The sequence below is a fragment of the Balaenoptera borealis genome (genome assembly GCF_965194805.1).
Source record: "Balaenoptera borealis genome assembly, chromosome: 18".
NCBI classification, from domain to species: Eukaryota; Metazoa; Chordata; class Mammalia; order Artiodactyla; family Balaenopteridae; genus Balaenoptera; species Balaenoptera borealis.
The window spans coordinates 46,941,929-47,230,286 of record NC_138877.1 but is presented as its reverse complement, the minus strand read 5'-3'; the positions used below and the strand labels follow the sequence as shown (position 1 = coordinate 47,230,286).

The 288,358-nt window shown below is 38.6% G+C and overlaps 3 long non-coding RNA genes across 3 annotated transcripts; 1 reads left to right on the top strand and 2 right to left on the bottom strand.

The window, feature by feature from the left end:
* Window positions 1-55,448: 55,448 nt before the first annotated feature.
* LOC309615950 lies at window positions 55,449-67,359 on the bottom strand. The gene is made up of 2 exons (XR_014237168.1): window positions 66,442-67,359; window positions 55,449-60,812 (listed from the first exon to the last, which is right to left on the bottom strand). It is a non-coding gene; the product is annotated as an uncharacterized lncRNA (long non-coding RNA).
* A 20,413-nt stretch (window positions 67,360-87,772) lies between these two features.
* Window positions 87,773-276,837, top strand: LOC309615937. Its single transcript, XR_014237154.1, has 2 exons — window positions 87,773-87,994; window positions 276,647-276,837. It is a non-coding gene; the product is annotated as an uncharacterized lncRNA (long non-coding RNA).
* LOC309615938 lies at window positions 163,864-169,769 on the bottom strand. Its single transcript, XR_014237155.1, has 2 exons — window positions 168,272-169,769; window positions 163,864-167,121 (listed from the first exon to the last, which is right to left on the bottom strand). It is a non-coding gene; the product is annotated as an uncharacterized lncRNA (long non-coding RNA).
* Window positions 276,838-288,358: the final 11,521 nt, after the last annotated feature.

Below are 288,358 nucleotides of genomic sequence, written 5' to 3'. Positions count from 1 at the left end.
TATACTTGGATAGGGATCTACATTTAATTGAATTAAAATCTACAAACTCGGACTATGCTGAAGGGTGCCAGAAGTACAAGACTCAGTTTGGAAATTGTCTCTGCTCTCAAGGAGCTTGAGTCAGTAACAAATTCTCAGGATCCAGGATCTCTGTCAAATCAGAGAACAGATAATCCATGAGATGGGAGATGTCCCACAATGATACTGAGCGTTGGTTTGTGAAGGAAAAATAATCTCATTCTTTCACGTGTAGATTTTAGATGTGATTTGAGGGTGTGTATATGTAGATGTTTAAAACATACCAAGAGAAATTCTCAAATTCCCTACAATCTGCCAACATTAAGAAATGAAGGTTAGCACAGGGAACTATACTTAATGTCTTGTAATCACCTATAATGGAAAAGAATCTGAAAAAGAATATATATATGTATATGCATACATATATATATCAATATATAACTGAATCACTTTGCTGTACACTTGAAACTAACACAGCATTGTAACTTAACTATACTTCAATTAAAAATAGAATAAAATGAAGAAATGAAGGTGAGCTAAATTTGTAATGTATATAAATGTCAAATCACTATGCTATACACCAGAGACTAATATAATATTGTACATCAACTATACACCAATAAAAAGGAAAAAGAAAAAGAATCTATGATGCTACTGAGAGGGAAAATAAATGAAGACAATCTAAAGAAACTGGGAATCAAAATCATCTCTTTTGAATTCTAGAAATATTGAGATGAGAGAAATTCTGTCACAGATGAAAATTACAGTGTGTGCTTTCTGATGCAATAGCAGCAGGTAGAACTTAGAAACTTAGAGAAAGAATTGACCTCAAAGTTTCCTATCTTTCAGTAGAAGTTTGAAAAATCTGAATTCCATCTGATTTTGTAAGATAATTACAGAGAATCATTTTCTCCTCAAAGTCAATAGGTTTGACTAATACATACTCTAAAGACTCTTCTAGGACTTTTGGAAAGTTCTCAGAAGACATTTGCAATTTTGGCGATGTGGAAATAAAGGCAGTGCCTATTTTAAAGTCATGGATATTTAAACGAATATGCTGAAACTAACACTAAATGCCAGGCTACTCATCATCATGCAGAAACACTGGTGGTATTTAATAATATTTTCTTCTTAGTATAATTTTGGTAGGATGATCATAGGCTTTTTGACAAGTTCCTTTCTGGACTCCAGTCAGGTAGCCTCCAATTCCAGTCTTAATCAGAGTTGGGATTTGTTGATCTCCAGAATATGAGAGCTACACAGCCAATTATAACTAAACAAACAAGCTAATTACATTAATAACTTGGAAAACCAATAATCTAGACCGTGGTTCCCAATCTCTGATCAGAAGACTCCTGGAGCTAGTGCAAACACATTTCAAATCCATGTGTTCCCCAAGCAATGTCTCTACATTATACACCTAATCTTATGCAAAAATTCATGCCATCTCTTAACAATATATTCCAATAGTATTATGTTTTAATAAACAGAAAGCATTTAAACGTTACTAAATTTACGACAGTCTTTTGTCATATGTTCTCAAGCAACGTATTCTAAAAGTACAACTATGAGATAACTTAAAATGTTTTTACCTTAAGAAAGAACCCTCAGTCTGCAGAACAGAAGGCCTTTTGAGTTTTCTCTGCAAGTGAGTTATTTTTCTGTCGTTCTAATTCACAGGCCACTCATAAGCATATTATATACAACATTGCAAATAAATAGTTGAAGGATATAATTAAGCCCAGCAGAAGTTTAGCTGGTCTGAGTAATGTGCCTATGTGCCGTCCTCCACCTACACAGAGTCCCACAGAAGTCTTAGGGCTGTTCAAAAAAGGAGAACATATTACTTTCTCTGCTAAGAAGTGCAAAACTCTATCTTAATCTCAATGGCAGCAACTTTCCTTAGTCTAATTTATCAGGTAATGTTATCACTTTTTCCACTGCATGATGCTTTCATGCTGTTTTTAAAGGTGGAATTATTCATGTGACTCATCGCAAGCTATCTCAAATCTTTTTGGAGGTAGGTGAGGCATGAATAATAACAAACTAACTTGTAACATTGTACTAGAAATAGATTTCATTATAAAGGCAGAGTTCTTAAAAGCTTCGTTTTTTTCGGAATAATGTGTCCCACTGGGATGCAATCTTTGTCAGAATGAGGAACTTTTCCATGCCAGGCAAATAAAGTTAGCTCAACAATTGTTGACCATTTCATATGTGCTGCTTGGTCCTAGGAAACGAAGACAAACTAGAATCACGTGTCATATTCTTACTCCATATTCACGCAGAACATTGTGGAGGTGGGCAGGAGGCGTCTTTGGTGGCTACGTCACAATCTGGCTTTTGTCTGAAGTGCTACAGAAGCAGAGAAAAGAGAGCAGTTCTTACGGCACTTGAGGAAGTAGAGAGTGAACCAAGAAAGTTTTGCTTCATCAGAGAGACATTTGAGATGTCTAGGAGGATGAGCTGAATTTTACCCCGCAGAGAAGAGTGGGACGTCACTCCAGGGAAAGGAATCAGGATGCACAAAGGCACACTCCCAGCTTTCCGTCTACCCCTCTCTCTGTTTTATTAGCTCTTCCTCCCTGACCCATTCCTAAATAACGGGGGTTACTCAGAACTCTAGCCTGGGCCACTTATCATCTCACACTACACACGAATCTTAAGCAATTTCATCCACGCCCAGGGATGGCTTGATTCCCATCTTTACGTTGATGACAACTAAATATGTATCTCCAGCCCAGATCTGTCTGCTTAACTCCAGACGAATATAAGCAAAGCCTTCGCAACATCTCTCCTTTGGCAGCTCACAGATCTCTCAAACTCAACACGTTCAGAACTGAATTCGTCTCCTCATACCCGTCCTGCTGCAATTTTCCCGTTTCAGTTACTGGCATTACGATCCCTCAGGCGCTCACACCAAAAACCTGGGTGCCATCCATGACTCCTCCCTTTTTCTCACCCACAGGCTCCATCCAATACGTTGCCAAGTTCCGTCAAGACAGTCTCTGAAGTAGTTCATGAATGTATCTCCTTGCTCTGTCCTTATTGCTTCTACCTTACTCTTATGTCCCGAATTATGTCCTTAATCTCTATGTCCTCCATTACTGAGTAGGAACTAGCCAGCAGAAGGGGAGGTGGAGGGGGTAGCATGCATTTGGGGTACAGTGGAAATGGTGCAGGCAGGAACAGAGGCTCATGGCTAAGGAATGGCACCAGGTTGGACTTGATGTTTTTTGTTGTCGGCAGTTACAGTGGGTCAAGCTCTCTGAAAACTCCCAAGTAAGAATACCACACGGTGCTCCTCTGCTGGGGGGTTTATCAGCAGTGCTCTTAGCAAGTTCATTTGTCTGAGGTTAAAATGATGCTCTCTTTGGTCACAAGACCAAGAATATTGCTGGAGGCTCCCAATGGGTAGGAGGTGAGGTCCTCTGCTCCTGGTTTTGAACTCCAGGAGGGGACCTTACGACAAATATGTGAGGCTCTTGTCTCAAGGACTCAACCAAAACTGTATTAAGTTAATGAATGAATGAACAAACCATATTTGCTCATTTGAGAACTGTTGGTTTATAGTTTGGGTCCATTTATCTTCGTGTTGAATGAACTTGTAAAAGTGTATCTTATAATAAAAAGGGTAACCCTATTTTTGTCACATTTGCTGCAAAAAAATTTTTCCTAGATTTGTGTATGTGTGTATTTGTGTCAGCAAACTTGTCTACACGTTCTTTTTCTTTCACTTCCAGACACAGGACTCCTTGCTGCTTTGGTATATGCCCTGAGTCCTTGGAAGTCCCTAAATGGACCAGGGCAAGAGAGATCCTGCCCAGAAGGGCACTCTGGATCAGAGGAAGACATGTTTCAAGACGAAATACTGTAATTTAGGCAGGGATTTTCACTTGAACGTGAAACAATTCCACATTTTAAAACATGTTTTTTCAAACACAACATGCACTCAGTTAACTGAATGTTTGGAATCAGTTTTTAGTATAACTCATTTCACTTGAGTATGTCTATTTTCAGAATGGCCATTGTGCCAAGGACAATTTGATCAAGTGACTTCCCCTAAGTGTTTTGGCAATCCACCCTGAGGACACACTGCCAGTTATCAAAAGCACAATCAAGTTCAGGAGAACTGAAGCTGAAGCACACGGGGCCGACGCCACTGGACTTTGAAAATGGACCCCAGTGTGCTAAACGAACCCTGTCTAATATCCGTCTGGATCCTCTCACTCACTTAAAATAGGTATTTTATTATTATTATTAATCACAGTAAAGAATTTAAACAGTACAGAAGGTGGAAAAGAAAACTAATTTCCTACTCTAGTTCCCCAACACTCCCCATTACAATCTACATATTGTTCTGCTCCTTGTTTTTTTACTTAATAATATATGTTTTATATATTGATGACATATAACAATAAGGTGTATATATAGCTAATTTTTATATCGTTAAATACTACAACATATTGGTAAGCCTCTAGCAAATATAAGAAGAGAGCACAAAAGCAAGGGAATGTATCAGCGAAGGAACTCTAAATAGAAAGAAAACATAAAGAATTTTAATTTTGTGGCACTCAGCTCCATAAAACTAGATCGAGTTGAAAGAGGAAATAAATGGATGATTTCCCAAGAAGCTTGTAGATAATTTGTAAGGCTGCCATGAGACCATGGACTCAGACATCATTTTAAGTACAGGGTGCACTAAGCCCAAGCAGGTCCAGCTGACCTACTTAACAGAGTCACCCACGCTTACCTAATGCGATATTACACCTCCAATAAACTCATTGTGCTGTGTCTAATAAGCGCCTAGCACTCAATATATTCTTGTAGAATGAAGGAATCCACTATGCAGAGTGAACCAGCAAGCAGCCTCAAGAGCTTCCTCCCTGAGACACTGTCCTCTTTGGGGACACCTCCCACACCTCCTGTTACAGCCACCGTCTGCAAGTGAGATGTTAAAACTTTAATTTAGCCCTCCTGTCATTAGGATTAGAGACAGGTTCTGATTTAGTAGGAGCTTAGTCAGGATTAAGCTAACTAAGGATTTAGCAGGATTTAGTTGACTATCCTTATGCTCTCCTGCCCAAATTGACTGCAGGTAATTAAATCTATCCTGGTTACATCAGAACTCCATGGGTTATAAATTTTCTCCTTGATAATTGATATTAACATCCCTTTGGAAGTGGGGGGGGCGTCGTATAAGGACAGTGAAGCCCTTTGACTTTGATTTGGGATCAGGTCATTAAATGGATCCCCTCCTCGTGCAGATATCTAAGTCAGAAATATTTATTTTTGCATTGAATTTTAGTTTTGATATAGTCCTTAAGGTAGCTCCTAATTTTTTTCACATGACAGAGTAAATATTGTTTCTATTGTCTTAAGATACTTAAGATGACGATTAACTCAGTGTGAGGCTTTTTTTGCTGGGAAGGAGAGGGGGGGCACATGGTACCTAGCAAAAGGACCCTCAGTTTATTGGGGGTGTGAATAAACAAGAATGAAGGTAGGAACTGGATTTCACTGGCTGAGAAAGAGTTTCATCAGATAAGGCAGGAAAAAAATGGGATCATTACTCTGGTCAGAGCTCCACATCAGTAAAAACAAAAGAGAAAAAACATGTTCATCTCACTATTTCAAGGAGAGAAGTAGCCCTCTCTAAGTTTTATTATGTGGTTTAATTGATAGAGAGAACTGGAAATCAAGACATCTTGGTTCTGTTCCCATAATTTGAATGCTTTCATGCTGCTCTTTCTGACTTGATCAAAATATCCTCCATGTGCAGGGGTTTAAGAGCACAGCCCTGTAACCACCATTAGAGAACAAGCAATTCAAGTAAGTCATTACACTTTAAGTACTTCTTAATTCAGAAATAAAGGAACTAAATGCGGGCAGGAGATTGAAAAGTCCATAATGATATCAGCTTAAATGTGGCTTCCGGAGTTATGTTGTAAAAAATCTGCAGTGTTCTCTTATTCAACAGCTACTTGGAAAATTGGGACCCACAGCACATAAGAAAATGCTGCTTATCATTGCCCAAGACCTGCTCCAGGGGCAGCTAATTTTACCCCATTTCCTTCTCTCTTGCCCTTGCCACCATGTCTGAAGTACCTGAGAAAGGGAGGGTTCTCCAGTATCAGATCATCAGACATCTCCAACTACAACCTTGACCTCTAATGTCTTCAGGTCACTTAGATCTGCAATAACTAGAGAAGTGGTCCTCAGCTCTGGCTATATATTAAGATCCCTTGAGGCAGTTAAAAAATTACTGTTGCTCAGATCCTAATCCAGACCTGTTAAATCAGAATCACTGGGATTAGAGGCTTGTTATTAGTCTTTTTTAAATTTCCGTATGGAATTCTAATGTGCAGCAGGAAGAGAGATTGGGTCCTGCCAAGAGACATCAAGAGACATCCCCAAGCTCTCGACCCCAAGCTTTGCTTCTGAGACAGCAAGTGTCCAGGAGTGTGGAACCAGCCCTGCAGGGATTTCTGGCTTCTTGGGGAAGCCTGGCTTGATGTTATGAATTTGAGGCCAGACTGAATGTAGAGACAAGTCCTACTTTATCTCTTCCCTTTTCCCAAGACTGGGATGGAAAGAAATAGTTACCTCCAGACTCCCCTACATCAAAAGTCAAAACCAAGTGGCAGGGTGGAGGCCTAAGAAATGTCTTAGAAAAACCACAGTTTAGCATCAACCATTTAATTTCAGACTAGTTCTTATAGATAGGATTCTCTGTGCTCGGCAACTTTCACATCTCATTTCACTGGGACATGAACCTCTTTGAGCTGGGGTTAGTAACCCATTTTACAGATGAGGAAACAGAGATCATTCAGAGCGCTTCAGTAATCAATATAAAATCACCCTTCTAGGAAGTGGCCAAATCAAGATTTAAGCTCCAGTCTTTCAGATTCTGAGGCCCATTTTTCCTACCAGCCTGCACAGTGGCCCTCACCATCCTGCCACGTTGCCGGTGAGCAGTCAGCAGCAGCTGTGAGAAGGAGGCCACCTGCTTTGTGACAGGTTGACACTATGACATTATGACCACTGTCTCCATTTTTGAGCACAGAGCTGGGCTTTCAGATACTCTGATGTTTTTAGCCCCAAAGTGAACCTCTCAAGACAATTTGAGAAGGCATAAAAGAAACACCTCTCACCCAACTCAGACTTAGGTTTTGCAAATTCAGCCCCCTGGGCCAATATATATGCTCTCAAACTGGTGACTCTTTTCTTCCTGAACCTGGGAAGAAAGGGAGGGATTCCAGGGAGAGAGGGGAGGGAAGCTCATGAGATTCTCTGGCACAGAAAAACTGCTTCCCTATACTCTACTCCCTGAAAAATGGAATAAATAAGGAAAGAGAGTCCCGGAGAGTTTGTGAGGAAATTAAGAATACCTACTGTTTCACTGTGGGTTCCAATAATTAAAGATTGATTTATGGTCACAAACTCTAAAACGGATGGAGTTAAACTTTATTCTCTTCTTAATCTGAGTTACTTTAATTATCGGAGAATGGAAGTTTTAACTGGGGCCAATAGAGGGATGATTTCGGAATGGTGGCGAGCCTGGGTAAGATGTGCAGGACAGCCAGGACATGAAGTAAGTGCAGGGAAAGATGAAAAATAATACATTTTTCTCTTTGATACATTTTTAAGACAAATAAGCATAATTGCAGATACGCAGCTGCCAGATTTGTGTTTCATACCTCAAATAGCTTTGATCATTACATGGGGGAATGTTTAAAAGTCCAGTGACCATGTCTGTTAGAATTTCATTCAATATTTATAGCACTGAATAAAATCGATTCAGTACTTATAGTACTATAATAGAATAGAACTGATCAAGATGGGAGAGAAAACAAATCTAGACTGCTCTGTAACATGCCTGGCCTGCTCAGTTAGGGTTTGGATTCCAACTGGTGTGCTGCAAAATTAGGAGGCTTAGCCCTTGGGCAGCCAGGTAAGGTCAGAGGTGGCCCAAGTCCTTGAGTAAGTCACTTGTAGCATAGAGGATCCTCAGCTATGTTTCAAATACTCTTAAGTTTGTGATACAAACATTCTTATTTTCTAGGAGTAACATCATGTGAAAAATATTTGGAAGCCCTCTAGACAGGAACCAAGAGCTAATGTAAAATTGAAGATTTCTACTGCACATGGCCCAACCCAGAGTTAAAGTATGTAGATTTGTGAGGGCAGCTTAGATCCCAGTTTCCCCAGCATTCAGTTTATGCTCCCAGCCCCAAAGTGAAGAAATCCTGCTGCTCTATTCAACCAGACATTCCCCAGGAGGAGAAATACGCATGTGTAAGTCCCAACCTTTCCCTAGTATTTCTACCGGCAGGCAAGAAAGGGCGGCCATACAAAATCCATGGAATTTCTACGTTCAACACCATACCCATGGAATATTCAATATTCATGAAGTCTCTATATTTAATAGGTGAATAACAAATGCTATTGTATCTTATTTTTAAGATTTGATCTGAAAGAAAACAGAGAAAATCTAAATACTTCTGAAAGCAGAGTACGTTCTAGGGGGGAAATATACATACATATATATATATATATATATATATATATAAACTCAAATATATATCATATATTTGGCAATAAATATATATATTTGCCAATTACATATATATACATTTGACAATTAAGATAAGTACAAATATTTGAGATTTTCAAATATTTGAAGAAATAAAATGCCTTTGAATGTTCACCCTATTACATACCCTGGCAAATAAACATAAAGGCAACTATTTAAGTATAAGCATCAGGGCCTATGGTGAGTAGAAAGCATGACATTCTAGGATTACAATGATAATTCTACTTTTACAAAATTGAACCATATGGCATTGTTAGCTCTAAGTGCCTTTCCTTTGGAGGTTATATAAAAGACTGACGGTATATTGAATGACCTTTAATTATTCAGTTTCCTTCTAAGGATACTGATCTGTATTCTAGCTCCAACTGTGGATCAGAGACGAAGTAAGAGAAACTCAAAGAGGAGAGTGGCGGAGGAACAAATAGTTGAAACACACAAGCACCTGATCTGTTTCCTTCGGACAATTCCTTGCAGTCTTTAAGGCATATATATATTCATCTTTCCTCCCATCCCTTTCGAAATTAGCAAGTCTAATAATAACACCAGATGTCAATGGCAAACTTGAATTTTAAATTTCGAAAGGCTCTGAATGCTGCCGCTAAGAAGCAGGTAGCAACTGGAGAGCAGAGTATCATTTTCCGAAAACATAACCCACCTCCTGCACACAAACTTTGGGCTTTGCAACAGGAGGTGAGCGACATGGCAGCCTGGGAGCTGCGTCTGCGACTGCTTTCTACGCAAGGTGGATGTGAGGGTAGGTCAGCGTTTCTGAAACCCAGCATCCTGGCACGGTGAGCGCTGCCCTGGGGCCTCACGTAAGTGTCAAGAAGGGTTCTCCGTTCTCTCCAGAAAGTATGAGCTATAGGCTCAACCAAGTACAAAGAACATCTTGATTTAACAAGGAGCTGCTAAGGCAGACTGTCATATTCAACATTGAGAACCACGGCCTGATCAGCCAGCACGAAACCCCCTGGTTCCACCAGAGGTCTGTTGTGAAGCTGGCCGAACCTCCTTGTTGCATAAGCCCAACTTCACACACTGGCATTTACACCAGGGGGGATTCTACCCCACCTTCCACAAAACAACAAAAAAAGCATTCTTAAATGTGGGAGGTACTGGCGGAGATGTTTCTAAGACCACGGACAGATGGTAAAGAAAGGCAAGTTTGGAATTTATGGAGTGGCTGCATTAGAACAATGTTTTCAAGTTCAACCTAAGGTCAGTAGAGTTTGCTAGATATGAGAAACATGGAAATAAATGTTCTTTCTCTTTTCCAAGTGATTTGAGGAAAATATTCACTCTGAGAAAGCACTTCCTTATGCTTCTCGAGATGAAAAGAAGGTTTCTATTTATGTAGTATCCAAATGTCCTGGTGAGAAGCAAAACTTATTTGTCAAAGACACTGAACTTACCCACCCAACTTGACTCATCCACAGTCTCAGATGTACTTACGCAGTCCAGAATCTTTAAAAAGGAAAATCACGTATTTTGTTGCTGTTTCTTCCCAGATAGTACTTATTCTGACTTTTTTTTCTCCTTCACTATGTTCCTTTTAAAAGCTTTTCGGTTTATTACTAACTTCCCCTTTTTCAGGCTCCGTTGTACAATATGGTGTGTGTGTTGGCTTGTAATTTTGGAGCTGAATTTATGGGCCTGCCATAGTTCAAAAGATATTCTATTTTTGTTTGTTTTATTTTTGCCTGGGCTTGATATGTTTTATGAGGTTCTGTCCTATAGTACAGGCATTCATAGCTGGCATAAGCAAAGTTCTATCTCTTATTTAATATTTCTTCAAAGTTTCAAACTGAAGTCTTTTCTTTTGTGTGATGCTGGAGCTTGCTGTGCTTTTTTTTTTTTTTTTTTTTAATATCTGGAAACATTTCCTTCCACATCAGAAACTTAAGTTTGCAAGAAATCCCTTTGGGAGTCTTTAAATGTGTATCTGGAGGGCAGAGAGGAGAGACAGCCAGCATTGGACCTTCTGTCCACTGAGCCCCAGAGTCTCTCTGTACAGCTGTAGGGGACAGGATGAGGTTGGCCTGGGGAGACAGAGGGTCTGGTTCTCTCCCTCTGCTGCACTTACCTGCCTGATTTCCTCTTTTTGCTCAAGTGAGGTGCTGCCTCATTGCTCCCATTAGTAAACAGACTGTTCTTTCTATGCTTCTCACTTTCACAGTAAAAAAGGAGCCAGGCTGCTCGTACTGGGATATCTTATACAGGCTGACTTGATCCGCCAAAGAAAATTTGAAAACAGGACAAAACTTTCAAGAGGTTTGGAGAAACACAGGACAGCTGAGAATGATGGGTGCCTGCATCGGCCCATGGAATAAATATCCTCACAAACCACTCCACCCAAAGGAAGCTATAAAAATCTTAATGGTTCCTCAGGAGACCTTAGATCTAGCCTGGCTCTGCTTCTAACTAGCTATACGACTCTGCACAAGTGGCTTCTCCAGGACTGGTTTTCAGATAAGCCAGAGACGAAAGGAACAAGGCATCTTCAAGCCCAACTTTTACTCTTTCTAGTGTGTAAAAGGGAGGTCGGAGTAGTCAAGTGACCTGCCAAGTTCATGGTTAGTCAGACACAGGTCTCCTGACTATCAATAAAAAAAATTTTATTTTCGTTGCATCATACAGGTCCTCTCACCTGTACAACTTGAGTGTGTGTTGGGTAGGGGGTGGGTGACAATTGCTAATGTTTCTGGAAGTTTTCATGCTCCACAAGTCCATGACTGCAGGAAGCTGGGTTCAGGGCATGTAGGAAACAGGTTCAGAGCAACGATTTCTCATTCCTCTGTCTTTTCTTCCTTTGTCTCCTCCTTCCCCCAACCTCATCTCTCCACACCACATCACTAATTTCTTTTCTCTCCCTATGTCCCTTCTGTTCAGGATTCTGAGTTTGGAATCAGGAGTTAGAGTGTATTTTGCATAGTTTTATTTCTTTTGGAGAAAAAGTACCAGAAATAACAAATTGGTAAATAAAAATTATGTCTCTTCAAAGAGAAAGTATTTCCAACAATGTTTTTAGAGAGATGGAATTGGAGGGAAAAAAAGATTTTGTTTTATATTTTGGGTTTCAGAGTCTTAACCATTTTTATAAAAGGGCACCAGAGAGAGAAGTTAGGATGCCAGCTTCTGGAAAAATGCAGCATTCTAATTCAAGTGTTGTCTGAGAAAAAGATAAAGCAGGGAGTACTCATTGTGCTAATGGGAAAAAGATGAATGACACCTAAATGGGTTTTCTTTGCATCACAGACCATGGTTAAGTGTTTTACATGCATTTGTCACTGCTATTAATGTAATCACATAAAACTTTCTCTTGTTCTCAAGTGCTTTTAAAGTGAGCTATTTGAGCTTTTGATTCTGCAAGGTTTTCCTTCTCTTTCAAAATTAGCAAAGGTAATACGTAAGCCCTGGAACTTTTTTTTTTTTTTTCCACGCAAGAGCAGAAGTAAAGAAAAGAGTATGGTAGTTCTTTGGGTAAATTGGGAAGTGAGGGCATTACCTTTCAAGGGCTGTTCCCCGTAATTTTAATAAAAATATCCTCAGAGGATCATAAAGGATATTGAGAGTATTTTCTGTATTACATAATATTAATGCTGGGTCATCTACACAGGCCTTCTGCGTAAATATTCTCTCCCTACTGCGTTTTCCTTCTGACTCAGGAGCTCGCAGCTTTCTTAAGGAGGCACCTCAAATCCCAGTGGCACCCCGCCCAGCAGGGGACCGTTGGGGTGGGGACAGGGTAGTCATAGGCCTTGCTGCGTTGCTGGTTTCTGAGGCCCATGAAGTTACAACTAGGGTGGGCTTTTTGCAGGATAGTGAAAAACTCTTCCCTGACCCTTCACTGCCTCCCTGTTCCAACACTCAGGAGTGGAAAGGGGACCTGCCTCCTTTTTTCCTTCAACCAGAAAGACCTGGATTTGCAATTTGTCTTTGTCATTTCCTGTCATGGTGGCCTTGAGCAAATTATTTACTCTCTGGAAGCCTCAAGGCCTCATATAACACCCACTTTACAGGGCTCCACGAGGTGACGCATGGAGAGCACCGAACACCTGAGATCACTCACTGATTCATGTTTGCTTTGTCCACCATTCTATCAAAGGGCCATGAAGTTACCAAAACTGCCATTGAAAGCCCTTCAGACTTTCTTACCCTGTCAGAGTCCAGAAGAAGCCAGCTCATTTTTGTTCTATTTTGTTTTAACTTAATAAATTTTTTTAAAATATAAATTAATTAATAGAATTTATTATTTTTTTAAAGCAGTTTTAGGCATACAGAAAAGCTGAGCAGAAAGTACAGAGAGATCTCATTTATTCTCCACTCCACCCACACTCCCCAAAGTTTCTCCTGCTATTAACAACTTGCATTACTCTGGTATATTTGTTGCAGTTAATGAGCCAATATTGATATATTATTCTTCACTAAATTGCATGGTTTACATTAGGGTTCATTCTTCTTTTTGTACCTTCTCTGGGTTGGGACAAATGTATGATGACATGTATTCACCATTGCAGGATAGATAGCAATAATTTCACTTTCCTAAAACTCCTCTGTGCTCTGTCTTTTCATTCCTCCTTCCCTTCCTCTGAATTCCTAGCAAACTTTTACTGTCTTATAGTCTTTTCCAGAATTTCATATAGTTGGAATCATACAGTATGTAGCCTTTTCAGATTGGCTTCTTACACTAAGTAATATGCATTTAAGGTTCCTCCATGTCTTTTCGTGGCTTGATAGCTCATTTCTTTTTATTGCTGAATAATTTTCCATGGTGTGGCGATACCACAGACTGTTTATAGAGTCCCCTACTGAAGGACATCTTAGTTGCTTCCAAATTTTGGCAGTTCAGTTCCAAATGAACTGACCGGCTATCAACATTTGTGTGTGGGTTTTTGTAGGGACATAAGGTTTCAATTCATTTGGGTAAATACCAAGGAGGACAGTTGCTAGATGGTATGATAAGAGTATGTTTAGTTTTGTAAGAAACCACCAAACTGTCTTCCAAAGTGGCTGTACCATTTTGCATTCTCACCAGCATTTTTTAAATGCCGAACAATTCTTTGGATGAAAGGGCACATTCCTATTACGAGTCACAAACGTTTTCAAGTCTCTGTATTTTGTTTGCATCCAAAAGTTGGGGCTATCTGAATTTCTAAAAGACTCAAACTTTCATTCCAAAGGCTCCCTACATCTGAAAGTTATTTCTTCCTATTACAAAGAGTGTAATGACCCACATGGGAAAAAATTTGTTACAGGCATGATAGCTCAAAACTTTATCAAAAGAGCAAATTAGATAATTTTGTTTTTTAAAAATCTGAAATCCAACATATACTAAAATATGGCAGATCTTTCAAAAAATATGGGAACGATAAAACCAATGAGGAAAAAAAATTCCACTGAAATGAGGCTGCAGTATGGGTCAACCTAACAAGATATCAAAGAAGAAAAAAGAAAAGAGATGTTGTTTATGGAGCCAAAGTTACATTTTACTTATTTGGATTATTTTAAGATCTGATATTTACATGTTCATTATTACAGCTTACTGTGACCCTAAGCCAAAAGTACACCACAAGAATTGTCTAAATTTTCATGACCTTTTCATGACATAGGTTAAGATAAGGAGAGTCAGAGAGGAAGGGAAAAGGGAATTGAATATTGAGTGTTTGGGGGCTTTATTCTTGAAAGGAGAGCAAATATCTTTGAGAGATTTTTCCAAATGTTGACTAACAGTTGCTAGACTGCAGTGGATTGGCTTTGCTTAAAAACTCCATGGCTCCTCATATGAAACCTTGCCTGGAGACATCTTAATTTATGGTTGGTCAAGTAAGACCCAGGCGAACCTTTTGGTGGATGTCCAGTTAGTGAATAGGTCTGTAATTTGGGAAGAGTAATGAATTGCTGTTGTAAAAAAATAGTCAAGTACCCTCTGAGTCAGACAGCGAGGGTGTCTACTTTGCTGATTGTGAAATCAAATGTATCGAGGTAAGACTAGAATAAGGAACAGTTGACACACCAGTGGGTACGGTGGCCATTGAGCAGACTCCATGAAAGAAGAGAGGCCTTGGAGGTCTCAGGGCAGCTGCAATAAAGGAGGAGGTGTGGTCACTACGCTGCCAGAGAAGAACCCAGTGCCAGCATGGCTTCTCCACTGATCTTCCATAGCCCTTCCTCAAGTGATACCCTTGCCTGCTCCCTACTGGCATTTCCTAACCAGACAAGTCTTCCAAAGGCCCTTTGACCTGAGAGAGGACAAGAGATGCCATCCAGTCAGGGCCACAGTTGGGGGAAAACTAGTGGACTGCAAGTTTAAACAGAAGCAGATTTGACAAAGCAACATATGTTGGGGCAAAGGCAAACATGGGATAAAAAGCCAAGAACTAGATCTGAGAAGGTGGAGATGGAGAAGTAGGATGAAAAAGCAAGAAGATCAGTTATATTTAATCTGTTCATACCTAACAGATGATTAAAACAGAGTAACTTGTCATTCTTAGTGTGTGTGCAGGCTCCAAAGTATCACAAATATTGATGGGTAGAAACGGAATTGTAAATTTTTAACACCTATCTACTTGAGATAATGTTTCTAGGTAGTTAGAGGAAGAGAATAAAAATCATGCTAGGCTGGGTCTGTTCCCAGCTTTGGAACTTGGCAGCTTTTTCTGAGTTTCACTCAAGTTCTCAGGTCAAAGGAATCAAGTAGAAGAGGTATTCATGTAAACACGCTGTGTTTTTCTGTGAGTAACAGACCTACTCCAGTTATTTATTTTAGATTTGCAAAAATGTTCTCATCCCAGTAGCTTCAGGGCACAGGACAATATAAAAATTGAGACTCAGAGAAAATTTCTGTATTTCAGCCTTAAATGATAGCTTCTTCCTGACCCTCTGAAAAGATTAAATATCCTGATAGAGAGTTTACATTATTCCCTAATTACTGATACATTTTTTAATGTCTTAGGACAAAAATTAAAGAATAGTCTCATCAGTAGGGGATGATATCTTTTTTAATGACCCACAGTAGATGATAATGTAGAATCTAAAAATTTTTACCCTATACTTTTTCTCAAACACTTTTACAGAGGTTGTGATGTCTCATCCATCATCTTCATAGTTTTGATGTGTGCTCATTCTACAGAGCTTTTCATTGACTGCATCTATTGATGAGTTAGGCATGGAAAAACGAATCCAATACACTAGACTCAGGAGAGCTGCACTTTGGTTTGTTTCATTTAGAAGGAGGGACCTCTGTGGTTAGTCATTCAAATATATTATGCATAGAAGAATTTGCATTAGAACTCTGCATTGCTTCTCTTTGAGAAATGGAAATCTATGAGTGAAGTAATGCATCACAGGTAAACTTTAGAAGGTTAACATTTTGGCCTTTCCAGATGTCATCACTGTCTTATTTTCTTTAAGTTAATAGTTTTCAAATATTTGCTTCTAGTATTGTAAAATTAAGATTTTGATGACTCATTTAGGATGTGCTAGAGACAATTCACATATCCTTAGGGGCACCTGTGGTATACAATTCACAGTACTGGAGTTATTTAAAGTTAAATAGTAAAATATGGAATAAAATATTTTATCTCTTTGGTCAAATAATTTATCACTTTGGAGAAAAAATATTAGCACAAAAAACAGCTTAAGAATAATTTTAAGGCAGTACTTAAACACATACAAAATAATATAGTGTGGTCTCCAGACTGTGGAGAGATGTTAGAAACAGAATTAAAAAGAAACCAGATCGATTGGGTTAAGTCATGATGACTTCCTGGAATACCTCAAGTTTGACCCAGATTTTAATGGTTAGGTAGAAAAGGGGAGGCATTACAAGCATAAGGAAGGGCATATTAAGGCAAGAAGGACTTAGCAAGTCTAGGACATGAAATTCCCAAGTTAATTAGACAAAGGGAATGTACATGACATGAATAGGAAAAATGGACATAGCTAATGAACTCTTTAAATGTATTTGAAATTTTGTTTTAGGATTAAATTTTCTCCTTGTATTAGTTAGGACTTTTAGGTTCAAATCATATAAATCAACTTGACATAGCTAAGTTTAAAAAGGGATTTATTATATGGATACTGGGGAAAAAGTATTATGGGCATTCACAGTATGCCAGAAAGGGGATAGTCATAAAGCCCTCAACTCCCTGCCAATGTTTTCTTACCATCTTTCTGCTTCTCTTTCTCTCGCTCTGTCTTTCCAAACTACTTTTTTGCTCCCTGATCTATGTGGCAGAAAACATGACCCAGTGTTTACATCTTCTTTCAGCAGCCTAGATTGAGGTAGGATTCTCTTGGACTCCATTCAAAATTGCAAAGAAAAGGAGTTTGATAGGCTCAGATGATTTCAGGTGCCAACACCTGGACCAGTAAAACTGAAGTCTGTAGGATATTTCATAATAGCTGTCAGAAGCCTGCTTCTCCTGTGACTGAGTGGATGAAGGTAAAGGATGAATCCCAGAGAAGGGAGGTCAGATAACACAATATGGGTCCACCATATTTATATATCTAACTTCCCCTTCTTAAGTCCACTGGATTCATACTTACGAAATACTTTATGAGTTAGGCTGCGCTAATGGAAGACATGCCATCCTGCAAATGCAGACTATATTTTCAGGCTTCCTGTGTCCCACTCATGCCAGTAAGACAGAATTGAGGTAGCTTGAGAGCTGAAATTGGAGAATAAGGGTTTGCGGGTTCTAAGAGCTTTCCATAATGAGGAATCCTCAGTCATCTCTACTGTCTTTACTGAACAACAAATTTACCATTTGATCAAGTCAGGTAGACTTAAATACAGTTGCATTTTTTTAGCTTTATTGAGATAGAATTGACATACAAAGAATTGCATGTATTTAATGTATATATCTTGATGAGTCTGGACATGTGTATACATCTGTGATACCATCACCACAACCTAGGTCCTGAGCATTCATCATCTCATCACAAAATTTCTTTGTGTTCTTTTGTGTTGTTATTGTTGTTGGGTTTTTTGTTTTGTTAAGAACACTTAACATGAGATCTCTTGTCTTAGTGTATTTTTAAGTGCACGAGGAGGGGTGGCCAAGATGGCGGAATAAGAAGACCCTGAACCCACCTCCTCCCATAGACACACTAATTACAACTATTTATGGAGCAACTATATGAGAACTACCTGAAGTCTAGCAGAAAAGATTTTTCCACAACTAAAGATGTAAAGAAGGAACCACAACACAGGTTCCTGTGGAGGTTCTAGGTGGAGCAGAGTAGGAGACCCCCAAATGGGAGGCTAATCACAATTACAGAACTTCTCTGCAAGGAACCCACATTGGGGTTCTTAGATCAGGGATCCTGCACTGGGAAGACGAGGTCTAGACATTTGCCTTTGAAGCCCACTGAGGCTTGCATGTGGGAGAGGCAGGGGGCTGTAGGAAACAGAGACTCCACTCTTAAAGGGTGCATGCAAATACTCACACACTCCTAGTACCAGTGCAGAGGCAGTAATTTGAAAGGACCCTGGATCAGACCCACTTGCTGATCTTGGAGAGCCTCCCAGAGAGGCCATGGGCAACTGGGACTCTGCCTGAAGATGGAGCTGCTGGCAGCAGCCGTTTTGAGGAGTTCATTCTGCCACAAGGACACTAACAAGGGCCATTTTGGAGTCCTCCCTCTAGCCAATTAGCACCAGGGATTTACCCACCCACCAGTAGGCCAGCACCAACCCCAGGCCCCCCACAGCCTCTATAACTGGCCACCCTGACCCAGCCCCACCTAACAGTAGGCCAAGACCAGCCCCAGGTTCCTGCCGGGCCTCACGGCCAGCCACCTTGGGACATGGCCCCAGCCACCGGTGGGCTAGCAGCCTCAAAAGAAGGAAGGGCCTGGAAGCCAACTGGCCCAGGGGCCAGCCCTGCCTACCAGGGTACCCAGAGTAGTCAGCCCTACCGTAACAGAAAGGCCAATGCAGCCCACATAGGAGGCACCCCTAGAGCATATAGCTCTGGTGACCAGAGTGCAGTATGCTGCTTGGCCCTATAAGATGTCTCTTACATAAGGCCACTTCTCCAAGACTGGGAAACATAACTGACCTACTTAATACATAGAAATAAACACAGAGAATTAGGGAAAATGAGGAGACAGAGGAATATGTTCCAAACAAAGGAACACTTAAAAACCCAGAAGAACTAAGTGAAATGGAGATAGGCAATCTACTTGATAAAAAGTTCAAGGTGGACTTCCCTGGTGGCTCAGTGGTTAAGAATCTGCCTGCCAATGCAGGGGACACGGGTTCGAGCCCTGCTCCGGGAAGATTCCACATGCCGCAGAGCAACTAACCGTGCGCCACAACTACAGAGCCTGCACGCTAGAGCCCATGAGCCACAACTACTGAGCCTGCGTGCCACAACTATTGAAGCCCACATGCCTAGAGCCCGTGCTCTGCAACAAGAGAAGCCACCGCAATGAGAAGCCCGCACACAACAACAAAGAGTAGCCCCTGCTCACCGCAACTAGAGAAAGCCCACACACAGTAATGAAGACCCAAAGCAGACATAAATAAATAATAAACAAACAAACAAATAAATAAATAAATTTATATTAAAAAAAAAAGAGTTCAAGGTAATGATTATAAAAATACTCAAAATACTCAATGAACTCAGAAAAAGAATGGATGAACACAATAAGTTTAACAAACAGTTAGAAAATACAAAGAAGAACTAAATAGAACTAAAGAATACAAAAATGAAATAAAAAATAGGCTAGAATGAATCAACAGTAAATTAGATGATACAGAAGAACAGATCAGTGAACTGCAAGACCAAGTGGTGGAATCCAAATTGGAAAGGAAAAATTAAAAATGTCACTATTTGCAGATGACATGATACTCTATACAGAAAATCCTAAAGACACCATCAAAAAAGCCATTAGAACTAATAAATGAATTCAGTAAAATTTCAGGATACAAAATTAATGTACAGAAATCTGTTAAGTTTCTCTAGCTTGTCAATGAACTATCAGAAAGAGAAGTTAATAAAACAATCCCATTTACAATTGCATCAAAAAGAATAAAATGCCTAGGAATAAATCTAACACAGGACATAAAAGACCTGTACTTGGAAAAGACACTGATGAAATAAAATGAAGGCTATAGAAGCAAAGGGAAAGATACACAAAACAAGTGGATTGGAAGAATTAATATTGTTTAAAAAGACTGTACTACCCAAGGCAATCTACAAATTCATTGCAATCCTTATCAAAATACTAATGGTGTTTTTCACAGAACTAGAATAAATAATTCTAAAATTTGTTTGGAAACACATAAACCCCTGAATAACCAAAGCAATCTTGAGAAAGAAGAGTGAAGCAGGAGGTATCATGCTCTCTGATTTTAAACTATACTATCAAATTATAGTAATCTAAGTAGTGTAGTATTGGCACAGTACTATATTTACATAGATTAATGGGACAGAATAAAGAGCCCAGAAATGAACCCATACTTACGTGGTCAATTAATCATTGACAAAGAAGACAAGAATATACAATGGGGAAAAGACAGTCTCTTCAATAAATGGTGTTGGAAAAACTAGGCAGATACATGCCAAGGAATCAAATTGGACTACTTTCTCACACCGTATACAAACAAAAACTCAAAATGGATTAAAGACTTAAATGTAAGACCTGAAACTATAAAACTCCTAGAAGAAAGCGTAGGCAGTAAGCTCTTTGACATCAGTCTAGCATTTTTTTCTTTTTGATATGTCTCCTCAGGTATGGGAAACAAAAGCAAAAATAAAGAAATAAGACTACATCAAACTAAAATGTTTTTGCACAGTGAAGGAAACTATTAAGAAAATGAAAAGGCAGCCTACTGAATTGGAGAAGATATTTGCAAGCAATGTATCTGCTAAGGGATTAATATCCAAAATATACAATGAACTCATACAACACAACATCAAACAAACAAACAACCTGCTTACAAAATAGACGAAGGGAACTGAATAGACATTTTTCCAAAGAAGACATACAGTTCACCAACAGGAACATGAAAAGATACTCAACATCACTAATCATCAGGAAAATGCAAATCAAAACCACAATGAGATGTCACCTCACGCCTGTCAGAATGGCTATTATAAAAAAGACAGCAAATAACAAGTATTGTCAACTATGGAAAAAAGGAAACCCTCACGCACTGTTTGTGCAATTATAACTTGGTGCAGCCACTATGGAAAACAGTACTGAGGTTCCTCAAAAATTTTAAAATAGAACTTCCATATGATCCAGCAATTTCTTTTCTGGGTATTTACCCAAAGAAAACAAAAATACTAATTTGAAAAGATATATGAACTCCAATGTTCATTGCAGCATTATTTACAGTAGACAAGATATGGAAGTAACCTAAGTGTCGAAAAACAGACAAATGGTTAAAGATGTGTTATATATATACAATGGAGTATTACTCAGCCATAAAAGAAAATGAACTCTTGCCATTTGTGATAACATGGGTGGATCTAGTGTGTATCACGCTAAGTGAAATAAGTCAGAGAAAGACAAATACCACATGCTCTCACTTGTGGAGTCTAAAAAACAAAACAAACAGAACAAAATGAAAACAGACTCATAGATACAGAAAACAAATGAGTAGTTGCCAGAAGGAAGGAGGTTAATGGTGGGGAAATAGGGAAAGGGAATTAAGAAGTACAGACCTCCAGTTATATAATAAATAAGTCACAGGGATGTAATATACAGCATAAGGAATAAGGACAATAATATTGTAAATACTTTGTATGCAGACAATGGTTACTAGACTAATTGTGGTGACCATTTCATAATGTATATAAATGTCAAATCATTATGTAGTACACCTGAAACTAACATAATATTGTACATCAACTATATTTCAATAAAAAATAAAGTACAGGGCTTCCCTGGTGGGGCAGTGGTTGAGAATCTGCCTGCCAATGCAGGGGACACGGGTTCGAGCCCTGGTCTGGGAAGATCCCACATGCCGCGGAGCAGCTAGGCCCGTGAGCCACAGCTACTGAGCCTGTGCGTCTGGAGCTTGTGCTCCGCAACAAGAGAGGCCGCGATAGTGAGACGCCCGTGCACCGTGATGAAGAGTGGCCCCCGCTTGCTGCAACTGGAGAAAGCCCTCGCACAGAAATGAAGACCCAACACAGCCAAAAATAAACAAATAAAAAAAATAAAAATTAAAAAAAAAAAATAAAGTACACAAAATCTTACTGTTAACTATACAGTTGAATGTTTTTATAGATCCTGGATATAAAGGGGAAAATAGGCCCACCATGAAAAACAAATTTAAAAGTTGTTGTATTAGCTAAGATTCAGAAGATGTTAAATGTTCCACTCAGATGTTTTACTCTGGAATGTGTTCTTGATTTATAGCAGAAACTATCCTTTTTTTAAAAATGAAAGTGAAATACAATTTGCCATTCTCATAAATATTTTTCTTGGCATGTCCATTATTACTTATTTTTATGAAACTTAAGAATTTCAACTAAATTAACCTAGTTACATGCAGGTTTTTTTTTTTTTAATTTATTTTTGGCTGTGTTGGATCTTCGTTGCTGCACACGGGCTTTCTCTAGTTGCAGTGAGCGGGGGCTACTCTTCTTTGCGGTACACAGGCTTCTTATTGCAGTGGCTTCTCTTGTTGCGGAGCATGGGCTCTAGGTGCATGGACTTCAGTAGTTGCAGCACGCAGGCTCATTAGTTGCGGTGCGTGGGCTCAAGGGCACACGGGCTTCAGTAGTTGCGGCACGTGGGCTCAGTAGTTGTGGCTCACGGGCTCTAGAGTGCAGGCTCAGTAGTTGTGGCACACGGGCTTAGTTGCTCCGCATCATGTGGGATCTTCCTGGACCAGGGCTCGAACCCTTGTCCCGTGCATTGGCAGGCAGATATTTAACCACTGCGCCACCTGGGAAGTTCCACATGCAGGTTTCTTTTTGCCATGAAAACTTCTTTGCCACTATCAATAGAAAATCCACTGAATGGGCTAAATATTATGTCCTGTCAATGAACACTATGTGAATTCATTTTCTCACTATGCCTGGAAGTCTACAGGCAAGGTACTGAAATGTTTGACATTGTGGATATCAGTACAGTCAGCCCAAGATAAAACTGATTTCTAAAAATCAAGCCAGCAAAGAATAGGTTCATAAGCCATAAGTCACCTGCTCTGCTTTCAGCACTGGACTCTACTGGCTCAGAGCTGCTCTTGAAATGTACGTGTAGGTCACTGATATACCAGAATACAAGAAGATCAAAGTGCAATGATACGTTCTATTGCTTTGGGATCTATCTTGAATTGGAGTTGTGCAGTATTATATTAAAAATTTCAGCCTCAAGAAATAATTTAATTCAGAGAACATTAGGATTCATTTTATCATTATCTGTTCCTCCTATGAAAGAGAAATAAAACAATAAAATTGCATGATGGCTCTCTGGTTGTTGCTTTATTTCAACAAAGGAGATAATATGGGCACTAAGTTAATGGGCTGAGGGAAAACTTTGTAGGACATTATGCTACATATGTCATAGAAAGTCTTTACTATGTCTTAAAATAGACTCTGTTAATCAACATCATCACTGGTTTGTTCAAAATAAAATAGGTTAATTTCCAGTGATTTTTCCCAACCCCTAGCAAGGTCTTGGGCTTGAGACCAACTTGGAACTGTTCTTCAGGAAGGCTAAGATGTAAAAGGAGTACCTCTGAGAGCCTAGGTCTTACTCTGGAAGTTCTCGAATATTATACAAAACTAAGAAAGAAAGACAAGAGGAAAGAAGACAGAGAAGCTGAGGTTTCAAATTGAAACAGGCTGGGTTGTGTATCAATCTGAAGGCACAAAAATGGGCAGCAAGCCTGTGGCCTCAGGGTGGCAGAGAGAGCAGAGTAAAGAGAAAGCCTTAGGACGTAGGCTCCGTGGAGGAAGAAACTCATCATGTGCTTTGCCCCGTGCCTAGAATAATGCCTGGATGTTATATTGAATAGATGCTCAATTCATATTGATTAAATAATAAATGGTTGGCTGAATAAAGGAATTCACAAAAGGTGAACCTGTACAATCCAGTACACAAAATAGATGTCCCTTTCACATCACCTTCACTGTGTGCTGCATAAAATGGCTTTTAAAAGTATCTGACTAAACCACAGTGGAAACATGTTCCTAAAAGGAGTAAATGCAAGAAGTTACGCTGTGCAAAAGGCCTTCCCCTTCGCATTTCATTGTAATCGTTCTCTCCATTATTATCATAGTAATTAAGCTCACATTAAGTATAGCATCTGTCTTTTTCCTCTGCTGCTTAAGCATACCATGTTTTTTCTTTTTTATTAAGAAAAACTCCAGAAATAATACCAAGTAAAATTGAATGTATAATATTAAGAATAATATTTTCCATCTACTATTTTCTAGACTTGGAAAATGTGCTATTGGCAAGATCAAACTCCTTCCCCTAATATTTGACATTCTCTACACTTACCTGACCCCACTTTATGAACTCAGTCTCCTGTCTTCCCATGTATCCATCACCCCAATTAAACTGACCTTCTCTCTTGTCTCATGCCATTTTGTTTCCCAGATTTTGGTTATGTTTATCCCCATATCGAGGTACTATCCCCCTTTCCTATGACTTCTCTTCTTGCTTTTCAAGTTCTAGTTCTCGTTCAAGTTGTAATGCTCCTTAAACTTTTATCTGCTTAGTTATTTTTCACAAAGTTTTGATTGCATTTATAATTTTTAGAACAAAGTCTGTGTTTTAGGTACTCTGCATAGGTTTTTCATGATAGGCATTTGATAAATATTGGTGATTTTTCTTTTTCTGGCTGTAGTTTTCCGAGTCAGTATTAATTTACATTTAAAGGCAACATTTAAAGGCAACCATAGCCTAAAACACTAGATAGAATGCCATGAGTAGGTGATATGCCACACTCTTTACATGAGCACAATTATGTGATACAATCTTCTCCAACCTTCTGAATTAGGAGCATATGAATATGATTTGCAGCCAATGAGTTTAGTTTTTTCCAATGTAGAATATCATTATTTCTTAATTTCATCAGTCTTGTATTTTTCTTTGATTTCTCTTTCTGCCCAATGATTAGTATATTAGTCACAACAGGTCAGAAATAAGTCTTTACTTGAGTTTATGAACTTTACAATGACTTTTTCAGAAGCAACATCTGGCTATAAGACGGACTTTACCGACAGCTGCAGTGGACGCTGGGCAAGTGACAGCAGGTTATCATGAGTTCAAGCTGCTGTAGGGCTCTGCTTGTACTGTGATATCCTCTTCTGTAGTTGTCTCCTGCTCTTCTTTGTCCTTCTGATAAACTCTAAGCCATTCCTCTAATGACGATGGCTTACAATTAGAAAACACTCTCTTTGGCCAGATGTTGTCCTATGCCCCCCAAATTTAACATTATGGCACCCATTGATAAAAGATGATTAATAGTTATAATTTATTAAGAATGTATGCTTCTGGCTTTTGGTAATAGCAGAGTAGCATATACCAAAACAGTCCTCCTGCCATTGGCAATTATAAACTCTGGACAAACTGTAAAACACAACAGCTTGAGGTACTAAGGAGCAACCCAAAGGAGGCAGACAATGGAGGCCATATGATCCTTGAAATAAGGGTAGCAAACTGGTTCAGATATATACTTGTCTGGCTTTTTTTAGGGCAATCCCCAGTCCATGTAGCATATGGGATCTAGAACTCAATCAGAGAGTAGAACTCCTTCTGTGATGAGAAGTCAAAAGTCAGAATTCAGGGCCGCCAGAGTAGCTGGGAATTGAAGGCAGAAATTCTGCAAATGAAGCAATCACCTCAAATCTGCACTCCAACTCTTAGCTAATGCCTGAACTGTACAAATGAGAAGCAAGAGTATAACGTTTCCAGTGGAAATCAAATGCAGGAAGGCTGAAAGAGCAGAACAGAGATTTCAACATCTGCCTAGTTCTGAGGGGACAGGACTTGACATTCAAGTCCTAGTAAATTAACGGGGATTGGCGAACAGCTTGAACTTTCTATTAAAACCCCAGAAGGGCTATACATTAGAGTAAGAATCACATCTCAGAACTAACTGAAATAGATCCATCCCAACAAAGCTCAGAATTAGAACCAAATATTGACACAATCACAGTGATCTACCAGTAATTTAACTGCCTGCTAAAAAAAGACCCTCAATACCCTTCAGAGGAAGCTGCAGAATACAGAATCTCTATAACGTATCATCATGCACAATGCCCAATATAAACTTTTAACTTATTTAACGTGCATAAAAACTAAATAATTATTAAAAATTATTAAACACAGGAAAATGTGACCCATAGTCAAGAAAGATGTCAATAGAAACAGACCTACAGATAGCTCTGATGCTGAAATTGGTAGTCAGAGCTTTAAAATAATGATGATAAATATATTAACGGATCTTCAGGAAAATGGATGAAGAGATAGATAATTTCAGGAGGGATGTGGAAACTCTGATAAAAAAACAAATGCTACACTTAGAATTTTAAAAAGATAATATCTGGAATTTTATAAGCATTGTTGGGATCAACAGCAGATTGAGGAATGCAGAATAAAGGATCAGAAAACTAGAAGAGAGATGAATAAAAATTCTTAAAACTGAAGCAAAGATTACTTGATCGGTAAGGGAAACAAATATCTTTAGCCCTAGGAAACAAACCCTAAATTAAAAGGAAGACAGTAATGTACATTACGTGATTATTTTCTATAATTCTAGGGATTAGTAATGTACTAACATGGGCCATTGAACTAATTAACAAGTGTTAAATAAGTTATTTGCAAAAAATTTTTTAAATAAACAAATAGGGCTTCCCTGGTGGCGCAGTGGTTGAGAATCTGCCTGGCAATGCAGGGGACACGGGTTCGTAGTCCTGGTCTGGGAAGATCCCACATGCCGCGGAGCGACTGGGCCCCTGAGCCACAACTACTGAGCCTGCGCGTCTGGAGCCTGTGCTCCGCAACAAGAGAGGCCGCGATAGTGAGAGGCCCGCGCACTGTGATGAAGAGTGGCCCCTGCTTGCCACAACTAGAGAAAGCCCTCGCACAGCAACGAAGACCCAACACAGCCATAAATAAATAAAAATAAATAAATTTAAATAAACAAACAAAACTGAAGCACAGAGAGCAAAAGATTGAAAAAATTGAGCAGAACTTTAATGTTATGTGACAGCATCAAGTGGTCAAAGACACATGTCCTTAGAGTCTTTGAAGGAAAGAAGAGGGAGATGAGGGAGAAAAAAATATCTGAAGGAATATAGGGCAAAAATTTTCCAAATTTGATGAAAAAAATTAACAAAGAGATTTTAAAAATTCACGAAAATCCCAAATAGAATAAATTGTACACCTAGGCATATTTGCTGAAAACCAAAGATATGGTCTTAAAAACAGCCAGAAAAACAGACAAATTACATACACAGAAACAACAAAAAGATACATTTGACTAGTTATTTGAAACAAAGGAAGCTGGAAATAATGGAATGACATCTTTAAAGTACTGAAAAAAAATTAAAAACCTGTAAATTTACAATTCTGTACTCTATAAAAGTATCCTTCAAAAATGGAGGCAAAATAAAGAAAATTTTATGAAATGAAAATCGGTGCAGCCGCTATGGAAAAGAGTATGGAGGTTTCTCAAAAATTAAAAATAGAACTACGATATAATCCAACAATCCCATATCTGGGTATATATCCAAAGGAAATGCAAACAGGATATCAAAGAGATGTCTGCACTCCCATGTTCACTGCAGCATTATTCACAATAGCCAAGATATGGAAACAACTTAAGTGTTCATCAACGGATGAATGGATAAAGAAGATGTGTGATAAACATATATAATGGAATATAATTCAGACATGTGAAAAAAGGAAATTGTGCCATGGATGGATCTTGAGGGTATTCTGCTAAGTGAAATAAGCCAGACAAAAGATAAATACTGCATGGTGTCAAATATATGTGGAATCTAAAAAATAGTCAAACTCTTAGAAACAGAGTAGAAAAGTATTTGCCAAGGCCTGGAGGGTAGAGGAAATAGAGAGAGGTTGGTAAAAGGATCCAAACATTCAGGACTTCCCTGGTGGTGCAGTGGTTAAGAATCTGCCTACTAATGCAGGGACACGGGTTCGAGCCCTGGTCTGGGAAGATCCCACATGCCGGGGAGCAACTATGCCCATGTGCCACAACTACCGAGCCTGCGCTCTACAGCTCACGGGCCACAACTACTGAGCCTGCGTGCCACATCTACTGAAGACCACGTGCCTAGATCCCGTGCTCCGCAAAAGAGAAGCCACTGCAATGAGAAACCCGTGCAACAAAGAGTAACCCACGCTCACCGCAACTAGAGAAAACTTGCACGCAGCAACAAAGACCCAATGCAGCCAAAAATTAATTAATTAATTAATTATTTTTAAAAAAGAGAGAGAGAGAGAAATATCAGACGGAGATTTAGAATTATAGGAAGGAATGAGAATACCAGAAATATAAATTTGTGGATCAATATAAGAGATTATTTTTGCTCCTTTTCTAATTGTCTAATAGACAATTGACTGTTAAAACCAAAAATACTAATTTCTAGGTTATAAATTTCTGAGAGCTTACTTAGTACGAAGCACCATCTTGAGTGTTATACACATGCTAATTTCTATAATCCACACAATAACCTAACAAGAGGAGAAAAGTGTAGGAACTTGACCAAGGTTACAGTTAGTAGGCATTTAACATTGTAATGGTTAAAATACGGGTTCTGGAATTAATAAACCTGGATTCAAATGCTGTCTTTCCATTTACCAGCTGAGTGTACCTGGAAACTTTACTTCATGCATATTTAAAACAAAATTAATTATGTTTATTTTTTTATACAGCAGGTTCTTATTAGTTATCTATTTTATACATATTAGTGTATATATGTCAATCCCAATCTCCCAATTCATTCCACCCCCCTGCCCCCCACCCCGCTTTCCCCCCTTGGTGTCCATACTTTTGTTCTCTACATCTGTGTCTCTATTTCTGCCTTGCAAACTGGTTCCTCTGTACCATTTTTCTAGATTCCACATATATGTGTTAATATATGATATTTGTTTTTCTCTTTCTGACTTACTTCACTCTGTATTACAGTCTCTAGGTCCATCCACATCTCTACAAATGACCCAATTTCAAACATTTTTATGGCTGACTAATATTCCATTATACATATATACCACACCTTCTTTATCCATTCTTCTGTCGATGGGCATTTAGGTTTCTTCCATGACCTGGCTATTATAAATAGTGCTTCAATGAACATTGGGGTGCATGTGTCTTTTTGAACTATGGTTTTCTCTGGGTATATGCCCAGTAGTGGGATCGCTGGGTCATATGGTAATTCTATTTTTAGTTTCTTAAGGAACCTCCATACTGTTCTCCATAGTGGCTGTATCAATTTACATTCCCACCAGCAGTGCAAGAGTGTTCCCTTTTCTCCACACCCTCTCCAGCACTTATTGTTTCTAGATTTTTTGTTGATGGCCATTCTGACTGGTGTGAGATGATATCTCATTGTAGTTTTGATTTGCATTTCTCTAATGATTAACGACGTTGAGCATTCTTTCATGTGTTTGCTGGCAATATGTATATCTTCTTTGGAGAAATGTCTATTTAGGTCTTCTGCCCATATTTGGATTGGGTTGTTTGTTTTTTTGTTATTGAGCTGCATGAGCTGCTTGTAAATTTTGGAGATTAATCCTTTGTCAGTTGCTTCATTTGCAAATATTTTCTCCCATTCTGAGGGTTGTCTTTTCGTCTTGTTTATGGTTTCCTTTGCTGTGCAAAAGCTTTTAAGTTTCATTAGGTCCCATTTGTTTATTTTTGTTTTTATTTCCATTTCTCAAGGAGCTGGGTCAAAAAGGATCTTGCTGTGATTTATGTCATAGAGTGTCCTGCCTATGTTTTCCTCTAACAGTTTGATAGTGTCTGGCCTTACATTTAGGTCTTTAATCCATTTTGAGTTTATTTTTGTGTACGGTGTTAGGGAGTGTTCTAATTTCATTCTTTTACATGTAGCTGTCCAGTTTTCCCAGCACCACTTATTGAAGAGGCTGTCTTTTCTCCACTGTATATGCTTGCCTCCTTTATCAAAGATAAGGTGACCATATGTGCATGGGTTTATCTCTGGGCTTTCTATCCTGTTCCATTGATCTATATTTCTGTTTTTGTGCCAGTACCATACTGTCTTGATTATTGTAGCTTTGTAGTATAGTCTGAAGTCAGGGAGACTGATTCCTCCAGCTCCATTTTTTGTTCTCAAGATTGCTTTGGCTATTAGGGGTCTTTTGTGTTTCTATACAAATTGTGAAATTTTTTATTCTAGTTCTGTGAAAAATGCCAGTGGTAGTTTGATAGGGATTGCATTGAAACTGTAGATTGCTTTGGGTAGTATAGTCATGCTCACAATGTTGATTCTTCCAATCTAAGAATGTGGTATATCTCTCCATCTATTTGTATCATCTTTAATTTCTTTCATCAGTGTCTTATAATTTTCTGCATACAGGTCTTTTGTCTCCTTAGGTAGGTTTATTCCTAGATATTGTATTCTTTTTGTTGCAATGGTAAATGGAAGTGTTTTTTTAATTTCACTTTCAGATTTTTCATCATTAGTGTATAGGAATGCAAGAGATTTCTGGGCATTAATTTTGAATCCTGCTACTTTACCAAATTCATTGATTAACTCTAGTAGTTTTCTGGTAGCATCTTTAGGATCTTCTATGTGTAGTATCATGTCATCTGCAAACAGTGACAGTTTTACTTCTTCTTTTCCAATTTGGATTCCTTTTATTTCTTTTTCTTCTCTGATTGCTGTGGCTAACACTTCCAAAACTATGTTGAATAATAGTGGTGAGAGTGGGCAACCTTGTCTTGTTCCTGATCTTAGTGGAAATGGTTTCAATTTTTCACCATTGAGGATGATGCTGGCTGTGGGTTTGTCATATATGGCCTTTATTATGTTGAGGAAAGTTCCCTCTATGCCTACTTTCTGCAGGGCTTTTATCATAAATGGATGTTGAATTTTGTCGAAAGCTTTCTCTGCATCTATTGAGATGATCATATGGTTTTTCTCCTTCAATTTGTTAATATGGTGTATCACGTTGATTGATTTGCGTATATTGAAGAATCCTTGCATTCCTGGAATAAACCGCACTTGATCATGGTGTATGATCCTTTTAATGTGCTGTTGGATTCTGTTTGCTAGTATTTTGTTAAGGATTTTTGCATCATGTTCATCAGTGATATTGGCCTGTAGTTTTCTTTCTTTGTGACATCTTTGTCTGGTTTTGGTATCAGGGTGATGCTGGCCTTGTAGAATGAGTTGGGGAGTGTTCCTCCCTCTGCAATATTTTGGAAGAGCTTGAGAAGGATGGGTGTTAGCTCTTCTCTAAATGTTTTATAGAATTCGCCTGTGAAGGCATCTGGTCCTGGGCTTTTGTTTGTTGGAAGATTTTTAATCACAGTTTCAATTTCAGTGCTTGTGATTGGTCTGTTCATATTTTCTATTTCTTCCTGGTTCAGTCTCAGAAGGTTGTGCATTTCTAAGATTTTGTCCATTTCTTCCAGGTTGTCCATTTTATTGGCATAGAGTTGCTTGTAGTAATCTCTCATGATCGTTTGTATTTCTGCAGTGTCAATTGTTACTTCTTTTTCATTTCTAATTCTATTGATTTGAGTCTTCTCCCTTTTTTTCTTGATGAGTCCGGCTAATGGTTTATCAATTTTGTTTATCTTCTCAGAGAACCAGCTTTTAGTTGTATTGATCTTTGCTATCATTTCCTTCATTTCTATTTCATTTATTTCTGATCTTATCTTTATGATTTCTTTCTTTCTGCTAACTTTGGGGGTTTTTTGTTCTTCTTTCTCTAATTGCTTTAGATGCAAGGTTAGGTTGTTTATTTGAGATGTTTCCTGTTTCTTAAGGTAGGATTGTATTGCTATAAACTTCCCTCTTAGAACTGCTTTTGCTGCATCCCATAGGTTTTGGGTCGTTGTGTCTCCATTGTCATTTGTTTCTAGGTATTTTTTGATTTCCCCTTTGATTTCTTCAGTGATCACTTCTTTATTAAGTAGTGTATTGTTTAGCCTCCATGTGTTTGTATTTCCTACAGATCTTTTCCTGTAATTGATATCTAGTCTCATAGCGTTGTGGTTGGAAAAGGTACTTGATACGATTTCAATTTTCTTAAATTTACCAAGGCTTGATTTGTGACCCAAGATATGATCTATCCTGGAGAATGTTCCATGAGCACTTGAGAAAAATGTGTATTCTGTTGTTTTTGGGTGGAATGTCCTATAAATATCAATTAAGTCCATCCTGCTTAATGCATCATTTAAAGCTTGTGTTTCCATATTTATTTTCATTTTGGATTATCTGTCCATTGGTGAAACTGGGGTGTTAAAGTCCCCTACTATGATTGTGTTACTGTCGATTTCCCCTTTTATGGCTGTTAGTATTTGCCTTATGTATTAAGGTGCTCCTATGTTGGGTGCATAAATATTTACAATTGTTATATCTTCTTCTTGGATTGATCCCTTGACCATTATGTAGTGTTCTTCTTTGTCTCTTGTAATAGTCTTTGTTTTAAAGTCTATTTTGTCTGATAAGAGAATTGCTACTCCAGCTTTCTTTTCATTTCCATTTGCATGGAATATCTTTTTCCATCCCCTCACTTTCAGTCTGTATGTGTCCCTAGGTTTGAAGTGGGTCTCTTGTAGACAGCATATGTACGGGTCTTGTTTTTGTATCCATTCAGCCAGTCTGTGTCTTTTGGTGGGAGCATTTAATCCATTCACATTTAAGGTAATTATCGATGTGTATGTTCCTATTCCCATTTTCTTAATTGTTTTGGGTTTTTTATTGTAGGTATTTTCCTTCTCTTGTGTTTCCTGCCTAGAAAAGTTCCTTTAGCATTTGTTGTAAAGCTGGTTTGGTGGTGCTGAACTCTCTCAGCTTTTGCTTGTCTGTAAAGGTTTTAATTTGTCCATCAAATCTGAATGAGATCCTTGCTGGGTAGAGTAATCTTGGTTGTAGGTTTTTCTCCTTCATCACTTTAAATATGTCCTGCCGCTCCCTTCTGGCTTGCAGAGTTTCTGCTGAAAGTTCAGCTGTTAACCTTATGGGGATTCCCTTGTGTGTTATTTGTTGTTTTTCCCTTGCTGCTTTTAATATGTTTTCTTTATAATTAATTTTTGATAGTTTGATTAATATGTGTCTTGGCGTGTTTCTCCTTGGATTTATCCTGTATGGGACTCTCTGTGCTTCCAGGACTTGATTAACTATTTCCTTTCCCATATTAGGGAAGTTTTCAACTATAATCTCTTCAAATATCTTCTCAGTCCCTTTCTTTTTCTCTTCTTCTTCTGAAACCCCTATAATTCGAATGTTGGTGCATTTAATGTTGTCCCAGAGGTCTCTGAGACTGTCCTCAGTTCTTTTCATTCTTTTTTCTTTATTCTGCTCTGCAGTAGTTATTTCCACTATTTTATCTTCCAGGTCACTTCTCCATTCTTCTGCCTCCGTTATTCTGCTATTGATCCCTTCTAGAGTATTTTTAATTTCATTTATTATGTTGTTCATCTTTGCTTGGTTCCTCTTTAGTTCTTCTATGTCCTTGTTAAATGTTTCTTGCATTTTGTCTATTCTATTTCCAAGATTTTGGATCATCTTTACTGTCATTATCCTGAATTCTTTTTCAGGTAGACTGCCTATTTCCTCTTCATTTGTTAGGTCTGGTGTGTTTTTACCTTGCTCCTTCATCTGCCGTGTGTTTTTCTGTCTTCTCATTTTGCTTATCTTACTGTGTTTGGGGTCTCCTTTTTGCAGGCTGCAGGTTCGTAGTTCCTGTTGTTTTTGGTATCTGTCCCCAGTGGCTAAGGTTGGTTCAGTGGGTTGTGTAGGCTTCCTGGTGGAGGGGACTAGTGCCTGTGTTCTGGTGGATGAGGCTGGACCTTGTCTTTCTGGTGGGCAGGTCCACGTGTTGTGGTGTGTTTGGAGGTGTCTGTGGCCTTATTATGATTTTAGGCAGCCTCTCTGCTAATGGATGGGGCTGTGTTCCTGTCTTGCTAGTTGTTTGGCATAGGGTGTCCAGCACTGTAGCTTGCTGGTCATTGAGTGAAGCTGGGTCTTGGTGTTGAGATGGAGATCTCTGGGAGATTTTTGCCATTTGGTATTATGTGGAGCTGGGAGGTCTCTTGTGGACCAGTGTCCTGAAGTTGGCTCTCCCACCTCAGAGGCACAGCCCTGATGCCTGGCTGGAGCACCAAGAGCCTGTCATCCACACGGCTCAGAATAAAAGGGAGGAAAAATAGAAAGAAAGAAAGAAAGAAAGAAAGAAAGAAAGAAAGAAAGAAAGAGGATAAAATAAAATAAAATAAAAAGTAAGATAAAATAAAATAAAGTTATTAAAATAAAAAATAAAAAATAATTATTATGGAAAAAAAATTTTTTTAAGTAAAAAAAAAAACACACAAAAAATGGACGGACAGAACCCTAGGACAAATGGTGAAAGCAAAGCTATACAGACAAAATCTCACACAGAAGCATACACATACACACTCACAAAAAGAGGGAAAGGGGAAAAAATAATATATCCTGCTCCCAAAGTCCACCTCCTCATTTTGGGATGATTCGTTGTCGATTCAGGTATTCCACAGATGCAGGTACATCAAGTTGATTGTGGAGATTTAATCCGCTGCTTCTGAGGCTGCTGGGACAGATTTCCCTTTCTCTTCTCTGTTCGCACAGCTCCTGGGGATCAGCTTTGGATTTGGCCCTGCCTCTGTGTGTAGGTCACCTGAGGGCATCTGTTCCCCGCCCAGACAGGACGGGGTTAAAGGAGCAGCTGCTTCGGGGGCTGTGGCTCACCCAGGCCTCGGGGAGGGAGGGGTACAGAGGAGGCGGGGCGAGCCTGAGGCGTCAGAGGCCGGCGTGACGTAGCACCAGCCTGAGGCGTGCCGTGCGTTCTCCCGGGGAAGTTGTCCCCGGATCACGGGAGCCTGGCAGTGGCGGGCTGCACAGGCTCCCGGGAGGGGCGGCGTGGAGAGTGACCTGCGCTCGCACACAGGCTTTTTGGTGGCGGCAGCAGCAGCCTTAGCGTCTCATGCCCGTCTCTGGAGTCCGCGCTGATAACCGCGGCTCGCGCCCGTCTCTGGAGCTCGTTTAGGCGGCGCTCTGAATCCCCTCTCCTTGCACACTGCAAAACAAAGAGGCAAGGAAAAGTCTCTTGCCTCTTCGGCAGCTCCAGACCTTTTCCCGGACTCCCTCCCGGCTAGCTGTGGCGCACTAACCCCTTCAGGCTGTGTTCACGCCGCCAGCCCCAGTCCTCTCCCTGCGATCCGACCGAAGCCCGAGCCTCAGCTCCCAGCCCTGCCCGCCCCGGCGGCTGAGCAGACAAGCCTCTCGGGCTGGTGAGTGCTGCTCAGCGCCGAGCCTCCGTGCGGGAGTCTCTCCGCTTTGCCCTCCGCACCCCTGTGGCTGCGCTCTCCTCTGCAGCTCCGAAGCTTCCCCCCTACGCCACCTGCAGTCTCCGCCCGCGAAGGGACTTCCTAGTGTGAGGAAACCTTTCCTCCTTCACGGCTCCCTCCCGCTGGTGCAGGTCCTGTCCCTATTCTTTTGTCTCTGTTATTTCTTTTTTCTTTTGCCCTACCCAGGTACGTGGGGAGTTTCTTGTCTTTTGGGAGGTCTGACGTCTTCTGCCAGCGTTCAGTGGGTGTTCTGTAGGAACAGTTCCACGTGTAGATGTGTTTCTGATGTATCTGTGGGAAGGAAGGTGATCTCCGCGTCTTACTCTTCCGCCATCTTCTCCTCTCTCCTGGAGTGTACTTTTAAAGGAAGAATGAGAAAGAAAGAAAGAGAAAGCAACATTTTGGTAGGAAAATCTTTCTGTCCCTTCCAGTGTGGATAGAAAGCACTGATATTGCTGCAAGTGTGAGTCTGAATGTTCTACTTAGTTCATCTTGCTGTGAACAGAACTAGAAAACTCAAGACAGTGTCATAAACTCTGGCTTATCCACTGTAGAGTGGGCTTCAGGGTGAAACCTAAAAATGAATGAATCTTCCTTGCTTTTTTTTTTAAAGTAATAAAGAAAAATCAAGCAACATCCTAGGATGAGAGTTAAATGATATGCAACATTTTAACAGAGATTTGAAGACCTGGAAGATGGACAATGGCAAGTTCAGCCTGCTAATGGCTCACACCTGTGGCTGAGGACAATACGTGCTCCTTGCTTGATTCTCAGTGTGAGAGGAGCTTGATTGGAAATCCTGATGACTTGAAAGATCACCTTCCTCCCTGGGCATGTTTCTCACCTGTTATGATTCACCCTGAACTGGACTCTCTAGACCCCAGGACAGGGACCCCCTTGCAACCTCGTCCCCTTCCTGTGCCTCCCAGCCCACACCCGGATCTGAGGAACTGCAGGAAGAGAGCTCTGTCTTGAAAAATCCTCACTTTTGGTAAGGCCTGATGACCTTCGAAGTCTGTCCAGTTAGTTGTCTCATTGGCTATCAAGCTTTAATCTCTCTTTGGTTGGATTTTGACTAAAGCTGAGATCTTTAAAAATATATGTTCAAGTGGTTAGGAGTGTGCTAAGTATTTGGGTACATTCTTACAAATATAATGGGTAATGACAATAATGATTAATCTGCTAAGGAAAATGTGGAATAATTTTTATTTGCTCTCAGTATAACTGTCTGATGTTAGGATTTGGCATTTCCTTGTGGGACCCCAATTACGGTGATGTGCTGCCAAGATAAAGGAAGCAGGAAATAAGTACCACACCCCAGTAAGACTATATGGAGGCTTTAAAAAACATTTTAAAAAATAGCTTGTCTGCTGACAGGATCAATTGAACTTAAGGAATATTTCCTAACCCTACTGCCATGAGGTGTTAGTTTCCAAATTTCTGTGACTATTATTCTGATAGTAGTGCCATTTCTCTCTTTTGGGATTTCCTGAATCCTGTTCCTGGCTCTGCTGTGGGAGGGGAGATAGTTTCAATGAGTCCCACCAAGCTGGTTTGAATCAGGGTCACAACTGTGTAAAGAGCTCCAGTCCTTGCCTTTCTGCACACTTCCCTAGAAAAGCCTCTCTTATTTGGTACTTGTGATTTTCTTTCAGTACTCTCTTAGCACTACGACAAGAAGGGATTTTCTCTTTTTGCCAAAACATCACTTATAATTTTGAGGTGATGTCCCTGTTAAAGTCACAATTACTAGTCTCTAAACTGGTAGAGAAATGATATCCTGAATCTCAACGGATAGTAACCCATCCTCTAACATATGCAAATCACAGATATAGGTCAAGGGGAAAAATTATTTCTGAACTTCCCATTACCAGTGGGAATGGGAATATATCCCATTCCCTTGAGAGAGAGAGAGAGAGAGAGAGAGAGAGATATAATACATATATACACATATATATGTATATATATATCATATATACATATATATACGTATATATGTATATATGATATCTATCTATCTATATATATATATATATATATACCAAAATTATATTCTAAAATTCTGGAAGGTCTCCAAGGATTGCTTTCGAGCTTCCTATTCTCAGGTGTACACCTTTGTAACTGTAACAGATCTAAAAGTACTAGGTAATTTGAATGCTGGTTACCCAAGGAAGGCACATATCTTTTTTTGATCAAAACTTGTTATAATTTTGTGAATAGAGTGAGAAAAGATGTCACAGAATTCTGATAAAATGGGAGAAGGAAGTGGAACAAAGGGGTTAAATATAATTCTCTTATATAAATATAAATGAAGGTCTATCTTTTCTATTGGGCCTTGATAGTAAGTCAGTATCATGCAGGGTCCTGTTTTGCTAAACTGGACAAAACATCTAGGTCAGCATAGAGCCTCTCCTGTGGATGCTCCGTGAATGTATTCACTCACTAGATACTTTGAACACACATTATATGTGAAGGTGTAGGGAATACAGAGATAAAAGTGATAGGGTCTTTGTCCCCAATAAAAACTTAAAAATCTATCAAAGTTGTAGGGTAAATAACGATAATAAGGTTGTTTTTTGTTTTTAATAAATTTATTTATTTATTTATTTTTGGCTGCGTTGGGTCTTGCTGCGCGCGGGCTCTCTCTAGTTGCAGCGAGCAGGGGTTACTCTTCCTAGAGGTGCGCAGGCTTCTCACTGTGGTGGCTTCTCGTGTTGTGGAGCACAGGCTCTAGGTGCACAGGCTTCAGTAGTTGTGGCATGCAGGCTCAGTAGTTGTGACTCGCGGGCTCTAGAGCGCAGGCTCAGTAGTTGTGGCGCACGGGCTTAGTAGCTCCACGGCATGTGGGACCTTCCCAGACCAGGGCTTGAACCCATGTCCCCTGTATTGGCAGGCAGATTCTTAACCACTGCACCACCAGGGAAGTCCCGACAGTAAGGTTTTGATTACAACACAGTACCAAGTCTGAGCCCTGCCTCAACTTTCATAAGCTAGTCCTTCATAGAAATGCATTAATCAGGCAATATTGTTTGGAGGTAGAATTTTCAGGGCCAATGTTCCTAGACCTCAGCTCCCACAGGAGGCTTTGGTTTGGGCTTCTTTCTGGTTACAAACACACCGAGGCAGGTCTCCTTAGTGAGGATATCAACGTTACGTATAATCAGTGCCACTATGGTTATGCTCAGCAGTGTGTCATTAGCACTCATCAGACTGTGTTCCTATGAACAGTTTCATAGTAATCAGGGTTCTGTTACTACTCGTCATCTCAATGGGGCTCTGAGAGGCAAGACTGCTGTGACAGTGGGGTACAAGAGACATAGCTACATAAGAAGTGGCTTAAACTGGCTACCACAGCAGATGGCTATTTGGGGAGATGAAACAAGCAGGGCTGTAATCTGTTTTAGGAAAAGATTATTATTTTTTAGTCCATTATAACCTGCAAAACTACTGTGGCTGAGTAAATATCACACAACCATCAATTCTGGAAGGCTGTTGTAATTCTGTTTGGTTAAATGTGTTGGCAAAGCAGATGTAACAGGTAGCCAAGGAGACCCACTCCATAGACAGAATAAATAACATTTATTTTTGCTGGAAAAGATACATAATATTATATTGTAATTATAGGTCTTTAATCACCCCAGAAAAAATTTTAGATGCTGTTGGAGAGAAGACAAGGGCAATCTTCAGGTTCTTTTAAAGAGCAAGACAGCATGTAGCCTGAAGATCATGGGGTTTGGATTCAGAAAGTGGTTCTGTTTCATCCCAACATTGTGACCTTAAGCAAGCTACTAAACCTCATTTTATTCATCTGTAAAATGGAGCTAATGGTATCTTACAGGTTTTTTATAAGGGTTAAAGATAATATATGTAGAATGACTAACTACAGTTATTATCTGCTTACTCACACCCAGGTATACTAGCTAGTATTCATTAGCTATTACTGTTTTTTATATTAACTGTATACGAACTACATTCTAATCCAGTCAGTTCCTATCCCAAGGCTTACAAACATACATAATCATCAAAAACAAGAAAAGACACTAAAAAAAAAAACAAAAACAAAACCCATAAACACTGGCTTTAAGCATCTTTTCAGGTGAAGGTATCTTCCTATAAACCTTCCATGTTTATTCTTTTTTTAGGCTGCCATTCCTCAACCTCAAGAGAGAATGGAAGGAAGGAAGAAAGGAGGGAAGGAAGGAGGGAGGAAGGGAGAAAGGAAGGGAGAAAGAAAGAAAGAAAGAAAGGAAGGAAGGAAGGAAGGAAGGAAAGAAAGAAGGGGGAGGAAGGAAGGAAGAAGGAAGGAAGAAAGAGAGAAAGAAAGAAAGAAAGAAAGAAAGAAAGAAAGAAAGAAAGAAAGAAAGAAAGAAAGAGGAAGGAAAGAAACTCTATCTTTTTGGGAGTGAAGACTAAGAAGCCTTAAATTCAATGAGAGATAGTCAGATTAAAGAGTTTGTTATGGAATATATCTCTTCCTTTTTTAAGATATCAGAGTATTTAGAGATCTATCTAAATAAGCAATCTCAAGAAGAGTTTATATTCAATTATGACAATATTCTCATGTGATATTTTATAATATTTCTCTAAATGGGGTAGTCTTTGCCCTGGTTTGCCTGGGACACTTCTAGTCTATTCTTGTTATTCTGGCTTAATCATTAACAGTCTCAACCAGCCTTTCACTCTTAAAGGTATCCTAGTTTGGACAATAAGTACAGTCATCTTATGCAAAGCATTTTATACTTGAATTTTCCCGGGAACTCAGGTTAGATGACATACAATAGAAGGTATTGAATATTTTACCTACAACCTGTGTAAATTATACAAATTGGTACCTAGACTGCGAAATGTTTTCACAGGAAATTTTCAAGGTAAAATTTTATTATTGAGTCATAATATAGCAAAAGAGATGAAGCAAAAAAGAAAGATTTATAGGATTGAGAGGACCAAAGCAAATTGAAATCTATACCAGGTCACTAGTGACCAGGGCAATAGGGAGAACTTGGACATAAAGTGTGTTTTTGCCATGCCCTGGACGTTTTGAAAGCTCCTTCCAAAAGTGATAAGAAAGATGAGAGGTATTTATTTGAATTGACTACAAAGTGATTTTTAAAAATCTAAATACTATGAAATTTTTTTTAAAATTTAGTTCATTTTTTGAGCATTTTGAATCCCAAAATCTTATACTTTGGAGATGAATTCATTGCACAGAATTAAAGAATAATGTGACATGTAAAATATCCAGTGTCTAGACTGCTCTTCCTTTTCCCTCCCATCATGTCTCTTTACAGTGTATCTACAAAATTTATAATATTTCCAAGAAGGAGAGGAAAACTGGGATTATGCTTTGCCTGATAAAAACTGAGATTTCTGGATTAATTCTAGAAAAAATTTTTTGAGAAAACTCAAATCTATTATTTTTTATAACTTAAATAAGCTATGGAAATAGTAACTAAGTTAATTTAAACATTAGTTTATGAAGTGTGAATATACTAATTTTTGTTAGATGTCAGTGTATCACCTTAGATTTTAAATACTGTGCTTTTCAATATTATTTATTTACCCAGGCTTACCACTACTGAACTTATTACTCAACAAGAAAAACAAAATGGATATCTTGGCATGGAACAAAGACAGATGGAAAGAACAGATAGTTCTCAATGTCAAATACCAGATATAGGTTACTTTAAGTCTAACGAGTTCTAGGAAATTATAATCACAAAGTAATTGTGAAATACAGATTTTTTGGTCTTTCATCAACTTGCCATAAGTAAATCCCCATAAGAAAAAATTTCTGTAAAGTCTGTGCTTAAAAGATATTCAACCTGAATCTGCTAATAACCCAGAGACCTTTCTGTCATTAATCTATTAATATTTTCTATTGCTGTGTATAAAGAGGTTAGTGCATATTTCTTTTTTTTTTTAATTTTTATTTATTTATTTATTTATTTTATTTTTAGCTGTGTTGGGTCTTCGTTTCTGTGCGAGGGCTTTCTCTTGTTGCAGCGAGCGGAGGCCACTCTTCCTCGCACTGCGCGGGCCTCTCACTATCGCGGCCTCTCTTGTTGCAGAGCACAGGCTCCAGATGCGCAGGCTCAGTAATTGTGGCTCACGGGCCTAGTTGCTCCGCGGCATGTGGGATCTTCCCAGACCAGTGCTCGAACCCGTGTCCCCTGCATTGGCAGGCAGATTCTCAACCACTGCGCCACCAGGGAAGCCCTTCTTTTTTTTTAATTGAACTATATTTGATTTACAATATTGTGTTAGTTTCAGGTATGCAGCTTCAGATTCTTTTCCATTATAGGTTATTGCAAGATATTGAATATAGTTCCCTGTGCTATGCAGTAAATCCTTGTTGTTTATCTATTTCATTTATAGCAGTGTATATCTGTTAATCCCATATTCCTAATTTATTCCTGCCCCCTCCCTTTCCCTTTTGGCAACCATAAGTTTGTTTTCTATGTCTGTTAGAAGGCCTTTGTGAAAATGACACCTAAAGGCAGAAATCATTACGAAAAAGATTTCTAGATTTGACTACATAAGAATGAAATTTTCTACAGAACAAAACCCATCATAAACAAAATCTAGTGACAGAATATGTAAAATATGTGGTGGACAGAAATTTTCTTCTGTTTTCTCGCAAATCAACAAAATTGTCTCCCACAGAAAAATGGGCAAAGATTTGAAAAGAGAATTTACATCATAAGACATACAAAAAACAAATAAAAAAAGATATTCAAACATTTTTTTTCAATATAACAATTTATTTACAAAGACCTTGCTTTGATTGTGAACAAATGTGTGCAAATAGTTGGATGTAATTTTGTTAACTATTTAGTATCGGGAAGCAATGCACTCCATCAAGGCAGTGGAGTTGTTCCCTTTAGGAACAACTTCTACTTGAATTTACAATTAAGTAATGGGAACTAGGAACGAAATTATTTCTTTAAATCAAAGGTCACTTCTGTCATTCTTCTGTAACAGTTACAGTGAGCCCATAGTCTATCCGAATTAAGGCTCCCTGAACCCGGGAAAAGTCTGGATTCCAGGCAGTGGCTGGGATGAAGTTCCCAGAGCTGGAGTTCCTGTGGGGTATTGTCTATCCTATGTCAGGGCAGGACTGGGTGATCAACCTCAACAGCTCTCATTTTCTACTCCCTCTGCTGTAAAAGGCTGGCTAATGTGTAGAGTCATTGGGCATCCATAAGGGGACATTGGGTTGACAGCAGATACAAAGGTTGCCTCTTCCAGCGTCCATTCCGATCACCTCTAGCTTACTCCTGTGCTATTCATAGTCTGGAAAGCTAAATTACGTTTCTTGGTGTCCTTTGCAGCTAGGGTGCTAGAATGTAATGCGGTTCTGGTTCGAGCTAGAGGATCACTTACGGGAGTCCCTGAGTTGGAAGTGAGCAATGTGAGGCAGCAGCTATGTGCAGGGGGATGAGATCTTCTGGCAGATGCATCTGGTTCTTCTGGGGCTGCTGTGGCAGTTTCAGGCATCCAGTTCCTAATTTCACAAGTGCCAAAGAATAGGAAGCAGCAGCCATGGTGCTTCTGTTAGAAGCATACTAAGCCAGTGGTTTCACTGATTAAGTAACAATGAAAGAAAGAAAAGAAAATCAAATTAAGTAACAATGCGATAGAATGCTTTCACCTAGAAGACTGAGAAAGGATGTTTAGAGTGAGAATGTCTCTAACTGATGAGGATCAAGGAAACAAGTCACTTTTATACATTGTTGGGGAACATGTACGTCAGTAAAACTTTGCTAGAGAGAATATGACAACATGTATTAAAGGCCTTAGTGATGTACAAGTCATTTCACATAGAGATTACCCTTCTAAGGATTATTCCTTAGGAATTGTTTGGAGAAAAGCACAGGGTATTATATATAAAGATACCTGTCACAGGGATTCACACATCGGCAGAAAACAGAAAAAGTCAACGGTCTATCAATACTGAATTAGTTAAATAAATAGGATATATTATAGATGGGACAATATTCATTCATTTAGGATGTAAATTTATATTTATTGATATAGAAAAGGCCGATACACATTTTTATTTCATTCTCTATTTCACTACTAAAGTCTTTTAATTATTTGTCATTTCTTTTTTTATTGAAGTATAGTTACTTTACAATTTTGTGTTAGTTTCAAGTGTACAGCAAAGTGATTCAGTTATACACATATATATATTATTTTTCAGATTCTTTTCCATTGTAGGTTATTACAAGATATTGAGTATAGTTCCCTGTGCTATAAGTAGGTCCTTAATTGTTTACCTATTTTTTATATAGTAGTGTGTGTATGTTAATCCCAAACTCCTAATTTATCTCCCACTATATACCCTTTGGTAACTATAAGTTTGTTTTCTATGTCTGTGAGTCTACTTCTGTTCTGTAAATAAGTTCATTTGTATCATTTTTTCAGATTCCATGTATAAGTGATATCGTATGGTATTTATCTTTCTCTATCTGACTTACTTTCACTTAATATGATAATCTCTAGGTCCATCCATGTTGCTGCAGGTGGCATTATTTCATTCTTTTTTATGGCTAAGTAATGTATATTGTGTATACATACCACATTTTCTTTGTCCATTCATCTGTCAATGGACATTTATGTTGCTTCCATGTCTTGGCTATTGTAAATAATGTTGCTATGAATATTGGGGTGCATGTACCTTTTCGAATTAGTTTTCTCCAGATATATGCCCAGGAGTGGGACTGCAGGATCATATGGTAACTCTATTTTTAGTTTTTTAAGGAACTTCCATACTGTTCTCCGCAATGGCTGTACCAATTTACATTCCCACCAACAGTGTAAGAAGGTTCCTTACAAAAAGGCAAATATACATTTAACTCTAAAAAGTTAGTTACAAAAAGAATGCTTACAGTAGGATCCCATTTTTTTTTCACACACACACACACTGTATTTTATTTTTACAAGAGATAAATAGACTGACACCAAGCATTGTACATGGATGACCACAACAAAAGCAACAATGATTGCAATTACCAAACATGAAACACACTCATACTATGTCATAATATTGACATTCAGTCCAGTAATCCTCCACTGTAACAGCTCCTTTACTTTGCAGTGAAAATTGATTTGTATATTCTTTGCCTCTGAGTCCTTGTGGGATTTTTTTTTTTTTTTTAAATTCAGACAGAAAGTCACAAAAATTATACTCATCCTCATCAGTTCACTCAGTCCCATGTAATTAATTTTTTTTTCATCTTGATCTTTTGTTAGCACTTTTATGAGTTCATCAGTTTTTCATTAGAGTTCTGAAAATGCTTATTCATTCAGTTCAGCAGTACAGTCAGTTACCAGAAACCTGTACTTGTCAGAGTCTTTTCCATGAATTTCTTGAAGATGAAACCCTTTTATAGGAACATATTTGCAAAATCATCAGAGTACACCCAGAACTGTCTGTAAATGACAAAAGACTTAAAAATGACCATGGTTAAAGATTTGATGAAAGTTCATAATAATGCAGTTGACAAGAAAATTAGTTATTTCTGAGATATACATTTTAAAGTAATAACTAGGATTATTATTTATAACATTATACCAGAACATATAAGATTTTTAGAGATTTCATGTAATGTCTGAAACATTTATATTAACATATTTCCATACAAATAACCCAATGAAAGTTTAGTATTAGTTGTTTTGTTTGTTTGTTTGTTTGTTTATACTGCAGGTTCTTATTAGTCATCAATTTTATACACATCAGTGTATACATGTCAATCCCAATCGCCCAATTCAGCACACCACCATCCCCACCCCACCGCAGTTTTCCCCCCTTGGTGTCCATATGTCCGTTCTCTACATCTGTGTCTCAACTTCTGCCCTGCAAACTGGCTCATCTGTACCATTTTTCTAGGTTCTACATACATGTGTTAATATACAATATTTGTTTTTCTCTTTCTGACTTACTTCACTCTGTATGACAGTCTCTAGATCCATCCATGTCTCAACAAATGACTCAATTTCGTTCCTTTTTATGGCTGAGTAATATTCCATTGTATATATGTACCACAACTTCTTTATCCATTCGTCTGTCAATGAGCATTTAGGTTGCTTCCATGACCTGGCTATTGTAAACAGTGCTGCAATGAACATTGGGGTGCATATGTCTTTTTGAATTACGGTTTTTTCTGGGTATATGCAGGTTCCTTACAAAAAGGCAAATATACATTTAATTCTAAAAAGTTAGTTACAAAAAGAATGTTTACAGTAGGATTCCATTTTAAAAAATTAATATACATCAAAATTGTATCAGCAGTCATCTTTCAGTGATAGGATTATGTAGAATTTTATTTTCTCCTTTATATGGGATTGTATTTCCTAAATTATTTACGTTCATCATAAAAACAATAAAGGAATATTTCCCCCCACTTCCTTATTATGAAGGGGGAAATGTCATGGTAAGTAATTTCTGACCATTTTTCTATTAGGTGGGTGTGAAATTGAATTCTCTGTCCAGAAAACAGTCATATTTATATGACTATTGAAAATCTAAATGGAAAATGAGCTTCATACGTGAAACATTCAATGATAATGGAAATTTCTACAGATGGAGGTTGTGACCTTTGCAAAAAGAAAGGTCACATGAAATGAAAAGTTACATGTGTTATGGTGAAAACGGCTCTGTGAGCAGGGCACTCCATTTGGAAGGGAGATTTCTTAATACCGCATAGTTGTGATTCTGAAGGTTGGCATCTCTTGATTTTACTCTCTGCCCCATTTCTTCTTACTCACCAGCACAAAGTGAGCCAGATCTTGGGAACCAAGAGAAAGGGTAATTGGAGGGAATTGGGAGAGAAGGAAATGGTGACAACAATGAGAAAACCTTCCTGGCAACAGCTCAGAGAACAATGGTATCAGGCTTATAAATATGGTGCTAATTTTATCTATAGATATCACAAAAATGAGCCCAAATCCCTCCTCTCCTGCTTCATGCACAAATTTCAAGTCAAAATTTAGCCCAGAGGGGAAAAACTGAACCAAATTAATACATGTACCTAGCTAAATCCCTCACAAAGGGGTCTTCAGTGTTTCTACTCAGCATAAGAACATAACTCCTGGCTCTTCTACTGAAATGATTCATGAAAAAAAAGCTAAATATATTTTCATAAGAAGCAAGTCAATGTGTCAGAAAAATATGATTGTCCTCATCCAGTTTAACTTTTAACCTCAATAAATAAGCAAGAGAAGTTTGCAACCTGAACCTTTCTTAGCAGTGAATGTTTCTCTTCCTTCTTACTCCTGAAGAGTTTTTCTTTTTTATCCTGGGGATAAAAAGATATTATAATTCATCAAAATTTCATCCCTACAGGAATCTGGACACCCCCAAAAAATAAGCTAGTGAAAGAAATTATGAAACTTTCTTTCACAAATATTTTTTTTAAAAAAAGAGGCAGACACCCATTTGGATACAACCTGGGGTAAGAGCAAAGAATTAATGCAAGGTCCTGTGGAAGGCTTTCTCTACTATGAAGGGGAGCAATGGGCTGGGGGTCAAGACACAGCACTGGTCCTGAGCAAGTCCTTTTACTGCCCCAGACCCTATAAGAAATGAAGAACACTTTGCTGGTTGCCAGAGGTAGGGACGGGTGAAATGGGGGAAGGTGGTCAAAAGGTACAAACTTCCAGTTCCAAGATAAATACATCCTGGGGATGTAATTTACAGCAGCGTGACTATAGCTAACACTGCTGTATGGTATATTTGAAAGCTGTTAAGAGAGTAGATCTTAAAAGTTCTAATCACAAGAAAAAAGAAAATTTGCAATTATGTGTAGTGACAGGTGTGAACTAGAATTACTGTGGTGATCATTTTGCAATATCTACATATCATGCTTACACCTGAAACCAAGATACTATGTCAATTATATCTCAATTTTTAAAAATGACATTGACATAAAAAATGGGTAGACTAAACAGTTTTATTTGTGCCTTGTAGTTCTAAAATCTGATTACTTGTAATAGACTACTGGGAGGGAAAATGTACAAACCAACATGTACAATATGATCCCATTTTTGTAAGATAAAGCAGAAACACAGTAATAACACAAAAACTTAAGGCAAAGGCTGGAGTGAACTTTAACCCAAATAATACAAATTGTAGCCTTTTATAACTCTTCATCCAAGTCAGTACTATAATATTCCAAGTAGTGACTTCTCCCAACCTGAGGTTCGATTTTTTACTCTTCTAATGATGTCATTTGATGAACAGCTTTTAATTTTAATGCAGACTCATTTATTGTTTTTCCCCTTTAGCACTTGCTCTGTACTGCTTAAGAAATCTTTGCCTACACCAAGACATGACGCGACCAGTGGCTTACTTTTACCTTTATCTTTTTGTCTCAAGTCATTCCACCAGTGGACCAAGGGAAGTGCTATACCCCAGGGAAAGTTTCATAAAGGGGGCATGCCTTGCTGTAAAATGGAACTTCCATGGAGGAAGTCAAGGAGAAAGCTTAACAATCTGTGTTTCACTTGGTCCCTGTAAGTCCCCTGGGAAGTTGATTCTCTCTGTCTTTCTGGTAGGCCCTAAATCTCATGATGCGTCATTGGCAAATTCCCTTGTTTTGACAACCATTTCTCTAAGCTCTCGACCCTTCAACTAACTGAAACTATCTGTTGTCCCATTCATCCTTCCAGGCAAGAGTGAATCGAGATTTTTTTGAGTCCTGAAATGTATACAGTTTGTGGAGCCCTTTTAAAGAAAAGAAAATAAAGTCACAAAATCCTGGGGCAATACATGTAAAAATAACAAATAGAAAATGCCTACAGCTGCCCTAGGAGGGGCCAGTACAAGCGAGGGGTTGTGTCCACAGGTCACAACTCCCTCCATAGCCTTCTCAGGATGAGGCAGTTCTGTCTCATACATCTATATCCACAAGATCCTGGCGTTGGGGTACAGTGCTAGTTTTAAGTCATTTCTTTTCCTTCTGTTATCAAAAGCCCCCACTCCTTTGACATTTATGCCTTCAGACCACTCACCTACTTTTTCTCCCTGTTTTTATTACTAACCTCCCTTTGGTCACTTACCTTCTATTACTGAGGGTTTTAGCTCACTTAAGACTGTTCTTCACCTCCTCTGTCACTTAACATCCACGAAGATGATCTGTCCAACGCCATAGTCCCCCATCTTTTAAAGCTGCTGCTCTGATCCCATGTCTCCCTCTGGCCATCACTACGCCTTCTGGTCTCCTTCCCAGTAAATCACGCACGAGAGCTTTCTGTAGTTACTGCCCTCACTTCCTCACCCCCAGTTCTATCCTCAGCCCTCTTCAAACAGAAGAAAGTGATCTTCTCAAATCAATGATGAATCTCATGTTTCCAAAAAGCAGTAATAATCCTTCTTTCTCCTCATCTTACTTGTCATCTGAGCAGTTGTCCACTCCCTCCTAAAAAAACAAAAGCATTGGGCTTCCCTGGTGGCACGGTGGTTGAGAATCTGCCTTCCAATGCAGGGGACACGGGTTCGAGCCCTGGTCTGGGAAGATCCCACATGCCGTGGAGCAACTAAGCCCGTGAGCCACAACTACTGAGCCTGCGCGTCTGGAGCCTGTGCTCCGCAACAAGAGAGGCCGCGATAGTGAGAGGCCCACACACCGCGATGAAGAGTGGCCCCCGCTCGCCGCAACTAGAGAAATCCCTCGCACAGAAACGAAGACCCACCACAGCTAAAAATTAAATAAATAAATAAATAAATAAATAAAAATTTAAAAAAAAAGCATTATTTATTTTTTCACTTTTCATAACACCACACTTTCCTTGTTTTCTCCTACCTCCTGGGCCACTTAGTCTCACATTCTCCTTTGGAGACTCCTCCCCCTCTGATTAATCTCTAAATATGGGAGAACTCCAGTCTCAATACTGATTACTGAACGTTATCCTCTTCTCCATCTGCATTCACTACTGAAGTGATTTCCTCCAATTACATGGCTCTAAATGCCACTTACAAGCACGTGATTCCAAAATGTGTATCTCCACCATTTCCTCTTCTTAAATCTCCGGATGTGTATCTATCTGTATTCGTTTCTTAGGTCTGCTGTAACAAGGTACTACAAATTGGGTAGCTTAAACAACAGAAATTTATTATCTCATGGTTCTGGAGGCTAGAAGTCCAAAATCAAGATGCCAGCAGGGTTGGTTCCTTCTGAGGGTTGTGAGGAATAATCTGTTCCGTTTCTCTCTCGTATCTTCTGGTAACTTCAGACATTCTTTGGCATGTATATGGAATTCTTCCTGTGTCTTCACATTGTCTTCCCTCTATGTGTGTCTCTCTCTGTGTCCAAATTCCCCCTTTTTATAAGGCCTCATTCATACTGAATTAAGACCCACACTAATAACCTCATCTTATCTTGATCATCTACAAAGACCCTATTTCCAAATAAGGTCACATTTGTAAGTACTGGGGGTTATGACTTCATTGTACTTTAGGGGGACCCAATTCAACCCAGAACACCATCTAACTTCTTCCCTGACACTCCTCTTGGATGGGAATGTCAAACCTAACATGCACAAAACAGAAATCTTGATTGATGCTTTCACCAACTGAGTTTTTCTTTAGGCTTATTTACTTTAACAAGTGGTACCACCATGTACCATCTAAGGTGTCATCCTTGATGATTCTCTTTTCCTCATGCCCCACAGTCAATACCTCAGTAAATTAAGTCAGTTTCATTGTATTACATACTGAATCTCTTCGCTTCTTTCTCCACCACTACCACTGTGATCCAAGCCACTATAATTTCTCACCTGGACCAGGGAAATAGCCATCTCTTTCCATTCTTGCCTCACTACAATGTAGTCTCCACTCTGCCACAAGAAACTTTTGCCTTAAGTTTTGTTTATTTTTGGTCACAGTAATATATACACAGAGTTGAAAAATATATGATAATATTTTAAAACTTCAGTGAAAATCAGCAGTTCCTTAGCTCATCCCTTCTTACCTTATATTTCCTTGTTTCTTCTGGTGTTTGGTTCCACATTTCTAAGTAATATGATTGCTGTTTCGTGACTTGTGTATTTAGATATTATCTATCAGCTTCCTTTTATGTTTGATGAACACTTAGCTTTCCTATACCACCATTCCCCACTTCTCATTCTCCATTTCCCATAGTAATACTATTATTAGTATTTTTATTTACAATTTTCTTATTAGACAACTTATCAGAGTTTTCATTATTTTGTTTGTTTAAATATATATTAATTCTAAAGCTAGGTAGTTTCCTTTTTAGACACATTTTGTGTTTTGCTTGTAGAGATAATTTTGTTGAGACTTTGCATGACTTACATATCTGAAAAAAATTTTATTTTATCCTCAAACTTGATGATAATTTGGCCTGGGAGAAAATTTTAAGTTGAAAATAACTTTCTTTGGTACTTTGTAAGCATTCCTCCATTGCCTTTTGTCAGTAGCATTGTTACTACTGAAAAGTTGAATGGTGTGTTTAATGTTGTTCTTTTGTAACCTGTTTATTTTCTCTCTAGAAGCTTCTAGAAGCCTCTCTACCATGATGCTCTTATATGTCATGATGGTCCGCCTTGAAATAGGTCTTTTTTATTTATTCTTCTCGGAATTTTGTAAACCTTTCAATCTAAAGATTCATGTCCTCAAATTGGAGGAAATGATCTTGTGTTATTTCTTTCATTATATCTTCTTCTGTCTTTTCTTAGTCTCTGAAACACCCTGAGTTAAATGTTAGACACCCTGATCCCCCAAGTCTTGTCTTTCTTTTTTTCCCATCATTTTGTTTCTAGTTCCACTTTTTTGAAGATTTTCTTCAACTTTATTTTCCAACTATTTTCTTGTATTTTTCATTTCATCTAAACTTTTTTTCTTTATTGGTTCTTTTTTTTAGTTTCCTAATCCCGGGTTAGATATGCAATATCTTATCTTCCTAATGATATTAAAGACAGAAATAATTATGCTACTCTTTGATTTACCTCTGTTTCCTCCAGGATTTTCTTTTCTATTTGTTTTTATCTCTTTTTTATTGGAGAGATAAATTGGGGGTTTTTCTCAAATGTCTTATTTTATTATCTCCTAGTTAATATTTAATAGTGCTTGGAAAATATATCTAGCCCATGATCAGGACTGATCAAGTGGTGGGCTTCAATGTGAGTTTAATAGTCAGGGAATTGTGTGAAAGTGTGTTCTTTAGGACTTTTCAGTATCTTCTGAGAAAAATTTCCTTGAGTTTCTTGCCTGTGGAGTATAGAAGAACATTCATGCAACAGGCAAATAAAAGGGGATGAGAACTACCCTAATCAGTTTTCAGACTTTAGATTAATCTTCTGTTTTTATCCCCAAGCTGCACATATGTGTCCTTCACTCTGCCATGTTCCACTCAAGTTCAAATTCTCCATAGAATATATGCTCCTTTTCTTGCCATAGAGGACATCACCTTAATGCAGGGCTCAACATGGGCATCTGGAGATTAACAGCTTCATGTGTAAACTTTCATCCAATCCATCTATTTCCAGACCTTTGCTTCACACTGCTCTCCATAGGACCGCATGACCTCAAGTCCTGGGCAATAAGAATTGACTCACCCCTCTTTGGTATTCTCTGCACATACTTTAGGTTATAATTACCTACCTCTATCTGAGTCAGTTACCATTCCTCTGTCCATCTGCTTCCATTTTCCAAAATATGTGGTAATACTTTAGCTCCTGGTGTCTCTTCTCCTTTTATCATTGTTCTTAAAGTATTATGCCTTTTTTCTTCCTTTACTATTATTTCAGCAAAGTCTTTGGAATAAAAAGAGAAAACTGCTTGTGGCCAGCCATTAGTCCTTAACATCATTAACCAAAATAATGATTTGCTGTTTAAAATTCCCCAATGGATTTTTATGACATTAAGAATAAAATTCAAATATATCATCATGACCTTCAAGGCCCCATGTGATCTGGTCCTGTATGTCTTTCTACCCTATCACTACCTTTCTCCCTTCACTTACTACACTCCAGCCACTTTGACCTCCTTCCGGTTGTTTAAAGGATTTGTCCTCAAATCCTCACAGGGCTTGTTTCTTTCTTATTCAGATCTCATCTCCATATCACCTCTTCTGAGAAACCTTCCTGACTTTCCAAAGTACTGCCCCCTCAGGATACTTTACTATATAAATTTCTTTATTTTTTTAGAGTATTTTTCACTGGCTGTAATTATCTCATACATTTATGTGTTAACCAGTTTATTGCTTGTATCCTCCCCACCAGAATGTCAGCTTCATAAGTGCAAAGGCTTTATCAAGCTTGCTCACTGCAGTGTCTCTAGTGCATGACATCCCATAGATAATAAATATTTACTGAATTATAAATACTAGAATGTTTCTGTCTTCATATACCAAGCTGGGCAAAATATACTTATTTCTTCTAGTACAAGAAAGGAATTTTGGAGAACCTTAGAAGAATTTATTCTAGAAGATTTCCTCTAAACTACAAGGAGAAAACCAGAGATGCAGGTCAGGGGTCCAGTATTTGGAAAAAGAACCAGGTTAGTGTGTGTCATGTAAACCAAGGGAGAAGTGAGTAGACAGAACTACGAAACACTGCTAATGTGTCAAGGATATAATTCTGAGAACAGATCTACAGATTCAGTGATTTTAAGAAAATAATTTCAATGGTGAGGTGAAGGTAGGAGACATAATTTGGAGAGTTAAGGTGAAGGTTGGGGTGAGCCTGGGGGTACAGGGGACTCAGATATAATACGCTATTAGTCATTCAAAATCATTAGCAGGGAAGGGAAGGAAAGAGGGTAAGTCAGGGTGAGAGAATTGTGATCATAAATTTAGAGTGATGTCAGTCTGCTCTGTTCTGTAATTCTCTCTAGCCCCACTCACCTGTCCTGGCTAGATATTTTCTGGTGGGAAGAAAATTTTCCTTTCTCATTGCAGCCTCCTTTAATGCTTATTGCTTCTCTCTGTGTATCTTTATCCATCCTTTCCTATCTCCTTCTCCCTGTCTCCTCTCTCTCCACCCCTCCTTTTTCCCATTGCTGGTTTCTTTGTGCTTCCTGTCTTCAGCTCTATGTCTGCAGATGCTTCTATAAGTCAGTGGTTCTCCAAGGGTGGGCCCCAGACAAGCAGCATTAGCATCACCTGAGAACCTCTTAGAAAGGCAGGCAGTGGGTCTCACCCCAAACCTGCTGCATAAGAAACTCTGAGAGTGGAACCCAGCTATGTATTAAAAAGCCCTAAGCTGATTTTGATGCATGTTAAAATTTGATAACCACTGCCATAAGCTACATCTTAATTTCTGAGCCTTCTTTGAAGTTCAAGGTCTGACTACATCTTAATTTCTGAGCCTTCTTCGAAGTTCAAGGTCTGGCAGTGTCTGTGAGCCAAACATGGCTCCCTGGGCATGAGTTCCTGCTACTATCCCAGACTCCCAACTCTTCTTTTCCCAGCAGATTCACTGCTTGTCATTCCTCATTTGAAATTGTTTCAAATACCTTCACCATTCTAATTGGACTTTTTAGCATATTGAGTTTTTCTAAATCCTTTTTATAATAAAATTAGTTTAAATAAATAATTTTAACATTGTGTATTTGGCCTGGCCAGTACAAATTTATTCACTATTATTTGCATCTTCTCTTGTGCAAATCAACTTTGCCAATTAAGCTATTTAGATCTTTGTGTTTTTATAAATATTAAAGCTCTTTATACATTGGAGGTATGAATTCTATTAATCTGTTAATATTTTATCACAAATATTTTCTTGTTCCACTGGTTTCTAAAGTTTTATGTTTTTAATTATAATGAAGCTTAAAAGTCAATACTATAATATGCAATAAATTATAGACAAATGTGTGACTTTGCCTCTGTAATATTTTACATTGTTCAATAATTAGAAAATTGTCATTGCCACAGAGTCAAAATAAATTTTATCTTGTGGATTCTAGTGTTTTTCCATGGCTTAAGAAAACATGTAGCACTTTCCTCAGTTCATTTTGACTTACGGTATAAAATACCATAAAGCTAATTATACCCAAAATACTTATAAGTTAATGATTACTTTCCCAACTGCTTTATTAAACTTCATTTTTCAGAGGCAGTAGAGTGTAAAGGTTAAGATATGGCTCTGGAGCCCAGTGGCCTGGATTTAATATTAGCTGCAGCTCTAGCTGATCTTGAGAAACTTACTTTAACTTTCAGCTCCTTCATCCCTAATGAGGTCATCAGTTCACTGAGACAATGAAATCAGTAAGTTCAGCATCCAGCACATAGTAAGTGATCAGTAAATGTTAGCTATGTGACATTTCAAAATTCATTAGATTCCCTTTCGGCCTCTTTTACTGTGCCATTAACATATATGCCTATTTTTGTACCATTATATTATTTTAATTATTGTGATTTCCAGATATAGGCTGTTTTAGAGTGGTCTTGCTTATTAACTCCCTTTTTCAGAAAATCATATATAAAATATACATGTTATACCTGACTGGCTTGACCAAGAGGCAAAGGAGCTTTGTAGGCAGAACACAAGGTGACTTGAAAGAGGAAATAAAGAAGAGTTTGAAAGATGCCCGTCCAGTCATGTGGGCCTGGGCAGGTGGGCAAAATGAATGTGATGCTTTGATAGAGGAAACAGCCTTGGGACAGAGTAGGGTTTTAGACGGGAGAAGAGGAGGAAGAAAGGTTAGTGTAGGAGGTGTTACAGGAGAGAATCTGTGTGAGAAGAAAACAAAGAGGCAAGAAAAGCAAAGAAGAGGGGAACAGTTAAGTCATGTGAGAGGGCACTGCACTGCCCAATCTACACTGCCCAAACTGCTCCAGTTATCTCTGTGCCTGGAAATAGAGTCAACTACATCCCTCAGCACTCAGTAAGTAGGCTTTGCTCACACACAGCCAAAGACATGAGAGCAAGACAGTGAAATGTGAATCTCCACATTTAGTGCTAAGCTATCATCTATTTTACTTAAGTGTTTGAATGCAGAGTTACTGATTTTTTTTTATTGGCTGGATATTCTAGATATTACTTTCTGCTCTAAAACTTTGGAACCACTATTTATTGGTGCCTCCAAATATTTCTCAGTGTATATTTACATGAATTTTTAAAATCATTTATATCCTCTCCAACTTCTCTAAATCCTCTTGACCATTATTTCAGCAGGCTCAATCATTTTGGCCTTATTCCACATTTGAAATTATGGTTTGTGTTTCCTGATAGATTTCTCTCCAATTGCATTTTGACTCCTAACTTTTGCTTTACATTACCTAAGAGCACACGGTGTTACCTTCAGAGAGGGTAGATGCATATTTCATTGGAAAGCTATGCTGGGTCTGGTCCCGTGAGTTTGCCTTAAAGCCCATCTCTGCCACTTAAAGTAATCCAGTATGCACCTTGGTAATTGAAATCCTTCCGTTACCGTCACTCCAGCCCATTTAAATACTTCTCTTTCAGACAGAGTTCCATCAGGAGTTGAGCCAAATGATTTGGGAAAGATGTAGGCATTTCCAACAAGAAAGTTTTTGGCTGCCCACCAAAAAGCTGGTCGGTGCGCATAACTCCAAGTCAACTCTCTTCTCTGCAAAGTTTCCATTTATATAGAGCACTGTCAATCCTGCTCTTCATTCTTGCGGAACACTTGGGACTTGGGTTGAACGATGCTCATGGTGGCAACCACCGAGAGAAGGTTACCTTAGGTTTCTTCATTGTTTGATGTTTTGCTACAAAAAAAAAAAAAACCCCAATTGCTTCTTGTCCTCAGTTGTAAATCAAAGCTTTTCACATCATGTGAAGATCATGTCTTTTTAAATATCTTGAACCTCATAGACACAATTTTCACTTGAGTGCAATCTCACCCCATATTACAAGTTTGAAAAGAAAAGGTTTTGGGTATTAACAAAACCAGCAAATTTCCAGGCTAAAGCATCAATAATGCCTTTTTAATGTGCTTAAACAGATGTATATTCTGTACTTATGTACGAATGCAGCTGAACCACAGCAGGCGAACTAAATAATTCAATGGAATGCATAGAGAAAACTAACAATTCCATATTCTAATAACTGTTCTATGAAAAGCTTTTCATTTAGCTCTCAAAACTGCCTCATAAATCGACACTTGGATAATGCAATGAAGTTATATTTAACTCTAGAATTCTCACATGCCAGCTTTCAAATATGCTTCTTAGTAAATGTCCTTTTGGGGGCTCATTATGACTATTCCTGTCTTCCCTCAAAACAAACCTCTTATGCATGTTCATTTCCCTTCTTTCCTTGACTTCTGGCTGTCAGATTTACACCTCTTCCAATCCATGTTATCTTGGCCTGGAGTAGCAATATCACACCCAAGGACAGGGAGCCCGAGCTCGACAGATGTTTCCAGAGAGTACCTAGCAAATGTTTTCATACAAGATCAATCCACTCAAGCAACGGCCCACAGTAGTACTTCAGAGGTGGTTTATAATGAGCTACTGGAAGAATTCTTAATAAATCACTGATCGAAATCCAACTTCGCTGAAATACAGAGAAGGTACATACAGCCAAGTCACACAGACAGGTATCCCCCAGTGCCAGCCCAGGGATTTGGGATGAGAGGCATGAGGCTGTATTGCTCCTTGGCAAAGGGTAAAAGTTATGCAACAAATAGGCTTGCCGTACGTGAAGATACAGTTGTAGCAGTCATCACAGCTTCTGTGCCCAGTGAGGATCTAGTTCAAAATCCTTCTGAAAATGCATTCATTTCTGAGTCCAGATCCTGCCCCCCCAAACATACACCTTTATTGAAACACACACACAAAAAACCAAAACAGAGGGTACCAAAATGCCTCAAGTGCTCTTGATTTTACCAGAAAGATATGTGGCAGTAGATGCATATTCTGTACATAAATTGAAGAAATGGGACATGTTACCTATTTTTCTGATGCCTTGCATGAGCATTAACATCTATATTAAAATAACCCTTTAGTCTTTAGAAAAATAGAGGTTTAAATGCTAAAACTATGAGTTTCATGTTCCTGAAGGCTCTAACATTTAAAAAGTTAGCATTTTTAGTTCAGCTCATGATAGGTAACAAAATATGTTCTTATTGTATATAATATAACGTAGAGGTGTGTGTGCACATGTGTGTGGAGAGAGAGAGAAATGGGTCTGAGCTTATACACAACATTAATGGTCACAGAAAAGTCCAACATTCTCAGGTGTAACACTAACAAAGATTCATTTCGTGGCTTTGACAAGTTATTTAATTTTTTGTTGCTCTGTCACAAGTTGGAAACCCTAATACTAACTAATATCTTTCCGAGTGCATGTTCTCTAATTTAGTTTTAAACATTTCTGAAAATATGATTCCAACAAATTTCTTCACATCTCAACAGGACAATGGTAGGCAAAGCATGAGACAAAATGCAAAAAGCAAGCAGTAGGATCAAGCACTTGGGTCCAAGAGAATAATTTTGTCAGTGTAGTCCATGAACAGAATCCCTTTCAATGTTAAAATCTTTATGAACTTGTGGTATTTATGGGCCCAGAGCCCAAATAAATGGAATACATCAAAGTGGAAAATTGTATCCAGTGAAACCAGATCCTTATAAAAGGAGGCCAGTGTCCTGGGGCTTAGTCCCTTGGGCTTTTTCCACCACAAGACCCAAGCAGCAACCATCTTCACAGAGCCCTTGGGGCAGCTCCACATCAAGGATTTGGTGCTTGGGAAGCAGATGAGTAGGCTCAACTCTGCTAAGAGTTCCAGAATAATCTGCCACTCCTGTGAATTCAGGTTTCTTAGAACCCAGTGTGAAAGATTAGCTATTAATCTCTTTTACTTTAGATTTTGCTAATCAAACTTAGTTTTTTGGCATTATTTAGAGAAATCATGTCTTTCCAAGGAAGTTCATTCCAAAAGTGATTAAAACACATTCTTAAGACTTAAAAAAGAAATTCCTAATTTTAGAAGGAAACTTGTTCTATGACCTATGGAAATACTTAAATCTCAATTCCCAGAGGATGAACTGCCTTCTTCTTCTTTTTGGCAGTTTTATGTAGAGAATGAAATACTGTGTTTGATCATTACACATGAGCATTATTCATGAAGGAAAAAACCTCACATTATTTTTTTCCTTTATTCTGTCTTTTTATTCCAGGGTTGAACCCTAACACTGAGATGGGAGTTTTGCAATCTCCCTCAACAAAAATTACTTCAGGGAAAATTTGGAAAGATCATTACAAAAATTGACCCTTTCTCAGAAAACTGAAATAAAATGAAAATAGAAAGCAAAACTATTCAGGTCAGGGCAGGAAACACTTGGGAATACTTTTCAAAGGATAATTCTGATTTGGGTATGAGGAATTGGCACCAACATGGATCAAGTGTAGAAGTGGCACCAAAATCAAGACTCCATCAGTCAGGTGCACTGAATAGTCAGGGGCAGAACAATAGCCTTCTCTCCAGTGCTTCATCTGGTCCACAACACCATCCTACAGGAGAGAGGAATGCATTGTAAATATCCTTCCCCATTCATTCACTTACTCATTTATTTTTTATTCATTTTCCACATAGAGATTAATTTAACAAGGGCTAAGCCAGGCCCTTCATTGTGTGGTTCAGATACAGAGATGAATACAACGAGATAGTCTTCATCTTTAATGCGTGCACAACCTAGATTAGGAGGCATATAAGTCATCACAGTACGGGTGAGTACAATAAGAAAGGCACAGAGTTATAAAACAGGTGAAAAGAGGGTCGCTGGATTCAAAGGGAAAAAATGGAGGCATTTGAACCAAGTCCTGAAGATTGAATTGGGGTGAACGGACAGACTGAGTTGGGTAGGATGAGATTCTAAATAGTGGAAACACATGGGCATGAAACTGTGATATGTGACGTGAATGATCGTAGCATTCAATGTGGCCGGAGAATGGGCTTTTATTAGGGTGTGGAAGAGATGCAGCTGTGGAAGTGGACAAAGTCCATATTCTAAAGGGATTTCTATGCCATTCTAAATGGTTTTCACTTGTTACTGAAGGTAATAGTGGGCCCAAGAACAATATGAAGCAAAGAAATGGCATGATCAAACATAATTTTTTTAGCTTTTCATTCTTTAATTTTTTCACTTTTATTTATTATGTATTTTAACATGTAACAATTACCTAATAATGCATAATATAGTTTTAAATATATTTTAAATTTTTGATTAATTTTTGAATTTGAATTTTTAAATTTAGTACATTCACATTTTTAAAAATCAAAACAATCAACAAGGTATACAATGCATTATCTCATATCCATCCCGTTTGGAAACATTCATCCCAAATGCCTTTATCAAACAGATAGCCACTTTTATTAGTTGCTTGCAAACACAAATAAATATAAATATATATTCTTATTTTCCTCCTTTCTTACATTAAACTTAACATCTATGCTCAGATCTGCACCTAACTTCTTTTTTTTTTTTTTTTTTTAAAGTGAAAGCAGGTTTATTTAGAGAGGTAACACACTTCACAGAGTTTGGGCCATCTCAGAAGGTGAGAGCGGCCTCAAGGTGTATGGATGATTAGTTTTTATGGACTGGGTAATTTCACAGGTTAACAAGTGGCAGGAATATTCTAACTATCTTGGAGAAGGAGTGGGGATTTCCAGGAATTGGGGCACCACCCACTTTTTGGCCTTTTATGGTCGGCCTCAGAACTGTCATGGCACCTGTGGGTGTGTCCTTTAGCGTATGCTAATATATTACAATGAGTGTATAATGAGGCTCAAGGTCTATTGGCAGTCAAATCTTCTGCCATCTTGGGCCTAGTAGGTTCTAACCGGTTTTCGTGGTATCCTGTTTTGTTTTGTTTTTTTTAACATCTTTATTGGAGTATAATTGCTTTACAATGATGTGTTAGTTTCTGCTTTATAACAAAGTGAATCAGTTATACATATACATATGTTCCCATATCTCTTCCCTCTTGCATCTCCCTCCCTCCCACCCTCCCTATCCCACCCCTCTAGGCGGTCACAAAGCACCGAGCTGATCTCCCTGTGCTATGCGGCTGCTTCCCACTAGGTATCTGTTTTACATTTGGTAGTGTATATATGTCCATGCCACTCTCTCACCCTGTCACATCTTACCCCCCCCCATATCCTCCTTCTTTTTAACTTAATAATATAGCTCGGAGATTTTTCCATATCAATACATAAAAAGCTTCCTCGGTCTTTTTTAACTGCCTAGCATTTAAAAAGGAGTACTCTCATTGCAATGTAAAAGAAAATAGAAGGAAATGGAAAACTGCAGAAATCTAAGCAAGAAATGATAAGATCCTTGAAAATTGATATATCTAGAAACTGGAGAAATACCAAGAAGACAGAATCAACAAATTAGGAAGATAAGTTGGGGAGGGGGTAAGATCAAGATAAGAATTAGGATGTGAGGGCGATCTGGCTGCGACATCTGTCACCCCATTGATCGCCAGGGTTGATTCGGCTGATCTGGCTGGCTAGGCGGGTGTCCCCTTCCTCCCTCACCGCTCCATGTGCGTCCCTCCCGAAGCTGCGCGCTCGGTCGAAGAGGACGACCTTCCCCGATAGAGGAGGACCGTTCTTCGGTCAAGGGTATACGAGTAGCTGTGCTCCCCTGCTAGAACCTCCAAACAAGCTCTCAAGGTCCATTTGTAGGAGAACGTAGGGTAGTCAAGCTTCCAAGACTCCAGACACATCCAAACGAGGCGCTGCACGTGGCAGTCTGCCTTTAGAAAAAAAAAAAAAAAAAGATAAGAATTAGACATACTCTAGGATTCTGACAAATGGTGAAGCCATGTCAGATGATGAAACACTTACAGAGAGAAGGAAGTCACTAGAGGAGCAGGTTGGGGTAGGCAGGACTGCAGAGAGGATGAGTTGAGTTTTTGCCATGTAGAATTCATGTATCCCCTTGGAGATGTTAGGTAGTAAGTATGGAGCTCAGGAGAGAGGTGAGAGATGGAGAGTTTGGAATCACTGGAATATAGTAAATAATTAAAACCCTGGATATGGATAAAATCATCTAGCAAGAATATGGAACAAGAAAATAAAAGCAGGTGAAGATAGTATCCCCTACATTTAAGAGGTAGTTGGAGGATGAGAAATAACTACTACCTGACATTAGAGATTAGAATAGCTTTTGCCAAACCCTGTCCTGTGGAGGTGGTACACACACACACACACACACACACACACACACACACACACACAGCGTGCCCTGGTCAGAAATCTTGGAGATTCATAGTATGCATTACCATATTAAAGGCTCGTAACATCCTTAGAGCTCATTTTTGGAAAATACAGTATCCAAGTATTTAGATAAGAACTGGAAAATTCTGCCTTTAGCACTAGAGAAGATGACCTCAGCCCTGGGCTCTGTGCTTTTGAGGACCCTGCCTTGGCTCTTGCCTAACTGTTTCCTTTCCCATAGAATGAAAAGTCTATGGAACTAGGAGTATATTTCCACCAGGAGGCTGTCCAACCCCTACCCCTACATGTAGACCATGCTCTAGGTATCTGGAATCCCAGAATTTGCTGCCCTCATGGCCCTAAATCTGCAACCAGGGCTGTGTCGCCCTTTACCTGGTCTTGCCTCCTGAGGACAGTGTATCCACCCCCTGGTGTACATGTCAGTAGGCTCAACTTGTGGTCAAGAAGTGACTGGGGAGTGTGGAAAAGCTTGGAGGGGTGAGCTGATGTAGCCACACAAACATGAATAAGAATCCTCATGATGTGGGTGGAGCTGGGGGTCGGAGGAGGAAGCTGACAGACCAAGGGCCAAAGGCTGGGGCCGGCTTTCCTCACCCCACCTCATGACCCAAAGGGTCTGAGAATTCCAAAGTCAAACTAGCCTTCCAGAGCATTGTGAATGTAGATGTATCAAGTTGGAAGATGGCATATGTTTAATTTAGCAATGTGTTAGCTTGATTTACAGCTTGCAAATATTTAGACATATGGCATATGGGCCTCTATTTGTATTCTTGAGCTGGTTCCACATAGTTTATGGGCTGGTCTGGGAAGGAATAACAAGAGGACAGGACAATTGACAGCCAGTGAGGAAAGGTGGAGTAACCCTTATAGGAAATAAACATTTTTAAACAAGTTTGAGGAAAAGTTGGTTATTCAGTCAACAGCACATGTTCTCATTCCTAGGGCCATGGGTCCTGCCTTAGCTTCTTTAATCTTTATAACCTTTGAGTTTACAAATGAGCGAATTGAGATGCTGAGTGATCAGTCATGTGCCCAAGTTCACACAGTTTGTAATTGCTGGAGATTATTACTCGGGACTCCCAACTCCCAAACCAGCGTCATCTCCACCATATTCTGCTGCTTCAAAACTGGAGAATGCCAATATCTTTTTCTTTTACAAAATAAAAAGAAACATCCCACTGAGACAAATGTATGGTCTTCAACCCATAGTACATTTGAAATTCATGATGCAGTCTTGGAAAGTAATCTGTTGTGTTGTCTTTAGGCATCGTCTACTAAAGTATGTCCAGTTTAGAAATAAGCAACCATGCTCTGTCACTTCTTAGATACAATTCTCTCACCAAAAAACATACCCATTAGTGTATCATGAAAATCACTGTTTAACATTGACGTTATGGATTAGCATTTGATAACTTATTACTACAATCATTCAGCTTAGTACATATTTAGAAAAAAGAAAAACATATATATTATATATGTCTATATTACCTAGACTAAATATATTACATACATCTATATGGCATTAATACATAGACCCAAGAAAACCTAAAAATATACAACATAAAACTTAGTATTATGTATTTATACCAGAAAAGGGTTATTTTGGTGCCATCTCGAGTTAGAAATGTTAATGACAAATTTTTAAATACCTTGTATAAATAAGAAACAATCCACTAAAAATAGGTTTATAGTTTTTTAAGAGTTTATAGATCATATTTCAGAAAACAAAGTGCCTGCACTCAAGTTGATTCCTAAGTAAATCCTTGATTTGGCTGGATTAGAGAATGAGACCCCTATCTACTTGGTTGCTCCTGGGATGATTCTTTTTTGAAAAAGTCTGAAAATGGAAGAAGTTACTTAATAAAAAATTAAGGAAAAATTATGTAATACAAATTACAGGGGAATTAGCTGATAGAAAAAAAGGAGTTTCCAGAATTTAAACATTTAATGCAGATAGTCACTCATCCTCCTCCAGTTCACTCCTTTCACTGCCTCTGCAGAATTAGAAAAATAGACATAATCTATCCTAGATATCCCTGTGTGCGCTAGGAGACAAGCCTCATAACTGTCACAGATTATTTAGGACCACAGAAGCAGAAGCCCAATGTATCTTGGACTTGCCTGGGGACCAAGATCCCCTGGGAAAGATCTTGAAACTCTGACCATACTTGGGTTCAGGGTTAGACTGATGTATGTGAAACTGCCTCTTACCCTCCAGGGAGGAAAAAATCTGACCTTGGATGTAAACAGAACGTTATTGACTCCCATACCTGATGCCAGAGAGTCTAGGATGGTGTGTGGTCACCACTAACCCAGCGCCCCTCATCCCTGGAGCTCCTGAGTGATGTAGATGAAAGGATTGTGTCACTGGGACCCAAGCCACTCTGCTGTGGGAGCCTGCCATGAAAGACCTGGTCATACACAGTGTGAGAGTCATTAGTCCAGAGGAGAGAGGCAGCAATGGCACAATGTCCAAAAGCAGCAAAGTGACCATGAGAGGATGTGGAATAACAGCCATAGCCTCCAGCATTGGAGGGTCCCATGTTCGTCTCCCTCATGGGACTTCGAGGGCAAAAGACTTGTCTAACGCCAACAAGGTGGTGCAGGGGACACGTGACTTACATACGGCACTCCTAAAACTTCTGAGAGATAGTTAGAGAAGGGAACCTGTGGAAAAGTCAGGCTCTGTCTAGTATCAGTAGGTGAGAACAGAGCATCAAGATGTGGGCATTTACTGCAAATAGGATCATATATGCACCAACTGGAGAAGCCGGGAACACACATAAAACTACATAATAGGCAATATATGTATTACACAATATACATACAGGCATATTACATAATATACATACTATTACAGTGCATCTTTGGCATTTGACCTCATTATTCAAATGGAAATTATAATTTCTCTTGAAATGTGTCTTTTATTTAATTTCAATGCCACTTGAAGGTAGATACATGCTACGTGTTCCCATAAGATATTCATCAACATATTAATAAGTGATTGCCACATGTCAGGCACTATACATAGGACTGGTTGAGCAGGTCAGATATGATCTTTACTCTCACGCACCTTATAATCAAGAGCCACTCCAAATGCAATTATCACTCGGAATGTTTCATTAAAATCCCAAGTTTTAAGCATATTCATTTCTGCCTGTTTATTTCTTACAAGTAAGAGGAAATACTTCTTCAACCTAAGTGTCCATCAACAGATGAATGGATAAAGAAGATGTGGTATACACACACACACACACACACACACACACACACACACACAATGGAATACTACTCAGTCATAAAAACAAAGAATGATGAAATTCTGCCATTTGCAGCAATGTGGATGGACTTGGAGGGCATTGTGCTAAGTGAAATAAGTCAGACAAAAAGAGACAAATACTGTATGATGTCACTTATATGTGGAATCAAAAAAAAATACAACCAAAAAGCAAATAAAACAAAAAAGAAGCAGACTCACAGATATAGAGAAGAAACTAGTGGTTACCAGTGGGGAGATGGAAGTGGGGAAGGGACAATAGAGAAGTAGGGGGAAAAAAGGAGTTATTATGGGATTATATGAAATCATGTACATAAAACTTTTGAGAATTGTAAAGTACTATAGAATTTAAAGAATCATTCAATAAAAAAAAGTTTTTTAAAGAGGAAATACTTCCCGATTTCATTGTAGCAAAACACACCACATCAAGTGGTAAGAACAGGGTTGGCTTTGTGGGCGTGTGATCTGTGCCCAGGATCCACACTTAGAAGGGCCCTGTGATTGATTTAAAAGTTCTGCTCTCACCATCTTAAAATGTGTAATAATTTTTGAGCAAGGAGACTCCACATTTTCATGTTGCACCAGGCCCTTCAAATTAGGTAGCCAGTTTGGGGTGAGCAAAGTTTTCCTGCTCTGTGCGTAGATAGTGTGCTGCTCCATGGGTAAAGGGTTCATGGGTAGGGTTGCCAGGTTTAACAAATAAACATAGAGACACCCGGTTTTAGTGTAAGCCCCCAATATTTCATGGAATCCATCCAGTATTGCAGAGAATATACTTATACTAAAAAATTATCCATGGTCTACATAAAATTCAAATTTATATAACTAAAAACAGTTGTCTAGGCTCAAAAAGATAACTGACAGATAGCCTTGAGCAGAAGATTTTCGTCATCCGTGATTAGAAAGTAATCAGTCATTTTAGCACATTATTTACTTTTGGAAAGACAAAGCGAACTTTCTTGTGCAGGAATCACCATTTTCCAGCATATTTAGTAGATAAATTGCCCATTCATCCTCTGGTTACAGAATATTTGTGTTCAATTTTGTGCTTTTTTTAAAAAACATATATTCAATCTTTTGCATAAATGCAGGGAATCCACAGGCTCTGTCTCGGACTTTTTGTCTGTTTGTTTTCTTTTTTCCTGCTCACCCTTTGCAATTTCCTCCCTTCTCATAGATTCAACTAACACTTAGACACTAGTGTGTTGGAGCCAACTTGTGCCAGCTCAGACCTGACTGTTAGCATCACTTCCCAATTCCACATGCAATGGCCTCATGTAGGGATGGAAAATCAGCAAACACTACAAATCCAGTAACCCCCTGTCCCCATCCCATATCTGGTTATTCAACACTTAACAGGATGTCACTGCCTATACCCAGTATTCAAGGCCTTTTTCAACCTGGTTCCAACCTATCCTGCTGCTTAATCTTCCAACTACTCCTTTGTATCTGTCTTCAACTCTAATCAAATGAGACAACACTGTGTTCTCCCAATGGCCATAAACCATCCTACCACTCTGCCTTTGTTCATGCTGCACTCTTCACCTCCTCCATGATGCCTTCAATACTTCCCCAACCTTGCGTTCTAAACTTCTGTCCCAGGGCCTTTTGTTTGACATTTTTCACATTCTAACTTGCATCACAGTTATTTATACACTTGTCTTTTCTTCTTTACAAAGTCAAAAGTATATGTCAAAACATGAGCCAGGAGGACGTTCAAGGCGGCGGAGGAGTAAGGCGTGGAGATCACCTTCCTCCCCACAAATACATCAAAAATACATCTACATGTGGAACAACACCTACAGTACACCTCCTGTAGGTGTCAGAAGACCTCAGACTTCCCAAAAGGCAAGAAACTCTCCACGTACCTGGCTCTGTGGCAGACAGGGTCTTGGTGCTTCAGCTGGGTGTCAGGCCTGAGCCTCTGAGGTGGGAGAGCTGAGTTCAGGACATTGGACCACCAGAGACCTCCAGGTCCCAAGTAATATCAATTGGCAAGAGCTCTCCAGAGATCTCCGTCTCAACGCTAAGAACCAGCTCCACTCAACAACGCAAGCTCCAGTGCTGGACACCCCATGCCAAACAACTAGCAAGACAGGAACACAACCCCACCCCTTAACAGAGAGGCTGCCTAAAATCATAATAAGTTCACAGACACCCCAAAACACATCACCAGACACAGTCCTGCCCACCAGAAAGACAAGATCCAGCCTCATCCACCAGAACACAGGCACAAGTCCCCTCCACCAGGAAACCTACACAACCCACTGAACCAACCTTACCCACTGGGGGCAGACAATAAAAACAACAGGAACTACAAACATTCAGCCTGCAAAAAGGAGACTTCAAACACAGTAAGTTAAGCAAAATGAGAGGACAGAAAAATACACAGCAGATGAAGGAGCAAGGTAAAAACCTATCAGACCAAATAAATGAAGAGGAAATAGGCAGTCTACCTGAAAAAGAATTCAGAATAATGATAGTAAAGATGATCCAAAATCATGGAAATAGGATGGAGAAAATACAAGAAACGTTTAACAAGGACCTAAAAGAACTAAAGAGCAAACAAACAATGATGAACAACACAATAAATGAAATTAAAAATTCTCTAGAAGGAATCAATAGCAGAATAACTGAGGCAGAAGAACGGATAAGTGACCTGGAAGATAAAATAGTGGAAATAACCACCACACAGCCGAATAAAGATAAAAGAATGAACAGAATTGAGGACAGTCTCAGAGACCTCTGGGACAACATTAAACATACCAATATTCGAATTGTAGGAGTCCCAGAAGAAGAAGAGAATAAGAAAGGGACTGAAAAGTATTTGAAGATATTATAGTTGAAAAATTCCCTAATATGGGAAAGGAAATAGTCAATCAAGTCCAGGAAGAGCAGAGAGTCCCATACAAGATAAATCCAAGGAGAAACACGCCAAGACACATATTAATCAAGCTATCAAAAATTAAATACAAAGAAAAAATATTAAAAGCAGCAAGGGAACAACAACAAATAACATACAAGGGAATTCCCATAAGGTTAACAGCTGATCTTTCAGCAGAAACTCTGCAAGCCAGAAGGGAGCGGCAGGACATATTTAAAGTGATGAAGGGGAAAAACCTACAACCAAGATTACTTTACCCAGCAAGGATCTCATTCAGATTCGATGGAGTAATTAAAACCTTTACAGACAAGCAAAAGCTAAGAGAATTCAGCACCACCAAACCAGCTTTACAACAAAGGCTAAAGGAATTTCTCTAGGCAGGAAACACAAGAGAAGGAAAACACCTACAATAACAAACCCAAAACAATTAAGAAAATGGTAATAGGAACATACATATCAATAATTACCTTAAATATGAACGGATTAAATGCTCCACCCAAAAGACATAGACTGGCTGAATGGATACAAAAACAAGACCCGTATATATGCTGTCTACAAGAGACCCACTTCAGACATAGGGACACATACAGACTGAAAGTGAGGGGATGGAAAAATTTATTCCATGCAAATGGAAATCAAAAGAAAGCTGGACAGGAAATTCTCATATCTATTTATGCACCCAATATAGGAACACCTCAATATGTAAGGAAAATGCTAACAGCCATAAAAGGGGAAATTGATAATAACACAATAAAATAGAGGACTTTGACACCCCACTTTCACCAATGGACAGATCAACCAAAATGAAAATAAATAAGGAAACACAAGCTTTAAATGATACATTAAAAAAGATGGACTTAACTGATATTTACAGGACATTCCACCCAAAAACAACAGAAAACACTTTCTTCTCAAGTGCTCATGGAACATTCTCCAGGATATGTCATATCTTGGGTCAAAAATCAAGCCTTGGTAAATTTAAGAAAATTGAAATCATATCAAGTATGTTTTCCAACCACAACGCGATGAGACTAGATATCAATTACAGGAAAAAAAACTGTAAAAAATACAAACACATGGAGACTAAACAATATTCTACTAAATAACCAAAAGATCACTGAAGAAATCAAAGAGGAAATAAAAAAATACCGAGAAACAAATGACAATGAAAACACAACGGCCCAGAACCTATGGGCTGCAGCAAAAGCAGTTCTAAGAGGAAAGTTTATAGCAATACAATCCTACCTTAAGAAACAAGAAAAATCTCAAATAAACAACCTAACTTTACACCTAAAGCAACTAGAGAAAGAAGAACAAAGAAACCTCAAAGTTAGCAGAAGGAAAGAAATCATAAAGATCAGATCAGAAATAAATGGAAAAGAAATGAAGGAAACGATAACAAAGCTCAATAAAATTAAAAGCTGGTTCTTTGAGAAGATAAACAAAACTGATAAACCATTAGCCAGACTCTTCAAGAAAAAAAGGGAGAAGACTCAAATCAATAGAATTAGAAATGAAAAAGGAGAAGTAACAACTGACACTGCAGAGATACAAAAGATCATGAGAGATTACTACAACTAACTATATGCCAATAAAATGGACAACCTAGAAGAAATGGATAATTTCTTAGAAAAGCACAACCTTCCAAGACTGAACCAGGAAGAAATAGAAAATATGAACAGACCAATCACAAGCACTGAAATTGAAATTGTGATTAAAAATCTTCCAACAAAGAAAAGCACAGGACCAGATGCCTTCACAGGTGAATTCTATCAAACATTTAGAGAAGAGCTAACACCTATCCTTCTCAAACTCTTCCAAAATATAGCAGAGGGAGGAACACTCCCAAACTCATTCTACGAGGCCACCATCACCCTGATACCAAAACCAGACAGAGATGTCACGAAAAAAGAGAAAACTACAGGCCAATATCCCTAATGAACATAGATGCAAAAATCCTCAACAAAATACTAGCAAACAGAATCCAACCACACATTAAAAGGATCATACACTATGATTAAGTGGGGTTTATCCCAGAAATGCAAGGATTCTTCATTATATGCAAATCAATCAATGTGATACACCATATTAACAAACTGAAGCATAAAAACCATATGATAATCTCAACAGATGCAGAAAAACTTTCGACAAAATTCAACACCCATTTATGAAAAAACCTCTCCAGAAAGTAGGCATAGAGGGAATCTAACTCAACATAATAAAGGTCATATATGACAAACTCACACCCAAAATGATTCTCAATGGTGAAAAACTGAAACCATTTCCACTAAGATCAGGAACAAGACAAGGTTGCCCACTCTCACCACTAATTTTCAACATAGTTTTGGAAGTTTTAGCCACAGCAATCAGAGAAGAAAAAGGAATAAATGGAATCCAAATTGGAAAAGAAGAAGTAAAACTGTCTCTGTTTGCAGTGACATGATACTATACATAGAGAGTCCTAAAAATGCTACCAGAAAACTTCTAGAGCTAATCAATGAATTTGGTAAAGTAGCAGGATGCAAAATTAATGCACAGAAATCTCTTGCATTCCTATACACTAATGATGAAAAATCTGAAAAAGAAATTAAGGAAACACTCCCATTTACCATTGCAACAAAAAGAATAAAACCTAGGAATAAACCTACCTAAGGATGTAAAAGACCTGTATGCAGAAAACTATAAGACACTGATGAAAGAAATTAAAGATGATACAAACAGATGGAGAGATATACCATGTTCTTTGATTGGAAGAATCAACCTTGTGAAAATGACTATTCTACCCAAAGCAATCTACAGATTCAGTGCAATCCCTATCAAACTACCAATGGCATTTTTCACAGAACTAGAACAAAAAATTTCACAATTTGTATGGAAACACAAAAGACCCCGAATAGCCAAAGCAATCTTGAGAAAGAAAAACAGAGCTGAAGGAATCAGACTCCCGGACTTCAGGCTATACTACAAAGCTACAGTAATGAAGAGAGTATGGTACTGGCACAAAAACAGAAATCTAGTTCAATGGAACAGGATAGAAAGCCCAGAGGTAAACGCACGCACATATGGTCACCTTATCTTTGATAAAGGAGGTAAGAATATACAATGGAGAAAAGACAGCCTCTTCAATAAGTGGTGCTGGGAAAACTGGACAGCTACATATAAAAGAATGAAATTAGAACACTCCCTAACACCATACACAAAAATAAACTCAATATTGATTAAAGACCTAAATGCAAGGCCAAACACTTTAAAACTCTTGGAGGAAAACATAGGCAGAACACTCTATGACATAAATCACAGCAAGATCCTTTTTGACCCAGCTCCTAGAGAAATGGAAATAAAAACACAAATAAACAAATGGGACCTAATGAAACTTAACAGCTTTTGCACAGCAAAGGAAAACATAAACAAGACAAAAAGACAACCCTCAGAATGGGAGAAAATATTTGCAAATGAAGCAACTGACAAAGGATTGATTCCAAAATTTACAAGCAGCTCATGCAGCTCAATATCAAAAAAACAAACAACCCAATCCAAAAATGAGCAGAAGACCTAAATAGACATTTCTCCAAAGAAGATATACAGGTTGCCAACAAACACATGAATGAATGCTCAACCTCATTAGTCATTAGAGAAATGCAAATCAAAACTACAATGCGATATCATCTCACCCCTGTCAGAATGGCCATCATTAAAAAATCTACAAACAATAAATGCTGGAGAGGGTGTGGGGAAAAGGGAACCCTCTTGCACTGTTGGTGGGAATGTAAATTGATACAGCCACTATGGAGAACAGTATGGAAGTTCCTTAAAAAACTAAAAATAGAACTACCCTACGACCCAGCAATCCCACTACTGGGCATATACCCTGAGAAAACTATAATTCAAAGAGAGTCATGTACCACAGTGTTCATTGCAGCTCTATTTACAATAGCCAGGACGTGGAAGCAACCTAAGTGTCTATCGACAGATGAATGGATAAAGAAGATGTGGCATATCTATACAATGGAATATTACTCAGCCGTAAAAGAAACGAAATTGAGTTATTTGTAGTGAGGTAGATGAAACTAGAGCCTGTCATACAGAGTGAAGTAAGTCAGAAAGAGAAAAACAAATACCCTATGGTAACACATATATATGGAATCTTAAAAAAAAAAAGAAAATTGTTCTGAAGAACCTAGGGGCAGGACAGGGATAAAGACGCAGACCTAGAGAATGGACTTGAGGACACGGGGAGGGGGAAGGGTAAGCTGGGACGAAGTGAGAGAGTGGCATGGACATATATACACTACCAAATATAAAATAGGCAGCTAGTGGGAAACAGCTGCATAGCACAGGGAGATCAGCTCAGTGCTTTGTGTCCACCTAGAGGCGTGGGATAGGGAGGGTGGGAGGGAGATGAAAGAGGGAGGGGATATGGGGATATATGTATACGTATAGCTGATTCACTTTGTTATACAGCAGCAGCAAATACAACAATGTAAAGTAATTATACTCCAATAAAGATGTTTAAAAAATAAATAGAATAAAATGCTAAAAAAAAAAGAAAGCCACCCCTATAAATTTAAACCAGTAAAATTACCAAGGAATCTAGCAGTTCCCCTTATCTTTAAAGGCGTGACTTCAGAAATAAACTCCTAAGAAATAAAAACCAAAAACAGAAACAAACCATGAGCCAAGTCTGGTTTGTTTTTGGTCTATTTGTTTTTTAAAGATAATCCTGCTCTAGCCCACTAACTTAAATAATCCAGGCATCTAATACAGGTTCTTCGATCACTGGATTTATTCAAACAGAAAAGAATTCAGACCTTATAGAGTGTCTTTATAGCGTTAGAAAATAATTTGTCTCAGAACAATTGATTTTGAATCATTTTGACTGCATAAGTCTTTGAGAGAGAGGCCAGCATATTCTAATAAAGCTATGCCTTGGTTTTACTGAGAACCAAGCATTTTGTTTTTTAATGGCAATGGCAATAGAAGAATCCTTTTAAGCTGGAAATAAAGTTGTTACCTATTCTTGGTAGATCATAGCTAACACATCACATTGAAATTGCTTCAACAAATATTGAGTCCCTCCTTTATGGAAGATGCAATATTATGTGCTACACCTCATAAAATACTTTGAATTGCCAGAAAATGGAAACCCTTCCTCAATTTTTGTGTGCTAATGGCGTTGAAAACAAAGAGGGTGATTCATGTAGAGCAATCCATATTAAAATTTAAAATGCATTAAAATTAAATAAAGGGCATACTTCAAGAGCACATATAATTTACATTTGGGTAATAAGAGAATAGATACTTCCTTTTCAGAATTTTCCCTTGGTATTCCATGAGCAATGTCAACTATTGATGTCTTCAGCTTATAAATGTAGTGCAGTCATAGAAACAGAATTTTAAAATCCATTTGCCTGGCCTCATTCACTCCAAAAAAAAAAAAAAAGTCTCTATTGTATGCTTCTTTATCTACTTCCTGATAGTTTCTCTCATTTAATTTTACTGGTACCAATCGTGGTTGGGGTGTGTGTGTGTGTGTGTGTGTGTGTGTGTGTGTGTGAGCTAGGAAATGCAGAGCAGAGCAATGTAGTAATTCGTGATCTGTTACACTCTCATATTACACGCACACAAGAGGATTGCATTAAGATATGGAACATTCCACAAAGTCAATGAGATTCAATGAAATTTCATGGAAGTTGTGTGTGTGATAACATTGGAAACCTAGAATTTCTTCCAAGCTGATACGTTCACACCATGTTGAGAGCAGTTCTCAGGCTGGGCTCTATATTTTTGCAGTCCTATTGGACCAGTCTTTTAAGCTACAACCCTGATTCAGGTGGAAGGATGCAGGAGACATGGCCTTCAGGGGAAATTTACTCTGCAATTTCTCAGCAAGGCTGGACTCTGTTCAGTAATTATCCTTGCTCCGGGGAGATCTTTGTTCTTGACAATTCTCCAGGGAAGGGATGTGGGTGGAGCAACCCCCCTCTTCAACCCCTAGGTTTGCCTAGTGACTTGGAGTCACTGGAGTGTGCCCAGCTTGCTTGGGGAAAGAATATCAACCCTGGCATGAGTCCCCCGGAATAGCAGTAGGACAGCCCTTTTCAAATCCTATCCCTGTCGGCCTGCCTCATTTTCCATTGGCCTGAGAGAACTTTCAAATATCTGCCTTGGGAAGATAGGTGTACTGATAATGCCAGAGCCACCCCATACAGCACCTTTGTGCAGATATGAAAAAGGCACCCTTCTGGGCAGATGTAACCTCACCTCAGGGTGCAGGACCCAGTGAGCAGAGTGCAATGGATTCCCTGCGCCCCCCCTTACAATTACCTTCCCCACTGGCTGCCCTTATGCAGGGCACAGCTTACGTACACGATAGCTATGACTTTCACTCTTCACTCGCTGTTGTCACTTCAAATATTATGAACAAAACAGCAACCATCAGGATTTTCAAGCTTAAAATTTACCATTTTCAGCAGCACCTTGATGACATGCCATTAAGTGAGACTCGCTGATAATAAACGCCCTGATTACAGCCCTGGCTTTCCACTTTACCATATCCTGTCTGATTCAGACACAACATTACCGAGGTTATAAGCAGACGTATCAAAGATAAAGCCTTACTTTAAGATGAGTCTTGCAGTGGTTTATCTGTGAGACGTCATAAAATTTCTCTATATTGTCAGATTATTTTAAATCTGTCTTAGGTGACTTCATATTACAACCTCTATCTGTTCTAATCATCAGGTCATTAAATAACCTTGCAAAAGAATTGTTAATGTATTCTAACATAATTCTAGAGAATTTCCCTTCAGGTCCATGGCGGTTATAAGAAGGAAAAAAAAGAGTTAACTTAGCAGCATGCTAGGAATATATTCCTTTTCAGCTACGCCAGCAACATAAGCCACTCCCTTTTCAAAAAAAAATTTTATTTTATATTGTAGTATAGTTGATTAACAATATTTGTTAGTTTCAGGTGTACAGCAAAGTGATTCAGTTACACATATACAAGTGTCTATTCTTTTTCAAATTTTTTTCCCATTTAGGTTATTACAGAATATTAAGCAGAGTTCCCTGTGCTCTACAGTAGGTCCTTGTTGGTTATCTATTTTAAATATAGTAGCTTGTACACTCCCTTTTATCTGTGGGAGAAGAGTCCTTTGCAGGGGCTACCCTGAAGGCACAAGGCCCAGAGAAACTCATCTCCTTGGAGGCAGGGGACTCTCTCACACAAAAGGGAAAAAAAAAGAACACAAATATCTTGCTGCTGACCAGAGAGGGTTCAATAAGCAGCAGAGAAGTGAAAATAGATAAGATCCCTGCCATCTCTGGGCTGACCCTCAGCACTGTACCTGGAATAGCATAGGCCCTCAATGAATACTTGCTGAATACTTGAACTGGGGGTCTACTGCACAGTGACCTTGTGACATATGTCACCATCCAAGGACTCAGTTCCTTCAGATGTGGAAAGTCACTCCAGAGTTTTAGCTCAGGTTCAATACACGCCGTGAGATTCCCAGATGCCTGGTGCTATTTTAAAAATTCCCAAATGAGTTCTATTTTTTCTATATATTTGACACAAGGGAAATGCCTGTGATCGCATTGCCTCACTGCATAAGCATATCCTGACAGGTTTTAAAAAAAATTAATAGCTATTTAATTTACCAAGAATGTTGCTGTGATTAAGGACATGTTGGTTCCAATGGATTAAGGGAGCTCATCACATTTTATAAACTGCCAACATGTAGTGACACTTTCCTCTTGAGGATGAGTTTCATCAAATTGAAATGCTGGTTTCTGGTTTATAATTCAATCCATTTCACTGACTCACAGAGGGTGGAGTAAAATGACAAAGTTCTTTGGTCCTTCACTCAGAGTTTTTCATATTACCGGGTGATTATGCATTTACCTTTTTACCACATGAGGCGCTAGGTAGAACCACGGTCAATACTTACCACCCTGCAGCTGACTTTTATGTATTGTAGAACTGCCCTCAGATAAACATGTCGGATCAGAGGAAACAAATAAAGCATAAGACTGTCATTAAACCGAGGAGTGTTGGAAGGACAAGGAGGGAGAAAATACCATGGCCATGCCAGCTAGAACGCTGTCCAAAAGGAGGCGCCAGCAACTCTTCACCCCCAGGTACACGACATACTAGCTACCGTTACTGCCTTCGTAAAGGGATGCAAAACACTGGCCAGACACAGCATAACAAAGTGCATATTGTACGTATAAGGACGTAGGAATATAAATACAGAAAACCAAGTGCTTTCGCTGTTGAAAGAAGAAATTAACTCATTTGTGCAGACAAGTTTCTGAACTGGTTAATTAGATTCAGACTTTAGCCTTCCCCCCCCTCTCCTACACCCCTACTTTGTTTGGAATCAGTGATTTCTTATACTCTAGACCAAGAGGGCTCATACAGCTGTGGAAGTGTGTTCAGGAAAGGATTCAGAGAACACAGGGATTGTGTGACAGGTGGGAATTCTATAAAGACGTACAAGGACTTAACTAAATTATAAACTCTCTGTAGTACTTTTGTGATTGTTAATTGTTTTGGTTTCTTTTTGTTTGTTTTTTCTTCTCATTTAATTGAGATATAATTGACACACAGCACTGTATAAGTTTGAGGTGTAGCATAATGATTTGACTTATTTATATCACGAAGTGATGATCACAAGAAGTTTAGTGAATATCCATCCTCTCGTACAGATGCAAAATTAAAGAAACAGAAAAAAATTTTTTTTCCTTGTAGTGAGAATTCTTAAGATTTACTCTTAACAACGTTCATATATAACGTACAGCAGTGTTAATTGTATTTATCCTGTTGTACATTACATCCCTAGTACTTACTTATAACTGGCAGTTTGTACCTTTTGACTACCTCCATCCAATTCCCACTCCCCCAACTCCCATCTGTAGTGTCTTTTGTATTTAATATACGTTCTTTTCTAGTTAAGCCCATTCAAAATAGAAAGAGTTTGATTTTGAATAGATTGCTGATTTAATGTGTGGACATATTTACAAACCAAGTATAGCCGGTTGTGGAGCGTCTGTGTCAATAGAAGAGAATGGTAGTGTAATGACAGAAGATGAAGGCCTTAAAAGGATCCTGTGTATTTCTCCTTGAAAAGTGTTTCTGGGTTTACGTTTAATTAGATATGTCTGAATTCTGGGCATTTGAAATACTTCAAACAAAATAATGAAGCTCCAGTTCTGACAAAGGGGACGGACCAGCCATCTTCCTCATTCCACTGACTGCACACCTCCTCCCAGCCCCTCAAACTATACAGGAAGCTGCCTGTAGGTGCATCATGTGCATTAGCCTGAGAAAAAGCAAACGAGAAAGTGGCCATGGACAACTGACCTGCAGATAATTACAACTTGATTGTCTCCTTCGATGCATATAAAAAAGAATTACACACACACCACAACAAGAGCATTCTCTTCTTCAGAGGCAAAGTCCTCCTCCGACCTTGTCTTTTGCACCCTGGGAGTGGAAGATCAAGACAAATGTAACCTCTACTATGACTTTCTCCTACCTTAGTTATTCTAACTTAAGCTCTCTTGCCGACATTCACCTGAAGAGCAACAGAATATTAAAGTGACAGGTCTGCGATATTTATGCTTCATTTTGATTTTCCTTAATCCTAAAGGAGGCTACTACAGAATTTTAGAACCCAATAGCTCTGTGAAGATATTGAGTACAAATCTAGTCACTGTGTCCATTATTGCAAAGCAGCGTTTCTCAAGCCCTTTCATGCAGAATACTGGTTCTAAGAGATGTTAACAGATCTACCATGAAGTCAAGTATTTCTAACCAAGTAAGTTTGGAAGCTTTGCCTTCTGGATGACCTTCTTGAAATTTCTCGATGAACTCATAACAAAGGCTCATGAAAATACTATTATAAAGAAAATTCTTCTTTGTTGAACCAATGGTTTTCCAAACTTCTTTGACAATAAAAGTTTTGAGAAACACCTACAAGCATCTTGTAGAATGAAAGTCAACAAAGCATATGTTTGGAAAATACTATTGTTTAAAGAACAACAGGAGTGGAGCAACTATTAGGTGTATGTAAAGGAACAAAACCCATACAAAAAACAGAATGTTTTAATAATATGTTAGCATTTTGTGGTGAAAAAAACTTCTTACAAGTCACTAGAAGAGTGCACCTATGAGCAAGTCATATTATGGTTATAGTTTTAGATGAAAATGGAATATACAAATGTATCTTCATATACTTTATTGGTTGCCCATTTACTCTTTTCTTAGAATGATAATATGATAACAATAGTTTTCCTTTTTAAAATATTATTTGGATTTACCATATTGAGTATAAACTGCACTTTAAAAATTCAGAAATTACAATGCTGAGTTTCATTTGTGAAGCTGTGAATTTCATACCAGGCCAAGTTTTTTTCTTCATTTATTTTCATTCTGTGACCTATTAAAATAGTTGAGATTGCAAAAAAAAGCACTTTTCTTCCAGATTCTCATGATTGAAATATAGGTGTTTCATGAGCATATTTTCCTAAAATCTTTTGGAGTTTGAAATTTTCACAGGCTTTCCACCACAGAATCATGCTTACTTCATTTAGCATACACATGCTGAAGTATCAGTAGGTCATTTGCAGCTCTTATCAAGAGGAACTAAGGGGCTACACACTTGAAACACAATGCCCTGGTTACCACGACAAAATGTTGGATCTGTGCTTACCTTTATCCTGAGCATGGAAACTTTCCTCTCCAGGATGAGCCCTTCTCACCTGCCTCATTCCTGGTTTATTACACACGTGGGGAGAGAACTCTGCTTCCCTTTCCTCTGCTGTGTATTCCTGGTCCCTAGTCCTGGCCTGGGCTCCTCTGATCCTGTTTATCCTTCAGAGACCCATCCCTGGGCTCCAGCATTCACTGTCAGCACTTCTCATACGAGTCCTCTTACAGATGGCCCTAGTCAGCTCATTCATCTCCAGCCAGAGCTTCCTTCTCACGCTTCTTGCAACTACAGTGTCTAGAATCACAAGTCCAGCAATAAACTAATAATATTATCAGGGGTCAATTTCAAAGAAGCATTGACTTTGAAAAGGTGATGGATAAACTAAACGACGGGGGCTAGAGCCTAAGGCGGGGGTAGGATACCTAGTCTTATCTGTCAACTCCTCTAACCTTTCTGAGAATCACTGATGCATCATCGATGTATATATATATATTTTTTTTAATTTTTTTATTTTATTTTATTTATTTTTTTTTTATGGCTGTGTTGGGTCTTCGTTTTTGTGAGAGGGCTTTCTCTAGTTGTGGCAAGCGGGGGCCACTCTTCATCGCGGTGCGCAGGCCTCTCACTATCGCGGCCTCTCTTGTTGCGGAGCACAGGCTCCAGACGCGCAGGCTCAGTAGTTGTGGCACACGGGCCTAGTTGCTCCGTGGCATGTGGGATCTTCCCAGACCAGGGCTTGAACCCGTGTTCCCTGCATTGGCAGGCAGATTCTCGACCACTGCACCACCAGGGAAGCCCCATCGATGTATATTTTAATTTGTCTTTCCTTAGCAACCATCTCTTATTTGGCATCTGCCCACCATGACACATTTTACCTGGAGATTTTGGTAAAAATACCCGACAGAAGAGGACTCAACTCAATTTCCCCTTTCTCATTTCTCCTTCTTACTACTTCTATCAGGGCTTCTTCCTGACCATGGGGTTCAAATGCTTTGCTTAGTCTAGTGGCATTCAAAGTTGGTCTGGGAAACCCTGGGACGGGGGAACCAAGACTCTTTCAGGGAGTCCATGAGGTCAAAACTATTTTCATCATATTAAGATGATAGTTATTAGCTGACTTTTCTCTCACATGCTTTTATGAGTGCACACATTTCTATCAATAGAAATCTCTGATAGTAAGAAGCAGTTGTCCGGGTTCAATTAATGGAAGTTGCCAGACAATGTGCTACATGATTTCATATATACAAGTATTTAATTGTTACTGCAACACTAGGAGACAGATACTATGTCAGCTCTGCCAATAAGTACACTGAGATTCAGAGAAGTGAATTTATACATCTGTGGCCTGCACAGCCCTATACTCCCCATAGCCAGAATTTGAACCTAGATTTTTCTCCGGTGGTTTGACCTCTACAACTCTACGGTAACATTTGCCTGAATAATTCCATTATTTCCCTTTTAAGAAAGGGCTAGCACCTATACAAACAACTTTCTCTTTAGATTGTGTGATAATGAGGTTTGAGTCTTTCCAGGTAGGGAATTGAATGTGATGCTCTATTTGACTGTCTGTAGATGCAATAATTTTCTACTAATTTGTATGTGAGCCATCAATTAGAATACTATCTTCTTTTGAGCAGAAAGATTTTGTTTTTCAGAAAGTCAGAATCTCCAAGACTGACTGCCCTCAAAAATATGAGTTCTACGCTGTGATGCTGGTTATCTGACGTGATATGCACAAGTGCAGGATGTCTCTGGATGAGCTTTGTTTTACGTGGTCTTTGACATTTTAAGAAAGATTGGCAGGACTGTCATTTCCTATTACACTTGTAAATGCAACCAGAGGACACTGAACAATGAGCCACCCAAAAAATAAATAAAATTTCAAAAGTGCTGTCTGAGCATCTCAGTAAGATCAAAGAGGCCAGTGGTATTTTTGCTGGGCTTGTGTTTTATGATATCAGAGTATTTCTGACTTATTGATCATTCTCTGGACCTGCCAATCAGCCAATATGGGTCAGATGTTGCTAAGACCAAAAAAAATAAAAAATAAAAAGTAGTTACTGATTACATGGCACCAACCAATTGATAAAATCCGTTTCATCTGCTCAGTTGCCAGGCTGCCATTGACTTTACAGTTGTGTGTATTAGCTTGTTCATTAGCCCTTTAATTAGTTTTTTTCTGCCTGTGTAATTAGTCTTTTATTATGGTCGTGATGAGAGCAAATGTTCTTTGCCCCTTGCTTCTGCTGACAGTAAAATCTGCTGTATAGATGTTTTTAGTCAGGCATTATACCTGTCTCCCATGACATGGTTCCCTTTAACAAGAAACATGTAGAAAAGGCTTTCGACCATATAAAAATGGCTAACTTGAAAATCTCTTTTCTAAAAATGTGAAAACTGACTCTGACTCCATTTGAATAACTCACTGTATGGCCTTCATAAGAAAGTTCACTGGGGCCCATTGTTTGGGATATTATTGACTTAACATTCATTAAAAGACTCATAAAAACGTACTTCCTGCATGTTCAGGGCATAATGTTTAAGCTGTAAATATGGCAATATGGGTGTAAATATTGGCTTAAAACTCTTCTTTGAGTCATTTATTTCCTTTATCTTATTGTCTCAAAATCGGCATTCTCTTCTGTTTAGCCTGGCCCTTTCCCAGTCTCCAAATGTGCTTTCTGAATTCCCAGTGGCAGTTTTGTTGGGATTCTTCCCGAAAGAGTCAGGGGGCACTGAACTAGGATAATTTTTGTTCTCACTCTGTTCCAGACACTCCGTAGCGGCTGAACATGAAGACGGCACTCCACTGGGATGACCTTTGATTCTTGGCAGAGGACAGAGATTTCACTGAGGGAATTCACTCTGCTTGAGGAGTCTCGAGTGTTTGTTGAGATCTCTGTGGAAACAAACACTCAGAGGGGCTTTGTGGAACAGTCCAGAAATAATTGAGGAGGCCAGGAGACTCCTACCCCCTCCACAAAAAATGTCAGGTTACACTTTCTTTTCAGGACTCCCTAATTGATGCCCTTGTATAAATAACTGCTATTTCCCAGCACTTTCTCTTTTCCCTTTTACTGAGAAAGATACAAAAGTCAACCGAATCAAGACATAAATTCATTTTTACAGCTGAATAAGCTTTGTCCTTGGTTGTTTTAAAATTGAAATAAATGGGAAAATATTTGTTAGAGAATAATAAACACACCCAGGTATTTGCTGCTCTTCTCGGGCTGGGCTGAGATTGAAGAGGCTCGGTGAGACCACCTGTGTTTCTTGGTGCAAGCCCAGCAGAGCTTCAGAATTTGTATAGTTGGATTCAATCCAGCGACCTGGCTACACTCTTGGATCTCTTACTCAACATGAGGCATCAAGATCACTGGAAACTTTAACAAAAACATCAACAACTAGAAGAGCCAGTTAGCCTATGGTTTGACCCCCAGCCTGCACACCCTCCCATCAATCTATCTCTAATCTTCTGGGAAATTAGTTCAACCTTCAAGGCAGGAGAAGGAGCAACCTGAGGGTACAGCTGCTCCATCTCCCATAGGAGATGAAGAATCTACAATCACCCCAAAGCACACATCTAGATGGTTGCTTTTCCATCTGCTTTCCACTTGGCTGAATGGATGCCTCCATAATAACTCTGAAAGCATCAAAGGAAAAGCAGCACACTCTGTGGCATTCCATGATGGAATCCAATAAAAGAAACATAACTCAAAATCGTTTCAGAAGCAATGAATAAATTGCTACTTAGAAGCAGCTCCTCAAGGAAGCTTGCTCTTCTGCCCAATAATGTAAAACCATCCTGAGAACAGTAGCTGGGGAGAAAGGAAAAAGATAATAAATTTTATTTTCCACTTGTCCTTCTGGTATATTTCAAAATAATTTGGATACTTTCTGAAGTAGCTGTTTTGGATGTTTTTGTTCATGTTCCCAAAGGTCTACTTAGTTTAACTACCTTTATCTAAAAAAGATGGTAAAATGGCCGTATTAACTTTAATAGTAGGAAGAGTGGGCTATGGATAGAGTTAGGATCACTGCTGAGTCAGCCAGCCTCGGTCTCAGGACCTAGTCTTCCAGTACCTACTGGTGTGACCTTGGACAGGTAAGTTAACCCCTTTCAGCCTCGAAGTTCTCACAAAGTTTCTCACACAAAATGAAAAGATAGGGGGCTTCCCTGGTGGCGCAGTGGTTGAGAATCCGCCTGCCAATGTAGGGGACACGGGTTCGAGCCCTGGTCTGGGAAGATCCCACATGCCGCGGAGCAACTAGGCCCGTGAGCCACAGCTACTGAGCCTGCGCGTCTGGAGCCTGTGCTCTGCAACAAGAGAGGCCGCGACAGTGAGAGGCCCGCGCGCCGCGATGAAGAGTGGCCCCCGCTTGCTGCAACTAGAGAAAGCCCTCGCACAGAAACGAAGACCCAACACAGCCATAAATAAATAAATAAACAAACAAACAAACCCCCCCCAAAAATGAAAAGATAGGATAAAGATTCTAGTTTCCCACAGTGTGTTTCATGAACACACTGAGTTAGTAGGTATTATGTGAAGAAAGATTTTTACTTTTATTTATGTTTTAGAAATGCTGTATTAAACAAAGTTAAATGGAGTTTTGTGACGGGATGGGCCACATCTTTTAATATACTAATTACTGTCATAAATCGGAGGGTGGGACTTCCCTGGTGGCGCAGTGGTTAAGAATCTGCCTGCCAATTCAGGGGGCACGGGTTCGAGCCCTGGTCTGGGAAGATCACACATGCCATGGAGCAACTAAGCCTGTGCGCCACAACTACTGAGCCTGCGTGCCACAACTACTGAGCCTGCGTGCCACAGCTACTGAAGCCTGTGCACCTAGAGTCCGTGCTCCGCAACAAGAGAAGCCACCAAATTGAGAAGCCTGTACGCCGTAGCGAAGAGTAGCCCCCGCTTGCCACAACTAGAGAAAGTCTGCGTGCAGCAACGAAGACCCAACTCAGCCAAAAAATAAATAAATAAATAAATGTTCCTTTAAATAAATAAATAAATAAATAAATAAATAAATAAATTGGAGGGAAGATTATGATATGTAGCAATATCTAAACTTATTTGACTACGGGGCTCTTATTCATAAAACATTATTAGAATAGTATAATCTAAGGTGGTCTCCAACTCTAAAGTTCCATTTTTCAATCTGAAGTAGCTAATTGCAAATTGGCATGTATACAAAGGTCATCATCACAACCAAGATTACTCATCATTGAATGATGTACTTCACAGGTGGACGTGTGGGAACACGGAACAGAGCAGGCAAATATAAAGTCCTACCTCAGTGGGAGGGTTTTCCTATTCTCCACCTCATCTCCTCACTCTTGTGGGGCTGATCTCTCTGCACACATGGCCTTGGTCAGGGAGATAAACCTCCAGACTTATCATAATGTAAACTGGTATTACTCATGGCACCCTATTATTCTCCTTACTTTCTCTACAGGGCAAGCAGTTGACAAGGTCTATTTCTCTACTCAACATTATACCCACCACACATATGTCATTTCTCTTCCAGAAAACAAAATAAATTTTATCTGCAAATATTTTAAAGCAATAACCTCAATTACAGTCTTATACTTTAACTAGAATGGTTTCCTCAATCGAATATTCACGTATGACTGACCCATGCTCATGAATTTTATTAGTTTCTTTCTCTTTATTGTGATTATAACTTAGCATCACAGGTTAGGAAAGCAAAAATGATAATAAATGTGAGTAATTAAATTGCCTTTCTAGTGACAATTCTGTTAGTGTGTTTTCGTATCTCCGTTGTCTTCTTTTCCCAGATTGTAAAAAGTATAAAAGCGATCAGTGATTATTTTATGTGTATGATAAAGAATATTAGGTTAATTAAAATTTTAACTAGATTAATATTTTAATTATAAATTTAAACATAAAGTTATAAAAATAAATGATAAGCATGTTTCCCTGTCAACAATTATTCCTCTACTTCACTTTAATGATTAAATCCATGTTTGGTTATGCTAAAACTTATTTAACGCATGGTGGCCATGAAAATGCTCCCCTCAAATCTCCTGTTGCATGGAGTGTAATTGACTGATGGCTTCAGCTGCTGTTCTCTGAATCTACCAATAAATCTGAACAAATGTCACATTTCCCATGAGCATTCCTGAGAGACACAGTACTTCTTTGATAGGCAACTTTGGCTAGAGGACTCTCTATCAAGCTTGCCAAAACTGTTCAACTGAGCTACTAAAACCCACCCAGACTTCCTTCCTTCCCTCTCTCTTTCACAGGGGTGAGTCCTGCATTGTGGCCTGATGGCTCTTCCTCCTCATTTTCCCTCACTGGCATTTACCCTATTAAATCTCTTGTATCACTAATTTTACCTTGGCTTCTGGCTTTTAGAAGATCAGAGCTAACATGAACCAATTCCCTATTTTTGGACATTGAGTTTATTTCAAGGTTTTTGAATCCGTTTTTAATAAATAGCATTGCAATGAAATTTCTTGTAAGATCTGGCCATTATTAATTAATTCTGTAGGATATAATCTTAGAGGTGTAATTGTGGGTGGCACAGAAAGTAAAATTTTAGGACTTTTGAAAATATACTTGAAAAATTGCCCTCCAGAAGTTATTCCAATTTACATAACCAAAGCCAATTACTTTTTTCCTTTGGGTTGTTTATACTTTTTCTTGGTGACCTGTAAGTGAGTTTTGCATATTAAAGGCAATAAACTTAGTGAAATAAATTTAAATGTTAACAGTTATTGACATAAATAGTTCCAAGTTAAATAACCACATTAAGTGAATTCCACCTACTGTAATAAAACTTAAACCTCACCCCACATTCATGGGTACACACACAAATTCACAATATCTGGAAAATATTGTACATGGCATTATTAAATTGAGCAAAGCAAAGATTTGTCTTCCGGAAGAATTTCTATGGAGCCAATAATATTAAGAATTGCTGGTAAATCATCTTGGTGAGCAGCTAACAGAATCTGGCAGAGATAGCAGAGGAATTTTGTGTGGGCATGTGCATTAGTTTACTTTCCAAAATAATCCCATCTGGATGCATGAGAAATGTTCTATCTGTTTCAGCTCATTAGGAGACAAGGTTCAAGCAAACACGCTCATTGATTTAACATGCTGGATCCCCGAGAAATGAGTCACTCCTTGCAATTTTCTTCACCAAGTTTGGGATGGAAGATGACCCACATGCATTTTCTGAGTGGCCCATCAGTTTATAGCTTAGAAAACCATATTTTATTGGCTGTCTCTAAATTGGGCACCCAAAGCAATTTGACACTTGCGGAGTGGGAGAGAATGAATGGTCTCAAGCTTAACTCTTATTTTAATTGATTCTTTAACCATTGGGGTCAAAGAGACATTACTAATTTTAAGTAAAATAGTCCTGTACAAAGACATCTCATAGACCCCTTAGTTTATTATACTGAATCTCAACATAAAAATAGGCTTTAAAAATGTAGTTTAAGTATGTAGTTTAGAAGCTGTACCATTTTTCCCATGTAAACAATGTTTATTTCCTGTTCATTTCTATAGACCACTACTGACCAAGTCTTGGATTCCCAAGTGAATAATAAAAATCTTACTAAGCCTTTAACGGACTGTACAGGAGCTGTGAGGAGTTACAAAAAAGACACGATTCCCCACCCTTAGGGTTTCCCTGGCTAGTAAAAACAGAAATGAAAATGCCTGAAAACCATTTAGGTCCATTTAAAAGCTCCAAAGTATCAACTTACTTTTAAGGGGCAGTAATAGAGAAAGGGAGCTTAACATTTGCATTACTGACTTGAGCAGAACAAAAGAAATGAAACCGTGGGCTTATTAGAAGGACCAGTGAAAGATGTGGCCCTTCAGAATATTACATCTTCATTTTCTTGAAAAATGCTTGCTATTTTAATTTTTCAGCATATCTCTTGAAACAATAATCTATGATGATTAGTGTGTTAGTATTTTTAAAACAGGTCACTCCATTTGACTCTGACTTCTATACCTTAACAGTAAATAAGAAGGTATGTGGTTGTGCGTGTGTGTGTGTGTGTGTGTGTGTGTGTGATCATTTTAATTCTGTGGTGTATACTGTAGTTAGACTTCTTTTCAGCACTGGGATAATGACACTAATGGCTTTATTTGATTTTTTTTAATTTATTTATTTTTAAATTATTTATTTATTTTTGGCTGCGTTGGGTCTTCATCGCTGCACACGGACTTTCTCCAGTCGTGCCGAGCGGGGGCTCCTCTTCGTTGCGGTGTGTGGGCTTCTTTCTCAGTGCGGTGGCTTCTCCTGTTGCGGAGCATGGGCTCTAGGTGTGCAGGCTTCAGGAGCTGCAGCACGGGGGCTCAGTAGTTGTGGCACACGGACTTAGTTGCTCCGCAGCATGTGGGATCTTCCCGGACCAGGGATCAAACCCATGTCCCCTGCACTGGCAGGCGGATTCTTAACCACTGCGCCACCAGGGAACGTCCCTTAGCAACTTTTAAATCAATTGTATGAAATAAATCCGTAAGCAAAACCACCCGAAATAGCGTGAATAATGTAAAAGTTTATATTTTTATATAATCAACAAAACCACTTATACTGAGATTTTTTTTGGGACCAAGTGATTTAAAATAATGTTTTCTCTATTTAAATTACAATGACAGAAATGCATCTGTTTTTATCAAAGCCAAAGAAGTTGACTAACTGAGGACACATGCAGGGGGGCCCCAGCTGCCTGTTTGACAATTTTAATTGTCCCTCAAATTTGGATTGAATGAATTACTGTTCTCTTTCTGTCCTAAACTGTTAAATTGTTATTTTCAGCATGCAAAGTTAAAGACTGTCATATGTGTTCCAAAAATTAGTACATCTCAGAAGAAGGAAGAGTTCCTGCGTGTTATGGCTGAGTACTGGCCACCCAAAGATGCCCATGTCCTAATCCCCAGAGCTATGACTGTGTTATATGACATGTCAAAGGGGAATGAAACTTGCAGATGAAGTTAAAGCTGCTAATCTGTTGACCTTAAAATAATGAAACCATCCTGGATTGTCTGGGTGGGTCCAATGTAATCACAAGGGTCCTTAAATGGGGAAAAGGGAAGCGAAAGAGTCAGATCCAAAGAGAGGTCATCCTGAGAAAGACTCGATTGGCCATTGTTGGCTTTGATGATCGAAGGGGCCCATGAGCCAAAGAATGTGATTAGCTGAGAAAGGCAAAAAAATCGATCCTCCTCTAGGACTTCACGAAAAGAAAGCAGCCAAGCCCACACTTTGATTTCAGTCCAGTGAAAGCCCTATCAAACATCTGATCTCCGGAACCGTGAGATAATAAATTTGTATTGTTTTAAGCCACTAAATTTGAAGTCATTTGTTACAGGAAGATAATATACTATGTGGTCAGTCAGTCAGTCATTTTGGATTTTCAAAGGTCAAGGTGTGTGTATGTCTATGTGTGTATTATATGCATATATATGTATAATATATATACACATGCACATGCATTAGATTTTGTGTGTTATTAAATCTGAGTTTTTATTTATTTATTTATTTATTTTTGTTCCTAAACATACTTTTATTTTTTTTTTTTTTATCTTACGTTGGTTGATTTTATTTTATTTTATTTTATTTTTTTTTTCACACACACACACTGTATTTTATTTTTACAAGAGATAAATCGACTGACACCAAGCATTGTACATGGATGACCACAACAAAAGCAACAATGATTGCAATTACCAAACATGAAACACACTCATACTATGTCATAGTATTGACATTCAGTCCAGTAATCCTCCACTGTAACAGCTCCTTTACTTTGCAGTGAAAATTGTAAATCTGAGTTTTTAAACATGATGATAGGCTAAACTCTCTAAATTCAGATAAAGTTCTCATAGATGGTTCTATTTAGGGGAATATAACTCAGTAGTGATACAAAAGTACTTGGAAAATCCTAAATCTTAAAAAGTAACTCACTTCTATAAACTTTGCCGAGAGCTATATAACTAGAGACTCATCTCTGGGGAAAATAAAGTCTGATTCCTCCAGACTGAGGGTTCTAGGAAGGAAGCTACCAGAGGATATCCTCCATGAAAGGAACAAAGAAGACCTAGTATCCAGGAAGGAAAGGATGAAACACAAGAGGGACAGAAGGAAATCCTCAGGATTATAGTGAAGAGAGGTTCCTAGGCTGACAGGGGAGCACCAGAAGTGGGGAGGCTGGTCCATACTAGAGAGGTCAATCATCTCCAGGGGAGACGTCTTCCAAAAGTGAAACTCATAAAATAACAGACGCACTAAAGTCACACATTTGGGCTTGAATGAATAACAATGATTCATTCCATAGGAAACCAAACAGTAGTGCAGAAAAGGAACAGCAATTACATTATACTATAGAATTCAGCTGCCAATGTTTTCACAGTCTCAATAATGCAACCCTGAAGAATGAACTAACCAATGTTACAATATAACTATAGTAGGAGAATGGGGGACAGGAGATGGTTTGTGTGTTGGTTGATGTGGTGTGAAAGAGACCTAAGTCCTTATTTTCCAAAGTGTGAAGTCAAGAAGTAAAGCCTAAGTACATAAGTAATGTCTCTAACTTCAAAATGAAGAAGTAGTGAGATAAGTATGTTCTTTAGCCGTTTGGAGGTAAATACCAAAATAACCAGTTATGTGAGTTGAAAAGTGGTTTCCACTGAGGAAATGGAATAGAGCAGAGGGGCACTGAGCTGCTGTGCATCTCAACAAGCCTCATACAACTACACCATACTTTAAACTATGTGCATGTTTACCTTGTATTCAACATATAGCCGAAAACAAGATCAGTGAACAGTATGTTTTAATAGGAACCTACACCTCCCACCTCTGCTGAGCCCAAATCCTGGGTTGATGTTTTTATTGATACAAATTAGCCCTCAGGCCTAGTTATCCCAGTGAATTCACCATGGGATAAAGAGGTCTGAAGGTGAACATTTTGTAAAGAAAATCATTAAACACATCCCATCCACTTCCTCCCTCTGAGACTGACACCCATTGGAACATACACTCAAAAGTCAGATGGGAATCCACATAGCTTGTATGTTAAGTTGTAAGCCTGGACTGGAAAATAAGATTTGCCTTTTTTTTTAGAGAAGAGGCTTCTTTCAAATTTCCCAGAAATCTAGACTTAGAATCCCCTGTGGGGACAACCGTGAAGCAGCACATCCAAGTCTGCAGATGGGGTGCTCCCATCAGGTCCCAAAGCTCAGGTGGGCCGCCAACCTGCCCTTACGTAGTGGGCACTGGGCCCTGAGCCACGTGTGTCTTTCATGAGAGGGACGGGAGTAGTACAGTATGTGCCCACCTCCAGGGAGACTAGAAGTTCTTGCCTTAAGAGGTTATAATAAAGGGAACAGGAGAAAGGGGTCTTTCTAATTTAGAGAACTAGAGAGGGCCAGTAACTGCTATCAATCAGTCAACAGATAGTTATGGAGTTAATGCCCTACACCAGACATTGGATGCCAAGCTCACTACAGTTCTCGTGCTTTGCAAACTCTGACTTAGCAAAACTCACTGATTCCTAGCCCCCTACCAACTTACATCTTTTTCCATTCTCCGTCTCCCTGTTTCTTATCTTTGCTTTTGGGATGTTTCTCTCCTTTTCTTCCATTTTCAAATCAGGGTGCAATATCTATTTGATACATTTCTAAAAGCAACACAAAATTAAAATAACAGCCAAACATTGAAAATATAAGCTAGCAGCAAGAAAGCAAACAGGTGCATTTTATATTATGTTACAGCTTCATGGTATTGCACTATTTTGCAGCCAGCAACAAAGCAAACAGATAAAAATTTTCTCTGCTGGTCCTAAAATATCTTTTATGCCTTTTAGAATCTTTAAAATAGAAGAAAGATCCTTCTTAAGAAATCATTTCCTTCCCATAAATCAGAGACAAAATTATTTCATAAAATAAATCTTCTGCTTCCCTATCATTATGATATATTATATAAATCTGGAAGAAAAGAAAATGAAATGTTGCCTGCATCAAGGTGAGCTGCCTGAGGAAGCAGGAATAGCCCTCCATGTATCCTCCTTGGCTGATGCACATACACCACACTCTGGAAAATAGGCAGGTGCACTGGGAGAAACTGAAGGGGGCCAGAGTCTAGTTAGGCAAGAAATGAGATTCCAGAAGTAAAATATATAGAAAGCAAGAATAAGCAGCAAAAGTGAAAAGAACTCAAACACACTTCACTTTGAATTCTCCCCTAGGACACAGTAGTGCAGAGCTAAAGTAACCCAGTGCATTTGAAGCAGATTAAGGAAAACAGATTAAGGAAAGTGGCTACCACTTCTTGAGTGCCCACCATATACCAGATCCTATGAGATGTTGTCTTGAACCCTTAAGAGAACCTTGCTAGGCAGGCATTTCTATCCCCTTTCGCCAATGAAGACTGAGGCTCGAGCTGGTTAAACAACTTGTCCAAGGTCACCTTACTGTTACCTACCATAGCTGGGGTCCAAACCTTGACCCATCAGATAGATAGATCCAAAGCCATCCCTCTCTCCACCATTCCAAACTGCCTGTCAGTGTGTTAAATGGACATTCCAAAAATGTTTGTCAAACTAATGAATAAATGCAAGAAGTGGGTTCAGGAAAAAAGGACTCCAAAATATGAGATTACAAGCATTAGAAAGAGGATGTAAATATGCATGACTTGAGTAAGACGTTTGAGTTTTTTGAAGAATGTACATCTGGAAGTGAGATTTAGTTGATGGATAGAAAAAGAAAGAGGAGGTCTATGAGTAAAGAAAAGTTGTTGGAGAGAAACAACTATTTATTTTAAAGAATAAGGACCCTGGGGCAGTAATGGAAGCCATCATAGGAATGTTGAAGGCCAACAGAAAATAATATTAATAGGAATTTTGAAAGAAAAAACAATAACAATCATGGCAGCAAAAACATAGATTAATTGTTATGTCAATTCTACTTCTTATTTCAATGATGTTATGCTAGAGAATAAATGTGGCTACTAATTAACCCAAAACTATATAAGATTCTCATATTCATTGAACTTCATAAGAGCAAGCAATAGAATACATATTTCAGCGTCTTAAGTGAATTTAACAAATGATAGTGATACTTCTCTCTGGGGATATTAGGTACTAATAACATTGCTTATTCATGTAAGTGCCAAATGCTTTTTAAGTCTTAAGTTCTACTTAAATTAAGACTACCCATAAATTCTATGCTATGACACTAAGTTCTACAGGTTAATCATATATCTTAGGTTGTTTCCTTGTTACCAGTTGTACTTGTCTCTAGTTGGGTCTTTTTTTGCTTAAAAAAGGCCTGATCACTCTTACTAGATTCATTGCCTTCTTTAATTAACTGACTGTTAAATCTACTGCATTATCAATTCTACCATCTCCCCTGTGCCCAAAACCATCTTTGGCACTGCATTCCTTAAATAGAATAAGGGATTATTCACCAAAAATATGGTGTAGGAAAAATATGGGATTTCCATTCCCTTTCCAATAATTTGCCTTTTCTACTGAGTATCCTCTTCCTCTTCTATCACCCCTAACACCAGACCACCACAGTCATTATCACCTCAGTCATCATCACAGCCAAGTCCTCCACAAGTATATTCTTTGGCAATACTCATGACTGTGAGGCTTTAACATCACTCCAAGTATATACTGAGCCCTCAATAAAGCAGTCTGTCAAACATGGTCCCTGTCTTCCAGAAGGAGTTTAACTCTCTCCAGCCTTATTCTCCACTTCTTTTCTTCAAATTTCTTCCATTCAAACTGGCCTACTTGTCGTTCCCCTTCTGTAACTTGGCCCCATCTCCTTATATTTGTGTGGACTCTTCTACTGAAGGGGCTGTCCCTTCCCAAGTCATCAGGGTCAGTGCAAATGCCACAGCCTCCAAGAAACCTCTGTTCTCCTCTCTGTAATTTCTATCTCTTCTAAACCTCCTTACTGTACATCCTTACGGTTATTTATCAATCTATTATTCTAATATCTTGTCTTTCATACAGTAGAACTTGTTTGTTGATGGGATGGATGAATGAATGAATTTATAGTGTTGGTCTCAGTTTAGCTTGCAAGAGTTACACGTCTTTCTTCTCCACTGGGATGGGAACAGAGGTCTTGGTATGCATGTTTATGTCCTCCTGGCACCTTTTAGAGTAAATCCCACAAAATAGACACTCACTGCATATCTACTAATTCAAAATAAAGATAATATTCTGACAGAGACTAAGTGAGTGACTGCTGTGGAAAAGATAAAGTATGAGAGTATTGTTATAGCAGCAGCAGTGTTAAAGAATATGGAAATGCCTTTTAAGATCTAACTGACCAATTGCCCTGACCTTCCCACTTAACATGGTGTTCTAAACTCAACTAAGAAAAAGTAAAGCGTTCCCATAGTTATGGAGGGGAGATTAATGCATCTTGGTTCTGGGATGAGGAAGAGGTTATATCCCTTCACTCCTCATTTAGTGATGCTCTAAACTGGTCTGAGAGATGTGGCATAAGAACAGCTGTCTACAGAATTTGAGTGTTTTCCTTCAAAAAAAAAAAAAAAACTCTGATGAAAAAAATGCCAGTGTAGTAGGCAGATTGTTGAGAAAAGCTTGGTATAGGAATCTAGAAACGTGGCTTCTATTTCAGGCTCTGCCACAGACAGGATATGCCAGAAGTATGTAGTGAAACTTGTGAAGCAGTGTCCTTAAAGAGATATAGCATGCTACTCTCCTCTCCTTTTTTCATACTTGCTAGCAGGAATGCTTTTATGATGGCTGGAGCTAGAGCAGCCATCTTGGATCTTTCGGTGATCTTGGAAATGAAACATAAGAGCAAAACAGACAGAGCATAGATCCTACCTTGACTTTGATGTGAGAGAGAAGTAAATTTGACAGACAAATAAATTTCTATCTTGTTTGAACAAAAAAAAGAAAAAGAAAAGAAAGAAAAAGAAAAAGAACAGCTACCTAGATCCTTGTTCTCTCCTGTTCTCTGTGCCTTCCTGGGATCAATAGGCCGGCAAGGAGTAATGGAGAAGCAGTTGTCTGCCCTGGTAGGCACAAAGTGGTCAGTGCCTAATGGTCCCAGTGTCTTTAAATGGCCTTAACGTCTATGGAGTGGGAAGAAGTACATAGTGCCATGGAAAGAAATTGATCTGAAGAATCAGACCAATCTCAATTTGAATCCTGGATCCAATCCTTTCTAAAAGTCACTCCACTTCTTGGAATCTCAGCTTTCTCTTCTCAAAAAGAGAGGGGGAGAACATCTTCTACCTCATGAGACCATTAGAAGGATTTGAGGATAGACGGATAGAAAGACAGACGTTCCCTAGTATGGCACCTAGCATTTCAGAAAAAAAAGGCATAGTGCTTTCAACTTTGTTGGGAAACTTCATTGGAATGGATCCCGTATTTACCGAATTTAGAACCTAAAGTAATTTGAGATCTTAAACAAATACTGAGACGGGTGTAGATACATCAGAGGTCTGAGACTACCCAGGCAATTGTGTTAACATTAGGTAAATCAGAGATCAGGGCAGTAAATATTTATAGCAAATACAAGCAATGGAAAGCTCTACTGTGTCTTAGAGGTGAAGAGTGACTCATGTGTTGCTGCATGTTCAGGCAAATTGGAGTTGAGGAAGAAATCGCTTTTTTGTCTAGTTACTCAGCAAGGCTTTGGGAAAGAGGTGAGAATAGGGGAAGAAAGGGGCCTAGGTTAGCTAAGACTAGGTGGCATTTCCAGGAATAAGGATTAAAAGGGAATGAGGAGTTGATTATTAACTCATCTAAAAAGACAACTCGCAGGGACTATAAAGTCGAAAGAAAATAAGAAACACCTGAGTTTCTTTTCCTGCTGTGTGCTTGCACAATCTCATTCTATCATTTTCTCATTCATTCATTCATCTATTTGATGAGTTAACAGGTATTTAGTAGGGACTATGTGCTAGGAGATGAGTGCTGAGAATGAAATAGAGAGCGCTGTGGACCTCACAGTGCAGTGGGGTAAACAATCTCTTGAGTGTATAATTGTAAAAACATAGATATATGCTATAAGAAAACCCTCAGTTCAAGCCTGCGTATAATAAGGGATTTGGCTAGGTAATTATGTGTCTCTTCCATCTCCAAATCTATGTTTGTGAGTGATAAAACTCACTATGCCAATTTGCACTTTGCAATTTGGCAAAGGTCATCAAACACAGAACATTGCCCGTTTCCAACGTTCAGCACATCTGATGTCCCTGAAGGGCTGGCTATTATCTGTGCAGGCACTTGTATGTATACTTGCCTCCGCAGGCCTGCAGACCTAATCACACGCACACATGCCTGGGAGTGGCACAAAGCACTCAGGGAAAAGTGGACATTAGAAAATTATCTTGGGAAATTATCATGGGATTAAGGTCATGCATTAAGGTCAAAATGCAAATAACTGCATCGAGTATTTGCCTGTTTTTATAACAATACTAAGATTGTATAAAATGTAGTCCTTTAGGGACTACATTTTTAATCTTTTTCTGTCCAGTGGTTTTCCTTTAACTCTATGAAATAGATTTTCATATGTTTTAAACGTAAAAACCATGAGTTCCTGTGATTTTTTTTAAAAAATCTCAAGTAACTCAAAGCTGTTTAAATGCTAAAACTACAAGTGTCTCTCCCTTCTTGGTTTTGAGTCACTCATCTCAGATGTATTAGTCACATTCCTTAAGGCTGAACCTCATTTTATTAATTTCTAAAAACTTCTCTTTATGTAAGGGTGTTTGGAATTCTACAAGAGCCTTAGAACAAGATCAGTCTATTCTTAACGTAACAAATTATACGGTTTCTATGTGAACATTACCCTTCTTCATTCAGAGTCAGAGAGCATGAGAGTTGAGATGACTCATGGTTTCCCGACACTGGTGGAACTAGTTTACTTCTACAGACCCTTAAATACTGTCAGAGATGAACTCAATTCTTCCCAAGTGCAAGCAACTTTTGGAAGATCACATTCTAGATAAGCAATATATCATTAATATTATACAACCTCAGTAGAAGTTTAGCAATAGAATTATATCAGTCAAAATCAGAAAAGGAGCTGAGAAAGCCATTTTGCTAACCCCCAGTGTTGTCCTCAGACAAGTCAATATTTAAATTTCTTACATGGACGTTTATACATCAAAGCAGCTTGGTGATGTTCATTTTGGTGAGATATATCAACACCTTGATGTTACAAGCGAACATGTAGAGACATATTTCAAATCACAAAGGAAGTCACAGATAGATGCACCAAAAGCATGCCAATACTCAGACCTCCTGTAAAGCTCAGGAAGCCAGGCTGCATTTCTCTACTTTACTGAATCATTGTCACTTTTCTCAGCACTTTCAAATTCTAAACTATCCTCTGTGTTCTTCTATTTTTAAAAGACCCTAGGTGTCAGAACCATGATCCAACATATCTCAATATTTGCATATGTAAAAGTAGAATGAGTACATAGGGTGATAGGAAGAAAATATAGTTTATAGGCCAATAAAACTGTGTTAGGACTGCGCTATGTCTATTTCTTAACTTTCCTCCACCCAAATTTCTTCATCTGTTTTTAAAAAAGATAATGAGGTCTATATCACAGGGATTTAAGAAGATTAAAAAGATAATACATTTAACGTGTTACTCCACAGATGTTAGTTACCATCCTCTTCCCTTCTTAAAAACTTAATGGTGTTTTTCTCCACAAAGAAGATTGAATAAGAATATACTTAACATTTTTGCCAGAAATTAGGATGAACATATACACACTACTATATATAAAATAGATAACCAACAAGGACCTACCATATAGCACAGGGAACTATGCTCAATATTTTGTAATAACCTTTATGGGAAAAGAATCTGAAAAAGAATATCACTTTGCTGTACACCTGAAGCTAACACAACATTGGAAATCAACTATACTTCAATTTTTTTTAAAATTAGAAAAAAAACCATTTTTTCCTAGAAAATCAAAAGAAAAGATAATTTTCCAAAGAAAATAATCACCAAATTACTAATGAAGTGTCTAGATCAAAGACCACCTGTTAGTATGGAGGTTACCATACCAAATTCATCAAACTAAACTTGGAATTCACCCTATAGCAAATACCCCCAACACTGCCCCTGGTGGAGACAATCCAGATTCTGTTGCAAGTTCATGGCTTCTGGCCATTGAAGCTAAGAGGACAGGTCATGGTGACAGGATGAGCTTTCTCCCACAGTCACCTCTAGCTCGCGGCATCCTCCCCAACCTCCTAGGCTTAGGCAGGATGGAGGCAAAGTCCAGGACTTAGTAACAGTGACAGTGGTGTCATCTTCTTCAAATCCTTTCTGAAAGGAGGGAGTGTGTAAACGTAGAAATAAACAAATTGAAGAACTGGGAGGCAACCATAGAGTATTAGGAAAAGTGGAAAGAGTGTGGGTTTTAGAGTCAGATATGCTCTCTGCCACTTCTTAGCTCTGTGCTCTCCAGTGAGATTTTGAGCTTCCAGATCCTCAGTTTCCTCATTGTCATATGGAGCAATAATATCTGCTAAAGATGGTTATTCTTTAGCAGGATGAAAAAATATAGTGTATATAAAAATGACTTGGCCAGGTTTCCAGAACCTGGGCTACTCTATAGAAATCAGTGTTCTTCCAATGTGCAGAGATACACCAACCTCAAAAGAGGATTTGCTCAGACAAGTAAGTCAGAAAGAGAAAGAAAAATATCATAGGTTATCGCTTATATGTAGAATCTTAAAAAATGATACAAATGAACTTATTTACAAAACAGAAATAGACTCACAGACATAAAAAACAAACTTATGGTTACCAAAGGGGGAAGGGAGGTGGGGACTTTGGGACTGACAGATACACACTACTATAAATAAACTAGATAAACAACAAGGTCCTAATGTATAGCACAGGGAACTATATTCAATATGTTATAATAACCTATAATAGGAAAGAATCTGAAAAGAAGATATAGATATATATAGATATGTATATTTCTCTATATGTATATCTGAATCACTTGCTGTACACCTGAAACTAACACAACATTGTAAATCAACTATACTTCAATTAAAAATAAAAAAGATTTGCTGTATTTGAAAAAGTACAAGGGGAAGATAGAAATTTAAAGGTTTCATACAACAAAATTATTAAAGAACCAGTAGTAGTAGTAATAAGTTGAAAAAATGGTCAAGGAGTTAACTCACCAGCCTAAGACTGATTCAGATTTAGAAAGTGCAGGAAATATGATATTTTCAATAATGCCATGAAGAAAGAGGATATGAGACTTAAGGAAAGGTAAAGAACTTCATCCTTTAATAAACTGATTTAGATTTCACAGTAAGCAATCCAAGACAAAGTACAGAAAATTGGAAGATTCATGTATTCAGTTAGCCCTTTAATACCAGCAATTACCTAGTTAAAATTCTTTAAAATAACATTTATAGTGTTTTTTTTCTGATAATAAGTAGGAAAAAACCTCACTTTTGAAAATTTATGTAAAGAAGAGTATAAACAAGAAAATGAAAAACATCAAATGCATCTAGAGATATATGATTCATTGGTCCACTTGTTTATTTACTCAACAAATAAGCCAGACACCAGTCTAAGTAATGGAGATCCAATAGTGAGCAAAAAAAAGTCACCATGTCTCAGAGGGCTTCCATTCTACTCGGGAGAAAGAGGGTGAACAAGGAAAGTATAAATAAAGCATTCGGTGGTAAGTGATATTCTAAAAGATTGTCTAAGGAGGTAGGGGCGAGGAAATATTAAGGCTGGGGTGTCTTTTAACATGAGTGATCACATGGGGAGATGACATGTAGGCAAAGCCCTAAGGAAGTGATGGCATCAGCCACGTAGAGCATTCCAGGTGGGGTCAGAGGAGGTGGAAAGGCCCAGAGGAAAGGGAGGGTGTTTGGTGGGTATTAAGAACACAAGGAGCTAGTGTGGCTGAAACCATAAGTTTGAGAAAAGTGGTAGAGAATGAATTCAGAGAGAGAGCAGAAATGCCCATCAGGAAGGCCTTTACAGGTCAATACATAGACCTGGCTTTTATTCTGAAGTCTTTGGGCAGAGGAGTGACAAGATCGGACATATTTTAAAGGCTCACTCTGGCTGTTATATGGAGAAAAGAGAATGGAGGTCAGAAGGGCTGGTACAAGGACCTCAGTGAAGAGACCTCTGCAGTGATCCAGCCAGGGGGCCTGAGCCAGAGAAGAAGCTGGTGATGGTGCAAAGTGATCAGATTCCAGATAGCCTGAAAGGACAGGTGAATGGATTTCCTGTTGGATTGGTTGTGGGTATAAGAGAAAAAGAGAAAGAAGTTGAGGAAAGATCCCAGATATTTGACCTGAATAATTGGAGGATGGAATTTCCCTTTACTGAGATGAGGAAGACTAGAAGAGGAGCAGATTCAGGGATTCATGTCCTGAGAATAAAAACATTTGGTTATAGACAGGTCAAGTTTCAGATACCTATTGAGCACTCATGTGGAGATGTCTGAAAGATATCACTGATAACGTATAATGATATATACGTTAATGAGGTGAGATCATATACCCTATTCAGTTCTGTAATATCGTAGGAGTACTTTTCCTAACTTTCAGTGTTCTTTGAGAATATTATTTTTAAACTTCATTGGTAGAGTGGAATATTCATTCATCTATTTTCACACATTCATTTCACATTTATTATTATTATATGTAATGCTTTGATAAAAATCCTTGTCAACCTCACTATTTCCATAGCAGACTCTTTGACTCTTATAGAGTCAGAGAGTGTGAAAACTTTTAAAACTCTTGACACATATTAAGTTACATTCCCAAAAGTTTATGCCAATTTACACTCTCACTCTTAGGTCTAAACCTGCTTATTTGACTGTACTTTTGACCAAATAGGAGATTATCATTTCCAAGTTTTTCTAATTCTATAGTAAAAATTATCTATCAGCGTTTAACTTACATTTATCTGATGTTTAGTGAATATGAACATTTCTTCATAAGTTTATATACCTTTTGAATTTTTCTTTTGTAAATTATACATTCATATCCTTTGAATTGATCACTCTTGAAGTTAACAGTTAACACTGAAATAATGATGACTAATAATAGTAGTAGCTAACACAAATTGTATGTGCCAAAACGTGCGCTAAACAACTGATGTGTATTAATCTTCATGACCGTATTATTAATACTATGTTTACAGATGAGAACATTTAGAATTTAAGTTTAGGATTTAAGCCTTGAGTTCCAGAGCTAGTCAGTGCTTGAGCTGAAATTTCAACTCCCACCCCTGCCGACTCCAGAACCCACCAAAAGTAATCATATTTAGTAATTTGAGAAGAGAACAAGCTCAGAGCCCATAGAAAAATGTGAAAGGTAAGATCTGGATTTACTCTGGTAAGAATTTACCAGGACAGATAAATGCAGTGCAGAAATGTTATTTTAGCAATTCAACTACTCTACTTAATTGAGTATCTGTTAGGGGCAAAGGTTCACAAAAGATGCTGGGGAAATGCAAAGGAGTGCTTGACAAGCTCATTTCTAGAATGGTAACACTAAGCCTGTCATCCCAAATAGGGCTGACCTATTTTCAGATGGAAAGTTCTCCTGGTTTTGAATTTACCTGAATTATATATAATCTTTAATTTCTACATTTTAAAAAGAAATGTTAGAAGGGAAATATCGGGTGCTTAAAAAGATGCTTTGAGGGGATAATTTATTTTCCTTATAGTAGATGTCCTCAAGAAAGGAAAAAAATTACTTAGAACTAGACTTAATTTTTTTCCTAATGTCATAAAATATTTTTAGAGGACAGTGAGGTCCCTTCCCTCCTTTCACAACCAGCCTCTGACTTCCTTGTTTGTAACTTCATAGGCAGATTTTTATTCCCCCCAAATGCATAGTGAACCATGATCCCGCCCAGGACAGCTTCAGCTTCATTAGGATGAATTCCTAATGCAACTCTTGCATTTCAGGATCAAAGTTTCACTCTAAGTAAGTAGGTGGTTGTGCCTGTGGCAGTGAATCAGGGACAACTTCTCAATAAGGAAGAATAGACTGAGGGATTAGGAAAGATCCCTGAAGGTTGTACAAGGTCTTTGCCAAAACCCTGGGAAGACTCCATTGTCTCCAGGCCATGAGCAACGAGGTAGAGCCAAGACAAGTAGCTCTCAGAGTGAAAACAAACCAGAAAACTACAACCCTGAAAACGTACATGGCTTATAAAATTAACTAATATAATGTTAACATATTCCTGTACTGATCATCAAAACCTTTAGGAGACATGGATATAGTCCTTGAAAAGTTAAAAGTGATAAGGACAAAGGCAGGCCTGAAGTAAAGCAGAAACTTGGTTACAGCCCTGAAGGCACGTCAGGAGTGTCCTTGAGAGATCCCACTTTGTGCTTGGGAAGAAAATGGACATGAATGGTGTCATATGCTTTAAGGCCTGCTGGGCTCATGCCTCCTCCAATTTTCAAAAGAATATGTGTTTTTAAGAGACAAGTGGATCTCAATAAAGCTGTTAAGGAAAAAAAAAGCCTTCTGAGAACTCTTCTATTCAACTATAAATTTATGGAAGTTAAATAATAATCATTATTATAAAAATAGTTACCATTTGATAAACCTTACTATGTACCAGGCATCATGCTAAACATTTCACGTGGGTTATCTTCTTTAATATTCATTCATAACACTTTGAGGTAAAAACTATTCTTATCTCCATTTCACAGGATAGACATCAAGTAATGTGCTCCAAATGACAGAGCTAGTAAATGGTAGAGTTGAGATGCAAACCCAGATCTGCCTCCTAGCAAAGAGCAAGTGCTCAATCATTATGCTGACTTTCTCCTCTGAATGAGGGAAGAATAGTTTTGCTATAATTATATTTTATAGTAAACTATAGTATGTGCTATAGATATTTTAATATATACCTGTTTCCTCACTCCTGTCCTGCCTCATTTTATTAGTCATATTTTCTCCTGGCCTCAGTTTTCTTATTTATTAATCTATTTGCTTCTATTTAATAGTTCTTTTAAATCCTAAAGAGAGAGCATAGACAAATAAATGAAATAAACAATATACACATATGTAAACATATACATACTGTGCTTTAAAGTTGAAAGATTTAACAAACTCAAAAAAAAAAAAAGACCAAATACATTCATTGCCAAGTGCAAAACTAGCTGTGAAGCAAAATGCCTTGAGTACTTAATAACGTATTCTAAATTTCGATATTGAGCAAAGATAGGTAGTAAAGCATATAGCATACCTAAAATTGTATTACCAGTAACTTTTATTACCACAGTAGAATCGATTCCTCCATTTTGAAATTCTGAAGGCATTAACTAGGGCAACCTCTGTGAAAGCTCTTCAGTCAGGAAAAATGATTAAGACCTTTACTATACATCTATTCACATGCACCCCTGAGAGCAGAGTGCCCACTCACCATGATTAGTTAGTGGGTCAGCCTGAATCATCAGAAAGAATGCACCTGACTGAATCACCAATTTTATTTCCTGTAGCACCTGGTTTTCCTTGGACCACTGCCATTCACAAACCTCCCCAGCCAAGGTCTGTTTAGCTTATGAACCCTGATAAGGACACGACCAGAAGTAGTGTGGTAGTGCGATTCACTAGAGTACTGGTCCAAGAGTCAGGAAATCCATTGCTATCTGAAACCAACACATGAATGTCTATACAGTTTTATGATGTATGGCGACAGACGTTCCCAGTCATCTAGACAAGGTCATTCTATTGAATCACTGGAAAGCACGCAGGGAAACTGCTAATACATGTCCAAGTAAATACTGGGGCTGTTATATTTCAAAATGACTGAGGGACAAAGTGTCTGATAGATGTGCCCCCTGAACTTGTGAGTCATCCATCATACCAGCGTTCTGGCAAGAGAAGGCTCCTATACTTGCTGGACAGCCCAAGAGCCTCTCAGAGCCTCCTTTTCCCAAGTCTTGACCCAGTCTCCTCACTTCCACCCTCTAGGACTAGTGAGGGAGCTCTCATCTGTAAAAGCCTAAGAAGAATAGTCACTTGAATGAAATTTTTTTATGGTATCTATTCTTTTTCAGATTCTTTTCCATTATAGGTTATTAAAAGATATTGAATATAGTTCCCTGTGCTATACAGTAGGAACTTGTTGTTTATCTATTTTATATATAGTGGTGTGTATCTGTTAATCCCAAATTCCTAATTTGTCTCTCCCCTCCTGTCCCCTTTGGTAGCCGTAAGTTTGTTTTCTATGTCTGTGAGTCTATTTCTGTTTTGTAAACAAGTTCATTTGTATCACTTTTTTAAGATTCCACATATAAGTAATATGATATGATACTTGTCTTTCTGTGTCTGACTTACATGAATGAAAATATTTTTCAATCGTATTTTTGTTTCAGCTTGAGGAAGGCAAGTAATGAGAGAGAGAGAGAGAGAAATTGCTAAAACCACTACCTGTTTGCATTTACCTTAGTGAATACACCATGAGACCTATAGATTCAGATCACTAATATCAGCATGCCAACAGGCCAGCCATTTCTCTTGAGTAGATTTACATTAATTCAGTTCTTACAGACTGTTCCATAAATCATTTACAATGAAAAATTTAACTGTTGTGAAAATCGGACATTGAGCTGGCAGATCAATACGCTTTCTCCAGTAGTCAAGCCATGTGCGAAGCCGAATCCTCTGAAGGGTGCTACTGGGCTTGCATGGAATCAGACCACGAGGACTGAGAGAATCTTAAGTTGCAGGAAACAGCCAAGAGAGCAGAGTCTTGCCAAGTCTCCCTTGATCATTTGGCTTCTGTGACTTGGCCATTTCTAAACTTCTATGAGCCTTGTTCTCTTCACAGAGCTTTCCTCCAAGACAGGAAAGAAAGCAAATGTTTCATGTTTCCACGTTCTGAGTTATAAAGTTACAATCACACTCTAGTTCTCCTTTCTGATATTTCTTAGTTTGCCTTGATCAAAGCGTCAGTGGTTCCCAAACTCTCCGTTCACCTTGTATAGGTGGCTAATCACATCTACTGGGTAAGAATTTTCCAATTTTAAAGTTAAGAAAAGTTAACAAATAAAATAAATTTTATTTCTAAAGTTTCGAGAAACCTCTCACCATCACCCCAGATATTAATATCAGTTTTTAATTTCAATCTAAAACCTACCATCAGAAAACTGCCCCAAAATAACTGACTAAATTGTCCACCTCAGACAAATTTATCTAAAATATTGTATTTATTATAAAATGAATTATTTTTTACACACATACACACACGTCACAAATTTCCACACAAATGGAAAGGGATGATTATGTCTTTTGCTACTCAAATTGACTGATCGGTAAGGCTAAAAAACAAAAATGAGTGTCTGACCAGGATCTTCCAAGCTGTTCACAAGGGTTTGGCTATGACATTGTAACTCTGCTTCAAAAGAGATTTCCAGAATCTTTGCTCAGGAATAGCAACTGCAGTGCTAAAATGGGCCATGCCTGATTGTTCTGTCTGCTTCTCTTCCTGCTTTGTGGATGAATCTTATTTATGCAATCATGGCATTTAAGTACTTGATGAGACCTAAAGAAATTCCAGTTAAGCCTCTGCTTCAACCCAACACCACATCAGATTACCCAGGGCTTACCTCTTCAATTCTTAAAGATTTTCTGAAGCAAAGACCCACAATTTCCCTCCCTGTAAGTTCGAGAGTTTAATCAAGAAGTTCTTTCTTATGTGTAAACATAAGCTTTCTTGTGGCAGCTTAAGCCCATTTCTATTTCTGATCTCTATTGAAATAGAGAACAAATACTTTGTTCTTTAATAAATAACATTCCGTAGATTTGAAAACACTTAAGTTATCCCTAATTGCTTTTCCCCCTAGATTAAATTCCCCACAGTCCTTTAATTTTTCTTCATCTCTTCAATTTCCCAAGATTTTAACTACATTTGTTTTTCCCTGAGTGCTTAACAAATTTTGTAAATCCCATGTAAAGTATAGAGATCCTACCATACTTAAATGTTGTAATAAATCTCCAGTAACTTCCCCAAATAAATATTTTATCCCATATCACATATCATTAAATTGTGGCCATACCTTCTAATACGTTGATTTAGGGAGAAAAAGAAAGTGTATGCTCCTGCCCTTCCTATGGCTCTGTCTCTTGTTCATCTTCGTTTTGGGGGTTATTGATGCTCAGAGCTTTTCTCTAATAGTTCCCCCTACCTTTAGCCTATTTACCTTTCTCAGTTAGGAATCATCAGTCAACTCAAAGCGCTATGTCCCACCCTTCAACCTAAATTCCAAATTCTTCCAATGAGTCTGAAGTTATTGCCTCAACAGTTGCTACTAATTCAATTCTATAATAAACCCCAAATCTTTTCTTTATTATCTCTGTGAACATTCCCATGAGCAGCTTCAACATAGTGAACAGATTATTATTACTACTGTAGGCCTCATATCAGGAGTTGAATAGTGATTTTAACAGTCAGGTTTACCTCCTATACTGTTGGTGGGCATGTAAATTGGTGCAGCTACTATATAATAGTATAGCGGTTCCTAAAAAAAACTAAAAATAGACTTACCATATGATCCAGCAATCCCACTCCTGGGCATACATCCAGAAAAGATGAAAACTCTAATTTGAAAAGATACATGCACCACAATGTTCATTGCAGCACTATTTATAATAGCCAAGACATCGAAGCAACCTAAATGTCCATCGACAGATGAATGGATAAAGAAGATGTGGTATAAAATGAACAAGTGAGCATAGAGATTGTAAATTGGAAGAAACAGAACATGATGAATTTTCTGGTGAAGCTACTTTAGTGGAAATTTTTTGACTGCAGAGAGATTTGAGAGCTGCTCAGATCAATTTTGAAGAAACAAAGACGCAGGCAGTATTGCAAGTTCTGGAATTTATTGTAAAATGAGATTTTTGTAACTATCTGCAAAACTTATCTTTATGTTTAGGGTTTTTCCTATATGTATATCTGTGGCTTTATTCAAAAAATATTTTTGAAATTAATATGAAGAGTTTTTGGTCAGCTATGAACAAGTGTAGCAACAAGGCTGCACTGTCTATGAATGTGAATATGGGAAAAAAAACAGTTTTGAAGATGTCATTTTCTAATTTGTAGAAGTTAAGACCTGTTACTGTTTTTATTCCTTACTGTAACAGACCAATATGTAGATTTATGTTTCATTTCCATTTACAATATTACTCCATTATTAATTTTCCTTTTTGGTATGATAATACTTATTTGTTTTTAATTAATACATTTATTTTTATGGGAACAATTATGACAAAGTTAATAAAAAGGAATTTTCAATGTAAAAAAAAAGATGTGGTATATATATATGCAATGGCATATTACTCAGCCATAAAAAGAATGAAATATTGCCATTTGCAGCCACACAAATGGACCTAGAGATTATCATATTAAATGAGGTCAGACACAGAAAGATAGATATCATATGATATTGCTTATATGTGGAATCTAAAAAAGTGATACAAATGAACTTATTTACAAAACAGAAATAGACTCACAGACATAGAAAACAAACTTACGGTTACCAAAGGGGAAGGGGGTGGATAAATTAGGAGCTTGGGATTAACAGATACACACTACTATATATAAAATAGATAAACAACAAGGTCCTACTGCATAGCACAGGGAACTGCATTCAATATCTTGTACTAATGTACAATGGAAAAGAACCTGGAAAAGAATATATATACATATACACTAAAAAATGTCAAGGACCTGCAAGAGACCCTCAATATTCTGAGAGTGAAGCTGATGAAATGAGAATTCAAAAGGATCAGGAGCTGGAAGAGTACAAAAGAAACTCTTCTAAGTCTTGGAAGCAAATTGGGCTTGATTATTGAACCTAATTCAACTATAGTGTATTTATTTCTTCTTTTCCCAATACAAGTAAGATTATTTTATTAATTATTATAGTAACAAGCGAGGAAAGTTTAGATGTGTAATTTGTTAAAGGAAAAGTGGAATTTCTTGTATTAGTGCAACTCCCTGGATACTTTTAAGTCTCTTAAAAGGGAAAAAATTGTGTAATTACATGTAATATTTTTGAAAACATAAAAAGAATCTTGCAGGGAAAAAAAATATATGTACATAACTGAATCACTTTGCTGTACACCTGAAATTAACACAACATTGTAAATCAACTGTACTTCAATAAAAATAAATAAATTTTAAAAAGAAAAAGAAAAAAAATCAGGTTCTTATAGAACCTTGAAATGAGAAATTTGTAAGCAACAGCAAGGAGATGCTTAGAAATGACAAAATTACAAGGAAAAGAATAAGAGAAGTGCTCCATGATCATCATCATCTGAGAGAATTATTGTTACTTTTCATGAAAATTCTTATGGCAAAAACTGGACAAGGCTAAGGAATTGGGGAATGATTACGAATGCAAAATAAGAATGAAAAAGATATGAGGGAAAAGGCTAAATTCGATTTAATTCAAACAGCAAATCATCATCAGTAAAGAAGAACCCAAACACATGTCCTTACTTCTTGAGGATGCCTTTCCAGCCTGCAGTCACATATTGAGAAGCTATACAGCTTAGTGCATCAGAGCTTGGGTATCGGGGGTCAGTCAGTCTGTGTTCAACACCTGACTCTGCCTCTTGAAGAAGTCTGAGACAAATGTGTGTAAACTTCAGCTTCCTCATCCATTCTTTTCCTTTCTAAAATCTATCTCACAGATACTTACTAAACCCCAAGCATTTCTGTAAGTTCTTTACAAACATTGATTTGTTTAATCCCCCTAACAACCCAGTGAGGTAGAAGCTATTCCAAACCCTGTTTTACACATGAGGAAATGGAGACCCAGGGAGATTAAGTTGCCCAAAGTCACACACCCAGAAAATGGCAGATTCAGCCTCTGAGCCCGAGTGGCCTGGATTCAGGTCTGCGGTTAACTACTACTGCTAGTGTTGTCAACAGAATTACTAAAAATGACTTTCAGTTGCCGGGCAAATAATAAATACCTAACAAATGATAAGGTTTGTATGTTTGGGTGTGTGCACAGTGGTGGAAGTGGTAATTGAGTCCTTAATGTTGTGTATTAGCTTGACTTCCAAGGGTGTGGTAGGAAGTGGCATCTCTGATCAGTAGGTGGCGCTCTTTCCTCTGATTATATTTTTACCCCCATAACCCCAACCACCTCCCCTACCATCATGTTGTGAGGTCCTTGAGTAAAGCCAGATGTGTCAAATATTAAACTGAGACTTCATCCATGCTCCTTTTATCAAAAATCTATGATAATATTAAACACGTCTGTATTTTATCAAACTGCATTTGTAAAGAATCTATAGATAGTCTAATAATGCTCATTTTGGTGCCTCTATTCAGGTAAATAAAGTTAATTATATTTGTTAAATGAAGAAGATTTTTTGAGAATAACAGATAAAATGTATGTGCCATGAATATGAGCTATCAAAATATTCAGCTTACATAGTCTTAATACTCTATATTTCATTCAGTCCAAATTGTGTTCATATAGATTTACAACAACTCTGAGTAAGGCAGTTTTAGAATAATTATACCCATTTAGCAGATTAGAATAGTGAGTCCAGAGACATCAGATGAAGTTATATGAAACGGGAAAGATTATTATTGGGACATAGGATTTGGGGATCTTTTTCTAGTGCTTTCTCCACTATAACGTGTTGACTATCACTGACGTTTTGCTAGAAACCATCGTTTCCTTTCCTTCTTTCCTCCTGTGCTATATTGAAACCCTGTGTAGCTATGACAAGAGGCAGTATCACTCAGTGATAAAGAACACTAGATTTGAATTCTGTTTCTACCACTTATCGGCTATGTGAGCTTACCCTCTCTGTGTTTTGGTTTTGTTAAATTCAGATACTGATTTGATCCACCTCATTGAATTGTTGAGGGCGGTAAACAACATGATCCAGGAAAAGCATTTAGAGCAGCTCCTGGCCCTTTGAGAGCGCGCAACAATCGTTAAACATCCCTATAAGCTGTTTTCTTCCCTTCCTCTTTTTCTTGCTCTCTTCGCCCACCAAACATTTATGGAGTACCTGCGTGGAACCAGGTATCTACTGAGGGAGACACCAGAAATATGAGACCCCAAATTGTAAGCGAGGCTTTCAGTTCCCAGCTATGCTGCTATCCATAGAAGAGACCCAGCACAGCCATCAGGGAACTCAGTGAGCAGAGATCTACTGTCACTGATGTGTTTGTGTTTTATCTTCCCCATTCATTCATTCAACCAATGTTTATTGTGCATACACTCTGTTCAGTGCACAGTGCTAAGTGCTGAGGAGATTAAAAATAAAGGCGAAACAGAGGTGGATTTTACCCCCAAACAATAAAACTTAATTCAGAAAACAGGAAAACAAATAAATGATGGAGGGTGGAGAATACATGCCACGATGGCCAAAATTCTTCTGTGCAGCAGTTCATTCATGCAGTTACTACAACAATCCTTCAGTATTTATTGAACACAGAGCACTTAGTGTGATACAATCTCATTTTTAAAACTTTATATGAGCGTAAAAGATTATCTAGAAAGAGAAACTGGGTGAGAGGGATGAAATTTTTTCCCCTTCTTTTCTTTGTAATGATATTATAATACAATATTTTAATTAGAGAAAGTTTCACTGAGAGAAAATTATCAAGTGCCTTCCAACTTTTAGCTAGGAAGCTCAAATTGTCCTTCAGGAAGGGAAGTTTAGTGGAAAGAAAATGAACGGGGCAGTCAGGAGACTTTCCTTGACCTGAACAATTCACTTAACCTCTTAACAACTGCAGTTTGTTGTCTATTAAATGGGCATGGTAATAACTGCATTACTTCAATCACAAGGACGCTAAGGAGATACAGCAAAAATAGTCCATGGAAAAGTTCTATAGATTCTACTGAAAGCGGGAGTCTATATAAACCAAAGCTATTGATTGGATAATGCAGAAAAATGATGTAAGACTTTCGTTATTGGTAAAACAGAGGTCATGACTCTATGGGAGCACTTGTTTCAATGGTAGCACCAAGTGGTGAACACTACTCAGAGTAAACCCCTTGGATTCTTATTTCCGTATCTTCTCAGCACCTGGAACCATGCTTTGCACACGATAAAGATTCAGTTATGATCATTGATAGAATGGCTCTTAGAAATTATTGTAATTTTCAGGAGCTTTGGCAAATACACTTTAAAATTTCTATTTTATATATAGAAGTATATTTGAATTTTATTTCAGTTTGAAATAACTTAGTTATCAGTTATTCACTCCATTCCCATATCTGAGTATTTATTGGGCATCACATTGCTCTCTATACTTTTTTTTCCTTCTACAGAGCACAGTATATTGGACAGTATATAATTCTAAACAGTCACAATTTTAAAAGTCAAAATCGGTGGCCTGAAAACTAACCTTGATTTACCACTGATTCTCTTTTCCCAACTATACTACAAGTTTTAAAGCTTAGTTCAGGGAACATAACTGAGAACGCCTTACTGGTTTGTTAAACTGACCTGAACTCAAATTCTTAGAGCAAGAACTTGAAGTTATACTTTTAGTAACCGGTTAGGCTACCAGTGTTTTGGGGCTCAGGTAATGCACAATAATAATATCCATATTTCTTTCTCTAACAAATGAAGCTAATAATTCAAATCATCTATTTAATTTGAAAAGATGTTAGGATTCCATTTCAACTGCTGTTAAACACTTTGGTATTATCAGATAGTGGAAGACTTAAGAGCACAAAGTATGATGACCACTGATTAAAACTTTGCCTCTGGGTTTACTTATCAATCAGCTCTAGGGAAGAATTAAGGAAAATTTTCACAGTCTCAACTTTCCTGTCTCAATGTTCTCTTTCTAATCCCCATTTACATACAAACATAGAATATTTTTTGATAGATCCCTCACCCATTTTACATTGAAGAGCAAGGAAAAGGAAGGTTAAGAGCCTGCCAGAGGAAAAATCTATAGAAATAAGCATTTGGACTTAGACAATACAGGAATAAAATAGAATACTGATGTATTTCTTTAAGGAGTTTGAAATGCTTTGTTTCTTGTGCTAAATATCATTGCTAACTCTACTATATAGTCTGCCTTCTGTATCTGCGGATGCAGAACCGGTGGATACGAATGGTTGACTGTACTAGGCCATTTTATATAAGGGACTTGAGCATCCGTGGATCTGGGTATCCCTGGGGCCCTGGAACCCATCTCTCAGATGCCTGGGGCGGGGGGGGGGCTTCCCTGGTGGCGCAGTGGTTGAGAATCTGCCTGCTTATGCAGGGGACACGGGTTCGAGCCCTGGTCTGGGAAGATCCCACATGCCGCGGAGCAACTGGGCCTGTGAGCCACAACTACTGAGCCTGCGCGTCTGGAGCCTGTGCCCCCCAAAGGGAGGGGCCGCGATAGTGAAAGGCCCGCGCACCGCGATGAAGAGTGGCCCCCACTTGCCGCAACTAGAGAAAGCCCTCACACGAAAACTAAGAGACCCAACACAGCCATAAATAAATAAATAAAGTATTTAAAAAAAAAAAAAAAAACCTAATCTTTAGATGCCTAGGGGGGACTGTACTTCAAAAAGAAGAGCAGCATGTTAAAATTTCAGAATTCTCCTAATAGAACAAAACATTTAACTAAAGTGGGGGACACTGATTTTACTTGGAAAATCTAAACTGTCTTGAAGTGATCTCTTTAAGTGGTTATGAGGTATTAATGGGGAACTGGGGGTAGAGGTGGGACATATAAGCCTACGCACTTGAGCTGATGTTCCAGCTCACAGGGCCAGCTTGGGGCTGTAAAGGAAAGAAGAAACTTGTTTCTTCTCCTTATCTTGTTAATATTCAACTCACAGTACAAACTCCACTTACAACCTTTCAAAGACCCTAGGACCACAGAGATAAACAGAGTAATGGAGAGCTCTGTGGTTAATTTCCTATACAAATAATAGCAGGGAATCATTTTCATACAGTCAGCTTATGTGAGTCAAGGAATATCAGTAACAGCAAGTAAATCTAGAAGTGAGTATTTTCAGAATCAGAATCAAAGCCCAATAGAACCTCCGTAGGTCTGCAATGCCTACCATTAAAGTTGAGGACACAGCAGGAGCACTCGATTACTGTAAGACTCAAGGGAAGTCTTTAATCGCTCCCCTTACCACTCCGTCCCCACCCCCCAGTCCTCACCTTTTCCATCTCAATAATAGGAGCCATATTTCACCAGCTCACAGTGATCTCGGAATTGCCCACGTTCATTACCAGCTTTCCATGTGTAGGGTTAAAAACACCATACAAATGGGAAGTGTTATTACATTGCAAGATTGATTTGACATGGATGCTTTCATTTTGGACTTTTTTCTTTTTAAAAAATGGTAGACCAGACGATCCAGAGTGTATATTTGTGTGCCAACTTCTACAGAAAGGAAGGCTTTGTAAAATAAGAGGGAAAAACAAAAAACAAAAATATCCTCCAAACTCACTCGAGCATTCTTGTTTTATTTGGTGATCCTTGTTTAATTAAAGAATGTGGTTGTGGAAGGGGGTGTTATGAACTTAAAACTCATGGAAATGCTAGAAACTCTTAGTTATCAGTGATGGTTAAGAATCAATGTGTTCTTTTGGTTAGATGTTCTTGTTCACTGAGGGTTACCAGACATTTTACCTGTGGTTACCAATTTTTATCATAAATAAAAATACACAATGGTGAAACCTTGATGGAGATGGTTCAATTTCTGAAAACTCAGCACTTTGGGATCGTCAGTACCTCAGAGTCCTTATGATTTAATAATAGTCATAATTGTCTGGATTCACATAGCCATTTCCATTTTCTAGATTTGCTATATCATGATGATGATTAAATAGCTCTTTAGAAGATATCAAATGAATGGGTGTAATATTTTATTTTATATTATTTTTTTGAAAGAAACATAAGTGTGCATATTGAGTGGGTGGTATCTTAATTACTACTGACCTAATGATGTTCCCTGGACATTTTTTAATTTTAATTTTAAAATCCTTACTATTTGCTTGTGATTTCAGAAGAATCAACACAAAATTATATTGGTGTTTTTGGTTACTGGGATCCTGATTAATAGATTAAAATTCCAGATTCTGAAACAGTGAAAGGAGAGGCAATGGGGATTCTAGGCCTCTGTCTGCCAGTAAACTAGTCATGGGACCTTGAATGATTCCCTTAAACTCCCTGAAATATCAGATTCCTTACAAATCAAAATAGGAAGATCAACTAAAGTGCCCTCCTTAGAACTTTCACAGCCTATGATTTTATGATAGTTAGGGTATGAAAAAACACCTGTGAAAGTTTTTAAAAATAGAATTCAGTGAGAAGATGGATCGATTAAGTTCAGGAGCCTGGATTGTAGTTAGTGGTGCCACTAACCAGCTGAGGGACTGAGCCAAATTAAACCATTTCTGAAACAAGAGGAAATATAAAGAAATTAAAGTAAGGTTCTAAAAGCTGAGTGATTTATGCAAGCCACTTATTAACCTTTCTGGATCTCAATTTTCTCATGTGAAATGTGAAAGTGGCTGACAAAATAATCTCTGGAATCTTCTGGCTCTAAACTTCAATGTTTCTGTATCATGTTACAAAAATGTTTGGCCATTTCCCTTTTCTAGATTTGCTATATCATTATGATGGTTCAATAGCTATTTTCTACACTAATCATTAAGAAGATTGATTAATTAGCAGTAGATAATTTTTGATCTATTCATCTGCAATTCATCAAAATAATTAATACTGTCCAGGTGTTCATTGCCAGGATAACCAAAGCTTGTTGATGAGCCATTTTGTTAATTTTTATTCATTGAGTTTCACTCAATAAATATTCATGGAGTTTCTCTGCCTTCATAAATGATGACTAAATCTCTTGACTAAAACATATTCCACTTTAAAAAACAAAACATTTACCTTTTCTGTGCTTTTTTAACTGTAAAATTGTGGCCATAGATACTTACCTCCATTATAGAAAGGCTTTGATGACTCATGACATTTGTAAGGTGCATCAAGGTCCTTGATGGAAGGTACTCCATCTGTTGCAGAGTGTAATTAACATTATGAGTTTACTAAAGAAACATAAGAGCCATTGTTAAAGAGCATCATGGGGCCGTCTCATTCTTTAGTCATAAGACACCTCTGATGTGGAGGAAGGTAATAATTTATAATGGTTACTAAAGGTAACTTGGACATGAAAAGAGTTTGTTGTTTTTAAACTCAACATAGTCTTTTCATTAATTAGAGGAGCAGCCATGGCAATGTATTCAACATGTTTTATTTTTGAACTAATAAGAAAACCAATTAAAGACCATGCTGTAGAGGATATGTTGGATTCTGTGAATGCTAAAGAAGGTAATATTCATATGAACTAAGCAAGCTATTCTTTAGGGAGTTCAGGTGCTACAAAGCTGGGAAATTCCTGTTCCTTTGGTCAAGAATGGAGAGATGCAGCTTCTACAGTCTTTTATATGTGCTTTAATTCTACAGCACACTCCAGCAATGTCAGGAGAAAAAGTATCCATTCCAGTGATCTAAGTCTAATTGCTTGGTAATGCCAAGAGAAAGGTTTCCCTTATCCCATCACCCTCTCTGGGAGGCAAGGAAAGCTTTGGGAAAGTCTCAGGGATCCAGAGAATGACTGTCAAATAGTTCCTTCTGATAGGTCAAGCCTAACAGCATCATGTAGGTGCTTGGTAAAAATTCTTGATGATGTTTTGGTGATTCTGAAGATGGTGTTACTGATGGGGGTATGCGATTATTTTGGCAACTTGGGGATGAGATGTAATTGTACTCAGAAATGAACCATAGTTGACAATTTAGTGCCTCTCACCTTCAGTGAAAGAGGGAGGGAAGGAAGAACATTTCTATTCTTATTTCAGACATTTTCCTTTTTCGGTGGGGGAGCAACTTTGGGGGGGGGTGGTGTGTGCAACATTAGAGACAAAAATAGATGAAAAGAATTAATTGATGAGGTTTTTGAGAAATTCATTAAATTCATACTTGTTATGGTTTAAATTCAATGCATTGTTCAAAAGCAGAGCTTTAGAGTAATAAGAAGATGAGAAGAATAATACTAGAACAAGAACAAAATATTATACATGTCCATTTAGTTTTTGTCATGTTCCTGGCATTATTCTATGCTGCTATTAGAAGAATATGACTCTACTTTTCATAAAATTACATCATTGAGGTGTTTAAAAGAAGGAAGGAGGGGTGAATAGGTAGATCACAAGAGTTTTTAGGGTAGTAAAACTGTTCACTTTGTTACTGTAATGGTTGGATACATGACATTATGCATTTGTCAAAATCCATAGAACAGCGTAACACAGAAAGTGAAACCTAATGTAAACTACGGGCTTTAGTTAATAATTATATACCAATATTGGTTCATGAATTGTAAAATTGTGTCACACTAATGCAAGATGTTCATAATAGGGGGAAACTAAGGGGGTGGAAGAGAGAGGAAGTAATGGAAACTCTCTGTAATTTTTGCTCAATTTTTCTGGAAACTTAAAACTGCTTTTAAAACTAAAATCTATTCATTATTTTTTAACATCTTTATTGGAGTATAACTGCTTTACAATGGTGTGTTAGTTTCTGCTGTATAACAAAGTGAATCAGCTATACATATACATATATCCCCATATCTCCTCCCTCTTGCGCCTCCCTCCCACCCTCCCTATCCCACCCCTCTAGGTGGTCACAAAGCGCCGAGCTGATCTCCCTGTGCTCTGCAGCTGTTTCCCACTAGCTATCTATTCATTTTTTAAAAATTTAAATCATTGTCTATTCCAGAAAAGAAGGGAAAGCTTTCATGTTGCTATATACAAATTCAATTTCAACAAAAGGAGGCCAAGGAGTTTGTATTTTTGAAAAAATTAATGGTGTGCCCTTATTAGAGAAACAGTACATCAAAATCAAACTTGATTATAACTACTACTTTAGCCTGTAAGTACACATGATATGTTCAAAAGAAGCAATATTAACGTGGCATTCTTAGTTTGTTCGGAACCAGAAAATGAATTGAAGTATCAGTTTTCAAAGTAAAGATCAGTGACGATCACCATGAAATCTACCTCTATTCCTCAACCCAGAACCAAAGATAAAATATTTTACATCATATAAGACTTCAATATTTTTGAACAATATAAATATAAGGTAAATAGAGGGGTAGATAAATCACAGAGACAATTGAATTCTATGTTCTTCTGGATTTTTCTGTACTTCCTATTCTGGGAAACTCATAAACCAAGATTTAAATATCATGGGAAAGTGGACGTGAATACACTGTTCTTTAAGGTAAGACAACTGGAATCAAATGGTTATGGTATAGTAATAATATTTCATATTTATGCAATACCTTTTTGTCCTGAGTCATCTTGTGAATGGGTGGTTCAATTAAGTCATAAAAGACAATGCCAGTCACAACGAAGCATTGTGTATAAATTTTGAGGATTACCGAGGCCCAAAACTTACAAACCCCATAATGACTAAATCTATATTTAATGAGACAATTTCTTGGTCCTCCTGAAGATATCACTGTCTTTTGAGGTTGTGGGGTGACATTGCAGTAACCACTCGGAGCCACCCAACCGTGTTCAACACAAGAAGAATTAAGAAATAGGTCAAATTTGACTTTGGAATACCTCCAGGGAGAATTAATTTCCTTTATTCTCAGAAACAGGTTCTCCATATCCCCACTACCCAGGAATTTTCCCCTCCTGCCCCTAAAACCTTTGCTGCTTCTTGCCCCACTTCAAGTTGATTGATCAAAGGACAGAGCCCCACCCATAGCGGCCTATATGGGCCTACCCTTCTCATTAGTATTCCTGTTGCTCCACCAACACCATCCACCGATTCACTCGTCCTTCATTCCCTCTTTTTTTATTCTTACACTCATTCACTCACTCATTCAGTCAATCACTTACACGTTCAACAAGTATGAGGTGAGTGCCTACTGTAAACTACACACCAGGCTAGGGCTCTAGGATTTTGCAAACAATAAGAGAGATGTGGTTCCTGTACTCATGGAGTCTACAGTCTATCTAGAAAGGCAAACATTGAACACATATTACTTAAATAAGTATTTAATTAAAATATTGATATGTGCTACAAAGGAAAATGCAGAGTTCTGAGAATGTGTAAAATAGAGGGACCTAACCTGAAGATGTCTGAGTAAGAGTTGGCTAAGAGAATTTTAAGGCTGTGATGGTTTTTATTTGGTCTAGACTATCAGCAACATGTTGAAACATGCCAGTCTAGCATCTCACCCCTTTAGGACAAAGCTCCCTAGTCCTTTTAAAATGCAATTAGCTAATGTGATTCATCATAGTATTGGTCATAGTATTGATATGCTCTGGAAATCTCCAGAATAACATCTTCTCTGATTAGCCCTATATGTTCATTCCAAAGGAGATATCAATCCCCTTAGGTGTCCATAGACCAGTATCTCTAACTGGGAGAATGTGAGGCCAATTATGATGGGAGATCTGATGGATGAGCTAATTTGGACAGAGTGATTCATGTTGCCTTCTTTATCTTTCCCTGGGGTTGGACCTGACAGTGAGCCTCAGGTAGACGGCTCACTGGTCAGAGATGGATATCACTGGTGCTCCCCAGGCCTCACAACCTGCTCATATCAGAAGAAAGTTCCTGAGAGAAATCCCAGTGATCTACCTCAATGGTGATGACCCTTTAGGTCACCTTTTATAGATCTTCACAGAAGGCCCTCACAGTTATCTCTTGGCTTTGGGCTACCTAATGAGATAGTCTTTACTGGAGCCATAAAAGCCTAGATGGATCCAGCATGATATTAATGAGCCAGCAAGCAGGACCTATCCAGGCACAATTGTGAGATAGTTTATCTCTAAAGTGCCCCCCTCTACAATGTTCTATGTCTCTTCATTCTAAACAACCTATGTCACAGGCAACTAGCCACTCGGTGTTACTTGTTTGATGCTCAAAAGTCTACATTGTTATGTCCCACTTGTCAAAACACTATCCATACCTCCTAATCAAAATTAATCTATCCTCTGTTCCATTCTCTCAAAAACCTACTATCTCTGCAGTACAATTAGTTGTCACATCAACTAAGAAGTCAGCCAGTATAAGTCTATTGAATGATTGGATTAGTTGTATCCCAATATCCTTGTACAAAATGCCCTCTCTTTTCTTTACGCTTTAATTTTCCTGGACCTCATTTTTCTGTGACTAAAATGAAAGAGTTGGACTTGATGGTCTTTGAGTTCCTTTTCAGCTCCTATAATCTATTCCTATAAATGGACTGTAAAGGTTTAATCAAACATTGTTATTCTCACTGATATAGTTTTCCTTTCAGGAATTCCAATGCTCATAGACCCACAGCTCTTCCCAACTCTGGGTCAGCTAGCGAAGTATTTCATGATCTTTCTCCCACCACCTCCTTCACTAGAATCTTCCCCATCATTAGAACCCTTCACTTCTCTGCTATAAGTTCCTCAAACGCATCCTGTTTTTCCAGGCCTCAAAAACGTGCATGTTCTGTCACTTCTGCCTGAAAGAAGGTTCTAACATAACTTGCTGATATTTTTTTTCTTTAATTGGGAAATATTTTGAGCATGCACAAACAATACAGAGAATAATATAACAGGCATCCATTTACCCACAACTCCGAATCAACACATATTAATTTTGCTGTATTTTCCACACATCGTTTTCAAGAAGTAAAGAGTTGCAGACCCAGTTGAATACCCTTAGCCTGTTTTCTTCCCTAGAAGAAAACACTATTCTGCATTATGTCTCTTGCTTTTACTTTATACGTATATGCTTGTAAATATTCTTTAGAATTGTTTCGTGGGATGGTTACAGTTGCATTTATGGAGTACCGTGTGTATTGGTTTGTCATCTGTTTTTTCCGGTCAACATATTTTCTGGCGTCATCTATGTTGATAACATGGAGAGCCATTTCATCCACTGAAGCTTCTATTTCCATTATGTGAATATACCCTCATTTGATGATTCACTCTCTTACTGAATGTATATTTGTTATTTCCAATTTTGTGCCTTTACAAATAGCACCACAAAAACAATCCTCTGGAATGTTTACTTGGCCCTGTGTGTGAGAGTTTCTTTCAAGGGTATATGCTTAAGCATAGGATTACTGGGTCACAGATTATATGTATTTTTGATTTTACTAGATATTTGCAAATTGTATAAATGACTAAGAATTAGTATGCAGAATATGTAAAGAATTCCTAAAAATGTGCAAGAAGAAAACGACCCAATAAAAAATGAAGAAAGGGTATAAATAGGCAACTGAATAAGGAGAAACCCCAATTGGCCGATAAATATTAGACATATGTTCAACTCAGTATTAGGTAGGGACATGCGCATTAAAACAAACAAACAAAAAGCCAAAATGTGGGTTACTATTACATACATATCAAAGTAGCAAAGATTAAAAAGCCTGAGAAAAGAGGATGCTGGGGCAGGAGTTAAGGAGTCATCCTATGGGATGATAATGAAGTAACCTACTTTCTCTGGGTCTTTGTTATTTCATCTATAAAAGAAAGATTATCTTTAAGAATCTTGCAAGTCCTAACATTTCCTTAACCTCCTCTCCCTGTTCAATTAAATATGATTCTATCAGCACTGACTTCAGGAATGAAGGAGACATACTATTTGTCTCACCCAGTAGGACAGGCTTTGCTAGTATTGTGGGCCCTGTTTTGATGCATTCATTTGTTCTTTTTCTTCCCCAAAATATTTATTAATTACCTACTACATATTGGACGTTTGACAAGTCACTGCCCTCACAGTGGATGGAGAGTGAAAAATAGAAACTCCTAAAGAGACAAACCTACCTGTACACAGGGATTGTTATGATGTGCAGGTGTGTAGGGCCGCAACAGAAGGTGCTATAAGCCAGAGCTGAAACACTAGGGAAGGACTCCTAAACACAGCCATGTCTAAACAAGACCTGAAGGTTGAGGGCATCAGACACATATAAGGAGGAGCAAACATAACCAGGCAAAAGGCAACAAACAGCACAAGGGAAGACCAAGAAGTAAAAGAAAATATCTGAAGGGTCCCATTTAAGAGGTAAAGTGTAAAGAGATAAGGACATAAAAGTATACAGAGTCCAAAAATATACACTTAGGAAGCTATGTTAAAAGGTTTAGCTTTGAGGGAGTCATTGATGGCTTTAAGGCAGGAGCATGGCAGGTCTGAGATATAGTTTAAAAAGGTCAGTCTCCAAGGGACTTCCCTGACGGTCCAGTGGTTAAGAATCTGCCTTCCAATGCAGCAGGCGCAGGTTCTATCCCTAGTCGTGGAACTAAGATCCCACATGCCGCAGGGCAACTAAACCCACACACCACAACTACTGAGCCCACGCGCTGTTGAGCCCGTGCGCCACAACTAGAGAGAAGCCCGCACGCCATAATGAAGATTCTGTGTGCTGCAACTAAGCCCCGATGCAGCCAAATAAATAAATAAATAAATCGAAAGGTCAGTCTCCAAGGCTGAGGGCAAGAAGCCCAGCCAATAATCCAGGCAGGAGATGGTGCCGAGTGTGTGCTGTAAGTGCCCCCAAAGATGGAGTGAGATGGGTAGATCAAGAGATTTGGGGAAGGTGGAATCAATGGGACCTGGTTCGATTAGATGGGTGAAGTAAGGAAAGGGGAGGAATCAGGACTCTCAGGTTTATGGCTTGAACAAATATGGTTAAAGATGATGCTATTTACTGAGATACAAAAGTCACAGGGTGAAAGGGGGTGTGTATCTGATGACAGTTTGGGACAGGTTGTGCTTGAGGTATATGGGGGACATCCAAAAGCAGCTGTCTAGTAATTAGTTGGATACGTGACTCTGAAACCCTAATGAGTAGTGTTGTCCTGAGATTTAGATTTGAGAATCCTCACTATATAGTAGGCAATTGAAACTTCACTACTAGATAACATTATCTAGCTAGTACATCTAGAATGAGGAAAAAGAAAAAGCAAAGGAGACTGAGAACAAGTTGTCAGAGGGGTAGGAGGAAAAAAAAAAAACAGGAAAATGCAGTTTTACACACACATGAAAGATAGAGTAAGCAGCAAGTGTCAACAGCTGCTGAGATCCACAAGAATTTTCTCTCTCTAAATATAGTTATCTATTCTTCTTAAAGGTTGGTCTTAGCAAGAATAACTTTTCAGGGAAGTCCCATGATGCTTTGCAGACTTGCCCTATCCCAGAGCTGGCTTGAAGAAATCAAACTATGGCTACACTGTGGCATTTCTGCCACCACCTAGGAGCACCTGCCCTGGAAGAAAGTGCCATTTCTGGCTTCACCATACTTGTCCCAGTATGAGAGGCAACCCTCAATGAACTTGCTCTGCAGTGCCAAACAAGAGTTAACAGACAGCTGGCCGATGATGCTGCAGAGAAAGGTAAGGAAAGCGTCCTGAGACACAGAATGTGATGGATGGCACATTTAGGAATTTAGCCAAAATGATAGGGGTATCTCTCCAATTTTGGAAGAAAAAATAGTCAACCGAGAATTGTTCAAGGACCTAGTTCAGTATGTACTAAGAACTGTTGCCTCTAAAAGGGAACTTTCCCTAAGGACTGTGCCAACATTTCTAGCTATGAATTCCTCCAAAGAAAAGTGGGGCCTGAGAAAGTGTTTCCCTGCTTCTTTAACCCCTTCCAGGCCACCATATGTTCTCAAATGTGTACCATTTATACTTCACTAGTCCAGCCGGCTATTCACTGAGCACGCTTACACGTCACTCTTTACATAAAGACCTGACATCACTGCTTCAGTAGTTAAAACACAAATTAAAAAAAAAAAAAAACAAAGAAAACTCTGGGGCTTCCCTGGTGGCGCAGTGGTTAAGAATCTGCTTGCCAATGCAGGAGACATGGGTTCGAGCCCTGCTCTGGGAAGATCCCACGTGCCGCGGAGCAACTAAGCCCGTGAGCCACAACTACTGAGCCTGCGCGTCTGGAGCCTGTGCTCCGCAACGTGAGAGGCCCGCGCACCGCGATGAAGAGTGGCCCCCGCTCACCGCAACTAGAGAAAGCCCTCGCACAGAAACGAAGACCCAACACAGCCAAAAATAAATAAATAAATATATTTAAAAAAAAATTTTTTTTGCTTGTTGCCTCCCTACTACAAATTGCACAAATTTCAAAGGCAGACACGTATGGCAATTTCAAATAATTCTGCCAAAGTGAAATAAATAGAACAGTGGCATCGACAAAGCAAGAAATGGTTGATGGGGTGATTGACCCTGAACTTCTAGGGGACGGGAAGTAGAGACCTTGATCTCCTACAAATATTTCCAAAGTCATAAAAGAGAGGGAGAGAAAATACACAATGACCATGTATGTCAAAACATTGTCACTCGAAGTGTATGTTTTAAAAGGTTAAGAGGAAGCAGAGAGCAGGCGCCGCATATATTGAAATTTTCAGTCTTGTTTTCAAATCACTCATGGGATGGAGGTGCTGAAAGGCCTGTAGAAAGGGGATTTATGCATAATCAGATCATTCAAAAACATGTAAATGGCTGCCAGAGCAAAGTACAATGTTCACTTTTGAAATCACAAAAAAAGCTTTGTTTCAAGTAGGCTGAATCGACTAAAGTTGAGTTTCAGTGCAGCATGTTTTTGCTTTGGGTGTCATTATTTAGTTTGGCATCCTTGCCAAGGAAACCTTTTTCTTACTTCAACTGTTGTTTTTCTTCTGCTGCTACAACGGTGAATGTTGAGGCAAGATCTCGATGCTACTTATTTAAATGAGAACTGCCTCCCTGTTTACCTTTGATTCTGATGAAGGGAGTGGGGCAGCATGGGGTCCTGATGGCCTGCCAGGACTCGTAAAGCTGAGAGATGTGTGCCTTGTCTCTCGAATCATCTGGAAAATCAAGTTTAGCTGGTTTGATCAAAGGGTTTGCAAGTCAGTCGAGAACACTCGCATGCAATAACTATAGATACTGTATACATTGACCAGCCAAAGGCCAAAAAGCTAATAGCTTTGCCAGAGATAAAGTATTATGTATGTTACGCTTGTGAATACCAAAGGGAGGAATTCTTCATTTGGAAATTGACGGCTAAGGTTTGTACTGGTTAGACATTCAGACCAACAAAATACTCTAAATCTTAGGGACTTAAGTCAGGATGAAACACTTTTAAAATCCTACCGCTCTCTGACCATTTAAATCCAGTGTGGAGTGAGGGAATAAACTACACACTCCTTACTGACAGTTCCTCAGGAGAGGGGGGAGTAGTTTTAAATAGTTATGAGTTGAGGTTGCCTCATTTTTTTTGGAGTCCTTTCTCATTCCAAGCTTCGAGCTACAGCACCTGTAGGGACAAGACTCTGATGGAGATTGACGTGGAAAGGACCTGACATGAATTCTTTTTTTGGACAGCCTCCTTTTGGGCAAGTTGGTCACGTGGGAAAAACTTGATTTCTCGGCCAAGAAATGATTCCCTGGATCACAAAAATGTATAGCATGATGGGAGAAATTAGAAAAATTGAAACCAAAAAAGATCTGTCAGATCATCCGCATGTGATCTTTCCTGTGAATGAAACATCTGACTGGGTCTCATATGTTTATTTCAAGTACCGTGTTTTTATTTTGATTTAACTCACTTAAAAGACGGCACTTCTCTTGGCAAAATTATGAACAATGAATTAATTACAACTTCAGCCAATATTTCCCATTTTTTAACATAGTATTAAATCATTCCCTAAAAAGCCAGCCATTCAATGCCCTAGTGTAAGTGAAGAATATTATAACTACCTGCAAGGGACAGTCACTATATTTCCAAATGTAGACACTGTTTAGTTACTACTGTGAAGCCCCATGAAACAACTGTTGGGGAAAGCTTTAAAAACACAGACACACACACTTGGCACACTGACCTGGCATTAAGCTAAATTACAGGTACGGTGGTGACATACGTAAACAAATCTGCCAGTACAAGTTACCGAATGTTATGTGCCGTGCAAGATAATAGACGATGCATTATTCAAGTTTAGTACTAATTAAAGAACTACTTTGTTGCTAAGAATCAGTGTATTAAAAACATAAGTTCTTATTAACTGCGTTCCCAAGAGTTAGAAAGATGAGAGGCTGATCTTGGGTTTCAGGGACCTATTATTAGGTTCTCAAAGCATTTTCTTAATCGCGTGCATTTTTTAAGAGAAAGCTCTGAGTCCATATCACATAAACAAGGTCTGATTGTGGAGTTTTAAATGGCTATCTTGGGGTTTTCTTCCTTCCACGTTGTTTTTCCTTCTCACGCCACCAAATTTCACTTCTCGGAATCAGGACCTGAACCAAAGTTAAACATCATAAAGAAATTTGCCCAGTGAAACAGGATTTTTATTGACTGAAAAGCATTTTTACAGTGTAATCTGCATTTTTGTAAGTCCTTGTGGAAAATCCCCTAGGACTGAGTGGTACCTAAAGATTGAAAAATACACGTTGCCCGGGAAGATTTCATAAATGGAAGAAAGGAGACAGAGAGGAAAAGAACTGATATATCTGACCCACCAGCCTGTTACCACCTAAAGGACGAAAAGACTGCTTTTATAAAGGACCGCCCTGCAACTTGGCCTCATCACTCAGCCTGGACCCTAGATCTTGGGGCGACGCCTGTTCTCTGCCCAACAATGAAACCCTGACAAGACCAGGACAGCCGTCCCATCTCTGCTCTGAGGACCCCTTCCCAGATCCTTTGTCTGCCATCATTTGCATTCATATCCTTTCCTTCTTCTCTGTCCTCCCCAGTTTTCGCCCTTCACCCAAAGTTTTCCTTTTTAACAAATGTTTTCTTCTCAAGACTCATTTATTCAAACAACTTCATCAGTTCATCAGAGGTTCTCATGAGCCAGAGGTCCAGAGGGCCCTTCCCTTTCTTTTAATGTGAAATAACTAAGACACAAAAGCCCCCTGTCCATTTCTCTGGTAACACATTAACCCCTTAATCCATAGCTCTGGACCCTCCCTTTCTCTTGTTTTCTGGCTTACACATGTGAGTGATTTGTATAAATGGGAGGGGATTCAATTGTCACTCTTTCACCTTTGCACCTTGATAGGCTTTCTTGAGTGGATGAGAATTAGGTGAAATTACAGTAAATTTGCCAGAAATTATATACTCCCATGAGAGCGTGGAACACACGAACATTCTCAATCGTGTGTACACAGTGGAAAATTTTTGAGAGCCACTGCTGAGGCATGCTATGCTGGTCTATTTTTACTAAATTTGTTCTATATTTTAAATTCTGTGCTCTTATTTAAAGTACTTTTTCTGGTCTTCTGTTTTGAGGCTCTTTTTGGTTCCTCTGAGGTTGTCTGGTGGCCTTCAGTCAAATGGTCTCTGGTCTCCTCCATGCTAAAACAAAAGAGAACGGAACACATCCACCTGTCAACCATCACACCATCACTCTGTTTCGGATCAATCCCTTTCTTCTCTTGATCATGCCAATTCCTTCCTTTCCTTTAAAATCCCCAATCGTCTTCCTATTCTATCATTTTTGAAACTATGTAGAGATCTCTTTTTTTTTGGCCGTCTTCATCATCATCCCAAAAGATGAATGCATTCCACGCATATGGATCGGCACTAAGTAATGTCTACGTTCGATGTTGTTGCCCGCTTTCTCCCTAACATCAACTTGTGGTCAGCTTTCCTTCCTAATAGCCTTCTGCCTCTATGTTCATCCCTTTACAACCTTCCTTCCTGCGTGCCCCCCTCCCTCTCTGCCTGATCTTATTCCCACATTCTTGAACTTTGTCATTTGTCAAGAAGTTTTCATTCCCAAGTCACTTTTTTCATGCTCTCTCATCCTCCTTTCCTCACTTGTAGGATCTGCTTTGTGTAGCCCTTTACCCCCCAGATTTTCCTCCTCTCCTCTTATGTAGAATCCGACATGGAAAAAGACATCCTAACTCCAAACCTATCAACACTTGGAATAGAAAATGACAAAGCAAAGACATAACTTCTTTTCTTCCTTTAGAGAAAGTCTACAGTTTCCCCAATATAGTTGGCAGCAAAATAAATTCTATATTTTTTCTTGAAATTGTAACTTTAAGTAAGTTCTGAAGCTTCACATTTTTTCCCCATAAACTCACCAGTTATGTCTTCCAGAGCATCATGTTACAGATCTACCTACACTTTTGCTGAGCTGATTGAGTGATTTGGCATTGGGTGAAGGAACCATGACTACTTTTAAAACACACATGAGTTTATTCTTGAAACAGGATTTATTCAGTCATGAATTGACTTACATTTGAAAGCTTATTATTGATTTTCACATGGGCAGCATTCTTCTGCTAATAATTGTAACCTATAGTTAAGTAGTATATGCCCCAATTAGGCATTCAATTGTCTTATTAAAATACTTATACCTAGAATTTTTTAGAAAAAGTTTTCTTTATTTTATATTAATAATACTTCCTACTATCAGGTTTAAAATTTCCCCAAGAAAAACCTTGAGGTTACAACGAAATGACATACTTTATTTTGGGTCATACATATCTAGATTGTAAGTTTATAAAAGATGTAAGTCTAGTTTCTGCTTTATAACAAAGTGAATCAGTTATACATATACATGTTCCCATATCTCTTCCCTCTTGCATCTCCCTCCCTCCCACCCTCCCAGAAACTAACATACCATTGTAAAGCAATTATACTCCAATAAAGATGTTAAAAAAATAAAAATAAAAATAAAAGAATAAATCTAGAAAAAAAAAAGATGCAAGTCTACAGCTAGAACAGAACTTAAAAAAATAAACTATGAATATGTTATAGACTTCTGAAACTCAACATGTACCAAACCGAGTCATTAATTTTTTCCCTAAATTTCATCTAATTCTATGGCCATTTCTATACAAATTCCTACCAAATCTTTACCTTAAACTCTATGTTCAGACTTCCCTGGTGGCACAGTGGTTAAGAATCCGCCTGCCAATGCAGGGGACACAGGTTCGAGCTCTGGTCTGGGAAGATCCCACATGTCACGGAGCAACTAAGCCCATGCACCACAACTACTGAGCGTGCGCTCTAGAGCCCGTGAGCCACAACTACTGAGCCCACATGACACAACTACTGAGCCTGCGTGCCACAACTACTGAAGCCCGTGTGCCTAGAGCCCATGTTCCGCAAAAAGAGGAGCCACCGCAATGAGAAGCCCGTGCACCTCAACGAAGAGTAGCCCCCGCTCGCCACAACTAGAGAAAGCCAGCGAGCAGCAACAAAGACCCAATGCAGCCAAAAACTTAAAAAACAAAACAAACAAACAAAAAACCCTAGGTTCTTCCTAAGGCACAGATTCCAGCTGCCTGCTGCCCACCTCCACCCATGACTACCCTTGCAAACAAGGATCCCAAATAAAGTCTTCCTCCCAACCTGCTGCTCATATGGACACAGCCTATAAGAACTCCAACCACGGTTTGATTCAAATGCTACAGAGGCACCAAGGATGGAGACACATATGCGATCTGAGATGGTAGAGGAAGGCTTTACCTGGACATGTTTATTGGAGATGATTTTTGAAGGATGAGCAGAAACTCCCCAGGAGGACATTTCAGGCACACAAACAGAGAACACGATCAAGGCAGAACCACAAGTCCCAATGTCAATGCTCTTGTTCCAGCCTCCATCAAGTCTTCTCTGGCCTTCAGACTAGTCTCCTCAGCTCTGCTATCTGCTGAATCCAACCCATCCCCACATGGATTCATCTCTAACCATTCTCTATCAAGACTGTATCTTCCAGCCAAATCTAAATCCTCTCCATCATGTTATTCCTCCACTCAGAAAGCCCTTTATCTTCTCTCTGCTTATAGAAGTTCTACTCACCATTCACCTCTGTGATGCCTTCCTGAACCCTCCTGGCAAATTTTTTTTTTTTTTTGGCCACATGGCTTACGGGATATTACTTCCCTGACCAGGGATTGAACCTGGGCCCTCAGCAATGAAAGAGCAAAGTCCTAACCACTGGACTGCCAGGGAATTCCCAAGGTAAAATTAATAGCACTTTCTTTCAACCTACTGCTTCAAATAGCACTTGTCACAGCCAGACCTATATTAGACTTAATTGTGTACCCTCCTGTCTCCCCCACCAGACTGTAAACTCCTTGAGAACAGGGACCGTATCTTAACGTATCTGTGCCTCTGCGTATCTCTGCCTAACACGGTGCTTTGTATGTGACAGGTTATCCATTGTTATCTACTGAATTGAATTGAATAAATGGTTACTGAATGAAAAATATACACATAATTTTATCTACATAATTATAGCTAAGCTGATACAGGTGCGTACTATGCAATTCTTTTTGTTTCCAAGCCCCAACTTGCTGTTGAATCATTTGTAGACTTCCTGACAGATTATTTTTTTTATATTGCTAGGATTTAGTGGTATAAAAATATGATCTAACAATTTGACTTACTGCAAAAGTAGTTCCTTAGTTTTATAATCTGTGTATAGTAAGGGTGGTGACTGCATTATCCTTCCATCTTAAGTAAGGCAGTTTCAGTTGTAGGGTGAGGTTTTGCCTTTTGCCTTTTGATGTCAGGCCTTGAAACTCAAACGGAACAATTTTATTCCTACAGAAGCTGATAAAAATTACACTACAGATGAATCTTGTGCTGCACATAGTTTATGGCCCATACTAAAATAAATTTTCAATAGTCTCTGCATATAAATTGAATGATTTGGTATAGATGGTCATACCCTGTACTAAATCTTCAACAACTCAAACTTTTCTGCAATGAATAAAGTCATTATAATAATATCATTTCCAGGTGGCAGCAGCTGATTGGAAATAAATAAAATATTAGGGAAGTTTCATTTATCTTGGCCCATTTCTGTGGTGGAGATGGTAGCGACCCAAACTACTCAGCTCTCCTTTTTGAGGGTATCTTGGTGGCTTGGGGCCACTTGAGCCATTGGAACATTTTCAGTCGCTGACTCTCTGCCTTCAGCCTTACAGGTCAATCCTATTTTGTTCTGGAGCCACTTGGACCACAATTTCACTAATATCAGCCCCATGCCTATGTGACGACCTGAAATTGATATTTATCTTTACATTTTATTTTATAATAAATGCTTTTCACATTTCAAAACAAATCATAAGCAATTAATTCAAAACTGAAATCTAAAAAGTTAACTGTAAGTTGATTAAAATACAGTCTTTAATTTGAAACTCCTTTCTCTGTTCCAAAGATTTAAAAGAGTTATTTTGCTCATTGAATTATGCCCAAAACTAATGATCAAATGTCTGGCAAATTAACCTGAAAACTTAATAGATTCAAGTGAAGAACTCTATTACAGGCTTTTAAAATACAATTCATATGTTTCAATCACAAATCTTATTGATTTTAATCAAATATATCAGTCTCTAGTAGTCCAGTCCTACATATCTGACATAATTTTTAGTCCATTCTGCTTGATATATTGAATTTTTTCATTTATGAATAAAAGTTTGTCATTAAAAACAAGTCTCAGACTTCTCTGGTGGCACAGTGGTTAAGAATCCGCCTGCCAATGCAGGGGACATGGGTTCAAGCCCAGGGCTGGGAAGATCCCACATGCCGCGGAGTAACTAAGCTCGTGTTCCACAAGTACTGAGCCTGCGCTCTAGAGCCCGCGAGCCACAACTACTGAAGCCTGCGTGCCTAGAGCCTGTGCTCCACAACAAGAGAAGCCACCACAATGAGAAGCCTGCGCGCCACAATGAAGAGTAGCCCCTGCTCGCAGCAACTAGAGAAAGCCCGTGCACACCCAAAAATAAAAATAAATAAAATAAATAAATTTTAAAAACAAAAAAAGCAAGTCTCATCCATTGTAGTTAGAAGGCAAGTTTGTAGTTTCACAAACGAATGTATCAAATTTTAAAAGCCCATTTTTTCGGTAAAAGTAAACGTTCCCAATGTGTTATAGAGCATTGCTTTTAACACATACAATGTCCTCCAGTGATTCCAGACCTACTTTCACTAGAAATTCTGAAATATTGTCCACTGTGATTGTTTCATTGGCCCTTGTCAGAATTCATAAGGGAGAAATTCTATAGCTCCAAATGAAAACAACTTTTGGCCTTTGAAACACATTACTTCATTTATCCAAGGCGTATGTTATTCCCTGCTCTGTTCATAGTAAGATTAATCCGAAGTAGGAGACAAAGCCCTTGGCCTCGAACAAGTCATTATAATCTCATAACACAAAGGGCACAGACAACAAAAACTGTAGGAATTCCAGATGAGAAGAAAGAGAGAAGCTGAGAGCAGGAAGAAAGTTATTTGACCTTCTTGGTGGGTGTTGAGGAGACCCAACACGAGAAATGCTTGGGGTTAACCCTGAGGTGTTCAAGTATCAGAGGAATTCTGTTGAGGGGCAGTAGAGATGGGGACAGATTCAAGTGTGAGGAGTGTGGACAAGGAGTGAGAATGGTAGGAAAACATCCCTGGTTTTGCAGATGGTAGAACTGAGTTTGGGTTCATAGTCTGCACCGAGCTGAGTGCCTGGGTCTGTGCTAAGACCTTCAGCAAAGGATTTGAACTCCGTGAGCCTTCACTGATGAGATTCAGCACTTGTAAACCATAAAGCACATTAAAAAAAGACAAGATGATTTTAAAAAATTGATATTAACATGTTATTAATGATCATATTAAAACATTCTCTGTTTAAACCCCTCTAGGGACTTCCCTTGGCACTTACCATCAAATCTCAACTTGTTGTGATCTACGGACGCTGACCGCATCTGGGACCTACCTACTCTTCAGCTTTGGTTTATTCTGTTGCTCACTTTTCTTCCGACGTACTGTCCTCCCTTCTTACACCCCCAAAACTTCCAAGCTGAACTATGTCATCTGAACTTCCTATTTTCTCTGCTCATCGCTCCCTCCTCCGCACGCCACCCCCACTGAAAAAATCCATATCTCAACTCAAACATTTCAGAAAGACCTTCTTTAGCCACTTTAAAGTAAGATCCCAATGTTTCTCTGGATCCCTGTCCTATGTGGTTTCTTCATGGCATTTACTGTCATCTGAAATTACGTTGTTTTGCTGTTTCTATGTTGATCGTTGGCTCCTGCATCATCAGTTGTTTCTGCTCTACTGCATTATTCTCATCCCCATTGAGCAACAAAACAAAACGTCTTGAGTCTACATCTCTCTTCAGTTGTTGCTTCCCTTTACTGCCTGCAAAACTCATTGAAAAGAGTTCTGAACATGCTAGCTCTATTTTCTGCTCTCCCCTCAGTCTCGAACTTATTCTAGTCAGGCCCTCTTCCACCCCACCCCATGCCCCACTCCCTGAAACTGCTCTTACTAACATCACTAATGGCCTCACACTGCCAAATCCAGTGGCCAATTCTCAACCGCCATCTTCCTTTGATCAATAGCGTTCGACAACATTGATCATTGCTTCCTCCTTAACATGTTTTCTTTCCTTGGCCTCCAGGACTCCATTTTCTCTTGGTTCTTCTACAACCTCATAGACTGCTCTCAGTCTCCTTTATTAGGTCCTCACCATCTTGGAGGTCAAGAAGTCGGGCTCATCTTCGGGCTTCCCCTCTGTCTACTCTCCCTCCCTAGCTTGCCTTATTCAGTACTATGACTTTAATGTCATCTCTGTGTTGGGCTTCGGATCATCCCTCCATAAGAAGTCTTTATTTTACAGAAGGACTCTGTCACCCACCACATAGTTGTTTCTGCACCTAATGTTATTTGCTAAAACCAACCTGATTTTTTAGCCAGTCAATAATGTGGTACCCCACGCTTGTAGAAACATAGATTTTTTTCTTGTTCATTGCTTTATTAGATACGAAAAATAACCCTAATTGTTTTAACAGATAAACCTCCCAATCTCAGTGACTTAGCACAAAATCTGTATCTCATTCATATCACAGTCCAACATGGGCCAAGGATTCAAGGACTCAAGTCTTCATCTGTAACTGCCTCTTCCTCTGGGTCCCTGAAGGGCTTCTAATTTATCTGTCTCGTTGTGGTTCCTTCTTTGTGTCTTTAGTTGTAGAAGATCTTTTCTGGTAGGTTCTGGTCTTTTTCATAGATTGTTGGTCTACAAACAGTTGTGATTTTGGTGTGCTCATGAGAGGAGGTGAACTCAGGGTGTTTCTACTCTGCCATCTTCCTGCTCACATCAATGAAACATAGATTTTTTAAAACATAATAAAGACCTTAGTGGGCACTTAGCCTTTCTTTGTCATTTTACATAAGGAATTTGATAACAGAGAAATCAAATGACTTGTCATAAGTCACATAGAGCCGAGGCTACAATCCAAGTTTTCTGATTCTAAAGATTCCTAAAGCAAAGTTCTTTCTGATAGCCAACACTGCCTGAATTCTTGCATGAAAATATGTGCCTAAACATCAAGTATCACAGAACTAAAAACTAACTGTGCCCTTCATCATCATCATTTCAGCTCTATCCCTTTGTAATGGGATGTGTCTCCACTGCCATTTAAAGCAGAGGAAATATATGCTACAACCAGTTACAGATTTGGACCTTCAGGCACAGAGGCCCATGAGATGACAGGTTTCTTGAAATGCAGTCCATGCTCTTAAACTTTTATTAATCTAAATTCTGCTTCTCTTTTTTTTTGTCTTTCTTCATCATCCTGGAGTATTTCCCTCTTCTCATTCATTATTAGTAGGGTTATTTCATCTGCTATTCTTTTGAAACCTTGCCATTCTGAAATGTCACATGGAAAAGTATTTATTTTGGCTTGAGAGCAGTTTCCCCTTCACAATGGCCTGTCCCACTCTATAACATTCTGTTCAGCTGGTCGGGTTGTCAACATAGGATGTTTGGTGATAAAATGCTGACATATTGCCTGTTTATATGCTGTCATGTCACTTTCTAATTGAGTGGCTTGAAAATAGAAGTTTATTATTCTCTGGATCCCTTCCACTGTTTGTTTCAATGTTCTTTCTTGGCAATCTCACTGGTTGTTGACTGACGTCAAAGCATTCTAAGCTGTTGTATCCTACTGAGGTTTGTTTCTTCTTTTTTTTTTTTAAGATTTTTTGTTTGTTTGTTTCTGTTTTATGTTTTGGTTTTTTGGCCACGAGGCATGTGGCATCTTAGCTCCCCAACCAGGGATCGAACCCACACCCCCTGCATTGGAAGGCGAAGTCTTAACCACTGGACTGCCAGGGAATTTCTTATAGTTCTACCCGATCAGGCAATGCCAGTTTCCTGCCTTCACAGTGTAGGACAGTCCGTCACTGAAAGCAAGCTTTTTCCCTAGTGCCACCTTACCTTGAATTCACCATTCCCTCGTTAATTTACTTATAAATTCTAGGACGAAGTGCCATTGTCTTCATGAATTACGACGTGTTTAGTCTTCAATTGGCCAGACTTTGCTCACCGCACAATATTGGATGTGACACTTATCATTCATTTACTATCCTAAAGATGGGGGAAATACCACGATTTTTTTCCCAGAAGAACTTTCCTCATTTTCATCTTATTGGTTCCTTCTTAATTTGGAGACAATGTCAAATTTCATTTTCAAACTTCATTTTTCCAAGGCCAGTGCAAGTCCCTGCTCAAAATACCTGCTTTTATAGCTATCATTTTTTCCCTTCCTTCTTATCTAATAAGCAGAGATATCCCAGTTCCTTGCCTTCTTGCCATTCTATGATCTTCCTGCTCTAGGAACTTACTTCTTCTGTTAATCCCTGCCCCTCCAGCAGGTTCTATGTCCGCATGGAATTGTTCTGTCTCTTCTGCCTTGCAAAAGGTGTCTTGAAAACCACCTTCCTGCTGCCTACACTTCATTTCTTTTGGTTGTCAAACTTCTCACCTGCTGCCTTCTACCCCTCCTGCCGCCATCTCTTTTCACTCTGGTCTCTCTCCAAACCATCATAATTCCGAAAGCCTGTTCTAAGGTTAACAATGACCTCCTTATCGATAAATTCAGTGCCCTTGGCACATTCCTTAGGGGCCTTTGTAGTGTCTATCTACAGATTAGACCCTGCACTCCAGGCTGGAAGCCCCCCTCTCTGTAATCTATTTTTACTTCAACCTTTGGTTTCTCCTTCACCCACGGCCAGTTCTTTACCTGCCTTCTTAGTAACCTCTTCAATGCTTTCCCACTCCTCTAAGTATAAGGCTCTCCTAGGTATAGCCTCTGCCCTCTGCGCCTCTCTATACCTCAGCAATTTCATTTCCCATCTTAATTGGAAAACAGTATATCTTCAACTAAATTCACCCTACCCCTCTGAAAACTGGCTGCCCCTTCACACTTCTCTTTTAATAGGATCACCATTTCCTAAGTCAGAGGATCTCAAATTTTCAGAATTGCCTGTATCAATTTTCTCTTATCTGTACTTCCTTACTCATGTTCAATCAGTCATGAAGTCTTATTTTTCTTCTGCACAAAATCTCTTAAATCTAACCCCCTGTTATTGTTTTTATCCGTATTATCACCATTATAATTTGGGCATTTAATTATTCATGCTAGATTTAATGCAATAGTTTTTAAAGCACTGTCCTGGGCTGTAACTCCGTCCCTCCCCCCAGTCCATTTTTTACATTATTATCCTATCATATGGCAGTTTTTCATTATGTCACTGTCCACATCAAAAACCATCCCTGGTTAACTACCGACACACATAATTCACATTCCTTAATTTGCCATTTGCTAAACAGCATCGCACTAAGCACTTTATTTATGCATTATGTCAATTCATACACACACACACACATACACACACACACACCTACCTCTAAGGAATAATTATGATTAGCCATATTTTATAGATGAAGAAATGGAGGATTAGAAAGATGCTTTCTTGCCCCCCCAAAATAGTGAGTAAGTAACTTCTGGAATTCAAACCCAAGACTCAAAAGCAGCTCTTAATACCTAAGATATATTGTTTTTACCCTTGGACACCAACCTACTTCTCAGACTGCAATTCTCCATTTTTCCCTTTCCACAAAAGCATAACTGGCATGTGCCTATCTCTGTACTCTCTTCTTCGTCTCCATCTACACATATTCTACTGGGACCCATCCTAGACCATTAAGCCCACATAACTCTCTTTCCCTCTTGGACATTTACTATCACCACCATTCATTTGGTTCTCAACTGTATGTTGCTTGTTGGTGTGTCTTGTAATGTTGTCTGGTATTGCTATTTCATCCCAGTCAACACTAATGCACATCGATGTATATTGTCTGTTCAAATACATTGTAAGGCAAACAACTTTTCTTATATGTTTTTGGACCCACCTCTCAACTTCTATCTACCACACTAACTCAATAATTTCCTCATAGCCCATGCTTATTGCATAGGTGATAATATGATTTTATTTGATGCCTACTGTATATATAGCAATATATGTTCTTTTTTTTCCTTCAGAATGTATTGTTATTTTTGTGGTTTATTTACAGGGATTATTCATCTCAACAAGCATTTATTTTAAGTAGTCTAGCTTTTGATAATGTTTGTATTTTTAAATTTTTTCCAGCTTTATTGAGGTATATTAGATAAATAAAAATTATATATATTTAAGGTGTACAATATGATGCTTTGATGTATGTGAATCATGAAATGATACCACAATCAAGCTAATTAACATATCCATCACCTCACATGGTTACTTTTTCTATGTGTGTGGTGAGAACACTTATGATCAACTCTCTTGGCAAATTTTGATTGTACAATACAGCATTATAACCTGTAGCCACCATGCTACACATTAGATCTCCAGAACTTATTCATCCCACACAACTGAACCTTTGTACCCTTTGACCAACATCTCCCCATTTCCCCCAGCACTCTGTCTTCTTCATAGATGACATGGCTCCTGCATTTGTGATCTAGTGGCTCCAGAAGATGTAAGTTTGGAATGGTAAGTATGTCCTAAAAATGATGCAAGTTTGAAAACATCCAAATAATATGTAATTCCACACCAAGCATACCAGATCTGTTTTAATATCCTATACATTTTATCATTTTAAAAATGTACTACTGCTAATGTACCTTTCAATTAAAATCTCCTCCTTTATTTCCCAATGAGATGAGCTCTATTACAAACATTAAAAACTTACAAAGGGCTAAAAGAAATCACAGTAGATATTCAGCCTAGAATCAAACAGCCAAAATAAAATAAATATACAATATTTTATCTCTCTTAATTTTCCTTTGGTTGGTTTTAACAAAATTTGGTATTTTTAAGAGATTTATATAAATCTCTTAAAAAGCAATTCTGAATGATGATAAAGCAGTGTTTTGAAGGTGAATGGAACAGCATCTCTGTCCAGGACCTACAGATTCTCCACAACCAAACTGAAAGCCCCCGATAAATATTACATGAAAATATTTTGTTTCTTTCCAGCTTTATTGGTTTTTATTGTATTTATTTAAAGTATACAACATAGTGATTTGACATACACATACATTGTGAGATGATTATCACAATCAAGTTAATTAACACATCCATCACCTCACATAGTTACCTTTTATTGAGTGGTAAGAATGCTGAAGATCTCCTTTCTCAGCATATTTCAAATGTACAGTACAATATTATTAACTCTAGTCTCCATGCTGTAATTAGACCTCAGAAGTTATTCATCTGATAACTGAAAGACTGTACCCTTTACCAACGTCCCCCCATTTCCCTGACTCTTCAGCCATTTGCAATCACCATTCTAATTTATGTTACTGACGTTGACTTTTTTTTCTTTTTTGATTCCATATATAAGTGATTCCATGCAGTATTTGTCTTTCTATGTCTGGTTTATTTTATTCAGCATAATGCCTTCCAGGTTCACCTATGATATACTGAATTTCCAAATTGCAGGATTTCCTTTTTTATGGCTAAAAAATATTCCATTGTACACACTTTCTTTATCCATTCCTCCATCAATGGAAACTTACGTTGTTTCCATGTCTTGGCTATTGTAAATAATGCTGCAATGAACATGGGGGTACAAAAAACTCTTAAAGATAGTGATTTTATTTCCTTTAGATATATATCCATATGCTATGTCATATGAGAGTACTATTTTTAATTTGTTAAGGAAACTTCAAACTGTTTTCCATAGTAGCTACACCAATTTACATTCCCACCAACAGTGCACAAGGGTTCCCTTTTCTCCTTATCCTCACCCACATTTATCTCTTGTATTTCTGATAATAGCCATTCTAACAGGTTTGTGGTGATATCTCACTGTGGTTTTGATTTGCATTTACAAGATGATTATTGATGTTGACCATATTTTCATGTACCTGTTGGCCATTTTTTTTTAACATCTTTATTGGAGTATAATTGCTTTACAATGGTGTGTTAGTTTCTGCTTTATAAAAAAGTGAATCAGCTATACATATACATATATCCCCATATCCCCTCCCTCTTTCAACTCCCTCCCACACTCCCTATCCCACACCTCTAGGTGGTCACAAAGCACTGAACTGATCTCCCTGTGTTATGCGGCTGCTTCCCACTAGCTATCTATTTTACATTTGCTAGTGTATATATGTCCATGCCACTCTCTCACTTCATCCCAGCTTACCCTTCCCACTCCCCGTGTCCTCAAGCACATTCTCTACATCTGCGTCTTTATTCCTGTCCTGCCCCTAGGTTCTTCAGAACCATTTTTTTTTTTTTGATTCCATATATATGTGTTAGCATATGGTATTTGTTTTTCTCTTTCTGACTTACTTCACTCTGTATTACAAACTCTAGTTTCATCCACCTCACTACAAATAACTCAATTTCGTTTCTTTTATGGCTGAGTAATATTCCATTGTATAGATGTGCCACATCTTCTTTATCCATTCATCTGTCGATGGACACTTAGGTTGCTTCCATGTCCTGGCTATTATAAATAGAGTTGCAATGAAAACTGTGGTACATGACTCTCTTTGAATTATACTTTTCTCAGGGTATATGCCCAGTAGTGGGATTGCTGGGTCATATGGTAGTTCTATTTTTAGTTTTTTAAGGAACCTCCATACTGTTCTCCATAGTGGCTGTATCAATTTACATTCCCACCAACAGTGCAAGAGGGTTCCCTTTTCCCCACACCCTCTCCAACATTTATTGTTTATAAATTTTTTGATGATGGCCATTCTGACTGTGTGAGGTGATACCTCATTGTACTTTTGATTTGCATTTCTCTAATGATTAGTGATGTTGAGCATCCTTTCATGTGTTTCTTGGCTATCTGTATATCTTCTTTGGGGAAATGTCTATTTAGGTCTTCTTCCCATTTTTGGATTGGGTTATTTGTTTTTTTGACATTGAGCTGCATGAGCCGCTTGTATATTTTGGAGATTAATCCTTTGTCAGTTGCTTCATTTGCAAATATTTTCTCCCATTCTGAGGGTTGTCTTTTTGTCTTCTTTATGTTTTCCTTTGATGTGCAAAAACTTTTAAGTTTCATTAGGTCCCATTTGTTTATTCTTGCTTTTATTTCCATTTCTGTAGGAGGTGGGTCAAAAAGGATCTTGCTGTGATTTATGTCATAGAGTGTTCTGCCTTTGTTTTCCTCTAAGATTTTGATAGTGTCTGGGCTTACATTTAGGTCTTTAATCCATTTTGAGTTTATTCTTGTGTATGGTGTTAGGGAGTGTTCTAATTTCATTCTTTAACATGTAACTGTCCAGTTTTCCCAGCACCACTTATTGAAGAGATTGTCTTTTCTCCGTTATATATTCTGGCCTCCTTTATCAAAAATAAGGTGACCATATGTGCATGGGTTTATCTCTGGGCTTCCTATCCTGTTCCATTGATCTATATTTCTGGTTTTGTGCCAGTACTATACTGTCTTGATTACTGTAGCTTTATAGTATAGTCTGAAATCCAGGAGCCTGATTCCTCCAGGTCCATTTGTCTTTCTCAAGATTGCTTTGGTTATTCGGGGTCTTTTGTGTTTTCATGAAAATTGTGAAATTATTTGTTCTTGTTCTGTGAAAAATACCATTGGTAGTTTGATAGGGATTGCATTGAATCTGTAGATTGCTTTGGGTAGTATAGTCATTTTCACAATGTTGATTCTTCCAATCCAAGAACATGGTATACCTCTCCATCTGTTGTAACATCTTTAATTTCTTTCATCAGTGTCTTATAGTTTTCTGCATACAGGTCTCCTTAGGTAGGTTTATTCCTAGGTATTTTATTCTTTTTGTTGCAGTGGTATATGGGAGTGTTTCCTTAATTTCTCTCTCAGACTTTTCATCATTAGTGTATAGGAATGCAAGAGATTTCTGTGCATTAATTTTTTATCCTGCTACTTTACCAAATTCACTGATTAGCTCTAGTAGTTTTCTGGTAGCATCTTTATGATTCTTTAAGTATAGTATCTTGTCATCTGCAAACAGTGACAGTTTACTTCTTCTTTTCCAATTTGGATTCATTTTATTTCTTTCTCTTCTCTAATTGCTGTGGCTAAAACTTCCAAAACTATGGTGAATAATAGTGGTGAGAGTGGACAACCTTGTCTTGTTCCTAATCTTAGAGGAAATGGTTTTGGTTTTTCACCATTGAGAATGATGTTGGCTGTGGGTTTGTCATATATGGCCTTTATTATGTGGAGGTAAGTTCCCTCTATGCCTACTTTCTGGAGAGTTTTTATCATAAATGGGTGTTGAATTTTGTCAAAAGCTTTTCTGCATCTATTGAGATTATCATAGGGATTTATCATTCAATTTATTCATATGGTTTATCACATTGATTGATTTGTGTATATTGAAGAATCATTGCATTCCTAGGATAAACCCCACTTGATCATGGTGTATGATCCTTTTAATGTGCTGTTGGATTCTGTTTGCTAGTATTTTGTTGAGGATTTTTGCAACTATGTTCATCAGTGATATTGGCCTATAGTTTTCTTTTTTTGGTAACATCTTTGTCTGGTCGTGGTATCAGGGTGATGGTGGTCTCGTAGAATGAGTTTGGGAGTGTTCCTCCCTCTGCTATATTTTGGAAGAGTTTGAGAAGGATAGGTGTTAGCTCTTGTCTAAATGTTTGATAGAATTCGCCTATGAAGGCATCTGGTCCTGGGTTTTTGTTTGTTGGAAGATTTTTAATCACAGTCTCAATTTCAGTGCTTGTGATTGGTCTGTTCATATTTTCTATTTCTTCCTGGTTCAGTCTTGGAAGGTTGTGCTTTTCTAAGAAATTGTCCATTTCTTCCAGGTTGTCCATTTTATTGGCATATAGTTGCTTGTAGTAATCTCTCATGATCCTTTGTATCTCTGCAGTGTCAGTTGTTACTTCTCCTTTTTCATTTCTAATTCTATTGATTTGAGTCTTCTCCTTTTTTTTCTTGATGAGTCTGGCTAATGGTTTATCAATTTTGTTTATCTTCTCAAAGAACCAGCTTCTAGTTTTATTGACCTTTGCTATTGTTTCTTTCATTTCTTCTTCATTTATTTCTGATCTGATCTTTATGATTTCTTTCCATCTGCTAACTTTGGGGTTTTTTTGTTCTTCTTTCTCTAATTGTTTTAGGTGTAAGGTTAAGTTGTTTATTTGAGGTGTTTCTTGTTTCTTGAGGTAGGATTGTATTGCTGTAAACTTCCCTCTTAGAGCAGCTTTTTCTGCTTCCCATAGGTTTTAGGTCATCATGTTTTCATTGTCATTTGTTTCTAGGTATTTTTTTATTTCCTCTTTGATTTCTTCAGTGATCTCTTGGTTATTTAGTAATGTATTGTTTAGTCTCCATCTGTTTGTATTTTTTACAGATTTTTTCCTGTAATTGATATCTACTCTCATAGCATTGTGCTTGGTAGGATATTTTATACAATTTCAATTTTCTTAAGTTTACCAAGGCTTCATTTGTGACCCAAGATATGATCTATCCTGGAGAATGTCCCATTAACACTTGAGAAGAAAGTGTTTTCTGTTGTTTTTGGATGGAATGTCCTATAAATATCAATTAAGTCTACCTTGTTTAATGTATCATTTAAAGCTTGTGTTTCCTTATTTATTTTCATTTTGGATGATCTGTACATTGGTGAAACTGGGGTGTTAAAGTCCCCTACTATGATTGTGTTACTGTCGATATCCCCTTTTATGGCTGTTGGCATTTGCCTTATGTATTAAGGTGCCCGCAAATTGGGCGCATAAATATTTAAAATTGTTATATATTCTTCTTGGATTGATGCCTTGATCATTATGTAGTGTCCTTCTTTGCCTCTTGTAATAGTCTTTGTTTTAAAGTCTATTTTGTCTGATAAGAGAATTACTACTCCAGTTTTTTTTGATTTCCATTTGCATGGAATATCGTTTTCCATCCCCTCACTTTCAGTCAGTATGTGTCCCTAGGTGTGAAGTGGGTCTCTTGTAGACAGCATATATATGGGTCTTGTTTTTGTATCCATTCAGTCAGTCTATGTCTTTTGGTTGGAGCATTTAATACATTTACATTTAAGGTAATTATTGATATGTATGTTCCTATTACCATTTTCTTAATTGTTTTGGGTTTGTTATTGTAGGTCTTTTCCTTCTCTTGTGTTTCCTGCCTAGAGGAGTTCCTTTAGCATTTGTTGTAAAGCTGGTTTGGTTGTGCTGAATTCCCTTAGCTTTTGCTTCTCTGTAAAGCTTTTAATTTCTCTGTCAAATCTGAATGAGATCCTTGCTGGATAGAGTAATCTTGGTTGTAAGTTTTTCCCTTTCATCACTTTAAATATGTCCTGCCACTCCCATCTGGCTTTCAGAGTTTCTGCTGAAAGATCAGCTGTTAACCTTATGGGGATTCCCTTGTATGTTAGTTGTCATTTTTCCCTTGCTGCTTTTAATATTTTTTCTTTGTATTTAATTTTTGATAGTTTGATTAATATGTGTCTTGGCATGTTTCTCCTTGGATTTATCCTGTATGGAACTGTCTGTGCTTCCTGGACTTGATTGACTATTTCCTTTCCCATATTAGGGAAGTTTTCAACTATAATCTCTTCAAATATTTTCTCAGTCTCTTTCTTTTTCTCTTCTTCTTCTGGGACCCCTATAATTTGAATGTTGCTGAGTTTAATATTGTCCCAGAGGTCTCTGAGGCTGTCCTCAATTTTTTTTCATCTTTTTTCTTTATTCTGCTCTGCAATAGTTATTTCCACTATTTTATCTTCCAGGTCACTTATCCGTTCTTCTGCCTCCATTATTCTGCTATTGATTCCTTCTAGAGAATTTTTAATTTCATTTATTGTGTTGTTCATCACTGTTTGCTCTTTAGTTCTTCTAGGTCCTTGTTAAAAGTTTCTTGTACTTTCCCCATTCTATTTCCAAGATTTTGGATCATCTTTAATATCATTATTCTGATTCATTTTCAGGTAGACTGCCTATTCCCTCTTAATTTGTTCAGTCTGGTAGGTTTTTACCTTGCTCCTTAATCTGCTGTGTGTTTCTCTGTCTTCTCATGTTGCTTAAATTACTGTGTTCGGGGTCTCCTTTTCGCAGGCTGCAGGTTCATAGTTCCTGTTGTTTTTGTTGTCTGCCCCCAGTGGCTAAGGTTTGTTCAGTGGGTTGTGTAGGCTTCCTGGTGAAGGGGACTAGTGCCTGTGTTCTGGTGGAGGATGGGTCTTGTCTTTCTGGTGGGCAGGTCCAGGTCTGGTGGTGTTTTGGGGTGTCTGTGACCTTATTATGATTTTAGGCAGCCTCTCTGCTAATGGGTGGGGTTGTGTTCCTGTCTTGCTAGTTGTTTGGCATAGGGCGTCCAGCACTGTAAATTGCTGGTCATTGAGTGGAGCTGGGTCTTGGCATTGAGGTGGAGATCTCTGGGATATTTTCTCCGTTTGATATTACGTGGAGCTGGGAAGCCTCTGGTGGACCAGTGTCCTGAACTTGGCTCTCCCACCTCAGAGGCACAGCCCTGACGCCTGGCTGGAGCACCAAGAGCCTGTCATCCACATGGCTCAGAATAAAAGGGAGAAAAGAAGAAAGAAAGAAAGAAAAAGATTTTTTAAAAAGTTATTAAAATAAAAAACAAAAAATAATTATTAAAAAATAATTTTAAGTAATTAAAAAAAGGAAAGAAAGAAAGAACAACCAAACCAAAACACAGATCCACCAATGATAACAAGCACTGAAAACTATACTAAAAAAAACCAAAAAAAAGAAAAAAAGAAAAAAAACGGACAGACAGAACCCTAGGACAAATGGTAAAAGCAAAGCTATACAGACAAAATCACACACAGGAGCATACGCATACACATTCACAAAAAGAGAAAAAGGGAAAAAATATATATATATTGTTGCTCCGAAAATCCACCTCCTCAATTTGGGATGATTCGTTGTCTATTCAGGTATTCCACAGATGCAGGTACATCAAGTTGATGGTGGAGATTTAATCCGCTGCTCCTGAGGCTGCTGGGAGAGATTTCCCTTTCTCTTCTTTGTTCGCACAGCTCCTGGGGTTCAGCTTTGGATTTGGACCCGCCTCTGTGTGTAGGTCGCCTGAGGGCGTCTGTTCTTCGCTCAGACAGGACAGGGATAAAGGAGCAGCTGATTCTGGGGCTCTGGCTCACTCAGGCCACGGGGAGGGAAGGATATGGATGTGGGGCGAGCCTGCAGCGGCAGAGGCCAGCATGACGTTGCACCAGCCTGAGGTGTGCCGTGTGTTCTCCTGGGGAAGTTGTCCCTGGATCACTGGACCCTGGCAGTGGCGGGCTGCACAGACTCCCGGGAGGGGAGATGTGGAGAGTGACCTGTGCTCGCACACAGGCTTCTTGGTGGCGGCAGCAGCAGCCTTAGTGTCTCATGCCTGTCTCTGGGGTCCGTGCTGATAGCCGCGGCTCACGTCTGTCTCTGGAGCTCCTTTAAGCAGTGCTCTTAATCCCCTCTCCTCACGCATCAGGAAACAAAGAGGGAAGAAAAAGTCTCTTGTCTCTTCGGCAGCTCCAGACTTTTTCCAGGACTCCCTCCCAGCTAGCTGTGGTGCACTAGCCCCCTTCAGGCTGTGTTCACACCGCCAACCCCAGTCCTCTCCCTGGGATCCGACCTCTGAAGCCCGAGCCTCAGCTCCGAACCCTGCCCGCCCCGGTGGGTGAGCAGACAAGCCTCTCGGGCTGGTGAGTACTGGTCGACACTGATCCTCTGTGCGGGAATCTCTCCACTTTGCCCTCCGCACCCCTGTGGCTGTGCTCTCCTCTGTGGCTCCGAAGCTCCCCCCCTCCACCCCCCTCAGTCTCCACCCACAGAGGGGCTTCCTAGTGTGTGGAAACCTTTCCTCCTTCACAGCTCCCTCCCACTGGTGCAGGTCCTGTCCCTATTCTTTGTCTCTGTTTTTTCTTTTTTCTTTTGCCCTACCCAGGTACAAGAGGAGTTTCTTGCCTTTTGGGAGGTCTGAGGTGTTCTGCCAGCGTTCACTAGGTGTTCTGTAGGAGTTGTTACACATGTAGATGTATTTCTGACGTATTTGTGGGGAGGAAGGTAATCTCCACATCTTACTCTTCCACCATCTTGAAGCTCCTCCAGGTCTTGTTTTTGTATCCATTCAGCCAGTCTATGTCTTTTGGTTGGAGCATTTAGTCCATTTACATTTAAGGTAATTATTGATATGTATGTTCCTATTACCATTTTCTTAATTGTTTTGGGTTTGTTATTGTAGGTCTTTTCCTTCTCTTGTGTTTCCTGCCTAAAGGAGTTCCTTTAGCATTTGTTGTAAAGCTGGTTTGGTTGTGCTGAATTCCCTTAGCTTTTGCGTCTCTGTAAAGTTTTTAATCTCTCTGTCAAATCTAAATGAGATCCTTGCTGGATAGAGTAATCTTGGTTGTAGGTTTTTCCCTTTCATCACTTTAAATATGTCCTGCCACTCCCTTCTGGCTTGCAGAGATTCTGCTGAAAGATCAGCTGTTAACCTTATGGGGATTCCCTTGTGTAATATTTGTTGTTTTTCCCTTGCTGCTTTTAATATTTTTTCTTTGTATTTAATTTTTGATTGTTTGATTAATATGTGTCTTGATGTGTTTCTCTTTGGATTTATCCTGTATGGGACTCTGCGCTTCCTGGACTTGACTGACTATTTCCTTTCCCATATTAGGGAAGTTTTCAACTATAATCTCTTCAAATACTTTCTCAGTCCCTTTCTTTTTCTCTTCTTCTTCTGGGACCCCTATAATTCAAATCTTGGTTCATTTAATGTTGTCTCAGAGGTCTCTGAGACTGTCCTCAATTCTTTTCATTCTTTTTTCTTTGTCCTGCTCTGCCACAGTTATTTCCACTATTTTATCTTCCAGGTCCTTTATCTGCTCTTCTGCCTCAGTTATTTTGCTACTGATTCCTTCCAGAGAATTTTTAATTTCATCTATTTTGTTGTTCATCACTGTTTGTTTACTCTTTAGTTCTTCTAGGTCCTTGTTAAACGTTTCTTGTATTTTCTCCATCCTATTTCCAAGATTTTGGATCATCTTACTATCATTACTCTGAATTCTTTTTCAGGTAGACTGCCTATTTCATCTTCATTTGTTCAGTCTGATGGGTTTTTACCTTGCTCCTTCATCTGGTGTGTGTTTCTCTGTCTTCACATGTTGCTTAACTTACTGTGTTTGGGGTCTCCTTTTTGCAGGCTGCAGGTTTGCAGTTACCATTGTTTTTGGTGTCTGCCCCCTGTGGGTAAGTCTGGTTCACTGTGTTGTGTAGGCTTCCTGGAGGAGGGGACTGGTGCCTGTGTTCTGGTGGATGAGGCTGGGTCTTGTCTTTCTGGTGGGCAGGACCACGTCCAGTGGTGTGTGCTGGGGTGCCTGTGACCTTATTATGATTTTAGGCAGCCTCTCTGCTAATGGGTGGGGTTGTGCTCCTGTCTTGCTAGATGTTTGGCATAGGGTGTCCAACACTGTAGCTTGCTGGTCATTGAGTGGAGCTGGGTCTTAGTGTTGACATGGAGATCTCTGGGAGAAGCTTCAATGTTTGATATTACGTGGAGCCAGGAGGTCTCTGGTGGACCCATGTCCTGAACTCAGCTCTCCCACCTCAGAGGCACAGGCCTGACACCCGGCTGGAGCACCAAGACCTGTCAGCCACAAGGCTCAAAAGAAAAGGGAGAAAAAAAGAAATAAATAAATAAAATAAAATAAAGTTATTAAAATAAAAAAATTTAAAAATTATTAAAAATAAAAAAAAGTTTACGTTATTAAAAAAAAAAAGGACAGACAGAACCATAGTACAAATGGTAAAAGCAAAGCAATACAGACAAAATCACACAAAGAAGCATACACATACCCACTCACAAAAAGAGAATAAGGAAAATATATATATAATCTATATATATTAAAAGAAAAGGAAGAGAGCAAACAAATCAATAAACAAATCTACAAATGATAATAAACTCTAAATACTAAACTAAGATAAACATAAAACCAGAAACAAATTAGTTGCAGAAAGCAAACCCCAAGTCTACAGTTGCTCCCAAAGTCCACTGCCTCAATTTTAGGGTGATATGTTGTCTATTCAGGTATTCCACAAATGCAGGTATATCAAGTTGATTGTGGAGATTTAATCTGCTGCTCCTGAGGCTGCTGGGAGAGATTTACCTTTCTCTTCTTTGTTTGCACAGCTCCTGGGGTTCAGCTTTGGACTGGCCCCGCCTCTGCGTGTAGGTCGCCTGAGGGCATCTGTTCTTTGCTCAGACAGGACGGTGTTAAAGGAGCAGCTGATTCTGGGGCTCTGGCTCACTTAGGCCGGGGGGAGGGAGGGGTACGGAATGCGGGGCGAGCCTGTGGCGGCAGAGGCCAGCGTGACGTTGCACCAGCCTGAGGTGCACCATGTGTTCTCCCAGGGAAGTTGTCCCTGGATCACGGGACCCTGGCAGTGGCGGGCTGCACAGGCTCCCGGGAGGGGAGGTGTGGAGAGTGACCTGCGCTTGCACACAGGATTCTTGGTGGCAGCGGCAGCAGAGTTAGAGTTTCATGCCCGTCTCTGGTGTCTGAGCTGTGAGCTGTGGCTTGCGCCCGTCTCTGGAGCTCATTTAAGCAGTCATCTGGCTTCTTTGGGCAGACGGGGAAGAAATCCTCTCTCCTCTCACACCCCAAAATAATGGTCTCTTGCCTCTTAGGCAGGTCCAGACTTTTTCCCAGACTCCCTCCTGGCTAGCTGTGGCACACTAGCCCCCTTCAGGCTGTAATCATGCCGCCAAACCCCAGTCCTCTCCCTGCGATCCAACCTCCGAAGCCAGAGCCTCAGCTCCCAGCCCCCGTCTGCTGCGGCGGTTGAGCAGACAAGCTTCTTGGGCTGGTGAGTGCTGGTCGGCACTGATCCTCTGTGCGGAAATCTCTCCGCTTTGCCCTCCGCATCCCTGTTGCTGCGCTCTCCTCCATGGCTCCGAAGCTTCCCCCCTCTGCCACCCACAGTCTCCACCCGCGAAGGGCCTTCCTAGTGTGTGGAAACCTTTCCTCCTTCACAGCTCCCTCCCACTGGTGCAGATCCCATTGCTATTCTTTTGTCTCTGTTTCTTCTTTTTTCTTTTGCCCTACCCAGGTACGTGGGGAGTTTCTTGTCTTTTGGGAAGTCTGAGGTCTTCAGCCAGCGTTCAGTAGGTGTTCTGTAGGAGTTGTTCCACATGTAGATGTATTTCTGATGTATCTGTGGGGAGGAAGGTGATCTCCACGTCTTACTTCTCCACCATCTTGGAGGTCTCCTCTGTTGGCCATTTTGTATGTCTTCTTTGGAAAAGTATCTATTCAGGTCTTCTGTGAATTTTTAAAATCAGATTGTTTTTTTGCTATTGGTTCCAGGCTTCACCCTTGAAATCAAACCTCCACAGAGCCCCAAGAGAGACCTTTCTAAAATATACATCTGAAAATCTCATTTCCTGGCTTACAAGCATCCCATGGTTTCCCCTTATCTTCCTGAAGTTTCCTGAGAATAAAGTGTAAACCCTAGAGGTTAGCACACAATACACTTTGCCATCTGACTCTTGCTTTTTCTCTCTAGCCTCATCTCTCCACACTTAAATTCTTCCTCCTCATGCTTTGGCTTTTAATGTTTAGGAGGTCTTTTTATGCCATTGCCCTTTATGATACTACTAGTTGGACTAGAAATACAATACTAGATGCAAATTGTAAAGCTCAAGCAAAGGTTAGAGCATGTGAGAGTTTTCACGTGTTGGTGAATGAACCTCCAAGATGTGGTGTTGCTTGCTAGAGCTGCAGTTATCTGAGTCTGATGTTTCCCATGAACCTTACTTCCCTCTATACATCTTTTCCTTAGAAAAGAAAGGCGCTTTGCCCCCAGCAAAGTGGTTAGCAAGAAATCAACAAGCTCTTTAGGGATTTGCCCATCTCTACAGGACAGAGAACAAATTCCTACTGTTTGTCAGGTTTCTATGAATTTACAAAAACAAGTTTCCCAGACAAGAAGGTACAAAATTCAGATGTAGTGGCAGAAAAACATCATAGTACAAAAAGTCATTCAATTCTCTTGGAAACATTGTGCTTATTAAAGGCATAAACACTAGGTACAGAAAGTTCAGTAATCCTTTTCCTAAGGGAAATAATAGTTTTTACATTACAAAATCAAATGGTTGCTCCTTATTTGAAGGATGAAAATAAAGTGCCATTTTGGAGAGGAAATAAAGTGTAACCAAGTCAAATACTTACATCTGAATGGAGGGTCAGTCATTTTCCATCCTCAATAGCTTTCATCCAAGTGTATTTATAACATAGTCAGGTTTTATTTTTACTTCTCCCAGGTTGTATATCTTTACCATTGGTTGAGATTCTGGCATAATCACAGAAACCCTTCAGCTCGCTTAATTCTTGGCCCCTTGGGCTCTCCCTGCACGTCCTACAGGGAAGCCAGGACATGGGAGGCAGGCAATTCAACACCATGGGGAGCCTTTATCACAGAGCTACTGCCTCTCTCTGTTCTCACAACAATTGCAATATTGATAAGCAATAAAATTATACCTGACAACTACTTCCTTAGGAAAGAAAACGAATAGGAAGTAAAGAGACCATGCTTTGAGTTACTTTGTAGAAGTGATCTCCCATATAAAGAAGACTCGAAAGTAGTTATTTTTGAAAGCGATGGATTCCTGCCACCACACTGCAGCTCGGCACACCAAGCCCAGAAGTGAAGTGTTTTGCCCAAGATCTTGCAGTTAGTAAGTGGCAGAACCAGGATATAAACTGATATTCAAAGGACATGTTCTTTCCCCTCCATGCCAGCTGCTTCCCAGAAAAGAAGCATAGCCCTATTGTGATGCAGTTACTTTCTAGCAAACCAGAAATCTAAATCTGGAAATTGATTCTCAGCAATTCCTATGGCTTCCTTGTATCTTGAATAATGAGCGGGATCATGCAGAAAATAGGTTCCACATCTCATGGTTTCCATTTTCGTTCTGTTGTAATGAACATTATTACAATGATACTGACTCTCTAAATTCTGGGTTTTGATTTCATTAAAAGGCGTTTATAACTCAACAAATATCTCCAGAACAAGTGGAGGCAATGATAAAAGATATCAAGACACAGAAAAGGGATTACTACGTTAAACGTAAAACCACCTCTGCTTCCCCAGTGCACACCTTTAACCGCAAATGAAATCCTCTCTTTGAGTGTTGCATTGTGATGAACAATGAAGTGCAAAGGAATTACCCTTGTGTTACCTCCGTGGATATTACAAGTTTGGACTACAATCCATAATAGCATCCTTCATGAACTCAACCACTGCTAGTAAATTTAAAAATCAATCTTTCATGGCACCAAAGGTCAATGTATCACTGACCTTATGTTGTTGCTTAGATATCTCACCCTAAATAGTCCTCTCCAAACATTCATTCACTCAGCAAAGTGTCTCTTGTGTATGTCACATTATGCTAGGAAATATAAAAGACAGGCCCAATGGGCTATAGCTCCAAAGCCAGACATGTCTTTTTTATATATATATATAAATTTATTTATTTTTATTTATTTATTTTTGGCTCCGTTGGGTCTTTGCTGCTGCGTGCAGGCCTTCTCTAGTTGCGGTGAGCAGGGGCTACTCTTCGTTGCAGTGCATGGGCTTCTCATTGCGGTGGCTTCTCTTGTTGCGGAGCACAGGCTCTAGGCACGCAGGCTTCAGTAGTTGTGGTTCGTGGGCTCAGTAGTTGTGTCTCGTGGGCTCTAGAGCACAGGCTCAGTAGTTGTGGCACACGGGCTTAGTTGCTCCATGGCATGTGGGCCTTCCTAGACCAGGGCTCGAACCCGTGTCCCCTGCATTGGCACGCGGATTCTTAACCGCTGTGCCACCAGGGAAGTCCCAAAACCAGACACTTCTTACATCTCTACTACTCTCCTCATAATATAAACAAACATCATCTCCCACCTAGAACATGGCAGCGGCCTTCTAACTGGTCTCTGAAGTCTTTTGAAAACCAAAATCTAACTACAACACACGCCTATTAAATTCTTCCAATGACTGCTTATTGCAATTACAACAAAAATCGAGGGCTTTACCTTGACCTACAAAACCTGCACGATGTGACCCCCGCTATGCTCTGGCCACACTGGAACTTTATGTTACATATTCCCTTTACCTGGAGTGATTTTGCCCCAAATCTTCACACATCTGGGATTCTCCCCCATCATTCAGGTTCACCTGAAACGTTACCTTCTCAGAGAGACCCCTCCTGAAGATTCCATCTTCAATAAAAATAAACTCTCTACAACATTTTCCTCTGTAAATATTCTTTGGAGCATGTATTACTATATGAAATAATTTTAAAACTGTTTAATATCTATTGTTATCACTAGAATGTCAATCCCTTGAGGACGGGAAATTTAGTGATTTTATTTACCACTGATTCCAGGGCCTAAGCAGAACCTGGTTCACCCAGGAGCTCAAGAAAGTCACATATTTAAAGTATACAATTCGGGTTTCCCTGGTGGCTCAGCAGTTAAGAATCCGCCTACCAATACAGGGGACACGGTTTCGAGCCCTGGTGCAGGAACATCCCACATGCCACGGAGCAACTAAGCCCATGCGCCACAACTACTGAGCCCACGTGCCACAACTACTGAAGCCCACGTGCCTAGAGCCTGTGCTCCGCAACAAGAGAAGCCACCGCAATAAGAAACCCGCGCACCACAAGGAACAGTAGCCCCTGCTTGCCACAACTAGAGAAAGCCCATGCAGCAAAGACCCAACACAGCCAAAAATAAGTAAATAAATTAGTTAAAAAATAAATAAAGTATACAATTCATTCATTTTTTTGTGTATTCAGTCATGTAGGCATCACTCTAATCAATCTTAGAACATTTAGATTGCTGCAAAAAGAAGTCCCATACTCATTAACTGTCACTCCCCATTCTTCTTCCATCCCCAAACACAAACTTTTAAAAACAGAAACAGTGGTATGTAGAAACTAAGAAAAGTAATGTGGAGGATCAAAAGAAACTAAAGGAAGAAACAGCAACTGCCAGGGAGGTGTAGGAAAAAATGAGCAAAGCCGTACGTGGATGGAGATAAATAAATGATCATGTTGTTCACTCCAAATCCACATTTCAGCAAGCACCCTAGTGATGCTAGCACCAAAATGGGCTCATTCCTTAACCAATAGTCCTCCTCTTGTCAGAAGGGGAAACACGTATAGTAGTTAAAGATACCTCATCAGGATCTGTTTAAACACAACTTGCCAGAATATAATAAAAATGAAACTAAATAACCAGACTCTCGACCAAAATTCTGTTACAATGAAAGCCATAGAATATTTCATAACTTAAGAAGTTACTGAGATGGCAAAACTTACAAGTTGATCATTTTTTCTACAGCCCAAAAGGAGTCTCCATTCCTGACACTCTGCGATATTATAATGAATTATAAAACATTTTCCATCATATTGGCAGGAATAATGTCTTGGACCATTCAAACATCTGAGAAGACTTCTTATTTTTACACCATCTTCTCCCACATCTGATTCAATTATGTAATAGAAGGTCATTCTTGGACAAAGGGTCACAGAATACCGTTCTGGCATCTTGACCTTCCACGCTCACATGTTCAGGAAACACGTGGAAGTTCATGTTAGCCCGCCCAAGTTGAAGCTATGACTCAAATTTTGCCAGCTGCAATCTCACTCTCCTTCATCTAAACTTTTGCTTCTCTCAAGACCACAGAAGTCTAACTCAGTGAACAGACAAGGAAAAACCATCTAGAAGTAAATTTTCCAGGAGCCTGACTTTCTTAAATTTTGAGGTAATTGCCATAGGTTCAAAAAGAAGAGGAGTTTACATGTAGCTGGAAAAATCTACACAATACTGGAGACATGCATGTAGGATACCAGTTGTTAAGAAGGGCTCCCTTAAAGTCTGTGTTGCTAGGTGGTTGATAAATAAAAACAAACAAGGTTATCTACAGAGGTACTGAGTCTGAACATGACTTCTTGGACAGAGAAATCAATAAAATGCCACTTCATGAGGTAAGAAGAATGAGATCAAACATGCAAAGTCTACTTGTATTTTTTTCTTTCTTTTTTTTTTAATAAATTTATTTATTTATTTATTTATTTTTGGCTGCGTTGGGTCTTCGTTGCTGCACGTGAGCTTTCTCTAGTTGCGACGAGCGGGGCCTACTCTTCGCTGTGGTGTGCGGGCTTCTCATTGTGGTGGTTTCTCTGGTTGCGGAGCACGGGCTCTAGGCGCATGGGCTTCAGTAGTTGTGGCATGAGGGCTCAGTAGTTGTGGCTCACGGACTTAGTTGCCCCGCGACATGTGGGATCTTCCCGAACCAGGGCTCAAACCCATGTCCCCTGCATTGGCCGGCGGACTCTTAACCACTGCACCACCAGGGAAGTCCCACATTTTTTTCAAGAAGTAATTACTCAAAGACAGGTGCAGGACTTCCCTGATGGTGCAGTGGTTAAGAATCCACCTGCCAATGCAGGGGACACGGGTTCAAGCCTGCGTCTGGGAAGATCCCACATGCTGGGGAGCAACTAAGGCCGTGCGCCACAATTACTGAGCCTGAGTTCTAGAGCCTGCGAGGCACAACTACTGAGCCCATGAGCCACAACTACTGAAGCCTGTGCACCTAGAGCCCATGCTCCACAACAAGAGAAGCCACTGCAATGAGAAGCCCGTGCACTGCAACAAAGAGTAGCCCCCGCTCACCACAACTAGAGAAAGCCCACACACAACAATGAAGACCCAACGCAGCCAAAAATAAAAAATATAAATAAATAAATAAATTTATATATATATATATATATATATATATATATATATATATATATATATAAAGACAGGTGCAGTGAGAAATCACTGATGTGGAAAATGGGAAACTGATGAGATGAAGTTTGTTTTAATGGTAGGGTTAAAAGGAAAGGGTTGAGCCAGTGACACAACCATCCCCGTGTTTCTTCCTCTGCAGTTTGTTCTGTGGAATGGCCTTAGGCCCTAGGTACACAAACCAACTATTTGTTGAAAAACTGTACTTTGGAGACCGAACCAGATGTCTCACAGCTTCCTACAAGGTGTCAGGACAACAGATCTGTGAACAAACAAAAGGTTGCTTGGGCTACTACGTACAAACTGGAAGATTCACAGCAGTATGCAATGATGCTTCCTTAGAAAGCTTCCCATTGGTTGCCAGGGAGAAACCAATTCCCAAGGCCATCTGGTAGTCAAGACTTTTCCCAATCACAGCCCAACCACTTTCCCAAAGGTAACTGCTCCTGCTCCCTGACACAAGCAAATTGCTTCCTCTGTCCAGACTACTGGACACCTATCACCTCCCCCAATCTCAAGACACACATTGCCCTTGCCCATCCAGAATGCCTTCCTTGTACCTCTCCATCTTTCCAAATCTGATCTCAAGAAATCTCTCAAGTCTCACCTCCTTCACGACACTTTCTAGCTCACTACAGCCTAAAAAAATCTCTCTTTCCTCCCATAACCTCTACTGTATATAGTCTGTGGTCTGAGTGATGACATACCTGTACAGGCAATTTTATTATTATGTGTTTTATCTGTTCAGTTGGACTGTAAATGCCTTAAAGACAAAGACTAAGAATCATTCATTCTTGTTTTCACACCCTCAAAGAGTGAGGGTCTAACACATAGTCAGTGTTCAATAAATGTTGATAACTTTATGTAGACGGAAAAGGGAAAGACCCTGTATTAGGGAACTAAAAGCTACTATAAAAAGTGCAATGCGGTGGTTGAAACTGTGCAGTTTTAGCAGGAGGCTTGCCTTTACACAGGTGTTCAGGGCGCCAGGCTGATGCAGCTCCGTCATCTTCAACAAATGGCTTCCATCATCAGTTTCATGGCTTCCATCCCCCACCCCAACCCCCAGTAGAAAGAAAGGGAAAAGTAGAGATCCAGTGCCAGACTTTCCCTCTCGAAATGAGTGAGACGTTGCACACATCAATTTTGAGCACGTTTCTTTGCCTCAATCCCGGCTGCAGAGGGAGCTGGGCACTGCAGTTCTGAGGCAGGCAGCCACTCCCAGCTGCAGCTCTGCCATCAGGAAAGAAGGGTAGAAGAAGTTTCTGTGGGCAAGTAGCACCCTCAACACAGACACTCCGGGCACCTTTCCCGTCTGCAGAGCTGGTGAATATTTTTATCTAACGACATAGTGTCCTTCTTGATGCTGGAATCAGGCTTTCTATGAAATGTCAACCTCTTGTAATCCAGGGATGAATCTCATCTCTCTCTGCTCAAATCTCACCACGGAGTGGCCAAGAACCACATTTTGGGATAGTGTGCCAAGCAGAAGTAGCTCTCTCTCTTCACTGTCTTAGTAGAGGAGGAAACCCCTGTCCCCTTAACGTCTCCATGGTGAGTCCAAGTGAAAGATGCCTCCTGCCCACCAGCTCACCTCCCATCTGCTGTCTCACTGAGGGGCTGGGATCAGTGAGGACTTCCCCTGCTGCTGACTGTCAAAGAGACTGGAGTGTCCTATGCCTTTCAATTTACTGTACTCTCATGTCCCCAGAGCCACACTTACCTCCTAAGTTTTGTAATAAATATGCCCAGACCAGCGGCCCCAGCCCACTTACAGATATTGAGAGACTATCCACATAATACCTAATTTTAATTCAATTCTAAAACATTTATCGATCATATATTATGAGCAAAGCACTATGTAGATACTGAAATTTTTAAAATTCCTGCCCTGAAGTTGTTTGGAATCCCCTGCAGGGGATAGAGATCAGCAACTCACTTTATTATAAAACACAATTGGGCAAGTCTAACTAGAGATAACAAACAAAGTGCTATGAGACTGTGACCAAAAGAGCAATCAATTCTGAGTAGATGGCCAGAGAAGGCTTCAAAACATATTTAGATAAAAATGTTGCCCAGAGGAGGTGACACTTGACCGGGGCCTTGAGGGATGAGTAGAATTTTAACAAGTGGCAGAGAAAGAAAGTGACATTCTAGGCGGTGCGTGAGCAAAGGGGCCGAGGAGCCAGAGTGATCCAGATCCAGGAGATGCCAGATGCCAGCGGGGCTGGGACGAAGGAGCCGCAGGCCTGAAGTAGGGATGGCAGGGATGGCTTTGAGTACCAGCAATGACCTGTGACTCCTGAGGAGGGCAGCAACTTGATCAGTTCCGGGTAGAAGGAAGACAACTTTTCTGATCATGGGAAGGTGAGGTTTTTTGGCTACGCTGCGTGGCTTGCAGGATCTTAGTTCCCCGACCAGGGATTGAACCCAGGCCACAGGCAGTGAAAGCACCGAGTCCTGACCACTGGACCACCAGGGAACTCCCCATAATCATTCTTACTAAGCCCTAACTATCCAAGCACCATGCTAAGTATTTTATTTGCCTGCTCCCATTTAAGAGGGAAGTCCCATTATTATTCCCGTATTACAGCTGGGTAATGACAGAAGTCATCCTCTACATGCAAAGGCAGGACTTGACCCAGGGCTTTGCCTGGGTAACCATTACACTATAGTCCTGTCGACGTGACAGCTATCCAGCCTGGGGACATGAAGGGGCTGCATGAGAGCAAGTGCCATGGAGAGAGGGCACTGAACAGATGTGCCAGAGTGGGATCAAAAGGAGACTCGGGACGGTGCCTTGAAGGAGAATGAGCCTGGAAGCGGGCAAAGATAGACCCACGGAGTTCTGAGGGCTAGAAAGGAAAAATGCTGGGACTGCAAACCATCCCCGAGATCTGGGGTCTGGGGATTAAGGCGAAATAGGCACAGAGTGGCAAGTTACAGCACTCACAGTTGTTGATACTGTGCTCAAGTAAATCAAGCAGCATGTGAACAAACAAGGCAAAAGGCAAGTGGCTGCCTGGGTGAGTTCTAATGAGCTGATTTGGAAGAAAAATTCAACTTGATTGACTAGCCTGCATTATACTGATAGCAGTAAATCCCTTTGGCCAAACAGAACTTGGTTCAACCTTAAAGGTATGCTATGCATTATCGCTCTGCATACCAAAATATTCATCCATCTTGGGAAAGTCTAAAAAAATTATGTTTTTCCTTTCAAAGAGTGGAATGTAAAATACCCACCAAATCCACCTGGATGGCGCCTGGGTGAATGTATTCCTTGTTATTTCATTTAAGCTGCTAAATATCTATCAGAGTAAAATTATGGGCTCTTTGCATGTGGAGTTTCCACTTGCAGCTTCCTGAGCATGGCAGCAATAAGTGTGATTCGGAGCCCTGCATTTTGTAAGGCAGATCTGCTTCACGCCTGTGATTGCCTAGCAAGTGGGCAATGGTTCCTACAAGAAACTGTTTGCTCTATGATCTAAACCAGACGGTTGCGTAGACTCAGAAAGGTAGCCCAGATCCTGGATGGACATAACGACCAGGCAAAGGCATCTGCTGATGTTAGACTTTCAGGGGAAAACCTCAAGACACTGACAATTAAAATTATCTAAGCATGTCACTCTGTGACCTTCACTCTGACAAAGAGACTGCTCTTTCCAGAAATGACCAAACTACTTTGCAAAGTCAGGATGACTCTTTTCTCTGTAAGCTCTTTCTACTCAACCTACAGTGTGTATTTCAGGTTTTTCAGGTGAGACACCTGTGTCCTTCACTAAGCCATGAATGGAAGGGGAAGGTGGAGGTATAACTTAAGTGCTTATAAAAACACACACAAGCCTTCCCTTTATTCAGCTGTACTAACTTTCTCAGCACATAGACTGAACAAATACAAGTAAGACGTTAAGATCAGCAGCTGTATCAAAGCACAGAGCTGTCAAGTTCTGGGGGAGGCTATTTGCCAGATCAGGAACACATAAACTTTTCAGCTAGAAACTAGAATATGAATTAAGCTCATATCACTCAAAAAAGAGCTGAATGCATCTGAAACCAAAGTATACTGTCAGCCTCCCCCACTTGCTCCGGGCGCTGATGCTTCGATTAGCTATGCAAGAAGCTACCTGCTATTTTAGAATTATATGAAGTCACCTCAGGGTATCTACAAGCTTCTCACGCACAAGATACTGACTTTTTTTTTTTCCTCCTTGTTCTTGGCTTAGAGCACCGTTGTTGTTCCATCCCGGTAAGTACTATATCACGGATTGTTATTGCATAAGCTGTCATTAAGGCAACTTGGCTTCTCACAGAAGAATCAGCCTGCAAACAATAATGGTTTGTTACTAAACGCCCCCCCCAAGACTAAAAGACACCTAGCATATTTTTTCGAGTAGTAAGTATTCCCCTAAAAGATTAGGGAGCTGAAAGCTTAATTTCTAAAGAGGATTTTTTTTTTTTAAATAATAGAGAACATTCCCTCCACCCCATTTTTTAAAAATATTTGTCTCTTGAAATAGTAACTCAGTTTATAGGAACAAAAGAATAGCTCACGTGATAGGTAGCTAAGCCACGAAGCTGCCAGTGTACATAGGATTACAGGTCCCATGCAGTTTAACATGTTTCTACCTGAGGTACATAGATTCTGTTTTTTATACTGGACGGCTTCAAAACATTTTTAGATGAAAATGTGATCATGAAAGTGAGGGCCTGACAACTCAGTCTTCCAAAGCCAAGGTTAATAAAGGGCTTTTGTAGAGTTTCCCAAATAAATACATTAACACAGTTAACCTTTGACCTACAGTGCCCTTAATCTTTCAGCCCCAAGCTTCTCTCCTGGGAAGGGTGTAACGATGTTGCCAGAATGAGCTTTGCCAAAAAGAGTGCTGAGCACTCACTCTGGTTTAGACCGAAACCACCTTCATCACTCACCTTTCATCTTGCCAGATTTCCAGAGTCTAACTCTTCCAACTGCGCTTAGATTTCTCAGGTTTAATCTGCCCTACAAAACTTGAGTATTTCCAGTGAAAAAGAAAAGCACTGGATTTCTGCTCCTGCTCACTTAGCTCTGACGCATTTCCCAGCTCTAACTCATGATACCACCCTAAAAAGTATTGCTCTGAATCTGAGCGCCCACCTGCTCCAAACTCAGATTGGAATCCCTATCCGCTAGCCCCTGTGCTAGTTTTTCACTTGTGTAACCATAGGTGACCTATAAGTACACTCTTCCCTGAGGCCTTAATAAAACTTCCTTTATCACACATTCAATTACTAAGCATGCAATTTATATTTCCAGGTGCAAAAATGTCTCATGCAAATCTCTTTGACCTGAAGTAAATGCAGGCACCTTCGAAACAGGAGTCTACGAGTCTACTTCTTACTCAACAGATCCACAGCAAATGCCACTGACCTCATCTTGCTCTGCCCTACTCCAAATCGCCAGGGCTTAATTAGACATATCTGAAACCAAGCCTGACTTCTCCAAACCCATCATGGATGAACTGGATGAACTGAGCTGCAGCTATGCAACGGCTTTTGTCTCTGTGGTTTATACAAGTAAAGAAGGTGACTAAAATCCAAGAGTTCTACTCTTGTGACGTGAAGACTATGGCTGCTACGTGGTTCTGACCTAGGCTGTTTTGACCACATAAACTGTAAGAAAAAAAAAAAGAATATGAAATAGTTACTGCTACCAGTATTTCAAAACAAAACCAAATGCTCTAAAGCATCACTCTGAAATCAAATTTCCAGTTGATTAAGTGGAAGTTTGGAAGAGGGAGAGGCTCTTGCATTGGGAAGCTGTCGAGTAAGTAATCTCTAGGCATGGCCCGTGGCCCATGGAGCAGCACACAAGTTGAGTGTTCCAGAAAGATTACATGAGTTACAACCCTTGACCTTTTATTCCCAGCTAGACAAGGATTAGTTCTTCTTAGCATGCAGGAAAATGTGAATGCATTTTTCTAGGGCTAGTGCTAAGGCAGAGAAGCCACCAGTGGTAGGACCATGAGTACTTACTGTATTAATATTATCTCAACTCCTGGGAACAATAGCCAAATGCACTTGAAAAGCTACCCTTGTCCCTGGAATCAAGGAGAGCACTTTGCCAATGGCTAATTACTTATTTATTCATTCAACAAATATTTATTCATAGTATACTTAAGTTCTTGCATGCACGCATCATTACACTGGAAACACACTATAGCAGGAAACCCTAGCTAAATAAATGCTAGTTTCTTTCTTTCTTCTCTCTGGGTAAATGTGTTCTGATCAAATACAATGAACTGACAAGCAATCTTTGAGGACTGCCTTTAACTAAATTCAAGGTATAACAGGAAGGGTTATGGGAGGCTCCAAACTGCTCATTCCTTTTTCAAATTACTTCATTTCCAAGTGGATACTGCTAACCAGAGTTAAGGTAGGCCAGCCTTCCACATGTCAGAAGTAAAGCGCATTGTGCTATCTGAAGTTTCCTTACCATATTTCTTGACTCAAAGTACAATATCATTAGATTTAAAAACAAATTAAAACAGATATTTATTCTCTTCAGTCTTCAGGTGTAATTTGGCACATGTAAATTGTTTTTTCTTGATAATTTAAAGAGTAACATGATAGATTTGATCAGTAGCATTTTATTACAAAATCAACAGGCTATCATTACCTGGGTGACTGATGATGGGGTGTAGAGCTGTTCTTAGCCCATCTAAAAAGGAAGAAAAGTTCATTAAAGTTCAGGTGTTGAGAACACAAATTTGAAAGCCTAGGTTTTTGAAAATTGCCACATTTCATGAAGCATAGACTCCCTTAAAATCTGACTCTCACCCAGGCTTTGTGAATACACGACTTCAGTGACTTAAATTAGTCATGTGAAGGGGAACTGGCTAGTTACAAGATGGGAATCATGCCATTCTCCTCTGTTTACCACAGACTAACAGGGGTTGAGTTACAAGTGTTTATTATTTCTGAAGCTGTACTATCACATAAACACCAATGTGAAATTCTCAAAGTGGACACTGCCTAGGAACAAGGACTCACAGGGGTGACAGAGGAGTAAGCCTACGCCAGTCTCCATGGAGTCTCCTCTTTCCCCAAGGCAGCCTGTGACGTGAGATGTCACTTGCCCAGCTCAAACGAAGGGAGGATCTACAGGCCGATAGGGGAAGAAAGGGTCATTAGGTAAACATATGCAAGCAGAAGTCCTTTCTGAAATGGATCGAGTGTCTTTAATCCTGTATTCTGGCCTCCAGTTGATTTATGGCTCTTATTTTCTTTTCTCTCTTTCCTTGTAAAGCTTGCCAAAGTAGACTTTCCCTCTGCCTTGAAGCGTGCAAGCACAGAGTTCTATCTTTCTTGATGAATCGGATTCTTGCCAAGTGAAAGCTTTAATGACAAAATTATGCTCTGAAGAAAGGACAAGGTGATAGCCTGAGAGACTTGAGAGAAACACCACAGAGTGTTCCTTGGGCTGTTAAAGTTTAGGAGATTAAGAACTAGGTCGTGACCCTCCCTCCACACCCCATTAGTGTCCCCATACCCTGCCCCAACTGCAGCTCAGTGATAATAGAAAAATTGCACATATGTTAAGTCTGATTTGCTTCATTTTGGGTAAGGCATTAGGGGTTCTGCCCCATCACCCTTTGGTTCTGCTTTACCTTAAATGACAAGGAACTGCTATGTGCATTCTCTAATCCTTCCCCTCCCTCAACCTTTGTCCTTATGCCAAATTGTGAAGTAGGAAAAGTGTGTCTCAGACACCCAGTCACGTTCATTTGTGATCTTCTCCATCCCCACCCACCCCAGCTTCCAGAGCTCCACATCACTCAGACTTCCTCCTGTGAGGACGTGGTCATTATAAACAAAGATATTCAAAACTGCAAGACACCTTCCTTTTCTCGTTCTTTTCAAGCCTACCATTACAGGAGAAGACTTCCAAATTTCTCTCTCCACCCCAGATCTCTACCCTGAGTTGCAGAGCTACACATTAAACAATTTGTTGGACATGTGCACAGGAATAGTCAACCGATATCTTCCATTGTCAATCTGTCTTTCTGTATTGACTAGTGGAGCAGTCTTCCTTCCCATAACCCAGATCAATAGCCATAGAATTGCGATACACCCTATCCTTTCCTTTACCATCAAAGCAATGTTCAATTCTTGTCTATTCTACCTCTATTCAGTTTATCAACAAGTATCTATGGAATGTCTATTCCGTGCCAGGAATGTTTCTAGGTTCTTGGGATATATCAGCAAGCAAAATGGGAAAAGAGCCCCGCCCTCCTAGAGTTTACATTCCAGTTTTGACAGACCAGACCATTCCTAATAATGGTGATAATGATGATAATGATAACAATGACAATGATGATGATAAATAAGTAACTTAAACAGTCTCTTAGAGAATGAGAAGTGCAATGGGAAAAACATTTTAAGTAGAATTAAGAGGATTGGGAGTGACAGATGAGTGGGCAGTCAGGGTTGAAACTTTTAACAAAGAGGGCAGGTAGGCCTCACTGAGACATGCTATTCAAGCACGGGGGCATAGCCATGATGGTACCTGGAGGAAGAGTGTCCCCCGGCAGAGGGAAGAGCCAGTGCACACGTTGTCCAATGGAAACGTTCCTGGTCTGTTCACAGAACAGCAAAGTGGTCAGTATGGCTGAAGCAAGTGAAAGGGTGGGAGAGTGGTACCAGAGGAGACCAGAGGGGCAACTGAGGGCCAGAGGGTATGGGGTCTTGTGCTTCCATGTAAGAACTTTGACTTTTACCAAAGTCCAATGGGGAAAAATTGTAGGATTTCATGTTTTTACTTAGAAGAGAATTATTCCGGCTACTGCACTGGAAACTGAGGAAGCAAGAACAGAAACAAAAAGACCAATTAGAAGGTTATTACAATAATCCAAGTGAGAGATAATGATATCTTGAATCAAAGTGGTTTCAACAGAGGTTATAAGAAGTGACCAGATTCTACATAAATTCCGAAGGAAGGTCCAACAAGATTTCTTTTTCTTTTTAGTCTTGGTCTTCTTTTTCCTTTCATTTTGAAATAATTTTAGACTTACAGAAATGTTGCAAAAAAAAAGAGAGAGTTCCCATATACCCATCACTCAGCTTCCCCAAATATTTACAACTTACTTAACTGCAGTTGTTATTATTTAAAACCAGGAAATTAACAATGATACAATACCATTAACTAAATTACAAACTTTATTCAACTTTCTCCGGTTTCTCCCAATGTCGTTTCTCTGTGCTAGGATCCCACACTGCGTTTAGTACTTGTGTCTCCATAATTTCCCCCAATCTGTGACACACAGTTCCTCAGTATTTCCTTGTGTTTCATGACCTTGGCATTCTCGATGAGTAATGGTCAGTTATTTTGTAGAATGTCCCACAATATAGGTTTGCCTGATATTTTCTCATAATTGGATTGCATTTTTGGCAAAAAAAAAAAAAAAATATGACAGACAAGATGTATTTCTTTCTCTATGCATCATATCAGAATATACACGGTGACAATGTGTCTTATTAACTGGTGGTGTTACTCTTCAATGAGATTTCTCGACAGATTGAAATATGGGGAATAAGGACAAGAAGAGTCAAGAATGACTCCATGAATTTTGTCCTGAACAACTAGAAGGATAGAGTTATCAACTGGGGTAGATGGAGCAGGTCTAGGGGAAGCTGAGTTCAGCTTTGAACATATTAAGTTTGAGGTATCTACTAGTTATCTAAGTAAGCGTAGGTTTCATGCAGGCAGTTGCATATATAAGTTTGGAGTATGAGAAAGAGGTTGGGCTAGAGAAATTAATTTTGGAATCGTCAGCATATGGATGGTTTTTACAGTTATAGGATTAAATTAAGTTCACCAAGCGAGAACATAAGAATAGACAAGTAAAAAATAAGGAGTGAGCCCTGGGACATTCCAACATCAGAAAGTTGGTGAGAAGAGGAGAAACTTGCAAATGATATTAGAAACAGCAACCAGTAAGGGATTAGGAAACAGTCTTGGTTGATTCTTTATCCTTTCCTCTCCATCTTTATTCCCGTGGCCTTAACCTAGGCCAGTTTCCTCAAAATATTGTCTACCCTTTCAGGATTCCATTTTCCTCTGGAAAATGGGGTTTTAAATAGCTTTTAATTCTTAGGTCTGATATGAGAGTTAGGAGAGAAAATAGTTATACATTATTTTGCAGTGTCTGGCACGTGGAAAATGTTAGCTACTTTTGTCATTATTATTCTTCTCTGTCTCCTTCATTAGACTGTGAACATCTTAATAGCTGACCCAGTTTTATTTTCTTTTGTTCCATTCCGTAATACTGCATTAGTACATTATTAACGCCCAATAAACAATTCTTGAATGAATAGAAAAAAGAAGAAAAAAGTTAAGGGCCCTGCTTAACCCAAAAGATGGAATTCTTATGAAATTCCAAACAATGGCACTTAGGATACATTTTGCCAGAGGGTCTTCCTTGACACCTCTCAGAGCATATTCCCTGGGTGACCACCTTGGTGTCAATTTTCCCGTTCTGTGTCTTGAGTGGAGAAAAGCTACAACTGAGCTCAGGCTGGCCCTTGTCCGAAACTTCCCTTCATTGCATTTAGCTTCTCAGGATTTATGAGCCAAATCAATCTCTCCCAATGACAACCTTCTCAAGAATGGCACTGAACTCCTGACAATCTAGAATAGAAAGATATGCTTGACCTTGGACAAGTTAATTAATTCTTTTTTATGTCTTGGTTGTATTTGTTAAGTGGTTGTATCTGTAAAACTGGAAATGATGCTTCTTCCAGTAGAACACAATGGCTGAACAAGACCATCTCTTGAGGTGGTCTTTCTTTTCTTTTTTTTTTTTTTGAGGTTCTTATTCTTAATAGACAACAACGTGATGAGAAATAGAAACCAGTATTATATTTATTGTTCTATATTAGATGGTTAAGTGGGCTGGTAGAGGGACCACATACCTACTGAGACTCCATGTATGGGATTATCTAATGTTATAGTATTAAATCTCACTGCAGTTTTATGGAATAAATATTAATATTAACAAATATTTAAGAATTTGTAGAGAGAGACAGGGACTCGAGTCCTTCTGATCCAAATGAGTGCTTTTTCCACTGCACCAGGCTGGAAAATAAGATAGAGAATCTATCTGAGTAGAAGAAAGTTCTCAGCTGAACTCTGGATGGAAAAAACCCCAAAGCTCTGTGCTTCTGCCCTCTGCAGGGACTCCTAGACTGTTCTAGTATACTATTCTGAGTTTCCATTTTGGCACTCTAATTTAAAGGAAAACTTCACCTGTGTAATTAAAACTAGGCATTTATGCTACAGAGACCTGTGATTTTTTTCCCCTTACATCAATGTTACAGACTTGCTTGCTTTCAAGATTTTCTCCTTAACCAACATTGCACTTTTAACTGTCTTGGGTGAGGGGGTAAGAAGCAAGACAGAAAAAATCAATGGCACCAATGTTCAGAGTTCCCTGTATAGGAAGTAGTAAAACTGGAACTCAACTATTAAGAACCTTTCAGCAATTAGTCTTGTTTTGGTTTGGTTTTTCTTCCTATGTCCCACTTTATTAAAAAAAAAAAAAAAAAAAAAAAAAAGGAGGTCACTAGAAAACAAGTATATAGATATAGCAGAGATTTAACCCTGGCATCAAAAAAGCAATTTCTAGAGTAAATCCCAGTCCTCATACACACACAATTAGCTAAACCTTCAGTATCTACATTTGCTTGGCTGCAAAATGAGAATTCTTATCTTTAATCATGACCTAGGGGCACTGCAAGATAATCATTAAATATATTCACTAAACTGTACTTACAAGGGCAGAAAATTGGAATAACACATCAGAAAGAGTTTTTAAACAAAGATTGAAATTTAGAACTGGTTTTCTAGTTAATTTTCTGTTAATTTAAAAAATTTTACTCTATCCCACCACAGCAGTTTCTGATGGAAGATAACATAAAATGAAAATCATTTGTCTCCATATGATTCATTTTAGCAAACGTTAATTCAGTGCCAGGTATTTTGTTCATTGCCAGCAGTGTATGAAAATAAATATAAAATAGACTTACCATTTAGAACAGGGTTAACAAACTGCGGCCCACGGGTCAAGCTTATTTTCGTATGGTCCATGAGCTAAGGAGAGTTTTCACATTTTTTTAAGGTTGGGGAAAAAAATCAGAAGAAAAAAAAAATTTTGTGACATGTGAAAATTATATGAAATTCAAATTTCTGTCCATAAGTAAAGTCTTAGAGGAACACAGCCACACTCATTTTTTAGATATTTATCTAGGGATGCTTTCACACTAAGTTGGCTTAATTTAGTAGTTGACACTGGTACGATTGGCTTGCAAAGCCCTCTCCAGAAAAAATTTGCCAACCCCTACTTGAGAAGCTTACAATCTATGGTGGGAGAGAGGTACACATATGCACTTAGTTTTCCTAACATGATTAGTGCTGTAACAGTGGAAAAGTTATTCCTTCTGTCTGTAGAAGTCTGAATTTAATGAGCATATTTAAGGAGAATGAAGGCAATGAGGTAATGAAAGAAGTTCTAAGCAAAGACATGGAGAATGAGAGCAGAATATAGGGACAGAGAATAATGAGTCCATATTGTATCTGAGAGAAGTTCTGGGAGGAGTATAGAAAGAAGTGGGAGATGAGATTAAGAAAGTACATGAAATCTGTGCAAATGTAAATTGGTGCAGCCACTGTGGAAAACAGTATGGAGGTTCCTCAAAAAATTAAAAATAGAACTACCATACAATCCAGCAATTCCACTCCTGGGGATATATACAAAGAAAATGAAGACATTAATTTGAAAAAATATGCATACCTTATGTCCATTGCAGCACTATTTATAATAGCCAGGATGTGGAAGCAACCTAAATGCTCATGAATAGATGAATGGATAAGGAAGATGTGATACACACACGCACACACACACACACACACACACACACACACTGGAATATTAGTCATAAAAAAGAATGAAATCTTGCCATTTGTGACAACATAGATGGACCTAGAAGATATTATGCTAAGTGAAATAAGTCAGACAAAGAAAGGTAAATACAGTGTAATTTCACTTATATGTGGAATCTAAAAACAGATGAACAAACATAAGTAAAGAGAAACAGAGTCATAGATACAGAGAACAAACAGGTGGTTGCCAGCAGCAAGGCAGGTAGGGGGAAGAGAGAAATAGGTGAGGGAGACTAAGAAGTACAAACTCTCAGTTACAAATGTCATGGGTATGAAATGTATAGTGTGGGAATATAGTCAATAATTATGTACTATCTTTGCATGGCGACAGAGGGAAACTAGACTTATCCTAATGATCATCTTGAAATGTACAGAAATATTGAATCACTATGTTGTGTACCAGGAAATAACATAGTGTTGTAGATCAATCATACTTCAAAAACAAACAAACTCATAGAAAAAGAGATCAGATTTATGGTTACCAGAGGTGGTGGTGTGGGGAGGAAGAATTGGATGAAGATGGTCAAACACACAAATTTCCAGCTATAAGATAAATAAGTACTAGGAATGTAATGTACAACATAACTGATATAATTAACACATATATATTATATATATAAAACTGTATATTATATACAAATATATATATAATATACAAAACTGTTAAGAAAGTATATATTATATATAAATTGTTAAGAAAGTAAATCCTGGGCTTCCCTGGTGGCACAGCGGTTGAGAATCTGCCTGCCAATGCAGGGGACACGGGTTCGAGCCCTGGTCTGGGAAGATCCCACATGCCGCGGAGCAACTAGGCCCGTGAGCCACAACTACTGAGCCTGCGCGTCTGGAGCCTGTGCTCCGCAACAAGAGAGGCCGCGATAGTGAGAGGCCCGCGCACCGCGATGAAGAGTGGCCCCCACTTGCCGCAACTACAGAAAGCCCTCGTACTGAAACGAAGACCCAACACAGCCATAAATAAATAAATAAATAAATAAATAATTTAAAAAAAAAAAAAAAAGAAAGAAAGTAAGTCCTAAAAATTCTCATCACAAGGAAAAGGAGATGGTAACTATTGTGGTAACTATTTCATGATGTATGTAAGTCAAATCATTATGCTGTACATCTTAAATTTATGTAGTGCTGTATGTCAATTGTATCTTGATAAAAAAAAATGGGAGATGAGATTAAGAAAGTACATGAAATCAGATTAGGATTTCTAACCTATTCAAAGATTAGGTGTCTCCTATAGCCGGTCATTAAAGATTTTAAAGCAGAAGTGCTTGATCAGATCTCTGAGAAAGATAACTCCAGCAGAAATGTGGAGGAGTATTCCGGTTAATTTTACTTTAAAATACCATACCTGGATGCCTATTCCCTTGTTAAACTATAAAATAATCCTGTTTAATTGAATAGGCACTGCAGATCTCCACAGCCTGGCTTCATTGTCCCATTGGAAAGGTTTGGCAACCACCTGCTGCTATAACATTTTCTTTTTTTTTTTAAATAAATTTATTATTTATTTATTTATTATTTTTGGCTGTGTTGGGTCTTCGTTGCTGTGCACGGGCCTCTCATTGTCGTGGCTTCTCTTGTTGCGGAGCACGGGCTCTAGGTGCATGGGCTTCAGTAGTTGTGGTTCGTGGGCTCAGTAGTTGTGGCTTGCCAGCTCTAGAGCGCAGGCTCAGCAGTTGTGGCGCATGGGCTTAGTTGCTCCGCGGCATGTGAGATCTTCCCAGGCCAGGGCTCAAACCCATGTCCCTTGCATTGGCAGGCAGATTCTTAACCACTGCGCCACCAGGGAAGCCCTGCTATAACATTTTCAATGCCATAAATATATTAGGTAAGAAGGAAAGAAAAAAGAATATCAACTATATTCAAAAACATCTTTAAATGGTTTGGTGTATTCTGCTGTAATACTGCAATAAAGCAAAATCAGAGTTATCTTTGTATTCAAACAGTAACACCAACATTAAATTTTAAACTGAGTTTAGAAAATAAAATGAGTATATATGTCAGGCATGGAACCCAGAATTTGCCTTAAATATGATGTTAAGCATTTGGCAAACAGAAACAAACAAAAATACTTGATTGTATTGCAACTCTAGGCATAAAGACTTGTGCATTCTTCTGTTATTGGAAAGTGAACTCCAATTGCCAGAGGCAAGTTGGTTGGGTGGGGGTCATCCACAAGGTGAAACCTCAAGGGAGAAAACTGGTAGGATTGTGTTTCCTTCTCCCATTGTAGGACACTTGCGGGTGTTTGGGAAACACAGCATTATGAAAAGTGAAACATATTTTGATACGGCTGGACTTCCTGGTCTTTAAACCGATTGTGTATCTCATACATCTTCAAGAGTAGGGTACTATGTGATACGTTTTCTAAACTTATTTGACCACAAAGCAATTTTATTCAGAGTATCTAATAGAACTAGTCTATCATGGAACCCACTTTGGGAAAACAAATATATTAATTATCCTCAAAAGCTACACACCTCTTTGCAGGCAATTTTATCCACTGCTATCTTTCAGTAACCATATATTTGCTGATGATGAGCAAATTTATATCTCCATTCAAGTATTTTCTCTCTTGAGCTCCAGACATGTGTCTTGCAGACAACATCATCTGAATGTCCTGCAAGCACCCAAAAAACCTATATGTCAAAAATTGTCAACATTTCCATCTCTGCTTCTCCCCACCACACACACACACACACACACACACACACACACACACACATTCATTTTCAGCCTTCTGAGTACTCACAATCTCAGGAAATAGTACTACCGTATGGCCAGTTGCTTCAATAAGAAATCTTGGAGATATCTTTGAGTTCTTTTTCTTCCTTACCACTGATACTCATTCACCTCCTTGATGTAATTACCTCTGAAATATCTCTTAATTCAAGTCTTTTTTCATAAGCCCTACCACCCTGATTCAAGCAATGGTCTTTAACATACCTCCGGTCTTGCTTCTTTCCAGTCCATTCTTTGTGACATAGACAAATGTTACATGGGTTTATACAGTTGTCAAAACTCACTGCAACACCCAAGATGTGTGCATTCTATTTTATGTAAATTATATCTCAATAAATATAAATGTTGCAGCGCCTTGATACCAAGTAATTCAGGTGCCTTTAAATAAGAAAAGGTAAGTTAGTTACTGGTTCTCTAATGTAATTATTGCTGAACTAATCATTTTGATTAATGAATTGAATGAATCATCTAAAATTCTGCTGTCATGAGTCAGTGATCTTCTCATGGTTATAAGCGCCAATAAAACTCAAACTAGTCAGATTGGTACATGTCTAATAAAAAGTAAACACACAGGCAAACCTCAACACTGTAAGGTAAGATTACTCAGAACAAATATTTCAACTCCCAGGCAGAGCCAGTGTTGGCTCAAAGACTACAACATGGTGCTTCTGTAGCTACCTTTTCACCAATTTAAGAAAGAAAGAACTGGGAATTACAGACAGAATTCTGTCTCTACATCACATTCTATTTTATATTTGACAAAATACCATTATAAACTGTCTTAAAAGTCATTAAGAAAATGCAGGTCTTTTTTCCCACAAATCTCTTTTTTTATCCACATCCTCATACTGTCACGCAATAGGGAAAAAAATCTACAACCTTTCCAAAAGAATTTAACATTTTTTTCTTCACTCTGAATTCCTTTAAACAAAGCCCATATATTCAAGAACCAAAAGGGAAAAACATAATTGTGATATTACTTGAAAGGCGGAAACAGAAAATAAAATAAGAATGGCTTTAAAGAGCTATAAGTTTATGTAAATCAACTATACGTCAATAAAATAAAATTTTTTTTAAAGCTATAAGTTTAGTTTCCTCATGTAATAGTCCTCATGGAAGCTTTCAGGGCTGTCATGGCCGCTGCAGGGTACTGAGAATCCAGGATTTTTCATCTACTCGGTATGCCAACTTCAGCTGGCAGCTTCCATCTCTCGGTCCGATGGCAACTTAAACTCTTACCATCTGTGATGGTTAATTTTTAAATGTCAACCTGACTGGGCCACAGGGGGCCCAGATATTTGATCAAACGTTCTTCTGGGTATGTTGTGGGGTGTGTTTGGATGAGATGAACATTTGAATCAGGAGACTGAGTAAAGTAGATTGCTCTCCTGAATGTGGGTGGGGCCTCAACCAATCAGTTGAAGGCCGAATAGAACAAAAAGACCGAACGTCTTGTAAATAAGAAAGAATTCTTCTCTACCTGACAGTTTTCAAATGTGACCTCAGTCTTCTCCTGCTTTTGGACTCAGGCTCAGACTGGAACTCACATCCTTGGTGGCCTTGGTTCTCGTACCTTCAGATTCAGACTGGAACTATACCACTGGCTCACCTGGGTCTCTAGCCTGCCAATTTCAGACCTTAAGGCATCTCAGCCTCCATAACTACTTGAGCCAAAAATTTATAATCAATCTCTCTCTTTCTCTCTCTCCACACACACACACATACACACATCCTTTTGGTTCTATATCTCTGGAGAACCCAGAATAATATATATTTTGGTACCAAGAGCAGTTCTAGAGGAACAGAAATTTAAGGATGAGTTTTCCAAATTGTTTCAGGAGTTTCTGGTATTGACTCTCTAATCTGATTAGATTTAAAAATGATAATTACTCTATTCCTAGTGGTAAAGAAAGAACTGATAGTCCGTGGACTGATCTGGCAATAGAGATATGCAAAATACCTCCACTGGATACTCCTAATCAACCACTCCTAGGAAGCAAGGAGGTGGGTGACTGTGTATATGATACTTTCAAACAATTTGGGAAAACTAACAAATAGAATGAGATTGCCCGGTTGCTCCTAATGTCACTGGACAAAGTGGTGAAAGTAAAGGATGAGCTCAGGGATTTGAATTCCCAGCTCAAGTACTGCTTCAAAGACTTGAAAGTGTCTACTAGTGCCCTAAAGAGAGCTTTATCTCCTGTAGCCACGGGGCGAGGATTGCTGAAAATCAAACACAGAATCTTATCTTGTGACTGGTTGAATTACCAGTTGCACTCCCATCCTCACAGGGTGTCTACTGTGAAAGTAAGGATATAGATTGGGAAAGAATGGGATGCTGTAAGTTGGTATGGGAAGACCCAGATGAAACGAGGGACAATGAACCCCTAAATTCTGATGAGTCTTCTCTGCTAGTGGAAACAGCCTCCCCACCCCCAGTGGTAGAGGCTTTCCCATCGCCAATGGTAGGTGACAGCCTCTTCACCCCTGTCTAAGGGGATTAACCCTGCATTGCCTGGAGAAACTGTAATCAACTCCCCTGAGGCAGTTGCCGTAAAAGACCATCCTGATTCTCCTCAGAACCCCCCCACCACTCCTCTTTGCTTCTAGACCTATAACTAGATTCACACCACAGTGGGCCCCTAAAGGTGAGGTACAAAGTGTGACCCATGAGAAGGTATGCTGCATTCCAGAAGAACTGCATGGGTTTTCTAATTTAGACGGAAATCTGAGGGATGTGTGTGGGAAGGGACACTGAGGGTGTGGATAACGGTGGGAGGAACATAAAGTGGGATCAGGCCAAACGTATTGATATGAGCTCATGAGCTTAGATTCTGCTGCATTCAGTGTTGCAGCCCAGGGCGTTAGGAAGGGTTCTAACTGTGTGTTTGGTTGGCCAAAACATGGACCAAAATGTGGTCCACAGTGAGCCATTGAGAAATGTTACCTCTGCCTTACTTTAATGTAGAGGAAGGGATTCAAAGGTTTGGAAAGGCTGGAATGTTAGAGTGGATTAGAGGCTTATTCTCACACGATGGGAGGGTCTAGCAAACAAACCTACTCTCCACAAATGTGAGAAAGAAATTTGTGAGGGGAGCCTCGGTATCCTTGAAGAGCTCCATGATCACTCTTGTTTGCAGGCCAGACCTTAGCAGACACTGAAGTCACTGAATCGGGAAACCTAACTACAATGGGAATAATTAGATCCCAGCATGGCAGGGGCCAACTGGCAGCATTCAACCTCCAGAGGCATGGTGGATGTGTTATCATAACGGACAGTAGAGTTAAAGCAGCAATCAAGAAAGTCTACATTGTATATATCCATGGCATTTGGCTAATGGATCATGGTGCTTCTAGAAGTGAAATAGATAGGAAGCCTACTAAGTGCTTCCTCGATCTATATACACAGAAAATTTCCAGATCAGATGAACAAAAGTCTCATGGGAATCATAAAAACAAAGTCATGGTTTCTCAGTTATTTCCCAGACATAAGCCAGTTTACAGACCCAGATTCCTAGAAGAAAGGCCCTGGTACACTACCAAAAATTTATACTGTTCATTTTTCTTCCAGCCTTCCCCAAAGGGACCTACAGCCTTTTACCAGGGTAACTGTGCCTTTCTGGAGTTCTGGACACTGGCTCTGGACTGACACTAATTCCAAGAGATCCAAAACGTCACTGTGGCCCACCGTCAAAGAAGGGGCCTGGGCTTCCCTGGTGGCGCAGTGGTTAGGAAGCCGCCTGCCAATGAAGGGGACGTGGGTTTGAGCCCTGGTCCAGGAAGATCCCACATGCCACGGAGCAACTAAGCCCATGCACCACAACTACTGAGCCTGTGCTGTAGAGCCCGCAAGCCACAACTACTGAGCCCACGTGCCACAACTACTGAAGCCCATGCGCCTAGAGCCCGTGCTCTGCAACCGCAATGAGAAGCCCGTACACCACAGTGAAGAGTAGCCCCCGCTCGCCACAACAAGAGAAAAGCCCACGTGCAGCAACGAAGACCCAATGCAGCCAAAAATAAATAAAATACAATTAATTAATTTTTAAAAAAGCAAACTCAACCTTTCCCCAGCATATCAAGGTCATAACTGCCAAAAAGAAAACCAAAGGAAAACATGCCCTTCTCTTGAGAGTTATCAGACTGATGACACTGCAACATTAGAATGACAGCCATTATTTCACTTATAGACATACAGATAGAGATGGAGTTGAAGATAAGAGATAACAAGTGAGATTTATTTTTGTTCTTTCTGCCAATTTTTTTCCTGTTCTTTTTTTGCTTATTCATTTTTTTCTGGGTTGACAACTATACTCAACCTAAAATGAATTTATAATTAATATGATTCTGTTCTAATGGAAATAGCTAAAATTCGAGCTTAGTTTACATCTACTCTTTGCTAGTCGCTGTTTAAACTGTATTTCTTTCCAAAGTTTTGTGAAGTTGCTTGGTGCACTTTTCATTAGGTTAAAAACACATCATTTGTTTGGAAAAATACATGATTTTTTATAAAAGCTCTAATAAATTCTAATAATTTTTTTTTTAATATATATGCTAGGTTTTTTTTTTTTTAATTTTATTTATTTATAGCTGTGTTGGGTCTTCGTTTCTGTGCGAGGGCTCTCTCTAGTTGCAGCAAGCGGGGGCCACTCCTCATCGCGGTGCGCGGGCCTCTCACCATTGCGGCCTCTCTTGTTGCGGAGCACAGGCTCCAGACGCGCAGGCTCAGTAATTGTGGCTCACGGGCCTGTTTGCTCCGCGGCATGTGGGATCCTCCCAGACCAGGGCTCGAACCCGTGTCCCCGGCATTGGCAGGCAGACTCTCAACCACTGCACCACCAGGGAAGCCCGCTAATAAATCTTAAATGTTGAAAATTGAAGGAAAAAGACAAAGAGTTTACACAGAGACTTTCATTTAATAAACTTATAAGTTTATACACATTCATCTTAGCAAACATTTAATCTTTGTAAAAAATTAATAAAACGGAAACCTCAATTAAAATAGAATCAGGTGACCAGAAAGGGAGCATGCCCTGCTAGAGATCAGAGCCCAACAGAAACAAGAAAGATTTCCTCCTCTTTCTTGCCAAGAGCTCAGCCAATGAGAGACTGTCAGGACTCAGCCAATGAAAAGCCACTATACTTTTAACACTCAATTCCTCCAATGGATTCTTTGTTTACTACAGCCCTCCCAACTTCCTTTCCCCTTCTTTAAAACAGTTCTCCTCTCCCTGCTGGGACTTGGTCGAGGCTCGCCATGATTGGAGACCCATAATTGCAATTCTTTGTTGATCCGAATTAATCCATTTGTGCTGGAGAAATAACTGCCAGTCTATTTGTTTTAGGTCAGCACCTTCTTCTTTTCAGATGAAAGTTTGCTTCTTGCAGCCATGGGGACTTCATGGGCAGGCGAGTTTCCAGGATGTCTGATATAAACAAGATGGGATTTGGTTCAGTTACAGATTTAAGTGAACACAGCATGGAGGCGGGTAGAATAAAGTGGAATAGAGGCCATAGCATAGGTTCATCTTGGGACACGGTGTCATATAAGGACATACTCTAGAATCAGGGTTCAATGCCCAGCTCTGCTTCTTACTAGATGCCTGATCATGGGTAAGCTCCCTAATCTTACTATGCATCAGTTCCCCCTTCTGCAAAATGAGGTTAATAATAGTACTTACTGCATAAAGTATTGGAAGGACCAAATGACACAGACATGTAAATCTTTTAGCATAGTGTATAATATGGTGAATATTTTAATAAATAATTGCCATTATTATTATTATCATCAGAAATATCTTGTAAAGCTGTCTGGACCTAGCAGATGTAGTCACATGGTGAGGACTACAGAGTGGGTCATACCTGAGTAGCTGTGTCTCTCATATTTTAGATGAAATATTCCTAGTATCATTGACCATATTTGATTACAATGTCCACATAGATACACCATAAGAACTCTGCATTCAAGCAGCGTGATATTTTTCATAATATTCTTTCCGTAAAGACTTTTTATTATAAAGAAATAAAATTCTTCTTAGTATAACCTAGTTTGGAGGATGGTAATTTGAGGGGTTAATTGACACTTGCTATTCCCAACTCAGCATCCTTCAGCTGAGGCTGCCTCGTGGGTCACAATTGCACAGGGTCAGTGAGATATTCACGCAGACACAAGAATGTGAGAAATAAAATGCATCTCATCCGAAAACCTTGATAGATACAGTACAGAACTGCAAAGAATTCCAAAATAAGTTTCAACAAGAGCAAAATACATATGAAGAAGTGGAGATGATAAATCTAACAAGCTGTGGAGGCAACAGTAATTCAAGAATTCCTTCTCTCCTACACTAGGGATAACATCTCACTGCTGGGGCACCTTCTTCCCCACCCTTATCACCACTGCACACACCTCTCCAGAATGATCAGCCTTTGTATGGGAGGCGGTGCGGGGCGGGGAGAGGTGGAGTCCTGCTATGGCAGAAACCTCCTCCTGAAGAATAAACTGTCTAAGCCCAGTCCTGACTCTGCAGGGAGTAAGAAATCAGGAGGAGGGAGTGGAGAGTGATTATAAGTAGAAATGTATATAATATATACACATAGAGGAAGATGCCTGAAAGCTTTCAAAGATTCTCAAGAATCAAACCTTCCATCCACCGATAAACCATATTACCAAAGTAAATCCGTAAATGGCAATTTGAAACACATACATTCTCACACAGGGCTCCCTAAATTTCCATCTGTCCATTTTCCATCACTTTAGAGGTGGGCTCTTTAAAAAATATTTCACACCAACCAAAGGAAATCAGTAAGCACTTGGGTACGGGGTCTGTGATGAAATAGTTATGGCCAGCCACAGCCTTTGATATCTCAAGTGCAGAATGACCAATCTATTCTTAGATTTTTTTTAACAAATTCACCCAGCTCAAAATCAATCACTTTAGCCACTGAGAAGTGGTGGTTGAGAAGTGGTGTCAATGAATGTTCTGGAAGAGAGATATCACTATTCCAAGAGGTTATCTTTGCCCTACCGGGATCCTCATCTAGAGGATAGTAGGCTGAGTATCAAGATAGAGAGTATACAGTATGACAGAGGAGCAAAGAGGAGGAATATATACATCAGACTGGAGGAACTTTGGGTAGGGGGGATGGGTCAGAAAAATTGATGAGGAAAAAATCTTGCTGAAGCTGTCAATTCCAATCCTGACCCCAGAAATAGCTCTTACTGACGCCTCGCCTTCTACCAAGTCTTTGAAGAAACACTCCCCAATCCCAGGAGCTCCCCATATATTGCCCTCTACCTATCAGTACAGCCTGGAAAATACTGTTTTTCCTCCCTAAACCTCTAGGCCTAAGTTGAGAAGTTTCTCACTTTCACATATACTATTACTATATACCAGGTTCTGTGTTAGCTGAGATTATGATAAATCCAAGTAAAGACTTTTTTTAAAACTTATTTTTTTCAAGTATAGTTGATTTACAATTTTGTATTAATTTCTACTCTACAGCAAAGTGATTCAGTTTTACATATATATATTCTTTTTCATGTTCTTTTCCATGATTTTTTATCACAGGGTATTGTATATAGTTCCCTGTGCTATACAATAGGCCCTTGTTATTTGACCACTATATATATATATACACTTTATATATATATTGAAAAAATATACATAGTAAATACTTTATATATATAAAGTGTATATATATATATATACACAATGTCCAGACAAATCAATACTTAAATTTCAATTATTGGAGAAAGCAAATGATATATCTTATAACTTAAATTTCTGTCCCTATTACAGATTTCTTGCTAAGGTGGAGAAAATAGTATTTCAGAAATTTCAAAGCCATTATGTGTCATAAACAGATAAGAAATTCTCTAATATAAACAATCTGGTCCAACACCTGTTAACATGTGGCCAACCACTTAAGAATTTAAGCAAACTCCAAGTCTTAGCTTTTAATATCTTCTTGCAGGTGAGTCAAACAAGAACTTATTTTCACTCCAACTTTTTGATGCTTTTAACGAAGCATTTTTCAATTCAGTTTAGATGAGAAAGATAAAAGACCATAAACATTTTTCACTCAAAACTCTATTTTCTCAAAACATATAGTACGATGAAAACAACATCATTGTAGTTAGGCCCCAGAACACTTTTCTTAGCACAATTTCCTAAAGCCTAGGTGTAATGAGAAAAATATCATTATTGGGTTTGGTTCTCTTTGGCCATTTTACCAAAAGCCTTGTTTTCTTTTTGTCATTTGTAGATTTCATGGGAGGAAAGTCGGGGAACAGGGGATGCAGAGGCGCAATTCCTCCAGCGTTTATCTGATTTCATGTCTGCCCCTGGGTGGGGATGAATGACATTCTTTGCATTATGTTTATACAAAACTATAAAGGCTGTTGCTAATTGTGTTTATGATCTTCTCTATCTGGTTTGTATTTTAAGCAGAAGAGCAAGAAGATTTGATTCACCTGAAAAAATTAACAGTTTGTGTGTCTTTGATTCACCCTGGAATTTTACACTGCAAAAATCTACTGCTATTTTTGTCTCCCAGAATGTGTTCTAACAGTGTACAGAGTTTATGCCTAATACCCAAACAAAGATTAAATTGTCATAAACTATATAAATTAATTTCAGGAGGCTCAGGAATATATTTGAGCAGAAAGAGTCATATTAGATAGGCTTGACTCATCAAAACATGTTCTTCCCCCACCCAGAAAATTCTCCCAACAATAAGCCCTCAGCATTATATTCAGAAGCAAAACATGCAAATTGGGAGATGGTATTATCAAAAAATAATTGGTCTAGAGTGGAAGCAACTTAAATGTCCATCGACAGATGAATAGATAAAAGAGATGTAGTGTATATATATATATATATATATATATATATATATATACAATGGAATATTATTCAGCCACACAAAAGAATAAAGTAATGTCATTTGTAGCAACATGGATGGACCTAGAGATTATCATACTAAGTGAAGTAAGCCAAACAAAGACAAATATAATAGGATATCACTTACATGTGGAATCTTAAAAAATGATACAAATGAACTTATTTACAAAATAGAAACAGACTCACAGACATAGAAAACAAATGTATAGCTACCAAAGTGGATGGGGGGGGGAATAAATTAGGAGTTTGGGATTAACATATACACACTAATATATATAAAATAGATGAACAACAAGGACCTACTGTATAGCACAGGGAATTATACTCAATATTTTGTAATAACCTATAAGGGAAAAGAATCTGAAAAAGAATATATATATATGTATAACTGAATCACTTTACATCTAAAACTAACACAACATTGTAAATCAACTAGACTTCAATTAAAAAAAGAAAAAAATTCGTCTACAAATATATGGGTATATTTTAATTATAATTCATGGAAAATACTATATTAAAAACTTAAAGACACACCCATTAGAATGGCTACTATTTAAAAAAAATAGCACAGAAAATAACAAGTCCTGGCAAGGACATGGAGAAATTAAAAACTTTGTCCACTGCTGGTGGAAATGTAAATGGTGCAGCAGCTGTAGAAATATTTTGGTGCTTCCTCAGAAAGTTAAAGGTGGACGTATCACATGATGCAGCAATTCCACTTCCGGTTATATACCCAAAAGAATTGAAAGCGGGGACTCAGATACTTGTACACCAATGTTCATAACAGCATTATTCATTATAACCAAAAAATGGAAATAGCCCAAATATCTGTCAATAGATGAATGAAAGAGCAAAATGTGGTATCTACATGTAATGATATATTATTCAGCCTTAAAAAGTAATGGAATTCTGATACATGCCATAACCAGGATGAATCTTGAAAACATCTCGTAAGTGAAACAAGCCAGACACATAAAAGACAAATATTGTATGATTGCACTTATCTGAGGTACCTAGAATAGTCAAACTCATAAAAGATAGAAAATAGAATAGAGGTTACCAGATACTGGGGGGAAGGGGAGCATGGGGAGTTATTGTTTAATGGGTATAGAGTTTCTGTTCTGGATGATGAAAAAGTTCTGGAACTGGATGGTGGTAAGGGTTGCACGACACTGTGAATGGACTTGATGTCACTGGGTTGCACACTTAAAAATGGTTAAAATGGTAAATTTTATTTTATGTATATTTTACCACAATAAAGGAAATTAAACGGCTTTTTAAAATGTGAAGAAATGCAGTGCAATTTATACAAAATTAAGTAAGATGCCACGTACATAGCTAATCTCTTCATCTGTGGCAGGGAGAAAGAACGCAGGAAGGAAGCCAAAGACCCTCGATGCTTGAAGATAGGCTAGCCTATGGCCACGGATTCTGTTGGGCCAAAACATCTCCTCAGAAGATCAGTCAAAGCTACAACAATGTCGCATAGAAAAAAAATATTTTTATTAATTAAATATTTCAGCTTCCAGGCAATTGTTACATTGTCTTGAATATACAGCCTAAGAATTAAGAAATTTATGCCCTTACTTAAAACAACAAATTATTTCACCTAGGGTTTTCCCTCACAGTGATTTAGTTAAAGAACACTATAATTCACTTATTAAACTATTTTATTTCCATCACATAAGTGTACAAATACAGCCACCTAAATTGATAAATATATTTTGTAGAAAATGATCAGATCATAGAACCATACTCACTAGCTATGTAATCCTTGGATAAATCTACATCCCTAGAGCCTTGATTTCCTAATCTGTAAAATGGGAATAAATACATAGCCACCACAGAATCAATGTAAGAATGAAATGAGATAATGTGAAAGCACCACTTCTGGCACATTATGAGGATCCAAATATTTTTTGATTGTGTAAATGAGTGAATATAAATGAAGCGACTGGGAGAAAATAAGAAAAGAGGAAAGTTAGAACTTTAAGCAACTATATGCATGCACGTTGTCAGCACATGATTTCGTCTGATCTGTGGAAGCTTTTATGCAAAATGGGTGTGGAGATTCACAAGATGGGACCTGAAATTAACTGATGCATTCAGACATACTATATGTTATACTAATTCTAAAATAAAGCAAAAATAAACAAAATGACACCAGTAAAATACACAGACAAGATGATACAGGAGAAACCACATATAATTGGATAATAATCACCACCACTGTGAATAGCATGCAATTGTGACTCACAAAACATTTGTTTGCTATGGTTTCTTTCTTTCTTTCTTTCTTTTTTCTGCCCCTTTCATGAAAAAAAAAAAGTTTGTTTTTCTTCAAAATAAAAACACTGGTTTGTGGGTTTGGATTGATTTTTTTTTTTTTTTTTTTTTTTACTCTTTGTTTAAAAAGGTCAGTAACTCTCAACCCACGTATGAAAGGGTAAAAGTTTCTGGCTCTGGAAATTTGATTGTTGAACAAAAGACAAAAAGAGACCACCTTGTATCACTGAAGACAAAATAAAGAAAACATTACATGTTTCCAACTTGCATGTCATAAGGAATTTTGATCACTTTGGCATTAGTGTTGGGAGAAAACATTATGTTAATGTTTGTTTTCCTGACACTTCAAAAGTTATTTCTTATATCCAAATAAGAAAGGAACATATCTCCCCTGACAAGAATTTTTAATACCAAAGTAAACAATCTGTTGGATTGTTTTACTGTAACTTGACTAAACACCGATGGTTCTCTAATTTAAACTCTATGAAAATTAAGGTTGCATCATGGTAAGGACAACACGAATTGTGCCAAAGAAACAATATTTTGCTGGGATCCATGGCAATGTCACAGTCATCACACATATGGAACAAACCTCCAGAACATTAGGTCATATTTACCTCATCAGGTAAAAGTCAGAAAGGATAACTGTGGATCGTTACAGTATTGGAGTTAACGAATTTATTTTTAACTCACTTCTCATTCATCTAAATAGTTAATTTAGTCCTGACCACTAAATTACATTTTCTTAATAATCTGTGTGTATGGTTTTTAAAAAATATATTTGCAGTTATACATCATGTCAGTTCATTTTGAAGTGATGAAATAGCTTCCTTTTCTTTGTATAAATGTCATCTACCTTAGATTAGACTCTGTGGAGGAAATAAATATTTCTTACCTGATGACTCCAAGATTTTTCACAGAACCAATTCACCCGTATCTACTCAAGATAAATATTAAAAGATAATATCTACTTAGATCAGAAAGTACACATATTGTAGTAATGGTACAATGTAGTATTGTACCATTACTACAGTATTATTTCGATGGCTAAAATTATAATCCTATCTAAAAATAAATGCAAAAATGTAAGTTAGTTTCTCCTTTAAGTCACTTTTTTGTTTTGAAAGATGGAAGAAATATTCAGGATCCATATATGTGTAAGACTTTGCCATTAAATAAATGAAGATAAGATGTGAAAAGAAAAATACTTGTAATATAATTACATTGTTAAGGCAATACTTACAGACAAATGAATCAACTAATTGAAGAGTTTAGGAAGGGAAGCAGATTCACATTCTCAAACAGTGATATTCTGATTGGAATACTTGCTATAAATCTTTCTTATTCACTACATTTCTTAATGGAGATAGTTTTACACACTGGCCTCAAGCTAAGTCAGAGGAGAAACTAATAATGAAACTAGTAACAGTGATAACATCTGTGCATTTACACAACTCCTACTTTTTCTATGGTAGAAAGTCAAAATTGTTACACTTATTGGGGCTTGAAGTGAGGATAGCACTTAATAATAAGGAGGGAAGTGGTGATTTCTTAACAAGTACAAGGTTTTTGAAGATATTTTTAGTCAAGAGATAGAGATCAATAGCATCCTGCCTCTTTGAAAAACCGAAAGAAGCCAGATGAACTAATAAAACAGCAGAAGTGATCCTCTGCTTTGAAAAGAAATAGAATGCTCTAGTGGAGAGCTTCCTAGTGGGGGAGAACCTTAAGTCAAGGAGTAGGTATGGACTCCTCTCCCCTTTAACCAAGAAGAAAGAATACGTCTACCTAGAATACTGGTTCTCAACCGGGACATTGTGAATATCTTTTTGACTGTCACCACTGTGGGAGAGGGGAAAGGTCTCCTGGCATCTAGTGGGTAGAAGAGGACAGGAATGCTACTAAACATCCTACAATGCAAAAGACGGTCCCCCACAAGAAAGAATATCCAGCCTGAAATGTCAATAGCGCGCTAAGACTGAGAAATGTTTAATTAGAATGATACAGGACAGGGGTAGGTAAACTTTTTTGTAAAGGGCCAGATGATAAATATTTTAGGCTTTGCCACTTCTACAGTCTCTGTTGCCACTATTCAGGAACTCTGCTCCTGTAGCACAAAAGCAGCCATACGGGATAACACCTATTTTATTTATAAAAACAGGCAGCAGGACCCATTTGGTTCTCCTGCCTTACTTTGCTGACTCCTGGTATAGGTCATTTCTCCTCTTAAAGATTGCTCTAATTCTTTTTTCTGGAATTGGAAAGAATTCCAATTATCATGATGACTCTTTGGTAGTAGGAGTCTATACTTAGGAATGACATCCAATATGAGATTAAAAAAAAAAAAAAAACTCTACTTCTAACAGGAAAATTATATCTGTGCAATGGCAGTCACAAATTTTTTTTTAAATTTACTCTCTACTTTGAAAGGAAATAATTTTTCCACTAAGATTTCATAAAACAGATTTAAAATTAAACCACTTGGCACCCCTCCAAAAAAAATTGGCAAATGAACAAACAAGAGTAGGTTTACACCCTGATTTTCTAAACCAGAGATTCTTATTCTATCTGTCGTGGTGCCATGGAAAGTCCTCAGATAGATCCAGGGGTTTATAATCTTGTTGAAATTATATGTAAAGTATATGTAAAGTAAATTATATGTAAAGTATATGTAAAGTATATGTAAAGTATGTATGTATGTGCATTTTCATGATGTCCTGGATCTCCTGAAAATTTAAGATCCACTGGTAAACCATGCAAGGTAATTCAGAGAGTGTGTTTTCAAGAATGGACTACTTTTCTGAGGCTGCCAGCATAACTGAAAGCACTACACAATAGCAGATTTGATTCTGTGTCTTTGACAGGCTGAACCAGTTGTTATATATTACTACATAGTTTCTGAACAACTACATTAATCTTGGCCTCTAATTTGTGTTATACTCAATTTGGTTAGATGGCAAAGTTACATTTCTGAATCTAAAGTCTTGGTACCGACTCTTTTTCACTGCCTTGTTCTAAAAACCATCTAAGAAGGTTTTCAAAGATAAGTATATAGCATGACATAGTGTACATTTTTAAAAGTTGAGAAAGATAGAGGGAAGGGAAAACGTGCAGGAACAAAAATCGAGGCAATAATAGAAATGTTTCTACTATGAACTCACCACACGTATTATATCAAAAATGTCATTTGATTTCTTGCTGCTTCTGTTTCCTAATCTTCAGAACTGAAATAGATGATTTCTACATGACATTTTCCTTATACTCAGGATTTATCAGTGGTATAGTTATCAGTCAACAAACATCTAGTAAATCTTCACTGTGAATATAGGACTTCATTAGGTGGTACGGTGAGTCAGAAGTAAGTTTCGCCTACTGAATCATTAACCTCACTTCCTGTATTAAGTGTGCTCTTTTGGGAGGTTCTTCTGTCATCTGGTCCCACAATAATCGGCTTATGAAATCAGACTTAAACTATACCCTGACTAAAGACAGTTTGTATGAGTCCCCTCAGAGCGAGAAAACAAATAATGGGGTAAAGAATGGTAAATGGGAGAAAGAATGGGAGAAACAGAGGATACTTTGATGAAACAAGAACAATGACTTGCAAGCACTGTTTCTTTTAGCTATTACAAAACATTAGATTTGGATCCTAATATGAGAAATAGATCTAAAGTGGGAAAGAAATTCTGCAGATCTTCAACACTGGTTATCGGAATCATCAACATGGGGGAAAATAAACAATATCATTTCCTAGGGGAAAGAGTATAAGGGATATCAGGCAAGAAGAAAGAGTGAAGAATTTCTCTGTTTCTCTTTTAACTGTCAAGATGAAACAGAACTGATGGTGCCAAAACGTGTTCTTCCAATATTATACAACTCTTTTTTAAGGTGCTTTATTGAGTTTAAAGCATCAGTTTACTTGGTTGGGGAGTCCATCCATCCACATCATACTAAGTCAGAATCTGAAGATTCTACTTTTCTTCTTTTCGCTTTCGTTACTTAAGGGTGAATTGCTGGCTCATTGTGTTGTTCGTGGGAGAGGTATGCATTCTTTAAATTACGGAACATAGCTGCATCTTACTGCTGTACAACAGGAAAGTAGAACTGCTCCAAGTAATGAGCACTGAGTCTCTATTTTCATGGTTGTTACCATGCAGTCACAAACAAAAATGGATGATGAAAGAATTAAGTTAATCTATCTCATGCAATATCATTAGTCACTTCCTAGGTTCTGGAGCTCCCTAAAGCAAAGAGAGAATAAAATTTCAAAATATTACTTTGCTAGTCAGTTTTATAGATATCAAGTTTGTACAGGCACATAAATCAAAATCTATTCAAAGTAAGGAGCAGATGTTTGAATGATTGCAACAAAGTAAAATCATCTTCTCTCTTACGTGCTACAAATCCACAGCCTTTTCATAAGTATGAAAGTTGTGAAAAGGATTGGGATTCATCATTTAGGTTATTTACATTCCCTTTGAATTTTTTGCACCAAGTGGTGGGACCCGAGGACATCTTGTTATTTCCATAACCATGGCCATTTGTGAGCATGTCCCACTGTACACTGAGGCAGAAGTAGGCAGAAACCAACCCTGCTGAATTTTTAAAATAATAATAATCTTTCTTGTTGGCATTTTGTTCGAAGTTATCCTTCCAACCAACATTAAGAACACGGTGGAGAGAAAAAGAATAATAATGGGAAAGAATTCAAGAAGGCCATAGAAAGCTTCATTTAGATTATTTTTCAGCAGAGAATACATATTAAAATATATATGAATATATACATAATATATATGTATATTCGTTTTACACTCTGCTTCCTTATAAAAGTTGGCTTATAGACTTTCACCTAGTTAAGGCATGTTAAGACAAATGATTGGAAGATTAAACTGAGTCTGTCTGAAAGATACAAAATTAGCAAAAGCGATGTTGTTGCTAAAGAGGTATTTCCCAATCCTTCTTACAGTATAAATGTTTATCTATTTTATACAAGTCCTATAATGAGAGATCAGAGAGAACAGAGCTTGTGTTTGTTGCTTCTACACAGACCACAACCCCCAACACACTTCGTATACAGCAGAGCTTTAGCAATTAATAATAATAAACTTAGGCTTTCCTACCATGCAGTCTGCAGGTATATGTCACAGGAGAACTACATCAGTGAGGATCTCTTATTTGGAGTTATTTTCTTTTTTTTTTTTTTAATTAATTAATTTATTTATTTTTGTCTGCGTTGGGTCTTTGTTTCTGTGCGCGGGTTTTCTCTAGTTGCGGTGAGGGGGGGCTACTCTTAGTTCTGGTGCATGGGCTCCTTATTGCGGTGGCTTCTCTTGTTGCCGAGCATGGGCTCTAGGCTCACGGGCTTCAGTAGTTGTGGCACGCAGGCTCAGTAGTTGTGGCTCGCAGGCTCTAGAGCGCAGGCTCAGTAGGTGTGGCGCACTGGCTTAGTTGCTCCGTGGCATATGGGATCTTCCCGGACCAGGGCTCGAACCTGTGTCCCCTGCATTGGCAGGCGGATTCTCAACCACTGCGTCACCACAGAAGTCCCTGGAGTTACTTTCATACTTAAGGAAATTATCACCCTTGTATAGAATTCAAGATGAATCTTTGCACTGAATCACTATGGAAAAAATCTTGTAAAAAAATCTCCAACATCAAAAAACAACAATAACATAAACTGTCTTAACTTCTAAGACAGTGTTCTAATAACATGTTAGAATTAGATTCTAGGTGAATATCAAATATAAATGAATATATAATAATGCAGAATTAAAAATTTAACAAGGATAATTTGGAAACTAACTCACATAATTAACTTAGGATATTACCAAAATAATAAATCAATAAATTTTGAGCAGTAGAACAGATTTTCTGCTCTTTGTTAAATCATTGTTTCAGTAAAACTGTTAAAATTAGGAGGGGGAAAATCACATTATTTTATCTGTAACACCAAGAAAAAATATGACTCTGAAAATATTGTTTAGAAATACAAGGAAATTACAAAGTGTCAAAGTCCTTATCACCGGGAATAGCTTCATGGAGAAACATTATTTCTCCCACTAACTGTGTGCATCACAAGAGTTAGAATTATCTTTTTAAGTCTTTGTATCCCTGGTACCAGTTCAGTACTAGCTCTTCAGAAATTATTTAATGAACAAAGCAATGAATGAATGAATGATTTGTGGGTAAACCAACATAATATCCTTCATTTATAAAAATGCTGCAATAGAAGGCACACTTCAACATTCTTTTTCAGCCTCAGGTGTAGTAGCTGATTTAGTTAGTTCTAGCCATATCCTTCTATCAAGGTTGTGCTTGTCACATTAACCAGAGAGGCGTGGGATGTAATTTGCCACCAAAGCTAATGAGACCAGTGTCCTACAGGCTTTGTCTCCCCTGGAGCTTTGGGGGTTTGCCTTTGTTAGGGCAGGTCTAGAGTTGGTCTTACTCTAGGTGTTGTCTTTTCTGGGTTCTAAGGGCAGTGTTCTGATCTCTGCTCTCTGGCACGGCCGAACTCGAATATCTTTCTGTACACCCTCCCCTCAGCATGCTTAGCCCTAGTCTATTCTGCTCTCAATCCTGTAGTAGATGCTCTCCATTAATTTCAGGTGGTCTTACCCTGCACGTGATGAATAGCCCAGCCTTCAGCCATAGACTCATGGGTGACCTCAACATGGACTCCTGGGTACCCCTCTCTCCCTCATTTCTGTTGTCCTGACTCAGAGATTCCAGCCATTTCAGCTCTCCCCAACTCTGATCTCCATATCAGCTCAATGGAATCACCATGTTCAGCTCAGACTCCAACTCTCTGTAACACCGTAAGGAAATTATCCCCAAGTAGAATGGGCAATTGTGAGGTATGTCTCAAAAGTTTTCTTCCCTAAGAGTTAACTGTCTAAAAACAGTTGTGTCCTCTATTTCACCCAATTTTGTATTTGTTCACAGTGTGAAGGCTAGTTCAGTACTAGTACTACATCATGCCTAGAAATAGCACTGAATGTAATGGAGTGGATTGGAATGAATAGAATAGAATAGAATAGAATAGAATAGAATAGAATAGAATAGAATAGAATAGAATAGAATAGAATAGAATAGAATAGAATAGAGGAGGATTATAACAATAATACTGACCTCTCAGGATCATAGTAATAACCAAATAATGTAAGTTATATTATGCACAATTTCCGTCAAAGATTTTGATTCTATGACCTGAGCACATTTTTAACACAGATCTTCATGCAACAATCTTACCTCAGAGGTTCAGGCTTGGAAAGAGAATTGTTTCCAGAATAGATCGAAGGAGGTTCATTGTGAGCACTCATTCGGGAATCAATTCAATCCTGTGAACTTCGGCTAATATCAGTGATGCTGACCCCTGGCTCAACATTAGCATTTCCAGGGCACTTATAAAGGTATCATTGCCCAGCCAATGACATCAGAATCTCTGGGGGTGCAAATTAGGCATAGGTAACTTTTCAAAGTTTCCCTCCACCACCCCCCAACCCCAAGTGAATCTAATGTGCAGTTAGGTTGAGAATTACTGGGTTTATCAGCCTCAGGTTCTTTATTTGCAAAATAGGACTAATTCCTTGCTCATAAATATAAGGATTAAAAGAGACAATGTCTATAAAGCACTTGGCACATTTTTTTTTTTCAGCCGTGCCACGCATGTGGGATCTTAGCTCCCGGAGCAGGGATCGAACCCTCGCCTCCTGCATTGAAAGCTCAGAGTCTTAACCAATGGACTGCCAGGGAAGTCCTGGTACATTTTAGCAATTTGATAAAAATCCTTTCCTATCCTCACGCTCCTTCAATTAATTCCCTTACTTTTTACTAATTGCTGGGATACTAGAACTGTTTTCTTCTTAAATAGTGTCTTTCCAGTAGGTTTATTTATTTGTTGCTTTTAGTTGAAATGGACCAGCAGCTTTTGGCAGTGATTCAACCTCAATCCTTCTGAGGAACACGTTGCATTTCCCCACCGGCAACATCAGTAGGACAGCTTCCCTAAGCAGAGATGGACTATTATATAAAAGACGCCCCTCCCTCCCCTCTAGCTAGCTAACCCCCCATAACTCCCAGAAAGATTCCCCTTCTCCCTTGAGAATACTAGAACTTTTAGTGATTCCCACACCAGTATCTCTTTAAAAGTGCAGATTCCTGGGCCCTGCCCTTAACCTACTGAACTAATCTCAGGAGTTACAACTGTCTTTTTAACAGCCTCTCAGGTGATTCTTACATGTACTAATGTTTGGGGAACGTTGGCAAGGAGAAAAGCAACAACTGTAAATACGGCCATCAGATAATTCAGGTTAATCTCCTACCTACTGCAGTTTACTGAGAGACCAGGGAGGAAGGTAACTTTCTTTCTTTCTTTCTTTTTATTTTTTTAATCCAATTGCTCTCTACTTTCTAAAAGATTTTTTTGACCTTGAAAATGTTTTTTTGCTCCCATAGCGTCTCTTAAGTATCATCCAATTCTGCTCCTTGTTTTATAAGAAAGGTTGTGACTTCCCCAAAGTTACCAACCTGGTGGCACCATATTCCTTAAAGTAAATAGCTGCCAACTCTTCTTTTAAAAGACAAAAACGTTTGTGTTGGTGGCTGCATGAAGATACAGCTCTACACTCTCAAGAATTTGTGCATACACAGCTCTGCCGCCTCTCCTGCCCCCGCCCCCGCCCCTTTAAAGGCAATTTCTTCTCCTCTAAAGTTTGGAAATATATCCCATTTCACAAATTCAGGGAATGGTCAGTAGTCAAGGACAGATTCCCATGCACAGCAGATTTTAAATATATAATTGAGCAAAAAAGAGACTTCTACACTGGTTGTAACAGATTTAGAAATGATTTACTTGGAGAGACCTGAGACTGTTAGGGCAAAAGCACCTTGCACACAGGTAAATGATTGTCAGAGCCATGCAGACTGCTAAATCACAGCCCTACATTAGTGACACATCGTCCCAGCTAACTGACTCCCAAATGGGTGAGAAAAGTCAGCACAGAGCCTTATTTGTGCACGAATTCGGAAGAACCAACTCAACGAGCAATGGAAACCAAGAACACTGGTATCATTAGAATAATCCCTTTCACGGTCATAGCTTTGGAATTTGTAAATGTACAGATACAAGGAGCATTATCCATGTTTACTTAACTTGGCTTCCTACTATTATTGCTTTCATTTTTATTGTGAAGTGTTTTTACATTTCTAAAGCTTGATTCATTAAGTAATTGCCATCCTTCTATCTGGGTCATTGGTCATATTTATTGCAAAAGAAAAATACAAATCATTATTCAAGAGCAAATTCCACATATTTTCCACGTCCTAAACTTTTCAACCTCTCTTATTTTGTGCGGGGTTGATTCATTCCAAGGAACAGCACATTCCCCAGAGGTAATCAGACTGAAGCAGGAGAGGAACAGGGTTGGTCTTCAATAGAGAGGGCCACAGAGTTTTTGCCATTTGCTGTCCTTAGTATTAGGCCTTCTTTCTGAACATTATTAAGAGGTTTTAAAAATAAGCCTGTGGTTAGATTGGTTAAAATTGCCCTGACTCCTAAATTGTGGGGAGAATTCACACACACACACACACACACACACACACACACACACACACACACATTTCCCTTTCCTCTTCTTGTTCACAGAATAAGCAGGGCATTGTTTTCAGCTATTCATTTCACTGTTGAAGAAAACATAAATAAAACATGGCAGGGTGAATGGATCACACCATTAACTTAAACTGCCCCATACTTGAGAAGAATTTACAGTTTACAAAATAATGAGGTGTCTGGAGCATGTACGTAGAAAGTGTTCCTGTTTGTAAATAATGTATACACCATTGTCCTTGTTTCTTTCGCATTCTCATTGTTTTTTTATTCCATTCTTTTTCCACTGCAGTCATCATAGAGTCTAGATTATCCTTTTGAAGTTGTGTTCCCTGGATTGCCATCTAAGCGATTTTTAAAAGCTCATACAACATAAACAATTTAAGATTCTTAAAAGCCAAAGGCTATAGGAGGCCCCCAAATGAATGAGAAGAAAGAGTCCTTTCACCTTCTAAACAACCTTTTCCTAGGAAAGCCAGTGGACCCAGGGAGGAAGAGAAGAAGTGGCTGGCATTTACCAAGGGTTTGCTGCCACGCCTTGTGTTGGGTGCTTTACGTACAGACCTCATTTTCCCTCACAATAACCTTATAAAATCAAAATTATTATCCCCACTTAACAGATAAAGAACAAAGATTCAGAGAGGTGAAATGACTTGCTTGAGATTATAAAACAATAAATGGAAAGGATCTATCCAAATCTAGGCTCGTTTAACTGACTTTAAATGCTATGTGTGTTCTTTCTATACTGCTCAAAGATGAATATCTTTTCCTTTGCAAAGATATCATAGATTGTTTCCATGGTGTATGGGATTTTTTGGTTGTTTGCTTCTTTGTTGATTGTTTGGGTTTGGGGGGTTTAAATCCTGTGTGTTATCTGATTTGCCTTCAGGAAGAGAGAGAGTTAGAACCTTGGAACTATGGTGCCCTCAAGCCCAGAATGATCTCCACCTAAAAGTTATGTGTGATAATCAGTTATCTATTGAGCCCAACTGCTCTTACTTGTGAGGCAGAAAACGAGGCAATCCCAACTAAGACACGCAGGGCCGATGAGACATTTGGACATATATTGACAAAGAGGGCGTGGGTTGAGCCCGTGAGAGAAGGTACAGACGGTGCTGTCCGGATTCCTTTCTGAAGGTACTGTAGTCCCTTCGGACTCCTCAGGTACCCACCCACATGCAGACCTTTCATTGTACATTGGATATTTCATTACTTTGTTGCTTCTTAGGAAGCCCATCACATCAGAAAGTAGAATATCACCAGCCTGACAACCAGGAACCTCAGTGGATCATGGGACCAAAAGAAGACCTGTGGGAGCCACCTCTGGGTGAGAAGCAAGGATGTCCTTAGACACAGGCTGTTCTTGCTTTTGTCTTTAACCATGTGATAAACCATGTCATAAAAGAGAATAACAAACTAATGGAACGATATGTCCTTCCACACTGCTGTGGTTTCCCAGAATCCTTCCAACACCCAGTGCAAGTACAGTGGAAAGAGTATCAACTCTGGAATTGGACTGACCTGGTTTTGCATTTCAGATAAACAATTCACTAGCTAAATTAGCCTCTCTGACTCTCTGTCCTCACTTGTAGAACAGGGATAATAGTACCAACCTTACCACATTGTTTTGAGGATTAAAGATAATAGAAGTGAAATGTCTAGAAGATCACTGGTTCGTTATTTTAGCCTAAAGAGTGCCCAGGCCTAAAATCTTAGAGTTTGAAGGAGTCTTGGAGGTCTATTCCAACAGCTTTCTAGTGTAGAAATATCTTCTCTCACATCTTTGATACAGTTTGAATACTTTCTGCTTTGGTAGACAATCTGGGCCCACTGTTGGATCTGTAGAGCAAAAATGATGAACTATTGTTCATGTATTTGTAGAATTAGAAAACTGTCAAGTGAGGTTATTCAAATGGATTCTTTTTATTCGAGAAATAAAGTATAGAATTTTGAGCAAGGTAGAATAAATGAGTTAATGAAGTTAAGGGGTGACCACCTCGGGCATGAAGTACATTAAATATCTCAGAAGGAAAATGCTTTTACACTCACAAAGTAGAACATTAATGCCATAATTAAATTCATATGTGTTTGACTGTCCTGGCAAAACTTTTGTTCAGTTTGAGGTAATAAACTTGTAGGTTTTCTTCTTTATACTTGCTGAAGAAATGAGTTCTAAATATGGAAAGATTTGATCAAATAGTCAAAGATTGTCTTTGCTACTTAATTTCTAAGAAATTATGTTGTACCATTCCTGTCCTTGAGCTCTACTCAACATACCCATTCGAAAATTAGAAAATTTGTGTGGAGAAAAGGGAACCCTCCCTGCTGATGGGAATGTAAATTGTACAGCCACTATGGAGAACAGTATGGAGTTTCCTTAAAAAACTAAAAATAGAGCTACCATATGAGCCAGCAATCCCACTCCTGAGCATATACCCAGAGAAAACCATAATTCGAAAAGATACATGCACTCCAATGTTCATTGCAGCACTATTTACAATAGCCAGGACATGGAAACAGCCTAAATGTCCATCAACAGAGGAATGGATAAAGAAGATGTGGTACATATATACAATGGAATATTACTCAGCCATAAGAAAGAACAAAATAATGCCATTTGCAGCAACATGGATGGACTTAGAGATTGTCCTACTGAGTGAAGTAAGTCAGACACAGAAAGACAAATATCTTATGATAACGCTTATATGTAGAATCTAAATAAAAAGGTTTCAAATGAACTTATTTACAAAACAGAGTTACAGATGTAGAAAACTAATTTATGGTTACCAGGGGATGGGGTGGGGGGAGGAATAAATTGGGAGATTGGGACTGACATATACACCCTACTGTATATAAAATAGATAACTAATAAGAACCTGCTGTATAGCACACGGAACTCTACTCAATACTCTGTAATGGCTCATATGGGCAAAGAATCTAAAAAAAGAAAAAGAAAAGTGGATATATGTATATGTATAACTGATTCACCTTGCTGTATACCTGAAACTAACACAACATTGTAAATCAACTATACTCTAATGAAAATTTTTTTAAAAAATTAGAAAACTACATTGTAAGGCAATTATACTTCAATAAAGATGTTTTAAAAAAAAAAAAATTAGAAAACTACCTTTCAGCAGGACCAGGGCATATAGTCAGAAAACAAACCTTAGTAGACATTCTGGGCTAGTACAACTCAACTGGGCCCCCGTGTTCAAATGAAAACACCATGCCAAAAGGGTGAGTCAGGGACATAGACAGTCACACATATCCCACAGCCAAAATGCTTGTCAATTTCTAAGACTTGATAAATGTGATCTTTGAAACCCAACTTGACCCTGGGAAAAATGCTTCTGAGATTACACTAAAGCCACCAGATGAGACCTGGACCTCTCATGCCAGAAACAGGTGGAAAATCTGGACACCTGTAGATAAACTGTGGATCTGTTACATCTCTTTCAGGAAATGGAGTTAAGCTTGGGTGTATCCACACTTGAGAAAGAGACTAAAGTAGCCATCCTTAGAGAAAAAAAGAAAATGATCACCCTCTTCAAATCACTTGAACAGCCTTAATTTGTGCTCTTTATATTTTGCTCACAAATATGACCAAAAAGATAGCTAGTATTAAGGGAATTATAGAAGTGTAACTTTTTTAAGTGTCTAGAAAGTTAATTAGATGAATTTTCTATTTTCAACACATATTTGTTCCAGGGAATAATTTGTAAATTGAAAAAGTAAGTGAGCCTAGCTTTGTATATTTACCCTTCACTTACTATTAAAACTGCCAGTGGTAACAATTATGTACTATTTGGAAATAGACAATATACTAACAAATTTCACTTAGGTTCTCTATTCCCCACGAAAACTGAATCAAATTTAAGTCTCTCTGCTTAATAGGAGAAAAGAAACAAGGAGCAAAATTCGGTCAAACATTCCAAACATTCAGCTTTACTCAATAGTCTGGTTTTAGTTTTGGTTTGGGGGGTATAATTTATACACAGTAAAATGTATAAATCCATAGTGGGCAGTTTAATAAATTTTTACTTATATTTATACCCAGTAGCCACCAGCCAGATCAAGATATGAAAAATTTTCATCACCTCAGAAAGATCACTCATGCCCCTTCTCAAAGTTCTGCCCACTTCTATGATGTAACTTGGCTTTTCTCCACACTTTTCACTTATTCCTTTGTTTGAAAAATGATGAGAGCTTCATTCAATAATTCATTATTAGCACAAATTCAGTGCTAATCACTAGGAATATAAACATGAAAACTGATATGCCCTTGCCTTCAAGTTTTTTCAGTCTTTTTGACTTTAGAATTCCGATGAAGTGTATTTTCAATATTTAAAGCACATCTTTTCAAGGTGTTCAAAATCATTTATCATCAGGAAATGCAAACCAAAACCACCGTGAGATATCACCTCACATCAGTTAGAAAAACTATTATCAAAAAACAAAAGATAAATATTGATGGGGATGTAGAGAGAGGAGAACACTTGTGCACAGTTGATGGGCATATATATTGATACAGCCACTATGGAAAACAATACAGAGGTTCCTCAAAAAATTAAAAATAGAACTTTCATATAATACAGCAGAGGTCCTCAACCCCCAGGCCACAGACCAGTACCGGTCCGTGGCCTGTTAGGAACCAAGCCACACAGCAGGAGGTGAGCCGCGGGCAAGCGAGCAAGACTTCATCTGTATTTACAGCCACTCCCCATCGCTCTCATTACCGCCTGAGCTCCGCCTCCTGTCAGATCAGCCGCAGCATTAGATTCTCATAGGAGCGTGAACTCTACTGTGAACTGCGCGTGCGCATGCGAAGGATCTAGACTGGATGCTCCTTATGAGAATCTAATGCCTGATGATCTGAGGTGGAGCTGAGGCAGTGATGCTAGCGCTGGGGAGTGGCTGCAAATACAGATTATCATTAGCAGAGAGGTTTGACTGCACAGAGACCATAATAAATCAATTGCTTGTAGACTGTTATTGAAAACCTATCAGTGAGTGGCAAGTGAAAACAAGCTCAGGGCTCCCACTGAGTCTGCATTATGGTGAGTTGTATAATTATTTCATTACATATTACAATGTCATAATAATAGAAATAAAGTGCACAATAAATGTAATGCGCTTGAATCATCCCGAAACCATCCCCACCCCACCCCTGTCCCGGTCCATGGAAAAATTGTCTTCCACGAAACCAGTCCCTGGTGCCAAAAATGCTGGGGACCGCTGTAATACTGCAAGTCCATGTCTGGGTATATAGCCAAAGGAAACAAAATCAGTATCTTGAAGAGCCATTCACACTCCCGTGTTCATTGCAACGTTATTCACAGTAGCCAAGACATGACAAATGAATGGATAAAGAAAATGTGTTAGATATATACAAAGTAATATTATTGAGTCATAAAAAAGAAAGAAATCCTGCCATTTGTAACAACATGGATGAAACTGAAGGGCATTATGCTAAGTGAAATAAACCAAGCAGAGAAAGACAAACACTGTATGGTATCACTTCTATGTGGAATGCTAAAAAAAAAAAAAAAAAAAAAAAAAAAGGACGAACTCATAAAAACAGAGTAAAATGGTGGTTGTCTAGAGCTGGGGTTTGGGAGAAATGGGGAAATGTTAGTTAAAAGATATAAATTTTCAAATATAAGATGAATAAGTCCTGAGGATCTAATGTACAGCATAGTGACTATAGTCAATAATACTGTACTGCATATTTGAAAGTTGCTAATCTAATATTCAGTATAATGATTATAGTTAACAATACTGTATTATATACTTGAAATGTGCTGAGAGTAAATCTTTAGCATTCTCACCACAAACCAAAAAAGATAACTAACAACATGAGGTGATGGATGTGTTAATTAACTTGATTGTAGTATTTCTCAGTGTATGCATATCATCATGGTGTACACTTTAACATATACAAGTTTATTTGTCAGTTATACCTCCATAAAGCTGGGGTTGGGGGTGGGGTAACACCTTTCAGTAATGAAAAAATTCCTGGATCAGGTATCCCACTGCAGATACGGACTAGATTAACCACCAGAAATGTTGGTATCTACCCCACAAACAACTATATCTACCCCAGAACAATAGCTTCCTTCTTCTTTTTTTTCATTTTAGATTTATTTTTTATTGAGGTAACATTGGTGTATAACATTATGTAAGTTTCACCATTTTTGTATACCCTATAGCCTGCTCACCACCAAAAATTTTGTTTCCATCCATCCATATGTTTCCATCAAATATACAGTTGATCCTCTTTACCCATTTCACCATCACTATCCCCACCCTACCCCTTCCCCTCTGGTAACCACTACTCTCTTCTCTGTATCTCTATGTTTGCTTTTGTTTGGTTTGGTTTGTTCATTTTTTTGTTTTTTATTTTGTGTTTGTTTGTTTCTTATATGCCACATGTGAATGAAATCATACTGCACTTGTCTTTCTCCATCTGACTTATTTCCCTTAGCATAATACCCTTATGGTCCATCCATATTGTCTCAAATGGCAAGATTTCTCTTTTTTACAGCTGAGTAGTGTTCCATCATATATATATACACACCTTCTTTATCCATTCATTCATTGCTGAGCCCTTGGGTTGTTTCCACATGTTGGCTTCCGTAAATAATGCCGCAACAAACACAGGGCTGCATATATCTTTTTAAATTAGTGTTTTCGAATACTTCAGATAAATACCCAGAAGTGGGTTATCTGTGACATATGGTAGTCCTATTCTTAATTTTTTGAGGAATCTCCATACTGTTTTCCATAGTGGCTGCACCAATTTACATTCCCACCAACAGTGCATGAGTGTTTTCTTTTCTCCATATGCTTGCCAAAACTTGTTACTTCTTGCCTTTTTGATAATAGTCATTCTAATAGGTGTGACATGATATCTTATTGTGCTTTGATTTGAATTTCCCTAATAATTAGTAATGTTGAACATCCCTTCATGTGTCCGTTGGCCATCTGTATGTCTTCTTCAGAAAAAATGTCTATTCAGCTCCCCTGCCCATTTTTTAGTGAAGTTAAAATGAGTTGTTTGGTTTTTTTGTTGTTGTTGAGTTGTATGAGTTCTTTGTATATTTTGGATATTAACCCCTTATCAGATATAATACAATTTAATACATTTTGAGTTGATTTTTGTGTATGCTATGAGATAGTGGTCTAGTTTGATTTTTTTGCTGTGGCCATCTAGTTTTCCAAACACCATTTTCTTTTTTTTATAAAGTTATTTATTTATTTATTTTTGGCTGTGATGGGTCTTCGTTGCTGTGCGCGGGCTTTCTCTAGTTGCGGTGAGCGGGGGCTACTCTTCGTTGTGGTGCACGGGCTTCTCATTGTCGTGGCTTCTCTTGTTGTGGAGCACAAGCTCTAGGCATGCAGGCTTCAGTAGTTGTGGCATGTGGGCTCAGTAGTTGTGGCTTGAGGGCTCTAGAGCTCAGGCTCAGTAGTTGTGGCTCACGGGCTTAGTTGCTCCGCAGCATGTGGGATCTTCCTGGGCCAGGGCTCGAAACTGTGTCCCTTGCATTGGCAGGCAGATTCTTAACCACTGTGCCACCAGGGAAGCCCCCCAAACACCATTTTTTGAGGACACTATCCTTTTTCCATTGTATGTTCTTTGCTCCTTTGTTGTAAATTAATTGTCCATATATGTGTGGGTTTATTTCTGAGCTCTCAGTTCTGTTCCATTGACCTGTGCATCTGTTTTTCTACCAACACCATGCTGTTTTGATTACTATGGCTTTGTAATATAGTTTGAAATTGGAGAGTGTGTTACTTCCAGGTTTATTTATTTTTCTCAGGATTGCTTTGGCTTTTCAGGGTCTTTTCTGGATCCATATGCATTTTAGAATTTGGAGTTCTATTTCTGTGAAAAATGTCCTTGGGATTTTGATAAGGATTGCATTGAATCTGTAGGTTGCTTTAGGTAATATGGACATTTTAATAATGTTAATTCTTCAATCCATGAGCTTTCATTTCTTTGTGTCTTCTTCAATTTCTTTCAACAATATCTTATAGTTTTCAGTGTACAGGTTTTTACCTCCTTGGTTGAATTTATTCCTAGGTTATTTCATTATTTTTGTTGTAATTGTAAATGGGATTGTTTTCTTAATTTCTCTTTCTGCTAATTCATTGTTAGTGTACAGAAATGCAACATATTTTTATGTTGATTTTATATCCTGTAACTTTATTGTATTTGTTTATTATTTCTAAGTTTTTTGGTGGATTTCTTTTTTTTGATAGGTAAGAAGTATATATTAATATCTTTTGTAAAGAAGTTTTGGGAAAATGAGGCTTGTGAGGATGGTTGTATTCCAGGTCTTGGGCAAGTTCCTGGGACAGGCTGCCAAGTGAGGTTCCTTGGCTTTGCCCAGAAAAGAATTTAAGAGCAAGCCATAGTAAAGTGAAAGCAAAGATACACATTCCATAGGCAGAATGTGCTCTGTCTCAGAAGGTGAGAGTGGCCCTGGGAGAAACACACTACACAGAGTGTGGGCCATCTCAGAAGGTGAGAGCAGCCTGGTGGAGTCTTTAGAGTTGTCTATATATAAAATTATGTTGCCCACAAATAGTGACAGTTCTACTTCTTCCTTTCCAATTTTGCTCCTTTTATTTTTTTTTCTTGCCTACTTACTCTGGCTAAGACTTCTAATACTATGTTGAATAAGAATGGGCATCCTCATCTTGTTCCTGATTTTAGAGGGATAGCTTTCAGCTTTTCACCATTGAGTATGTTGTTAGCTGTGGGTTTGTCATATATGGCCTTTATTATGTTGAGGTATGTTCCTTCTATACCCACTTTATTGAGAGTTTTTATCATAAATAGGTGGTGAGTCTTGTCAAATGTTTTTTCTGCATCTATTGAGATGACCATAAGGTTTTTGTTATCCTTCATTTTGTTAATGTGATGTATCATGTTTATTGATTTGTGAATGTTGAACCATTCTTTCACCCTTGGAATAAAGTCCACTTGATTATGATGTGTGATTCTTTGAATGTATTGTTGTATTCAGTTTGCTAATGAGTTAGGAAGCATTCCTTCCTCTTCAATTTTTTCAAATAGTTTGAGAAGGATAGGTGTGAACTCTTCTCTAAACATTTGGTAGAATTCACCTGTGAAGCCATCTGGTCCTGGACTTTTGTTTTATGGGGGAGCTTTTTAATTACTGTTTCAGTTCTTGTACTAGTGATCAGCCTGTTCAGATTTTCTATTTCTTTATCATTCAGTCTTGGAAGGCTGTATGATTCTAAGAATTTGTCCATTTCTTCTAGGTTGTCCAATTTGTTAGCATGTAGCTGTTCATAATATTCTCTTAAAGAGCCTTTGTATTTCTGTGGTATCTATTGTTATTTCTCCTCTTTTGTTTCTGATTTTATTTATCAGACTTTTCTCTCTTCTTACTGAGTCTAGCTAAAGTTTTGTCAATTTTGTTTATCTTTTCAAAGAACCAACTCTTAGTTTCATTGATCTTTTCTATGGTTTGTTTGTTCATTTGCTTGTTTTTAGTCTCTATTTCATTTATTTCCACTCTGATCTTTATTGTTTTCTTCCTTCTACTGACTTTGGGCTTTGTGTGTTCTTCTTTGTATAGTTCCTTTAGCTGTAAAGTTAGATTGTTTATTTGAGTTTTTTGTTCATTTGTTTCTTGAGCTAAGCCTGTATTGCTACAAACTTCCCTCTTAGTACCATTTTTACTTCATCCTGTAGATTTTGATATTTGGTATTTTCATTTTCATTTGTCTTCAGGTAATTTTTGATTCCTCCTTAGATTTCTTCATTGACCCAATAGTTGTTGAGTACCATGTTGTTCAGTCTTTACATATTTGTGATTTTTTTTTAAAGTTTTCTTCTTGTAGTTGATTTCTAGTTCCATACCATTGTGATTGGGAAAGATGCTTGATATGATTTCAAACTTCTTAAACTTATTGAGACTTGTTTTCTGACTGAACATATAGTCTATCCTTGAGAAAGTTCTATGTGCCCTTGAGAAGAATGTGTATTCTGCTGCATTAGGATGGAATGTTCTGTACAAATCTATAAATCCATCTGGTCTAAGGTTTCATTTAAAACTGCTGTTTCCTTGTTAACTTTCTGTCTGGATGATCTGGCCACTGAAGTAGGGTGTTAACGTTCTCTACTATTATTGTGTTGCTGTCAGTTTTTCCCTTTAGGTCTGTTAATAATTGTTTTATATATTTTGGTGCTCCTATGTTAACCTTTTTACTTTCTTGCTTTCTTTTTCTTACTTTTTTTTTTTCCATGTGCAGGGTTTGTCATTTGCAAATACTTTTTTAACATCAGTTATGCTTAAACTATTCTCTTATCCAGAATTTGCACTGGCCTTCCCGTATTTACTACTTTACTTACTTCTTCTTTTGCCCTTTCTCAAATTAGTCTTTGCTCTTTCAGTTGCTCCAGAACCTATTTTCTGACTAGGTAAACATACCCTGAGAGTTCAAACAACAGAATCTTGTAAAATAGTGATAAATAAAGAGGAGCAGTAAATAAAATTGCTTGTCAACCCCACTGTCTCAGGCTCATATTTAGTAACTACATATGTTTGCCTGGAATTATTTTCATGGCTCTATCATTTTCAGTGTTAGAATAACAAACTTCTTTAGAGTGTTTTGATTTTATTTGTCCCTCGAATTTGTGTTCATTGTTCTTTCTCTCCCACCTTTAGTTGAGTGTTTAATTAATTGCTTTGCTTCTATTCTGTCATGTAGGACTAAAGATTTGCTTCAAGGTAGGAATTTGGCACCACCTATTTTTTCCAAATAGATTAGTATTCATTATTTTTAACTCAGACTATAATAGTTTGAGTAAGTAGTGATCTGAGAAGTGTTTCTTAATTTTAAAATATTTGGAAAGGATTTAGTTTTGTTTTAAATTATACTATTTACTTCTGGTTTATTATCCTGCAGTCAGAGAATGTGGTTCATTTTTCAAGGCTTTTTGTGTATGCATATGAAAACGATTATATGACCAACTTTTGGAAATATTCCATGAACACCTGAGAAGAATTATAGTCTATTTTATTTACTGTATTATTATCAATTCATCCTCATAACTTACATTATTCAGATTCTGTACACAATTATTTTGGAGTAGGGGGCAGGAAGGAGGCTCTAGGAAGACTGAGAGATTAAATTATTGCTCCTGTCAATTTTTCCTCTCATTTGTAAAATTTCTTTCCATGTGTCTTTCTCCATTGTTGTTCAGCAATATAAATTTAATCTGGTTAATGATTTTGTTGTATAAAATATTGTTATCCCTGTTTTCTTTTTAGTTACATTGGTTGATAAACCTTGGCTATTGTTATTTTGTAGGTTAGTCAACTGAGTATCTAGGACACCTTTATCTAAGAGTCTTTAAATCAGTTTTATTTACTGATAAAACGAATGTATTCAATCTTTTAAAATCTTGTTTGTGAATGCTTTTTATGCTTCCTTATTGTATCTTGGGTGCTTTGTTTTTACTCTATAATATATATTACCCCAAGGAATAAGAGTTCCTCTCTGCTCTCCATGCCAAAAATTTTACTCGATATGAAGAGTCCTGTCCCAAAATAGAGTGCCATGACCGGACAAGTAAATCTGCCCAGTTTTGAGGTTCAGTAGCTTGTCCATTTGGCTCTCACCTTAAGTTATTGTAATGGATCAAACTGTGTACCCCCAAAAGGTATTTTGAAGTCCTAACCCTAAGTACCTATGAATATGACCTCACTTGGAAATAGGGTCTTTGCAGATGTAATCAAGTTGAGGTCATTAGGGTGGTCCCAAATCCAGTACAACTGGTGTCTGTATAAGAAGGGTAAAGACACAAGGAGAAAACGGCCATGTGACAATGGAGGCAGAGATTGGAGCAATGCATCTACAAGCCAAGGAATGCCAAAGGTTGCTGGCAAACACCGGAAGCTAAAAGAGGCAAGGAAGGATTCGCCCATATGGCTTTCAGAGGTAGCATGGCGTGGCCAACAGCTTGATTTCAGACTTCTAACCTCAAGAACTGTGGGGCAACACATTTCTGTTCTTTTAAGCCACTCAGTTTGTGATTCTTTGTTTCAGCAGCCTTACAGAACTAATACACTTATATTCTCCAATTTAGACTTTATCAGTAATAAAGGTAATTTTGGTGCCCTGCCCCCCGCCCTCTGTTGTCTTATTTCTCAGTTGGTTCAGAACTTAGGTAGGCCCCTGAAAATCTCAACATTTTGATGCGATGGCTGGAAATTTTGGAAAACAAAACAAAAAAACCAGGTAAGGTGTTTAGTAGACCAATCTTCAAATTCAACAGAATCTTCCTGAATGGAGCCAAAGAGGGCAGAGGGAAAGAAAACCCTACAGGCTTGCCCTACATTGTAGAAAACAATACAGCAGAAAGAAATGCCACATGAGGCCTGCAATATTCAAATGCAGAAGAAAGAGAGTGTCTTGAGGCAGAAGTATATTTTTCCTCATCGGGTCCCAGGGATAGAAGCTTCAGAAACATCAGCAGCAGCTGCAGTTCAGGAATTTGCTGAAAGGGACTGTCAGGCTGAAACAGACATGGGAACCGAGGAAGCAAATCTACATTTTCCAAGAAGAGTGTCTCAAATATCTCTCGCTGACAGAGGAGCCGGTATGCAGGGTAGCTTTTCCCCAAGATCTGGTAAATACACAGATCAAAATCAATCTCTTTCTGGGAAATTTCTCTCAACTGATTTTAAGTTTTAGGTTATCATTCCAGACAATTAACATAAATTAATTGACCCATAAATAAAACCAAGATTTTCTTCTTCATTCTGATACCTTGAGCTTCTACTGTGGTCTTTGGCAACACTAAGTACAGGAATGGTAGGAACATTGTTTTGCCTGGAATGACCGATTTGGGGTCTGTGAACTGCTTATTTTTATACACTCGTGTGAGGCCAGAACTGTGATGATCTCATGGATTGTTAACTATTTAGACTTGTGTTCAACAGTAACATGGGACAGTGGCCAAAACAGTGAAGAACCAGGACAACAGTTCCTGTTCACTCTTTCCTACCCACTGCCACCTTGGGTCCCTCTCAGGGATCTAGATAGTTGGGCAGGAGACAGGAGAGGACTCAAGAGGAAGATATAGGGCTTTCTGCCAACACAGACTTGCGGGGACTCTATAACTGTATCTGCATTCCAAGCTGACATGTGGATAATATACTATTGAAGTATTTGGAAAGCTTTCCTTATTATCTTACCCAAATCCCTTCTGCTGCTAGATAAGCATATTCAATGGCTAACTTCTTTTTCTTTCATTTTGAGGAAATGGGCATAATATACATCCCTATCAATACAACCCTTACATCCGTATTAAATTTTTGAATTAAAGTCACAACTAGTGACACTCAGACTGCTTTGCTTGATTGGTACATTTTACAAAATAAATAAGCACATTTGAATGGCTTTAGTCATGGGCCACATTCTCCAGGCCAACTATATACCCCATTGCCCTTATTGTTACAGTGAGCCTGATTTACACTTTTGGGTTGCCTGCTGGCCCCTGTAGACTTGTGAGTTTGCCAGCTATGCTTAACAGTTTTCAAAGTCATTTCACCTACATTGTTTACCTTGCTTTTCACAACAGCCCCACAGGAGGGTTACACTAGCTACTGTCATTCTCCCTTTTCAGATGAAGAAATGCAGGTTCTAAGGGGTTAACTGACTTGCTGAAAGTTACCATACAATTAGTTAATGGTAGATCTAGAGTCAACGGTTTTTTTTTTTACCATAAAGCACTGCCTTTCTAAGCAAATAGAGAATAAATGTATTCCAATCACCTTGTTCTCCGTTGCTTTAAGCTTTCACACATAGTTGTTAGAATATTAAAAGTTATAATAAATGATTGAACAGTTGTGAGAGGAAAAAGGCATCATTACAATTGTTCGCTTAATGTTTTCAATGAAGTAAAATCACATGCTGTGACTATTTACAATAGTCAAGACATGGAAATAACCTAAATATCCATCGACAGATAAATAGATAAAGAAGATGTGAGATATATATATATAGATATACAATGGAATACTACTCAGCCATAAAAAAGAATGAAATAATGCCATTTGTAGCAACATGGATGGACCTAGAGATTAGCATACTAAGTGAAGTAAATCAGAAAGAGAGAGACAAATACCATATGATATCACTTATATGTGGAATCTAAAATATGATGCAAATGAATTTATCTATGAAACAGAAACAGACTCACAGACATAGAGAACAGACTTGTGGTTGCCAAGGGGAGAAGGTTGGGGAGGGATGCATTGGGAGTTGGGGTTAGCAGGTATAAACTAGCATATATAGAATGGATGAACAACAAGATCCTACTGTATAGCACAGGGAACTGTATTCAATATCCTGTGATAAACCATAATGGAAAAAAATATGAAAAAGAATGTATATATATATATATACACACATTATTTTTCTTATTCTTATACATATACATGTATAACTGAATCACTCTGCTGTACAGTAGAAATTAACACAACATTGTAAATCAACTATATTTCAATGAAATAAATTTTAAAATAAAATAAAATAAAATCACATGCTGTGAATAATTTGTGGTGATGTCCTAGGCAAACACATTATGAGAACTATAAAAATGATGTATTGCTATCTTAATTACTCAAGCATTGTTCTTTGTGGAGAGATTCCCAATTCTTGTCAGCTACCTTGGTTTACCTTTAGTTGCCAAGTAGAGCCACCGACATTTACAGTAAGGTAGCTAGAGAAGAGAAGATCTGGTCAGGGATCAGGAAGATGCTGGAAAGTCTTCAGAAATTTTGAGGGCTCAGTTACCCTTCTAAAGGCCTCTCCAGAATAGCCCTCAGCTTCTTGAGCCCAGAATTAAAGTAAATGGATCTTCTTTATCATCACCAAATGAAGACAAAACTACTCCCTTTCTTGAGATGACTTAACTCTGAAACTGAAGATCTGCTGAGAGTCTGCAAAATTCTTTTTGTAAAATGTTAGTGCTTTGAAATACTTAACATCTGTAAAATAATGAGGAATTTAGCTTGAAAAAATTGTGGTCCAAAGAACTGGGTGATGTGGATGGACCTAGAGTCTGTCATACAGACTGAAGTAAGCCAGAAAGAGAAAAACAAATATCGTATATTAATGCATATATGTGGAATCTTGAAAAACTGGTACAGATGAACCTATTTGCCGGGCAGGGATAGAGACATAGATGTAGAGAACAGACATGTGGACACAGGTTGGGAGGGGAGGGTGGGACGAATTGGGAGATTAGGTTTGACATAAATACACGACCATGTGTAAAATAGATAGCTAGTGGGAACCTGCTGTATAACACAGGGAGCTCAGCTCAGTGCTCTGTGATGACCTAGAGGGGTGGGATGGGGGGGAGGGTGTGAGGGAGGTCCAAGAGGGAGGGGATACATGTATACATGTAGCTGATTCACTTCATTGTACAGCAGAAACTAACACAATATTTTAAAGCAATTATACTCCAATAAAAAAAAGTTTAAAAATAAATAAAAAGAGAGGAAGACTCTGAAGCAGTATACCCCAGTGAGGAAGAGTCATTGATCGCTGATATTGTTTAGAAATGCTGGTGTGTGGTTGTAATAAAAGCAGACGGGCATTTAGTTGGCTTTAAGTTGTCTTTAAGTTTCTCCACAGGCATTGCAGCCTCTTACTGCCTGAACCCAAGGTGAACTCCTTCCACCCACCCACCCACCCCCAGGCACTCCACTGCAAAAGAAGAACGATACCTTGATTAAATTCTAGACACTACAAATGGTGCCTTGGGTTCTCTATAGTAATGATGACAAATACCAATGGAAATACAGGTCTTGTGGAACTTATAATAAAAGTTTAATTTAGTTTTCTCCCAGCTTTATTGAGATATAATAAACATCTGGTTTAATTTTTAAATTAATCACTTAGTTGTTACATAAATGAGCTTCAAAAGAAAAAAGGTGAAATAGTCTAATCTATTTAATGGAAAAAAATATTAAATGCTTAAAATTTTTATATTAGAGTCTATAAATGGAGGAGTTGAAAAACATGTAGTTCCTGCCTTTAAGGGACTTTAGGGGCCATTCTGATGAAAGAGATGACAGTTATTATAAAAGAGCCTTCCTACACCATAAAAAATAAAGAATTTAAACATTTGAGAAAATCTGAAAAGTTCCTGTAAAAACACCAGAATGAACACCTCTTAATAGTACATACATAATTTATTACCAATACAATTAGATTTAAATCATTTCCATTTCTTTTACTTGGACTAGGTGTGCATATATGTGGAAGGAAAGAGAGAGAGGAAAGAAGAGAGCATTTATACAAAAACTGAACTGCTTAAGCTGTATATGGATGCAATTAAATAGACAACAGTTCTTGGAGAAAGTAGCAGTTGAATCTATTGAATTAACATTAGAAATAAATAAAAATGGACACTTTTTCCTGAATCAGACAGATCTATAATCACAGTTGTACATAATGATTGAATTTAAAGGTTAAGCAAGATGGTTTTCTGTACAAACTTACCTTTATAATTGTACCACTCTTTCAAAAAGCATTTATAAAAATATGACTATTTTTTTTATACATTTATTTATTTATTTTTTAGCACCTTTAATTATTATTTATTTATTTATTTATTTATTTTTTGGGCTGTGTTGGGTCTTCGTTTCTGTGCGAGGGCTTCCTCTAGCTGCGGCAAGCGGGGGCCATTCTTCATCGCGGTGCGCGGGCCTCTCACTATCGTGGCCTCTCTTATTGCGGAGCACAGGCTCCAGACGCGCAGGCCTAGCAGTTGTGGCTCACGGGCCCAGTTGCTCCGCGGCATGTGGGATCCTCCCAGACCAGGGCTCGAACCCGTGTCCCCTGCATTAGCAGGCAGACTCTCAACCACTGTGCCACCAGGGAAGCCCAAAAAATATGACTATTTAAACAATACAGAAAATACATATACTAATATCGTAACAGAGTTTTCACTTTATCCCAGGTTAGAAACTCTTGTCATACTTACAGATGTGGAAAGATTTGCCTTTAAAAACTTGAATATGTGCCCTATGAATGAATGAAACAATAACCAGCAAGCAAAATCAGTAGAGGATATTTAACTTTCAGGGACCAAACAATATGCAAACCTAAACAGGAGAGAATCTTCACTTAGTTAGAAAGAGAATTTGATCAGCCCTGGGAAATCTTATAGCCTACCTCAGCATTGTTAATTGCTGGGTTTGCTATAATTCAATGTTAGAGCTTTTAGTTCCTTATAAATCCCACAGTTGCCTATTGCAATGATCTTTAGGGTGGGTTGGGCATACCAGTAGTTTTATAGCAATACAGGACTGTCTTGAAATCTGCTGGTTCCTTACTTGCCTTTTTACTGCTGGCCAACACTGACTCAAATTTACAAGCGTTCACTTAGACCTCTCTTAAACCTGTTTGGGAAAAGATTAACTTCAAACACAGACATTGTACTATATGTGTAATACACAAGTCCACCCGTAGCCATTTCTGTGTATTTCTCACAGGGATGGAGGCATCACATTTCTATCATGAGGAAGGAAACACATTTAAATGTGCTAAAAATTCCTCAGGTATTTATAAAATAAACTTGGAAAAAGGCTGTGGACTATGACTGCTAAATAGTACTGGGCTATGTGCTGAAATTATATGTTCCCCGAAAATAGTATTTACCTTTTGTGAAGGAAAAAGTAGAAATAAAGTGAGTCACACATCATTTTAATAATTAACCTCTATTATCATTATTTTAAAAAGCAAAAAATATATATCCTTCTAACTCCAGAAGAGATCACATTTAAACTGTTCAAAATAGAGTAAATTTTCTTCTAGAAACATTATTTGAACATCTAGTATACAATAGTACTCAGCTTGATGCCATAAAGCAGTACTTCTCAAAGTGCACCTGAACTCCTAACAGCAGAATAGAGAGAACTACCTCCATGAAATTGGAGAGGACAGATCTATTGTCTCAGACAGGATAGGCTAGATTGTGCTGCTGTAACAAACATCCTCAATATTTGCCTAAAACAGAGAAGGGTTCTTCTTACTCCCACTTCATATTCATTACAAGCTGACTGAGGAAACTGTTTAGTGTCACTTTCCTTTCAAGTTCCAAGCTTGAAGAAGTCGCTATCTGAAATATTGAAAATCACTTTATCAAAAGAGAAGAAAGCTCTGGAAGGCTTCACACCAGCAATTAAATGATCTGCTCATGAATCATTAGACAGAACCAGGCATTCAACTTTAGGTTTCAAGGATAATCCATCCATGGGCCCAGAAAGAAAGACGAGCCAGATCTCAGTGAGTGCCACACAATTCCCTAATTATTTTCTCTTAAAATAATTCAAATTTTGCATTCTGCTTCATGCTAAATCCATTACTATAAAAATAAGGTTTTTAATTACCACTAAGTAAAATTGACAACCAAAATAAATTTTTATTCTGTGGCACTGGAATATACAGTGGTCAGATCATGAAGGACATGTTCAATCATGCAAAGAGTTTTGCACTTTATCCTGAGGGCAATGAAATCCATATTTAAAAGGAGCTGTAAAATGATCAGAATTTTCATTTGAAAAGGTTACTCTGTTTTCCAGTGAGGAATGTGTTTAGATTACAGAACACCCCTTCAGACTGAAGGCAGGGAGACCAATTAGGAGGCTTATAGAAATCCAGAGATGATGGTGACCCTGAACAAAGATTGTATAATCAGATTGGATAGAAGTGGACAGATTTGAGAAATATCAAAAAGTCCAACAGAAAAGACTTGGTGATTGGTTATGGAGGTTACAAAAAAAGGGAAAGTCTAGGGTGTTCCCAAATTTGGCCAACTAGGCAGGAGATGACAACCATTCTCTGAGAAGAGAACAGAGATGGAAGAGCTAATTAAAGAAGAAGAGTTGAAGAGTTCTGTTTTGGACTTGTTGAGTTAGAGGCATGTAGTAGATATACATGTGTATATACAATATACAATTCTTGGGAAACAACCCTGCCCCTTCTTAAATCTACACAGTTCAAGTGGCATTGACCACACCCCTTAGTGTCAGGGACTGGCCAGAGTAATCCATCCCCCTGGTTCAGGAGGGGACATATGACCTCAGTGACCCTGGGTTGCTTTTTTTGCCCCACATTCTTTTAAGAAAGAGACTTGGACTTTTCACTACAATCCCTAGTTGAAAGGATGATATAAGCCTATCATTGCCACAACATGAGAAGAGAATGCTTGATATGGAACCCACACAGAGGAAAGAGGAGACAAGATAGTTCATGTAAGTCTATAAATTCCTGTGTTCAGCTATGTCTACCCACTTACACAGAGCAATAGATTCCTATTTTTATTTAAGCTACACTGACTCAGCTTTCTGTCACTTGCAACTGAGAACACCTGACTAATCCTTGATGAGAGTGGGACACCCAAAAGGAGTCACTGGAAAGTCATTTGAAATACTGGAAGCCTTCTTGAGCAACTCACAGGGATCGGAAAGAGGGAATTTTCTACTGGAAGGATATTCAAGTCAATCTCTGAGCTTCCTCCTGATTCTAAGATTCTATGAGAGTGTTTTAACGTCCCCCTAGAAAAATTCTTCCCCCCTCCCTTCTCCTTCATGGTGAAAATGTCAATACTTTAACACCACTCTTTCTTTATTTCTCCTCCTGATTAATGATTATTTCTAAACAGCTACTTGGTAGCTTTACGACCTGGATAGGGACAAACAGGGAAGAGAGGAGTTAGGAAGATATTGTTCAGAATAGAAAGTACACTAAGTTAGCACTAATCCTAAAAAATGAAAAAGGTTTACGTTGTTATGGAGATTGTTTCCCCCTATTCTTCATATTTTCCATTAGGTCCAGTTAACTTGGATAATATCAGTCCAGCCTGGGTGGATTAATGAAGTGTGATGTTTGCATGAATGTTTGGAATCAAAAGATCTGAAAAGATATTGCTAGGACCAGAGGAACTAGCAGCCACAATTCCAGCCTTAGGGTCCCAGTTTGAAAATGAGATTTCCTATCACACTTAGCTTAAATAAGAGACTAAGCACTTTCCACCCTTGTAATGTGTGTATGTGATGCCACATCCTCCAGCCCTATGAGGGCCGAGCCTCTATTATAGTCATCTTGATATCTCTTTCCTCTTCTCTTCCAATAACCTCCCTCCCCAGTGTCTAGTACAGAGCTCTGCACACAATCAGGACTAAATAAATATCTACTGAGGGTATTAAAATGTAAAAAGCAGAATCTTCTGGAATACCCACAATCAAACGTACTTATCAGAAAAAGAAATCACACAGATGTTTTCGTAATAAGCAGAACCCAAATTAGTCATTCATGATTTCTGCTGATCATATTAGAATCACCTCGACTTAAAAAAATAATGCACACACACTCAAAATATCACTGGCTTTTTTCCATATAAGCAATATTTAAACATGAAACAAGCTGGGAAGGGGAATAAAAGCCTTTAGCTGCGTATGATTCTTTATCACAAACCATTTCCTTTGAGCGAGTAGTCCTGCTGGCATTCCCTGGAAATTAACCTTTGCTTCTGCTTGTTACCTGATGCATTGCATGAATAAAAAGTATGCGTGACAGAACCTCATGTAGTCACTTAGCCCGAAGGAAGCATGAGCATACAGCACCCTCTGACTCAGCAAAGAGAGGTGCTGGGTCACCCATCTACTACAGAGAGACACACTAGCTGATTCAGAAAACCCATGCTCACCACAAGAAAAAGAAGGAATTCAGCACCAAGTGAGCCGGGCCTCCCCAAAATTAATCATTCTCTTTTTAAATTTAAATTTGCGTGTATTTGAGTCACAGCCCTATGATAATAATATGAGTTTCAGAGCCTTTGAGATCTTTAGAAGAAAGATACATTGTAAATATGAATGATGATAAAGCAAAGTGTGGGAACATTAGGGCAGTTGAAAGGATCTCGGGGTTCACGAGTTATTCCTTTCCATATGTTCAGGTCAACCTCTGCAACCAGGGCAATATTCTCCTTTCATGTTCCTCCAGTCTTTTGTGGGGGAGTGGTTAAAGAAGAAGATGAAGACGAAGATGAAGATGAAGACAAAGACAAACACGAAGAAGAAGCAGAACTGGAAGAGAAGAATGAAAAGAAGGAGAAATTAATATCCTTTGCAGTCACCAAAATAAAGGATTTTTTGTAAAGCTCTCTGTGTTGTTAATGTCTGTTTATATTCCATGTATAGACATACACTTATGCCCATTTTTAAGATTTTAATTTTTATTGCATAAAATATAACTCCACGTGTAGCCCGTCTGCAAATAAACTACAGAAGCTGTCTAAATGCAACATGAATACTAAGACCATGGGAGCCGTTCAGTGTGGTGGTTAAGAACTCTGGCTTTAGAACAGACACTCTTAGGTGGCTTCAAATAGAACTTCCACCACTTACTAGACATTTGAATTTAGACAGGTTATTTAAACCTTAAAACACTCAGTTTCCTCCTTTGTTTATCAGAAATAATAATACCTATCTTACTGGGTTTCATTAAAGGTCAAATGAGATCATGTCTATAAAAAGATTAGCAGGGATCCTAACATTTGGTTATCAATAAATGGTAGTCATTGTTATTAACCATAGGAGTATTGACCCTGACTTCAGGTAATCAAGATTAGCTAAATTCTGTACACTTAGAAATAGATCATTCTATCTTTCTTTCCTTTTGCTTCTCTAACTCATCAGAGCCAAGTTCTAGAAACCTGAATGGCCTGCAAGTCCTAGTTAGTGGGTATAATTGCTCTCTTTATTGTAATTATTCACAGTACTGCTAGTTTCACATTTGCATTGCTAATAAACCTTTCAAAGTGTGCTGACATTTAGGGTAGTTTCAAATGTTCAAAACTTTACAAGTGTCCATAATGAGGCCCAAATATTCAGAAATCATAAATTACTTTTAAAAAAATTATAGAGAAGTACACACTGATATCCTGGGAAAAAAAAGAACTTTCTCTGTCACAACACTAACATTAATTCAGGAATGTTCCCTTAGGTCAGGAAACTACTTAAAGTAAAGAAACCAGCAGATAACTGGTGTTTAGAGACAATCATTGTGCGGCGTGGCCAAGACACCACCCCCACCCCTATGGAGACCTTGGAATAATAATATGTATTTGAGTCCTTACTATTCACGCATCCCTAGTCTAAAAGCTTTGCATGTTATCTCATTTTATTTTCATAACCATTCCACGAGGTACTATTTTTATTCCCATTTTATGAGTAAGAAAACTGAGGCACTGAGAGATTAAATTCCTTGTTCAAGATCATGGTTAGCAAGTGGGCAGTCAGTATTCAAATACAGACAGTGTTAAACACTATGTCCCTGGGATGTGTTTTCCTCTATAGCCACTGGTGAAAGTTATAAATGTTAAGCATAACTTGAATTTACTGTACTGTATTGTTAAAAATTTACTTTTGCTATGAACTGCTAGACAAAAATAGGTTAATATTGGGAGGAAAATTTTTTCTCTACTGACTTGGGTCTGGTGCCTGGGGGCCTGCAAATTAACTGACAGATTAACGGGAGAGAAGACAAGATTTATTTACACATATGTGTGGGAGTTGCTTAGCAATGAGTAAGGTTTATATATATCAACTTAACAAAGTTAGGGGCTGGTTTAGGACTTCAGTGGGAAAGCATGGAAGGTTCTGTTGGGCTTTTCAATGCTTGTGGGAACGGGTAGTCAGTCTCCACGACAACTGAATTTTCTGGAAACTCCTTCCGAGGGGTTAATGTTAGGTGTACCTTCAGGAGTTTCCACTTTAGTCAGATAAGGGGAAGTTCAGAGATTTCCTGCTGTAGCTTCTGTAGCTCAAATATTTTCATTTTAAAATGATCTTTATACCAACTCTGAGGGTCCAAGTATGTCCCTACACTAATATCATCATCTCTCAGGTGGGGAACCAGGATAGCAGAAATAGATTGCATTCAAAGTTAATTCAGATTAGCTTTGTATAATCTGCATCAGTAATTAGTTCTAGTTACTGTGTTTGAAAGTCAAGCATTCTCTATAGCTACAAGTAATATATAGCAACACAATATTCATTAGTGCTTGGACCACAGGAGGTGCCAACTAAATACTTATTGAATGAATAAAAGAATCATTGTAAATATTAAATTGTCTTACACCAATCTAAATACATAGTAGCTTTCCATACACTTGTTGCTATCACTTACCTGAAATATCATTTTATTTATAAATGAACATGACAAATATTTGTGAGAATTACCACTTGAACTTAGGGAAAATCCATTTTCTTTTACGTTGAGTAGATCAGCATCGGCCAGTCACTTTTCAGACACCCAGAGTTAAAACTCACTGGCATGTTGGGCTTCCTTGGTGGCGCAGTGGTTAAGAATCCGCCTGCCAATGCAGGGGACACGGGTTCGAGCCCTGGTCTGGGAAGATCCCACATGCTGCGGAGCAACTAAGCCCGTGTGCCACAACTACTGAGCCTGCGCTCTAGAGCCCGCGAGCCACAACTACTGAGCCTGCGTGTCACAACTACTGAAGCCCGCGTGCCTAGAGCCTGTGCTCCGCAACAAGAGAAGCCACTGCAATGAGAAGCCTGTGCACCACAACGGAGAGTAGCCCCCGCTCACCGCAAGTAGAGAAAGCCCACGCCCAGCAACGAAGACCCAACACAGCCAAAAATAAATAAATTAAATAAATAAATTTTAAAAAAAAAAACCTCACTGGTATGTTGAGTGATGAGTTATCATGAAGATGGTCCCTCTACGTCAGGCCTTGGCCAAGTGTCAGAGGAGATAAACTCAACTAACCCATGTTCATTCATGGACCAGTTTCCTCAAGCCCTCCACTCAAATATTTCTCTGCCACCTGCCTTGATATCCTTCATTTATTCAGTGAACAGCAAGAGTTGAAACTGGTACCTCCCCCAGAAGCATACATTTCAGCAGACCTTAAAGATGTAACCTAGAAGGAAGAAGCATGCCCAGAAGTATTTTATTCATACTTTCACCAATTCAACAAATATTTATTAAGTACACACCATGGCCCAGAAACTATTCCAGCTGCTGGGAATACATTGCATGGAATGAAACTGACCAGAATAAATAAATAAATAAATTCCTGCCTGCCCTCATAGAGTTTACATTCTAGTGAGCATTTCAGGCAATTGTCAGTCATTCAAAAAACCCTTCAAAGTACAATCAAAAGAAACATTAAAATGTCCAGAAACGATTGAAAATGATGAATCCTCAGAGCACCAACAAGACAGAGTAAACATGGTCTTTGGAGGCTGACCGAGCTGGGTTCAAATCCTGCCCCTACCATCTACCTGCTATGTGATTGTTGCAGACAAGCTGCTGGTTTTCTCACCAGTGAAAATGCAATATAACAACATCTTTAGCATACAGTTCTTGAAAGTGTTAGACAAAATAATGTAGGTATATTTGGGGGGGGCTCAATTGCAGCCCCCCAAGGTTGAATTACAGTCTGTGCTCCTACTCTGAATAAAAATAATCACTTAAAGTTGTAGTATGATTTACTTCTTATATTTATTATAATTTCGGTTGGAATGTCTAATCCAATATTTTGAAGTCTCCTGTAGCCTCAGAAAATGACCAGTCTTTTCATTTATTTAATTCACTAGCAAAAATTAACTGAGCCCTTACCACGTGGACTAAGCACTAGGTACACAGGATTAAATAGAACAGAAATAGTACCTGTCCTCATGGGCTGACTCGCTAATTGGTGACAAGGACAATAAATAAGTAAACAATTAAAGTTATAGTTGCAAAATGTAATGTGGTCATCAAGTTCATAAACAGCCCCTCCTCACCTGCCCCTGTCATCCCTTCTGGTCTTTTGGGGGGCCTTCCTCTAACAATATCTCCTCTATTTCTTGAACCTGTCTATTTCTGCGTAAACTTTTCCCTCAACTTAAAAGCAGACACAAGTCTCTCTCATTCTTAAATAAAACCAATGACATCGCCCCAGGATCACATGCCCCTTTCTGATGGATGCTTTATTTCCTCCTTACCTTTTGCAACCAAGCTCTGCAGTCTGTTCCTACTTCTTCACATCTTAGGCAGTCTTCTACTCTTTGAGGATAAGGATGTCTCCAGCCATACAGAGACCTCCACCACCACTGCTCCCACCCACATCCCACGGTGCTCCAAGTCACCAAGTGACCTCTCCATGACCAAATCTACCATTCCTGGCCTTCTACTGCACTTCCCTCTGTGGGTCATTCTCTCACATTCAAATTCTTCTTTTGGCTTCAATGACCCTGTGCTCTTCTAGCCTTGACCTTTCTCATCCTGCCTAGATGATTCTTTTTCTTCTCCCTGTCTTCTCATTTCTCAGGAGTCTTTCCTTGACTATTTCTCTGCTCCTCTACATAAATCCTCCCTAGAAGTCTGCATCTGTTCTTAGAGTTTCGCTTCCTTTAACATGTCTTTATTGTGATGGTCCCTCCACTGTGATGATACGTACTCAGACCTTCCTCAGGTAACTACTATGCTAGTCAAAACTAGTTCAAGGATGGTGTCTTCCAGAAAAGTTGTAAGTCTGCATTAGACGTCCTTTACCCCAAATGCTGTAACATTCTGGGCATTCCCTAGTCTCTTTCACCTTAAAAACCAACAACAAACACACTCTTTTTTTAAAAAAATATTTATTTACTTATTTTTTGGCTGCATCAGGTCTTAGTTGCGGCATGCGGGATCTTTCGTTCTGGCGCACAGGCGCTTCATTGCGGTGCACGGGCTTCTCTCTAGTGGAGCGCGGGCTCCAGAGTGGGTGGGCTCAGTAGTTGCGGCGTGCAGGCTTAGTTGCTCTGCAGCATGTGGGATCTTAGTTCCCCAACAGGGGATCAAACTGGCTCCCCATCATTGCAAGATGGGTTCTTAACCATTAGACCACCAGGGAAGTCCCCAAACACACTCATTTAACCTTATACCTCCCTCCAGCTACAGCCCCATGTCTTTGCTTCTTATTATAGCTAAGGTGACCATATGTACCAGTTTCCCTGCTTATGCCTGCTGTCCTGGTATACCATCTGGTTTAACATTTGTCCCAGAATTTTTCTTTTTAAAAATGAGGTAATATTACTAATAGTTGATTCAAAATAAGTTGGAATGGGTGTGATAGACCTCTTGCTTTGTACTCCTAGCATCTGTCTTGGTTTCAGCTCAGCGTATGTGAGTCACATAACCAGTGAGTGGAGTTCTCACTTTAACACTTGGTTAAATCTGAAAGACATCAGTGGTAACACATCATTTCTTCCCTGACCCTTTTGTGATACAGCATAACTACATCCTTGCTCTCAGGAGCAACGTGCTATTTGCTAGCTGGTAAAACAAAGATGCTCAGACACAAGCAGCTGGGGAAAACTAACTCCTTCTGGACCCAGGCGGGGTACAACAGCCTGCCGATCTGTGGCCCATGCCATGAACTAAGAGAAGCACAAGGCACAAATGACAGTGTCAGTGAGGAATGTGAGGACTCATAGGTTGGATGTAAGAAAAATACACAAAAGAATGGAGGCTGAGTAGTCCTACCTTAAAGCATATAAACTATTTATGTGCCTTTAAATTACTTATTTATTGTTTGACAAAACATTTCTATTTTTCAATAAACTCTTTTGGTAGCAACAAACTCAAAAAATGAAAATGCAAGTTCAACATTAAGTTCTGAATTTCCATTTCTCAGGAAACAGTTGGTGAAGAACTTTTGTTGACATTAACACAGAATGTTAATTGCATAGAATGTGTGCTGACATTAATATCCACCACAGGGGCCAAAACCAGAAGATACACATGTTGAAAAAACATCAACATCTATTGAAAAACTTAGTAGCAAGTTTAAAAGAACTATGCCCAAAGATGATCATTCCACATGTGTAGCTACAGAAGATGCACGTGCATGCCATTCTATGAGGCATGACTTTTCATTTAGATCCAATGACTGTTGTTGTTAATTAACTTTCCCCACTTTTATTCCAAGTTTTCTTTTACATGTGCAAAAAGGAAGTGACGGCTATTAATATGTTGATTTCATTAGCAGAAGACACTTGCAAACATTAAAATTATGCCTGTTTTGTATTAGTAATATTAGATACTCCAAACAAAATATCAATTAAGTTAATTCCAATAAAGTTTTGATTATTTAACTCATTTCATGTACTATAATAAAGTTTTGGGGGGACTTCCCTATTGGTGCAGTCGTTAAGAATCCGCCTGCCAATGCAGAGGACACGGGTTCAAGCCCTGGGCCGGGAAGATCCCACATGCCATGGAACAACTAATCCCATGCGCCACAACTACTGAGCCTGCGCTCTAGAGCCCGCAAGCCACAACTACTGAAGCCCACGTGCCACAACTACTGAAGCTCCCACGTCTAGCCCGTGCTCTGCAGCAAGAGAAGCCACCGCAATGAGAAGCCCGCGCATCACAACGAAGAGTAGCCCCTGCTCACTGCAGCTAGAAGAAAGCCCGTACGCAGCAATGAAGACCCAATGCAGCCAAAAATAAATAAATAAATTTATTAAAAAATAATAATAATGAAGTTTTTGGAAGTTCATTCTGTAAATGTTGAAACATTTGGCATTATTGTAAATATTATTATAAATCTACTTTAAGTTCAACACTGAAGATAATTCGTGTGTGGAATAATACAGAATACAGATAATACAGAAACAAATGTTGGTAGAGCACAGCATCATGATTAAACAGTTTCGCTACTAAATGAACAAACTTTGGAGCACATATGTTCTAGAAATTGGCTCTTGTGCTCCCAGAGTTCATAATGGCATACAAAAGTTTGTAGTAATGCACTGATCATATTAGAAATATTTTTATATTTACACAAAGTAACAAGATTACTGAATAATTGAATATAAAAATCATTTCAGCATAGCAGTAAATTCTTTCTCTCTTTACTGCCTGACATCAGTTGGAGTTTAGAAGTGTCTTTTTGAAATATTTCTTTGTGATGCAACCAAACCATCCTATAATGGTAACATGCTTTCTGTAAACAAGTTCTCTAAATTTTGGTTGTATTTTGTTTAGAATCAGCTTGAAATCTTTAATCAAAGCAGTCAACACATGGAGCACCAAAAAAGCCATCAAATTTTGAGGCTTTTCACAAATTGAAATGATTGGAAATAAAGCTTACAAATATGAGGGCATTGAAATTGATCCCTACAAAAGCAAAAAGGAACTGAATATATTAGGCGATGAGAGCTCACTCTTTATGCGAGATTTGATTGTGGAACTCTATAATTGTGTTTTAGAATATTTTAATTTGTGGGGAGCATATTTTGATACAGCCCCTTTTGTTATTGGAAAAAATTCATATTTTATACAGAAGTGAAAAATTGAGAAGTCTTATAATTTTATAGCCTCAAAATTTGTACAATAATCAAAAGAATTATAAATGGAGATGAGTATATTAGAGACTTTTGTCTTACAAAAGTATTTTAAAACGAAGATGATTTGAATGAAGGGGAAAAGACAATAGTTTAAAAAAAAAAATTAGCTCAAATAGTTAACAGTACATTATCTCCCGACACTGCGAGAAAAATAAGAAAGAGAGAGAGAGAGAGAGAATTGAGAACATCCTCAATTAACAGAATTTACTCTGAGCTTACCATGTATCCCAGCACCAGTAGAGAGAGGGTATTCTTTATTTAAAATACTGTGTTTTACAAGGAAGAGTAAATAAAGTGTCACATTTTCAAATTTTAAGTCATAAAATGAAACATTGAAGAAGATTGCAGGCAGCTTTATGGAAAAAAATTCCGGATAATAAAACCACATTAGAAAAAATACATTTTTTAGAAAAATAATGGGGAGAGATATGATAAAGGACCCCTTTCAAATTTGTGAACATAAGCCAAGAATAATTATTTTGTTTATATTGTTTTTATTGTTCAGAAAAGTCAATATAGTGAGAATTAAATTATTTTCATTACTACATATATAATTAATATTTCATTTCTAGAGAGAACTTTATTTTTGATTTTTGATGGCTATTGTAAAAAATTTTTAGAGATCCCACAGATTTGCTAAAATCAATTAGTTAACAAATACTTACTTCAAAATGGTATAATTTTACCCATCAAATTATTACGCCCATTCACCTTAAAGGGTGAATTTTATAGTCTATAAATTATGCTTCAATAATCTGATTTTTTTAATTACATAATTTATTTATTCTTAGCACACCCCTCCCTCTTCACTCTCTAAAGTGTCCTAGCTTGGATAGTAAATTATATGTTCATCTGTTCATAACAAAAATCTTAAAAGAGTTGCCTAAACTTCCTGCCCACACCTCCCCATGTCCCATTCACTCTTCAATTCACTTCAGTTGGATTTTTCAACTCCGTCACTCCAACGAAGGCATTTTTTTCAAGACACCGTTGATAAGCATTTTGCCAAGTTAGTGTTCTATTGTCATTTTACTTAACTTCTCTCCAGGATTCAACACAGTTGACCAATTCCATCTTCAAATATTGTCTTCTATTGGCTTCCATGACAACACATGATTCTGGTTTTCCTCTCAATCCACTGCCCATTTCTTTCTACTGTCTTTTGTTTGCTCCTCTTCCTGGACTCTAAATCTTGGAAAGACCCAAAACTCTGTCCTCTATTGCCATTCATTCCCTAGATGACCACATCCTGGCCCATGGCTTAAAACACCAGCTATATGTTGATGACGAGCAAACATGTCCCTGGTCCAGATTTCCCCTTGAGCTCCAGATTTGCATATCTAACTCCCTACTGTTAACTCCCTAGTAACTCCCTACCTCTCCAACAGAGCCTTCTTATTGCAATAATAATAAAACACAAACACAAAATTATTGACTAACAAGACCCTGCATGATCTGTCCATGCTTCTACCTCTCTGACCTCATCTTTTATGTTTACCTTTCTCCCTCTCACTCTGATTGCTCTATCAATCCTGGCCTTCTTCCCTTTCCTTGAGCCTATCAAGTTCATTTCTACCACAGGGGCTTTATGAATGCTGCTCCCTCTTACTGGATGTCTTTGAATGGCTGGCTTCTTCTCATGATCCAAGTCTCAGCTCAGTTCTCCTCCTCAGAAAGGCTTTCTCCAACCACGTAAAGTAGCCTACCCACTTACCACCCAGCCAAAATCCCTCTGACAGTGGGATGAATCCGGAACAGTCCCCCCCTCCCTGCTCAAATATGTTCAAGTCCTAACCCCTGCAAACTGTGAAGATGATCTTAATTGGATAAAAGTTCTTTGCAGATGTAATTAAGGATCTGAAGATGAGATCATCTTGGACTTAGGGTTGGTGCTAAATCCAGTGGAAGGTATTTTTCCTTATAAGAAGAGAAAACACAGAAACACAGAGAAAAGATAATGGGAAGATGGAGGCAGAAATAGTAGTAATCTTCCTACAAGCCAAGGAATGCCAAGAGTTGCCAACAACCATCAGATGCTGAAAGAGAAGCATGAAACCCGTATTCCCTCAGAGCCTCCAGAAGGACCAAAATTTTGATTTTACATTTCTCTCCTCTAAAACTGTGAGAGAACATGTTTTTGTTGTTTTTAAACCTCCCAATTTGTGTATTTTGTCACAGCAGCCCTAGAAAACTAATACATCCTCCTAAGATAATCCTGCCTTACTCCCTTTGCAGACCGTCTCAGTGTTTGGTGTCATCCATTTGATTATTTTCATACTTGTTTATTTTCTGCCCCCCACACACGTAGGCTCCATGAAGAAGCTTATTTGTCGTATTTATCACCGGATATTCATACCTAACTCAGAACTGAATCTACACGCAGTAGAAACTCAGTAAATACTTGTCAAATGAATGAATGTTGATTCAACAGTTACCTCTTCTTGAAACAATTACAGGTCTTTCTCCTTGATGTGACTTAAGCTCTTTGTTAGATGAACATCGTGTCTGCTTTATTCACCACCTTACCCACACTCCCACCACAACCAATTAATATAAGGCCCTTGGTACACATGCCTTAAATATGTTTGGGACATCCGATGTGTCTTAAGCATTGTCATATACAATGCTCTAAACACAGTTATCTCATTTACTTCTCAGAATAATACCTCAATTTACATACTATTGTCTTCATTATATAAATGAAGAACGTGAAGTTAAGAACAGTTAAGTAAATTGGGAAGATCACCAAGTTAATAAGTGATGGAATCAGGATTTAAACGGAAGACTCTGATCTCACATGCCAAGCCTGTCCCACTAACTTAGCCTTCTTAGCAATAACAATTCCTGTGCAAAATAAAAATAAAAAATCAAATATTAAAAATTAAATTAATATGTTAAAGATTTAACATTTTTTTAAAATTTGTGTTTAATTTTATTTTTTTAATTAATTTTTATTGGAGTATAGTTTCTTTACAATGTTGTGTTAGTTTCTACTGTACAGCAAAATGAATCAGCCATACATATACATATATCCCCTCCCTTTTGGACTTCCTTCCCATTCAGGTCACCACAGTGCATTAAGCAGAGTTCCCCATGCTATACAGTATGTTCTCATTAGTTATCTATTTTATATACAGTATCAATAGTGTATATGTATCAATTCCAATCTCCCAATTCCTCCCACCTCCCTCCTTTCCCCCTTGGTGTCCATACATTTGTTCTCTATGTCTGTGTCTCTATTTCTGCTTTGCAAATAGGATCATCTATACCATTTTTCCAGATTCCACATATATGCATTAATATACGATATTTGTTTTTCTCTTTCTGACTTACTTCACTCTGCATGACAGTCTTTAGGTCCATCCATGTCTCTACAAATGACCCAATTTCATTCCTTTTTATGGCTGAGTAATATTCCATTGTACATACGTACCACATCTTCTTTATCCATTCCTCAGCTGATGGGCATTTAAGTTACTTCCATTTTAAAATTACCTCCCTCACTCAACTCCAAATGCCCAATATTCCACAAAGAGACCATTCTTTCTCTGTCTTAAAACAAGCAGAAGCTTTTCCAGTATCACTGATGAACATTCCTACTAAATTACATCTGTCATCTACACTTCAGAAGAGCAGATTTGTTAGGTAGAAGAAGAACAGAACTTTGGGAGGCTGGATTGGTTATTAGCTCAGTGGTTTTCAAAGCCCTGTGTGTAGAAGATCATGGGGGTGGTGGTGGGAAAATGCAGTTAAAAATGCAGATTCCTGGGCTGCACTCACAGATACTCTGATTCAGTAGGACCAGCTTCCTTAACAATCAGTGGCATGGGTACTACTCAAAGAGGAGCCATGTGAGCAATATCGAAAAAGAAAAGGGGTACAGCAAAGAGAAGGCCAGAGATGTCAAAGTCAACCTCCGCCAGCTTCCCAGCTGTGCCAAAGGCTGGCCCTGGTGGGGAGGCATAATTAGTGTGGGTAAAAGGATTTTGTATCTTTGGGTGGAAAATCATCTAAGCATGCCAAATATCAATATTGTCTTTCATCTGAGCTTCTCTATTCACTTTCTCCTGCCACACCTTTCAAACTGTGGTGATGGGAACAATAATAAGCCTGTGTTATTTGGTTCCATCAGAGCTCTTTCTTATAAATCTCCTCAAAATTGTATTTATTGTCATACAAATTTAAATGTATTACAGGATGTGAGTGGAAAAAGCAGTGGTAGATATTTACTCTTTGGCCTTTCTTCATGATTGTCTTTTTTTTTTTTTTTTTAACCCCAAAAGTACATGTAAGATGGCAAATTTCTGCTAAGTAACTTAAAGTGCTTCATGTTTGGATCTAACTCTCAACATTAAATTCCATAAGAGTTCCAGGTGGAAGTTGGAAATATTTTCATTAGCATGACATCTTCATTTTATAAGTAACCAAGGTGAATCAGAAAAGGAAGAGATTAAGCTTGTCTCTGTAACCAGGACAATCCCTTTATTTATCAAAAACAAGTGATGAAACAAGGTAGAAGGGGAGTGAGACAAAGGACTAAATTCTGATTATGGCTCTAACTGGTTGTTGGCCTCAAAATCCACTTGTACTCTGAGCTTTCCTCTTGTGTGAAACGGCAGTTGGATCAGATGAATACTAACAAACTAACCTGGATAAATCTGTGTGATCAAATCATCCCCTTAGAGGAAATTCAACAATACACAGTGAAATAGAAACGCAGCCAATTCTTTTTTTTTTTTTTATTGAGGTATAGTTGATTTACAATGTTGTGTTAATTTCTGCTGTACAGCAAAGTGATTCAATTACACACATACACATGTTCTTTTTTATGTTCTTTTCCATTATGGTTTATCCAAGGATATTGGCTATAGTTCCCTGTGCTATACAGTAGGACATTGTTGTTTATCCATTCTATGCAACAGTTTACATCGGCTAACCCCAAACTCCCAGTCCTTCCCTCTTTTTGATTATCTCTTCTGAGAGGGAAGTATTTCTTCAAACCATCCAAAAGCTATATCTACATGCCTTTCAGTTTAATAAGGGTTAATGAAACTACGATCGACAAATCCAATACAGAAAGATCTGAGAACCTGCTCAATCTTTCCATCATTCAAAACATTAGGCTGGGCTCTACCGTTTTCTTTTTATAGCTCATAACTAATCAGGAGGAAAGCGGGTAGAGAAATAAGCGACGGTTTAGCTTTGGAAAATCTTTCCTGTTAGCTGAATTGAGAGTAGAGAGCCTCAAGCCTCTTTTTAATTTTCTACTGGATTAGATTGAGCTAACAGATAATCAAGCAAGAAATGAACAAGTACAGTATTTATGGAGCAGCTACAAAGGGGCTAGAATTGAAATAAGCACCATAGGGAATTCCAAAGAATAACATACAGTGTGCCCCAGCCTCATAGAATTTATACTTCATTTGCTGAGGGAAAACACTGACACACCTAAGATCTACAAAGAAAACTTGTTATATATATAATTTTCGACACAAATAAGAATATTTCTGGATGGAGGAAAGGAAATAATCTCCATAAAGAGAATCTGCCTCTGCAAGCTATATGGTGAACTGAGATAAAAGATGTAACTAAAACCTCCAAATTGAGTGCACTGACCACCTCTCACCTCCAAGATCACACTACTTGAAAGCTAGGTCAAGCTACCCTTGATAGGAAGACAGTATAATGCTATTCAAGATTAAATTTCAGAGGCAGCTCAGAAGAACATTTTCAAAAATCTGATTTCCAAGTTTCCATGGGGAGTCAACTTTTTAAGAAGAATCCTTTAACATGTTTTGGAAATCTTTTGTAACCTCTAAAGAAATGTTTTTTTAATTGGACTGGACAAGGCATAGCGATTATTAATGGCAGTTTTGCATCGTGCCTGAAAATTAGTTAGGAAAATGGACAATTCCTATGGGGTTTGTGTTCTTAGAGATTTTTTTTTTCCATAAACAAAAGAGAAGGTCCTTATAATGGAAAACTAGTTCCAAGATATACAACTTAAGCGAAATATGGGAAAGGAATTATTTTTCTCCAAAATACTTTCCTTCCTTCTTGTTCTAAATGGTTATTGCAGTGTTTTGTTTTGTCTTTTTCTGATAGAACAATAGCTCTTATTTCCACAAAATAAATGGTGTAAGCAATCAAAAAAATATTTCCCTAATGGAAGACAGATAAAAGAGAGAGAGAGACAGAGAGACAGAGAGAGAGAGAACCCACTCTACAAAAAAAAACAAAGAAAATCTCCAGCACTGTGGTTTGTATTCAAATGGAAGAAAATAAAATGAGCTTTTAACATAATGATTTTACTGTTTAGTGCACAATCCCCATTTTCACATTTCGAAACATGTGCCAAACAACTCAGAGGTATGGGAGGATGCGTGAAGAAAACCAGAGTACGTCTCGGCATCCCAGCAAACTGAGCCACAGAAACAGAAGATTATGAAATTAAAAAATTGTTTCTCAAGTGGGAAGGTGTGTCTCTTTGTCCCTTGAACACCAAGACTTCTATTTGAGTTTTGTTTTCAACTAGATGATCAGAACGTCTAATTGTAGATTTCGCTGTAGGTAAAATGGTGAAATAATAGGTTATAGTTCTATGTAGTGAGTGCCTACTATATACCAGGCACTTTGCACACTATACACTTCAGTATATAATAGAAACTGAGGCTAAATAATTAACCTGTGATCACACAATTTATAAATGGGCTCAAGATTTGAATTCAGTTATTTTTGGCTCAAAAGCCTTCATTCATCCTCCCCTTCCTCACCACCATCACCTCTCTGCCACCCCAAAATGTGCCACTTGGCATTTTGGTTATTTTGAGTTAAAGGCACTAGAGAAACAGCAGATGAGGAAGGGTTCTCTGACCTCCCTGTCTCTACCTAAAAGCAGGTGATAAGATTTCCTATGAGAAAGGTATCTTTATTGCTCCAGGAAGAAGAACATTCTTATTGTTCAGACTAGGAGTCGATGCCAAAATGCACTTGTACAAACCAACCTACTAAAATAACCCTTATCGGGAATTCCCTGGCAGTCCAGTAGCTAGGACACCACGCTTTCACTGCCAAGGGCCCGAGTTCAATCCCTGGTCAGGGAACTAAGCTCTCACAAGCCGTGTGCCTCAGGGAAAAAAAAAAATTTTTTTAAGTAAAATAAAATAACCCTTCTCTTCTGTTAGTTCACCCTATATATTTCTTAATCACTGTCCCACAATTTACGGTCCCTAGCCCAAGCCGACATGGCTGTGTGGCCTTGGGGGACCAGACCCCATGTAATTGTCAATGGTCAGCAACTAAGGAGACCTTATTGATTATCTCCATCCAGCATCTGTTTATTTTACAGAAAAGAAAACTGAACCCTAAAAGGTTAAGTAGCTGCCCTACTAATATGAAAGTTAGAATTAGGGAGAGGGCAGAAGTGGTGGGGGGGGGTGGGGGAATGGGGAATAGATGCAGGGGGAGGGAAAGGAAACCAGGGGATGAAAGAGACAAGTTTGCTGGACTTCCAACTGAGTCCCACAGTTGACGCTTGAAAAATATTAACTCATCAACACTCCCCACCCCAACTTTGTAATTAATTTGGCAACTCAAAAAGATAAGGATTGACCCAGTAAGTCAAATGAAGTCTATCTCAAAGATGTGGAACAAAATCACAATGCAGGTAGTTTTCCTTCTCAGAAAGAGGTCATGGATATTTCAACCCCAAACCCACCAGCTCTAAAATCCAAGCTTCATGGGTCCAGTGATTCCTCTAGATTAGGGAAGATTCATAACTTTTGGAAGGAAAGTGAGCAGTTTTGGAAATTCCGTTCAGTCTCCTAATTACAAAGTTCTAGTTAGCAAGCTCGAGCTTTGCTTTGGCGGCTTTCAAACTGTGATTGGCTGGGTTTCCAGGGAATTGCTTCAAGAATTCTAGAAAACACATGATTTGCTGATTACCAGAATACCCACCTCAGGACAGAGAGGATCAATCACCAGGAGAGCTGACATAATGGAAAAAGACTTGGGAGTTGGTTGCCCTACCTGCTTATCATTCATTTCTTGGGCTCCTCCACCCAAACAATGACCCAAATCTAAGCGTTTCCTTGTAAGTAGGGTTCCGCTGCTTTAGAAAAAAGTTTGTTGAATATCAAGTTATGTGGAGAGTTCTGTAGCCCCCCAAAGCTATAGAAATCTCCCTGAGAGAAGTTTCAGCATTGGAGATGTTTCTGTTTAGTGGACTGCTCAGGACAGCAACCACAGTCATCATGGCTGTGAATACCCAATCTAAAACTGCTGTGCATATTTACAATAGCCAAGACATGGAAGCAAACTAAGTGTCCATCAACAGATGAATGGATAAAGATGTGGCATATATACACAATGGAATATTACTCAGCCATTAACAAAGAATGAAATAATGTCATTTGCAGCAACATGGATGGACCTAGAGATTATCATACTAAGTGAAGTAAGCCAGAGAAAGACAAATATCATATGATATCGTTTATACGTAGAATCTAAAAAAAGGATACAAATGAACTTATTTACAAAACAGAAATAGACCCACAGACATAGAAAACAAACTTAATGGTTACCAAAGGGGAGGGGAGGAGAGGGATACATTAGGAGTTTGGGATAAAAACACACACACTACTACATCTAAAATAGATAACCAACAAGGACTTACTGTATAGCACAGGGAAGTCTAGTCAGTATCTTGTAATACCCTATAATGGAAGAGAAAGTAAAAAAAGAATATATATATATATATATATGTATGTATGTATAACTGAATCACTTTGATGTACACCTGAAACTAACACAACATTGTAAATCAACTATATTTCAATTAAAAATTTTTAAATGTAAAATAAAATTGCTGTGCAAAACATGGACAATTGAGGAATAGGCATTTCATCAAAACAAGGTTATTTTATTAAGGAATGAAACAGATGCTGGTGTGAGCACTGCTAAGTGCAAAGCTTACTAGATGAAGCTGAGGGAACTAGATTTAGATGAAGGATCTGCATTTCATTTTGAAAGCATTATCATTTTCTTGGGGTTCCATTGACTAATATTCTTCCCTTCACAGCACGGAGTCGTGGAAGGTCCTTATTGCTGATTGGACTCTAGAACCACTTTTAATCCTCTTTGTTGTGCTTTGTCTATGGGATATCAGCACCAACTTTCTCACTGAAAGAAAAAAGGCAAGAATGAACAAGACTTTAGAAAGCTAGAAGGATGTTCTCTCTCTCCACCTTAAAAAGTGGCATATAGGAGCCTGCACGTTCTACTCAAACATTTCTCAACAATGGGTCACAATTCCTTGGGGATTGGAGAAAGGTTTCAAGAGCGTGTTCAAATTGAGATTTTCAGGAAGCTTCCTTCTTTGTCCTGGGCACCAGCACTGCCTGAAAGAACAGTATGAAGAGCGGCAAGAAAAGGTGCCCATGGAAAGTGTGTGTGTTCAACCAGAAAGGAAAATTACAAGACCAGAGAAATGTCCACCCTTCCACTCAGCTCCACACCCTGTTGCCACAAAACTATTGTGTTGAGAAAGTTTGATTACCACCACAGCCTGACTTCTGCCTGGTCCTTTAAGTCTACGCTTATGAGGTGGACATAGAGAGTTGACAGAATCTATAAGGTCAGAAATGTTTGCCTGCACTGGAAAGAAATTTGAGGTAAACCTCATGAAGTCTCCCCCCCAGCACACTTGACCAACACCAAAGATAACAGTGGTATAGTTGCACCAATGACCACTCCACCCTGGACACTCCCATAAAGGAAGAAGCCATCTTAGAACGTAGAAAGTACCACTATCATCTGTGACATCTCTAGAGAAAAGAAAACCTAGAGGCAGTACAGTTTGTTGCTGACCTATTAAAAGATTTCAAATTCTTCACACAAGTCCTGCTGAGAATACCTGCCACTCCATTTGAATCTAGTGCCCTAGTATTAGACAACCCCTTCTTATAATTTTGAAACTGAATCCATCCTCCTTTCAATTTTGTTATAGGAAAGATTTCTCTAGTTAATGTTTTTCAATTCGACAGTCCTTTATTGAGACCCACAATGTGTCGGCACATAGGGAATATGTCACCTGCTCCAGAAGGGAAACTAAAGTTGTCAATAAACACACTGAAATGTGTGAGAAGTGTTATGAGGAAAGTAAAGCTAAGATGTTAAAGGTGAGGTGGGGACACAGCTGCTGAGCGGATTTTTTAAACCAGTTTTCTAAGTAAAATTCCTTTCCTAAAAGAATTCTCTTTTAGATATTTGATATCAGTTACTAATGGAATTCCTGACTAGGATTCTGATTTCCTATGTAAGCCCCCTCATTTACTTCTAAATTATAAATCAGTACATCATTCAGTCATTCAACAGTTACTTGAGCACTACACGTGTGCAGGTAAAGAAGAATCTTTTGATTTCTAGATCATGAATCAATGGTTTAATGAGTCTTAAGCTATCCAGAAAATTTCAATCCTTGAGCAGAAATATCAGAGTCTTTTGCTTGTTATTCTTTGCTTAGCTCTCTGGAAAGAATTTGACAAGAGTCCGGGTGAGACATCTAAAATAAAAATAAAAACCACCTTACCGATCCAGGGAACTTTTTACATCAGCATATCAAATTATATCCAAATAGCCAATATGAAAATTGCTCTCCAGATTTCATAGCATAATCAAACAATAACAAGAAAAGAAAAAGGTCCTTCCAAATATGATCTAGGTAAGATAACCAGCAATGTTTATCTTTCCCTGAGCTATTGTGATGATTAATAAGATAATGTTCACAAAGGACTTTGAAGGAGTAATGTAATGTACTTTGAAGCATTATCATTTTTTTATTAATGAGTTTTGATTCTGACAACTGCCAATTGCACTACAGCCATGGTAAACTCTTGGTCATCTCCACAGAGGAAGGGACACATGATCCAAGGGAGCAAATAGCATATGGTGGCAGCTAATATTTGCTCCAGGAAAAAGCCAAGTCCTGCTAGAGGCAGAAGCTACCAGGTAAAGCAACCAGAAAACAATCAGGAGGGACAGGTTAGGATGTTAGGATGGGACCAAAGCTAGTATAGAAAGAAACACTCCAAATGTACATAGAGAAAATTTAAAGAGATAACTTAGAGTTCCCACACCAAGGCTAGGTTAATTGTATTGCATTCATTCACTCACTTGTCCTCATACCAAATATTAATTACCTCTATGTACCAGGTGATGTTCTAAGTGCTCAGGATATAAAAACAAATAAAACAGCCCCTGTTTTCAAGGGACTTACACTTTATTGGGGGGCAGAGAGGAGAGGAAGTAGAGAAGCATATAGACAAATAGTTACTATTGAATTATAGACTATATGAAAGAAATTCATACAGGGAGAGGGGACACAGAGGAAGAAGAGCTCCCAGTACTTCCCTTCCCATACAAGGAAGGGAAGTACTGGGAGAAACTCAAGAAAGATTGTGTATTAAAAGAACAGAGGGAGGAAAGGCATTTCAAGTAGAGGGAACATTGGTCATAGAGATCGCCTGTGAACAGTGTCCCCTAGAGTCGTACCAGTGACCACTCCAAACTCAGTGACCCTGGTTATGAGTAGAGGTTTAAGGGGCCCAAAGTGGAAAGCAAAGTTTGGTCAGAAGTTAAGGACCAGCTCTAGGAATTACGATTTATCCTAAAGGCATTGAGAACCCTCTAAAATTTTTTTAAGCAGGTAAGTAACATAGTCATATTTGTGGTTTGGGGGAGATTTCTGTAGTATCAGCATGAAATGTAGATTGGAGAGAAGGTCTGGATGGAGAGCTTGTTGTAATTGTCCTGTGAACAATTCCAAGGGATGAAGAGGAAGGGAAAAATTTGCATGTGAAGGGGGTAACATCAGACTTGGATATTGATAAGAGGAGAAGTGGGGGGAAGGAAGTATGAAAGTCATCCCCAGGGTCATGACTTGGGTGGCAGAGTCAGTAACCAAAAGAGGAAAAGGGAAGAAGAGAAAAGCCAGGGGGCAGAAAGCTCACGTATTCCTTCTCTTGGTCACCAGCCTCACCACTCATCCTGCCCCCAAGATACCTGTGCACCTCAAATTACTCTTGTGAGACAGGAAGAGAAGAAATGCCAGATGGAACAGGGGCTCCAGAAGTAATTCTCTCCCCTAATTCTCTCTGGGGTTTATTGCATCCTAATGCTGCCTGGGACATGCATTCAAAGGGTTAAAGTGGTTAAAGTTGTTTTAGAGGCAAATTTCAAACAATGTTTCTGTCACTCCCCTTTCAGATTCCTTAATGGCACCTAAATGAAAATAAAGGTTCAAGTTAAGTTCAGAAAACTTTAAAGCACTTTTTAATGGTGGAATTTCAGCATTAAGGGTTTCTTTATTTCTTACTTTGTTTCATGTGTTAAATATTAACTTGAATTTTGTAAGAATTCAAAGTTTTAACAAGTAGTTTTTATACTTGCCAATTAAAAATGTGTCTACAGTAATAAATATCTCAAACATCCTCCAAATGATAAATATATTTCCATGGCATAGACTTTAGAACATGAAGTAATATCCTAATATAATTAATATGCTATAATTATATAAATATTCTACTTTTAAGCAAGTCATACGTCTACACTTAAAAAATTTTTAAACCAAAAATTTGTAGTGTCATTATATAAGAATTTGTCATATCATTTCTATTTTGTAAAAATAGCATTTTCAGGGAATTCACAATGTGATTTACTAAAATTTGTTTTAGTATTTTCTAAAGTAAAAAAAAGTGTGAGGAAATCATAGTAAACTTAAAACTGACAAGTTCTACTGTGTTAAAATATGATTTAAAATGTTTAGGGCAAATTTTAAGGTTGTGTAAGAAGCGGGTGGCAAGTTGCAAAATGTTAAAAGAGGTAAGCCAGTAAATTTCAAATAAAATAAAATATGTAGCACAGTTACTCTGTGAATACCCTGAATCCTCCATAAATGTTAGCTTCTTACCTATCTTCCCTACCCATCTATATATGCAAATATGTTGACTAGTTAATGAGATAGGAGAATGGCCAATGACACGCCCACAAGAGCCAAGCATCTTAGAATAAGACCACCATGGGCAACTGAGCTTCTCCTTAATTTTTCCTCATGTACAATTTTGCGATAGAGTAAAAAGACAAAGGGTTTCAAGCCTGTGAAAAGAGAATTTTCCTCTTCTTGAAAAAAGAGATACAGGAAAAAAAGAGAGAGGAGGAGACACAAGAGACAGAGTTAAAGATATCCTCACTCAGATAATATTAAGAAAGTTAGAGAAGCAATGAATGCCTTCTCTAATAAGCTCTGTGCTCCTAATTAAAATGCTTAACAACCAAAGCAAAAGCACTATACAGTCTCTAAGCAAGAACAGCCTAATAAGTTTCTGCTTTAGGAAAAAATTCAAGGCAGTTGAAGGATGTTTTCTGTTTAGCCCAGGTTAGAAAGAAGGCATTAAACAGTCATTGAAAATAGTATAGTGACAAAGGTACCAATCCATATCAAAGTTGGTTATGTCTTATTGGTTTCATAAACAGTCTCACATCATTAGGGGTATACATGTAAAGCATTATTTCCTCTACTCTGTTGGCTGCTGTATTAGTTTCCTAGGGCGGCTATCACAAAGTACCACAAACTGGGTTGGCTTAACACCACGAAATTTATTCTCTCACATTTCTGGAGGCTAGAAGTCCAAAATCAAGGTGTCAGCAGGGCTATGTTCCCTCTGAGACTCTGGATAGAAACCTTCCTTGTCTCTTACTAGCTTGTAATAGTGGCTGTCAATCCTTGACTTTTTTTTGCTTGCACCTAAGTCATTCCAGTCTCTGCCTCTGTCTTAACATGGCATTCCCCCTGTGTGTCTCCGGGTCCAATTTTCCCTCTTCTTGTAAGGATCCCAGCCATACTGGACCAGGGTTCACCTTAATTCAGTATGACTTTAAACTTAATTGCATCTGCAAAGACTCCATTTCCAAATAAGGTGACATTCACAGGTACTGAGGGTTAAGACTTAACTTTTTTTGCGGGGGGACACGATTCAACCCATAACAGCTGCCATTGCTATAATTTGTCAAATCCTCCTCTCCCACTGAGTAGTGGTTCCCTTACAGTAGCTTAGCCTGATTCTAGGTTATCACGTACTCATAACTATCAATACCGTTTCATTTATGTTTGTAAGATTCAGTCCAGTTCATGTCATCAGATGCAATCCAAAGCTCAATTCTCTCTCCCAGTTAGAGTCTCTTCTGCAGCTTCCACAGTCTAGGGGTGAAGAATGTATTCTGCTTTCTCTCACACCCTCTCCTTTTCGCAGAGCTTACCCCTCTGGAGTTGGGTTAAAATGGAGGGAAAGGAAATGTCCACTAACTTCCAATATACTGCATATGACACCATGATGGTCTTGAATGGTCAAGCCTATGAATGGGCTTTTTCCACATGGGCTCCAGGTGGGCATGAGGTGGCCATTCCCCTAGGTGGAGGATGGCCTCTCTTGAGATTGAGTTACACTTCTAGATGATGCTTGGTTGGCAAGAGTATTCATAGCCCCCAGCTGGCATGTCTCCTTGCTCAGTGCAACCTGGAATCCCATTCTCATCAACCTTCTACAGCACCCACCTCTGGGACAGTGAGGAAAGGAAAGATTCATTCTATGTATATGTTGGAAATAAGGAATTTGAAGTGGGTAACCTTTGTCCCCTGAGGTGGACAAAGTGAGTTGTCTACATGATGCCTATTTCCCACTTCTTCCATAAAAGAACCCCAATTTTGTGTGATGTAGCAATGTAGTGAATGAAATACCTTTCTTCCCAGCCTTTCTGGCAGCTCAGGGTGCCATTTGACATAATTTTGGCCAGTGAGAAATAAACAGACATAGGGATTCTGAGATAGCTTTTGATGTCCCGATAAAAGGAAGCACTTTTGTCTGGTGCTGCCCTTCACTGTTTTCCTACCTCAGAAGCAATCATGAAGAATCACAAAGTGCCAGCTCCCATGTCATACATCCATTGAATCAAAGCCGGTAGCAGCTTACCTACAGGAGCCTTATCATGTGAGGAAACTAAACTCTTATTTGTTTAATCCACTATTAGTTGGGTTCTCTGTGATTTGAAGTCAAAGTGTCCCTAGATTGATTTTACCAAGGCTGGTTTAGCAGATGTTCTTCTCCCCACTGGAATGATTCTGCCAGATCAAGAAGAGTTGTGTCTGCAAACACATGAACCAAGGACACAAATGATCAGTCTCTCTTCTTGCAAGTTGGAAAGTTGTCACATATAGTAAACCAAGAACCCTTCTGGTCCCTGAATTTCATTTTCATCTCCATATTCCCCTGTCAGTCTGACTCTCCAAACCTACCTTCAATGATGTTACCATATTTTCCTGAGAAGTTTCATGACTGTTTTTGTTGCTTGTAGCTGTTTAATGATAATAATAATCCAGGTCCTCTTCTATCTTTATTATAGTGCAGGGAGCCAAAGAACACTCCCTTGGCCTGTCTGAACAGGAAATTAAATTGTATAGACAGGATGATCACATCCATATAAAAGGTCAAATTAAATGAGTTAACAAACAAAAAACCATGGAAGAGAAATCTATAAGAATATTAAGTATAGTTATCATTGGGCAGTGGAATTTTTTTTTACTTCTCTGTTTTTCTTGAGCTATCTGTGTTGTTCATGCTTTTTCACAATGCACAGAAAGAAAATTAAAAAGTCTTTTTAAGCTAAGAAAATAATAATAATTAAAATTATAGAGATTTTCTTTACATTTCAACTATAAAGAGATAAAAAATTTGTACACTGGTGCTACAAGTCTGAGAGAGAGTGTTCCACCATATGCTAGCAATTTACTGCCTAACACAATGGGGCTCCAACTGATTCTGTGGGATTCTGGGGGGGATCTGGGGGTCACAAAAGCACTTACAAAATTTCTTCCCGCACCCACTGAAGCTCTAATGCTGATTCCCAGCCATTCTAGGTTCTTCTGGAGTTAAATCTTCTTATCTTCATCTTTCTTGATGATATCATAAAAAATCTTTGAAAGAGCATTTTTTGAAATTCATGTATTTCAAAACTTTCTGATTTGAAAAGCAAGGAACCCAAAAGCGATATTCCATCCCCTGAATTTCCACCACTCTATTTTAAAAGCAAGTTCTTTGAAAAGTGTTTTTCAAATTTTATTTCATAAAAACATCACAGTGCTTCCATATTTTTATTTTAATTTATATTTGGAGATACATATTTATGAATAAAACTCACAAAATAGTACAAGAAAACTTTGAAGTGTAAGTCTGTCTTTCACTTCAGGTCCCCCAACCCACGTCCCAGAAGTATATTGTATCAATAGTTTGCTGTGAAATTTTTCATACAGATGAGTGCACACAGATATGTATCACTTTTATCTCTCATACACAAAAAGAGGATTTTATACACTACTGTTCTTTACCTTGCCCTGGTCGCTTAATGAAATATCTTGGAAATATTTCCAATCAATACCTACAAATATATTCACTCTTTTAATCAGCTACATATTAAAGTATATGCATATTGTAAATTATTTTTAAATCCCCACAGTTTGGGACACTTAGAGAGTTTCTAATTTTTGTGAGTACCTACAGTGTTATAATTAAAACCATTTTACATATATATTTTTGTACATGTTTGGGAAAAGTCCCAAGAAATGTATTAAAACTGCCAAATTTCTCTCCAGAATTTCTACAAGTGTATGTTCTCATAAACAATACAAGTCAGTGCTGATTTCCCCATGTCCTTGCCAAACCTTGAGTTTCAACTTTTATCATATTTGCCAATCTGAGAAGTGAGAAATGAGATTTTATTCTTTTAAGTTATATTTCTTTTAGATACTTTTAAACTATAATAAAAATGAATACACACTAAAAAATGCTAAATGTTAAATTTCAACACATTCAACATCTCCAACATGTTCATTTAACCTGCATAAACTTACAAATGAAGCTTTCCCTAACATTTTTGTGCATGTATTTGAAATTGGACAGGTATGTATCACTCATTTTACTGTTCATTTTTTTTTTTACAATAAATATTTATTGGATAAATAATAATGCTGCTATAATTTCTAAATGTCTTATACAGATTCTATCAATACACCACTAATCTAAGTTCTTAGAAGTTTAACATTACATAGAGACTTCAGGACAACCTAGGAGTCTTTGGCTCCATTTAACAGAGGAAGGACCGAAGTTGATCATTTGACCTCTCTCAGCCTCAGTTTTGCCTTCTGGAAAAGGGGCCTAAAACCACTTCCTTTTCCATCCTCCAGGATTGTAGTGAAGACAAAAAGCAATCATGTAAAACAATTACAAAATTTATTACATAAAAACATTTTTATAATTTGTACTTTCACATACCCATTCATGTACAAACATGGTTCCATAGCTGTTATGTTCCTGGATCAATCAGGCTGGACAGGTGTTAGGGGTGTCACCCATCATCCTCTGTGCTCATCTCGGCATCCTATTCCACGGTGTACCATGTTATGTAAACATCTTAGTACAAAAGGTTTTAGCTTCTATGGTAAGTTTGAATTGTTTTAATTTATCTGCCTTAGATTTGTTATAGGCTTATACACTGCACACTGCTTCTATTACTTGCTTTATGAATTTGAGTTGCCTATGAGATTTTTCTTTCATTTTTTTAAATAGCATTCTTAGAGTTTGCGACAGTAAAAATATGAAAACAACCTTAAATCCATCAGTAGAGAACCAATTAAATTAATTTGATTTATCCACTAAATCTTTTATTATGTGACATTAAAAATAATAAGATCAATCTAAATAGGAGATAATAAATACATCTCTAACATCTATTGTTTAGTGATGAAGTGCAGAACAGTTTTATAGTATTCTTCCATTTGTGTTTTTTAAGTCAAATTTATATATATATATATACATATATGTGTACACACATATATAACTTAAAAGCTTATATAAGATTGGAAGCTTATATAAGATTGTCAAAACAGTGGTTGGCTCTGATGAGGAAGATGGGGGCTAGGAAATAGAAATGGAAGAAAGACTTTCTTTTGTGTTGTTTTTTCCCCTCTATATCTGTAATTTAAAGAAAACTCACTGTGTACAATTTTTTAAAACATATCTATGAATAATAAGTGGAGAAATAGGCCTCTGAGAAGCAAGCAGCTGTACACAAAGCCCATGCACTTGTAAGAGAGATAGGGTTATATTCAGATGTTCACCGCAAACATTATTACTTAAGATGGAGGATTAGAAACTATATAGATCTATAACATCCAAAAATAAGAACTGACAACACTAAGAAGAAACAGAAATTATACTTTAGAAACTAAGAGAACTACAAAAATATATCAGTACAGGATTGTTAACTCTATGCACATTGTTGGATAACAGATCTGTAGAACTTCATTTCACATAACTGAATTTTAACCCACTGAACAGCAATGCACCATTTCTCCTTCTCCCAGCCCCTGACAATCACCATTCTACTTTCTGTTTCTAAGAACTTGATTACTTCTGATACCTCATATAAGTAAACTTGTGCAATATTTGTCTTTTTGCAATTTTCTAATTTCACTTAGTATAATGTCTTCAAGTTTCATCCATGCTGTAACATATGCCAGAATTTCCTTCTTTTTTAAGGCAGAAAAATATACCATTGGGCACATCTATATCTATCTATCTATCTATCTATCTATCTATCTATCTATCTATCATCTATCTATATATATATATGTATGTATATATGCCACAATTTCTGTATCCATTCATCCATTGATGCATTGTTGGACATTTAGGTTGCTTCTATACCTTGCTTATTTGAATAATGCTGCAATGAATATGGGTGTGCAAATATCTCTTTGAGATCCTGTTTTCAATTCTTTTGGATATATAATGTAGGATTGCTAGATCATATGGTAACTCTATTTTTAATTTTTTTAGTAACCTCCATACCTTTTCCATAAAAGCTGCACTGTTTTAAAATCCCACCAACAATGTGCAAGGGTTTCAATTTATCCACATCCTCATCAACACTTGGTATTTTCTGGTTTTTTGAGAGTGGCATCCCAACAGGTGTGAGGTGATATCTCATTCTGGTTTGATTTGGATTTTCCTGATAATTAATGATGCTGAATATCTTTTCATATGCATATTGGCCATTTGTATATGTTCTCTGGATAAATGTCTATTCAAGTCTTTTGCCCATTTTTTAATTGGGTTATCTGTTTTTATTACTGATTGCAGTAGTTCTTCACACATTATCGACATTAACCCCTTATCCAATATAAGATACGTAAATATTTTCTCCCATTTCATAGGTTGCCTTTTCATTCTGTTTATTGTTTTCTTTGCTAAGCAGAAGTTTTTAAGTTTGATATAGTCTCACTTGTCTATTTTTATTTTTGTTGACTATACTTTTGGTGTCATAGCCAAGAAGTCATTGCCCATTCCAACATCATGAATATTTTCTCCTATGTTTTTTGCTAGGAGTTTTATAGTTTCAGTTCTTATGTTTAGGTCTTTCTTTAATCATTTTTAGTTAATTTCTTTATATGGTGTAAGATGAGTCCATCTGTATCCACTTGCATGGGGATATCCAGTTTTCCCAACACCATTCACCATTGTGTAGTCCTGACACCCTTGTGGAAAATCATTTAACCATACACACTAGAGTTTATTTCTGGGTTTTCGATTCTATTCCATTGGTCTCTATGTTTATCTTTTATTTTGTTTGTTTTTGTTTTAGGTAAAGAAACAAATTTTATTTTCTGGAGGAATTATTATTTTTTAACATATTTATTGGAGTATAATTGCTTTACAATGCTGTGTTAGTTTCTGCTGTATAACAAAGTGAATCAGCTATACGTATACATAGGTCCCCATATCTCTTCCCTCTTGCATCTCCCTCCCTCCCACCCTCCCTATCCCACCCCTCTAGGTGGTCACAAAGCACAGAGCTGATCTCTATGTGCTATACGGCTGCTTCTCACTAGTTATCTATTTTACGTTTGGTAGTGTATATATATCCATACCACTCTCTCACTTCGTCCCAGCTTACCCTTCCCAATCCCCGTGTCCTCAAGTCCATTCTCTATGTCTGCATCTTTATTCCTGTCCTGCCCCTAAGCTCTTTAGAACCTTTTTTTTTTTTGTTAGATTCCATATATATGTGTTAGCATACTGTATTTGTATTTCTCTTACTGACTTACTTCATTCTGTATGACAGACTCTAGGTCCATCCACCTCACTACAAATAACTCAATTTCATTTCTTTTTATGGCTGAGTAATATTCCATTGCATATATGTGCCACATCTTCTTTATCCATTCATCTGTCAGTAGACACTTAGGTTGTTTCCGTTTCCTGGTTATTGTAAATAGTGCTGCAACGAACATTGTGGTACATGACTATTTTTGAATTATGGTTTTCTGAGGGTATATGCCCAGCAGTAGGATTGTTGGCTCATATGGTACTTCTATTTTTACTTTTTTAAGGAACCTCCACACTGTTCTCCATGGTGGCTGTATCAATTTACATTCCTACCAACAGTGTATGAGGGTTTCCTTTTCTCCACACCCTCTCCAGCATTTATTGTTTGTAGATTTTTTGATGATGGCCATTCTGACAGGGGTGAGATGATATTGCATTGTAGTTTTGATTTGCATTTCTCTAATGATTAATGATGTTGAGCGTTCTTTCATGTGTTTGTTGGCAACCTGTATATCTTCTTTGGAGAAATGTCTATGTAGGTCTTCTGCCCATTTTTGGATTGGGTTGTTTGTTTTTTTGATATTGAGCTGCATGAGCTGCTTGTAAATTTTGGAATTAATCCTTTGTCAGTTGCTTCATTTGCAAATATTTTCTCCCATTCTGAGGGTTGTCTTTTTGTTTTCTTTATGTTTTCCTTTGCTGTGCAAAAGCTTTGAAGTTCCATTAGGTCCCATTTGTTTATTTTTGTTTTTATTTCCATTTCTCTAGGAGGTGGGTCAAAAAGGATCTTGCTGTGATTTATGTCATAGAGTGTTCTGTCTATGTTTTCCTCTAAGAGTTTTATAGTGTCTGGCCTTACATTTAGGTCTGTAATCCATTTTGAGTTTATTCTTGTGTATGCTGTTAGGGAGTGTTCTAATTTCATTCTTTTACATGTTGCTGTCCAGTGTTCCCAGCACCACTTATTGAAGAGGCTGTCTTTTCTCCACTGTATATTCTTGCCTCCTTTATCAAAGACAAGGTGACCAAATGTGTATGTGTTTATCTCTGGGCTTTCTATCCTGTTCCATTGATCTATATTTCTGTTTTTGTGCCAGTACCATACTGTCTTGATTACTGTAGCTTTGTAGTATAGCCTGAAGTCGGGGAGCCTGATTCCTCCAGCTCTGTTTTTCTTTCTCAAGATTGCTTCGGCTATTCAGGATCTTTTGTATTTCCATACACATTGTGAAATTTTTTGTTCTAGTTCTGGGAAAAATGCCATTGGTAGTTTGATAGGGATTGCATTGAACCTGTAGACTGCTTTGGGTAGTGTAGTCATTTTCAAAATGTTAATTCTTCCAATCCAAGAACATGGTATATCTCTCCATCTGTTTGTATCATCTTTAATTTCTTTCATCAGTGTCTTATAGATTTCTGCATACAGGTCTTTTGTCTCCTTAGGTAGGTCTATTCCTAGGTATTTTATTCTTTTTGTTGCAATGGTAACTGGGAGTGTCTCCTTAATTTCTCTTTCAGATTTTTCATCATTAGTGTATAAGAATGCAAGAGATTTCTGTGCATAATTTTGTATCCTGCTACTTTACCAAATTCATTGATTAGCTCTCATAGTTTTCTGGTAGCATCTTTAGGATTCTCTATGTATAGTATCATGTCATCTGCAAACAGTGACAGCTTTACCTCTTCTTTTCCGATTTGGATTCCTTTTATTTCTTTTTCTTCTCTGATTGCTGTGGCTAAAACTTCCAAAACTACGTTAAATAATAGCAGTGAGAGTGGGCAACCTTGTCTTGCTCCTGATCATAGAGGAAATTGTTTCAGTTTTTCACCATTGAGAACGATGTTGGCTGTGGGTTTGTTATATATGGCCTTTATTATGTTGAGGAAAGTTCCCTCTATGCCTACTTTCTGGAGAGTTTTTATCATAAATGGGTGTTGAATTTTGTCAAAAGCTTTTTCTGCATCTATTGAGATGATCATATGGTTTTTATCCTTCAGTTTGTTAATATGGTGTATCACATTGATTGATTTGCATATATTGAAGAATCCTTGCATTCCTGGGATAAACCACACTTGATCATAGTGTATGATCCTTTTAATGTGCTGTTGGATTCTGTTTGCTAGTATTTTGTTGAGGATTTTTGCATCTATGTTCATCAGGGATATTGGCCTGTAGTTTTCTTTCTTTGTGACATCTTTGTTTGGTTTTGGTTTCAGGATGATCGTGGCCTTGTAGAATGAGTTTGGGAGTGTTCCTCCCTCTGCTATATTTTGGAAGAGTTTGAGAAGGATAGGTGTTAGCTCTTCTCTAAATGTTTGATAGAATTCTCCTGTGAAGACATCTGGTTCTGGGCTTTTGTTTGTTGGAAGATTTTTAATCAAAGTTTCAATTTCAGTGCTTGTGATTGGTCTGTTTATATTTTCTATTTCTCCCTGGTTCAGTCTTGGAAGGTTGTGCTTTCCTAACAATTTGTCCATTTCTTCCAGGTTGTCCATTTTATTGGCATAGAGTTGCTTGTAGTAATCTCTCATGGTCCTTTGTATTTCTGCAGTGTCAGTTGTTACTTCTCCTTTTTCATTTCTAATTCTATTGATCTGAGTCTTCTCCCTTTTTTTCTTGATGAGTCTGGTTAATGGTTTATCAATTTTGTTTATCTTCTCAAAGAACCAGCTTTTAGTTTTATTGATCTTTGCAATTATTTCATTCATTTATTTCTGATCTGATCTTTATGATTTCTTTCCTTCTGCTGACTTTGGGATTTTTTTGTTCTTCTTTCTCTAATTGCTTTAGGTGTAAGGTTACGTTGTTTATTTGAGATTTTTCTTGTTTCTTGAAGTAGGATTGTATTGCTGTAAACTTCCCTCTGCTTTTGCTGCATCCCATAGGTTTTGGGCCATCGTGTTTTCGTTGTCATTTGTTTGTAGGTATTTTTTCATTTCCTCTTTGATTTCCTCAGTGATCTCTTGGTTATTTAGTAGTGTATTGTTTAGTCTCCATGTGTTTGTATTTTTTACAGTTTTTTTCCTTTAACTGATATTTAGTCTAATAGCGTTGTGGTCAGAAAAGATACTTGATATGATTTCAATTTTCTTAAAATTACCAAGGTTTGATTTGTGACCCAAGATATGATCTATCCTGGAGAATGTTCCATGATCACTTGAGAAGAATGTGTATTCTGTTGTTTTTGGATGGAATGTCCTATAAATATCAATCAAGTCCATCTTGTTTAATGTATCATTTAAAGCTTGTGTTTCCTTATTTACTTTCATTTTGGATGATCTGTCCATTGGTGAAAGTGGGGTGTTAAAGTCCCCTACTATGATTGGGTTACTGTTGATTTCCCCTTTTATGGCTCGTAGCATTTGCCTTATTTATTGAGATGTTCCTATGTTGGGTGCATAGATATTACAATTGTTATATCTTCTTCTTGGATTGATCCCTTGATGATTATGTAGTGTCCTTCTTTGTCTCTTGTAATAGTCTTTGTTTTAAAGTCTATTTTGTCTGATATGAGAATTGCTACTCCAGCTTTCTTTTGATTTCCGTTTGCGTGGAATATCTTTTTCCATCCCCTCACTTTCAGTCTGTATGTGTCCCTAGGTCTGAAGTGGGTCTCTTGTAGACAGCATATATATGGGTCTTGTTTTTGTATCCATTCAGCCAATCTATGTCTTTTGGTTGGAGCATTTAATCCATTTACATTTAAGGTAATTATCGATATGTATGTTCCTATTACCATTTTCTTAATTGTTTTGGGTTTGTTATTGTAGGTCTTTTCCTTCTCTTGTGTTTCCTGCCTAGAAAAGTTCCTTTAGCATCTGTTGTAGAGCTGATTTGGCGGTGCCGAATTCTCTTAGCTTTCTCTTTTCTTTAAAAGTTTTAATTTCTCTGTCGAATCTGAATGAGATCCTTGAGGGTAGAGTAATCTTGGTTGTAGATTTTTCCCTTTCATCACTTTATATATGTCCTGCCACTCCCTTCTGGCTTGCAGAGTTTTTGCTGAAAGATCAGCTGTTAACCTTATGGGGATTCCTTGTTTGTTATTTGTTGCTTTCCCTTGCTGCTTTTAATATTTTTTCTTTCTATTTAATTTTTTTAAATTAATTAATTAATTTATTCATTTATTTTTGGTTGCGTTGGGTCTTCATTGCTCTGTGCAGGTTTTCTCTAGTTGCAGTGAGCAGGGGCTACTCTTCACTGCTGTGCACGGGGCTCTCATTGCAGTGGCTTCTCTTGTTGCAGAGCACAGGCTCTAAGCACAAGGGCTTCAGTAGTTGCAGTGTGTGGGCTCTAGGGTGCACAGGCTTCAGTAGTTGTGGCTCTCAGGCTCTAGAGCACAGGCTCAGGGGTTGTGGCACATGGGCTCAGTTGCCTCGCCACATGTGGGATCTTCCCAGACCAGGGATTGAACCAGAGTCCCCTGCATTGGCAGGCAGATTCTCAAAAACTGTGCCACCAGGGAAGTCCCTGTATTTAATTTTTGATAGTTTGATTAATATGTGCCTTGGCATGTTCCTCCTTGGATTTATCCTGTTGGGACTCTCTGTACTTCCTGGGCTTGATTGACTATTTCCTTTCCCATATTAGGGAAGTTTTCAACTATAATCTCTTCAAATATTTTCTCAGACCCTTTCTTTGCCTCTCCTTCTTCTGGGAGCTCTATAATTTGAATGTTGGTACGGAAATTTTATTCCAGAGATCTCTGAGACTGTCCTCAATTCTTTTCATTCTTATTTCTTTATTCTGCTGTGTGGTAGTTATTTCCACTATTTTACCTTCCAGGTCATTTATCTATTCTTCTGCCTCAGTTATTCTGCTATTGATTCCTTCTAGAGAATTTTTAATTTCATTTATTGTGTTGTTCATGATTGTTTGTTTGCTCTTTAGTTCTTCTAGGTCCTTGTTAAACATTTCCTGTATTTTCTCTATCCTATTTCCAAGATTTTGGATCATCTTTACTATCATTACCCTGAATTCTTTTTCAGGTAGACTGCCTATTTCCTCTTCATTTCTTTGGTCTGGTGGGTTTTTACTTTGCTCCTTCATCTGCTGCATATTTCTCTGTCTTCTCATTTTGCTTAACTTACTGTTTTTGGTGTCTCCTTTTCGCAGGCTGCAGGTTCATAGTTCCTGTTGTTTTTGGTATCTGCCCCAGTGGATAAGGTTGGTTCAGTGGGTTGTGTAGGCTTCCTGGTGGAGGGGACTAGTGCCTGTGTTCTGGTGGATGAGGCTGGATCTTGTCTTTCTGGTGGGCAGGGCCACGTCCGGTGGTGTGTTTTGGTGTGTCTGTGACTTGGTATGATTTTAGGCAGCCTCTCTGCTAATGGGTGGGGTTGTGTTCCTGTCTTGCTAGTTGTTTGGCATGGGGTGTCCAGTGCTGGAGCTTGCTGGTCATTGAGTGGAGCTGGGTCTTAGCTTTGAGATGGAGATCTCTGGGAGAGCTCTTGCCAAATGATATTACATGAGGCCGGGAGGTCTCTGGTGGTCCAATGTCCTGAACTTGGCTCTCTTGCCTCAGAGGCTCAGGCGTGACACCCAGCCAGAGCACCAAGACCCTGCTGTGTCAGCCACACAGCATAGCTTCCTTTTGTCTTACTATTCCTTGACAATGGTTTTATACCTCATACATACACTTAATATTCAGTCAGGTTTTGTTGTTGGCCTGGAGAGAATCCACTGCAGTGATGAAGTTCGGAAATGGAAATGCTAAACTTTCACTTCAGGATGGTATAAAAGACACACTCTTTCCCTCTCATGCCAAACCCCTTCACTAATCAAGGTCATTTGAAGACTTGCACGACCTCTAAGCTGCACATAACCTAACAATAAGATGTTTGCTCACATTTTCCAGAAACTTGGAGTCCTCTTTGTCTATCTTTATGCCAGTACCATACTGTTTTGATTACTACACCTTTGTTACATGTTCTGAAATCAAGAACTGTGAGGCCTCCAGCTTTGTTCTTCTCTCTCAATATTGTCTTGGCTATTCCCAGTGCTTTGAGATTTTGAATTTTGGATTTTTTCCTATTTCTGCAAATATTGCCATTGGTAAGTGGTAAAAGTAGGCATCCTTGCCTTGTTCCTGACATTAGAGGAAAGCTTTCAGTTTTTCACCACTGAGTATAATGTTAGCATCACATGTGATCTTTATTCTATTGAAGTAATATCTTTCTATTCCTAGTTGGTTGAGTGTTTTATCATGAAAGAGTGCAGAATTTTATCAAATGCTTTCTCTGCAACAATTGAGATGATCATGTGATTTTGTCCTTCTTAATTCTCTTAATGTGGTGTATCACACTGATTCGTTTTCACATTGAACCATCCTTGCATCCTAGGGATAAATCCACTTGGTCATCATGATAATCATTTTAATGTGCTGTTGAATTTGGTTTCTAGTATTCTGAGAGGATTTTTGTATCAGTGTATTAGTTTGTAGGTTGCTTTCTTTGTTTGTTTTTTCTTGCAGTATCTTTGTCTGGAGCAGTCAAATGATTTTTAATGTAAGGGAAAACATACTTCAGTCCATGATAGTATCAAGTTATTTTAAGAGTAATAAATGAAGTCTATAATGATGACCCTGAATTATCAAAAAGAGGTTAAACTATGTTCAACTGCCTCCTTAAGAAGTCAGGAAAGTGCATTATTGCCTCTAACAATAATGGTTAACTTTTTTAAGGTTCAGTATTTAAGGAATATTTGTCAATGACCTGAAAAGGTCTTTTTAATGTTAGATTAATAAGATATAGGTACCTGTGCTTTTCAACATCATAGGAGTTCCCCCCTACAACACAACTATTCTAGAAATCAAGAATGCCATGGAAACTAGGCTTATAGTGTGTGGTTTTAAGCCTAATTCATGTAAGACTGAGGAATCTACAGACTACAATACATCATCTTTCATTGTAGAAACATTCACAGCTCCTAACCCAGTGTAGAGCAGTGGCAAAGCTGTCCAAGAAAACCTACCTGTTTTGATCCCTGTCCCTTTGAAGTGAAGAGTGATTTTATATATTTTTTAGAAAGCATTAAACGGAAATTACCCATAAGCACTTCCCTCTAAAACTGCAAAATCAATTTTAGAATACAAAGAGAAGGAAGTTTGTTTGGCGTCTGAAATGAATTCCTTTTTTCTCTCTTCATTTAATATTTGTTTTGCTAATTCTTTTGTGTCTCTGTTGATGGTATTTACTGTTCAGTTGCTAATGTAGTTTTTGGTCTTTAAAGCTTTTAACCTTTCATCTTTGGTAATTCAAGTGTCTTTAAGAAATCTCTTTCACTTTCCTCATGTCCAACAATTGATCTTCAATCAAATTTTCTTTCAAATGGTCCAAACACTTTATTACCTATGGTGTACTCCAACTCAGAGACGCCTTTCTGAATCGCATGTTTAGTGACCTTTTAAAACGTCCTGGTTGGTGTTCTTTCTTTCTTTCTTCTTCTTCTTCTAGTTAGTGTTTTCTTCCTTCCTTCCTTCCTTTCTACCTTCCTTCCTCGCTCCCTCCCTCCCACTCTCATGCCTCCCTCCCTCGCTCTCTCCCTCTCTCTCTTTCTTTCTTTCTTCTTCTCCTTCTCCTTCTGTTTGAGGGGGTGTTAAGAGTAAGAAGGGCAGGGGATGCTGGATGGATACTGAATGTGTTACAGTCATTGGAAAAAGACAGATCTCCTTAAGTCATATTCTTTGTTTTTTCTTTGTTTGGTTGGTTTATTGCTTTTTAAAGAATTCATTCACATCTAATTTTGAAAGCTTGAGATGCCTGGGTTTTTAATTCATATTTCTGAATCACCAAGGTAATCTTTGCTACAAATCATGGTAGAAATTTTAACTGTGAAGTTATTTCCCGTCATGGCAAACAACTTAATTGAGAAGCTTGATTATCCCCTTGGCCTTCAAAAAATCCCAGTGTACCAAGAGATTGAATCCAATTTAAATTCCTTTGTAGGGTAAATTCTTCAGTAATGTAATAATATCATCCCATTTCCACTGATACAGAAGGTGTGGAAACACTTTTTTACCATGCTTCCCCCTTTTTAAAAAAAAAATCCTCTTTCCAAAATTTTGCAGCACATTTACTCAAATATAGCATCCTTGGGTGTTTCTTTGGGGTTTTAATTATATCAATCTTTTTATAAAAGGATTTTGAGGTAGAGCCTAGCACATTCCATTCACACACTGCAGTGATTAATTCCTATTGCTGCTCAGTCACTTGTTACTTTATTTTTAGGGGCAAATTTATAGCAAGTCCTGGATCACATGTACAATGGTATTTGAAGTATCTGCAGCTGCTTACATAGCAGAAGTTCCAAGCTACATTCCTGTTGTGAATCATAGGTTTGTGAGGACGGTACCACAGTAGCAAGAAAAAGAACTAGACTTTTGGAAGTGTGCATGTACTCACATGTACATACACTAATCTCCAAATGATTCTTAGTGTGCAAAATTGAGAGCATCCTTTAAGTGTCTTATCAGGGAAATGTCACCTCCAAAGAATGCTATTTACATCTGATCGAGTATATTCTTGAGTCAAGAATCTTTGATACTCCAAAATACATACATACATATGTCTATATGTCACGTAGAAATACATGTATGTGTGTGTGTATGTCATATAGATGACTTAATCAATTCCTCCCAGTTTTAAAACTCTGTGGTACATTACTCTCTACTGTATTTCATCTTGGAACTGCCATTGAGTAATTTATATTGAAGACGTCCCAGTGATGTGCTGTGGCCTGTCATGTGGTAATAGGGAATGTATCAAGGCCTTTCTAGTCCAATTATCATAACCTGTTTACCTCCATATGGACTGATCTCACACAGAAATCATTTCAAGTCACAGTGTTCATAATGAAAGTTAAGCATTCAGACCCTGAATTTAAATGGCCTGGGCTTGAATTTCGGCTCTACAGTGTTCTAACTGGGTAGACTTGGGCAAGTGCCTTCATCTAAGCCTCAATTTGGTCTTCTGCCTACCCCACAGGGCGGCTCTATGAATGAAATGGGATAATGCACGTAAATATGGTCAAGACAGTTTGGGCTCTTGATAAACCCTCACTGCATACAAGCTATTTTTGCTATCCTGAAGAAGCAGGATAGAGGGCCAGTGCTTAGGTGGTGCTCTTCACTGAGCTGAGTGGAGAGGAAGGCCACCGTAGGAACAGGTGCACTGTGGAAATAAGCATGTGTCTCTTCAAGTAGTCTCTAGCAGAACACTTAAAATTCCTTAGTGATGGCATGATCTTTGAGGATGAAGACCTCTTAAGCAAAGATGGGCTCATCTCAAGGCAAAAAGGATAGTTGTCTCAGATGCAGACTGGCTAAAATGGGGAAGAAAATACTTTTCTAGACTCATATGAGACAGACTCGATGCCTCCTGAATTCATAAGTTACGCAGGGAAAATTGTATGCCCCCAAACAAAAATTATTATGTGACTCAAAATACACTTCTTCTGTTGATCTTGATGAGAGGGAAGGCTCACAGGAGAGAATCTCCTATGCTGGACTAAGCAGTCATCCTAGTTGAGAAGGGATTATGGGAAAGAGGAACCATAAAAAATACCATGATCAAAGCAACATGTGGGAAAGGAAAGAAAAAGAAACAGAGTGATGAAAGAAAATAAAAACAACGTGATTAGAGCACGCAAAAAAATACACTTCTCTTTCTTTTCTAATTAGGCTCAGAATTCAAAAAGAATTTGACTCTTGCTCATAAGAAGGGGACAAGAGGAATAGGAAAGAGTTAGAAATATCTAAAGACTAAAAGGGGGTAATTTGGGATGGGTTTCCCTAGAGTTGAGGCAACAGAAAGCAATTCAGTCAATCCATGGCTACATCTTAATTACTCTCATAGACCTCTGTATAGATACTTGATTAAACTCAACTTTGTTATACTTTGGGTGCATGGGGCGCATTTTCTTCTAAATAAACACTCATTTTGAAACCCTCAAATTAATCACAGGTGAACTGAAAAGAAAAGGATGCGATATTTGTGCATCAGAAGAGAAAAATACAAGGACTATGCCCCCCAGAAACCAGGGGAAAAGATAAAGCAGAGATTTAAAGTATGCAGAAAACACTGGATGTTTATTCACCACTTTTCTGAACAGCCAGTTCCATCCAAATGGGATGCTTCATTAAATAGAATCATAAGACATTTTTATCAGGGTAGAAAAGTGATATTCTAAAGAAAGAATTTACAAGGAATAAGTGGAAAAAATGAAATTGATAGGCTAACAGAGTGGTAGAATTTTTATTTCTTGGTAGGCAGAATTTAATAAATGAGATCTCATTAAAAGAAGAACTCATGTTGAGGGGTAAGAGCCAGGGTATATAATGTCTACTACTCTTTATCCTAAGAAGCAGTTTGCATTGCCAACCAGTCTCAAGAAGTTTGGGGATTTTATACCTTCCTGTCGGGCCAAGAAGTTTATGTCAATTTTGAGGCCATTTCAGTGTTTTTCGCAAAGGATTGATCCATGAGAGATTAGGTCCTTTTGACAAAATAATGGATTTTCATGAAAATTTGTCTCTTTCAAGACAAGAATCACCCAGTCCTGGACCATGGCACTAACTACAAATGTCACAACATTGTCATTGTGTTGACACTTATTTTTTCCTCCAGAGGCAGAAGAACCCTTTTCCAAGTTTCTCCCCAGGCCCTGGGGAAAAACCAGCGATGCCTTTCCATGTTTTTGTGAAATCTGCAAGTAAAATACTTTAACTGCAATTGGGAAAGACTGTTGTCACCTTTCCACGGCAACTTCTGCTTTATCTCAGTCCTCTCTTGCTAGATAGTGTTGGAATGGCCATAGGTATTTGGGGGAATCTATCCAAGGCATTGGTTCTCAATGATGACACAAGTGGGAATGATTTTGCTCTTAAGGGACATTTGGAAATGCCCAGAGACCTTTTTTGGTTGTCATCACTGGGTGCATATTATTAGCATCTGGGGAATAAAGGCCAAGGATACTGATAAACATCCTACAATGCACAGGACAGGCCCACACAACAAAGAATTACCCAGTCCAAAATGTCAATAGCGCCACGGTTGAGAAACTCTGGGCTAAGGGGGAATTGAATAGAGGTTATATTTAGTTTGGATTTGGTGGATATCTTTATTTGGTTTGCAGCCCTTTCCCTCTGTGTGGAAGTAATGCCCCTAAGATCCACGGCACTTACTTACCCTGTGTTGTGATACAAAGGAGCAAGACCAAAGGTTGTTTTGCTCTACGAAAATGGGAATGTGTCCTAAGATGTTCTAAGTTTATGGGTAGTAGAGAAAGGGCAAGGTTTACAAGGAGCCAAAGCTATTCTGTGAAATTCTTCTAGTCATCAGACATGTAAGATTATAAATGGAGGATTGGATTCTCATCAACATTGGGTTAAAAAGAGACAATTCTTGTCAGAATATACTCAAAGAAGGAGCAAGTATGATTATGCGCTCGCCATACATTTTTCCTTTATTTAAACCAATACTTTTTTTTTTGGCCACGCCACTCAGCTTGTGGGATCTTAGTTCCCTGACCAGGGATTGAACCTGGGCCCTAGGCAGTGAGAGTGCAGAGTCTTAACCACTGGACTGCCAGGGAATTCCTTCATTTTTTCCTTTTTTTTTTTTGATGAGAATTGCACAAGAGAACTTATCAGAATTCCTGTGTTTGTAGGGTATAGTTCTATAGCAGTAAAGTTATGGATTTTATGCATTTCATCAATAACAAAAGACATGTTTGCATCTAGCTGCTAAAAGAAAGACTGGATTATCTTTCCAACCTCTGTCCAGAAAATAATATTCCAAAAATATTGTACTATGACAAGGTGATCAAAAAATATGAAGCCAAAAAAATGTAGAAAAAAAAGTATTACAAAAGTGTGTCAGCAAAAATAAACTCAAAATGGATTAAAGACCTAAATGTAAGGCCAGACACTATAAAGCTCATAGAGGAAAACATAGGCAGAACACTCTATGACATAAATCACAGCAAGATCCTTTTTGACCCACCTCCTAGAGAAATGGAAATAAAAACAAAAATAAACAAATGGGACCTAATGAAACTTAAAAGCTTTTGCACATCAAAGGAAAACATAAACAAGACAAAAAGACAACCCTCAGAATGGTAAAAAATATTTGCAAATGAAGCAACTGACAAAGGATTAATCTCCAAAATTTACAAGCAGCTTATGCAGCTCAGTATCAAAAAAAACAAACAACCCAATCCAAAAATGGGCAGAAGACCTAAATAGACATTTCTCCAAAGAAGATATACAGATTGCCAACAAACACATGAAAGGATGCTCAACATCACTAATCATTAGAGAAATGCAAATCAAAACTACAGTGAGGTATCACCTCACACCAATCAGAATGGCCATCAACAAAAAATCTACAAATAATAAATGCTGGAGAGGGTGTGGAGAAAAGGGAACCCTCTTGCACTGTTGGTGGGAATGTAAATTGATACAGCCACTATGGAGAACAGTATGGAGGTTCCTTAAAAAACTAAAAATAGAACTACCATATGACCCAGCAATCCCACTACTGGGCATATACCCTGAGAAAACCATAATTCAAAAAGAGTCATGTACTACAATGTTCATTGCAGCTCTATTTACAATAGCCAGGATGTGGAAGCAACCTAAGTGTCCATCGACAGATGAATGGATAAAGAAGATGTGGCACATATATACAATGGAATATTACTCAGCCATAAAAAGAAACGAAATTGAGTTATTTGTAGTGAGGTGGATGGGCCTAGAGTCTGTCATAGAGAGTGAAGTAAGTCAGAAAGAGAAAAACAAATACCGTATGCTAACACATATGTATGGAATCTAAAAAAAAAAAAAAAGGTTCTAAAGAGCTTAGGGACAGGACAGGAATAAAGACGCAGACGTAGAGAATGGACTTGAGGACATGGGGAGTGGGAAGGGTAAGCTGGGACGAAGTGAGAGTGGCATGGACATATGTACACTACCAAATGTAAAATAGATGGCTAGTGGGAAGCAGTCGTATAGCACAGAGAGATCAGCTCTGTGCTTTGTGATCACCTAGAGGGGTGGGATAGGGAGGGTGGGAGGGAGATGCAAGAGGGAGGAGATATGGGGATATATGTATATGTATAGCTGATTCACTTTGTTATAAAACAGAAAGTAACACACCATTGTAAAACAATTATACTCTAATAAAGATGTTTTTAAAAAAAGTGTCAGGCGGTTAGTTAATAAAAATAACGTTGTATATCTAAATTTGGTGGTGTTTGTGATACTTGCCAAATTAAAAAAAATTTTCTCATTCACAATAAATATTCACCTTCCTAACCAATTTTCATGTTTTCAATTTTTCTTTTCTTAAAGAAGGAACCAGTATTACATCAGCTTTAGACCCTAGAAAATCACTGTGGGCTATCTAGTTTGTGTTTCCAAAGAATTCATGTTTGTGAAAAAATCCTGCATGTGTGTTTGTGTGTGTGTGTGTGTAAAACATATGTATCTAACATTTTATTTTTTTTTCCCACCAAGCTCACCCAGAGCAGGTCCTCATCAACTTTCAGACTCTCGTGGTGACCTCTGACTGGTCTTCCTGCCCCCAGTCTCCGCTCCGTCACATCTAGTTCATCATCACGCAATCCCAGTTCCTACTGTGAACACACCACACACCCATAAACAAAGAGAAACAGCTCTAGACTAGGAGATGGGGATGCCCCATTGGCAGCCGGCCCAACCCTCTATCCCGGCCTTATCCACGTCACTTCCTTCACCTCTAGTCTGTAGAGTCCTCGTAGGACACGAGATTGATCTTTGTCTTCAGTACCTACTACAGTGGCTGTCCACAAGCTCTGGCCACAGTTTGGTGTATCTACATGCATTCCGTAGACATGGAAAACCATAAGTGCATGTGTACTTTTTTTTTTTTTTTTTTTTTAATGCCTGTGTTGGGTCTTCGTTTCTGTGCGAGGGCTTTCTCTATTTGCGGCAAGCGGGGGCCACTCTTCATGGCGGCGCGCGGGCCTCTCATTATCGCGGCCTCTCTTGTTGCGGAGCACAGGCTGCAGACGCGCAGGCTCAGTAATTGTGGCTCAGGGGCCCAGTCGCTCCGCGGCATGTGGGATCTTCCCAGACCAGGGCTCGAACCCATGTCCCCTACATTGGCAGGCAGATTCTCAACCACTGCGCCACCAAGGAAGCCCCCTGCATGTGTACTTTTAAGCAATCAAATCTTGCTCTGTACGGTGTCCTGCAACTTCATGGCTGCTCTTTGAAGTCAGCTACATTTTGCAGTTCAGCCTTTTCCAGCTACAGCTGGTTCAAGAATGGTATCTGGTCAAAGAGAAACACGGGGCCTCCTGCTGGCTGGCCATCCTGGGTGATTGTTTCTCTGTCAAAGAACAGGAGAGCCCTAAAGCTGTTCTGTCCTCCCTGCTGGGAATGACCCCACCACTGCTCATCAGGCCACAGCTGTCCTGCCGTTGGCTGTCACCCAGACGCGGCCCTTGTCAGGACACACGGGGCCAAGCTAGGAGGAAACTAGCTCCCGTGCGGGCAGACGAGCCACGTGGGGAAATGCATGGGTATTCAAGGTCATGTCAGAGAGAAGAGAAGGAAATGACTGAGAAGGAAGAAGGAAGAAGGCTTTTTAAATAAGGGTGGGAAAGCAACTCAGTCTGTGCAAATACTGCAGGTAAAAGGAAAGTTGTTAACACAATTCTTTTTCACAACTCTTTAAAAGGCTGAATTTCCCCATAGAGGTAATTATGTACATGTGTGCGCATGCAAACACACACACACACACACACACACACACGCATACAGTTGCTCTTGCAAGAAAGAAACTTTGCTGGGGCCAAGTCTGAACAGCTGTAACATGAAAGAGCAATTAGTATAGCCCTGAATTCTTATATTTACCTTTTAATTCCAAAGGCTGCTCATTTGTTTTCCTAATAGGTCCGCACCTTGGTTACACGTTATTGATGGACATTAAAAGTTGCCTAGATTTTACAAGTATGTTTAAATTTCACAAGCCTTGAGTGTTAGTTGAGGAAATTGAGGCAGCCAATGCTTTCAGATGCTAACACTTCCAGTAAAGGCCTGAGGCTTTACTTAGATTAACCAACAACAATTAGCAATTAGAATTCAAGGATAGATGGAAAGTGAGTTCATTAATTTGTTAATTGTGCTGCTCAACTACAGACATTCGTTTTTTTCAAGCATACTTCTAAGAGAGGCTTGTTTTTTTTGTTTTTGGGGGGGTTTTTTTTGGCTGCGTTGGGTCTTCGATGCTGTGTGCAGGCTTCCTCTAGTTGCAGCGAGAGGAGCTTCTCACTGCGGTGGCTTCTCTTGTTGCGGAGCATGGGCTCTAGGCATGCGGGCTTCAGTAGTTGTGGCTCGCAGACTAATCTAGAGTGCAGGCTCAGTAGTTGTGGCACACGGGCTTAGTTGCTCCGTGGCATGTGGGATCTTCCCGGACCAGGGACCAAACCCGTGTCTCCGGCATTGGCAGGCGGATTCTCAACCACTGCGCCACCAGGGAAGTCCCAAGAGACTTGATTTTAAAAGTTTGGAAATCCTCAAAGATCTGTGGGAAAACACAAGCCCAGCATTTTTTTCCCTCTCAGAAAGCCAGCTCTTAACCTTGCCAGCAAAATCCTCTTTTTCATGACACTGTTTTTTGTAACATTGATTCTCTTCAAATCTTCTTGAGTTTCTGAAATTTATAGCAACGTGCATTTATTATCCAGGATCAATGAGACCGATAAAAAATTGCAATAACTGGAGAGAATATAGTTTACTCTGTTTGAACTTTATTGTTGCTTTGCTTGCCCCTCTTTCAGTTTGACATTTTAACAACTGTGAGAAATATAGATTATAGAGGCTTGGCCCAAACAGCAAATGTTTTCTCAACTAATCCCCTGAGAATTAAGCCATTTAATTTTAGTGTACAGAAAAAGTGATAAATGACTTGGGATTATACCTCAAAGGTGTAAACCCTATGCAGATGGGTTGCAAAATGATTGTGAGAGAGTAAATCTGAACTGCAAATATGAAAGATTGTTTGGGCATTGACCGTTCTTACAGGCTAGGCAGCCACATATGCCTAAATGCCGATTTCAAACCTTGAATTGGAGCCAGTGAATCAATTCACGTCAAAGCAGGATGAAATTTGATTTTAAAAATCAAATTATTTCAGTGATTTGGTCAAAGGTTACTAGTCAGATACATTGAATAGCTGTGTTAAATATTATTCATCTCATGATAGGAAACAACTTTAATCTCTGTTTATTATATATGAGCTGTTGTAGCCAAGGACCAAAGGCATAAAAATCCCAAGGCCAAGAGCACATCTAATGAACAGGCATGGTTAGCTATTTCTTTAATAGACTTGGTAGCCAAATACAATAAAACTCCAATATCCATTTGCATTCAACTCACACCATGCGGCTCTCAGGACCATCAGGGAAAATTCTATGGATGGGATGAATGTTTAGTGTTTTGTAATCCTCAACAAAATGTAAAGCATGCATTATTGCCTTTTGTAAGTCCACTCTAAAGCCTATGTTAATATCATCTTATTGCATTATACAGATTTTTTAAAAAAGGAAACCCACCCAATTTCAGCTGTGCTCAGGGCTGAGTCTGGAGCAGGTTTTGAGATTCTGCTCACATGGAAAGAGTCACAAGTCTTCTCCATGTAAATATTTCATCAGCTCTCCCACCTCTATGCCATGCCAGCCCATAACATTTGTTGTTTCTTTAAAAGATTATTCTTTAAGTGTAAAATATAATTCACTTAAAGCAAATTGCACAATCAAAATCTTTCCGTCTAAGGACGCCCTGACCAGTTTTTAAAATGCTGAGAACTCATTATAGGTTTCACGTTCACAGAACGTGACGTTAAACTACAAACTCTCCTTTTATCTCCCTCGTAACACACAGTCTGATAAATTTTTGAATTCGTTAAGCCACTCTATTCCTTTCATTTTCCCACAATTAAGTTGTAAAATAATTGCTAGGATCATTAAACATCCATATAAGACCTTCTACATTCAAAGGGTTTTGCAATCATTTATTTTACAAAGTACATTGTTCTGTAAACCAAGTTTTATCATGTTCAATGTTAGTCTAAGAAGCATGTTCTACATGATCAGATTAACAGGTGGTATATCAGTTTTAGAGGCAAAGGTTGCTCTTTATTTGATATGTGTACCCATTATTTATGTGTGTCCTTTTGACCTTTGTGCAGCCTAAACTATGTGTTGTCTTTATTTTATCTGGTGCCAGAAGAATCCTAGCATAGACCAAGAGAGGTGTGCTGGGTGCCATGCAGATAGCGCGTGAAGCACCCTCGTAGGGTCTGAGATCCATAGGCATTCAGGACACTCAAGTTTCAACATCTGCCACCCTTGCTCCTCTCTGTTAGAAACTAGTCAGTTTTTATAAAAGCATGAACTAAACCCCAGTGACTATAGATGTGTTCTGTGCTGGACAAGCATCCACAGGGGAGATACTGATATTTCCAGGTGACATGTATTATACATGACATGTATTATACATGAAAATGTCAGAACTTCTTCCTTTTTGGTCCCAAAGGTATGGCTAACTAATTCTTTCCGCAGAAAAGGGGTGCAGGATCAATGAATTCATTCTTACTTTCTCATACCTAGAGCGTCTTCTTAGCCATTGCTGCCACATGGGTCTCTAAACTTTCTTTCTCTTAGGACTGACATCCATTCTCCATCAGCTCCCCCGAAGAGAGTAAAGGCAGATCCAGCCCTCACCTTTCCCAGACCTTGCCTAGCCTGGTAAGAATGTAGCTGCTGCAGGGTCGGGTCCATCTTGAAACCACAGTAAATTGTAGGAGGAATAAAAGCAAGAATACCATCTAATGTCCTTGCTGCCTTGAACCACAACAGAAGGCCCTACTAGACTTCAATCTTTGCAACAAGAGTGTCCTCTGAAAATACTCTCTTCCTCCAGGACAGTCGCTTGAGATTTCACCTCCCCTCCCCATTGTAGCTCATTCCTCAAGTTTATCAGTCCCGGGTCACCACCCAACCCCACCCCAATCCCTCCCTTGGGAAATGCAACACTCCTCCCTCCATCAGGAAAAGGATGCTCTGCTCCTTAGTCTTTCCTGCATCCAGCAAAATCGAGCAGCACCTCCAGCCCTGGCTGAAACATCAGCGAGGTCTCTTTGGTTAGATAGGGGTGAGGGTGGGGTAGAGATGGACCTTCCTACTGTGAGCAGAAATGAACGTGGAGTCTTTATATCCGATTCAGTCTTTGCACAAGAGAGAGCGGCAACTGATTTCCTTACCAGAAATGTCAACTCAGAAGAGGTCAGCATACCTCATCCAGGGGAATGATAATATTTTTCTTGGAAAAAAGCACAGTCTAATGTCACATTGAGGTAAGGCTATCTCTCCTATTAATCTGGCTTTGGTCTTGCCTTTTTCAGTAAAATGAACCTGCATTGTTAAGAAGTACTTAATCTCAAAAAAAAAAAAAAAAAAAAAAAGTACTTAGGCACTTTCCTATCTCCTTCATGCCCCCAAATAGTTTATTATGCCAGATATATAAGTAGGCTGGTAAGTAGGTGGGCAGGTAGTAGAGAGACAAATGGATCCTTTCTTTCTGCCTTTCTGGGAAACCATTCGTTCCCTGTTCTCCATCAGTGGATTTTGTTGGGTAGACCAGTTGGATTAGTCTTTCTTAACACAGTGATTGACCCAGTGCCTTCTTTCTCCCTTCCCTTCTCTTCCCTCTTTGCTTCCCTCCCTTCCCCTCTCCTCACCTCCCTCCCCCCTCTTTTCCCTCCCCCTCTCCACCTCTCTCCTTCCCCCCTCTTTTCTCTCTCTCTTTCTCTTCTCCTGACATTTCAGGCACAAAGGATGATATAAGTCTGAGCTGCCAGGGTCCTTCTTTCCAGAATAAGCAGAAAGTCAGCCTGGGAATGAAACCAGCACAGATGACAGCACAAACAAAAGTCAGAGAGAAAGGGACAGATAGGTAGACAGTTAACAATTGCTTGAATCTCTGGATCCAGCCATTGAGAAGTCACAAATTCCCTTTACTGTGATGCCTAATTTGAGTTTGAGTTCTGACACTTGTTGAAAGACTTATTCCTGGAAAGGATCATATCCAAATGCTAACAGTGGCAACGATGAGTTTTGTGTTTTCTGCTTCATCGGTATTTCCTTCCTTCCTTCTTTCCTTCCTTCCTTTTCTTTTCTTTTCTCTTCTTTCTTCCTCTTTTTTACAATGACTGTCTTTTATTTGTGTGCTAAAAACAAATTATATACAAAAGTGATTGAGTAGAACCAGGGAGAATATAGAAACAAGTGATTCAATGAAATATCCATCCTTCTGAATCCACAACACTTCCCAAATTTGATTCCAGCAGCTGGGTACTTACCTGCCTTATCTCTAGACAGCAGGTTCCATGGGACGCAGCCAGGTCTTGTTCAGTATTGCAATCCCTGAACCCAGCACCATACCAAACACAACAGTTGTCACGCGTTATGGGTTTGTTGACTCTACAACTTAAAGCTACACAAGACATTTATAATTTCATGGGAAAAACAAGAAGCATGTGGAGAAGGGCGTGTGCACCTTTCAAAACAACATAGCATCCTTGCCCAAATTGACAATTTTAGAAGAAACAGAGTGAAGGAGAAAATCTAGTGAGGGGAATTGCCCCTAGACCTTTCCAATGTTGTCAAGACAAGCCCCATCCAATAGAAATATAATTCGAAACACCCATGTATTTTTAAATGTTCTAGTAGCCATGTTAAGAAAAGTAAAAGGAAATAGGTGAAATTACGTTTAGTAGGATAATATTATTTAACTCAGTATATCCAAGATACCATCATTTCAGTATGTAATCAATGAAAAATATCATTGAGCTACTTTACGTTCTTTATTTGTACAAAGTCTTCAAAATCATGGTGTGTAATTTTACAATCACTGAGCATCCTGGGTCAGACTAGCTCCATTTCAAGTGCTTGGTAGCCATCTGGGGCTGGAGAGCACAGGTCTAGACAGTTCAAACTCCCAGAATATGTGTAGTGGAGGAACCTCTCCTTCGATGGCCCAGTGTGACTGCTTCTGAGTGTCTGATGGCATCCTGGAGGCCCACCTCCAACATGCTCGCTGGTTCTCTCAGGTGGAGATCTGGAGTTACAGGGTGAGCGACGAGATGCAGCTGCTGTCCCCAGCTTCCAGGAGCCCAGAGTGAGGGCTCAGGACACTTCAGCTCAATGTTGCACCACTATTCTCTTTTCTTTCCCAAAGAACCTGGTCTCATCCAACCACCAAGAGTTCTCCACCTTTTACTATCATTTTTCAAGAGGAAATTCTAAGAAATATAAGCAAACGAGGAATTTCTGGAGCCCAAGTGAAATGAGAAATCAAAACTAGAAAGATGAAACCACAAGGTCCTACTGTATAGCACAGGGAACTATACCCTGTGATAAACCATAACAGAAAAGAATATTTTTTAAAAAAGAATGTATATATATGTATAACTGAATCACTTTGCAGTACAGCAGAAATTAACACAACATTGTAAAACAACTATACTTCAATTAAAAAAAAAACCAACTAGAAAAATGTACCTTCAGTGGTCCTTGACTGTCTTGTCCCAAAACCATTTGAAAACTAGACTTAGGAGGCAACGTTCCTTTCAGGTGGAGAAACATGATTTCACAGTCAAATGGAAGAATGTGGTTCTCTTGTCAGAAATCCCTTTATTTTCACGTAGTGCCACAGGTTCAAATAAAGAGAGGGGGAAAATGTTCCTGGCCTCTATATACAATGGCTGGTATTGGGGGGTCCAAAGCCAGTGACAGTCAGAGAAATTTTAAATGCCTTTGAAAGAATCTTCAGCCAAGATTAGAGTCCCCACTTGGAAGATTTTCAGAAAAACATGTATCCAAAAAACATTCACGTCATTAACGGCCTCAATTTCTTCCAGGTGCAAAGAGCGAGGCAGCCCTGCCATCTGATTTCCTCCGAAGGGTACCGTCATCAGAGCAGGTAGAAACAGAGACCCGCCAGGGCTTCAGATAAGGGCTGGACTTTGTCCTGGTGAATAAGCCCAAACCCAGATCTCTATTCCGGGTAAGAGGAGACTTCCGTGAAGGGACAAGATGCAGAAATCTTACTGTGAATTTATCAGTCGCAGGTGGAGTTAAACCTGGTGGACCAGGAAGTGGGAGAAAAGAGGGGAGAGAAGATGAAGGTGATGTTTCCCTTCACAGAATCAGAGCTCCGAGCTCTGGAAGGAATCCTGAACGCTCAGCTTCTCTCTCCCCCTGGCCACATGCAAGACCATATTTAAATCATTGCAAATTGACGAGAATGTGTTATTTTCTTTTAAAGACCTCTAGAGAAGGAGATAACATTCCTCAGTAAATTATTCCCTGATTCAACAACCCTCAAGAAGACGGTCCTTAACTCCGAGTGATTTAAATCCCTACCACTGCTGTTTCCAGCCCTTCTGTGCTTTTAACCCACGGTCACTGGGTTCTTATTAAGTGCAAGGCCCACGTGGAGGGGACCCGAAGACGAAAGAGGCGGGCTCTGGGCTCCACACGCTTGCCGTTCTGCAGGGCGGATAAGCCTCCTACATAAATAACCGCAATCCAAGGCAGAAAGTGCTAAGTGCAATAAGATAATGTGCTGGGACCCATCAGAGAACAGAACTCTTTGTCCCTGGGAAGAATGGAGAACAGCTGGCCGTCATCCTTCTTGTTTGCCCTGGGTAATCTCTCTCTTCCTCACTTCTTATTTGCTCTTTTACATCATTTCTTCAGGCTGTCAATATTTTGAGACAGATGGAAGACACTGTGTGAGGTGGGAACACGTCCGATCTGATAGTGGAATGTTCTCTTTGGGGGTGAGCGTGGCTACTAGACACTGGCCAGCTGCCCAGGCGGCCACACCCCGTCCCCCCCACCCCCCGTGCCAGAACTTTCCTTTCTCTTTCTTGCCAATTTTGTGTCCCACCTGCTATATTCAAACTGAGATCGGAGATCAAAACAAGTATTAAACAGTGTGGTTTTGAGCTCATTTGATGTTAAATAACCTCTCTCTCCTCTCCTACCATCTCTGACCTTGTAGGGGCACCACGGAGGGTCATTTGTCACGTAGGACACCAATGTTCTCACACTATCTGGCGCACTTGTCTGGCCTCCCTAGTGGGTTACAGACCTTGAGTGCGGACTTAATCGTTTCTTACCCTTTTCTGTCTTTTTTACTGCCAAACTATGTAGCTCTTAATAAAAAATAAAACAAATTTTTTAAAAGCTGTTTTTGTCAGAAGAAATCAGAAATAAGGTTCTGAGAAATTAAGTGACGTCGCAGTTCGCACGACCACTAGCGATGGAATGGGAATGTGGACTCAGCTTTTCTACATCCCCTCTTCTTTCCTCCAGGTGGTTTTTCCTGTGGGCTCATCTGGATCACTCCAACAACACTGTGTGCTCCTGAGGGCAGAGACTGTGGCTGATTTAGCCCAGGAAATCGACGTAATTCTTAAGTGGTTGATTGATTGGACTGCTCTGATGTAGATTTCTGGAGACTAGTCTTTATATCATTTTACTGACCCCACCATGTCCTTCCCCCTCTGGTTGAGTGTGGGACCGTGTGGGCACACGCACATGCGTGTGTGCATATGTGTGTGCTTTAATCTGTGTGGAGAACAAAATCAAACAGGTATGGGAGGGGGAGATGGTGGGGAGAAAAACGGAAAGGTGAAGCCAGTGCAGACACCTGCTCCAGGTATGAACCCAGAACTACTTACTGTCCTAAACACATGAAGGTTACTTTCTACTTCTCCTGAAAGAATACAATAGAGAACTAGAGAGTTTCACTGTTTCAGCAAGAATCAGCACAGGTGACGGGAGTGTTAGCACACCAAACACCCAGAGGAGGAAAAGCCCACCAGGTCCGCAATCCACCCCAACCCTGGCCTAGACCCTCCAGGGTCTAGGAACAGGCCTGCACACAAGGACGGGCCACAGAAATCAATGGAACAAATTCAGGACCCGGTGTCAAAGTTCATGAGGAGTAGGGAAGATTGGGGATCATTCGTGGTTTGTAATTTCTGGGGGTACAGGACAGTGCTGGCCAAGGTGGGTAAAGCTGACTGCCCTGACGTGCTTTAAGTGCCCAAAGCAGACATAAAATGGAGGGGTTTTTCCTTATATAAAGAATTCAAGAAGAGGAAAAGATATCTCATAAAAGAAAGAGTAGTGACCAATAGAGCTGGTAAAACTTACAGCTAAGTCTAAACAACTGTTGATAATGAGATGTTGAAACCGGACACATTTGTTCGAAAAGATGAGGAGGGTGGTTCTTGAAATTGAACATATGTACTGTAATATAAAAGAAAAATAATCTGGAACTAAAACTTCAGATTATTTCAACAATTTCTGGGAATTGGAAAATGTGTTAAATTTCTCATTTAGCCCAGGGAGAATGTACACTTTTTCATTATTGATGTTGATAGAGAACTCGGTTTATATATATATATATAACCTATATATGGCTGTGTGTGTGTGTTATATAACCTATATATAGGTGTTATATAACCGATATATCTATATATAAGTTGATCCTAACCATAAAAATAGAAATAGAATGAATAACTTTGAGGGGAAAAACGGAACAAAGTTTAATGCAACAGTGGGGTAAAACTTTTTGAAATAATGCATGTTAATTTTTTTAAAAGCTGATCTGCTATTTTCAATTTCATTTATCTTCACTTGTATTATATTTGACAACATATATAGCTTTCATAATTTTTCATGAGATCTTTTGATGCAAGATAAATTATAATATTAAAAAAATTTTTTAATAAAATGAGATAAGACATTTAAAATAACGAGACTACCAAAAGGTTTACTCCAGAGAGGGTATGGCTTCCTCTGGTTTAAATTCATTTAACTGGGGAGGAGGGAGGAGGGATGTGTGCCAGAGGGGATTGACAACAGGTTGCCAAAATTCCTCACAAGAAAAAAAAAAGTCTTGGTTGGGAAGATGCCAAGATGAAACATTAAATGTAAGTTAAGGTCCTGAAGAGATGCCCCAGTAAATGGCAAGACTTAATAAGATTTGACCTCTCAGTATAAGAAATAACAAGACTTGAAAGGATGGAGTAGAGACCAGAGGGAAGATGGAAAATGAAGAGATGATTACAAACCAGGCAGCCTGCTGAAAAGGTAGAGTATAAAGTTCCTAAGGACCAAAGATTTTTGAGAACTGCAATATTATGTATTTAATTTTAAGGGTACTATAATTCTAACTTCTTTTCATAAAGCAACTCCATTGCCCTGAACTTCAGGGAACGTCTGCTATACACAGCCTTGGAATGTGGAGGAAGAGGACCTGGGCTGTGTCCTGTGTGGGCTAGAGTGTAAAAAAAGGGGCAGCACACAGAGATGGGTAAGCCATGAGCTGAGCTCATCAGCAGAAGCAGGCACCCAAGGCCAGAAAGGGTCAGAAGAAATGAAGGTGCCCTATCCTCTCAGTTCCCTAAGACATTTGGAAGGACTGAGTCTCTCATTGCACATAGGACAAAAGATTTGGGTCAAATCTCCAAGGACAGGTTGACCTGGAGTGACATTTTGGATATAGAATGTATACTCTCTCATCAGGAAAACTTGAGGTCAAAACTCAGAAGTTCAAAATTTGGACTTTTTCTGTAACAATAGCAAAATTAAGGATACCAAATAAAACATAATGGTCCAAGACACTTTTTCAATGAAAAAGGAAGTGATAAGAAATGTTTATATGACTTTATATAACAAAATAAGTTGATAAAAAAAGAGTTATAGATTTCTAAATAGATAACTATAAAATACTGAGTCCTCAAAAATACTGAGTTATGATATGAATTAAAAGGTTTTACTAATAAATAGATAAAATATCATCTTCAATTGGAAATAGATTTAAAACAAGCATTGCAAATCTAAAACACAGCTGAGAGCTTAAGCTCTTTCACCTTAAAGGTCAGATGAAAAGAAAACAGAAAATCATATAAGGATTAGACCTGATAATGTAGTGGTTCATCTTGATATTTCCTGGTAAAGGAAACGAATGAGTCAAAAGAATAGGAATTTCTGGTTGGTGAGAGATCAGAGCTGAATGTGATCCAACCATAAAAACAGAAAAGAAAACATTGAGAAAGATCACACACAATAGATTCTGAAATCAGAGTAGGTCTTCGAGAAAGCCTTAAGCCACAATGTGATGAAGAGAAAGCAAAAAAGGAAGAAGGAAGAGAGAATAAGCAGAGTTCTTCCTGATGACTCAAGTAATGATTAACACAACCTCAAGATTCCAAATCCTACTGAACCCTCTGGAATGGCTGAAGGGAGAAAATTCTCCCAAGTCCACAAACCAACAAATCCAAAGGATTTCCATTGGATATGTAATAGCTCCACTCTCATCATGGGCAAAGACTTGACATGATTTCTATATGAATTCCATCCAACCTGTTAGCCCTAGAAGGCTGGAGAGAAGAGCTCTTTTCCTTTCTCTGAATGGTGAACTATCACCTTCATAGTGTGTCCATCTGTATTCATCCTTACTTACAATACCACTGAATGCCAACTTTGTATGTGTCAAATTTGCCTGTCAATGGAAGGTGTTCAGTCCAATGTTCAGTTCAATGTCAGTTCATGGTCAGTTCAATGGAAGGTGTCATCCTTTTCTCTTCAGCACTGCATCAAGTTCAGGATGGAATATACTGTACATACCCAGTAAATACTAAGAGACAGCTTCTTAAATGTTCAAAATATTTTTAATAATTATTTCCTCCTACTTAAGATCAAAAAACCAAAAACATTTGCTTGTCAATTGTATCTCAATTAAAAAAACAAAAACAACAAAAAATCCTGCCCTCCTGTAGCTTACACTCCAGTGAAGGGGGACAGACAATAAAATAACATGTACAAGTGAGAAAAAAACACTTGTCTGCTCTGGGTCCTACTTAAAGATTTCCACTCATCCCCTTTACCGTTCTGGGCCTCAATTCCCCATTTATATAATAAGGAAGTTTGATCTTTACTTTATGGGGTGTTTAGGATGCTTTGGGAAAAAGGCTTTGCCTTCAACATAAATCAAAGTGGATAAGTTGCCTCTGTTTGTTATTTTCAGATTTTTTTTTTTTTGATGTGGGCCATTTTTTTAAAGTCTTTTACTGAATTTGTTACAATATTGCTTCTGTTTTATGTTTTGGTTTTTTGGCCACCAGGCACGTGGGATCTTAGCTCCCCAACCAGGGATCAAACGTGCACCCCCTGCATTGGAAGGCAAAGCCTCAACCACTGGACTGCCAGGGAAGTCCCATGTTGCCTCTGTTTTTGAAGATCCAGGACAAGTTAACAGCAATGTTAAGCAACTCCACACTGAAGACATGGATGAAACTGAAAAGACTGAACAACATTGAATAAAGAACTTTATCGTTTATGAAATATTCTTGTTTATGTGAGAATGTCCCAGTGGGTTTTTTTTTTTTTTTGGCCACGCAGCATGCGGGATCTTAGTTCCCCAATGAGGGATCGAACCCGTTCCCCCTGCAGTAGAAGCACGAAATCCTAACCATTGGACCACCAGGGAATTCCCCAGAGAATGTCCCAGTGGGTTTTAAAGGTAATCTTTTATATTGAACCTTTTTCAACTTAAAACTATTACATATGGCAAAATAAATGTCATGGCAGCCTTAGTTTTAAGACCTGAGTTCTTTTTTTTTTTTTTTTTTTTATTTATGGCTGTGTTGGGTCTTCGTTTCTGTGCGAGGGCTTTCTCCAGTTGCAGCAAGCGGGGGCCACTCTTCATCGCGGTGCGCGGGCCTCTCACTATCGCGGCCTCTCTTGTTGCGGAGCACAGGTTCCAGACGCGCAGGCTCAGTAGTTGTGGCTCACGGGCCCAGTTGCTCCGCGCCATGTGGGATCTTCCCAGACCAGGGCTCGAACCCTCATCCCCTGCATTAGCAGGCAGATTCTCAACCACTGCGCCACCAGGGAAGCCCCAAGACCTGGGTTCTTTTTGAACCAGCTTGATGTGAAGCACATGATCCTTTTGAATTAAAAAAGGAGAATACGGAGGTGGGAGAGCCAACTTCAGGACACTGGTCCACAAGAGACCTCCTAGCTCCACGTAATACCAAACGGCAAAAATCTCTCAGAGATCTCCATCTCAACATCAAGACCCAGCATCACTCAATGACCAGCAAGCTACAGTGCTGAACACCCTATGCCAAACAACTAGCAAGACAGGAACACAGCCCCATCCATTAGCAGAGAGGCTGCCTAAAATCATAATAAGGCCACAGACACCCCAAAATACACCACCAGACGTGGACGTGCCCACCAGAAAGACAAGATCCAGCCTCATCCACCAGAGCTCAGGCACTAGTTCCCTCCACCAGGAAGCCTACACAACCCACTGAACCAACCTTAGCCACTGGGGACAGATACCAAAAACAATGGGAACTACAAACCTGCAACCTGTGATAAGGAGACCCCAAACACAGTAAGATAAGCAAAATGAGACGACAGAAAAACACACAGCAGATGAAGGAGCAGGGTCAAAACACACTAGACTTAACAAATGAAGAGGAAATAGGTAGTCTACCTGAAAAAGAATTCAGAATAATGATAGTAAGGATGATCCAAAATCTTGGAAATAGAATAGACAAAATGCAAGAAGCATTTAACAAGGACGTAGAAGAACTAAAGAGGAATCAAGCAATGATGAAAAACACAATAAATGAAATTTAAAATACTCTAGATGGGATCAATAGCAGAATAACTGAGGCAGAAGAAAGGATAAGTGACCTGGAAGATAAAATGGTGGAAATAACTACTGCAGAGCAGGATAAAGAAAAAAGAATGAAAAGAACTGAGGACAGTCTCAGAGACCTCTGGGACAGCATTAAACGCACCAACATTCGAATTATAGGGGTCCCAGAAGAAGAAGAGAAAAAGAAAGGGACTGAGAAAATATTTGAAGAGATTATAGTTGAAAACTTCCCTAATATGGGAAAGGAAATAGTTAATCAAGTCCTGGAAGCACAGAGAGTCCCATACAGGATAAACCCAAGGAGAAACACGCCAAGACACATATTAATCAAACTGTCAAAAATTAAATATAAGGAAAACATATTAAAGGCAGCAAGGGAAAAAAAACAAATAACACACAAGGGAATCCCCATAAGGTTAACATCTGATCTTTCAGCAGAAACTCTGCAAGCCAGAAGGGAGTGGCAGGATATACTTAAAGTCATGAAGGAGAAGAACCTACAACCAAGATTACTCTACCCAGCAAGGATCTCATTCAAATGTGATGGAGAAATTAAAACCTTTACAGACAAGCAAAAGCTGAGAGAGTTCAGCACTACCAAACCAGCTTTACAACAAATGCTAAAGGAACTTCTCTAGGCAAGAAACACAAGAGAAGGAAAACACCTACAATAACAAACCCAAAACATTTAAGAAAATGGGAATAGGAACATACATATCGATAATTACCTTGAATGTAAATGGATTAAATGCTCCCACCAAAAGACACAGGCTGGCTGAATGGATACAAAAACAAGACCCATATATATGCTGTCTACAAGAGACCCACTTCAGACCTAGAGACACATACAGACTGAAAGTGAGGGGATGGAAAAAGATATTCCATGCAAATGGAAATCAAAAGAAAGCTGGAGTAGCAATTCTCATATCAGACAAAATAGACTTTAAAATAAAGACTATTACAAGAGACAAAGAAGGACACTATATAATGATCAAGGGATCGATCCAAGAGGAAGGTATAACAATTGTAAATATTCATGCACCCAACATAGGAGCACCTCAATACATAAGGCAAGTACTAACAGCCATAAAAGGGGAAATCGACAGCAACACAATCATAGTAGGGGACTTTAACACCCCACTTTCACCAATGGACAGATCATCCAAAATGAAAATAAATAAGGAAACACAAGCTTTAAATGATACATTAAACAAGATGGACTTAATTGATATTTATAGGACATTCCACCCAAAAACAACAGAATACACATTTTTCTCAAGTGCTCATGGAACATTCTCCAGGATAGATCATATCTTGGGTCACAAATCAAACCTTGGTAAATTTAAGAAAATTGAAATCGTATCAAGTATCTTTTCCGACCACAACGCTATGAGACTAGATATCAATTACAGGAAAAGATCTGTAAAAAATACAAACACATGGAGGCTACACAATACATTACTTAATAATGAAGTGATTACTGAAGAAATCAAAGGGGAAATCAAAAAATACCTAGAAATAAATGACAATGGAGATACGACGACCCAAAACCTATGGGACGCAGCAAAAGCAGTGCTAAGAGGGAAGTTTATAGCAATACAAGCCTACCTCAAGAAACAGGAAACATCTCGAATAAACAACCTAACCTTGCACCTAAAGCAATTAGAGAAAGAAGAACAAAAAAACCCCAAAGCCAGCAGAAGGAAAGAAATTATAAAGATCAGGTCAGAAATAAATGAAAAAGAAATGAAGGAAACAATAGCAAAAATCAATGAAACTAAAAGCTGGTTCTTTGAGAAGATAAACAAAATTGATAAACCATTAGCCAGACTCATCAAGAGAAAAAGGGAGAAGACTCAGATCAATAGAATTAGAAATGAAAAAGGAGAAATAACCACTGACACTGCAGAAATACAAAAGATCATGAGAGATTACTACAAGCAACTCTATGCCAATAAAATGGACAACCTGGAAGAAATGGACAGATTCTTAGAAATGCACAAACTGCCGAGACTGAACCAGGAAGAAATAGAAAATATGAACAGACCAATCACAAGCACTGAAATTGAAACTGTGATTAAAAACCTTCCAACAAACAAAAGCCCAGGACCAGATGGCTTCACAGGTGAATTCTATCAAACATTTAGAGAAGAGCTAACACCTATCCTTCTCAAACTCTTCCAAAATATTGCAGAGGGAGGAACACTCCCATACTCATTCTACGAGGCCACCATCACCCTGATACCAAAACCAGACAAAGATGTCACAAAGAAAGAAAACTACAGGCCAATATCACTGATGAACATAGATGCAAAAATCCTCAACAAAATACTCGCAAACAGAATCCAACAGCACATTAAAAGGATCATACACCATGATCAAGTGGGGTTTATCCCAGGAATGCAAGGGTTCTTCAATATACGCAAATCAATCAATGTGATACACCATATTAACAAATTGAAGGAGAAAAACCATATGATCATCTCAATAGATGCAGAGAAAGCTTTCGACAAAATTCAACACCATTTATGATAAAAGCCCTGCAGAAAGTAGGCATAGAGGGAACTTTCCTCAACATAATAAAGGCCATATATGACAAACCCACAGCCAACATTGTCCTCAATGGTGAAAAACTGAAACCATTTCCACTAAGATCAGGAACAAGACAAGGCTGCCCACTCTCACCACTATTATTCAACATAGTTTTGGAAGTGTTAGCCACAGCAATCAGAGAAGAGAAAGAAATAAAAGGAATCCAAATCGGAAAAGAAGAAGTAAAGCTGTCACTATTTGCAGATGACATGATACTATACATAGAGAATCCTAAAGAGGCTACCAGAAAACTCCTAGAGCTAATCAATGAATTTGGTAAAGTAGCAGGATACAAAATTAATGCACAGAAATCGCTTGCATTTCTATACACTAATGACGAAAAATCTGAAAGTGAAATTAAGAAAACACTCCCGTTTACCATTGCAACAAAAAGAATAAGATATCTAGGAATAAACCTACCTAAGGAGACAAAAGACCTGTATGCAGAAAATTATAAGACACTGATGAAAGAAATTAAAGATGATACAAATAGATGGAGAGATATACCATGTTCCTGGATTGGAAGAATCAACATTGTGAAAATGACTCTACTACCCAAAGCAATCTACAGATTCAATGCAATCCCTATCAAACTACCACTGGCATTTTTCACAGAACTAGAACAAAAAATTTCACAATTTGTATGGAAACACAAAAGACCCCAAATAGCCAAAGCAATCTTGAGAACGAAAAATGGAGCTGGGGGAATCAGGCTCCCTGACTTCAGACTATACTACAAAGCTTCAGTAATCAAGACAGTTTGGTACTGGCACAAAAACAGAAATATAGATCAATGGAACAGGATAGAAAGCCCAGAGATAAACCCACACACATATGGTCACCTTATCTTTGATAAAGGAGGCAAGCATATACAGTGGAGAAAAGACAGCCTCTTCAATAAGTGGTGCTGGGAAAATTGGACAGGTACATGTAAAAGTATGAAATTAGAACACTCCCTGACACCATGCACAAAAATAAACTCCAAATGGATTAAAGACCTAAGTGTAAGGCCAGACACTATCAAACTCTTAGAGGAAAACATAGGCAGAACACTCTATGACATACATCACAGCAAGATTCTTTTTGACCCAGCTCCCAGAGAAATGGAAATAAGAACACAAATAAACAAATGGGACCTAATGAAACTTAAAAGCTTTTGCACAGCAAAGGAAACCATAAACAAGACCAAAAGACAACCCTTAGAATGGGAGAAAATATTTGCAAATGAAGCAACTGACAAAGGATTAATCTCCAAGATTTACAAGCAGCTCATGCAGCTCAATAACAAAAAAACGAACAACCCAATCCAAAAATGGGCAGAAGACCTAAATAGACATTTCTCCAAAGAAGATATACAGATGGCCTACAGACACATGAAAGAATGCTCAACATCATTAATCATTAGAGAAATGCAAATCAAAACTACAATGAGATATCATCTCACACCGGTCAGAATGGCTATCATCAAAAAATCTAGAAACAATAAATGCTGGAGAGGGTGTGGAGGAAAGGGAACACTCTTGCACTGTTGGTGGGAATGTAAATTGATACAGCCACTATGGAGAACAGTATGGAGGTTCCTTAAAAAACTACAAATAGAACTACCATACGACACAGCAATCCCACTACTGGGCATATACCCTGAGAAAACCATAGGTCAAAAAGTGTCATGTACCACAATGTTCATTGCAGCTCTATTTACAATAGCCAGGACCTGGAAGCAACCTAAATGTCCATCGACAGACGAATGGATAAAGAAGATGTGGCACATATATACAATGGAATATTACTCAGCCATAAAAAGAAATGAAATGGAGGTATTTGTAATGAGGTGGATGGAGTTAGAGTCTGTCATACAGAGTGAAGTAAGTCAGAAAGAGAAAAACAAATACAGTATGCTAACACATATATACGGAATCTAAGGGGAAAAAAAAAAAAAAAAAAAAAGGCCATGAAGAACCTAGTGGCAAGACAGGAATAAAGACACAGACCTACTAGAGAATGGACTTGAGGATATGGGGAGGGGGTGGGGTGAGATGTGACAGGGTAAGAGAGTGTCATGGACATATATACACTACCAAATGTAAAATAGATAGCTAGTGGGAAGCAGCTGCATAGCACAGGGAGATCAGCTCGGTGCTTTGTGACCACCTAGAGGGGTGGGATGGGGAGGGTGGGAGGGAGGGAGATGCAAGAGGGAAGAGAAATGGGAACATATTGTATATGTATAACTGATTCACTTTGTTATAAAGCAGAAGCTAACACACTATTGTAAGGCAATTATACTTCAATAAAGATGTTAAAAAAAAAAAAAAAAAGAAATACCTAGCAGCGCTATCTTATATCTTATCACTATTAATTTCTAATTAAGAACCAATGTGGTCAGATGATTAAAACTGAAAGATTTCAAATTTTCAGTATTTATTAAACATGTTTCAGTATCCTATCTATATTCTATTTTAATAAAGGCTGTATGTATATTTGTTGAATAATATTCAATAAACATCAACTAGATCACAAAAAAAAAAAAAAAAAAAAAGGAGATTATTTCTCATTTAAAAAAAAAAAAAGTTACCTTCCACCCCTAGCATTCTGGGACTGCCTCCTCTTAAGCGTGCAATGGAATTTGCCTCAAGACATATTTCTTCAGCTTCCTACTTCCTGTCAGAAGCAAGAGAGGAGGAGGAGTGGGGTCTGGGTGCTCAGTACACCAGAGAAATTGAACCTTGAAGAACGAGGATCCAGCCCAATTCTGCACCTTTGCTTCCCCGGTTCCTTCCTCCTGCTTTGCTCTTCTCTCTGAACTGGCGCTTTTTTACATCAGGTTCTCACCTGGTCCTGCTTCTTCTCACTCTTTGATTTATAGCTCCAATAGTGGCCTGAAACAGCCCATGGAAATGTTTACTGAAAGAGAAATGGATTCTCTTAGATGTTCCAGAAACAATGGTTATCTTCTGAGCACTCCAGGCCAGGCCAAGGATCCACCTGGAAAAGAAACGCCTCCACGCTTGACCAGACCCCCTTCCAGAGTGTCTTAAGGACACTGTCTTACTCAGTCCCTATTTAGCTGTCAGTGTCCATGAGCATTTCCAAAAGTCTGTCATTAAAGACATTGGAAACTTCCCCAAAATCTTCCCCCCCACAATCCCAGCTTTGAGCAGATTGCCTGCGGACAGAGGAAAAGGGAGGGTGGATTAAAACTCAAGCCAGCCTACTATTATTATCTCCAGTAGCCTAGATGTGACTCAGACTCTGGTTAGAAGAAAGGTAAAGCTTCACTTGAATGAAATGCTTGTGTTGTCTGTGCACTCAGTTTTCACTTTCGCACCCATCTTCCATCATCAAAGCATCTACTAAAGGCCCATCGGTGCTTAATCAGGAGTTAGACACTAAGGATTAACTAGAGATATTCCTAGTTAGCTTTGTGGCTCACACATTCATGAGATCTGAGGCTTGAAAATGACAGGACTGTAGGCGATACCAGAAGTGATACCACCAAGTGAACGCTATACAGTGCTAAGCTACCACCCTATTGAATTGCAGTGAAACCATACCCAGAGGCCATTAGTTGATCCTAATGGACGCCTAGGAGCTTCTTAAAACAGAAGACTCTACTGAAACGGAAATAGGAACGTTGCTAATTACAGAGCTAGTTTATGTAAGGTGAGGTCTTTGGATTTTGGCCTACTGATTCTAACTCCTTCTCTGCCATGTCTACTGAAAAGCTGTAAGAAGTAGACCTCCATTACACATTATAAATTGACTATGGACTGATACTTGGGAACCTTTTATTGTTTATCTCAGGCATGGATATACATTTGGTGTTTCTGCTTTGTGAACATCTAATAAAATAATACCTAAAAAAAAAAAAAAAAAAAAACCACAGTTACAGAAAGATATAGAAGATGAAAAGGCAGAGGGCTATGTACCAGATGAAGGAACAAGAAAAAAACCCAGAAAAACAACTAAATGAAGTGGAGATAGGCAACCTTCCAGAAAAAGAATTCAGAATAATGATAGTGAAGATGATCCAGGACCTTGGAATAAGAATGGAGGCAAAGATTGAGAAGATGCAAGAAATGATTAAAAAAGACCTAGAAGAATTAAAGAACAAACAAACAGAGATGACCAATACAATAACTGAAATGAAAACTACACTAGAAGGAATCAATAGCAGAATAACTGAGGCAGAAGAACGGATAAGTGACCTGGAAGACAGAATGATGGAATTCACTGCTGCGGAACAGACTAAAGAAAAAAGAATGAAAAGAAATGAAGACAGCCTAAGAGACCTCTGGGACAACATTAAACGCAACAACATTCGCATTATAGGGGTCCCAGAAGGAGAAGAGAGAGAGAAAGGACCAGAGAAAATATTTGAAGAGATTATAGTCGAAAACTTCCCTAACATGGGAAAGGAAATAGCCACCCAAGTCCAGGAAGCGCAGAGAGTCCCATACAGGATAAACCCAAGGAGAAACACGCCGAGACACATAGTAATCAAAGTGGCAAAAATTAAAGACAAAGAAAAATTATTGAAAGCAGCAAGGGAAAAACGACAAATAACATACAAGGGAACTCCCATAAGGTTAACAGCTGATTTCTCAGCAGAAACTCTGCAAGCCAGAAGGGAGTGGCATGATATACTTAAAGTGATGAAAGGGAAGAACCTACAACCAAGATTACTCTACCCGGCAAGGATCTCATTTAGATTTGATGGAGAAATCAAAAGCTTTACAGACAAGCAAAAACTAAGAGAATTCAGCACCACCAAACCAGCTCTACAACAAATGCTAAAGGAACTTCTCTAAGTGGGAAACACAAGAGAAGAAAAGGACCTACAAAAACAAACCCAAAACAATTAAGAAAATGGTCATAGGAACATACATATCGATTATTACCTTAAACGTGAATGGATTAAATGCCCCAACCAAAAGACATAGACTGGCTGAATGGATACAAAAACAAGACCCATATATATGCTGTCTACAAGAGACCCACTTTAGACCTAGGGACACATACAGACTGAAAGTGAGGGGATGGAAAAAGATATTCCATGCAAATGGAAATCAAAAGAAAGCTGGAGTAGCAATACTCATATCAGATAAAATAGACTTTAAAATAAAGAATGTTACAAGAGACAAGGAAGGACACTACATAATGATCCAGGGATCAATCCAAGAAGAAGACATAACAATTATAAATATATATGCACCCAACATAGGAGCACCTCAATACATAAGGCAACTGCTAACAGCTATAAAAGAGGAAATAGACAGTAACACAATAATAGTGGGGGACTTTAACACCTCACTTACACCAATGGACAGATCATCCAAAATGAAAATAAATAAGGAAACAGAAGCTTTAAATGACACAATAGACCAGATAGATTTAATTGATATATATCGGACATTCCATCCAAAAACAGCAGATTACACGTTCTTCTCAAGTGCGCATGGAACATTCTCCAAGATAGACCACATCTTGGGTCACAAATCAAGCCTCAGTAAATTTAAGAAAATTGAAATCATATCAAGCATCTTTTCTGACCACAACGCTATGAGATTAGAAATGAATTACAGGGAAAAAAACCTAAAAAGGACAAACACATGGAGGCTAAACAATACGTTACTAAATAACCAAGAGATCACTGAAGAAATCAAAGAGGAAATCAAAAAATACCTAGAGACAAATGACAATGAAAACACGACGACCCAAAACCTATGGGATGCAGCAAAAGCAGTTCTAAGAGGGAAGTTTATAGCTATACAAGCCTACCTAAAGAAACAAGAAAAAGCTCAAGTAAACAATCTAACCTTACACCTAAAGAAACTAGAGAAAGAAGAACAAACAAAACCCAAAGTTAGCAGAAGGAAAGAAATCATAAAGATCAGAGCAGAAATAAATGAAATAGAAACAAAGAAAACAGTAGCAAAGATCAATAAAACTAAAAGTTGGTTCTTTGAGAAGATAAACAAAATTGATAAGCCATTAGCCAGACTCATCAAGAAAAAGAGGGAGAGGACTCAAATCAATAAAATCAGAAATGAAAAAGGAGAAGTTACAACAGACACTGCAGAAATACAAAGCATCCTAAGAGACTACTACAAGCAACTTTATGCCAATAAAATGGACAACCTGGAAGAAAGGGACAAATTCTTAGAAAGGTATAACCTTCCAAGACTGAACGAGGAAGAAACAGAAAATATGAACAGACCAATCACAAGTAATGAAATTGAAACTGTGATTAAAAATCTTCCAACAAACAAAAGTCCAGGACCAGATGGCTTCACAGGTGAATTCTATCAAACATTTAGAGAAGAGCTAACACCCATCCTTCTCAAACTCTTCCAAAAAATTGCAGAGGAAGGAACACTCCCAAACTCATTCTATGAGGCCACCATCACCCTGATACCAAAACCAGACAAAGACACTACAAAAAAAGAAAATTACAGACCAATATCACTGATGAATATAGATGCAAAAATCCTCAACAAAATACTAGCAAACAGAATCCAACAACACATTAAAAGGATCATACACCACGATCAAGTGGGATTTATCCCAGGGATGCAAGGATTCTTCAATATACGCAAATCAATCAATGTGATACACCATATTAACAAATTGAAGTATAAAAACCATATGATCATCTCAATAGATGCAGAAAAAGCTTTTGACAAAATTCAACACCCATTTCTGATAAAAACTCTCCAGAAAGTGGGCATAGAGGGAACCTACCTCAACATAATAAAGGCCATATATGACAAACCCACAGCAAACATCATTCTCAATGGTGAAAAACTGAAAGCATTTCCTCTAAGATCAGGAACGAGACAAGGATGTCCACTCTCACCACTATTATTCAACATAGTTTTGGAAGTCCTAGCCACGGCAATCAGAGAAGAAAAAGAAATAAAAGGAATCCAAATTGGAAAGGAAGAAGTAAAACTGTCACTGTTTGCGGATGACATGATACTATACATAGAGAATCCTAAAACTGCCACCAGAAAACTGCTAGAGCTAATTAATGAATATGGTAAAGTTGCAGGATACAAAATTAATGCACAGAAATCTCTTGCATTCCTATACACTAATGATGAAAAATCTGAAAGAGAAATTATGGAAACACTCCCGTTTACCATTGCAACAAAAAGAATAAAATACCTAGGAATAAACCTACCTAGGGAGACAAAAGACCTGTATGCAGAAAACTATAAGACACTGATGAAAGAAATTAAAGATGATACCAACAGATGGAGAGATATACCATGTTCTTGGATTGGAAGAATCAACATTGTGAAAATGAGTATACTACCCAAAGCAATCTACAGATTCAATGCAATCCCTATCAAATTACCAATGGCATTTTTTACGGAGCTAGAACAAATCATCTTAAAATTTGTATGGAGACACAAAAGACCCCGAATAGGCAAAGAAGTCTTGAGGCAAAAAAATGGAGCTGGAGGAATCAGACTCCCTGACTTCAGACTATACTACAAAGCTACAGTAATCAAGACAATATGGTACTGGCACAAAAACAGAAACATAGATCAATGGAACAAGATAGAAAGCCCAGAGATTAACCCACGCACCTATGGTCAACTAATCTATGACAAAGGAGGCAAAGATATACAATGGAGAAAAGATAGTCTCTTCAATAAGTGGTGCTGGGAAAACTGGACAGCTACATGTAAAAGAATGAAATTAGAGTACTCCCTAACACCATACACAAAAATAAACTCAAAATGGATTAGAGACCTAAATATAAGACCGGACACTATAAAACTCTTAGAGGAAAACATAGGAAGAACACTCTTTGACATAAATCACAGCAAGATCTTTTTTGATCCACCTCCTAGAGTAATGGAAATAAAAACAAAAATAAACAAGTGGGACCTAATGAAACTTCAAAGCTTTTGCACAGCAAAGGAAACCATAAACAAGACGAAAAGACAACCCTCAGAATGGGAGAAAATATTTGCAAATGAATCAACGGACAAAGGATTAATCTCCAAAATATATAAACAGCTCATTCAGCTCAATATCAAAGAAACAAACACCCCAATCCAAAAATGGGCAGAAGACCTAAATAGACATTTCTCCAAAGAAGACATACAGACGGCCACGAAGCACATGAAAAGATGCTCAACATCACTAATTATTAGAGAAATGCAAATCAAAACTACAATGAGGTATCACCTCACTCCTGTTAGAATGGGCATCATCAGAAAATCTACAAACAACAAATGCTGGAGAGGGTGTGGTGAAAAGGGAACCTTCTTGCACTGTTGGTGGGAATGTAAATTGATACAGCCACTATGGAGAACAATATGGAGGTTCCTTAAAAAACTAAAAATAGAATTACCATATGACCCAGCAATCCCACTACTGGGCATATACCCAGAGAAAACCATAATTCAAAAAGACACATGCACCCGAATGTTCATTGCAGCACTATTTACAATAGCCAGGTCATGGAAGCAACCTAAATGCCCATCAACAGACGAATGGATAAAGAAGATGTGGTACATATATACAATGGAATATTACTCAGCCATAAAAAGGAACGAAATTGAGTCATTTCTTGAGACGTGGATGGATCTAGAGACTGTCATACAGAGTGAAGTAAGTCAGAAAGAGAAAAACAAATATCGTATATTAATGCATGTATGCGGAACCTAGAAAAATGGTACAGATGAGCCAGTTTGCAGGGCAGAAGTTGAGACACAGATGTAGAGAATGGACATATGGACACCAAGGGGGGAAAACTGCGGTGGGGTGGGGATGGTGGTGTGCTGAATTGGGCGATTGGGATTGACATGTATACACTGATGTGTATAAAACTGATGCCTAATAAGAACCTGCAGTATAAAAAAACAAACAAAACAACTAATACTAAACTTTCATTGGGTTATTTGTATGGAAATATGTTAATATAAATGTTTCAGACATTAAAAAAATAATAATAATAATAATAATACCTAAAGACACAGGAATGTCAGCACAACAGATGTTTGTTTCTCGGATATATCGGATGTTCTATAAATATGATCATTTCCTTTCAAAATGAAACAATAATTGCCTCAAAAGAATATCATTTTTTTCAATGTCAGTCTGCTATGCGGCATCACCCCGCCTAGTAAGACTTTATCTCCAACAGGAGAGAATTTTACGGTCGGCTGTGACAGCGAAACAAAGAACCAAAACTACTCTGAGAACTCCGAAGAGCCTTCTTTTAAAACTAATCAGGGCTTCCCTGGTGGCGCAGTGGTTGAGAATCTGCCTGCCAATGCAGGGGACGCGGGTTCGAGCCCTGGTCTGGGAAGATCCCACATGCCATGGAGCAACTGGGCCCGTGAGCCACAACTACTGAGCCTGTGCGTCTGGAGCCTGTGCTCCACAACAAGAGAGGCCGCGATAGTGAGAGGCCCGCGCACCGCGATGAAGAGTGGCCCCTGCTTGCTGCAACTGGAGAAAGCCCTCGCACAGAAACGAAGACCCAACACAGCCAAAAATTTTAAAAATAAATAAATAAATAAAACTAATCAAACCATATTGTGTGCTTAATTATTTCTACTGTACCTTTCAACTAAAGAACTGTCAGGGAGTTTTGTTCTGTTTTTGCCAATTTACATTAGGATTTTGATGTATGGTCTTCTGTTCCTTTTAATAAAATCATGCTACTCCATTTCAGAAATATCTGCCATAAAATAAGTGTTTTATCATGCTTTTGTTTTCTAAAATCTTAAAGGTCTACTCCATGATTCCCATTATTCATACCCTTGTAATAAATTACTCCTATCAGACCACATAGGGAGAAAAGTTAGCTCCTGATTACAAAAGGAATCAGTCCAAGAGGTAAAGTATTAATCAATGTTACTTCTTAACAATCCCATTTTCCTCATTAGAATGCAAACTCCCATCAGGCCAAGCTAAAACAGCATTTGCATCAGTCACTTGCTTCTTTACTATTTGGTTCCTGCTGAAATCTAGGGTCTCCAGTGGTAAATGTGAATAGCTAACCTTACACCCATCTCCAGTGTCCCCTTGATAGCTTTATCTAGCTATCATAATTTGTCATTGTCAAGCCATTAGGCCTTTGGCTTTGGTCTTATTTTTCCTTCAGGTGTCAAAAATGCAAAACCACAATTTATAAAACACAAGATGACAGAATCCCATTTGCGCTGGTTTTGAAATGCCAAAAGGTAACTTTATTGAAAATATCACAATCTTCTCTCCAAACTAGTTGCATGAGTTCCAGGGTGGTCTGAAGAGTTGATTCAAAAAATAAATGCCACCACAGCAACTTACAATTCTTAAGGCCAAACATCCAGATGTGTCAATAATCTGCGTAAATTAGAAACAGATGTAAGCCCTTGTTGAAAAATAAATATAATAGAATTATTTCCTTTTGCCTCCTTATGCTTTCACGCACTTGAATTTATTCCTTCCACATTTTTTTTTAAGTTGGTTCAGATTTAAAAACAAAAATCATTTCTATTTTTCACACAGGGGTGTAGCTATGTATAAAGTTCTCTAGAAAAAGAAAATAACAGTCAATTTGGTGCCTTGTTTCATGCCCAGTGGAGCTAATCCAAGCACAGAGGCTCTCTGGACTTAGTTGATGATCCACAATCCAGCCAAATCTTCTGGGATATATTCTAGGTTACTATTGCCATGTAAAGTAATTGCCATCATGAAACCCACTCTTTGGTCCCATAAGGTTATCCCAGTTATAAGACAAAATAAACATTTCAAACATGGTAGAACTACATTATCAACAACTTCTACTTACTTTTGTTTGATGTAATTGCAGAATTGTTGTTAGAGTTAAGAAAAGATTTTTGTTGTTTTAACATTTTTTTAAGGAGTGAACTCACTACTCAGATCCCATCAGTATAAGCTGCGTGGTGGTGCGAGACACATGTGGACCCACTGGAAGTTTTGTGAGAAGAGATAGATGGTTGTTAGTGGACAGAGGGTTGCAAGATAGATATCAGAGGTTTGCATTTCCTCAGAGGATAAAAACCACAGTCAACTGCACAAAGTTGTTTATTACAGCATTGAGATCAATTAGAAAAGTTCTAGAGTCTACAGAGTTCTATTCTGGAACCCCTGGGGCCATTTTGTGTCTATCATATGGGATCCAGGGAGGCAGATTCAGCTATTTACGAACTCTCCAAAAAATAGCTTTAAACAAAATGAGCCAGCTCCATATTCACCTCCTTACTCCCAAACACCATTCAAAATAATAATAGTAATAATAATAATAACAATCTTCTTGCAGGAAGTATAACCCTACAGAATTCTGTGATCAGTCAAGTATCAATAGTCAATTCTTCAGTGATCTCAAATTTTCTGTAATTATTGACCCCAATAATTCAGCCATACCTGGCTGCAATGAAATGTTATAGTATTGATTATATAGTGTCCAGGGCTAAACGGTATTAACAACAAAGCAACATTTGCATTTTGGCTTCTGAAAAATTTGACTCTGGCTAAAATAATAAAACAAACATGGTTTGCCTTCAGTGTTGTTAATCTATTGCACTCCCTCCTACTCCAAAGGCAAAGCCTACTAGATCCTACCCAATAACCATTCTGCCCTATTCCTTATTAGCAGAACTACTGGGGAAGGGAGAAGCTGGCCAGTTCAGAAAACTACCTTTGTTAGGCCTTTTGCAGATAGGCATGTTATTAAGCAGAGCTTTGGGGAAAGCTCTTTAAAAGGGACTGTCTCAACGAGCAGAGCCCCTTTGCTCATTCCGTTGCTCCTCTTTTTTCCTACCTGAGTCATGGATGTGATTGCTGGAGCCCCAACAACCATTCTGTAAGCCTGAGGATCAGAGCAGAGGCCTGGTCTCTGATGACATCAGGGAGCTGCCATGTAACAGACCAGCTTGCCTACCTCTGGACTTGTCACTAAATGAGATAAATATAAACCCTCATCTTGTGGAGGACACCATGTCACAGTACCTGTTAGCAGCTGCAGAATGTAATTCCTGATATACTCTTTGAGAAGTTTCTGCCATAAGGCCTGCCTGGGTCCCACCCAGCCTGTCACCCACCAAACAGTCTATCACTCACTTCTTTCAGGAAATTATTATATTTTCTCTCTGTGTCTCAGGTCTTGGCTCTGCCAAACTCTTCTCTAGTAAAGAAAAATAAATTGTTTTCATCTTCTCAAGGATGACTTTGGTGCTTTCACTATTTTGTATTTATCTTGGAATGTATTTATAAGCCACCTCCTTTTCAAAAGATTTACACAAAGCAGTTTATCACCTAGCTAATCTGATTACTTAATATGGGTTGTTGGGCTGATAGAAGACATCATGGTAGAAAATAAATAAAAAGGAAAAGTATCGAGACTGTTGTCTTATGCCAATGATCGCTAAAGAGATATAAATAGAATTCTTTCCTATCCAAGTACCCGTAGATAAACAAAAAACAAATAAGGAATTTTTCAGAGTTTTCAAAAAACATTTGGTGTGGATGATTTAACTAGAGTGGAATTAAATAAGCACAGCAAATTTTAAAAACCGTCGATTTCTTCGAGGGCCAAAGCACAGCAAAATAAAAGAAGTTTAGAATCCTTTTTCTCCAAAACATGTCTTTCTTCTTCAGAAAACCCGTTCCCTGCTGAAGCGACTTCTTCATTTGCCCTGTTTACTGTCATTATACTGTCAACGAGTTGGATGAAAGGTACTACAAGCGTGTGAAATTGTTTGGGTTAAGCCTCCGTTGCTCGGGGCCGTTCACACTGACCCCATCTGAAAGGCTGGCTACTGAAGCAGCCCTCTTTCTGGGACTCTTCCACCATCTTCTTTTCAAAGACAATTTATACCTATCTTCTGCACCTGATCCTGCTGAGAAGGAAACAGAGACACTGCTTTCCTGCAACCTTCTTCCACAAAGCTATTCTCTGCTTATCCTCTTCACCTGATTAAAGCTTAAACCAACTGGAGGACTGAGTTCCAACGCTTCTTTTCTATTTCCCTTGCAACTCTGTAAACTGGGTTTCTGTCTTTAACAACCTGTACATTCACCCTTCTGCTTCCCCCATTGGGAACTGATAGTCCAGAGAGGAAATGGAAGAGAGAAGGGGCGGTGGGAAAATGCAAGGAAAAAAACTGTGCCTGAAAAACAAATTTGTTGCTATTGAGTCCGAAGGATTGCCTCCAAAAAGCTGTGACTCTGCACTGAGTGATACTTACCGTCTTCCTAATAAGCAAAGGCAAGTGGCCAAATACACACTTACCCGCAGGTATGGAATTTAATTATTCTCAGGACTGTAGATATCATGAACTTTCACATGCAGACTCACAGCCTTGATTTTGCACACTTGCATAGCAATGATTTCAAGGAGATTTCTGTCCTGCTCCACCTCTTGGCTATCATTTCACAAGATGTGTGAGAAGATCCTGAATGCTCAGAGAAGTCAGAGGCTGAAGAGCTGGGAAAATCCACTGTCTCCTCTCTGAAAATATCCAATTTTTCTTTGGGCGATTCTGACGCACAACTCTGTTGATACTGCATCTTTAGTCTCTCTTATAGAATATTTGCCTAAAATACGTGTACTCTAATGTTTTGACAAGTGTTCACGTATCAAAAAAGGCGTGGGTTATAATTACCAATTCTATTTCCTTTTTAGCTTCTATGACTTTATCGCAAATTGATGAATCATATACCATACATACCATCTACACCTTTGCCGTATAATAGAAAAATCTGTATTGTTGACGCTCAGATCTCAATCTCCATCCCAGATCACACTTTCCTGAGACCCATATGTACCAAGAGGTGACATAGCACCGTGATTAAAAGAACAATTTCTGGAGCCAGACTGCTTAAAGTTGAATCCCAGCTCCTCTATTAACTAACAATGTGACTTTGTATAAATTACTTAATCTCTCTGCCTCAGTTTCTTCATCCGTAAAATGGGGATAATACCATATTTTATCAATTCTAGAAAGGATGTTTTAACATCTTTGATATCAGGATGTGTCTTACAATTGATGGCACCTTATATTTGATGAAATAAACTAGCAATACCTGTTAGGATGGTTGTGAGAATTAAATCAGTTAAAACATACAATTTACAACAATATTTGACACATAACAAGCTTTCAATAAATGCTAGCCAAGACTGTTGCATTAATGGATATATTCTTTTCAATATTTAGGCATCACAAAATTCACATTCCCTTCAAACATGCTTATTCCCCTCTATTCCTTATTTTGTTTAATGCCAGTAACACAAGCCAGAAATATGGAAAGCATCACTGATTTTTTCTCCTCCTTAACCCTCTGCATCCAATCACTTAAAAAGTTCTCTTAATTTTCCAGTGTAACTAACTACCCCTCACCTTCCCTCTTCTTGCCATGCATCATCTTGAGCCTAGAACATGGCAGCCTCCAAGCAAAACTCTGCTTCGTCTTTACAGTTATCTTTCTAACACGGAAATCAGATCAGAGCCTTCTCTGATTTTCAGTGGCTCCCCAACCCTACAAGGTGAAATACAAACTCCTTGAAGTCCTGAGTTGTGAGGCTGACTCCCAGACCTTGATCAGCATACCCTTCTACCACAATCCCTCCCTCCCTCACCATCTTTACAGGTCACGTGCCACTCCCTGAACCTTTCCACTGATTAACATCTCTGGGTTCTTCCTGCAACAGTCTTTCCCCTTTGATCCACTTACGTTCATCATTCGAGACTCAGAAAGCTGTGATGATCTTTCTCCTGTCTCCCCCTTCTCCCTAGGTACTTATATCTGCCCTTTCTTGTGGTCTCCTATCACCTTTCTATTTCTACTCTATTTCTCTAATGCTTATTCTATTTATCTCCCCTAGTTGACAGTGAATTTTTTTTTTGGACAGTGAATGTTTTTAAGATTATATTTTTTTATCCCTATCACTTAGCCTTTTCCTTGCACATAGTAGACAATCAATACATAATTGTTAAATGAATGAAGGAATAAACGTAACTATGTGCACACCATTGTATATGACAATATATTGAGAAAACTACACTGGGAAAAAAAAATCAAGAGAGAATAACATAGGAAAAAAATCCAATGAAATCTTTCTCATTAGCTGCAAAAATCAGCTCTTTTTCCTGAAAGATGCCTTTTTCTTGTTTCCCTTTCCTATAAAGGGCCATCGTTCTGGTAAACAACTCATGTTCTAATGCTCTCAGGCCAGGGTACTGATGCTCCCTTTTCAAAGATTGACACCAGTACTCTGTATGGGCACCTGATAAATGGATATTGTTCTTATTCTTGCTGCAAGACAATATCCTTTAATGCACTGCCCTGTTTTTATTAAAAAGGCGACAAACTATCAACATGCTGTAAGGGATAAAAATTGCATATGTGGTAATAATAAAACAATGGAAAATGTGGACAAACACCAAACCTCAAGTGCATTCTCTGATTCAGATTGCTTCTTAAATGACTGGCACTTACTGTGAAAGGCACATTGCAGAGGCACTTTTACAGACTTTCAACAAAAAGCCAACCCCACCCTGACCCCCATATATGCTCGCCAGGCAAATCCTGTGTTAATATGACAAAAACAATGTACCAGGAAAGTTCATTTGTTAATTACACGTAGGGATTCTTTTGTGGTGTGGAAGAAACACAAAGGGCAATAATTGTTTGACCTCTTTCTCTTTTTTTTGTGGGAGGGGGGCATGGGGAATGGGGTTTGTTTGTTTGTTTGTTTGTTCAGCTGCGCCGTGAGGCTTGCGGGATCTTAGTTCCCCAACCAGGGATTGAACTCTGGCCATGGCAGTGAAAGCACTGAGTCCTAACCACTGGACCACCGGGGAATTCCCTGTTTGACCCCTTTCTTCCCAGATTTTACCACGATGCATTTCAGTTAAAAGGATGGTCCAAGGGCTTCCCTGGTGGTGCAGTGGTTGAGAATCCGCCTGCCAATGCAGGGGACACGGGTTCGAGCCCTGGTCTGGGAAGATCCCACATGCTGCGGAGCAACTGGGCCCGTGAGCCACAACTACTGAGCCTGTGCGTCTGGAGCCTGTGCTCCGCAACAAGAGAGGCCGCCATAGTGAGAGGCCCGCGCACCGCAATGAAGAGTGGCCCCCGCTTGCCGCAACTAGAGAAAGCCCTCGCACGGAAACGAGGACCCAACACAGCCAAAAATAAATAAATAAATAAATAAATTTGAAAAAAAAGAATCAGGCTTCATATTTCTAAAAAAAGGATGGTCCAAGAGTTGACCACCAACATGCTGGACCACAGTCCCATCATCAAAGGCCTCCTTAGCACTTACTGGCCAAAGGTCATTAGAGAAAGTGCCAAGAGGTTCAAATTATTGACACTTTCCTTGCACAAGTCAAGAACCCAGATGCAGCAATAGAAAAATCATGACAGGAGATCATATTCAGCCTTTAAAAAGAGGCAAATGCATAATATACCTTGTTTGGTTTAGAGGGGGAAAAAAGATGACAACTAACACATCTCGCCAACTGGGTCATATCAGACCCTCCCTATTTGTGTCCATTCTTTTAATTGAGAACAGGGCAGTGACTGGTAGGGGACAGCAGTGACTGTACACTGGGTTCTTAGGAAAAGAAAGGTGGATACTTACCTCCGCATAGTCACTATGTGAAACATAATAATATTCTGTTTCCTAAGATTACTTTTCAAACTGTACGTCTTAGTCTCAGGGTCCCAGGGAAGATGATTAAATGAGAGCCTCCCTATGGTACCATCCTCCAGGCCCTTGCCTCAGAACTGCATTCTCAGCAAAGCAGTGCTGTAACCCAGTCCCTCTGGCATTTTCTCTACTAAGTATCCCCACACTTTGCAAAGAATCCAAGACGGAACCACCTCCCACAAAATCCCGTTTTGCAGTAAATTACACCATACTTTATTGTAGCTTAAGTTGCACTGATTAGAGAGTCAAGATTCTGGAACATTACTAGGGCTCGCCAATGTTCCCCATTCTCTTCCCATCCTTGAACATATACGAGAATGACTCTTTCCCACCTGGTGAAATTGAACATAACCCTTTGACTTGTTTTGGCCAGTAAAGTGTGGAGCGGAAGTGGGGAGTATCACTTCGCAGCAGAAGCAGCCAGTGTCAAGACGAGATTCTCTGTGCTCACCTCCCTGGCCACAGGGCTGGATCACACAAACACTGAGATGCAGCTGCACCAAGATCAAAGGACCTGGAAGGTCGGGACACCACCTGGAGAGTTACTTGAACCTAAAGTGGACTCGGTGTGACAAAGACATTTTGTATTGTTTGTCACCATAGCGTAACTAACCTATGTGGATAGCGCAGTAATTGGACCTTGGGCAGCAGAATTTGCTTTTATAGCCTCTGTACTAGTCATCAATAAAATGCCAAAGCTTTCAAGGGTATCTAACTCTCGAAGAGGAGCTTATATCCTGTTTTATCAATACAAGCCAGAATCTAGTGTTTCCATTAAAGTTGGGTCGCTAGAATACAGCAAGATCCCTTGCCATAGTTTATAATTTTCACTCTAATTAATGTTCTATGTGTTGTGACAAGAAAGTCAAGCTATTGCCCCATGCGGCTGCAATTATGAAGCAAGTTTAAGGTTACAATTAATTTAAATCACAGGGCTTCCTCAACATTACCAATTTGGCCTCTGAATCATAAAAACCAAAACTGGAAGAATTTCTGCAAAACTGCACTGGGCTAATTACTTAACAAATTGTTTCAGATCTATCATAATATTCCAAGAATCTGGAGAAAATATTTTGCATCTACAAATATAAAAAATGGGTTATCTTAATATTTTGTGGGTTTCTGTGGTCCTAAATAAAATTAAGACATCTGAAAAGAGTTGTAATGGATATTAAAATTTGAGGCTTCTGGGTAAATTTTTTTCAGAAAATTCCTCATCTTTGATAATTTCGAAAATAAGCAGATGATAAGGTGATTCCATCTTTTGTGTCATCCAAAGACTACACAAATAGGATGTTACAGTGATTCATACAAATAGTACTTATTGAGCATTTTCTATGTGTTCAATTGTGTTTGCTCTAGAGATCCAATAATGAAAAAGAGAGATGTGGTCACTGTCCTCCTCGAAATTATAATCTAGCAACCTCTGCTTCAGTGGATATATACTGCTATTTTCTCTCCAAGTTTTGAGTTGTGAAAATAACTATTTCTCTCCAAGTTTTGAGTTGTGAAAATAATATTGCCTAATCTCAACAGTTATATAATAGGACCTAATTTATCTGGGAAGGCTCAATTATCTGGAACACAGCTGAGAATCAGGAAGGCACTAATAGCAGTCTTTGAGAAGTCAAACATTTCACACACCAAAAAAAAAAAAAAGACTAAAAGTTACAGAGTATTTATTCTGTGCTATTCACTTTGCTAAATGCTGTATATTGAATATTTCATCATCATAAAACCCCATGATGGGGGACTTCCCTGGTGGTTAAGAATCCGCCTTCCAATGCAGGGGACATGGGTTCGATCTCTGGTGGGGGAACTAAGATCCCACATGCCTTGGGGCAACTAAGCCCATGCGCCACAATTAGAAAGAAAGAAGCCCACACGCCACAACTAGAGAGAAGCCCTCTCGCTGCAACGAAGAACCCGCACACTGCAACGAAAGATCCCATGTGCTGCAACTAAGACCCAACACAGCCAAAAAAAGAAAAACCATGACAGGAAATTAGTCCCCCTTTTATACAAAGAGGATAATAATTACACCTTGCCTAGGGTGTAACAGCTGATGGAGCCAGAATTTGATTCCGGACCTGTCCAACCCCAAAGCTCAATGTCTTAACCACTAACCCACACAGCACTTCACAAAGACTAGGCACTAAAGCTCTTGGTCTTCACTTACGGAAGAATCCCTGGGGCTTTGTTTCAGTTACTACTGGTGCGTGACAAAGCACTCCAGATTCTGTAGTTTGGGAATTTGGAGAGAATACAGCAGGAACTGTTTGACTCTGCTCCATGATGTTTGAGCCTCAGCTGGGAAAACTCAATAGCTGGGGTGCGGAGGGGATGCAGGAGTGAAGAAGGGCTGGGATTTGGGAGAAAGATTCAGCAGCTGAAGGCTGGAATCATTTGGAGGTGTCTTCACTTATGTGCCTGGAGGTTGAGGCTTGTCAGCTGGGGCCTCAGTTGGAGTTGACAACTGTGCCCACCTTCACGTGGCATCTCTAAGTGGCTTAGGCTTCCTCTTAGCATGGAAGTCAGATCTCTTACATGATGACTCAAGACTCAAAAAGCGAATGACAAGGCAGAAATTGCATTGTCTTTTATGACTTAGAAGACACATAGTGCCATGTCTGCCATACTCATCATGAGCCTGGTCAGATATAAGGGGATAGGATGTAGACCCCATTTCTCAATGGGGGTCAAGGTCACAGTGCAGAAGGGAATGTTGGCAGCCATCTTTGGGAAGTGCAATCTGCCACAAGCTCTCACCTAAAGGTTAATTGCTCCTCTGTCCTATCCAAATCTACCTTGGGAATATCCAAACATATCCCAAGTAGTGAGAGTAGAGTAAGCATTGTGTAAACATTGCCCAGCTTCAATAATGACCAACGATTTGTCAATTCAAACAATAAATGTCAAGGATGGCTAATAAGGCAGGAATTAAAATTAAGAATGTCGGTTTTAGCATTGAAAGGGGCAGTTTGGGGGTAAACACATTTATCTCACGTGGAACAATCCATTTCTCAGTGCTCATCTCTGGATTATTACTATTCACATAGAAAATACACAGTCCTGGATGCTTTTGTTTGGATGAGGGGAAAAAAGAACATTGCAGGTTACATTTTCTAGAGCTAATGCCTAAATTCCACCCACAATTACCAAGCTGGCACATGCTGCAAATTCACAAGCTGTGTGCCAATGCATGCACACATTGGCAGACAAGCACCTGTTCTGGATATTTAAGTTTGATCCTTACCTCCTAAAACTATTTTTAAAAAAATAAAAGCTCTCCTAGGGCCTTGAGTTCCAAAACCAGCAAAACCAATGGAGTAGCTGGAGACTGAAGTCCATGTACTATTCACCATAAGGAGGACTGACAGTCATCCCCATTGAATTTTCCCCCAGCAAATTTGCTTACCTTATTATAATCTGTTTAGATGCATATAAAATGTCAGTTCACATTTCTTGAGCACACACCAGCTGACATCTGAGAAGAGCCAAGTACAGGTTAAAAAGTGTAAACAGATCATGTGCAATATCTGCATTAGAGTTTATTGGTTTAGGACAATATCATACTATGGGATCACCAATTTTAAAAGGACATTTGATACCATTTTTAAGTTAGGTGCTGATCTTTTTAACCTCTGAATACTATCAAGAATATCTAAAAGGAAGTCTCTTTTCCCATGGCTCCTACCCATCCACAACTTCAATTTTTAGTTCTCACAATG